Raw genomic sequence first — 288358 nt, forward strand, 5'->3', positions numbered from 1 at the left:
CAGGTCTAGCCCATGAAGCAAGACTCGAAGTGATGTGTGCTACTTCCTGGATGAGGCATTTGAGTGGGTAGATCACCTCCAAGCTCTCAGCAATGACCCTAGGATTCATGTGTTAAGATGACAGCAACATCAGATGGAGGAGCTTGGATTCCTGAGCCACTAGATAGATGAAAGGGCATTCCCACTGACCCTCACTGCCAATCTGTGGAAGAATTAAACCTCTATGGTGCTAAGGAGTTGCCTTGTTGCAGCGCCTACCGTGACTAATTTATCAGTATATTCTACTTCCTCTACATAAAACCAAGTGGGAGTATGGATTAGACGTGAACTCAATAAAAACACTGTTCATTAAATATTTGATGGAGGCCATGAGAGAGGAATAGCTATGTTTTATAATGGACAAGTCGATTACATCACTTTCCTTTAGGAAAACACACAGAAGAAACTTCTTAACCTGCAGTTCTAGAAAAGGTGGAATGTCTCTTGAACATTCAATAATAAAAAGTTACTAAGAATGTGATTCTTGATTGAGCCGTTGTTTTGCCATGCCTCCCAGCAAGCTCAGAGCCAAGTATGTAGCTTATGCATGGTCTCATGGAATGCATTTTTGCCAATTCTCTACTATGATTTTGCTATTCAGTCATTTTCCCTTTAGGTCTTGATTTACCTAATTTTGTTTGCTCTAATTGTGTTTTATACACTCTGTAAGTCTCTTAATATCTTTCTTTTGTGAAGGAGATAAAAACAAGGACGTGTGAGAATCAAATTTTTAGAATGGGCTCTGGATGTAAGCCGTTCTTAACACTGGTGAAGGCAGACAGTATAAATCGGCTTTGAGTTTAAAAATCAGTGCTGTAATTATAGTCCAGTAAAGATGTTAAAAAAAATATTTTGAAATGATTAGATTATGGATTGGCAGAAATTGAATATTCGAATGCAATAAGTTTAACTGGTTACATGATAATTTTGATTTGAGCTAGTTTCTGACAGTAATACTTGCCTGGTCAAATAATTTTAAAAAGCTAAAGTAGTTTGAATTCATCACTAAAAAGATCATATTAAAAGACAAAAAAATCCTTTTTGACCCACCTCCTAGAGAAATAGAAATAAAAACAAAAATAAACAAATGGGACCTAATGAAACTTCAAAGCTTTTGCGCAGCAAAGGAAACCATAAACAAGACGAAAAGACAACCCTCAGAATGGGAGAAAATATTTGCAAATGAAGCAACTGACAAAGGATTAATCTCCAATATTTACAAGTAGCTCATGCAGCTCAACATCAAAAAAACAAACAACCCAATCCAAAAATGGGCGGAAGACCTAAATAGACATTTCTCCAAAGAAGACATACAGATGGCCAAGAAGCACATGAAAAGCTGCTCAACATCACTAATTATTAGAGAAATGCAAATCAAAACTACAATGAGGTATCACCTCACACCAGTTAGAATGGGCATCATCAGAAAATCTACAAACAACAAATGCTGGAGCGGCTGTGGAGAAAAGGGAACCCTCTTGCACTGTTAGTGGGAATGCAAATTGATACAGCCACTATGGAGAACAGTATGGAGTTTCCTTAAAAAACTAAAAATAGAACTACCATACGACCCAGCAATCCCACTACTGGGCATATACCCTGAGAAAACCATAATTCAAAAAGAGTCATGTACCAAAATGTCCATTGCAGCTCTGCTTACAATAGCCAGGACATGGAAGCAACCTAAGTGTCCATCAACAGATGAACGGATAAAGAAGATGTGGCACATATATACAATGGAATATTACTCAGCCATAAAAAGGAACGAAACTGAGTTATTTGTAGTGAGGTGGATGGACCTAGAGACTGTCATACAGAGTGAAGTACGTCAGAAAGAGAAAAACAAATACCGTATGCTAACACACATATATGGAATCTAGAAAAAAAAATGTCATGAAGAACCTAGGGGTAAGACAGGAATAAAGACGCAGACCAACTAGAGCATGGACTTGAGGATATGGGGAGGGGGAAGGGTAAGCTGTGACAAAGTGAGAGCGTGGCATGGACATATATCCACTACCAAACATAAAATAGATGGCTAGTGGGAAGCAGCCGCATAGCACAGGGAGATCAGCTTGGTGCTTTGTGACCACCTAGAGGGGTGGGATAGGGAAGGTGGGAGGGAGGGAGATGCCAGAGGGAAGAGATATGGGGACATATGTATATGTATAGCTGATAACAAAGCAGAACACACCATTGTAAAGCAATTATACTCCAATAAAGATGTTTTAAAAAAAAAGACAAAAAAAAATCAGTGCTGTTGATTTTAATTTACCCTTCTTCCAGGTTTCATGACTATTAATTTTCCCTTTGATTTATAACAGGGTAGCTCAAAGAATAAGTTAATGATGGTAATTACCGGTGCAGGATGCATAGTAAGATAGTTTGTGGCAGTGGCTGTGACTTGCAGTTAGAGGAAAATAACTGTGCTCACGGGTTCAGGGTTCCCAGATGATGTTCAGTCACTGGCATTTCCTCCTTCTGAAGCTTCACACACCACTTTAACATTTTTGATGGAAAACATTCATTCCCTCCATAAAATTCCCCCAGTTGGTTATAAATAGCTGATGGAGAAATATTAACAAACACTTTAAAATTCCAGCTCACACCTCACCTTAAATTTACCTTTGCTTTTCGTAACGGTTTAGATTTAATGGCTTGAAATATCTCTCACGTACATGCATTGAAAGGCAATGCTATATAATTTCTACATTTCCTATCTGTAGTCATATCTGTAAATGATTTACAACAGATGCACATAGACACATGTGAAAAAAATTCTTTATTAATTTCTCACATTTCATTACAAAATGTATGTTGCAAACAACTTTGAATAACCTACTTGTGTGTTTTTTGTTGTTTTTTAAACCCCTTGGCTTCAAGAACTCAGGATCTCCCTATCTTTTATCAAGTACTGGGAAATACTGATTTTATTGGAGTCAATAGGTTATCATTTTGCTATTTATTTTCTTCTCTCAAGCTCTGAAAAAAAATGTCCTCTGTATAAATTAAACAAAAAAAGTTGTAAATTCTATGTCATTACAGTCAACAGAATTATAATAATGCATCCAAAATGTGCGGCCACAAAATATCAGGTATATGTTTGAAAAAAGAAAAAAAAATGACATTCTAGCCTTGTTAAAAGGATAATGGTCCCATATTTTTATTAACAGGTTAGCAAAACAAAATCCAATGGATTACAATATTTACATGTTATTTGAAAAATAAAGTAGTGATAAAAGCATGTCACAAATATTTTCTTTTTTTTTTCTTTTTTTCTTTCTTTTTTTTCTTTTTTTTTTTTTTTGTTTGGTTTTTGGTAACCATTACAAACACCCAATCCAGGTATGGAACTGTTTAGTACATTTGAAATGAGGCCAATTAAAAACAAATATGGACACAAAATGAATCTTTGTCTAGATAGTTCACACTTTCCCTTTTTCTGGTTTCCACATGATGGCCCCCATCCCTAAAAAAAAAAAATTAAATTAAAACAAACGCCCTACAAATAAAAATTCTTAACAGCAAGAAAGTAAAAGAAAGAACAACATGCTTTTCAAGTAAGCACTTATTCCACAAATGCAATATCTTTCCATGGATTTTATTTGAAGCTGTGTGGGACACTGTCATCTCAGCAATTCCCCTTCCCTTTCTCCCCCCCTCCCCCAACCCTTCCAAGTTAAAAAAAAAAACAAAACATGAAAACCAAAGGACTCACACACATACACACACACACACATGCTCACGCACACATCCAAGCTCACACGCACACAGGCTTCTAAAACCTAAGATTCAAGGAAAGTTCTACTTTTTGGAACGAAACCCTTTGTTCACAATCAATCAGAACGTATTATAAATGTAGACTTAGATTTAGTCTAAGCTGCTCCCTCCTGAAAAAGCTAATATGGGGAAACAGAGCAGCTGGCAGCTAGATTAAAGAAAAAAAAAAAAGTAGTTCTCCAGGCTCCTTGTAGGATATAAGTATTTCGTGAACACTCTCACCAAAGGGATGGGATTCGAGCACATCCCCTTGTCCCGCAAAATAAATGAGAATCCCCCCGCCCCCAAAAAACACAATGCAAACAAAAACAGAACACAGATTTAAAATCACACACAAAAGCCAGCCCATCCTAACAGAAATTATTTGTGTGAGACAGATAATGTGTAAAATTTGACAGCAACAAAAGGGTGAAGAGGACTTCCTCGTCTGGCCCACAAGCTGCATAGCTGTGCCGAAAAGTTTGGTTCTTTAGTTAAATTAAAAAAAAAAAAAAAAAGTTCTTTGTTATTTCCATGTTTAAAATAAAAACGTTCCTATTCACAAAAAACTAAATCTCCCTTGCCCCCAAATCAAAACAACAATAACACACACAAAAAAAACAATTTATATGAAAAACTGAATTGTGCTGTGTTTGTAACACTCAAACTGATAGAAGATAAACGTGTGGCAAACAAAACTCCACAGTCACCTTAAAATTAGCTCACATGAAATCTACCAAATTCTAAATTATAGTTGAACACTAATAAACAGCTTACCTGGAATAAAGGATAATTCACAAACATTTATCTAATAATTAAAGTCTGTTTCTTTTTTTTGTTTTGTTTTTTACTAAAATAATTAAAAAAATCACAGTATTTTAAGAAATAAAACCCACGTGGGGATTTTAAGCACAATTTGTGTTCCTTTCTTTAAAACTCTTTTTTTTTTTTCTCCATTCACCATCTTGCCCAGCAGTTCTCTCTACATTTAACCACAATGACGACAGGTAGTACTGACAAATGCAGAGAATTCCCTTGGTTAAGTTTGAGGTACTAGGAAACAGGTGACTGTTTTATGCAAAGCAGTTTTTTTGTTTTGTTTTTTGTTTTTTTGTTTTTTCCCAAAGCGGCTGCAGTTAGGTCTTGAAAAAGCTTAACGTATTAAAACTAGAAAAACGCACCAAAAGTTGTGCGTCAAAAAGTTGTTCCCCTAAGAGAAGTCTTCTACTGTCACGGAGCTTCTGTTTCCACATACTGTCCAAGACCACCATAGCGCACACATGTGCAAGGGAGGTGCTTCGTATTCCGCAACAACTGAAACTTCCACGGTGAAGATCCGGAAGGAAAGATGTAGTGATGGAAAAGGAGCCACATATTCCAACCATTTAAATAACTTTAATTTACATACTCACTCACACAGGTACCAGTGCTTTGAAAATAGATTGTTCAGTCCTAAAAAGCAGCTTTGTTCTGTCTTCTCTTTTCTGTCCCCCCCCTTCTCAGCCCAAGCTGGCCCTCCCACTTTTTTTCATCACGGTTCAAGTAAGAGGTGATTAAGAATTTCACCAAACGCTTATTCTTTTTTGGCCTCTGCATTCTCCAGGAGAGATTTGTCAGCAGCTACTACACAGATGGCTACTGGTTCATTCTTTAGGGAAAAGTCTATCCCGATTGCTTCGTCATCTTCCTTTTCCTCTATAGAGGGCACCTTAATACTGTCCTCCATGCTATCTTTCAGGTGGATTTCTTCTTGGCTCACCAGCTTGGTGTCATTCAACGCCCTGGAAAAACATTCATGGTAGTGAAGGGTGAGTATATATATTTTTTTCTAGTTAAACAAAAAACATTCATGTCCTTATTTCTCTGACCCTAAAAAGGTCTTGGGGTCTTACAAGTATGACTGAACTGTGAGTGACTTATCCTTGCTACCTGTTATGCTTAGGTCATATACTTCTGGCATCTTAACAAAAAGTTGAACCTATAAAAATATCCGTTATCATACTATGTTTTGATTATACCATGCTTTGATTCCAGATCAACATAATTATTTTATGTTCCCTCCTGTACTGGGAACAATATAAATCTTAAGCGGTCATAGCAAGAACTGCCTTATGCTCAGACCCATCAGAGGAACCTAGAAGCTTGGAGATTTGCTATATTTATTCGGACTGAACGAGCAACTCAGGTATTAAAGATTTAATGGATAGGTCCAGAAACAAATCACAGAAACAACAAAAAGCAAAAACCTGAAGGTGGGACCCATGTCCTGGGGAGCTTAGTTACATTCTCTGAAGTTTAGATGCTTCACGTTTCTGGGCATTTTCTGCTGGAAGGACCAACTCCTAGGTTCTCCCAGCGTCTGCTGGGCTCTAAGTGCCTTATCTAGAGGACAATTTCACGCTCAAGGATCTTATGAGTGCTCTACAGGTATGCTCCCACCTACCTGGGAGGCAGGCAGAAGCGGGCTCTGTCCCCGAGGCAGAGCATTGAAGGCACCAAGAGGTGCGTGGGAAGGTTCAAGGCCACTCAGGGAATGAGTCATCACAGAGGCAGGAACAGAAGCCAGATCTTTGGACCCCGGTCCACGCTCTATCAGAGAACGTCATGCTAATGAAAGCTGAAGGGACACGGGCTGGAGAGAGCGCTACACTTCTACACGAGGGCTTGAGCGGGCTCTGTCATTCGTAAAGATGATCTTTCCTCCTTTGCCTTGTGTCTGGGTGACCATTTAAAAACCAGCGGAAAGGTAGAAACCCAGTTCGTTACAACTGCCTCTCCTCCCATGCCCGGAAGTGTGACACAGAGGGGTCTATGTACTGTCAGGAGAAACCGCCACCTCGCACGATGGGCGAAGGCCTTCATGGGACTTACATGCCGTGTCTCAGCACGTGCCTTTCCCACTCAGAGCCCTGGGAAAACGCCCGTCCGCAAAATTCACATGGAAAACGCTTCTCAGTGTTGATAGCAGCCCCACGGTCAGAAAATCTCATCAGATCTGTGAGGAGAAAGCAGAAGTGTTACCTGTGTGCCGGGGAGCGGGCAGAAGAGAAGTCAACATCCATTAGGAAACCTCGTCTCCTACCTTCCGTCCCAAAGCCATTCAGTGAAACCAATTTCCAGATTCCTTACTCTTTCTCCTACTGGCTTTTCAACAAAGGATATTTCTTGAAACTCTCTCAAGAACTGTTCCTGTGGTTCCCGAGCCCCAGGTGTCCTCACTTCTCCTCACCTCCCAGTTGCTTCCATCACAAATAACCTGGGTCTGTCTTGCCTGAAGAACCCATTCTGTTCATTCCAATGGCATCTGAGCATTTTTTTTCCTACCAAATCTCTCCCTTCTGTGATGCTCTGTATCAGTGCCTCAAGTTTAGCATGTATTCATTTTCTATTTGACACAAGTTTATCTCCGCTCACTAAAAAAGCACCAGATCAGGAAAAGCGTGGTAAGACCTCAAGGCTTCGACACATTCCAAGGAAGGCTGAGGACTCAGACTGGTGGTCATCTGCCATGGATATCAGAATCAACACCTCCCAGGGTGACTGCGAGCACTGAATGAGATCTGTAAGCAAAGAACCTAGCAGGAGTGAGTCCCGGGCATCAGGGAGTCTGGAATGTGAAAGCGTGTCCTCAGCTAGTAAGGGCTCCTGGCCAGCTGCCCAGCATCTATGCCTCAATCGGTATGTGTGTGTGTGTATATATATATATATATATATATTTTTTTTTTTTTTTGGTGGGGGGAAGGGCTGTGTTGGGTCTTCGTTGCCGCATGCAGGCTTTCTCTAGTTGTGGCGAGCAGGGGCTACTCTTCGTTGCAGTGCGCGGGCTTCTCATTGCGGTCGCTTCTCTTGTTGCGGAGCACGGGCTCTAGGCATATGGGCTTCAGTAGTTGTGGCGCACGGGCTTCAGTAGTTGTGGCTTGTGGGCTCTAGAGGACAGTCTCAGTAGTTGTGGTGCACGGGCTTAGTTGCTCCGCGGCATGTGGGATCTTCCCAGACCAGGGCTCGAACCCGTGTCCCCTGCGTTGGCAGGCGGATTCTTAACCGCTGAGCCAGCGGAGAAGTCCAATTGGTGTATTCTTGAACATGGGGATATGCACACATTTCTGGATAGCTCTGTTGCTAACATCAAATGTTGACTGTCGTCTTATTTCCTCCACGGCCCTGGGCACACGTGCGTGGTCTGATGAACGTGGACTGGCTGGCTAATTGTTTAGAGGCCACGCCTCCTGGCAAACTCAAAGACGAGAGCTTATGTGGCCTTTGTGCTATCCTGAGTCCCCAGCCCACATGTCTTTGATCATACCACAGAGGCCCAGATCTCTACGTGCATAATAAATAGCAGGACCTAGACGGCCCTGCAGCCACGCTGCAGTGAGGGCAGCACACGGGGACGTGTTGATCATCTCTGCGTATCTGATCGCTGTGTGTCTGTACCTACAAGATGTTACAGGAGGATGGCTCCTGGTTGAAACACTCCGTCTGATAAAAATCCTCAGGATGACGTTAACAGGCTAGGTGTCTCTACGCTGCCTTCACCTTCGGCACAAAAAGCTCTGTGAATGGGGCCAGTTTTAACAAAAGATGAAACATTTTCTCACAAATTAAGAAGATCACCACACAAGCCATTAAAAATAATTGCACAGACTACCTTCCTTGATTCTTTTCATTGGAAATGAGACAGCACCATCTGCCCTGCGCATTAATTCCTTAGCAGGGATTATCTTGGGCAAGAAATCAGCAGAATGCCTTCCTAACTCCTCCCAGCTGCATAATGAGAGGGGGTGGGGAGGGTCCTGCTTGGGTTCATGTTGATTTCTTCACGCCTGGTTTCTTCTCTTTCAGATTCCCTCTGAGCTGCCTTCTGAGGCAGGACCTCAATGTGGCCACAGTCAGTCCCCTCCCTGGTGCTCGTGCTGGGAAAGGACGCTGGGAACGGGGTGGCTCCAAGGACGTGAGCCCCCCGACTGAGCGCCCGATGAGCACCCACACCGCCAACGCGGGGCCTGCCCCTGGCACACGCACTCGCTTACCCTCAGGCAACGTGAAACCAGCCACCTATTCTTTCCGAGGGCTCATGCTGTTTCATCCTCAAAGGAGGAGGCCAGTCATTACCTGTCACACATCAAATGGCTCTCCATTAGCCCGAGAGCTGCGCTAAAGCCACCTCCCCTCTCCACTCCTGGAAGACAGGACGCCTGTCTGGCAAAAACGCCCCGAGGCTATTGTGTGCCGGTTCTTCTGGTTGGCAAGAATACACCTGATGGTGGAAAACTGATTCAAAGGCAACGGAACAAAGGAGGCTGTTCTTTCAAGGATCGGTCGAGGGGTACGGGAAGGTTTTGGCTGGTAATTCCCATTAACGTTACTAGAAGTGACTCATGTAATTCCCCCACCCGCTGAGAGAGGAATACAGGCTTCTCCACCCCAAGATTTTTTCCCCCATGCTGTTAAGGCTCATGAATGTGGATGCTAAACTTTCCAGGGACAGGCGATCAGACACCATGAAGTTCTTTCCAGGCAAACAGAGCTGGTCTGATGCCACGGTGCCCGTGCGAGGGGGCGGCCAGGCTGGGCAAGGGAACGTGCTTGGTGCTCTCACAGCCAACTGCCATTTAGTTTAGAGGCGTCACAGGGGAGGGGAGGACTAAAGGGGGTTCTTGCCTCTGCAGTACTTACAACCTGTAAAATCATGTGTGCTCGGCTCTAGAGATTAAAACGTCATGGTACCCAACGAGGACTAATTCATTTCCTGGAGAGGAACGGTAGGGCACAGAGCACCATGAAGAAAAGGAGCCTGTGTACCCTCTGTCACAAGCATCCTCTTCCAGAGAACTCTGGAAACAGTGCACAGACGCTAAAGAATTCATCACTAAGAACATATTTGTGAAATGCTAAAAAAAAATAAATAAAGGAAAAGAAAATTTAAAAACCATGCTTCTCAGATCACAGCCATTTTCCTTGTAAGAAACAGATTACTGCAGCCCCTCCTAATAAAAGTTGTAACATGACAAGGGCAATCAGTCTATATGGTGTGGGTGTTCTATTTATCCATTTACCGTGGGCATGGGGGTTCAGGAGCCAAACTGGACCCCCACTCAGCAAACCTGTGGTCTCCTACTACTGCAGAGGTAAAAGATGGTGGGCAAGGGGATGGGGCTGGAAGTCAGGGCAAGTCAGGAAGAAGAACAGGGAGAACCGCAGGGGGAACGGCCACCAAGTCGGCTTTCTTAGGCTTGCAGACTGACCAAGCAAGAAAAGCCAAGAAATTCCGCAAAAGTGCCCCTTAGAGTGAGGCCCTAAGGGCCACTGGACTGACAGAATTCAGGGGCAGGTTCCCTTCAATGAGGATCACCCCGCTGTCCAAAGGGCAGAGGAGATGGTGTGTAGTGTAAAAGACGTTTTGCCTTTGGAGCCAGAAGACTTAGACTCAACCTCCAGTGGTTTTTTTTTTTTTTTTGGTTTTTTTTTATAAACTTTGAACAAGCTCTTAAGTATCCTGGGCCTTTGTTTCCCCATTTGTAAAAATGGCAATAATACCATCTACATTACAGGGTTTTATCATTATTATTAGCTGGTTACTATGTTCTAGGACTAATGTTTGTCTGCTATCTCATTTAAGATTTACGCAACCCTAGGAAGTGACACTGTTATTATTAGGATGATGAATGCATAAAGAGATAAAATAATTTACCCAAAGTCATATAACCAACAAGTAGCGCGACTGGGAGCCAAATCCAGGCAGACCAACTACAGAGCCTCTAACATTATGTAACGTTAAGGATAAAAGGTATAAAACCCACGAGCGCCGGGCCTGGCACGTCAGGATGCTCAGCAATGGCAACTAATACCCTTCTTCTCATCACTGCGATGATGTCTATCACATTTATTTCTCAGGTCTAGGTAATCCATGTGCTTTTGATAAATCTGCAATAACTAAAGTAAGATATCCCAACCTATATCCTTTACGTAGAGTCTTGGGTTTTCCACAAGATTCTATGTTGAGCAATACAGAATACCAACTCTAGATCATGTAAACGTATGTCTACAACTAAATATACTTTGAAAAACTTCACTTTGAAAATAATGATAGATTCACAGAAACTCATACAAAAATACCACAAAACCTTTCCCTGTGAACACAGCCAAATAAAAGCCCCTGGTCTCTCTCTCTCTCTTTACAAAGCAAAAGCAGTAGCAAGGGGGGTGAGAGGAGGACCGTGCAGGACACATGGAGAGAACTCAAGCCCCCTGCAGCTCCCCCCAGCCCAGCAGAAGCAATCTGAAATAAGCGTTCAACTGGAAGCTCATTTACATTCCTCAGTAGCTTTTACAGGACCATCCATCTTGCTGTCTGTCCTTATTCTGCAGATTCCCAAGATACCAGTTTTCCTGAATAAAAAAACAATCATCGCCACGTATTTTTTAGCGAATGTATTTCCTGGGAGTTTCTAGAGCTGGTACTAGTTTACAGGACACAGCCCCTGGTGTGTTTCTTAAGTCAGTCCATTCCTTCTGTTGCCCCTACAACAACCTTCTGCCTCCCCTTGTATCTCAGCACGGCCGGGCTGGGTGCCAGCTGGGGCTCGGGGCAGGGGAGGGACCTACCTCTGCCGTCAGCCTTGCTGTTCATTTCTTCTTCCTTGTCCTCCTCGTCACTGCTGGAGCTCTCCATCTTCTCCTTCATCTGTTCCAGCTGATCCAAGTTAACTCGTCCAACCAGCTCAAAGTTACGGCTTACCTGAAACAGGCCCAAACAGACAGTGGAATCACAAACCGCAACTGAATGCGGTTCTCCCCGGAGGACGGAACTTCCCGCCGTCATTTTCCTGTGGGTGTGCTTTTAGAGCCAGGACCAGATAACCCCAGTGCCTAAGAGGTCCTTTCTTCACGCTGACTCTCTCAGAGGTGTACCTGCCGTTTACTTCCACATTCATTTTCACCGGACCTTCCTTACCAAATTCAGTAAGAAGCGTGAGCTACCGTCAGCAGAAAATCAAAAGCATCGTGAAGCCCGGGGTGTAGAACAGGTGTCCACTAAACATTTCTGGAGTTGAATCCAAGGATGTACCTTCTGTAAACTACCCAAAATTGTGGTTTCCTTCCCCCTTCTGGGAATGTGGCCTTTTCTGATTTTGGCTTTTGGAAACATGTATTAGAAGTGTCATACACGCATATTTATGAAGTTATGTTTCTGGAGGTGAAGTGACTGTAAGTAACTTGAAGACTAGCAGTCACAACATTTCCACCATGAGCCTATCAAGCTGGAGGGCTATGGGCTGTCCTAGCTTTGACCAAACGACAGCTATTCGATTCCTAACTCTGGTTTAGATGTAAGACAATAATATTGGTACTGTTTAGTGTTACTACTGTTTCTGAAGCTGACCACAGCCTATTCATCACAGCTGGGGATTATCTGAGAAAAATCTGGATGACAAATCCCTAAAAACCCTTTTAAAGTGTTAACTATGGCTGATTTTTGTTTACATAAAACGTGGTTAGGATAATGTGGGAATCCAAACTGTCTTCAAAATATCATCCAAGAGAAATAAAAATCCACCCTGAGAAAACTCTGTAAGGACATTCTGTTTGGGGTTCTCATGTCAATGGTAGTACAAGATGCAACCTCTTCAATTAATCTATTTTCAGAACTTCTTCAGTTGCATGTGTAGAATTACCAGCAACGACAGCACAGGAGTCTAGCCAACAAAATGACTCAAACCAATACAGTGATGGGTTCCGTGCTTCCCCCGTGGGGACCAGGGAAGGGGCCCATGGAGATAAATAAGACCCGGTTCTAGCCTCCAGAGGCTCAGAGTTTAGTTGAGGAGGGAAGACAGACTTCATTAATGAGACTCCAAGGCAGATTTCCATAGCTGCTACAGGAGAGAGAGAGAGTAATGAGGGCGCAGGAGAGGACAGGGAGAATTTACAAGACAGTTCCAAAATATTCCCTGGGACCAGCCTGGAACGAAGATGTGCTGAGCACCACCAATTCCATATGCCTGGCAGATGGAAACATCATCATCAACTGTGACAAATGCGAGAGAAAGAGCCTCAGAGCATCAGGGCCAACAGACAGTGCTGTGAAAAAGCTTAACACCGCCCCCATCACATCATGTTGGGGGTCGGCCGCGTTGAAAAGGAGCAAGAACCCTCGGGATGAAAGCTCTCTTAAAGCAAGAGAAACAATCCACTGAATGAAATCCATGAAATCAGTTGACTTGGAAAACAACTCAGCATGAGGGTGGAAAAGACCTCTTCGTCCCTCTCAGCACTAAACCCTCAGAGAAGGCGAATTCCTGTTCTGCTCATGAAGAAAAGTTTTAAAAACGAATAGCCTAAGGCGAGGAGGAGGAAGTCAAGTTGGAATCTTTCTTCCTCTCTGAGTTCACCGTATCAGCCGGCAAAGGACTTCTGAACAAAGTACCTTCCCAATTAGGGCTTTATCTATTTACTATCCTCACTCCTACCGACCTATGCAGATTTTTAAAAATTTATAACACAGACCTGAGCGCAAGTTTCGGGTTCGCCGTGAACCATGAGACTCCGGGCAAATTACTGAACATAAGTGTCCTCAGTGTCCTTGTTTGTAAAAGGGGGCCAGCATAGTATCCGAAACACAATAAACAGTTCACCAAATTGTGGTTTCCTTCCCCTTTCTGGGAACGTGGCCTTCTCCGATTTTGGCTTTTGGAAGCACATATAAGTATGGTAAGTGCATATTTATGAAGTTATGTTTCACCACAAAGTCTACATTTTAATCAAATAGCATTTATGACAAATATGTGAATAAAAGTTTTCTGGGTTGCCAGTTTTTTTCAGGAAAAGGAGGCAAGATTCCAACTGGCCTAATTTCAAAATATGCAAAGAAACAATATTTTGAAATGATCAGTACTTTAAAAGGCAGCCTTTTCCAATAGCTTTCTCCCCGCTTCAGCCAGGGCAACTATAAGCATGTAGAAGGGGCAGGAGAGGTGGGCATTGCCAGCAAACAAAAAGAAATGAAACCAAGAAAGGCCAAAAAACAATCCTCAAACATCTTTAATCCAGCAGTTTGCATTCATTCAGGACTCCCAGGGGCCCTGCTGTATGCCAGGCCCTGTGCCTATCAAGGAACTCACAGTGACAGAAGGAGATCTGTCACCAAACCAAATGTTATTTTTTCTTTTCCTCCTTCCTGTTTCTTTTCCTTTTACAGGAAAACTGTTAGCATTTTGGATTCTGCACAATTTTATGAGTACATGACATTTTCATGGTATAACGTTCACCCGGGGCTCACCGAGGATTTATCTGTCCTGAAGATTTCTAAAATCTTTGTTTAAAAATAAAAATAAAAATTTTTGCTATGTAATTAGAGGATTTTAAATTAAAAACTCTTTATAGGGTTGAGTTCTTACTATACTTTAAATCTCGAAACCAGCAATCCAGGGTTAATCTTCATACAAAAGGAAGACTCCTTGCTGCACTTCTGAGCCACCGTCTCTTTCCTGTATTAGTGCAAGCCCCTTCCCTCCCTCCCTGCCGACTTCCCAGCGTCCATTCTCACCACCTCTTGCATCTAACCTCCAGGGTGGTCTGACTGAGTGATTTTTTTAAAAAAAATTATATCTGCTCATGTCAGACTCCACTTGCCCTGAGGATGAAACCCCAATTTCTTACTGGGCTTTACATGTCCCCCCGACTATCATCTTACCCCCTGGCCCACCCTGCCCTCACACTGACTGCCCTTTGCTCCCACCACCCTGAGCTTATTGAGGTCTCTGGAACAGGCCAAGCTCTTGACTTTGTGCCTCTCTCCGCAGAGGCTATGTCCTCTGTGTGAAATTCTCTCAAGCCTGCCTCGCTCACATGGTGTGTCGTCTCCTCAGCCTTCCAGCATCGCTCCAATGTCACTGTATCTGGGGGACCTTCCCTCAACACCTCCTTGGTTAAATATCCTTGCCCTAGGCTACCACAGCACCCTCCCCTCCCCTTTCATAACTCAGTGACTGTACAGCCCAGGGGACTAGATTCAATACCTTGTAATAACCTATATATGTATGTAGAACTGAATCACTTTGCTGTACATCCGAAACTAACAAACACTGTAAATCAACAATGGTGCGATTAAAAAAACCCTCAGAAATTAACTGTTTCTGGCCCACCTGCCCAACAGAACTGCAGACTCCATGAAGACAAACACCCTGCAGCTTATTCACAGCCAGATCTGCACTGGCCAGTGCAGTGTCCAGATTAGAGCAGGCATGGTCCTCACCTCTTGGATACTGGGTGTCTGCATTTTCATTTATTATATTTTTCTGTACTATAAATGTTTACAAAGAAAAACTAGAAAACAGAAAAAACTCATTTAAAATCCAACGACCTACATGAAGAACCTAGGGGTAAGACGGGAATAAAGACACAGACCTACTAGAGCATGGACTTGAGGATATGGGGAGGGGGAAGGGTAAGCTGTGACAAAGTGAGAGAGTGGCATGGACATATATCCACGACCAAACGTAAAATAGACAGCTAGTGGGAAGTAGCCGCACAGCACAGGGATATCAGCTAGGTGGTTTGTGACTACCTAGAGGGGTGGGATAGGGAGGGTGGGATAGGGAGGGTGGGAGGGAGGGAGACCCAAGAGGGAAGAGATATGGGAACATATGTATATGTATAACTGAGTCACTTTGTTATAAAGCAGAAACTAACACACCACTGTAAAGCAATTATACTCCAATAAAGATATTAAAAAAATAAAATCCAACGACCTATACATAATACCTGTGAACAAGTAGTTACATTTCTGTATTCCTGTTCTCTATTCACAGGTGATTTACAGTGCTGCTTTTCGATGCATGGTACGGCATAAATATCAATCTCTGTATACATCCTTTTTTTTTTTTTTTTTTTTTTTTTTTGGCGGTACGCGGGCCTCTCACTGTTGTGGCCTCTCCCATTGTGGAGCACAGGCTCCGGACGCACAGGCTCAGCGGCCATGGCTCACGGGCCCAGCCGTTCTATGGCATGTGGGATCTTCCTGGACCGGGTCACGAACCCGTATCCCCTCCATCGGCAGGCGGACTCTCAACCACTGCGCCACCAGGGAAGCCCTATACATCCATTTTTAATCACCACATAATCCTTCGTTAAGTAGATATATTATAGTTTACTTGACTCTTCCCATGTGAGTCTACCTTTGGTTATTTCTGGCTTTTCACTATTAAAAATGCAACAATAAGCCTTATTATATACAAACCTTTCTTTCATGTTTAGTTTTAGCCATGGCAATCAGGGAAGAAAAAGAAATAAAAGGAATCCAAATTAGAAAAGGAGAAGTAAAACTGTCACTGTTTGCAGAAGACATGATACTATACATAGAAAGTCATAAAGATGCTACCGGTAACTACTAGAGCTCATCAATGAATTCGGTAAAATTTCAGGATACAAAATTAATACACAGAAATCTAGCATTTCTATACACTAGAAATGTGTATTGTGATCTATACACTAGATCTTTTTTCTGAAAGATCAGAAAAAGAAATTAAGGAAACAATTTCACTTACCAGCACATCAAAAAAGAATAAAATACCTAGGAATAAACCTACCTAAAGAGACAAAAGACCTGTACTCTGAAAACTATAAGACACTGATGAAAAACTGAAGATGACACAAACAGATGGAAAGATATACCACATTCTTGGATTGGAAGAATCAATATTGTCAAAATGACTGTACTACTCAAGGCAATCTACAGATTCAGTGCAATCCCTATCAAATTACCAATGGCACAGAACTAGAACAAAAAAATTTTTTAATTTGTATGGAAACACAAAAGACCCCACCTGCATAGCCAAAACAATCCTGAGAAAGAAAAATGGAGCTGGAAGAATTACACTCCCTGACTTCAAACTATAGTACAAAGCTACAGTTATCAAAACACATTTTTGTTCTGGCATAAAAATAGAAATATAGATCAATGGAACAGGATAGAAAGCTCAGAAATAAACACACACACCTATGGTCAATTAATCTACAACAAAGGAGACAAGAACATATGATGGAGAAAAGACAGTCTCTTCAATACTGGACAGCTACATGTAAAAGAATGAAATTAGAACATTCTCTAACACCATACAAAAAAAATAAACTCAAAATGGATTAAAGACCAAAATTTAAGACTGGATACTGTAAAACTCTTAGAGGAAAAAACAGGCAGAACACACTTTGACATAAATTGCAGCAATATCTTTTTGGATCCGTCTCCTAGAGTAATGAAAATAAAAACAGAAACAAATGAGACCTAATTAAACTTAAAAGCTTTTGCACAGCAAAGGAAACCATAAACAAAACAAAAAGACAACCCACAGAATGGGAGAAAATATCTGCAAATGAAGCAACTGACAAGGGATTAATCTCCAAAGTATACAAACAGCTCATGCAGCTCAGTAACAAAAAAAACAAACAACCCAATCAAAAAATGGGCAGAAGATCTAAATAGACATTTCTCCAAAGAAGACATGCAGATGGCCAAAAAACACATGAAAAGATACTCAAATTCACTAGTTATTAGAGAAATGCAAATCAAAGCCACAATGACGAATTACCTCACACCAGTTGAGAATGGCCATCATCAAATAATCAAATAATAATATAATAATAATATTATATTAAATAAATATAATAACCAACAATAAATGCTGGAGAGGGTGTGGAGAAAAGGGAACCCTCCTACACTGTTGGTGGGAATGTAAACTGGTACAACCACTATGGAGAACAGTATGGCGGGTCCTTTAAAAACTAAAAATAGAACTACTGTATGATTCAGCAATCCCACTCCGGGGCATATACCCAGAGAAAACTATAATTTGAAAAGATACATTCACCCTAATATTCATTGCAGCACTATTTACAATAGCCAAGACATGGAAACAATCTAGATGTCCAACGACAGATGAATGGATAAAGAAGATGTGGTATAGGGACTTCCCTGGTGGGCCAGTGGGTAAAACTCAGTGCTCCCAATGCAGGGGGCCCAGGTTTGATCCCTGGTCAGGGAACTAGATACCACATGCATGCCACAACTAAGAGTCCACGTGCCGCAACTAAGAAGCCCGCATGCCTCAACTAATGATCCCACATGCTGCAACGAAGATCCTGTGTACAGCAACTAAGACTCAGCGGAGCCTAAATAAATAAATAAATAAATAGAAAGATGTGGTATGTGTACACACACACACACACACACACACACACACACACACACGCAAAATGGAATATTACTCAGCCATAAAAAAGAATGAAATAATGCCAACTGCAGCAACATGGACGGACCGAGAGATTATCGTACTAAGTGAAGTAAGTAAAACAGAGAAAGACAAATGTCATATGACATCACTTACATGTGGAATCTAGAAAATGATACAAATGAACTTATTTACAAAACAGAAATAGACTCACAGATTTTGAAAACACACTTATGGTTACCAAAGGGAAAAGGTGGGGGGAGGGATGAATTAGGAGTTTGGGATTAACATATACACACTACTATATATAAAACAGATAATCAACAATGACATACTGTAGAGCACACGGAACTCTATAATAACCTATATGGGAAAAGAATCTGAAAAAGAATGGATATATGTACATATATAACTGAATCACTTTGCTACACACCTGAAACTAACACAACATTGTAATTCAACTATACTCCAATTTAAAATAAATTTTTAAAAAAATTTTTAATTAAAAATAGAAAAGAATGCAGTAATAAGCCTTATTGTATATAAACCTTTCTTTTATATTTAGTTTTAATTTTATAGGCTAAATACTCAGACATGAAATTACAGGGTCAAAGTCAAATGGTATACAGATTTTATATTAAAGTTCCAATATATTTCTAAGTTTGCTTCTAAAATGATCATACTTGTAGTGATTACTTTCTGGATCTCGAAATTGGTGGGTATCCGACCAACTTCTTAATGAGACAGAGGACATATGGAGGGACATTCACTTTCTTCTTTAGAGATGAGAAGCAATTTATCACCTTGTTTCACAAAAGCCCACAACAGAGGGAGAAAGACAGCAAGGCTGAGTTTGAGTTCTAGAACCTGGCTCCTTAGAGCCTTCTGAAGGCAAAAGAAGCCATCCAAGTTTTTAAAGGGTAGACTGTTCAAACACACAATCACTCAGACTGTAAAACTATGTGCAGATCCTTATATCTCGTGAAAGTTATCTGTGAACGCCCAGGAATTGAAAGTCCCCCATAAAGGCCGCTAACTCAGAGTTGTGTGAAAAGCTGTCCAGTAAGGAGATGAGATGAACTGCCAAAGACCAGCAAAAACTTTACCCCTTAACACTGAAGCAGAGATGCTGTAAACCCTTCAAGGCTCATGCTTAGTGTTCAAGCTTCACCACGACACCTGTCTTTTTGTTTGTTGCTTTTTAACCATTCAGGAAAATGGTTTCTGTCTGTCCCTAGCATAAGAAAGAATTTCCATACTCGAGTCTTATTCTAAGGGAAGGAGTGTTATGTGATTTACAAATATAAGCAAGCTGCACATGCATTTTCGTACTGCCCTGGGGGGCAAACCCAGCCTTGCAGGAAAGACTGATATAACCTTGCTTGTTACAGAAGGAATGAAGGTGGACACCCTCGTCTTCAGATTACTTAGCAAACATTAACTGGGGGAGATGGTGATGAAGACAAATCCACGTAATGTTTCCAGAGTCCCCCTCCTACTGACTTAACACTTGTACCTTTAAAAAGAGACCCCCCAACCAGGATGTTCACATCACCTAATAGTGCATGTTCATGTTAAAAAGAAAGGCCAAGAGAACTTTTTACTTCTAGAAGAAGTGACAGCAGAGAACATGGAAAAACTGTCTCTTACATCCGAAGTGCCCATCTCAGTCACAAACTGACAATGTGCAGTACTGCAAAGATGTTAAAGGACTCATGGCCCAGGCAGGCAAACTTTTTCTGTGAAGGGCCAGTTAGCGAGTTTTTTAGGCTTTCTGGACCATATGGTCTGTCACAACTACTCAATTATTGTGTAGCTTGAAAGCAGCCACAGATAATACGGAAATGGACGAGCATGGCTGTGTTCCAATAAAACTATATTCAGGGACACTGAAATTTGAATTCTGTATAATTTCACATGTCATGAAATATTACTCTTTTGATTTTTTTCAACCATTTAAAATTGTCAAAACCATTCTTAGCTGGCGGGCCATAATAAAAACAGGCAGTGGGCCAGATTTGGTCCATGGGCCAGAGTCTGCCCACCCCTGACTTATGATATCAGGTGGTTTGCCCAGCACATCCTCTTTGCCTGTCTCTGAAAGTCAGAATGGGAATGAGGGAAAGGAATCAGTGGGAGAAAGGGTCAGCAAAGCACTGTCTCTACGAATTCTTACAGGAAGGTGGTCAAAGACGCAGGTAGAAGTCTTAAATTCTCTGCTAAGAGCATTTCTATCAGAGCTCTTATAAAAGCTTCTAGAACAGATATTCGGCTCAGTGTATTAAAGTTCTATGGAAGGTGAGCCAGGACACCATACTTGCTTTGCATTATGCTGCCCTCCTATTTTATAGACATCTTTATGCAGCACTTAACACGCTGGTTGTGATTCTCTGTTTAAGGTTATCTCATCTGCTTGCTTATGAACTCTTGCAGGGTAGCAACTGTTTCTTATCTAGTTTTACAGGCTCAGTGCAGAGTGTAAGGCCAGTCATCTAGTTGACACACAATACATGCTATCTGAATCTACCAGTAACATAAAATCCCATAGGCGATCATAAAGTATAAAGAACTTCATGATATTGCATGCCATGATACAAATCTGCTTGCTAATGAGAATAAAATTGGACATTTTCTAAAATATTTTGTTCCAATGCTGACCAAATAATCTACTATATGCTAAAAATTAACCCAGTAGTTTTTCCATGTATCACTTTAACCCTTATGATCATTCTGTAAGATATGTGTTATCTTCCGTATTTGTAGATGAGGAAAACAGGACACAAAGCAAGTTAAGTGATAAAGCCAGGATTAGAACTCACATCTTCAGATGACATAGCTCCAGCTTTCCTCATTAGAATGCAGATCATCTGTCGAAATGTAAATTTGCTTACAAAATATGGAAACATTATCCATGGGATACTGGCTGAACACAAGAAGGAAGAAAAAAGTACTGTGACAATAATATTCGATCCAAAATTTGGTGGGATAAAGCAGTAGAATCTTTTGAGAATATTTTCTTCAAAATAAAAACCTTTCTAAGAACAGTAAGAATAAAGGATGGTAAAGTTCCCGAAGGGTATGGGGCACGAAGTCAAGGAGACTATCTACTTTCTTTTGCCATCATTGAGTTAGAACAGAAAACATGCTCCTGCCAGACCTGACTTAGCAGAAGTCCAGACAAAATCAATCATTTTGAGAATCTCAGCACAGCCCCAGTCACAAGTACTCAAGATAGCCAAGTGAAAGGCATCATTAAAGTCAAACAACTTTGCTGTCGGCCAACTGAGCTGCTGCCAATCTCCTGAACTCGAAATCCAGAGGCAAAGGTGCTGAGGCTGCTGTCATGTTTTGCTTATTTGAACAAACAGGATACGTATAATTTCTTATTTGAAAAGTGCTTTCACTTATTTATTTACTTAGCAACCAGCTACTGGAGACTTTATTGTATGCAGGGCACTATGGTTAGATTTGGGAAGAAAAGAGAGGTAAATAATGTGGTTTCCATTTTAAGACTGTTGCATCCAGGGGCAAGACAGAGCCTTGTTAAGAGTTAAGTGCAAGTTGAGGCAGCATGAAATACGTGCCTTAACAGAGGAAGAAGGAGAGCTCTATGGAAGCCTGGGAGCCAGGGCCATTCATTTTGGCTGGAGAGGTTAGTGGAGAGTTTCAAAGGTTATAGGCAAAGAACATCTTCAAATGTCTACTTGAGAAATATCTTCTAAGGTTCTACCAGGCACATCCCTCTGAATATGACCACACCTCTTGCTCATCTACCTCCGGTTTGTCTTCCAAAATACATGATAGAAGCAGGTCCACGGCTGACAAATCAAGAAGCAACTAACATGAGGGAGAGCACAGATGAAATGACATAATCTTCTGGAAAAACCTTCAGCGTGCAGGAACCTACAGAGTTCATAAAGCTAGAGATGCCAGTACTTAGTTCAGAAATTAAACGCAGTCCAAAAAGACCATGGCCAAAGGTGTATTTTATGATTTGGAGTTGGGGAAGGTTCTTTGTTTTATTTCTTCTCATTCCCTTTGCTGGAAACAAATATTCTATGTGACTTTTTTGCCACTGCGGATTTCACTAGTCCAGAAAGCGGAACAATTTTATTGGAATAACTCAAATGTTGGCAATTCCTCCTGAGCTGAATGTTCTGCTGCTTCCCCAAAACTGACAAAAAGAAAGAGATACGAGTTCCTTAGCGTTCAGCTGCCTGAGGCTCCATTTGTATAAAAAATTAAAAACATTTCAAAGTAAATTCAATTAGTGAATGTGTATTGGCTGAATAGACTATCCTTTTAAATTTAATACAGCGAACATGACAATTTTACGAGCAAAGCAAGTTAGAGATAATATATTTTTATGTTCCTTAAACTAGCAAAGAGACTTCAGAACCATAAAGAACGCTAACAAGGTATTGCATATACTTAAACTTTCTTCAAAGAAAAAAATATGTGTGTTTTTCCAAATGTGAGAAGTGCGAGGTTTGGTTTTTTTCATGACTTCAAGGTTCCTAGAAACGTTACCTCTTCATCTTGCACCAGCATTGCTGATAAATGGCACTACTGACATATGATTTCATTCTGTGTGTGTGTGTGTGTGTGTGTGAGAGAGAGAGAGAGAGAGAGAGAGAGAGGGAGGGAGGGAGGGAGGGAGGGACTGAAAGAACAGAATAGTCCGCCTCTAGAAGACCTAGTGAGATAGAAAAAAGACAGGGAGTTGAAGGATGAAAAACTAAAAGTTCAAATAGCCTGTACTGTTTACTTTAGATTCCAAGAGATTTACAAGTGATTCCTTGTTCACTGGTCCAAAGATAAAGATCTAGGAAGACAAGATTCTGTGTCACCTAAAAAAATGAAGGTGCTAAAACAAATAAAGAGAAAAAAATGAATGTGCTGATTGTCACCCATTTCTACTTCACCTTGGCTTCTGAGGATAAACACAGCAGTATAAATCCAGGGCACTTGAGAATTTGGTTCTTCAGCAGAATGGTTTATTTGACTTCAAGGATGCTTCCTGCTGAACCAGTGTTCTGTCTAGTCCATGAATGATACAGTCTGACATCTTCAGAGACATTCCTGAGGTTTACAAGCTTTGCAGGCAGAATTCAGGAGTCCAGTTTTGAATATCCACTTCTGTTTAACGATGAAATCCTTTGACTGAAAATACATCCTACAGTGTCTTTTAATTTCTTGTATAGATTCTCTCCACCACACAAAATCACCTAAAGCTATTTGTGGAAGAATGTAATGAGCAACGCACACAACACATTGTTTCGCTAGAAAACAGAAAACCTTAGTTTAGAACCAACTGCTAAGTCTATTGCACATTCTATTTTTGGCAGTTTACACGTTCCTCTGGATCTCTGCATCTTTATAGATCTGTCTGTTCTCAGGATCAACCTTATAAGAAAAGACTGCAGAAAATTAACATTTACTGAGGACCTACCATGTGTCAGGTCCTGGGGAACTTGCATCTTTTAGGTATTAAGATGTAATTTACTTACCATAAAATTAATCCATTTTAAATGAACATTTCAATGAGTTTTAGTAAATGTATGCATTTGTACAACCCTCCACAATCTTCTTCTATTACTCTAAGAAATACCCTCATACCCTCTGCAAGCAATCCCTGCTCCAAACCTCCAGCCTGAAGCAACTTCGGACCTGCTTTGTCTCCTCAGTTCTGCCTTTCCTAGAAACCATACAATATGCAGTCTTTTGTGTCTGGCTTCTGTCCACTTAACATGATGATTCTGATATTTAGCCATATTGTTACATGTTATCAGTAGCTAATTGCTTTTATTGATAAGTAGTATTCCATTGTATGGATATGGCACACTTTGTTTACGCAACCACTTTATGTGGGAGTAGACTTGCTGGATCAAATGGTAAAGTGTATGTTTACCTTTTAAACAAATTGCCCAAATGCTCCGAAGTAGATGTGCCATCACTGTACACTGCATTCAGCCCTGTGTGAGATTTCCAGTTTCTCCACATCCTGGCCAACACTTCGGTGCTATTGGTCTTCTTAATTTCAGCCACTCTAGTGGAGAGGTAGTGATGGCTTACTACCTAATTTGCATTTAATTGTCTTCATTTGCATTTCCTTAATGATGAGTCCTATTAAGCATCTTTTCATGTGATCATTTGCCTTTTGTATATCCTCATGGGTAAAGTGTCTGTTCAGATCTTTTTCTCATTTTTAATTAAATTGTCAATCTTCTTACTACTGAGTTGTAAAAGTTCTTTATATATTTTGGTTAAAGTCCTTTGTTAGTTATTTTGCAAATATTTGCTTCCAATCGGCTGCTCGCCTTTTCATTTTCTTAATGGTGTCTTCTGAAGAGCAACAATTTAATTTTGATGACATCTGATTTATTGATCTTTTTTCTTTTAATGTTCACAGCTATTGTGTCATACCTAAGAATTTTTTCCCAAGAGAAATTTGAGTGACGTAAGCGTCAACAACCACTATTTTGCATATGGAAATCCAATGGTAACAGCACTATTTGTTGAAAAGCTATCTCTTCCTTATTCCCTTGGCACCTCTGATGAACATCAACCGGCCACATATATTAGGGTTTATTTCTGGACTTTTTCTTCTGCACCACTGATCCATACATCTGTCCTTATACCAATACCACACTTTCTGGATTACTGTAGCTTTACAGTAAAAGTTTTGAAATAAGGAAGGGTGGGTGAGTCTTCCAATTTTGTTCTTTTTTCATACTGTTCAGGCTATTCTAGGTCCCTTGCATTTCCATATACATTTTAGCATCAGTCTGTCAATTTCTACCAAAGAAAAAAGCCTACTGAGATTTTGATAGATTACACTGAATCTGTAGATCAGTTTGGGAAGCATTACCAATATTGAGTCTGCTAATCCATGAGCATGGTATATACTGCATCAACTTAGTTCTTTTATTTCTCTCAACAACATTCTGTAGTTTTCAGCATATGGCTTTCACAGTTCTTGTTTATTCTTAAGCATTTTTATTCTTTTTGATATTATAAATGAAACTGATCTTCTTAAAATTTCATTTTTTCAGACTGTCCATTACTAGTATATAGAAATATAACTGGCATTTGTATATTGATCTTACATCCTTCAATTCTGCTAAACTCACTAATATTCTAGTATCTTTTAAAATAGATTATTTAGGATTTTCTACCTACAAAGATCACACTGTCTGTGAACAAAAACAGGTTTATTCCTTCCTTTCCAATTCTTATGGCTTTAATTTCTTGTTCTTGCCTCATGGTTCTTGACTTTTGTATTTCAATCACTAGCAAACTTCTCTTTAGTACACTGTTTATTGATACTCCTACACCCTTTATCATGAATGCTGAAATCAGGCTGTTGTATATCCTTCACCCCAATGAATGACCGTTTATAATTATTGTCACTGCCTATCAGTCAAAAATTCACTTTCAGCAGCACTGCTGTCTATGTTTATAAAGTAATGTTTGGATAATTATTTCAAACATTCAAATTGCATTTTGTATTCACCATTTAGAAAAGAAGGAACAGTTAATACGCACGAGCCTCAAACTTCACAACGATTGACACAAAGGTGAAAATCATTAGCCGTGCTGAGAGTGCCAATTCTTTAGCCTCAGTTAGGTGCTTGCTGGACTTAATAAGCTGGTCAACCATGAGAGGCAGTAAGATTAAAGAATCGAACACGGCATAATGAAAATATAACATATCAAAGACCATGTCTAAAATGCAAAGTAGAGTTAGTGACTTTATAGATCATTTTAGGTCTTTAGGGACACAACCGCCTTTCTGATAGGTTGCTGTTGTATTTGAGCACAGTTCAATTCACAAATAGACTGAGACGCGGCTCTCAAAGTGTGGGAAATACCAGGACTTCATTTAATCTTACACAACTTCTGAGAAGAGTATACTGGTTCCCATTTAGAAATCAGGAAACAGACAGAGAAATTGAAGTAACCTGCTGTACAGTAAATGGTGGAGACAAAATTCAAACCTAGGTCTGTCTGGCTCCAAAAGTCCTAAACTGGGCTCCTAGTTTCCTGAGTAACCCGTTTGCTTGATGCATATTCCAAAGCCCCACGTTTCCGCCTGCTTTCACATCTGGTATGGTTTCTAGCCTTCTCTGGAATTCTCCAGTGACTCACAGCTACTGTGCAACCATTGGGGAAGAATCTACCTTCCTGGTTTGCTCAGTCCCAAAATACCAGTCTGATGGCTTCAACACTACAATGAAAAGATCCGAGGTGGTTACATAAATAAGACACGTGTGCATAACTGTAGAAAGCTTAGCTTGAGATAGATAAGTGATTTTCCTTTCAGTCTGGGGGCAGAAATGCCCAGGAAGTTTGGATAAGAAAGGGTATTGGAAGTTTTTAAGTGAGGTAATTCAGGCTTTTCTTCTCTGCTTTCATTTTTGGGGAGACACATTAGAAAATGAAGGCATTCCAAAGCAGAAAAGTTAGCATCAAACTATTAAACTGTAGATGGGTGATAAGCTCAGCCTTCTCTCTCAACACCCCACAGAAAAATTCTAACCCTTGGTGCAGATGACTCAGACAGGAATCTTTATAACTTGGGTTTGTAAGTCCAGAAAAGAGAAGCTGTTATTTCCACTGACCGTACACAGAGCAAGGAAAAAAGGAAACAGTATCAAAAGTGCTTCTCATTGTGCCTTAGGTAAACACGCACTAGATGTTTTGGATTTGTTGGTTAATTAGAAAACATTTCAATAGGCTCTTTTCATGAAACAAATACTGATCATCCCTGCCCCCCCCCCACACTCCCCACACTCTGGACAATATACAAAACCAGAAACAACTGTCTCAACTCCTGATGCGCCACACAAGTCCTCAGAGAAGTGAGGAAGCCATCTGGGATGACTTTACCCTCTGATCAGCAGACTTTTGGAAGAGAATTCTTTTTCATAAACCCCTTATTTTATGTCCTGTACGAATCTGTTCCCTCCACAAATAAAACACATACTGCACAGTCCTTACAATGTTCAGACATGAATAGCAAAGCCTTGGAAAATTTTTGTAGTCAGCAATATATCAGAAACAACCTACATGACTGAGGGACACACCGGCAGAGCCACCAGATAGAACAGGGGCCAGCAACTAAGGGTCCACAGCCTGTCGCCTAATTTTGTAAATAAAGTTTTATTGGAACACAGCCATGACCATTCATTTTTGTCTTGTCTAGGGCTGCTTTCTTGCTACAAGGGCAGAGCTGAGTATCTGCCACTGAGACCATCTAGCCTGCAAAGCCTGAACTATTACGATCTAGCCCTTTATGGAAAAAGTTCATCAACTCTCGTGATAGTACATTTAAAATAATATGAAGGGCTTCCCTGGTGGCGCAGTGGTTGAGAGTCCACCTGCAGATGCAGGGGACGCGGGTTCATGCCCCGGTCCGGGAGGATCCCACATGCCGCGGAGCGGCTGGGCCCGTGAGCCATGGCCGCTGAGCCTGCGCGTCCGGAGCCTGTGCTCCGCAACGGGAGAGGCCACAGCAGTGAGAGGCCCGCGTACCGCAAAAAAATAAAAAATAACATGGAAAAATACTCCAGTTAGGGTTAAGTTAAGAACAAGAAAGGAAAGATATGCTCTTTCATGTAAGGTAGAATCATAATTAAATAAAACAAAGGAAAGTGGGCATAGAAGAGACCAAAAATGTTAAGCAGTTGGATGTGGGGGTAGCATTACAGGTGGTTCTCTCTCCCCCACCTACGTGTTCCACTTTTCTAAAACGACCTTACAGTTCTTTTATAAAAGAATAAACTGAACCTCATTTTAAACATTACTTTGGCGCGTGTCTCTGTCTTGCACACAATGGGTGTGGCTAAATTTGGCCCAGCCCCTCCCCCAGGTGTGCTGGGGGCGGGGGTGGGAGGAGGGAGGCCAGGCCCGTACCTTATGCTCATCCCGAAGGTGGCTGTCCAGTTCCTCCGTGTGCTTGGTCTCATAGTAGCAGAGCTGGCATTTGTAAGGTTTCAGTTCATTGTGCTTTTCTATGTGTTGCTGGAGGCTCTCGTCACTGGAGCAGGTGAAGGTACACTTATCACAGCGGAAAACTACTCCCTGCAAGTATTTTGACAGTTTGGATCGGCATACTTCAATGGGGACAACGCGCTCTTCTGTGGAAACAAATTGAATATAAAGATGGGAATTTTTACTGATGGAAGGCAGATGTCCTCTCTCGGGAGTACAAGGAGAGACTCACCCATCCACTGTTGCTACTTCTCATGGCTCCAGGTCCGTGAACTGCATGCACATGCCCACCGTCCCTCCTCCAACCCCCCAAATCAACACAGTCCGCTGGGACACACAGGTGTTTCTAAGGTCAAAAGCTCTCTGTGTACTTAATACCCAGAATGGCCTATAAACAGGGGTGGGCAGGCTGAAAGGTGTTGGCGAATTCCTGAATGGAGATGATTAAAGGAGGAGAGAAGAACAGAATTTGTACCAACATGAGTGATTATCAGCAGCAACAGCGCATCCTACTTCCTCAGCACGTGGCATTTAGGCTGGACTTACGGATGTCACAGGTGTCTTTAAGGGGGAAGGAAAATGACATTTTCGGAGCACCTATGTGCCACCACTGTGTACCTCCCTAGCTGCTCTATTAGGCTGGAGTTATTCCCATTTTTACAAATTAGTAAAGCAAGGAACTGAGCTTTTAAGTAACTCTCTAGGGGTCACAAACTCTGCAATTGCCCAAACCGAGATCCCCATGCCCATCTACCAAACCGCAAGTCTGTTATTTCCCATCGTTTCCAATTCCATTCCTGTTTCCCCTTCCAAGATGTTCTCAAGGAGACTGTTTTCCTTTTCTGGAAACCAAGGGAATCTCTAATCTAAGTTCGAATCTGAAAACAAAGCATCCTGGACACTTTCATTCACTGAAACTCCAACTGCACCTCGGAAGAACTCAGGCAGATGAAACGGTTGCAGGCAGCCTTCCGGGGGAGAAAGGGGTGGCGTGGGAGATGTGGAGGATTTGTGCCTTTACAGACAATCTGTAATCTGACTGTCACAAGGGAGAAAATAAAAGAGAGAGAGGATTTGGGTGCTTTTCCCATTCACATACCAAATGCTGTAGGGCTGGAAGTGTGTGTGCTTGTTTATTTTGTGCTCTCTCACCCTTGTGTTTAGCTGCTCAAGTTAAATTTCACACCAGTCTGCCCAGAGTTTCGGCACACGCGCCAGATATCCGTAACTGGGATAAAATTAAAATCTGTGCTATTTATGCAAGGATCAAATATAGCGTGTGCTTTCATGCTGTGTCTGAATTTCAGAAGACTCTGAAAGTTTACAGATGGACACACACAACATATATTATTTAGAAAGAGCAATGTATTAGTAAGTCAGGAAAGTGTGCTGTACCCTCAGAGTCACCGAGTGGCAACATTTCCAGAGCATCAAGATGTTGTGTGAAGCCGCTCACTCTGGGAGGCCTCCCTTTGTTGCTGGCCTGTGTTTGGCCCCTGGGGGCCAATTTTCCCACCTGAAGCCCTGTCTTTCTCTCAACCAGCACATTCTCAGTGCAGGGCAGTCCCTGCCGTGGGAGCCCTTGAATGCAGCGATTAATTGGCCAGCAAGAATCTGGGCAGAGGAAGCGTGGAAGGTGGTGTCTGCACCACACTCCCTGGAGCTCTAATGCATATGTTATTTTCCCTGTACAAAGAGTCAGTCGCTTATTTAGAAATATAAATATTTTTAAACCACAGTAGAGCAGACAGCTAAGAAACACATGATTATAATGGAATCCACACATTTTCTTAGAATAGTAAATGCTGTAACAGTCTTCTAACCATTCAGTTCCACGGTTTGGTGTAAATGGAGGGAAAAAATGCTTTGGCGTAAACTAATGAGCCTTAAGAAAGCCCAGCCTGTGATGTTCTACTCCTCTAATCCAGGTTTGCTCAACAGCAGCACTACTGATGTTCTGATGCCAGATAATGCTTTGCTGTGGGAGGCTTTCCCGTGCAGTGCGGCATGTGTATCATCGGCACCCCAGGCCCCCGCCCACCAAGGCCAGCAGCACCTCCTCCCCCCCAGTCACGCCGACAGAAAATGCCTCCAGACAGCTGCACCCTGAAGAAGCAAGATGGACCCCGACTGAGACAACGCTCCAGGTCAAGTGCCAACTATTCAGTCCAGCTGCCCTGGGTTAGACAGGCGTGGCCATGAGCTACGAGCAAGCTGGCGCCCACGGCAAGAGACGGGGGGCAGGCTGAAGCGAGGGGACCGGTTCCACCCTGCAGCTCAGGAGTTCATGGGAAGTGTTGGGACTCGCACCCTCCCCCCACCCCATGCTCTCTGTGTTTGCTCCTGATTTATATTTTGTCATTTCTACTGCTTCCCCTTTCCTTCTTCGGCTCTGGCCTGTCCCGTCGGCCCCGGTTCTGTCGACCTCCGTGGAGATGGAGAACAGCTGGCTATAATTTTCCACATAACGACGCCTCAACACCTTGAAGACATTCGGTCGCCCTCCAGTCTTCCCTTCTCCCCCATAAATAATCGTTTCTTTCAAGCTTGTGCTTTTTTTAATAGGTCTCCTTTTCAACTCCTCTACCACTTTGGTTAGTCTTCTTTGCAGTTTCCTATTTCACACTGTGTGTCTAAATGCATTTTGCACAGAGTCAGGAGCACCCAGAATAATACCTTGGACGTGAAACCATAACAGTGAATGGGAACGGCTGCTCCCGTTTATTAAGGGCTCACTATGTTTCAAGCATGGTTAGGTGTTCGATCCTCTCAGCTACTTTTTATTCTCACAACGCCCTGCAAAGTCAGTTTGATTATCTCCAGTGAAAGCCGAGAACGGACCAGTTAAGCTACTTCCTCGAAGTCGCTCCTCTAGTTCAGCACAAAGTTGTGACCTGGGAGCCTGGGTCCGCTGACCTTTACCCGCACCCTCCTCTGTTCCTCCTGAGAAGAGCTCTCTGGGCACATCCAGTCTGTTCGCCATGCACTGCTAAGCCTTTTAGTCCTAATAGTTCAAAATCACAAAAGCTATCGGTGTCTAAGGCAACCATTTCTATCTGTATTTCTTTCAAATATCTTCTGGATTTCATAGAAGGTCATTTCCCTGCTAACGTATCCTGAAAGGTAAGACTTCCCATTTCCAAACTAAGACGTTAACTACAGTATGTCCCAAGTCTCTTAGTTATATGGATGTTAATTTTAGAAAAAAGTTATCTTTTTTTTCCTTTCTACAAACATGGTTAACATGACCAAGATATAAAACAAGACGGACTCTAAAAAGCAGGTGAAGGGCCGATAGCGTTTTCTCAATAAGGTTATTCACGGTGGAGGCCAGTGAAGGTCCTAAAGTGGGAGGCTGGAATGTTTCCAGGTGGGGCCTGAGCCCTGTCTTGGCTACATAAGCTCAGCGCTTGGGGCTTTTTCTACGGGGGCAGCGACAACTGTGGGTCTTTTCCTGACTTCACACCTCTCGAAATTACCTTGGGTAAGAAATCAAGGCCTGAATCACACTCATTGTGACTCAGCTTCCAGCTCTGGTTGCAAAAATATTATGACTTCACCAGTCTGACTACAAGATAGATCGTGTCTCTCATCTCCTCACACTCAAAAGGTGGCTTAGCATCGCAGCTGGACAGAAAAGCCAAGAGGCTCCAGCCCGGAGCAACGCCACACTGTAGCACGTGGGTGCTAAAGTTCACCAAGAGCCCGGAAGCGTGTGCCGGGTGGAAAAATCTGCAAGATCGCCACTACCGAGGCGGGGGTGAGGGGGTCACTTCTGCTCAAAACAGTGAAAACCCACATCACTGTGGAGCCCAGAATCACCAAGGAAAAATCCTTCCCGAAAGGGAGCCCACAACACACATGGGTTTCCTCCCCACAACGTGCCAGGCCTACAGGAAGCTGGGGGAGATCTGGAAGTCGCTCACTCCAACAAACTCTGAATGCAGGTTACCATGGTAGAGGGCCGAGACCCTCTCTGGGCCAAACCAAAGACGCACCTGTTACCCTCTCTCAGCCAAACAACTGACAAAGGCTGAGAACTAGAAAGCCACCATCCCCAAATATAACCATAAACAGACACGCAGAAACATAAGCACAACAGGTCCCGTAAGAAGTTTTGCCATCAGCCAGGCTACCACCCTCAAGCCAGACAGAGCTGGGAACTGCACCTCTAATTCTAACAGGCCAAAGCACGTGATGGGGAGGAAGGGAACGTGTAATCTCACTGAATAAAACGAAAGACTATCAATCTCACCGTAGATTTTTTTTTTTCTCAAGAAAAATGATACTGATCAGATCAATTAGGGGAGATTAGTTCAGTTCCAAAAAGACACCCACCTGCAGGGTTCAGTTGTACTCAGCATCTGTGTACGTATTGAGGTTATAGGCTGGGAAACGGAGAGGTTAACCAGCCAACTGGAGACCAGTCTCGGTGATTACACAGCTTCATAATTATAATGTAAATATTTGGCAGAACTGTTTCATGCCTATAATTCAATCTGTGCCCAGCTTTTTATACCCAGGTTTGCTGTACATATACAAGGGACGTCTAGGCAAAGCGATGCATGAGGCATTGTGCTTCCAATGGTGACGAGAGCTCAGTGGAGGGACTACCCTGGTGGGGCAGTGGTTAAGAATCTGCCTGCCAGTGCAGGGGACACAAGGTCTGAGCCCTGCTCTGGGAAGATCCCACGTGCCACGGAGCAGCTAAGCCCGTGTGCCACACCTACTGAGCCTGCGCTCTAGAGCCCGCGAGCCACAACTACTGAAGCCCGCGCATCTAGGGCCCGTGCTCCGCAGCAAGAGAAGCCACCGCAATGAGAAGCCCGTGCACCACAATGAAGAGTAGCCCCGGCTCACTGCAACTAGAGAAGCCCGTGCACAGCAACGAAGACCCAATGCAGCCAAAAATAAATAAATTTATTTTTTAAAAAAAGAGCTCAGTGGAAACATACTCCCGAAACTGTTTACTCCTTTGTTCACTGTCTCTCTTGCCACTAAAGCTCAAGCGCCTTCAGTGCCCAGACCTGGCCTGACTCTTCCCGGCTGTATCCCTAGAGCTTAAAGCAACACTAGCACAGGACGGGTGTTCAGTGTGTGTTTGTGGCATGAATGAAAACCCACCAAACCTCCTACCACCAACCTTCTCCTTGAAACAGAAGTCTCAGGGCTTAATTTTTCTCCAGTTAAATTGGTCCGATCATGGTCAACCTCACCAAATGCTGATCTGACCTAAGTTCACAGCTCCTCCAAGAGATGGGTCTATAATCCTTGGCTTCAATCTTTGCTAAATTAGAATTCACAGGTGTCTCATCAGTACCGCAGCTTCCCAACTACCTACAGAGTAACGTTCTACCCCTGTGCTGGTACCCAAGCCCTCCTTAATTTGGCCGGAATATACTTTCCTAGGCTTGTCTCCTATTCTCTTCAGAACAGTCTGATACCACTCTGTAAACACGTCTTGCTTCCACTCACCTGACTGGTTTGTTAAAATTCTCCTTCCACTCTGTAGTGAGTCAAACGGTGCTCCCAGAAATTTATGTCCACCTGGCCCCTCAGAATGTGACCTTATTGGGACATGAGGTCTTTGCATGTTAGTCAAGACAAGGTCCAGATGAGATCATATTGGGTTAGAGTGGGTCCTAAATCCAGTGCTCTTATAAGAAGAGGAAAGGGCACACCGACACACACACGTGCACGCACGCACACACACACGCACACACACACACACACACACACACACACACACACACACACAGAAGGCCATGTGCAGATGAGGCAGAGACTGGAGTGATGATGCAGCCACAAGGCAAGGGAAGCCCAGGGAAGTCGGGAGCCAGCAGAAGCCGGGAAGAGACAAGCAAGGATTCTCTCCTAGTGACTCGAGGAGGGGCCCAGCCCTATGAACGCCTGGATTTCAGACTTCCGGGCTCCAAAACAGAAAGAGGATGCACTTTTGTTAAGTCCCCCAGATAACGAATACACCCACCTTAAGTCTTCTCTGCCTGCCGAAATGTTATCATGGATCAGTTTGAAAGCTACCCGCTCTACCACCTTTTTCTACCCTAAACAGAAATATATCTGCCACTGGGAGTCTCCTAGATACTGATCACTCATTATCTTATATGGACTTATGCACACGCTTCATCTCCTTGAAGAGGCAGACTGGGTCTCGTGCATCCCATCTTAACCCAAAGAACGCAGCACGGCGTGGCATGAAACGAGCAAATAATGAATGTTTGCTGAATGCACGGACAAACAGTATGCTTGCTCTCTTTTGCCACAGCCAACGTAATTCCATGGTTATTTCTCATTCAGATTTCCCAGGAGTGAAACGGATTCTCTTTCCCTTCCTCCCTATGTAAATATAGCAATTTGTCTGAACAAAAAGCTGAGGAGACTCCAGTCTTGCAAACAGCAGCGCAGTCTCAGGGCCAGTTCAGAAGTTGCTTTTCTTGCCTTTCATTCCACGTATTTTAATTAACTAAGGTCTCAGAAAGATCTCGTACTGCAGGCTCTAGAGACCAAAGATGTTTATTCATCCACAGAGTAAGGAAAGCACAGGTGGAGGAAGAGCCACATCTGGTTACTTTGAGATCAGCCCCAACTCGAAATTGCCAGGCAGACACCCAGCCCTGTCTCTTGACTTGTCGAGACCAGCTTCCCACTGAGCTGCCATTTTGAGTTGGGATGGCCACCAAAGCCAGGCCAGGATGCAGATGGCAGATACGCTGTCCCGAAGCACCCTGCCCCCTGCAGCTCAGTGGTCCTCGTCTCTGACCTGCAGCCTCCAGACCACGCCATCCTCAGACCCAAATGCCACAGCCACTAGAACGCTCAACAGACTGACACCAACCACCTCCCCAAGGATGAGACAGTGACGCCTGGTGGGTAAAGGCATGGGCTGGGGGTCAGACGAGCCTGGGTTCAGATCCCAGCTGGGTTGCTTATTAGTCATCTGACCTTAGGTAAGATGCTCAGTCTTTCTGAACCTGTTTTTTCTGTTATTGTCAGGGATAACAGTAATAGCTACCACTTAGGGTTTTGTGAAAATTCCATAAAATGACTCACTGGAAAGCACTTAGCACAGCACCTGGTACCTAATAAGCTCTCAGTAATAGTAACCATTGCTGTTGCCATGGATGTTGTCATTATTACCACCAACCCTCAAATGCTCATGTTCATTCCAGGTTGGGTACTTTCTGACCCCAATGAGGACAATATCTATATACTCTGATGCCTCTTTTAAAATAAATCATCTCTATAAATAAAGAGAAGAGACTGTAAGTAACCAGTGACAGGCAATATGATGGATGGGTCATGGGGTCAGAGGACTGCATTGACACACAGCTTCCCTGCTCACCGGCTGGATGACTTTGGTTAAACTACTTCAGCCCTCGTGGGCCCAAGGGACTCAGCACGGGATTCAGGGTGGGGACAGTATGCACTACACCCTACACGGTCCCCTCAGGAGAACCCAGCAGAGAAACTCCTTTCAGGTTCCAGCATCTCAGATTCCTGAACAAAATTTCAAGAGTCTAACAAACACTCTAAATCCAGTTGATTCCGTTTTTGTCTCTCCTACTGTGGGCCGCAGTCCCAGGGCCACGACTGCAGCCCACTGCTAACAAACGCACAGCGCCTCATGGCGGACACCGAGTACCCAGACTCTAGGTGAGCTTTTTCATACTTGACGTGACTTTCAACTGCCTTCTCCTTATCCTGCATTTGCCCCAATCTTCTCATTTGTTTCTTTTTTTGTTTGTTTGTTTTTGCGGTACGCGGGCCTCTCACTGTTGTGGCCTCTCCCGTTGAGGAGCACAGGCTGCAGACGCGCAGGCTCAGCGGCCATGGACCACGGGCCCAGCCGCTCCGCGGCATGTGGGATCTTCCCAGACCAGGGCACGAACCCGTGTCCCCCGCATCGGCAGGCGGACTCTCAACCACTGCACCACCAGGGAAGCCCTTCTCATTTGTTTTTAATCCTACAGTTCTGCACGACTATTTTTAAGATACCTTAAATCCTTTGTGAAACGATCGTAAATAACTACACTAAATCAAAGAAAAAGTTTTTTCCAGCTTCACGTACATATAACAGGACTACGGGTCACAGTACTGTCCCTCCCACTGTGGCTGGACGATGAAGTAAACGTGTGTGAGAAGCGCCATGTCAGGTGTGGCATGCTCCAGGCATTATGCGCTTCTCTCTCTCTGCCTCCGTTTCTTGAATTCTCAGCTCAGGGAAGGAAAGTCATCAAGCGCATTAGGCATCAAGGCTCTGATCCCACCAGGCAGCAACATGGAAAAGAGAGAGAATCCACCGCCAAAGTGGGGTCTCACCGATGCTGTCTGTTCTACAGCAGCACGACGCCTGGCCTCGCCCCAAGCAGTGCGGGCACAGAGCCAGCGACACACACATGGGCCGGGGGACCGGAAGCCAGGTGGCTGAGGAGGCACACCAGGAGGGGGCAGTCGGGCCAGGAATTCCTGCCTAAACGCTCCTGCGTGGCTTTCCCTAGCTTGCAGGCGGACGTCCTCGCCAGCAGGCATGTCACATCTCATAAGCTTGCCCGGGGAGGAGGGGGACCTGAGGGTGCTGAAGGTTGAGGCTTCCATGGAGTTTGCAGCAGATGTGGGTGACATGTCACAAAACGTGCCGGCCAAAGGCAGCGGCTCTGGGGAAATGCTGGAAACTTTGAAAATGCCCCCTCCCCCCGCCCCCTGCGATGCCCAGCATTTCAGAGCAACATCCCAGCAGGGCAGCAGAAGACACTTGTTGCCTTCGAGTCTTTTTTCGGTATCTTCGGCAAATACCTAAAAGCTTTCCCAGGTTAGAGGTAAAGGAAGGAAGAGAGGCAGGAAGAGGAAGAAAAGAAGGGAGGGAGAGAGGGAGGGAGGCAGGGAGGAAGGAAGGAGAGATGGAAAGGTCAGTAGGTGGAAATAGCAAGAGAGACTGGCAACGGGTACTCTAGCCATCTTTTTCCATCCACCTCTGGCTTGAATCTCTTCCGGATAAAGTAGGTTTTACATAAACATATTTTTCCTTCCAGTGCAGACAGGCCTGTTGTTTAACTGTTTGAATTGGCCAGCAGTAAACTCCAGTCAAAGAAAAAACAAAGAGGACCTAAAAGACGTACCCCAGCTTAGCAGAGGAGCCGACGGTTACGGAACACCCAGGATGCACCCACATGGAACACACTAGACACTCAATACGTCACCTCAGAGGCATAACTCGTCACCTCTTTTTACGGAGGAGAGGGAGGTTAAACACAGGAGGCTTTAAATCTAGAATTTAAACGCAAAGCCTATGGGGTTTCTAACATATATCAGGCCACTTTCAGTTTTAAGAATTTTCTCTCTCCATCCAGTTCAAGGGAAATTCCGCGTTCTGCTTCGGAAATCATCATTTTGGTGTTCGTCCAAAGAACTGCTTACAGCCACAGAGCTCCTTGCCCTCACCCACCCACTCTGCTTCTCATTCACTCCTTCCTTAGCAAGGCCGTGAGAGCGGAGGACTCAGGATATAAAACTCCCTCTCAGGGGGAAGCCCCGCAGAACTGTTCACTGCAGAATCCATCACCCTTGCCTCTCTCCACGTGAAGGAAATCCTCTCAGCTGGAAGATGTTTTTACCCTGTTGGCTGTCACTAGGGTGAGCGCTGTGATTTCTTGAGGGGAGATACGGTGGGGAGCAAGGGACCAGGCAAAGGTGCCGCTTCCACCTTGAGACGGCTTCCCTCTAACGCCACCCGAGCCGCCTTCCCCCGCCCCGCACAAGAAAACCGAGCTTGGAAGGTTACCTCGGTGCAGCACGATGTGGTCAATCATGTTGCGTTTGTATTTGGTGTGATAGAGGCAGAGAGGACAGCGAAGATCTTTGGGGCCCTCCTCGGGGACCGCCGAATGCCCGGCTTCCACGTGCATAGTAAAAGCAGATCTGGAGGGAGGTGGGGAGAGAGGCGATGAGTGTAACCAAGGAGCATCTCACTCACACCCCCTGCCAGCAACCCTACTACAGAGACACTCCACCCGGGGGCCAAACCACAGTGGTTCATCATGTTTGCTGACCACGAGTGCCCTGGTCCCTCGTGCAGTAACTAAGCACTGTCATGCAGTGGTAACTTCTTTTTGGAAATTTTGCCACCTGGCTGGGCTCAGGCAGGGCTGAGTTTGAAAAGAAAGAAACAGACTCCTGAGTTTATTCTTGAGAATTAGAAGTTGCCTGTTAAACTTAAAACAAAATCCCTACGAGAATATATTTCTCATCAAGCTCAGAAGGAGAGGGACTGTTTTGAAGCTGGAAGATTTATCAGCTGCCTCGGTGACTCTTCCCAGGCAACAGGGGAGGGCAGGCTGGTTAGGAAGTCAGGATGGTTGATGACCACGTAAAGGCAACTCAGAGCTGCTGTACCAGCTCGGAGGCGGAGGGTACCACTGCCTCCCCACTCCATCCTTTTCAAAACTTCAAAATTTACAAAGCCTTAAATGTCTCATAAAAATGGATGAAACCAAGAGTTTAACGGGCAAGGTCCCCTTCTTATTAACCCGAGTGCCTCTCTCTGGGGAAACATGTACACCTGTCAGTGGGCCCTTGTTATCTGGGTCCTTTTTGCCTTCTCTCACTTCTAAGGTCACATACATATTTATCTAAAACACAACTGAACCACATTAATAGTCAGAGATGTAACACATTTTCCATTAAATCCAAGCAACTAAGATGTTGGTGGAAAAGAGACTTGTTTTTCTATCAGTTCCTGTTTTTTGGGGGGGCATGAAGTCTACTCACCAGCCTCTCTGTGTGGAGTGTGTATTGAAATACTGGAGTGACCTAAAGCCCAGGCCCCGACGGCAGCAGGAGCAGATAATAGCTTTATATCTGTACTATAGCATTTCATATTATTATAAAAGCTTTCTATCTATGATACAATAACACTTATTAGTGTTTCCTTTGCTCCAAGCACTACGCTAAGCACTTTACGGCTTCATTTACTCCTCACAAGCACCCTCCAAGGTAGGTACTATTATTGTCCTTTTTTTTTTTTTTTTTTTTTTAACAGATAAGGAACCAGAGACACAGAGAGGCTTAGTAACTTGTCCAAAGTCATACAGCCAGTAAGTGGCAAAGCTGGAGTTCAAACCCAGGTAGTCAGGCTCCATATTCTACACTCGTAACCATGAACCTAAACAGTATCTCCCAGGATGAGATGAAATCACAGGAGTTTAGATTAAATGATAGGAAGCATGCCAATCTTTCTCATACACAGGAGCAAAGGTGACTCCGGATTATATTTTTCTAGATGGGAACAATCTCTCTGTGATTGTTCAAGTTTAGTCTTCCCACTGTGGAGTCTTGGTTCTCTGGGTGTCTTTCAATAACATGATCTTAAGAAGTAAGAAATCTATACAAGGGTAGCAGGGGCGTCACGACTGCCGGTGTTCTCTCTTGACTTTGACTTTGCTTCCAAGAAGATATTTTTTTCTCCCAAAGGCAAATAAAATAAAAGGTGAGGGTGAGGGTGTGGTTTTCCAAAGGGAAAACACTCACTGTTTCACATACTGGGTCAGGGAAATCCTTTGCCATGATCTCACACTCCTTGGGCACCCATTTTCTCTGATTTTTAAACTCATTTGTTCTGATATAGCTCTTCATCTCTTCCCCAAACCCCCAAAACAGTCTTCTGGAACTAGCCTCCTCTTGTGAAGACTGGACCCAACAACCCCTTCTTCATCCAACAGGCAGGGCCTCCCATGAGCTCCAGATAGGAGAGTGAAAGGGAAGAGCAGGGTGAGGGGTGAAGCGGGTGCTGCCACCTTGTTTTTCAAGGCTGTTTTTCATGCCACTTACTTAAAGCCTGTGTAAAAGGAGCAGTCTTTGCACTTGAAGAGCTTCTTCCCACCGTGCTTGTCCCTGTAATGGCGCCTGATGCTCTGGATGTAGCCAGAGGAGAATTCACAGAATTCGCAGTGAAGAACAGCTTCCGTCTTCTGCTCAGTGCCCCCAGCGGCTCCAGAAAGAGGCACGGGGCTGACACGGCTGTTGTTTCTCGCCAGAGCAGCGGATTGATAGTGGTTCAACTGCTGCTGCACATCTGGAGGCTCGGAGTAGGATGAGTCTGTGGACAGATGGGGGAAGATGACACCAGACACAAAGAACACAGTGGAGGTCTGACACCTGAAAACCCCCAACATTAGTTTTGAGTTTTTTGTTTTTGTTTTTTTTTTCCTGTGGTACGCGGGCCTCTCACTGTTGTGGCCTCTCCTGTTGCGGAGCACAGGCTCCGGACATGCAGGCTCAGCGGCCATGGCTCACGGGCCCAGCCGCTCCGCGGCCTGTGGGATCTTCCCGGACCGGGGCACGAACCCGTGTCCCCTGCATCGGCAGGCGGACTCTCAACCACTGCGCCACCAGGGAAGCCCTAGTTTTGAGTATTTTTTTAAAGGGGTTGACTATGATCCCAGCTTTCATCTTCGTTTACATTCTACAACGCATCTCTGGGGAAAGGCAGGTAGGGAGGAAGCGTCACTTCTTTTAATCTGACTTTGAGGGTTCACAGCATTTAAAAATAAAATTCTGAGGTTAAAGGTTTCCAAGTGAAGGAAGAAAGTAAACTTTTTTTTAAAGGAAATTGCAGCGTGGCAACAGGCTGCCACAGAATCCCCATCCTTGTAGGTGAGATAAACAAACCCGCACAATGTACACAGGCATCCACATGAGAAAGGCAAGTAGAAGATGCAATATCTCCTCTTCTGCAGCCCAGAATTATTCAAGCCAACCGGGGGGAAAAAAGCCTTTAACGGAAATGCTCAAGCACATGGCACTCACAAATATAAAGTGTTTTATGCCTTCCCTGTCAAGTGATTTAAATTTTAAAATATAAAAATCCAATAGTGTTCTCCAGGAATGGATGTTTACAGCTTAGTCAGCATTAAGATGGAGATTTATTCATAAATCCCATTAAAATGAAATTCCAAACAAGTTTCCCTGAAAAGGTATTTGAAAGTTTGCAATTCGGAGGAAAATGCTGGAAGTGACAGGCACAAATCTTCAGCCTGTGACGCCCAATGTCATGTGGTGGGGAAATCTAATGCAGACGGGAGGTGGGAAAATCTCAGTTTCTTCCTTAAATAAGAATTTTTTTTAAAAAAGAGCGAGCAAGTGAAAAGAATAAAAGGTCTTGAACCTTTTCCCAACACGCAGCTCTGAATGTCGAGGTCAGGAATTCACCAACGTTATCACCACCATTGTCCTATATAACCTACGGCTGCCCATGAATGACACAAATGGGAGTCTGTGAATCCCACACAGATGAATTTCAGTGTAACTTTCCTTGAAAAGAAAACAAAGGACTCTTTTCTTAAGCCTTTCAAAAAGCAGGGGGGAAACGGGACAGAAACTGTACCAGCCTCCTCCTGATTTGATGGACACCTAATTTTCCAAAGTGTGATTTCCCCAGGCGGGACACGCGGGGGCTCTGTAAAACCCGTATTTGATGAGACTGGGGCCACCCATCCCATCGGCCTCAGAGCAGTTCCCTTATTGTGGGGTCACCTCTCGTCTTCGAAATACTAAAATTCCTCCCCTTCTTGTTTCCTCCTCCCCTCCTCAATTCATATTCCTCAGGATGGAGGAAAAAACCCCTTTGGAAATTGTGAACAAACCTGCCACACACACATACACACACACACAAATAAAACAAAAGGAAACTCGAACAATATCTCCGAGCCTCCATGGGTTCATTACCAGGTGTAAACTGAAGACAAAGGAAGAAAGACATTAACACAACTGAATTCATTTCAGCCGATTCTTTTAATCTCCTTTTTCCTTCTTCCTCGACCCTAGCCTAGCCGAGGAACCCACTCAGGATCACAATAATGCACCTGTCAACTTCTCATTCTTTCTTTCAACAGCAGGTTTGTTTACCATTTCATGGACTGTTTGAGATGTTTTCTGGTTAAGCTCTCAAGACTAGTTTCTGCTTCAGACACACGCACAATGAAGCACAACGCATGCTCTGCCCGCCTCTCCTGTTAACTGGGACTTGAGCTGCTGGAAAAGCACTGCCACGCCAGTACCCCGGCCAGCCCTGCCCTCTCGCCAAGTGCTGGTCCTGGTTTGCTCTTAGCTCTACAGGAAAGAAATCCTGGGACCAGCAGGCCGAAGTCAGGTCCGACTGCCCTGACCAGTTGACCATCCACAAATCTCCCCAGAGACCAAAACAAAGGAACAGCCCATTTCTCAACAAGCAGCCACCACGGCCTCTAAGACTCAGACACAAGGCACTGGACAGCTCCAGTCCCTTTATAACAAAATTACAAACTGGCTCCTAATCAGAAGACAAACCAGGTCAATCCGTCTCCCCTACCTTCTGCCACCCCCAACCTAGAGCACACGTAAGACTCTCTTGGGTAAACTCCCCAAAGGGAGAGGAGTCTGACTCAACACATTTTTCTTGTTTCTAGGGTCTATGGCGTATCATTCCACCCATCTCAAAAAACACATTCTCAATTTTAACACGGGTATTTCTATGTGATATGAAACTTGAAATAAAAATGCTAGAAGTCGTGGAGAAAGCATTCCAAGAAAGGACAGCTCATCAGCCTTCACAAATGGCTGTGTGAAGAGAACACCTGTATGTATCCGTGTCATAAAATCCTTCCTTCCTGGTTAAAATCAGATGGACAGGTTTACTTACAGAAAGAAGCAAATCCCACCACTTAGGATACACTTGAAATAATGCCCAAGTGATAACTTTCTGGGTCTTCTGAGAGCTTTACTGTCCTCTCTGGTGCCAAGACACACTCTTCCTCGCTCTCACTTGGAGTTTGTGAATAATGTACAGTTTTAGCACTTCAGGCACTAAAGTGACAAAGACGTGAGTGTGTCTGATTCCACTGATCCTAAAAAAGCCCATTTGCTGAGCTACATAAAATCCCAGTTTGTTCACGAGGCATAGCCAGAAAGAAGAGCAGAAGAGGATGCTTTTGTGCCCAGGTTAGAAAGACAAACAGATTCTTAGCAGTGAAGGGCATGTCACATAAGTTAAAAATCATCATTAAGACTCTTTTCTTTCATTCCAAGCTTAAGAAAAGGAAAGGAAAAACACTCTGTGCTTGCAGAGCCCGACCTGTGGTCATGGGAACATACAGCAGCTAAAGCACAGGAGTACAGGTTACATCTTTACCGCCTCTTTGGCCACGAGTATCTACGATGGAGCCAACAGCAAAGAGGGCATTATGGGTCCATCCATTCTTAACCCACCCCTGAGACGTGCAGTCTCAGAAAAGAGTGTCGGTCTCTGACTTGTGACTTTATTTATGTGCAAAGTTTTAGAAATTAAATTATGATTTATAATTGCAGTTATAAAATAAATTTAGCTAAGTTATATGGAGCTATCCATTTTGTAAACTGTCTATAATAGGAAAATGATTTTATAAAAGCAAGATCATAACAGAACTGTAGAATGGATGGTCACAGCGCATCTAGGTGGGGCTTTGTAAGTTACTGAACAGCCAACAACGAATTCTCACCACTACGGTGTACGACACAGGTTCTCATGCCAATTTTACCGATGAGATGGCTGGGGCTGAGAATGGTTGGCCACACAGGTACCGAGAGGCAGAGGTAGGATTGGAACAAAGATCTCTCTGACTCTAAAATCTGAAACTTGTCTATCAGGCATCTGACTCAATGGGTTGACCTCCGGGGTCCCCTGATGCAAGTCAGAAGAACATGAAAGAATATCTGAGTGTTCCATCAGCAAGAAACACACAGCAGAGAAGAGAGAGAGAGAGATGGCAGCAAGGGTGAGACAGCTGAGAAAGTAACATCAGACTAGGTAGAAATGGTCACAAAGAGAAAATAATATTAAACTGAATACCAAAGAAAACACTAAAACCAGCATTTCAGAGCACATGGGAAAAAAGAATCAACAAAGTAAGATTCCTGGGAAAGAAAAAGAATATCCAACATTTCAAAATGCTTTATAAAAACAAAAAAAAGGGACCACCCAGGGGGCACTTCTATAAGCACGCTACACAGGTAAGCACTGCAAATACCCAGAACTGGAGATGCGCCTGCCCGAATGGCATGCTTAAGTCAGATGCTGGATAAACTGCCCTAGAAAGATAACGCTCTAACGTTCCTCGGGGGGATTTGGCTGGGAAAAGAAAGGTACACGAATACAAACGGGAGATGGGTGTTTTCCGGGGGCTCTTGGACAGCTCAGGATTTCAAACCGGGGAAGGGCTGAGTTCCAGATGAGACCTCCTACCCACCCCTCTCATTCAGTCAGGTTCCTGGAGAAATGGGAAATTTCTGGCTCTCATTCCAGACCCCCAGAATTCCAGCCAAACCCAGGTAAGTATCCATTCAAAGCGTTTTGTTTTGTTTTCTTTTCTTTTTTCTCCAGAGATTAGCCAGCACAGAAATAATCACTGGAAATCTATTTTATAGCAAACGACAAATAAGTGAACTCTGGAAGAACAATAAACATGACAGAATGAAGTCCTCGTGAACATTCTGATCCAACAAAATATTCGACACCCTCTTCGTGTCAGGCCATAGGCAGGCTCTAGGGACTCAAAGTCGAAGAAGGTGCGAGGAAGGAATCTCCTGGCGGTCCAGTGGTTAGGACTCGGCGCTCTCACTGCTGGGGGCCCGGGTTCAATCCCTGGTCAGGGAACTAAGATCCCACAAGCCACACGGCACAGCCAAAAACAAAAAAGAAGAAGGTGCGAGGGATGCCTTCGAGGAGCCCTGATCTACTAGGAGAAACACAGAGTAGCTGGCTGTTATGAAGATATACGCCTGCTCTGTGTCTAACACACTTAACTCCACTGACTGCAGGAATAAAAGGGGCAAAGAGAAAAACTGAACAGTACCAGGAGAGTTTAACTATTGCAAGATTAAGGAAGACACAGGGAAGAGTAAGAATCAATTGGGCAGTAAATTGTGGGAGCAGCAGAGAGGACAGCTCCCTTATGCGCTGAGTGATCTGAAAAGGAAGCTGTACGGGAGGATCAATTCTCAATTTTCCGCAGCTCCGCAGAGAGGGTGTGAGTGAAGGTGAAAAAGTGGCAGCAGTACCTTGGTGCCAGCGACCACAGTTAATTATATTTGAGCTAGATTTTCATGCAGGCTTGGGAGAGAGGCTCTTTGGTCAGGGCAAATCCAGTACCAGGAGAAAATAAAAGACAAAAGGATTTTAGGCGAGCAAATTTTAGAGGCGGCCAGGGGAGCAAACGGTTAAATGACACCCATTCATTCAGCAAACATTTATTGAACATCTAAGTCAATGGGTGACCCTGTTCTGGAACAGCAGGACGTGGTCCCTGCCCTCAAGCAACTCACTGTCTCAGACAGACGTGTAAATAACTGACGGTGATACACTGCAAAGAAAAAATAAGTCTCAATGGAGCCACCTTATCTCCAAAGACCTAGTGGAGAAGAAGACAAAATCAGCAGTACCAGCAGTACTTGGTGACTGATGGAAGTAGGAGTGAGGGAGATGGAGGGAGGACGTCAAGAGAACCTTGAATTCCATTAATAAACGTAATTAGTATTAGCTAGTGTGTTAATTAATGAAATCACTACCAGACGTGAAGCTACCGAAATGTTCAATTCACCACACCTCCACCTTAAGTCATAAATAGAAATTAAACAACTACATTCTTATCACAACAACAACAAAAGTGACTTAATTCCTACAGAGAAAAGAAATAAAGATCAGAGGATGAATCTGAGCAGAAAAACGTGTACTTCGGAGGGTGAGGGAGATCGCACAAGGAGGGATTGAAACTCTGCAAGTCCCAAAATAGCATAGAGTTCAAAATGATGCACAGGTTGTAATTATCTTCAGAAAAGCAGGTGATTTGGCAACTGAAGGTTTGTAGCATCAGAAACAGAATATTACCTGTAGATAATTTAACAACTAATATGGTAAATGCCCAAAGTATAGGGGTTGGGTTGGGACCCAAATACGCTGGAAATACTGCCCACTGTTCCTAGAAAAATTGAGAAGGGCACACCAACGATGACAAGAGAGCAGCTAAAGACATACTTTAGTTAACAGGCAGGAAGCTTTTGGAATGGCATCAACTCCTATCATACAATGGCTAAGAAACTCAGGCAAAGGACAAAAAGGGTCCAAGTATTTCCATGTACGTGACAGCAACCCAGGTATCTGTTGGTGACGAGATAGAGAATCCTCCTGCTTATCAGTGAGCTTAGACATGATCTGAGTCTTCACCCAAAGCCGAAAAACTCTGTCTGGTGGACGCCTTAAACTCAACATGCTGCACATGGCCACCATCTTTGCTCACGCATCTCCGCTGGCGTTCTGAATGTGAGTCCGTGGCTCACCACTTCGTTCAAGCTCAAACTGTGGGAATCCTCCTTCAGACTGTCAGATGTTTCCTGTGGCAGCACATTTCACCAGGTACCACATCCCAGAGACACACGTCATTTCTTAGCTCCAATCATATTCCTCCTCCAGGGCCCTGCCTACCTTTCCCACTGTTCATTCACGTCCTCAGATCCCATCCGGGCAACTCTTAACAACCTCCTAGCTGGTCTTCCTTCCTCCAAGATCTGCTCTAGTTTGGCCAGCATGCATGTCATAGACATATAATGTGTATCACTTACATGAGTATGATATGATTATGCCCCAGGGCTCAAGGATAAAGCCTACTCCTTGGTACATACAGCTCCACAGTCTGGTCTCAGCCTGTGTTTCCAGCCTCACTTTTGGCTAATTCCCAACTCCTTGCACTGTCTACATATCTCATCATTGGGAATTCTTGATCAAGGGCTCCCTGATGTTCTTCCTCTTCTTTATGCCCGGCAAATCCCTACCCATCCTTCAAAACCCAGCTGAAATGTCACCTACTCTGTGAGGCTTTCCCCCAACAATCCAGACAGAACCCTGCTCTCCTCTGTGCTTTGTCAAGACACACACACAGTGATTTTCATCTGGATCTTATTATACTTCAGCTTACACTTACATATGTTCTCTTAAGCAACCTCCACCGACAAACTTGGCCTTATCTCTCTATGCCTTTAACCTTAAAACATCCCATGGCAACAGGGTCCAGGCTGGTTGCTGGAGCACTCTGCAGCAGCCCCATCCACTTCTGCTTCCAGCAGCTGAGTTAATGCTAACAAAAATCAGTTTTATTTTCTCCCAAACTTCTTTGTACCTGTTATATTTATATTTGTTACTGAGCTTATTCAATTTAATTAATATTACCTAAAATGATGAAAGATGGGTATAAAAGTTGTCATTTCTATGAAAGCTACATTAAGTGCTTGGAAAAGATTTGAGAAAGTCAAGCTGCTAAAAAAATTACTGTCAAATTACGTTTTGGCAAGATAAAAGATTGAGGAGAACATAAAAGTCTAGAAGGACTCTGCTCTAAGACTGTTCCACAAATGTCTAAATTATCATGCCACTTAAAAGAAACTGAAACTGGAAGTAGTATAGGTGATTACAGTTTATGCAAGAGAGAAAATGGGGAACTCCAATCACAAGACCCAGACTCAAATACATAAGCTTGAAACCTACAGCACAATCCTGGTGAATGAATGCATTTTTAAGTGAAAATAAAATGCTTAAAGCATTTTTAAAAGGATTCCCTGCATTAAGAAATTTGCAAATATCACTGAGAAACTAGGTCTTGATTATATCAAGTAAGTTTCAACTGTATCTATCTATATGTTTGACCCTATTTTATATTAATTCAGAAAATACTTATTGAGAGGCTTCTGTGTACCAGGCACTTCTAGGCATTTGGGATACATCAGTGAAAAAACCCAGCAAGGATCCCTGCCCTCGTGGGGCTTACATTTTAGATTGACAGCAATAGTATCTTATGTGCTTTCACAGCCAGAGACTCATGGTCCTTCCATTCAAAAAAGTACTTAAGAAAATGTTTCCTGGATTGAATTTGTGAACAACTTTCTTAAATTCAATCCTGTACCTCTGTCTATCTCTCTGTTTGAAGTTATAAGAACTGTTTGTAGCACAGAGCTGTCAAGATGATTCACAGATTCAAGAGGTTTACTTATTTTTAAAGATTTCTTAGGTTCTATCTGAATTTCTTTGAAACTCAATTTCCTTCTCAAGATACCTGCTGTTCACTTCTTGCTATTAACAGGGAGCAGAATGTGGCATCCAGAACATGACCGACTTCAAATCACCAATTCAACTGTCCACGTATTTCCTTTGAAGACTCTCAAAAAGGTTCTCCAGATAGAACACGGGGCCATTCCAAAGGAAAACTATATTAGAAACTAAGCTTTGGAACACAAGCCATTTCAACTCCTCCTGGATAGCGTCTAAAGGGGAACAGAAATCTCTAAAGGCAGCCACGTTACTTTATTTCCTTCTTTTGATTATGCCTTGAGAACCTCCAGGCCAAGGACTCCGGCACCTCCTTGTCTTCTATCATCAGTAGAGTTCTCTGGCCTGGATGTACAAGATTACGATACAATGGCCAGGGGGGACAATGGGCACTGGATGACTATATATAGGAATTCTGGGCTTGGTTGTCATGGAGGCAAACGGAAAAACAAATGCCTAATCCTGAAAATAAGGTGGAGGCCAAACTTGAAGGAAACACGCACTGAAAACTTCCTGTCATTCTGATGAGTAAAAACAAAACCTTGAAATATGATCAGGGAAAACAAAACAAAACAAAAAGTTAGTCTTCAAAATGACAAAAACAGCAGAAAAACGAAAAGGGGCTGAGATTTAGCATCCCACCGTCCTTAAATTCACTGAAAGGGTCTCTCAAAGGCCTTATTTGGCGTGAAGCTTCATGTTCTCGTTTCCTCTATATTTTCGGGGGAATCCAGGCAAGTCTGACCTAAAACAAAAGAGAATTCCTGGACTTGCAATTCGCTAGGTCCTATAATCAGGGACAAGCCCATTTGTTTCTCTGTATCATTTTCCCCCAGTGGCATCACCATCCACCCAGTCAATAGAATCAGAACAAATCCTCGATTCATTTCTCTTTCATTCTATACATTGAATGAAAAAGCCCTATCGGTTCAACCTCCCAAAAAGCCCGTACCTGTGACCCACTCACGGTTCCACAGCCACTGCTTCTGTTCAGACCCCTGTGGTTGCTTGTGTGAACCTGCATTGCAGGACATTCCTAACTGGCTTTCTATCTTCAAGTTTCTTCTCCCCCAAGATCCCTTTCTTTTCTAAAAGCAAATATGATCAAGGTACTCAAGCCTTCTTACAAGAAAAATGTCCAAACTCTGAACATCAGTACCCTGGCCCACCTTCATCTTCCCAGACCTACCACACTCCACACTCACACTGCTCCCACTCAGTGCTACTGCCACAAGGAAAGTTCCTAACATTCACTCTCTGTGTTTTCGCTGCTTCTTTGTACATTCTTGCAACATCCTCCTTCGACTTCTCAGCCTGGCAAACTCATCTTTCAAAACTGAACTCAGTTCAAATTTACTGTCACTATGAAGATCCTCCCTGATCTTTCTAGATACACTTATTTAACTCCCCCTTCAGGCTTTCCTGCCAGTACTCATGCTGCATGCAGGTTAATTTATTTTGCCTCCACCAGACTATGATCTCTTTGCAAGCAGGATCCACGCATCCATCCATCCAACTACCCACCCATAACTTGTTTTAAGTTCATTATCTCCCAGGACTTAGTTCAGGGCCTGGCCCAAAAGAGGTGCTCAATGAACGTGTTATAAAGATGCAAAAAGAGTTCAAACTGGAAAAAGTGCTCTGCAAAACCCAGATTTAACAGGAAAATCCAATGAACCAAACGTCACTCTCTTCTTGAACACTGTGGTTAATAGAGCCGCCCCACTGAAACAGTGATCCACTTTTACTGAAACAAGCCTGGGTCTTTTCTGATTACCTGGAGAATGGTTTCTGAAACATTTGAGAATTTGAATGGCAGGAAATTCATGATCCATGACCATCCCAAGAAGTCACAGGCATAATTTCTGGCTTTCACCCTAAATCAGCAAAAAGTCTAAACTTTAAAACAGATGATATCAGGACACCTGGGAGCCACTTTGGATGAATCACTATGAAACTCTCTCTCCTTTCTCGTACCCACTGGTAGGCACAGATGTTCGTGAGATGCGCAGGTGCAACGGTACCATGTATTTAAACGCACCATGACTTTGCTATAGTCAACACCTAAGGCCACGAAAACAGAGGCTCTGCAATCCAGAAGGTATTCATGGATTACTTTCAGATTTTTAGCATTGCATCCTCACCGTATGAAATGTTTTACCAATTTTCCTCCATCACGGATGCACTCTCCTCCCAGATACGTAGTGTAAGGCTATTCATTTTGCAAAAGGACTTGTGGTGGCTCAGAAAAGCAGAGATGGCTTCATGTCACCCAGCCAGTCAGTGGAGAAACAGGAACAGAACCCGGGGCTCCTGCATGCCCCAGTTTCGAAAACACGTTCTTTTTCTGCCACAGCCATTAGCAAATATCACAGGTATTCCTTCTGTACTAAATGGTATTTGTAACTCAAAGTGTGTGTTCTTAAAAACCCTCCTTGAAACCGGCTGGAAATTTGTCGCAAAGCAAATGAACGCATGGCGAAGGAGCCCTTTTCTAATGTTGTTCAGGAGGAAACTCTGGGCGGCATCTGCCAGTGTTCACTGAGACACTCTCGCAATACCAAATGCATAATTCACCTGCGACTCTTTGGAATTGTGTGATGAGGAAGTAATGCTTCCTGCTGTTCGTTTAGATCGCATAGATGTCTTTACCACACGGAAAATCCACCCAACAACGTGGAGTACAAAAGCCTCTTTTACATCAGTGGCTTGGCCGCAACAGTCGAGAGCTCGCTAGCAACTTCACATGGTATTCAGAGCTTATGGGCCATGGGCGAGGCCGCCCTGCTTCCTCCTCAAGGCCTGACCGGAGGGAAGATACCTACAGACTTCAAGGAGGCGGTCACAGTGTCCAGCTTGCAACAAACAGTACAGGGAGAGCCCGCACAGGGAACGATGCAGAGATTTCTCAAAAGCTCAGCGTAGCAAGAGGAAAGAACACATCTGAGGAGAAGCGTATATATTTAGATATCTGTCGAGCTCTAAGTGACGGTATGGAAATCGGGTGAGGATAATGATGGCGGGTCAAGAACAGGAACGCGCAGCCGCACTTCAAAGCGCACGGTTATTCTAAAATTGTCCCCCAGCAGCAGGAGTCTCTGAACCAACACACCCAGTGGGTTTCTTACCCGTTTTTTCCCTTTTCTTTTCACCTCTTCCCATGCAGTGGAAGAAAATCCTGGCTCCGGGTAAAGCTGTATTTTTAATAACATTAAAGCAGTAGGTTCTTCTCTTCGGACAGACACTCTTGCACCCACTCCAAACGCCCCCGCAGGAATATTGCTAGTGATGCTGGGCTCAGGTGTAGGGTGTAAACCTCCAAGAAGCAGAAGGATCCGGCAGTCAAATCCAGGCTCACCTTTCACTGGCTTAGCAGCTCTAGGTCATCAGGTATGACAGGTGCTTTTGCACAAGTCTCTCACTGATCTTCACCATGACCTTATGACATGAGATGTGTTACTTCCCATTTTACAGATGGGGAAACCAAGGGAGCACCTGGAAAACAGGCAACTTCTCAGCGCCCCGGAGCGTGCATGTGAGCCTCCTCGTAACCCCTGGGGACTCTCAATTAAGCAGTCCTCTGGTTCCTCATTCATAAAACGGAGACAGTGATACCCACGACTTCATAGGGTGCAGTGCAAACAGGAGAGCAGTGTGTAAAGTACAGCGTCTGGCACGGGGTGGGGGTGGGGGTGCTTTAAGGGCCTCAGTTCCACAGCAATGAAAATCTACATCATATATTTTGCACTAAACGACAAATTGCCTTTTAGTGTTTACAGAGTGTTTTCTACAGACGAAAGAATTTGATCTCCTTCGCCGGACTGCAGGACAGAGTGGAATGAGCATCTCTTACACTGCTCTAAACAGATGTAACTGACATTCACCCCAGCTCCAGGCACATGGCAGGTGTTCGGCAGCTCGTTTGTGACTGATTGATTCTGGGCAAAGCCAACTGCACTGCCCCTTCTGGCAACAACCGGCTGGCTTACTCTGTGGGTGAGGATGGCTGCCGTGGGGAGGGGACTGATCGAGGGGCTTGGATTCAGCTCAGAGGCAGGGCTCGACCCCAATAATACACCAAGTCACCCCCATTTTGTTAGATAACGAGGCACACAGAATGGTCACAAATCGACTTGCTACGAAAAGGCACATCAGAGCAAATTTAATTCCCAAAGTTTAGAAGCTTTCTTGGCAACCATTCCGGGGTCTATTTTCTCTTAAAGGCTTTTCAACATCACCTCCAGCTTTGAGCAAGGTCCCTGGGTAACCGACTGGCGGGTGTGATCATCCCCATCATTAACGATGCTCTCCCAAAGGCCCCTACCTGACACTGCCGCCGCTGCCCTCTTCTCCCTCTCGATTGTACTTCTAACCACCTGATCTACAGTACGTATGTATTGGTCGATTGGTTGGTTCTCCCCACTATCTGTGAGGGGTTTGTCTCAAACTTCTTAACTTGCATGGATGTTTGGATTTTATTTCATAACCAGTGAGGGCATCTAAGCTTTCTTGGGGGCTTCCGGCTCAGCTGGGCACGGAGTGTCTGCCCAAGACTCAGTATGAAAAATGTTAAGGGTCTGTGACAAAAGGCAGTCCTGCCACTGAACCAGCATGCGTCTTGGCCTCCTGAGGGTCGTGGCCAGTGTGCAGCACCAAGAACAGCAGCACTTAAGACTAGATTCATTCACTTAAATAGCTCATTTGAGTGCCTATGCGTGCAAGGTAATCTGCCACACTCTGGGGACTCAAAATAAAATGATGGCTTCTGCTGGGACTTCCCTGGCGGTCCAGTGGCTAAGACTCCGCACTCACAGAGCAGGGGGCCCGGGTTCAATCCCTGGTCAGGGAACTAGATCCCGCATGCCACAACTAGAGCCCGCACGCCGCAACTAAAAGATTCCGCACGCCACAACCAAAGATCCCGCGTGTCGCAACAAAGACCCGGCACAGGCAAATAAATAAATAATTTTTTAAAAAATATGATATGCCCTTTAAAAAAAAATGATGGCCTCTGCCTTCAACAAGCTGATGGTCCTTATATGTGGAATCTAAAATATGACATAAATGAACTTATCTACGAAACAGAAACAGACTCACAGACATAGAGAACAGACTTGTGGTTGCCAAGGGGGGTGGGGTGGGAGAAGCATGGACGGGGAGCTTGGGATTAGCAGATGCAAACCATTACATACAGAATGGATAAACAACAAGGTTCTATAGCACAGGGAACTATATTCAATATCCTGGGATAAACCACAATGGAAAAGAATAAGAAAAAGAATGTGTATATACATATGGAACTAAATCATTTTGCCATACAGCAGAAATTAACACAACACTGTAAATCAACTATAGTTCAACAACAAAAAAAGAAGTGGATGGTCTTGGGGGGGGATGGAAAGTCAGACAGTTACAATAGAGTATGATCAGCTCTGAACTAAAGAGTGCCCAAAGATGTGAACAGAAAGCAGGTCCCTTAGCCAGGCAGGAAGAGTTAGGAAGATTCAAGTTGTCAAGGATGAGTAGGAATTAGCCAAGTGAATGGAATAAAGAGGAGGTCAGGTGAAAATAAGTGGAGGAGGACATTCCAGGAAGGAGGACTAGAAAGGCCTGGAGGGTGAGAGCAGGACCCTGTGCAGACAGGGCCTCCAGGACAGCTGCAGCGCAGAATGCAGCAGGAGGAAGGGGTGAGGAGTGACCCCGAGAGAGAGAGGGGCCCAAGTATCAGCTTTCCATGCTGAGCTTGAATCTCCTATGAAGGCAGAGCAGACAGCCACTGGAGGGTCTGAAGCAGGAACCAGGTGAGATAAAGGCTTCGCATCTGTACCTTCTCTAGGTCTATCGATTGCACCCAGAGCCCTGCCCCGTCTCTCAGATAGGGAAGGCAGCTTGGCATAAATGCATTCCCACCAGGAGAGAAAACCAAGCAGCAGCACGTTCCTTACTGATGGGGGATAGCAGCAGCTGCCTGTGACTCCATGCTTTGTATTGTCAAGTAGAAAACACCGATGTGGTAACTCTTTCCCTCTGGATTTTGCTAGCAGGTTGGAATTGTTCATCTGAAATTCAGTTCCTACTGTTTCAACTGAACACATTACATTTACATCTGGAATAGATTATGGTCCTACTACCTATGGGAAGAAAAACTGGAAACCCAGGAGGCTACCTTTTCTGCTCCCTACCAACCCTTCATGTGCAAGAAAATACCAAGGAAGCACAGGAAACCAAGTGGTATGTCCACACGTTGGCAAACACCAAAAAGACGTAGGCGCCAGCCAAGATCTTGTGGTCTGTTGTTCAAATACAGCATCTCAGCAACATCCAAAAGGTTTCTAAATCTGTATTGTACTCCTTAATTTTAACACCCATGTGTCAACCCAAGGACACTTAATACATATTTCTTGGACTCAGACTCAACTCAATGGTCAAAATATTATCTTGTAAAGTGATTCGATATTCTCCTGGATTCATTAGTGTTTTATAAATGGTTTGTTTCGTCATAACAAACATTATATCTACTATATGTTAGGTATTTGACAGATACCAAGACCATCAGAGCTCACATTTCGAGGGGTCTCCGGTTCTTAGGGGACATTATTGAAACACATATGGAAATGAGTGCGTGCTCAAGGGACACAGCCAACGCCCACGGGCGTTTCTACCTGTTGTGAGCGGAGAGCCTGCAAGACACTGGGGGTCTGGGGTCAGAAAAAAAAATCCAAATCCTGACTTACTGCTTTACACCACTGTCACGATTATCTGCAGAACACAACTTTCATTTTACATTTACAGGACATCTACTCTAGAAAGTGATGTCCAGAATATAATATGCCACGTGTTTAGAATAGAAAGATGGGCCGTGGGCAGGACAAAAACCCTGTCCCTGATGAGCTCCCTTTCTGGTAATATGGGGTTGGAGTCGGCAGAACGGACCACGTGTCCCCCGGCGAGGTCGGCCACGGCACTGTGGGGTTTCAGAGGAGGGAGAGCTGACTCATGTCTGGCATCACAGGAAACACCATGGAAGCGAAACGTGCACCTGGCTTTGAAGGACAAGCAGGGTCTGGACACGGGGAAGCAGAGGAAGGGAGGGGCAGCTGGGGGATGGGCATGGAGAATGCCGAGTGGGAATTTTTTTTTAATAGGCCAGGTAGAGCTGCCAGAGGTTCGCGAACAGGAGAATGATAGGACTCTCAACCTTGCTTAGAGTGGACTGAAGGGAGCAGTGTGCAGGTGGGGTGGCTATGGTAATGGCTTGGGTAAGAGACGGGGAGGGGAGAGGAGGGGAGGGGTGGGTGTGAAAGGAAGTAAGGAGACGGAAACCACAGGACTGAGTAGGCAACTGATGGGATGTGGGTCCAAGGAGACCCGGATACGCAGTGGATTCTAGCTGGGTACCAAGAGCCCTGGCAGGGGGGCAGGCCCGGGAGGAAGTTAATGAGTTCCATTTTAGAACCTCTGCGGTGAAGGCCGAGTGGGACACCCAGGTGGAGAAAATAAAGAGCAGATGGAAAAGACGGTCTGGGGCTTAACCTGATTACGGCTGGACGTGGAGATTTTGGTGGCATCCTCAGAAAAGTGAGAGCTGGTTCCGTGTGTCCGTGAAGGGGGAGAGCGCAGAGGAGAGGACTGAGGACCAGACTGGGGTCTACGTGATGGCAGCTGTCAGCGAAAACAGGGTAAAGAGATGGTATCATCAGAGAGGCCAGCGGAGAGCCTGAAACATACAGCAGGACCCAAACCACGGGAGGAGAGCTTCCCCGGGAAGGAAGGTCAGCAGTTTTAAATGCCACGGACAAAAAAAGAAGGATGAGGCAGGAGCAGAGGCCGTGGACTTGTTTGTCTGGAGTTGCTGTCCACCTCTGTAAGAGCCATTCCATTAGCACGCTGGAGCCAAAGCCACACTGCAAAGGATTCCAGAGAGGGCGGGGAGGAGAGGAGGCGGCAGCAGGTGTAAACAAGGGAGGAATGACTCCTTCCCAGAGAGAATGTCTCTGGGGTTGGCCAGCAGGTCACTTCATGAGTGGTTTCAATAAAACGCTGAAGGCAGAACACAGACTCCAGCAGTCTGAGAAGAGAACGAGTGGTGAGGAAGAATAAGTTGGGAGTATTGGTTCTTTTCAAGAGATCTGGAGGCTAAGATTGCAACTGCAGGAAATACTGCAGAAGTTCTTACCCAAGAATGGTTTTCATATTCAAAACACAGAGCACTCTCCCAGGGTTCATAGCGCTCCCTTTTCTAGACTCTCCAAGGGAACAATAACACATCTGAGAACGAAGATTTAGGGAGACTGTGTGACGTCGTAGACAGAGCTGTGGAGTTAGGCCGACTCCACCCTCCTCCAACCCTGCCAGGTAGTAACTGTGACCTTTCTTAAGACTATTTTCCTCCTTCCAAAAACAGCAGGAAGCTGGTTACGGAAGTTCCTATTTTATGGAACTGTTGTGTGGATTAAACCAGTATTCGTAAAGTATTTAACAGACACGCGATAAATGACAGTTATCATTAATTTAAAATATACACTGATTAATGCCAATAATAAGAATGTCTAACTTTGGGACTTATCACTGCATTACACCCACTGATCAGGACATCAAGTGCAAGGGAGTTTCTTGTGTAGGTGGGTTCCATCAAGCCCCAAAGTCTAAAGAAATTTAAATCAACAGGACTCCTGATTAAGCACCACTTTGCAAACACTGAATTATTTTAGACTCCCAAGAAACAATTCATGATGTTGAGAGATTCCATTCAGCTTCCAAGGCAAGATGTGAAAGTATTTTTCCTTTTCCATTAAAAAAAAAAAAAAAATCCTCATCAATCTCTGGTTGTTGACAAATTATCATAAATTGACAAGAAATTTGCTTTTACTATGCTACTTTAATACTAAGATTTCTACAGTACTTTAGAATGTGAAAGCATTTTCATATGCTATCTCATTTTATCCACAAAATAACCCCAAAAAGTAGGCATCTTTATTGTCTTACGTATAAGAAATCGTGGAAGGTCAATGATTTATCTCAGCCCACATGTGTGAGACGGAGGCAGTCAGGCCCTCTGCCTGAGGCTGCACGTGCTGGATGGTCCACGGCCTCCAATGTGGGTGGTACTTCCTGGATTTGGACCTCAAACTCAGGTGTCCAACATCCCCGAGCAGACTCTTAAGGAAAGATGATCTGTACAAATAACTGGTTTTGGAAAGCTCATTCACTCCTCATTTTCACTAGCTCCAGCTGGGTTAAAATGGGTCCTCCTGGCATCTGCTCAATCAAAACGCACCCAGCGATACACAGGGAGAGTCACGCTCCGCACCAGTACTGCAGTGCGACCCTAAAATTACACTGGAAAAAAATCGTCCTGAGTTGGGGAAGAGGTTCCATGGAACCCCGCATGCTTCACCGGAGTGGGAGTGCCTGAGGGGAGCCACGGCCACCAGACGTCCTGGAGCAGGACCTCTCGTGTCTCACATGCTGCTGACCTATTGCTGTTAATCACCTTCACACCACTTCGGGAGACAGGAAGCCCAGGGGTCACAGGAGAGATGCTCCACCTGGTCCACAGGGAGAGTCTGGGGCTGCGGGGGTGGGGCCGGTCTCCGTGCTGCTTAACGTATATGGCTTTACGTCACCAGCTCAAGCACGGTCACCTCCTTTTACTGGGATGATGATGATTAGTATAAACACCACCAATTTACTCAGTATATTATGAAAGCTGTTTTCTCATACACTGTCCTTGCCATCTCGCCATTTAGAAAATGTTAATTAAATAAATAAATAAAATCTTAAACCTGCCCTTGACTTAACACAGAACTACCACCCTTCCATCCCGTAGTTCTCAAACACTCTTTTCTGCCCTGGCAACACACAGTGGGTGGACATCTATGTAGCCTACGTTCTTCCCTAGGGAGACTGTGATTTAGATAATATCCCAGAAAATTAGAGAAGGCAGAAATGTAGTAAAAAGTACTGGGATAGAGGCACATGATAATAAAGCCACTGATAAAAAAGGAAGAGAAAAAAAATTCTATCCTGTATTTTAGCACTGAACTTAATCATTTTTTAGACAATCGTTTTTTTCCAGTCTTTCATTATATAGGTAACATAACCAAGATGCAAAAGTATACTGTAAATGTATCAGCAAAAATGGTCTTATTTTATTATTAACAATATATAGAAATTACTGATTTTAATGTGTTAGTTGGGAAGTTTACTTACACTTTACTGCCTGCCTTTAATTGAGTTATCACAATTGTTCCTTCTAACAGACACACTGGTGGCGTTATTCTTGTTTGCATGCACGTTAGATGTGGATTTCTCCATCTTTCCTTCTCTGTATTCCTAATTAAAAACTTCCCCATGGGCAACATTTTAAAATACTGTTAAATCAGAGTAACAGGAAAATCACAATTCACAAGTACAATATAATAATTTGTGATACCACAGCTATTAACTCTAGCTCCTCACTCCATTTATTCACTCTTAGCTTTGGGACAGACAAGGTAAACGCTGCCGCTTTCCGCAACTTCTACCAACTTGGTTGTGACCCCATGCCTGTCTCTTTCACTCAAGAAAGTACCTTGGAAAACTTATAAGTCAACTGATGTTATAGAGGGATAAATCGGAATAAGCTCAAATTTATTTTTTAAAATAAATTGATAGGGGCTTCCCTGGTGGCACAGTGGTTGAGAGTCCGCCTGCCGATGTGGGGGACATGGGTTCGTGCCCCGGTCCAGGAAGATCCCACATGCCGCGGAGCGGCTGGGCCCGTGAGCCATGGCCCCTGAGCCTGTGCTCTGCAACAGGAGAGGCCACAACAGTGAGAGGCCCGCGTACCGCAAAAAAAAAAAAAAAAAAAATTGATAATTTCAAAAAGATACATGCACCCCTATGTTCACAGCAGCACTATCCACAATAGCCAAGACATGGAAGCAACCTAAATGTCCATCAACAGATGAATGGATAAAGAAGATGTGGTATATTTATACAATGGAATACTACTCAGCCGTAAAAAAAAAGAATGAAATAATGCCATTTGCAGCAACATGGATGGACCTAGAGATTATCAAACTAAGTGAAGTAAGTCAGAAAGAGAAAGACAAATACCAAATCACTTATATGTGGAAGATAAAACATGACACAGGGACCTCCCTGGCAGTCCAGTGGTTAAAACTCTGTGCTTCCAATGCAGGAGACGGAGGTTCAGTCTCCGGTTGAGGAAATAAGATCCCACATGCCGTGCACAGTGTGGCCAAAAAGTACAAAAAAAAGAATTAAAAAATAAAATAAAATATAACACAAATGAACTTATCTACAAAATAGAAACAGATTCACAGACACAGAGAACGGACCTGTGGTTGCCAAGGGGCAGGGGGCTGGGGGAGGGACGGAGTGGGAGGTTGGGGTCAGCAGATGTAAGCTGTTATATATAGAACAGATAAACAAGGTCCTACTGCACAGCAAAGGGAACTATATTCAATATCCTGTGATAAACCATAGTGGAAAAGAATATTAAAAAAGAATGTATATCTATGCATAAATGAATCACTCTGCTGTACAGCAGAAATTAACACAACCTTGTAAACCAACCATACTTCAATATAAAAAAAAAGTAAATCAGATTTGTGGTTAATAGAGATAACCTTGAAAACAGATTGGGAAAGCTTGAGATTAGAGCCAGGAAGACCGGTGGAAATCAGAGGAAGTACAAGGTGAGGGTTACTCAGCATTGGGGTCTGGCGGGTTGGAAACCAGAGAAGGACAAAGGAGGCAGAGACACGAGGATGCAGGAGAAAGCCCCTTTGAAATGGCTAAGCCTAGGATCTGGGTTGGCTAGACAAGGGATCGGTAGTGGTCAGAGAGAATTTACGGGTTTGAGATGCTGGAAGTAAGAGTGACTATGGTGAGTCCAGCCACAGATGAAGGGTGGCGGAACACAGTCAGGAAGACGTGAATCTCTCTAGCTGAAGAAACCAAACATTCACTGAGTCATGACCACTGAGTCTAGTATACTGAAATTCCAGAGCACGACGGTCATGGCTGGGGTAAAAAGGCAGGCTGTGAGCCTGGCACTGAGTTCACTGAGGAAGCTGAAGGAACATTCCAGAAGATAAGAAGGAAATAAGCAGAGAGCAGACACTTGAAAAGTGAAGGAAGCAAAAATGTTCTCAACAGGTAGCAGCAAGTAAGGACTGCACCCACTCTTCTTCTTGGCCGCTTGGAGGAAAGGGATTAGTCGCTTCGGTCACAGAGAGTTGAGAGGGAGATGGAGTTGCCATGGGGGGCGTTAGGGGGCAAAGCTAGTTAGCTGGCGGAGGGAGGTGTGACCAAGGAAACGTGCAACATCATGGTGCACACAGCACAATTCCACTGGCTTTTTCCAAACATCGTGTGACACAGCTGAGCTCGCAGTCACTAAAATTCCCAGGCTTTTTCACACATAAACTACTGTTTTGTCTGTCTGTTTTCCTTGTGTGTGGTTTATTCTGCCGCCCTAATTCACATCAAGAAATATTTATTGAATGGCCTGCCAAGTGCTAAGACTCTGAAATAGTCCTTGACCTCAGAGAGCACACAGTTTAGCTGTGGAGACAGATATGATAACCGACAATTATAAGAATATTTGGCAAGTCTAGTAATGGAAGTGAATACAAAGGTCAGAAGCTACCCAACATGTTTTATATTTATTCCCTAACAAAATCTCATTTTCAGCTCATTACTCTGAACAGTCTAGACAGTCTGTAATCTTGATTTTGTCATTTAACTATGGACCATTTGCCAGTATTTCAAATGTATTAAGTCTTAAGCAGTAGGAAGAGAGACTTTACTTAAATAATTTTTTAGAAGGTGAATGAGCCTTTAAGGTGAAATAAATGAGTGAAATTTTGATTGGCGAAACCTCAAAGGCCTTATATAATTCTGAGACTCCCATCTTAAACACATATATCACATTCACACAAAAATTCTTGAAGCCTTTAAGTACTCAATGTTTATGATTTGAAGGGGAATCATTTTTGTTGGTTTGTTTTGAGATATGGACCCTCACATTTTAAAACTATGGTGAGTCAAATAGTGATAGAATCTTCCAAGTAAAGACAAAAACATGAAAAAAAAGTCGTTTGTATCCTGTGGTCCCAGTTTTAGAAAAAAATTAAAATAACAAAACAGAGCCTGTCTGTATATGCAAAGAAGAAACATCTAGATGATTCTACAGCAGACTGTTATTAAAGAGGCTGGCATTATGGGTGGCCCTCACATTTTATGTTATGTACTGCCATAAAGCTGTTCTTTAATCCTAAGTAGGTATTACTCTTGTCGTCAGGAGGAAAAATCTATGCAGACGTCTTCAAAAGGGATAAGTACCTCCCATGACTAGTTTTAATGCACATTCATTCTTGAAGACTTACAGGTATCAACATCAGGCACCCATAGCTCAAAAGTACCCTCCCACTGCCAAAGGGGACAGGGACCCCGCTGCTGGTCTTGCTTGTTTAGCCCAGCTTCTTAACAATGAAAAGACCTCTCCCTGGTGTTAATTACCCCTACAGTTTGGTTCTACCTCCCCTCATCTCGCCAACTGTCCTACCAATAACTTCCCTACACACCCTCCACTCTAGCCAGACTGGTCTTCTTGCCATCCCAGGAACCCTTCTTTAAGTTTGGTCACTTCTGATACTCCTCCCACCTGGAATAGACTTCGATCTGCCCATAAAAAAATCCTACTCGCCCTTCAAGGCCCAGCCTGAGTCCCACCTCTTCCAAGAAGCCCTCCAGGACTCATCAATTCCTTCTCTTCTCCATGGCTGCAGCCAATAAAATCCAAATGCAAAATTTCTCACTTGTTATATTCTGCTCTTCTAATTAACTCTACGTATTTATTAACTTAAGCTCTAACTGTCAATCAACAATAAAATTTGGCTTTGTTTTCCTTTGGAAGATTCCAGGGCCCCCAGACATGTAAGAATAGGTTTCATCTTCTCCACTCTGGCTCATTTATGCATGTGTGTTTCTGCTGCGACTCTTTGATGAAATGGCACAAAGGTTAAGGGCATAAGCTCTGGGTTCAGACAAGGTCCACCACATATATGTTTTATGACTTTGGGACTCATCATTTCAGTCTCAGTTTCCTTCTCTGTAAAATGAGACTAATAATAATTTGTAATTCTGATTCATCAGACATATTAAATCTGATGGCAAATTTAAGGCAGTCAGCCGAAGTAAATAAAAATTATGATTAATTTTACCACTTCAGAATTAAACCAAGAGACGACAGCCAGAAACCTTATAATAACCCAGAATGGATGACTTTCAAACTGGTCATGGAGAAAAAAATAACTAGGAGTGCTAAAAATCAAGGACTCCGGGAAAGGTCGAGAAGGTCATCCTGTGTTGCCCGATGGGGCAATCACAACAGCTCTGGTGGAGGGCTCACAGCACATGAACGTAAGAGATGACATAGGAGGTGGCTTCCATGAGGCAGGTAAGAATATTTTGTGTCCCCGAGGAAGCTGGAGAGCGTAGCCCTGGAATGACTTCTCCAAGAGCAGTGTACAGGTAAATAAAACCCTAGCTGGGCCCTGTACTCTTAGCCAAACACCTCTTTTGGGTTGACCCTGACGACTATGAAACTACTTACAAAACAGAGGAGCACTCTGGCAGGAACACGTCCCTTCCTGGGCGTAAACAGCAAGGGACTGACTTCAGTAAAAGGCAAGCAGACCCAACTTACCTGAACCTTTCACGTCAGTCTGGCCAGTCTTTATCTTGCCGTTTTTGCTTAAGTACCACCACTGGAATTTTTCAATAGGATATTATTTAGGATTATGAATGAATTAAGAAAATGTGTACATCATTTGGACATGCTGGGCCACACCACCAAAACTCACATAATTTATTTTAAAAAATAAATAATAGCTGCTTCAAGAAGGTTATTTCTGGCAACTTCTCATCTCGGCTCTTAAAAACAATTCTTTTTCACATGGCCATCTTGCCCGGGACATACCCTCTGCTCCAGCAAAGCTGCCCCAGGATATCTACCTCTGAATCACGGCTCACACACACTAGTCCTCCCAGATCCAATACCCTTCCCTCTGCTTGTATACAATCCTCTAGTGCAGAACAGTATTTGGAATAGAGGAGAGGACCTATGAATCATAAGAAGTCTCAAAAGAGTTTAAGGATTTTATATTCAATAAAATTGCACTAAAATATCTAGCTCTGGTTCCAGGGGGAAAAAAAAAATCAAGGTGGGCAACGATAAGACAAAAAATCTTCCTTTCGAAAAAGACCCGAGATAATTTTAGATGATTTGCCTAACAATTGAATATATTTTCTGCCAAAGAATAAAGTAAATTTCTCCTTCCTTTTAGGTACTTCCCACAACTGAGGTTCTGGAGGACTTTAAGGTAACCTCCAACCAAGAAATGCAAAAGTCAGCTGCGGAATTATGAAGCAAATTCTGGTGTTGCTAGGAACTAGCTCTGAATGAGTTGGGTAGTATATGCTTGTACTTCTGAGGAACAAATGTTTTTCTTGGCATGGGAAGAGGGAGATGGGCGAGTTGACTGAGTTCCCAGGACATGGAAAGCTTATATTTGAAATGTTTTCAATCCTTGGCACATGAAACTGTGGCGAATTCAGAAAGTCACAGAAATCTCAGGCAGGTGGGTTTCTTGGGAAGGGTCTATCACATGATATTCGACTACAGGGTAGTGATAATTTCGGAGGCTCCCTATTTGCTGATGAGGGCACGGTCTATAATTTAACCGCTGAAGACTTTTGGATGTCTAATAGAAGATGCGGAATCATCTGTACCACTCTGCACCACTGGAGTTACAGAATTCTTAAGTCTTTATAGGAGAAATGCCACTCCTCATAATAAGCACTAAAATAAACTCTAGATCAGATTTTTTTTTTTTTTTTTTTTTTTTTGCGGTACGCGGCCTCTCACTGTTGTGGCCTCTCCCGTTGCGGAGCGCAGGCTCCAGACGCGCAGGCTCAGCGGCCATGGCTCACAGGCCTAGCTGCTCTGCAGCATGTGGGATCTTCCCGGACTGGAGCACGAACCTGTGTCCTCTGCATTGGCAGGCGGACTCTCAACCACTGCGCCACCAGGGAAGCCCTCTAGATCAGATTTTAATGTAGAAATTCTGAAGTCAAAAAAGGGAAGGTTAGTATTCTCTGGCCAGATAATTTTGAGACCAGCAGAACCTATTAAAAAATAACGGCCAAGGGCTTCCCTGGTGGCACAGTGGTTAAGAATCCTCCTGCCAACGCAGGGGACACGGGTTCGGGCCCTGGTCCGGGAAGATCCCACATGCTGCGGAGCAACTAAGCTCATGTGCCACAACTACTGAGCCTGCGCTCTAGAGCCTGCGGGCCACAATTACTGAGCCCACGTGCCACAACTACTGAAGTCTGTGCGCCTAGAGCCCGTGCTCTGCAACAAGAGAAGCCACCACAATGAGAAGCCCATGCAGCGCAACGAAGAGTAGCCCCCGCTCACCGCAACCAGAGAAAGCCCGCACACAGCAACAAAGACCCAACGCAGCCAAAAATAAATAAAAAATTAATTTAAAAACAAAAATGACGGCCAAGCCACTGAAATTATGCCTTGTATCCCACGTGCTATAAACGACGTAGATCTTTGTATTTCACAATTATTCACTCAGGAGTCATTTTTAAAGAAACCACTCTTCTTTCTTTCACCCCAAGAGAAATCCGACTGCAACTGGAACCTGTGTGGAAGGGTCTGATGCCCTAGCAACTAACTGGATCCTCTTAAAGATTGAATTTTATGTCTGACCTATTTAGAAATCTGAAAAGCTTCTCTTCAAAAAGCAGGCATCTCAGATCTTAATTTTTAAGTGTCAAGTATCGCTGCAGTCAAGGTTAAATGAACTGATAGTTTGGCGCCAGACTCAATACAATTCTTAGAGAAGATTTTCTTTCAAGCATAAGTGTAATTCACACAATAACAGTTTTAAAGCTCTACTTAATGCCCTACATTTCATATATGAAACAAAGAATATATTTAGGTCAAGTTATATTTTAAGTGACATCTAGACATAGTCTATATGTTAAATATAAAGGTCTATAATGACATTTATTAAAGACAGGATTAATTTCATGGGTATTGCTGTAATTTTTTCCACCAGTCATCTATGGCAGGGTTCAGCAACATGCAATCCATGGGCCAAATCCAGCCTCCCCTGCTTTTGCACATAAAGTTTTATTGGAACACAGCCATGTCCATCTGTTTACATATTGTCTACGGCTGCTTTCACATTACAGTGGCACTCTTAACTGGTTCTACCAGAGACTCTATGGCCCACAAAGCTGAAAGTATTTTTGATCTGGCCCTTTACAGAAAAAGTGTGCCAATCCTTGATTTATGGCTTGTAGAAATTAACCACTACAAGTCTCCTCTAACCCATATATTATGTTAAAAGGCTGGTGGGCAAAATTTTCAGGGAGAGTAAAAGATTTTTACTCATCTATTGAGTTTTGTTGGTCAGTTTCACTCTATAGCTTCTCCGAACTGGATTTAACAGCAACCAAACACTGTATGGTTTTTGTTTTGTTTTGTTTTGTTTTTTGCAGTACGCGGGCCTCTCACTGTTGTGGCCTCTCTTGTTGTGGAGCACAGGCTCCGGATGTGCAGGCTCAGCGGCCATGGCTCACGGGCCCAGCCGCTCCGCGGCATGTGGGATCTTCCCGGACCAGGGCACGAACCCGTGTCCCCTCCATCGGCAGGCGGACTCTCAACCGCTGCGCCACCAAGGGAAGCCCACACTGTATGTTTTTTGACACAGACGCAGAGAACAAGCTAGTCCATTCCAGGGTCAAATGATTAATGTGCGCTTGCTCCAAGGTGCTCTGCTACCAGGTAACCACACTGGTAATGCCCATCTCCCCAGTGCCACCACACTTCCTGTCTCCTCCTGAGTACTAGAAAGGCTTACACCCTGTCTCAAACTTCAGTTTCCCACTTCTGTACAGAAGGTCTCGTTATCCAGGGAACAATGATAAAGTTGGAAACACTCTTTGGTCAAGGAAGATCATTTCCTCCTGGCAGACTGATGTGTCAGAAAGCTTCTCTTACAGCAATCCCTAAGGTTTCATCTTTGGATCGTCTGTCTTTTGAACTTGTCTCTTAAATGGAAATGAAATTAACTTACCGCTGTACAGCTTGGTCCTGTGGAGTTAGTCAGACAGGCTAGGAGACTCGGTACAATTAACTGAACTGAAAACTGCGATGCCGCCAAGAAATCGTTGGTCAGTTACGAGAAGTCAGTATTTCATAAGTATCTACCTAACTATTCCCATTGGAAAATTAGGGGACAGAACCAACAGCATATCCAAAAGGTCAAATGAACACCAAGAAGATCATCAATCGACGAGAAATCAGAGTAGGGCTGGGGCTGGTACATGTCAGTCTTTAGAAGAAGTTAAACTCAGAGACTGGTAGACAGAAGCGGACAAGGAAGAAATCCTTCCAAGCTCCCAGCAGAGCTTCTTCAGATGCATGGAAGTGGAAATGAAGGCGGAAGATGCTGGGGACAGCAAGTACAGAGATGGCTGGAAACGTAAGTATTTGTTGGAGAGACCACTCAGGATGGAGAATGTGGGACCGAGTGCTGAACTCTGAATGCAACGCAGAGGACTTGGATTTTGACATGAGAAGTGCCTGTGGTTTTCTGATGAGAGATGCCTTGATAAAAATAGTGCTTATCAAATATTATTCTAGAGATTAGAACCGAGAAGCCAAATGAAAAGTTGTAACAGAAAATTCTTCTCTTAAAAAAAAAAAAAAAATCACAAAGCTCCTTACATTTTTCTACCAATTCATACTAGCAAAGACTTCTCTGCTGGGTGGGCTACAATGAGATCTATCTTACAAGGGGAAGGATTTCATGACCGAAAGTTCTTGGTGTTTTCCCTAGGCTGCCATAGGGCACAGACTGAAAAACTATCTAATTCTCACACACCTTATTTATTTTTTGCACCTGCTCTTCGTGTCCGATTTTTGTTTTAAGCGTACCACGCTAGCTACTTCCCTAAAACAGGCCATTCTGTACAGCATAACTGGACAGAGAGAAGAAATAAAATCAGCTATTCTTTAGGGGAAATTCGAGGGAGGAAAAAGATGGAACGTCACCAGTGGCCTGACTTCTTACTAAGGATAGAGCTGAATTTTAAATTACACATCCACTGCCCAGGCACTGTGGCGCTACTCAGGCCTAAACAAATCTCATAATGAAACGACACTGCTCTAGTTTCTCTCTTGTTTTATAGATGTGCGCATACGTGTGTTTTTCTGTACTGAAAGCACAGACTCGGAGATAGCCTGAACAAACCCAGTCCTCTATTTTATATGGCAGAAAGAACCCAGTAAACACAAACACAGCAGAGCACTTCCTCTTGTTGACAACCTTATGATTTCCCCTTAATGCACTGTTTAGAACAGCAATTAAGTGTCATTTCCCATGATCTTATACACGGAATCAGCACTGCTTTTCTTTCCAACCGCCAATCATGAAGGACATATAGAGGATCCACGTGCTGGTGAGACATGTCAAGACTGATAGCCCAGAGCCTAAGAGCTCTGTTTATGTCCAGAACAGGCGTGCGGCCAGGCAGTGGGAGCGAAATCACCCCTCCACCTTCTCACACCTGCCTCCCTTATAGGGCTCCCCTCTGCACCGCGAGGGAGAGCAGCTAGGGAAGAACCTTCCTGTTCAGCCCGTTTCCTTCTGCCGGAGAACGCTGGCTCGCTCGCAGGACTGCAAGCATTTGACCACTGCACACAGCAGCGAGCGTGTCCAGTCGTTTTATTCACATCCCGCACTAGGGGATCAGAAAGCCAAGGACACGCTGGTGATTTCCCTGGCTTTATAGATCTCTACTCCCCCCGAGGCCTGCAACACATTTTCGGTTCTTGTGTTCAGAGCGCCCTGGCATCTGCAGTGTGGGAAACCTGAACTGAGGGCCAATGGCCCTACAGCTTCCCCCTATTAAAATGTGCAACTGGATTTCACATGCGTGTTTCAAACACCATTCAAGGCGTGATTTACAGGCTACTGTCTAGCCCCACAGCTGTTTTTTCGTCCCCCAGATGTAGCCACTTCTAGGAATCCACCACTCAGCTCCCTAGCAGACAGCCTTCCCATTTTCAACCTCTTCCATCATTCTTGGGCATCCAAAACCTTGCAAGACCTACATCAGAAGGATTCAAGAAAGTATCTTTTGAACGGACACACTATTAATTTTTCTTTCCACTCTATCCATTCATGAGAACAGCCCATTTGATGCCTTTTTTCTGTTTACCCCACCTTAAACCTTTGGGTTTACCTCACCCGAATTAAACAAATCACTGTGGACCCACTGATCCAGGTTACTTATATACATTAAAAACAGCACAGGTCCAATGAGTTCTGTGTAGGCCTCACTAACGAGTTGTCACCCAGAGCTTTCACATTCATTGTGTTCTTTCTTCAGAAGAAGAAAGGAAAACACTTTTATATGTTGCCAAATTACCTCCCTGGGGCTGAACAGACTATCGGTGTCATGCAGAGAGTTACTCAATATCATTATCATCATGTCTCTGCGACCACCCTCCTCCCAAGGTCCTAACCTAGTCTAGCTTCCAAGAACCTGAAATCAGCCCCAAAAAGGTTAGGCTTCAGGCTTAGGGCTGCGGTTAGTCCAATACCATGCTGATAATACCCTCTAAACATTTGATTTTAAGCTGCTGGGTGGCCAGAATGGCACTGTATCCATTTATGATTCTTCTGTGCGTTGCACACCTACTGGCAGAAAGTACAGACTCAGGAAGTTGACTGAACTCTTCTTCAGCCTACACAGAGGGAGGCAAGCCATGCAGTGAGTAGTCTGCGGGATTCCCTTGTCCTGAGACTAAGACCCACCTTCCAAGGGGGGCGGGGGGGGAGGACAAAGGGAAAAGAAGGTACAACATGGAGAGAAATGTCCCAGGAAAAGCCTTTGCTGGGAATGGTGTTTGGATGTATCAATTTCACCCAAATGGTTCCACAAGCGTAGCTTCCATTTCAGATGAAAGCAATTCATTGACAATCATGTGAAACAAGACCTTACAATTTACATCAAATTCTATTTTGCCTTTTGTTGCAATATACCAATCTCTTACAAAGAACAGAATCTCAAGGTGCAAAGGGGACATCTTCTGTGGCCTTTCACATGTGCTCCCCCCATCTCCTCTCCACCCCTCACTCTGAGACTCTGAAGTTTTCCTGGAAAACAACAACAAACACAGGCTAAACTGCCACACAACAGCTGAGGAGACAGCGCGCTCACTTCATTCATTACAACAAGCCTTCATTGTTAAACAGAAGTCCTTCAAGACAGGGATACCGGCAAGGAGTTATTGTGTCTAAGCTGGTGTTTACCGATATGCAAAGGAAAGGCCACCAAGTTCTACAACTCAGCAACGACAGCTTTTAATCCCAGGACTTACCTTTTCTTTTCCTCCCACTTGTCTTCGCCCAGACCTTGTGAATGAAGATTCCTCATTTACTCTTTTGCTATTTGGATAACCAGCCCACATGGACATGTTGGGCTGTCAGATCTTCAGGTTACCTGAGGATTCTATCTTTTTAAACCCTTACATTAAAAACAACCCCAAATTCATACGTGTCATAAATGGTCTCAAAAGCCAAAACTGCAATCAAAGGATGCAAAGTGCTGAATAACATGACCATTTATTAAATACCTACATGTGCCAGGTGTTGTGCTAGGCATTTTACACATGTACCTTTTCTCATTAATCTCTCAAGGCCATCATGAAGTAGGTATCATTATCCAATTTGTCATGTGAGTCTAGGAAGCTAAGATTGCCCAGGAAGACACAACTGGCATTGAGAGAAGTAAGATTCAAAGCCAAGCCTTTGTTCCAAAGAGCCCCTGAACTTTCTTGCCAGCCCACTAAGCTCCTCTCAGGGACCTAGTAGCAGACCTTGGGAAACAGTCCATTCCGTGACCTGGGAAGTATTCAGGCTAGGGGGTAGATAACTGGTTACCAGAGATGCCGCAGAAGGGATTCTAGCACGAGAGGCTCACGGAAGAGAGCAGCTCTCAGGTCTTCTACATCACTAAGACTCTCCAGACTCCCTCCTCTCCGAAGCACGGGATTCTGCAGTCATCTGAGGTGAGCTGAGTAATCAACACCTTCTGTTTCTTGGGCGGATCGAAACAACAAGCCGTCCTTTGCTCGCTCTGCCACACCCGCCATCTCTCGCTCTCGTTCTCTCTCTCCTACAGCTTTAGTTACACTGCCAGCGAGGAGACCCCTTCCAGGGCTTCCCAGCCTTAGTCTGAAGCTTCCAAAAGTGGGCAGTTACACCCTCCTTCCAAATGACGCTTCCTCGACATCCTTCAGCCATTAACAGAAATCACTACGTTACCCCTAAATTCTCCTGTGACCCCATCAGACACATGCCCCCACCCACTCGCCCATGCCAGTCCCTCTGAATTCTGTCCTTAACGTACACATCTGGCACCCCGAACACTTCACAGCACACGTATTTTTTAGGACAAGACAGGATATCAATAAGTAAAAAAGTCAACGAAGAAAGAAATCTGCCTGGTATTCATCCTCCTCCTTGCTCACAACCACGGCGGAAGAATCCAACACGAACCCATCACACACGTGCTCTTTTCACAAGCAGCGGGCACACCAGTGCAGGGGTGTCTGGCCTCAGCACCAAACAGATGCTCACCGAGTTCACTTCACCCTCCAACTCCAATGTCTATACTGTTCCAACCTTTTCCCGTTTCTTCCTTCACTTGAACCGCCACGTTTTCGTGTCAGATTTTCCTCTAGAAAGAAGGATGGGCCGTTAACCCCAGCCCACCTCCCCCCACCCATGACTGATGGCGGCTCGGAAGCCCGGTTTTACCGTTGGAATCTTCCACTTCTTCGGCCGGGGTGGCTTTCTGGGAGGAGGAGTGGTGGGCGTGCGAGGAGAGGAGACTGACAATCCTCGGCCTGGGGAGGGTCAGGGCTTTTCCGTGGACCTTGAGGGAGTGTTCCTTCAGCTGGCTGATGGTCATGGTGGAAAAGGCGCACCAAGAACACTTGTAGGCGTGCTCACCTGGAGGGAGACGGTCGGCGGCAGGGGAGAGGGAGGGGACAGGGGACGAGGCGGGTGGGAGACAGAACAACAGGGTCAGTGACTCCAGAGAGCCCGTCCCAAGCTGCACGGTCTGAGGACCCTCCCAGACCAACCCCCTGCCCACTGCCACGACCACAGGGCTCCTGGAGGATCGGAACTCTCTTAGGAGCTCCGTCATCGAGTGACCTGGTCCCTTTGCCATCTCACGCGTTGTTTACAGGGATGAGCCTACGGTAGATTCCCCAGCAGAGCGTGAAACCAAATGTCTAGGTAGCTCCCTCGGCAAAGGCTTCCCGTCTGTCTCCCTCCCTCTCTGTACTACAAATGACGATGTCAGTTTTCATTCCAGCCTTCGTATCATCCACAGAAAATAATACACTCCATCCTTATTCCAAGGGTCGATCGGTGGCTTTCCGAGCACGAAGTCACTCAGTGCAAACTGCTGTGCTATCCTCATAATTTACTTCCTTGCTGACTCTAGGCCTCCTGGATTCCATACATCCTACCTGTGGGGTTTTTTGGGACCAGTTCACGAACCTCAGCACAAAACTCCATTTCCCTATCTGATCAATAGCACAGAAATGGGTGAAAGTCATTTCTTTAACTGAGAGAGGTGTGTTTATATATATAAACGTGTGTCTGCATTTAGCTCCAATATTTTTCAATAAAAAGGACATGTAAGTAAAAATAAGTATTTTTCTTTCGTTAATTTTTATTGGAGTATAGTTGATTTACACTGTTGTGTTAGTTCCTGCTGTACAGCAAAGTGAGTCAGTTAAACATATACATGTACGAACTCTCTTTTAGATGCTTTTCCCATATAGGCCATCACCGAGTAGCGAGTAGAGTTCCCTGTACAATACCTATACAGTAGGTTCTTATTAGTTGTCTATTTTATACATAGTAGTGTGTATATTTCAATCCCAATCTCCCGATTTATCCCTCCCTCCCCCTCCCGCCCCCTTGGTAACCATAAGTTTGTTTTCTACAAAGTATTGTCCTTTTAATTGTTTTTATACCACTGAAATACAGCACAGATCACTATGATCAAGTTAAATGAGAGTATGATTTATCTTTGCCCTAAGTCAGCTTTTACATGAATTGCAATTTAAGAAGGGTGTGAAATGGGCATCCTTATGTCGCTGGACAGACAAACTCTGGTACAATCAACTCGGAAAGCAATTTTGCTTTTTATAACAATAAGCTTAGAAAGTTCATGCCTGCAACTCAATAATTCCACTTCTGAGAATTTATATTAAGGAAATACCCTTGAATACTTAGAAATCTCTGTTTAGAAATATACATTATTTATGCTTGAAAAAGGGGCGAAACAACCTAAATTTCCAACCACTGGGAAGTGATTAAGTAAATGTGGGTATATCTTCTTGATAAATTACTACTCATGAAAATAAATTCTCAAAGAGTTGGCAATTCATAGAAAACTAAAATACTGAAACTCAGAAAAATAAACAGAAAAGCATAATACATTTTAGATTAAATTATAATCATGACTATGGAAAATAATTATAGAGGAAATGGTTGAAAGGAAATATTATCAAATATTAACAACAGTGGTCTTCAGATAATAAGATTATGAATGCCTTGACTGTATTTCTTCTTTCATTTTCAATTTTTTTCTAATGAACATGTATTTTTAAAATTTATTTTCAAGTGAAACTTAAAAACCAGAGAAGAGGGAAAGGAAGGAGAGGAATAAGAGAAGAAAGGATTGTTAGTAACGAAGGTTTTGTGGACCAGTGAATATGAACTGAGGACAGCACTGATGTGCTATAGACAAATGCTCACTAAAGCAGAGCGAGAATGAGCTAGTAAACCTCCACTCTTTTTTTTTTTTTTTGCATGTGGGATCTTCCCAGACCAGGGCACAAACCCGCGTGCCCTGCATCAGCAGGCGGACTCCCAACCACTGCGCCACCAGGGAAGCCCTAAACCTCCACTCTTGCTTTTACCCTGCTGAGATGGTTACTTTCCTGCCACCCCGAAAATTACTAAGTGGTTTCATGTGAAGTGAGACCAGCATCTGAAGTCCCGCATTCAAGCCTCCTTTTCACCACTGATGACCCCCAAAGTGTGCATTTCCAAGAAAGCCTTGAAGAGACCCACACAAAACCTTGAATGAGGCAACATACTATAGCCCAAAGCAGAAGAGAAGCACAAAGAAGTCAGAGGACCCAAACGAGAACACCAGTCAATTCCACACCCCTCAGACCATGACCTGTTAGCTACAGGATAATGCTGGGTATGAATAATGGTGTTTACTGAAATAATAAATATATGTCATATTGTACACTACTGCTCTCCTTATTCCATTTCTCAGTTTTTCAGTGCAAACCTGGCTGTATGAACCTTGGTGGGTGGTTATAAGTAGCATAACCTGAGAGAGAACTCAAATCCAGGTATCTGGTTAGTACACACTACCTTTTACCCTATAAAATAAAATAAAACACTCCATCTAGAACAGACGAGTCAAGAGTCTTCTGGAAAATGATTTGGCTTTCTCCAAGCCAAGCCACTCTCTGTAGCTAAGACCAAGTCATAGACACCAACGGTTCAAAGTGTGTGTACAACTGGATTACGATGCTCCCATCCTCTCTCTCTGGATGCTTCCTTCCTGCAAACCAGCGAGCACAGAAGACCAGTCTGCTTGGTCAGCTCCAAGAATATACACTTCAGCTCAATGCCCTGGAGTCCGTGTGTAGCCTGTGGCACTTTTTTAAAGTCTTTCCCACAGGCCAAATCACTTACCCAACTCCCACTGGTAAAGTGTTTTTGACAAGGCTGAGATCTATGGGGAAAACTCCCCAGGACAGTGTCCCGAGTGAATAATTTACAATATACACCAGTTAGAAAAGAGTGGTTTGAACCCCGAAGCCTCTTACTCCATGAACTTTAGTAAAATGTTCTGGAAGATATAAAAATACTAACAGATAGAGAAGAGCCCATATAGCTAATCTGCCATCCCCTCCCCCACCCCCAGTGGGCTTAAGGCATCCTGAAGGCTTCCGTAGTTTTACTCCATTAAGCCAGTTCAACGGGACCCAACCTTCAGGAAACAGTAGAGACATGGCTGTATTTCCACAGGGGATGAGGACACGACAAAAGTGAAGGACTCGGGTTCTGGGCAGTTAATAAGAAGCTAATAAGGGAAGGGAAGCAAATAAATGAGACAGAAGAATTCTAGTTGATTGAAAAATTTTAAACTAGAATTCAACTAGAATTCTAAACACCCTAGCTGAGGAAACTCAGCAGGGAGACGGGATCTCTAGAAGAATCTCTGACAGTATCGCTAGCTATTCTAAAGCTATTGGTTTCCCAATTTTCCTTTGCTTGTTGTAAGTTCCTCAAAGGCTGACAACACCTCTGAGAGGGCCACAGGCTGCTGCAGAGTCGGGCTCCTCAGAGGACTGGGGACATCCTGGGAGGAGGCCGCCCAGACCCTGCCACACTGCCTTTCTTACTCATGCCTCTTTCCTCTCTTCGTTGAGTTCTGATTAGCCACCTGTGGGCATCCTCCATCACATGCCAAGTAGAAAAGAGCAGAGGAGAGAGGGAGGCAGCATCCTGTGAGTGACAAGGATGTAGGCTTTTGTTCTGGAGTCAAATTCTTAGTGAATGGGCTCTGTGGCCTTGAGCAGGACACTGGGTTTTGAGTCTCTGTGGCTTCATCCGACACTGAGGGTGACAACATCTACCCTTTGGGACTGCCTTGAAGATTAAATGAGATGATGAATATACCAGGCTTATTAGTACAGAGACTGGTACGTAAGGGATGTTCATGAGACGAGCACGATGAGATGGGATGATAGAGTGATGGAGATCAACACAACTCCTGGACACTCATGACCCACGGTCATTTCTTATCTGGGATGTGGAAATGCATCTAAGGGCATCTCATGAGAAATCTCACACATCCTGAGGTCTCTGTGTCCCTTTGAACGTCCCCAAGACTATCACTTTATTTTAGTTGGAAATTATCTTCAGGAGATGTACCAATTCTTGCATTTCCATTAGAAAGTCCAGGTAATTTAGAAATTTCTCTAGAAAACAGAACCTGTGAGTAGCAAGAATCTGTCAGTAGGTATGTGTTAGCTGCACGAATCAACTATGACATGCGTGACATGGTACTTGGTATTATTTTGCCTTTGGGCCATTCTTTTATTTTTTTAATTAGGTCAAAATAAAACTGAATACACAACCATCTCAAGAGAACCTTATTCTCATGTGTATGGAGCAAGAGACTTAAAAATTTCACTCACTGAAGACGATTAAATTTCAAACTCAGGGAACCAGTGCACCGCGAACACCAACTCACCAGCATGAGCCTTGAGGATGTGTGTCTTCAGCCGGCTGTTGTAGGAGGACTTGAAGGAGCAGAGCTTGCATCGGAAAGGTTTATGGTGTCCGTGGTGGGTTTGCATATGGCGATCCAAACTTGATGCAGAAGAAGAGAAAAGGAAATGACAATATTAAAAATTGCATCCAACATTTTCTCATTGCCCTTTTCCAGAAATCCCATTTCTAAGCTGTTCAAAGTCATTTTGTTACTTTCCAAGGATGGTGCTTACAGGAGGGAAAAAACAAACAAACGCAAACTGGCAAGAGTTGGAGAAGCTAAAGGAAAGAAGAGATCAAAATTTTTTTTGGCTTGAGAGACATGGCAATGGAAACAGGTCTTGGTAGACTTATTTTCCCTTCTCTAAAGCACTGTGAAGTAGAAGAGGGCATCTAAAAGGAAAAGGTAAAATATGGACAAATTTAAGTTTTCTGAAAAGTCAATGAGGTGCCTATCAAAGAGTCCTTGAACTTACACCATAAAAAAAAAAAAAAAGGGAATTAGAGAAATTTTGCATGTAAAAAAGGCTGACTTCCTTCTTAAACCTTAATTCCGCTGTGAACACTTGAGCAGGGCACTTGCAATGGGCTATTTTCAAGGTCTTTCTAAATATGGAGGTCCACTGCAGGTGTGTTTACAGGAAATCATGTGATCCAAAGGCTGGCCATGCCTTCTGATAAAACCATGTTTGCTGTACATCCGTATTCCAGAAGCAACTTATAAAGAAATGATTTAATTATAATTTCCCAGTATTTCATAATAATTACTACTCTAAAAAAATAATAAATCTACCCAACGAGGTGTGGGAAGATGTTCTAATTTAATTTGTATCAATGCCCCGGAGAACTAGATTCCATTCTAAATAACTCATATGGGAACAGTACTGCTTACCATTTAAATATATAATGTTCTCCCAAGCCCCAAAGCAGCCCTTTCCACACTGCCTAAGGACACCTCCCGCTGAATGTCCTTCAGCTATCTTAAACTCAACCAGCCTGAAACAAACACGTCAGTTTTTTTAAATCCCAAACAAATTCTCTTCTTCATTCCCTTCTTTGTAGAAAGAACACTTCCAAGCTGTCAGTCAACCGGCCTGGAAACCTCCGTGCCATTTGTACTGTACTCTGTCCCTCTTCCCCTCCGGTAAGCCAATTTTCCCAAGACATGAAGATCCTCCTTCCCTCAACTGTTCCCAAGTTCCATTCTAACTTCGTGGATCAGCTACTATCACTGCCTCCTAATTGGTCTCCCCCATCTTTTTTCCAACTCAAAAGCACAAGCGATGGAGTCAGACTGCCTGAGATCAAATGCTAGCTATTACTCATAAGCCGAGTGGCCTTGGGCAAGTTCCATAACCCCTCTACATCAAAAGGCCTCACTTCCCTTATCCAGGAAAGGGAGATGATAATGGGACCATACCTCATAGGGCTGTTCTGAGAATAAAATGAGGTAATACTTGAAGGCACGCAGCACAGCGCCTGGCACACAGTGAGGCTCAATAAATGTTAGTGATTAAGATGCCTTTACTCGTTTCAGAGTCTTCCTTTTACCAGTAATGTATATTACAAAGCACTAATTCTGCATTCAAAGACCCCCCAAATGCAGTCTCTACTCAGGTATTCAGACTTTACCTTCTACTATTCCTTTACATATCACTTAAAAATTAGTCCAACTAGACCGCCAACTGGTCCCTCCTAAGCATCGATCTCTTCCTCAGGGCCCTACTCACTCATCGTTTCCTCCACATTGCATGTTCTTTCCAAACTTGGCAGGTCCTGTCTTCCTACTTTAAGACTTGGCTCCAGTGCTCCCTGTTCCATAAAACCTTCCCGATTCTTCCAAAGTAGATGTACCATCTCCCTTCTTTGAAACTTCACTGCATTTTATTGATACATTTTTTTTAAAGACATGTGCCTTGTTTTGCCAAGTCATTTGCGTGCTTGCTTTACTTACAACCCGACTAGACCCTAAGTTCCCTGAGATCACCGACCATGTCCTATTCATCTTTATATTCCCCCAAAGCCTCAACAACAGGGCATATTCATTTATTCACAACGATTTATTGAGGTTGTGTGTGTCAGAAAACGTTGAGAGTTGCTGTCCGACAAATACTTATCGAACGGATGAGAACTACACAAGTTTGAGGCCAGGGCATGAATCTGATGACAAAGATTGGATACTAGGCTCTGTATAATCATAAAAGAGTTTGCAACCCATCCTAACCTCTGTGGAAGCATCACCTCTTCCTGCCTTTCAACAGACACTAACTAGCACTTTATCTTTTTTAAGAAGCAAACAGCCCATCACTTATTTTCAATTATGATAAAAATAAACAGCGTGTCAGTCTCACCATCAGTCACCTTCATCCAAGACTGTAGAACACGTTATTGAAAAATTTCTCTCTCATACAGTTGCGAGAGAAAGGCAACAAAAGGTTGTTTCTTCTCAGAACCATCCCTCTTCCTATCGCCCCGAAAAGCCTCACACAAAAACCCAAATTTTCAATTTCAAAGCTGTGCCGGGTAGCAGGAAGCTCCGTCTCCTCAACCCACCCTGCGCCTCAAGCATCTCTCTGGCATCGATAAACTTCTTTACCATTCCAGGTCTTTTTAAAAATGCCAAGCAATGACCCTTTGGTCATATGGGTTAAAAAGTCCTAATTTTACCTCCTTAGCTGCTTAAAATTTCCCAAATGGAACTTTACTTCCTCAAATGATGACTAGGTTCTGGATGAATGTTCGACAGATGCACCAGTAAACGCATCTACTCTCTGGTCTTTCCTTGTGTAAGTCATAGCAACACCTCCAAAATTATCATTTAAGAAAATGCCCAATTTAGAAAACTCTCATTCAAAGAGATACATGCACCCCAATGTTCATAGCAGCTCTATTTACAATAGCCAAGACATGGAAGCAACCTAAATGTCCATCAAGAGATGAATGGATGAAGAAGATGTGGCACATATGTACAATGGAATAGCACTAGGTCATAAAAAAGAATGAAATAATGTCATTTGCTGCAACAGGGATGCAACTAGAGATGATCATACTTAGTGAAGTAAGTCAGACACAGAAAGACAAACACCATATGATATCACTTGCATGTGGAATCTAAAAAAAATGATACAGATGCACTTATTTACAAAACGGAAATAGACTTACAGACATAGAAAACAAACTTACGGTTACCAAAGGGGATAGCGGGGGCCAGGGAGACCAAATTAGGAGTTTGGGATTAACAGATACACACTACTTCAGGGGTCCCCCAAGCAGGCCGCACAGCAGAAAGTGAGCGGCGGGGGAGCGAGTGAAGCGAGCTTTATCCGCCGCTCCCCATCGCTCACATTACCGTCTGAACCGACCCCCCGCCCCGTGGAAAAAACCGTCTTCCAAGAAACTGGTCCCTGGTGCCAAAAAGGTTGGGGATCACTGCACGACTTTATATAAAATAGGTAAACAACAAGGACCTACTGTGTAGCACAGGGAACTATACTCGATATTTTGTAATAACCTGTAACGGAAAAGAGTCTGAAAAAGAATGCGTGTATGTATTGTGTTTGTGTGTGTATATGTGTGTGTGTGTGTGTGTGTGTGTGTGTATAACTGAATCACTCTGCCGTACGCTTAAAATTAACACAACCTTGTAAATTAACTATACTTCAATTTTTTTTCTAAATGCCCGATTTCGCCAAATCTGATGTCAGGCAAACAATCTCCTGTTCTCAGCCCCATTTGACAGGTGGGGCGACAGAGGCTCAAGGTAACACAGCCAACTGAACGGCAGGCCTGAACCATGAGCGGGGCCTTCAGACGCCTCCAAGCGCTCCCGCCTTCCACCTCCTCCAGTTACCACTTGCACCCACTCGGTGAACACTTACTTGTGCCTGAAAGCAGAAACAAAGGAGCAATACTGGCAGCTGTACTTGTCCTCGCGGGTAAACATGGCCAGGGCCAGATGGCTCCTCTCATGAGAACGCAGCCCCTGCATGGACATCAGGACTCTGTCACATTGACTACAATGGTATCCCCCCGGCCGGGTTTCATCCTCCAACATTCCATCAAGCAAGCAGTGTTCACCATCCACCCGGTCCGCCAGGGCGCCACTGGCATCTTTGGCTGCTTCCAGTCCATCCAGGAACAAGTGGGAAGGGTCTTCAGCCTCCTGCTAAGAGAACCACACACACACACATGCCCCACCAACAAAATAAATATCCATCATCATTGCTCCCAGCTCTCCTCCTCTCCCTTCATTCTCCCAAACTCCTGTTAAGCATTTCCTGTTAAGGCTTCCTCCCCTGCCTCTCCAGCTCCCCCTAGAGGGAGGGCAAACCCAACTGCCATCCTTCATGCAGTGGTGGTGACGTGAGGGCAACATATCCGGACACAGGTTGCTACTGTCTGGGAAAGCTGAGGGAGCCGCTCTCCCACTTTGAAGACAGTTCACTCACTTACCTTCTATCTTAAAGAGAAAATTCAAATTGGGATCCTACCGAAACTGATATAACGCAGGTTAGGGTTATGGCTCAGAGAAAGGAAGAGAGGAAGGAAGGGGAAAAAGGAGAATGGTGCGGTATGGGCACTTGGGAGCCTTGGAACACCCTCGGGAAATGAAGGAAACTGGAAGATCCAGCTCTCTGCCACCACGCTCATCCCCATCTCACAGGCGGTGACGTCACCCCTTGACCGAAGGTTGCTGTACAATCAATTCAAAAAATTAAGAAGCAGCCTAGCCTGGCTTGGGGGGGGGCTCCTTCGGATTACTGATTACACGGGAAGAGCCGCTGTCTCCCTTGAGCAATTATGGGACGCAAGGCTGGGACACACCCTGGTGGCGGGCAAGAAGCTGACTGATGCTGTCCCCGTGCCACTCACTGCTGTGCCGCCAGCCACAAGGCTTCAGTCTTCAATGGGAAGAGTGGAAGCTTCGCCTCCATATGCCACATTGGCAAAACAGGACTCAAGAGCAAGAAGGGCCGATGACAGAAATGCATTCACGTATCCAGAGAGAGAGAGAGCAGAGCCCTGAACTGACTTCTCTGCTCAACACTAAGTGGTTAGCAATACCCTGGAAGGCAGGGATGGCAGCTTGGTCACTGAAACAGTGGCTCATTTTAGGGTTATCATTTTCAAACCAGGTGGCCTAATACTGGTCGGGGGCAGAGAGAAGGTGCTCGCCAGCAACACAGAGGGAGAGGGGATGGAGGAGACAAATCAGGTCAAAGGGCTCACAGGGCCAACTGTGACCTGGAGGCTTTCAGTTTTAGATTTAACGTTTCTGAACGCTCCTCCGGGGACCCAGGATAAGAAGTAAAAGACGGATTCTCCCGGGCTCTCTGCACCGTCGCCAGATGAGAACAGCAAGAAGTCAGGCAGTGGGAGGCGCAGAAGAGGATGGGAACAGAACCCACTGGACTCCTCTCAAGAGCCCGGGCCGCTTGCAAAAGCGAACACCTAACGGCACTAAACGCAACATAGAAGGGAGACCCAAGGCCTCCTGTACCGAGAGGCCCGGATCTTCTGTTTCCACCAGACTATCCGCGTGGAAGGGAACCAGATCGAAACGCAACCGGGTCGAAACACGGAAGATGAGGAGGATCCAACCTGTAAAGAAATCAAAACAAGCCAGACCGATCCCAGCATAACTCAGGAACGCCCACATGTGGGGTCGCCCTTTCCTGAGCGGCTCTGAGCAACGGCGTGAATTAGGAACTCGAAGGGCTCACACACAAGACTCCTCATCCAGACCTTCCCAGTGCTCACCTTCACGGCGGCTGACACGGCCGGGACACTGCCGTACTGGACGTGCTTGCGCAGGTGGTTGCAGATGGCCCGGAGCGTCGGATGCACTTCCACACAGAATTTACATTTGTAGCCCACCACCTTCCTCTCCTTGATCTTTGGCACCTCTTCTAAGTGACCAAAAGGCTGGTAAAATACAGTGGTAGCCATCAGTACTCCGAGCCCTCCCTCAACGCCGGCATTTATTCTTGCAGCTTACTAGCAGATTTTACGTTAAAGCAGATTAGCAGGTTAAAAACCAAGGGAGCTAACACGGCGAGCAGTTTTACATAACAGATTCGTCAGGGGCGAGGCGCGCTGCCCACTGCGCGCGCGCGGGAGAAGTCTCCAGAACCCAAACAGGTTATGACTTGTGAGGAGAGAAGATCTCGGTGCTGAAGTCTCATGGTCACTGCCACCAAGTTATCTGGTTTTCAAACCAATTTTTCAACTACACAGGTGAAACGTCGCATAGCTACGCCATTAGCGAACTTCTTGACCAAAAAAGAAAAAAAAAAAAAGAAGGAAAAAAAAAAAAACTCTACTCCTGGAGACGTTAGGTTCCTGTAGCCGACACTGCAAACCAAGACATGGCTGAGAAGCGCTAACGATACCAAGAGACGGCCCGCAACTGCCCTGGGAAAGAGAGCGAGCGTTGTCCTGTAACTAGGCCTCGGATAAGGCTACTTGGCAGAGAGAAATACAGAAAAGCCACCCGACCCTCCCCTGGGGAACCTTGGGAGGGGCGAGAGGGAGGGGGCCGGGAGAAGGGTGAGCGTAGAACGCGGGGGGTGGGGGATAATCAAGCTCGAAATGTTTAATTGACTTATTGAGCTCTCTGGCAGGCTAAGTCACTAGGAAGCCCGTAGCGGTTTGGCTGGCAGCGAAGACGTGCATGTGGGCACCAGTGATGAGAGGCCTCCTGGGGGAAGGGAAAGCAAAACATATCCTTACCCTCTCTTGTTTGAAATCTGCAAAAGCACCATCTGCATATTTCTGCTTGCTCAAAAGCTGTTTCCTCCTCTCCTGACGTTTGGCACGCTTCTGGAATTCCTCATTGTGAATGCTCAAGTGTGAGGTCAGCTCCGCCGTGCTTTGCAGTTTGCTATCGCAGTGCTTGCACTGGTAGGCGGAGCTCTGCGGGCGGGGGCCGCCGCCCAGGATGACGAAGTCCCTCTTGAGGTCCCGGCTGTGGTGGTCCGTGTAATGCATGCACAGCAGCTCCGCCGTGCTGAAGGACAGCTTGAAGCACTTGATGCAGCGGAACGGGAGCCACTCGATTTCCTGCCCTTCGCTCCCCTCCACCTCGGCTTTCTCGAAGCCGCCTCTCTCCTCCTCTTCCATCAGCACCGGCTTCTCGTGCTCGTCGGCGTAGACGGCGGTGAAGTAGCCCCCCAACTTGCTGGCGTGCTGCTTCTTGGGGAACACCCCCGGGTGACGCTTCATGTAGTGGGACACGATGCCCTTCTTGCTGAAGGACTGGAAGGGGCACAGGGAGCACTTCTTCTTCTCCACGGCGCGCCGGAGCTCCTCGCTGAGCTGCGGGGAGTCGTCCTTGGGCGGCGACGGGATGATCACCTTGTTGGGCTTGTCGCTGATGGTCCTGGAGGCCGCCAGGCAGTGGGTGTAGTAGGCGTCGATGTCGTGGCGCTTCTGGTAGTGGGCAGCCAGCCCTTTGCGGATGGGGTTGGTGTAGGCACACAGGGCGCACTTGAAGAGGTTGTTCTTGCCCTCAGGCTGGGCGCGTACGTTGTTGTGCTTGATGCGGTAGTGCCGGGCTATGCCCTTCCGCGTGGAGCAGAAGTACTTGCAGAGCTGGCACCGGAACACAGTGTGGGACACCAGGTGCGAGGTAGCGAAGTGAGACGTGGACACGGGCTCCTCTCCCACCTCGTCCTCGGTCACGGAGACTTGGGAGGGGCTCACTTCAGTGGTTATCTCGGGCTCGAGGGTCACGGGCAGCTTCGGGGGAGACTGGGAAAAGACATCGAACTCAGGCTGGTTGTGATACTTCTCGTAGTGGATTTTGAGCTTCTCCAAAGTGCCGTGCGTGTAGGGACACAGTTTGCAGCGGTAGGCGCCGTACCCTTGCTTGAAGATCCTGCTCGTCTCCTCCACGTCATTCTGGGCTATGTCGGCGGACTGCTCCACGTCGTGCACGAAGTCCTCGGCAGTCACCTTGATGGACGGGTGTCGCTTCTGGTAGTGGGTCAGGACGCCGTGGATGCGGGTGTTGATGTAGGGGCAATGCCTGCATTTGTAGACAGCGCCCGGGTTGATGTCGATATCCTGGGCAAAGTCAGCAGCCTTCACTTTCATGCCTGGGTGCTTCTTCCCGTAATGGGTCAGAAGGCCGTGCAGGTTGTTATACTCAGACTGGCACACGGTGCACTGGTACGGGGTGGAGGAGATGGCGGGGTTGGCTGACGCTAGCTGGAGGCTCTTCTCTGGGGAAAGCCTGGCGTCCTCGGGGCAGTCAGCTTCCTGCTCGGGCAGTGGGGCCGGCATACTGTTTTCACAATTCACGGGGCCCACGAGCTCTTCAGGCGCAGGGATGGGATTCTCGACAGCATCTTTCTCCTTGATGATATCCAGCAGCACGGACTCGTCCCCATTCATGGCCCAGGGGTGGAACGCTTGGTAGTGATTGGTGATGTCCCAGATGGAGACGGCCTCAAAAACACAGTCTCGGCATCTGTACGTTTTGGCTTCAGCTGGCATCGTGAGAGAGGGAGGGGATGGGTCTGGCCCAGCCCAGAGCTTGGTGGCCATGTACGTATAATCAACGTAATGCTCGGGATGCCTCCTCTGGTAATGGAGGAGCAAACCGTTGGGATCTGTGTGGGAATAGATGCACCACTCGCAGTGGTAGCCAGCTTCTATCAAGCCATCTAGAAATGCCCACCGCATGATGGACGTGACCGTGGCCTTCAGGGCAGGGTGGTCTTTCTTGATATGCTTCCTCAGTGCGTAAAAGTAGGGGGAGGTGTACGAGCACTGACGACACTTGAGCGCCCGGAGTTTCGTTCTGTCCCGCTCCACGTTCGAGGGGGGGACCAGCACGCAACCGGCAGGCTTTTTCTGGTTACGGTCGCAGAGGCTTCGGATGGTGGCCGTGTGCTGCCGGATCACGTCCGCGTTGGCCTTGAAGTCTCGGTGCTTCTTCTGATAATGGATGAGGACACCTTTGACCGTGCGGTTCCCGTAATCACAGTGCTGGCAGAAGAACATCTCACTCTCCGCAGGAGGGCCGTCTCTCTCGGAGCCGCTCCGGCTGAGCTGCTGCCTGGGGGCCGGTGCCCGGGGGGAGCCTTGGGGCCCATCGGCCCCTCGCGTCATTGCGGCTGTGGGAGGAGCCTGTCTGATATATTTGGCGGTAACCTTTATCTCTGGGTGTCTTTTCTGGTAGTGGACAAGGACTCCCACAACTGACCGATTGCTGTAGGAGCAGTGTTTGCAGTAGTAAAGCTCGGTACCGAGGTCTGGTGGCGGGGGCGGTGGGGGGGGTGGGGAACCCATGGCGGATATTTTGGGAGACACTGGAGCACCCACCTCAAATGACAACCGAGAAAGGGCAGAGCCCCTGTCCACAGACACCATTCGCATGGTTTTCTGGATCCTAAAGTAGGAGGCCTTTTCTTCCGGGTGTTTCTTCTGATAATGAACCAACACAGAGTGCATGTTGGGGCTCGCGAAGGAGCAAACGTCACAATCGTACACGACGACAGTGCTGACCGAGGGGTCCTTCTGATTTTCACATTCTGGAGGAAAGGTCTTGGAAGGGGTGTTCTTAGGGAACGGAGCCGGCACCCCGCCGCCACGGGCCACGGCAGCGGACGCGGCCATGTTCTTGGGAGCCGAATTCAGGATCTCCCTCAGCGTCTGGGACTCCGTGTTCGGCCCCTCCTGCTGCTCCACCACGTAGCTCGAAAATATCATCGCATTGTTAATCTTGACGGTGGGGTGCATTCTCTGGTAGTGCGGCATCAGGCTTCGGACGTTGGGGCTCGTGTAGGAACAAAACCGACACCGGTAGATCAGGTCCGAGTGGTCGAAGTTGAGGACGTTCATGGCTTCTGGGTGGTGTTCGCCGTAATGCTGCTGCAGGTCTTCGAAGTTGGTGTAATCGATGTAGCATTCCAGGCACCTGTACACTGCGCTGTGATCGTTGGGGTCCAAGATGTACCTGAAGCTGAATTTAATGTACGGGTGCATGCGCTGGTAGTGGGTGCTGACGCTCCGGGCAGATTTGTTGTTAAAGTCACAGTGTTTGCAATAATAAAGCCTTCCCGAGTCGCTAAAGTCCGCATTTTCATTACCGTGCTCAGTTCCGTAGATAGGAGTCTGGGTGTTGAGCAGAGCAGCGCTGGAAACCTGGTGATCTTTCATGTTCGTGGAGGAGCCATAATAATCCTCTTCATCTTCAGAAAGGGTGAGCTCTATCTCAGCCCCGTTGGTGGCATTGTAATCGTGGGTGACAGTTCTGAAGCTGGGCTCCTTCTGGGGCTCAGGGGCATCTCTCGCCCAGATCTGCTGCGCTGAGAAGGACGTGGGCACCTCCAGGACGGGCTCCGGTGGCTCTTCTTCCCGGTCCAGCTCCACCTCGATCTCCACCTCGTTGTCTTCCTCCTCCTCCTCGTCATCCTCCACGTTGATCACCGCATCTTCCTGCTGTTTGGTTTGGTTAATTCTGCTCTGCAGGTTGCTTGCGATCTCGTCAATCCGGGTCCTCTTCTTCACGGGCGATAAGTCGAGAGGAAAGTCATTAGCGAGTTTCCTAGAGGCCTTAGCTACAAAATTGTTCTTGGAGGACAGCCCAAGAATTGAGGTCTGACTTTTCTTCACAGTGTTGCTGGAAGAGGGGTGGCTGTCTGTCTCGCCGTCCACTGGCAGGCTGGAGGGCTGCCCCTCGAATTTTGGCAAGTTGTCGCAGAAGGAGTGTTTGTGCTGCTGATGCACCCTCAGCCCTTTCAGAGTCGTGGTGGAGTAATTACACATGGTGCACTTGTAGGGGTGCAGGGGCGGGGCCTGCGCGGGCGGCGGGGGCGGGGGCGGCACCTGATGGGGCGGCTGCAACTGCGGCGGCTGAGGCTGTGACGGAGGCGGGGGCGGCGGGGGCGGCGGGGGCGGCTGTTGCTGCTGCAGGGGCTCCAGCACGACCCCCGACTTTCTCCCATTGATGCTCGAGCTCTCGTAAGACACGACACCGTCGTGCAGCGGAGAAGCAATGCTTTCACTCTGGGAATTCACAGCATCCCAGTCTGACGTTGTACCCGTGTGACACTGTTTGTGAGCCCCAAGTTTTAACGAGCTCTTGCAAGTAAATGGACATTCATCACATTTGTAGACGGCTGTCTTTCCGGATAAGTGGATGTTTTCTATGTGACGGGAGATGCTACGTCGATGCATGGTGAGGAACGGACAAAAGGGGCACTGGAACCTGTTCATGAATCTTCTAAATGGGATCCCCTTGGTCTCCAATAATTTGTTGCCCTCTGAGCCCATCAGCTGCTCCGCGGACATGCCTGCTGTCTGATGATCCAGAGCAGTTAAGCCATTCTCACTGTCTATTTCATTTAACTCTTCGTCGGAACTAGAGTCATTCAGCATGCTGTTAGTTTCCAGGTCGGCAGAAGAATTGGTCATGTCAGTCATTCCGTAACGGGATCTCTCCGCCAAGCTGACGAGGCCAGAATTGTGAGGTGACTTCGGCTTCATCTGAGGGTAAGACATGGGCGAAAACTTGGAAGCGGAAGAAGAATTGGGTCTCATGATGGAGTTGCCGATGGAGCCCCTGAAGGTGGAGACGTTAGTGTTGGGTAGCTCCCGGCTGGCAGCATTCACAGACAGATAGGTGGAGTTAGAAGTGGGGCTGGGAGCGTTCTTGTTCTGCACATCAGGCAGATTAGTCCCTTCTTGCTGCTGCCTGAGACTGGACAGGATCTTGACCATGCTGCGGTGTTTCTTCATCATGTGGTCACACCAGCGTTCCCGGCGGGGGGTCTGATAGCTGCACCACTCACAGCAAAAGTTGCCTCGAGACTTGGTCAGAGGCTTGACCATAGATTCTAGGATGCTGCGCTCCACGACCTCCGCCGGCAGCTCCTTGCAGGGGTCCTGCAGGGACACGGGTGGCACCACTGGGTCTGGCATCGGAGCAGGGGCAGGGGGAGGAGCAGTGGTCTCCTTCAAATTGTTTTTGTGATACATCTTCTGATGCTTAATTATTCTTGCCCTCCTTGGTGACTTGTATGTGCAAAACTGGCAAGAGAAGACCTTTCCGAATCCCTCGTGCATCATGATATTATAATTTAAGGATCCTGGAACAGGAGGTCCCGCTGAACTCCCTTCAGCTTGAGCTCCGTGGACCTTCCTAGTGTGTTCAATGAGGAGGTTTTTTGACCTGAAGTAGCGTACGCAGAACTTGCATTGAAAAAACTTGCTTGTTGGTTTGGGATTAGAGGCAATATGCTGACCGTAATATCCTGGACTATGGCCATAGTAACTTCCGGTCCCCAATGCAGTTGCATTTTGACCTAAAGAGAAGGCATAAGGTAAGTGGGAAGAGAAAAGCATAGCAAAAGCGAGTCAAGAAATTCAATCATGCAAATCCATTTTCTTCTCAATTATCCTTCATTAATAAACATCACATTCAAAAAGCCTAACATCTCAAGATGAGGCCCTGAAGAGTATTAACGAAGCGTTAACGAACATAAACACGTTGCTTCTCACGGACGGAAGGCAGTGCTTGGCTTCAGGTGCAAGAGTCTCCACATCTCGATTCATGTGCCACAGAGCTATGAAAATGCAAGTTTCACAGACTGCAATATTCATTCTAGAACTTTCCAAGATACTACCCTGTGCTCCAAACTGAAGGGAAGCTAAGAAACAGAGGAAGCTGAAAGAACAATAACCTGGGCTACTCAAGAAGAGAAACGTGATGCCCAAACCACAAAAATGGCTCACAAGTGGGAATTCCCTGGCGGTCCAGTGGTTAGGACTCAGCGTTTTTCCACTGCCGTGGCCCAGGTTCAATCCCTGGTCGGGGAACCTTTAAAGATCCCACAAGCCTTGCAGCGTGGCCAAAAAAAAAAAAAAAGAGGCTCGCAGAGAGCAAGAAACTCTGTGGGAACCATGCATGTCAGGAACCACAGCTACAGACTCCTCGGTACTGTATGCAGCCTGCTGCCTGTACTGGTTGCCTTAAGGGACCTTGCAGACAGCCCTTTCCAGTGGACATTCATGACTGGCATGTTGCCCAATCTAGGCTCCAGACAGGTATGTGCGGTGCCTTTGAAAAGCCCCAGGGCACAGTGGCCAGGGTCCACGCTGGCCAAGTCATAAGGTCCATCCGCACCAGGCTGCAGAACAAGGAGCATGTGATTAAGGCCCTCCACAGGGCCAAGTTCAAGTTCCCTGGCCACCAGAAGAGCCACATCTCCAAGAAGTGGGCATTTACTAAGTTTAATGCAGATGAATTTGAAAACAAGGTGGCAGAAAAGCAGCTCATCCCAGATGGCTGTGAGGTCAAATACATCCGTAATCCTGGCCCTCTGGGCAAGCGGCGGACCCTGCACTCAGGAGAGCCTTGGCACCGTCCCCTCCTTACTCACGCCCACCAATAAGTCCTACTCTCCTGTCCAAAAAAAAAGAACCACGGCTACAGGCTCAAAATAGATGAGGGCAGTGAAATACATCAGATATGCCGAGCCCAGGACAGATTTACCTGATAAGTCCTCTGCAATCACAAATTCATCCTTTATAGACGAAAACTCCACCTCTGTCTGGTTACTGGCATTCATGGACCCAGAGCGCGGCTCGTTCGCATTGTCTTCGGCAACGTCCGTCGGCTGCAGAAATGCCGTGTGGACATCCTGGATATGCGCCTTGAGATCTTCGTAAGACGGGGCTCTAAAGTCACAGCCATCGCACTGAAGCACCTCCATCATCTGGGTCTACCCTCTCACATTAGGAACCTGCGGTGGCAGAAGGCAGACAAAACACCTTAAGGCCTGCGCTCATCGCGTACCCGAGGCTGCTGGGGCTACAAGTCCATTGATGGAAGAAATTCCAATATCGGCCATTTCCTCTCACTGGACTTTGCCAGATGGAACACTGGCCAAAGAAAGGAAATCAGACATAACAGGGATGGTGTCCTTGACTTCCTAACTTCAAAGAAGGGGGGAAAAAGCAGGTAAACTTTTTCTAGCTTGATGTATCTGCAAGTGCTATGTGCCAAAGAAACCCCTAATACTTCAAAAGTTTTAGTAGTTTCTGAATTTCTTGACTGAATTCAGATTTCTTGGTAGGTTAATACTGACTTTGATTCCGGCTGGGACCAGTTTTATTTTTGAACCAGAATCTTCTCAGAAGTAAAGAGGTGGCCCATACAGAAGAAAGGACAAACTTCACTCTTCATTAGCTGTTTTAATACTGTAAAACATGGATGTTTTATCACCAAACGGTGAAACAGTACTGAATCTCTGAGTGGCAGTAGGAAGCGCTTTTATTGTATCTTTTTATTCTTCTACTCTCTTAACTGATATTGCGGTACACCTCCTTCTTCCCTTCTTTAAACGGTTTTTTTTTTTTTTTTCATGAGCTAAATGGTTATTTGCTTTTTACTACCTACCAATTATAACCTAACAGCTTCTCCAATCTAATTAGGTCATAAAATATTTCTCAAGAGATTCTTAAACAACCAACTTTAGATGACAATCCAGTTTCTAGTTTCAGGTTGCACCTCGGCACCTCGATTTACACTAAGGCAACAGAAATGCACGTGGTTTGGAAGAAGGGCTTCTAAGGCAGGACTTTCCCTTTTTCTACTTCTCCCCTTTACAAATGTGGAGTGCATACTTGGCCATAACAAGCAGTGAACCTGATTCAGAATAAAGTAAAACTTGCCCGGCTGCCTCTGTCCTGCTATTTACTGTGTGATTGAAAGATACAGATAGCTTCACACGAACTCAATGGAGCGGCCCACCATTAAGAAGTTAAAAATGTATGAGAAGGCATACGCCTTCCTATCTTAAGTTGAGATACCCAGTTATTATCTTAATGACTGAGTTACTTCACTGAGCTCATAGCAAACTCTACTGAGTCACTGTAATCTAGAACCAGATGTCCAAGAACAAAAGCCACAAGCCAGATCTTTCGATACTTTGATCGTACAGCAACTTTCTATACTTTTATTGTAAAAGATCAATGATTTCTGCAGGAAGAATACAGTGGAGAAATCTGTCAATGCAGTGAAAGGAGCTATGGCAGGAGGATTTTCTCTGAAAGAATGCTCCTGTGAAAATAACTCCTGGCAAGTCCAGCTCTGGACAGCCTGAGCTTGCAGAGTGAGACACACAGAGATTTACCTTCTCCCCTTTCACCCAGCAATTTCTCCTTTTTTTCAATAAACCCTGAACTGTGCACCAGAGTCCCTGTCGGCTAACTCAGCCTCCATATTCCCAGCCACACCAGCTTTTCTGTCTCAGCACCAACCCAAATTGTGTGGAAGAGGTTGCTATCAGCTCTGGATCAAATTACAGCCGTCACCGAGGCCCCACCCCACTTCTCCTTTTCGCACAGCCCATTAGACCTGAACACAAATTTTTCCATAGTGCAGACGACTCCTGCATTTAGAACACTTCACGGCAAAAAGGCAGATCATCCAGTGTGCGCTCCCCATCCCCCCAGCTTAGTCCTTTCATCTCAGCCAAACAAGCCACAGCTCTGCTGAATGTGTTTATCACACTTTCAAGAGATAGGAGCTCCTGCGTCACTGGAGCTCTAAGTCTCACTAAGCTGCCCTAGTCCTCTGAGCTTCAGGAGCGGCCATTTTAGCTCAGAGCCTCCCTTCTGAGCACAACATGGCTTCTCTGGGATGGATGCTGCCAGGCTGCCGGGCCGAGGCAACAGGAGAGGAGCAGCCTGGGCCCCTCCTCTGCCCTCCTCCTCCCAACAAAGGAGGAACTGTTTTCACTCCTTCCCGAAAAAGCAGCACCTCTCTCCTCCTCAAATGTCATTCACCAGGATCTCCGAAGGTTCTTTTATCCCATGCCTGATGGGCTAGTCCGTTCATCCCAGCACAGCCCTGGTTACCGCAGGACGTTCCTGGACCAGACCCTGTTCTCCAGCTGCCTTTGGGGGTGGGCTGGAGGGGGGAACCTCCAGAATGCCTTGGCTTCTTGGGAGTCGTCCTTCCACACACAGAAGACATACCATCCGACTCTGCTTGCCAGATTCCAAAGTCTAATGACCTTTGTTAATCACCAGCCAGTCTGTCTGCATCAGCGGACCCTGCCAACAGGCACACCCTTCAACACAAAGGCTGTAGCTATTCCTTTTAAAAGAGGTTCTCTGAAAGCTCCATTGTGTAGCCGAGAGCAAAACAAAATCTCTTCCCTTCAAAACTTCAAGCCTTTAGAAATAATGCAACAAAAGGCTTTCTGCTGTGTGTCTTTTGGAAAGTTTGAGCCTAGTTCGCACAACATCCACCAAAAAAATGACAGTTCTGCCCAAGGAAAGCAGGGCACCTTTGGCATTAAGTCATCCACCCCGAGATGAAATTCATCTCTCTGCACGGTTCTCTAATATCTTGGTGTCTTCCGAAGCTCTTAGCAAGGAAGGATTCAAACTTCGCTGGATGCAAACAAACCAACGGTCTCCTTGCTCTGCTACAAAGGAGATTAAAGGGTTAGGAGATCAGGAAAAAAAAAAAAAAGCCACTGATTTGGAAAAAGAAGAGATGATGAAAGTGATTTCCTAATAGGTTCTAGCTTTAATGTTGTTGCAGACTCTACCTCAAAAATAGCACAGAGCCTTAGAAGAGGTTAATCTCCAGGCTGCCGAGAGAACCAGTGTCTGGTTACCACCGAGTGGCCTTCAATTGGATGTCTGCACTGAGTCCTCAGATGAGGATGTGGCCTCCTCTGAAAGCCATTTTGTCTTTGTGCACACATTGCTCCTGGAGACGCTGACAGAAGGAAACAGAAATTGCCTGCATGGCCTAAACAATCAAAGACACAGAAACTTGACGTGTTTATGAGACTGAGGACGCACACATGGGCGAAAAGTGAGAGGAGGGAGGCGGAGACGGAACAGGGGAGGAGAGAGACAAAGAAAGCTGGACCTGAGGATGACCCATCCATCAGCTCGAGGATGTTTTTGCAGCAGATGGTAATCCTCTGAGAAACCAACAACAAAGATGGGAACAAAGATGAGAAATACTCTCTTGCATATTTGACTGTTTCATCAACCGAGAAAGAACAGCAACCCTAAAAGGCTACACCAGACACTGAGCTGCTACCAAATGACGATTTCAAGTTAAAAGCCTTGATCTCCTATCTATTTACTTTATTTAAAAATTCTACTGCGATAATGAGATTAGCAGTATTTTTTTTTCCCCACTGACCAAATCAGCAAAATCAAAAGCCGAAGAGGAAGCTTCTGAACTAACTGAAAGAAATGCTATTTCAAAAGGTCATGAGATGAATCTACAAATCAAACAAGCGTGTCCCCCCCCCACCGGCCCCATCTCCTACTCCCAATGCAATATCTCCAGGCCCCTCAAGGTCAAACAGGCATCGGACGACTAGACTCACAACACCACCCATGATGAGGCCTTGGCAGGCAGATGAAAAATGGATTCGTTCCCAAATAAGCTAGCACCTAATGTGATTAGTCCTCCTAATGTGAAACCTCTAGACGACCATACTAATTGACCATACTAATTATCACGACTCTGCACTATGGATTGCCACGTGTTGGTCTGTGCAATTTACATGGATAAGTCTAGAGTTTTCAAGAGGTGGGGTTTTGATGGGAAACCCCAAACCCAACTTCCCATATTGGACAAACTCTTGAAGACATATTTAAAGAAAATCCAGAGATCTTGTTAAGGATTGGGAATATACAGCTGAGAAGGGGGAAAGGGAGAGAATGGCCACCAGCTGCTCTTCCTCAATCTTAAAAACACCAATTTTGAACCTATTTTCAAAACAGAAACAGACTCCCCGACATAGGAAACAAACTTATGGTTACCAAAGAGGGAAGGGGGAGGGAGGGATAAATTAGGAGTTTAGGATTAACAGAATCAAACTACTATATATATAAAAAAAAGATGGCAAGGTCCTACTGTATAGCACAGGGAACTATGTTCAATATCTTGTAATAAACTATGACGGAAAAGAATCTAAAAAAAGACAGATAAGTAGATCTATATATATAATTGAATCACTTTGCTATACTTCAGAAAGTAACACAGGGAATTAATTCCCTGGCGGTCCAGTGGTTAGGACTCTGCACTTCCACTGCAGGGGGCACAGGTTCAACCCCTGGTCCGGGAACTTAAGATCCCACATGCCATGCGGTGTGGCCAAAAAATTAAAAAATTAAAAAATAAATTAAAAAAAAGAAAGTAACACAGCACTGTAAATCAACTACACTTCAACTTAAAAAAACCCACCAATTTTAATTTCTACCGTCTGCCCACCCACTTTCTGTGTTCACAATTTCAGAGACCCATTATGCCTCCATTTTCCTCCTGTGAAGGTGAAAGGGGACAATCCACAGGTTCATCATGTGTCCTCCCCACTCACTGCCCAGACAGGAGGGGAGAAGGGAGGCGCCCTGGGTGTTTGAGGGCACTCCTACAATCCTGCCACCACAACCCTCACCTGGGTCACCTCGGCGAGCACTGTTCTCCAGGATTGCATGGAGCACGAACACGGTCTTCAAGTCAAAATCCCAACTGTCTCCGGGAAGTGTCCAAATGAAAAGGTGCAGGCCTTGCCTGGACCTACCCTGTTCTCTGACTGAAGGACTGCAGACCAGAAATAAAGCTGTGAAGCACCACAGCCACAGGGATTCAAGAGCAACTAATTATAAGCTTCAAAGCCTTTGAGAAATAGAACCAGAAACACCGTAAGATGCTTTTCCTATGTCCACTCCAGAAACCTAGTTTCATTTGTAAGACACTGAACTCCTCCGTTCTCTTGAATCACAATTCTAAGAAAAGGCTTTAGTGAGCACCTATTGTCTGTGCTTTTCTTACTTTCCTTTCCCATGATTGGAAAAACCAATTATCAGTTAGTGGAATGCATAAACTTCGGCACCGTTCAGCTAGAAAGACAGAAAAATCAGGAACTTAAAGATCATTCTACAAATGTATTTGAGATCGGAAACTGTTGCTATGATGAGGTCAAAGAGCTGCGGGGTGTGTTGGGAAGTTAACATCTCTTATTTCAAGCCCCAGGAACGTGGTTTGGGAGGAAAGAAGAATTTTCATGCTTAGGATGAAAAATGAGGGGAAAAAAAAATCACTAACTAATCCACTTTTGAGTGTGGGTTGCTACTCTCAGCAACAAGACGTGTTGTACATCACTGCTTATCATTTACTCTTGTCATGGTCGAAGTGGGAGTTCTAATTTAAAAATCATTTAAAGCATCTTTCCAAACAGGACTGGATCAAGAAATAGAGGTAGAAATCTCCTTTCAGGAAAAGGAACAGTAGTTATGGAATCACACTTACAAATGCAAATACAGACTGTAGATATGCACACACAGGCATGCATATATATGCAAACACATGTATCATAGGGTGCCTGTCCTCTGCACATACATATATACATACATACGTGTACGTATATATGAAATAATTCATTTTCTTGATTTAATTTGAACTCAGATAGGGGCATGTGCCCTCCAGATTTAACACTTCTGTTAGAACACTTTTGAATAAGTACAAATGACATACATACTCTTCCCATGTTACAGTGATTAAAAAAAAATAAGCCAACAAAATAAACCAACAAAGAACTTCCAACAACAAGATACCTACATTGATCCCACAACATTTGGTACAACTATAGATCCTGGCTCACCATGTGGTGTCTTCAAATGTCCTATCCAATGTTTATACTGTTTGCTACATGATCTAAGCAGTTCTGTGTACTCTTGGCAATTCACCACACTAATGAAAGGTTTAACATATCAGGGAGGATAAATAATTAAGGAATTCAGAAGGGAGACACAGCTGTTCTTCAAAACCAAATTTTCAGAAGAGAAAGGATTAATTTGCAATCACATATGTAACCCCCAAGATGAGACTGAATTTAAATAGTAGCAGAGAAATACCACGCAAGCCTGAGTCCTGCCAATGCCCATGTGTGGCCTCTGTTCCATCTCTGGGACAGAGTCTGAAGCAGGCAATCTGCAGATTAATAACCCCAGTCACCTTGCGGCCAAGGATGCTAGCCTTCAGGTTCTCTTATTTTAGCTTTGTTTTCCTGAATCAAGTTTTCAAGTTTTACAGAGCATGTTGGAGTAATATTTCATAACAGATAACCTCGGGGATCATTATTAAAATGAGATGATCTAATCCAAATGACCAAAACAATATCAGATATGTAAACAAGAAGCCATTCTGGCTGAGTGACCTGTTATGAAAGCAGGTAGTGAGTGTCTAATACAGAAAGAGATAGTACATACCTTCTGGAGAATTCATGCATTCCTTTGCAATGATATAAGGCTAATTGAGGCCAACCGGCCAATAGGCAGCCTGCCAGCTCTCCTGTCCTTAGAAAAGGAAGCGTGTGATTTGAATAAGGAGATAAAAGAGGAGAGAAGGGACTAGAAAAGAAAGGGAGGAAGCAGGGTGGTATCTCAGGAGCTTTAGACTTCATTGTCTGTGAAGGGGAACCTGCAGTTCACCAGATAAGTCCAATTCTGAGAAGCGTCCTGACAATATTCTCCTTGAGAAACAAAACAAAATGAAGACGCCTCCACATGCTAAAATTCTCAAAAGGCAACCATGACAAATGAGATCCCAGCTCATTTTGTTCTTCCAAATGAGCGAAAACCACTCTTAGGGTCGAATGCATTCTCTGAAATGTCATGGGTCCATCAGGAAATTCCTTGGAAACTTTGAAGCCATTCTTGCCCGAGCCTGGAGATCAAGAGGGACCCGATTTCTCTCCTCTAGAGCCAAACCTCACCCCAACGGCAGAGACAGAAAATCGCTGTATTCCTTTGTAGACTCTTCAGCATGCTGGCTGGGTTTCCACAGACACTTTTCACACTACAAGAACTCTCATCATAAAAATTGTAAAATTAAAGGGAAGTTGCAGATATGCTGCTGGGTCTTCATTACAGAACTGATTAAGACGCAGAGTAAGCAGAAGCTGCAGTCAAAGGCATCTTCCATATTGTGAAAGACCAAACCACGCGTTGAGTAGCTCCTCTGTGGGTCTGAAGGCTTCGCTGACCACAGGCCTTGGGCATGTCTTCATAGCCAGATCTGTGCCCGGCACAGAAGGTCTGGCCAACCCCACCACGTCTAAATTCTACAGTTTTAGTGAATGAATCCAGAAACCATTCGAACAACTCACCTTGCTCTCTATTACCTTCTGAGAGGAAAAAAAAAAAACAAAAAACAAAACGAAAGGATCCAGGGCTGGTGAAAGTATAAGAAAGTTTTGCCAGAAGAACCTCTCTTATTTGAGGAAGAGCCCACAAAAGTCCCAATCTAATCCCTCTGAGATTTGTTCTTTGCCTTGTGCTCACGCTGTGCTCAGAAAATTCAAAGTCACTTCCTTTAAATGAGAATTGTCCCGAGTCTGCCTATATCTGTGGCACACAAGGCCCTGATGCAGTAACCTTTCCAGTTCAATTTCTTATATTTGACAAAATATAGCCACTCCATGGTTCCTGATCTAACTACCCCCTCAGGCTGAAAGCCCTAAGCAGACTGCTTTCTGGAAAGGTAAACAATGGCTGGGCTTGTGTGAATCAGGAATCGTGACCACTGTGAAGTCCTCCTATTCAAGAAGATTGTGATTTTTTTTTTTTCTCCTCTTGGCCTCCACCTATAGCAGAAGGCACTGCCCACTGAGCTCCATTGGTTCTCCTACCCCGTTCCAAGAAAACAGGAAAAACACCCTATGTTCTTATGTATGGAACTGGCAGATACCCAAGAATTAGGAATATTTTCTTTTACATGATAGCTAAAGAATTCCTTTTCTCTTGCAGTCTCTCCAATCTACTCTCAGCAAGTAAGTTTACTCCTAAAAATCACTGCGCCTCAAGAACTTCTTAGCAGAAAGTTAAGACATTTGTCTGCCAACACAACAGTAGGATTTATCACCATGTGAAAACACTACAGTGGCTCAGGTACTTGGCCAAGCCCCACGTTCCATAAATCCTTAATGAAAATCTCACTTTGCCCAACAAACTTAGGTCTTTCAGCTTATTCACTATTGGGCTGCTCAAAAAAAAAAAAAAAAAAGACAAGGATCCAGAAATGCCTCTCCAGCAAGTAAAATAATTTATTCCCAGCAGGTGTGATGGCTCCGCCTGCCACCTTCACCTTGAACAAGTCTTTCGAAGCCTTTACTTGGATCATTTCACTAAATGAAGAGATTAGATTATGCCAGTCAACCTTTTTGTACAAAGGAGTGTTTTACAAAATTTTCTTCTCGTATTTTGAAAGATTTTTTTCTGACTTAATTGATCTCTCACTTTTTATTATTATTCAGAGACAAATAAATGCCTAGTTTCGTCACGGCTGACTCCTCCTCATGCAATTCTGGGCTCAAAGGGGCTTTCTCACAACTCCATCTAATATTAGCCCGCCCTCCCCATCCCCATGAAATCGAGCCCCTATCCACAGCTCTGACCATGCTGACTTTCTCTTACCACATGACGCTGCCTTTTAAGTTCCTTCACTGTTGCTATGATACCTGTTTGTTTGTGCTCCATCTCCCTCTGCTAGAACACAGGCACCCTGATAGCAAGCCCACACCTATCTATTTACACTGGTATCTTCAGCACTGGGGACAGTTCACACAATGGGTACTCAGCAAATGTGCTGAATGAATAAACAAATGAATGAATGAAGCAGAGCTTGTGAGTGATAAGATTCCAATCAAACATAAAAAGATTGGTTATGAGAGTTAGATTCTTCTACTAACCTTATGTTGTCACAGAGCAGTGGTCCCAACCAGGGGCAATCTTACCCCCACAGACCCCAGCCCAGGGATATCTGGAGACACTTTTGGTTCTCACAACTGGGTGGGGGCGGGGGGAGCGGTGCTACTGGTATCTAATGCGTAGAGGCCAGGGATGCTGCTAAACATCCTACGACGCACAGGAAAACCCCCATAAGGAAGAACGATCTGGTCCAAAATGACAAGAGTGTGGAGGATGGAAACCCTGTCACAAGTGGTCTCCAGGTATTTTCAGTCTCTGCCTATAAGCCACCTGCCTTTATAAGCCTTTCATGTGGTCCTGGCTGGGGAATCTCAGGACTAGATGATCAGCAAGTTCTCTTCCAGCTCAAAGATTCTATGGTTCCATGGTTCAAAATGATCTTAGTAGCCTTCCTGTCCTATGACATCATGAGTTTTTTAGTTTTATTTTTCTGATTTGGGTATTTTACTATAAACTTTTCAAGAAAAATCCAAGATTAAGGAATATAACTGGTCCATCTGTCCTTAGTGATAAGCCCCTTGCACTGATGATGACCCTGTGGGCTCTGTGGGTAAGGGATCAACATCATTAAAAATGGTCAAGTCCTACAGTTAGCACGTGGCCTCCAACTAGAATTTCTATGAAAAACATCATGCACATTCTCTCCTCTCCAACATACAAAATTATCTTCTCTCAAAGTGACGGGGCCCCAGGCTACTCAAAATCACTCTTCAAAGGATGAGTACCGTGTTCCTTTTGGTTCTTACATCCCCAGGGCCCAGCACGGGTCTGGCCCTGACAAGATCTGTGGGATGAATGAGTGTGTGCATGCCTGCTTTCCAGGAGAAAATTAACCAGTGGTACCAACCCAAAGTAAACATATAGGAACCTAAGCAATTCCAGAGAGGCTCCATGACCAGAAAAACAAAACAAAACAAAACTTAGCACTATATCCCACTGCTCCCACTCAGCTCATAAAGTTCATGAAGCCACATCACAGCACTTGGCTGACTCCTGGGATATTAGGAATTCCACGTCCCCACCTGTCCTTGATACGTGAGGAAGTGGCCACCTTGCTTTTCCTCACCATCCAAGCGGAAGGTACTCTGGCAGCATCATTCTACCCACATATTTATAACACTGCTAAGCTCCCCTAAACTGATGTGACACTTGGAATCATCACCTGGGGCTACACTTGAGACTATCTGGTTGCCTTCCCTCCACAAAAAAACCTTTCAATTCTTGTTTGCAAAGATTCTGGAAAGGCTGAGGAACAATTCTCCCCGATAGCTCAAAACTGTATAAACCTTTTCAGTAGAGGAAAGTATAAAGAAATTAGGTAGGAACAGAGCTCTCTCTCCTTGGCTTCCCTAAAAAATATTGAAACAATAAATTACCTGTGCCTTCTTTAACTCAAACAGAAGACTTCACTCCTAAAAGTTAACTATCTGTAAGCTCATTAGTGCCCACTAGAGAGGAGATCTCAAAGACCATGTCGTCCAATGGGGCCCAATATCTTCATTTTTCAGTTAGTGAAACCGAAGGTCTCAGGAAAAATAACCTGCCCAAGGCTTCTGGAACATACTCTCTGAAGCAGGAAAAAAAAAAAATCTGTTGAATTCCATAATTAGAGAAAGGAAATCGGCAGTAAAAACACTCTATAAATGTTATTCAGTTCATTAGTAGTTATTCACACTTGAAGTCCACGCCCCGTATATTCTCACAAACAAGAGTCTTTCTTCACTGAGGAGGCAGATTCCAGAATAACCCCCAGTGTCTCCTCCTCTGCTCAGAATTCTATACTCAGGAGATTAACTGAAAGGGTGCAAACTCCATCATCTGCAGTCTGGCTGTTCAAAGATCTTCTTAGGCACGCAGGCAGTGTGCTCCTGCTTCAGAAACACATGTGGGAGACTGAAAGTTGCTGACAAAGGTATACACAGAAGAACGAGATCCATAACACCGAATCGTCTTTCCTCAGAATCCACCCTCATGGAATCAGAACAAGGTTATGTAGTAGCTTTATACCCACCAAATCTACCCCATGAGAAACTTCGTCTTGTTTCTTATGGAAAATGTGCTCTGCCAACAAAGTGGCTGAAGAGGCTGGCTGAATGAGCCTTAGGGGTGTCTGGAAATATCAGGGTCAGTTCATTTAAAATGAACCTGTCTCCTTGTGGCACAGCCAGTCAGTGGCTCAGACCAATAATTTCAGAATACCGTGGACACCAGATTCCATTTCAAATTACACGTCATATCCTGAAACCAACCACAACTTAGAATGTCACCACATTTACTAATACATTTATATGATACTATATTATATATTTATCCCTTATTTATCTATATTCCTAGTAGATATCTACATCCATTTGTTGGATATGAAAAACTAAATGCATCCGAAAGGCCAGTAATCATCTTTAACTTTTTAAATATTCCCCCCATATGGGTCTCTTAGGAAAGAGTTCCTTACCATAATGAAAAGAATGACTCAGAGGGCTTCCCTGGTGGCACAGCGCTTAAGAATCCACCTGCCAGTGCAGGGGACACGGGTTCGAGCCCTGGTCCGGGAAGATCCCACATGCCGTGGAGCAACTAAGCCCGTGCACCACAACTACTGAGCCTGCGCTCTAGAGCCCGCGAGCCCCAACTACTCAGCCCACATGCCGCAACTACTGAAGCCTGCGAGCCTAGAGCCCACGCTCCGCAACAAGAGAAGCCACCGCACCGCAACGAAGAGTAGCCCCCGCTCACCGCAACTAGAAAAAGCCCGCGTGCAACAATAAAGACCCAACGGAGCCAAAAATAAATTAAATAAATAAGTTAAAAAAAAAAAAAAAGAATGACTTAGAAATCAGGAGGATGCTGAGATCTCCATGTTTGTCCATGTTTTCCTCCCTGTAGAATACTTTTACCTACGTTTTGAAGATCCACATAATTCCCATCCTTTAAGAAAATGATTCTCAAAGAGAGATCCCTAGACCAGCAGCACCGGCCAAGAATTCATTAGGAATGCAATTTCTCAGGTTCCGCCCCAGACTCTGTGAATCAGAAAGCCTGGGGGTAGGGCCCCCGCACGCAATCTGTATTTTAACAAGCCCTCAAGGGGATCCTCATGCTCACTCCAGTTTTAAGATCAAGCTCAAATCTTCCCTCTAGTCCCTGAGACCAGCAGCTGGAATGCTGAGTTCCCTTCTCCATCGCACTGGGAGCCCTACTTATAAGCCCTGTTGATTGAATGAATACGATAATAGCTATGCAGTCTTTCAAGAGCCTAGGAGAAGACTAATGTTTGCAAATATTTCACTTATTTAACAATTAATGGGAAAATACTAAGTTGCAGAACCCAGCATCAGAAGCTAATAAGAGCACACCCTTAAAAGACACAGTTAATATCTGTGAAAGAATGAATACTGTGGCCAAGACAATGCTGATACTGATATTCATCTCCCTTAATAATTTAAGAACGGTTCATGACATGGTGTCCTTGATATTTCTAAAGTGGGATGTGGCAATGCACAAAGGAAAGAAGTGGAGTATTTTATACAGAAAATACTAAGAGTCGGGTAAATCCTCAGGACCCAAGACTCTTGTATGACAGAAGGCTTTCATAATAAAACAAAATCTTATTAGAAAACATTCAAACTTGGAGTGGTTATTTGATTACCACACTAAAGCTGCAGTGCTGAGTTAAACCCACTGTAAGGATCAACGTCTGAAAACACAGAAGTGTTTGGAAATCCCTCAGAACAAGGATATGTGCTTTAAGCTAACCAAGGGACTTCCAGAAAAAATGGTGGCTAATTGTCTCAAACTGCAAACGAAGTCTTGGGTGAAGGAAAAGAAAGAGGAAAATATAAACAAAGAAAAAAGAAAACTGGCCACACCAAACCAGTAGATCTATGGGACCCTCAAATCTAAAGCAGGACTTAAAACTTAGAATCACAGAGTTCAGAGATAAGATTCATCAACTGTGTCCTACCTAGACATCTACCCAGGACCCTTGCAGATTGCTGAAGGCTACAGAAGAAAGGCAGTCCATCCACACCCAAACTCAGGTTCTGAAAGCAGAATTAAGCAGGATTTAAGGAGGAGATTTAGAGAGATATCATCCTCACTACCTGGGGGCCAAGAGAAAGTTCTGAGAGTCATGTCCTAACTGAAGATGAGTAAGTTAGAGAAAGTGAACTGAGGCCAAAAAAAGTGACAGAAAGAAACATGGCATGGAAAAGACCAATGAACAATATATTTTGAAAGAACAGGGCACAGAAGAATATTATATACAACAATTAACAGAGATACTACAAAAGAAGAGATCAAAGATAAGATGATAAGACATCAGCATGAGATAAAAGAGATGCTGGCAGTTGAAGAAAGAAACTGACAACAAAAATAATTATCACTGCAGAACCAATAAATATATTAAAGTAATAAGAGGTAAAATCCACAAACCAGAATCAAAGTTGATGATGCGGAAAACAGTCTTCAAAAAAACTGCACAAAATGCAGAGGAAAAGGACAAGTAGATGAAAGCAAGTACAGAACATGACAGGTAAGAGAGTTTGAAAACAGAGATCCAACATACAGATAAAAGGTATTCTCGAGTAGACAGTAAAACAAAACAGGGCAAAACAAAATATGCTCAAATCTGTGATGGAAAATAACTTCCCCGAAATAAAGGAATATCTGATGTTCCAGGGAAAAGTAACAGAATCATCAAAATTGAGACATCTCGGTAAAGGTACAGTTTTCTAGGATAAACACTGATTACTACAAAATCAAGATATTTAAAAATTAGTCAATTGCAGGGGGGAAAAGTCAGACAGCCACAAACTTCTTCCCAGTAACATTCAATGACAAAGAAGAGTGAACGGATGTCTACAGAGGCTTGAGAAAGAGAGAGCAAGATGGGAGTATTCATTTCCCAACTGAAATTCGCAACCATGTATAAAAGTAATAACACATTTTCCAATCAGCACAGTCAGGGAATGCTGCACTTACTGACTCTTCTTCAAAATCTATTCAGTGATGTAATATAGCCAACCAAGAGAAAGTTCAAAATCGAGATCTCAAGAATGGGGAATTTAGAGGTAAAGAGAGGATGTGAACACAGAATCCACTTACATTTAGAACAAAGATTGATCAATTTATAATAATTACAAAACAAAATTACAATCCCTTAAAGAGAACAATTATAATACAATAGATTATTCCATATAATAATAAAATTATATAGAATTGGGAAAAATCCTCAAGCATAACAACAAAAATAAAGAGGTGGGAGGGATGGATTGGGAGTTGGGATTAGCAGATGTAAACCATTATATATAGAATACATAAATAACAAGGTCCTACTGTATAGCACAGGGAACTATATTCAATACCTTGCAATAAGCCATCATGGAAAAGAATATCAAAAAGACTGCATATATATGTATAACGGAATCACTATGCTGTACAGCAGAAATTAACACCACATTGTCAATCAACTATACTTCAATAAATACATTTTATAAAATGAACAAGTTAAAAAGAAAGAGGTGGGGGTGGTTGGCATTAGAGGATAAATGTAAGTGGAAGAAAATTCTCAACTCTCACAGAAGGACAAATATGAATACTTGATAGTATTCTTTCTGAAGTTACTAAATAGAGGTATTAAAGCTAAAAATGTAATTAGTAATAAAAATAAAAAGACTAGTTTTTAATCTTTTTTTTGATCAAAGCAAACACAGCCCACGTAGTGAAAAACAGAAAACAAAGGAAAAGTGTGTAGACATATACAAGTACGTGCAAAAAATTAGTCAAGTGTATATGTTAAATCAATAAACTACTATGGAAAATATTCCCAGACTAGATTCAAAAATGAACTCTAATTGCATTTTGTCTACAAGAGATACACCGTAAAATGACACAAAATCTTTAAAGTAATAATATGGTAAAAGTATATCAAGAAAAGTAGGGATCTTGATAAATTTTACTCATGGTTAATTCAAGATAAAAAAGCCTGTAAGCTTATCTTTAAATTTTTGCAAAAGCAAAAATAAAAAATTTCCACAAATGTAAAGGAAAATAAATTATATTTTGAAAAGTTTTAATGATGAACATTTAGGGAATTCCCTGGATGTCCAGTGGTTAGGACTCTGAGCTTCCACTGCAGGGGGCCCGGGTTCAGTTCCTAGTCGGGGAACTAAGAACCCGCATGCCGCAAGGCACGGCCAAAATAAATAAATAAATAAAGATGAACATTTAATAATGTAAAAACTTACAATCCACAATGAAGACTGATCGTGAATATTTATGTCCCCCCAACAGCACCAATTGGAGAAAGAAAAGAAAAAAAAAGGCAATACAAGAAGAGATAGACATAAGTATTTAATATGTTAAATGGAAAAAGGCAACTAAGGATAGAAATAACAGAATTAAGAGACACATTTCAAATTCTGTATCCTGGAAACAGGAAGCACATTTTCATTTCAAGCAAGTATGAGACATTTACAAAGGTTTTCAAATGCCCATGGAGGTTTACAAGCATCTCTAACGCCAGAATTAAGAGATTATAAACTACAAATAGAAAAAAGTAGTCTATCATTTCTACTTACACAGCAGCATATCTAGAGGAAAAAGGAAAACAAAATCTTCCAACACTTGGAATTTTTTTTTAACATTATTCTAAACAAGTTCGGATAAACAGAAAGACTCAACTACAGAATGTGACTTTAAAAATCTTATGTACGTAAAATGTGGAATTTAGCAAAAGCTGTACTTAGAGGAAATTTCATAGCTCTATGAAAATTATAAACAAGAAATAGTAATACTTCTTATAAATCAAGAAATAATACTAAATGAATGAAACATCTAACTCAATGAAAAGAAAAAGGAGGAAAAGACGAAGAAAGAATTTTATTACGATCGAAAATCGGGACTCAAAAAATCAAAAAACAATAAAACTGCCTGAGGAACCACTTATTTTTTGAAAATGTAATTCTATGTAAAATTAAATAAAAACCACTATCTAGCCTAACAAGAAAATAGAGAGGAGGAAGGCAAAACACAAATATAACTAAGAAGCAGAAAATATCCACGGATGTAAAGGAAAATAAAATTTTAAAATTACTTTGTACAACTCATAGTTATATTTGTAAACCTAAACGTCATACATAGATGATTGTCTAGAAACACATATACTACCAAAATTAATCCAAGAAAAGGAGCCAACCCAACCAGAGAAGAGACTTCAAAAATTCAGTATATCAGAATGCTTTTTAAATTGGTCCAAAGTCTGAAGTGTAAGACTTTCACCAGTATATTTCCAAACACATTATAGTGTAGCACATATATCAAAGCTTACGCCCCAAACAATAAATAGTAATACAAAAATAATAAAAGCAGACCAATGCACTTAAATATTGAGGCAAAAATTCACAATAAAATCCAGGTGCACATTAAAGGAATATCACTCCATGATGAAGTGGGGTTCACTGCAGGAAGGCAGTATTTCAGTACCAGAAAATTTAGGGAATTCCCTCGTGGTCCAGTGGTTAGGACTCTGCACTTTCTTTCACTGCCGAGGGCCCAGGTTCAATCCCTGGTCAAGGAACTAAGAAAGATCCCGCAAGCCACATGGAGCGGCCAAAAAAAAAAAAAAAACTGAAAAGAAAGATGGGCTTCCCTGGTGGCGCAGTGGTTGAGAGTCCGCCTGCCGATGCAGGGGACACAGGTTCGTGCCGCGGTTCGGGAAGATCCCACGTGCCACGGAGCGGCTGGGCCCGTGAGCCATGGCCGCTAAGCCTGCACGTCTGGAGCCTGTGCTCCGCAACGGGAGAGGCCACAGCAGTGCGAGGCCTGCGTACGGCAAAAAAAAAAAAAAAAAAGAAAAGAAAATCTGTATTCTACTACATTAGGAAGTCAAAGGAGAAAAAAATGATTTGATAACACAGAGAGGCTAGACAGCATTTGATGAAATTCCAGAACCATTTCTAATAAAAATGTTTTAACTATATATATATATATATATATATAAATCAGCAGCATGCTTAACACATTATAAAAATTCAAATCAAAAACCGGACAAGGGTCATCACTATTACTTAGTACTGCAGAAATCCTAGCCCATGTATTTGTACAAGAAAATAAAGAGAAATAACAATTTGAAAAGAGTCTCTAAACTTTATAAGGTAATTCACCTGGGTGTGGGCCCAGGTGAACAACACTTTCACTTTCTATTTAATGATTTAAAATTTTTCAACAAGACGTTATTACTTTAACTTTAAAACAACCATCAAATGTAAAGCACTGGAGTGATATGGCACGGTATTGTTATCAGTGGTTTGCACCTCCGTTCACCAAGTATGTTGACTCTCCTGCCAGCCCTGGCGTTCCATTTTCTACCCAATTTAAGACTCTTTAATGACTCCTTAAGGCAATAGCCTCAGATGATCTCTATGCAGTGATTTTAGGAACTCCAGCCTTAAGGTCAGGAAGATAATTTTTTTTTTTTTTTTTTTTTTTTTGTGGTACGCGGGCCTCTCACTGTTGTGGCCTCGCCCCTTGCGGAGCACAGGCTCCGGACGCGCAGGCGCAGGCCCAACGGCCATGGCTCACGGGCCCAACCGCTCCGCGGCACGTGGGATCTTCCCGGACCGTGGCACGAACCTGTGTCCCCTGCATTGGCAGGCGGACTCTCAACCACTGCGCCACCAGGGAAGCCCAGGAAGATAATTTTTAACTGATTTTATCTGCATATAATCGTCTCAAGCAACACAAGCTGCTCCACCCATGCATTGAAAAGTCTTTTAGTTCTGTGGAAAAAAAGCTTTACTCTATCTCCTCCTCAAAGGAATTCAAGCAAGGAGGAAAACTGTGAGAATGACCTCCTGAAATAATTAAATTAAGAAGCCCGACCCAATGTCTTTCCCTCATAACCATCTGGAAAAATCTCAACCTTGGATCCGTGTAAATCAGTGTTCTCCCTACTCTGAGATTGGTATCCCTGCAAATTCACGGTTTCAAACTTACCCAGTAGTCTGATGTTTACCTGTCTTCCATTCTTCACCGTGTCTAACTAAGAAGAGGAAGAGGTTTCCATCTTCTGTCTGCCTTTCCCTTCCTCAACCCTGCGGGTACCCATCCTTTCCCTCTTCTCTTGCCACAATGGAAGGCGTGCTCCACTCCCTTTTAGCGGAGACCTGGGCTCCTGATCAATGCTCTCCTGCCTCACCTGGGAGCCCACATGGCCTGCATTTTCAATTTCGCTCTACCAGCTAAATCATTCCCATCTTAAACTCTCCTATCCAGGAAGAACTCCCCAGCCCCCGCCCACCCCGCCCAACGCGCACACGCACACGTACACGTACACGTGCACACACACGCACACGTACACGTGCGCGCGCACGCACACACCATGTCCCTCTGATCTATCTTCTCCCCTGGAAAAACAATATAGGTACAGTCAAAGCCACCTAGGGTTGAATCCCTACTCTATGCCTTATGAGCTATATGAATTCTTGACATATTTAAATTCTCCAAATCTCTATTTCCTCAGCCATACAAAGAAATCCACATTTCATAGGGTTGCTGGGTGGTATAATCTGGATAATGAACATAAAGCATTTGACATTGTAGGAAGCCTTAACCATAACTGCCATAATTACCATTAATTCCCCCTCTTCACAGACAAGCTGCTTTCATGCTCCTTACTTCTCCCTCAGTCCTCTACATCTGGCATTTGTAACTACCATTTGGCTAAAACAAACACACCATGGTCAGGAACGACGTTCTTCGTACCAATGAAAGAATACTTTTTCTCCTTATTTAACTTAACCATAACTTCTGCACCATTCTCCACCACAGCCCACTTTTTCCTTGAAATAACTCTCTTCCCTGGATACCTATGATTCTCTCCACCAGAACCATCAATCTGCATTCATCCTTCACTCTGACTTTACACCAGGGTTTCTCAACCTCAGCACCACTGACATCGGGGCCAGATGTTTGTTGTGGGAGGGCCGTCCCGGGCCCTGTAGGATGCTTGGCAGCACGCCCGGCCTGTGCCCAACAGAATCCAGTAGCATCTCCCTCCCTTATCATCCCCTGTAGCAACCACCAAAGTGTTTCCGCCGCTCTCACTGGAGACACTGGGGGCAGAATCACCCGCAGCTGAGAACCACTTTCTCCAGAAAACCCTGTCCGGCACTCCAGGGCTGGGTTGAGACCCTTCCTAGGTGCTCCTCAAGCTCCCAAGCATTTTCCACACAGCACTGTCTGCCTAATTGCCTGTCTCCTCACACTGCAGTGTGAGTTCCCCGGCACCAGGGTCTGTGTTTGGTTCGACCTCAGCCCCAGCCAGTGTCTGGAACCTACATATTCTTCTTCCTCCCGCTGAAAACAAATTTGTTATGACATACTTTCATAGATTTTCAAGGTAAAAAAACCCCAAGCACACAATGTAAACTTTGATTGTAACATGCATCCTTTTTGAGAAATGTACATATGTAGGGGAAAGTGGGTCTCGGTAGCTAGGAAATAAGGAATCAGGCTGAGCCAATGGGCTGCATGTTTGTGCATATATGTATCTGTGTGCCCGGCAGCGGTGGGGGGAATGTTGATGTAGGAGCTAAGGATCAGAATTAGAGAAACGCGCGCTTCCCTGGTGGCGCAGTGGTTGAATGTCCGCCTGCCGATGCAGGGGACACGGGTTCGTGCCCAGGTCCGGGAAGATCCCACATGCCGCGGAGCGGCTGGGCCCGTGAGCCATGGCCGCTGAGCCTGCGCGTCCGGAGCCTGTGCTCCGCAACGGGAGAGGCCACAACAGTGAGAGGCCCGCGTACCGCAAAAAAAAAAAAAAAAAAGAATTAGAGAAACGCTTTAGCTTCAGTACCCCATGGCCATGAGTTAGGGGCCTGGCTTGTGGCTGGAGGCTACTCTAAGGTAGATCAGCAGGACCCTTCTGCTGGCCTATTTCCCTCTGTATTCTCAAGCTTAAATCATCTCCTTCCTAATCTCAATGCTGCCCTTGTCTTAAGACTTCCTGGTTGATTTGGAGATTTTGGAACTTAATGATATGTTTCTACCTGCATCCTCCCTCTCTCACATCCTTGTGCACGTTACTATGCGCCTTATACTGTCCCTGCCTCTGGCAATGAAATTTCAGACAAAGAAGAGTGTCCTTACAAAATACCATTTTCACTCATAAAACATTGCTGTATTCCAGGAGGCTGGTGTATTGGAGGGATGAGAAATGTCGGGATTGAAAAGAACTGGTCTCCAAAAAGTTTATTTCTATGGAGTTACTCAAAAAATATAAGTCCTTGAAGACCCACATATTAAAGAGAAATGAGGTCATTGATGGCCAAGGTTGAGCACAGCATAGGCAAAGCTCTCTTGTCTCCAAAGCTAAGAACCCCAGGCATTCAGCTCCTTCGCCTGCATCACAAAACCTGTGCTTCTCCTTAAGGAATTCTTGGGGGAAGTGTTCCTTAACAGGCATAAATAAGTGAAAAGGGAGCTGCACATGTAAAGCAATTATACTCCAATAAAGATGTTAAAAAAAAAAAAAGGCTGCACAACAGAATTCATGGGCTGTTGCTAGTTAAATAATAATGGTCATAATAATAATAATATTATACAAATATAGGAAAACAATAAGAAAATATATTCCCCAAACCCTCCACGGTGAAGTTTTCTCTGGGGGTGGAGTTAAAAGAACTTTCACTTTCCCTGAATTCCAACTTCTATAATGTTTGTATATTTGTTATTAGTATGTTGGTTTTACGAGCTGCAAATGATTTTTAAACGTTTGAGTGTTTTCAGAGAAATAAGTAAACAAGCTAAACAGTCTCCCTTAAAAAAAAATCCCCAGGTCCAACAAGTCAGTCCACATTTTAGGGAACGTGTGGGTGCGTGATCACTTTGGTGTGTAAATACTTAATATGTGTCCACATAATAATGTGGGCACGCTAACAAAAGCGGCACAGCCAAGACTGACCACAGAACACGAACTGCCTATTAGCAAATGCACCAGGTGTCAACGCTTTGCTAGTTTTCTCCACGAACTTCAGACAGGAGCAGTTGTGTCCCATACAATTTGAGAAAGCAAGGTTCAGCTGGAACACACATTTGAACACAAACTTTAATCAATCCATCAGTGGACCCCATTGACTGACCATTCCATTTAATGTTCATGAAGCCCAAGGAAGACAAAGACTGTCCTCCAGGGACTGCACCATTTATCTTATACCTCAAAAGAGGTACATCTTAAATGTCCCTCCAGGAAATATTAGAAGCAACATAATCCATTACGCCCCTGGAGATACATGGGACACCAGTCATGACCACCTCATCCCACAGCTGAGATAAGGTGGGAAATCTGAGACTTAATGAGGTAAAGTCTGGCTTAGAAGTATCCTGTCATTGCAAAGGCCATTACATCACATATCTAGACGAGTGAAAAGGGAGTCACTGACCTGGAGCTCTCTGCCCTCATTTAAAAGAAAAATCATTTTCAACTGAGTCCAACACACATATTTATTGACCAGCTACCATGTGCCAACACCATCCATTTATTGAACACCTGAGTGCCTACTAGGTAGCTGGTGTGGTTCTAGACCTGGCCAAAAAAAAATAAAAATAAAACGGAAAGAAACACAGGGGCGGACAAAAGGCAGGTATAAGGCATGCTCTTTCTCGTGGAAGTTAAAACATAGCTGGGACAAGACTAACAGAAAAAAAAAATTAGAGACTGAAGAATTATAAACACTTTATAATGAAGCGTGGATTGTTACGGTACAGTTTCCAAGTACAAAGATGATGAGAACAGCTGGGAAAGCAAAGGACATGGTGGGTCTGTGGGTTTGATAATGAATGTTCTTGAAAGCTAGGCAGCCAGCTGGGTCAGTAGAACTAGCCTAGGTTTGAGCAAAGAAAGATAATAGGATCTCACCCTAGCAGTTAGGATCTAGCTTTATTGCCTACCACCTAACCTCAGGCAAGACACAGAACTGCTTCCTCACCTGTATAATGGGACTAAAAATATCCATCTCATAGGGATGAAATAAGATAACATCGATGGAGCCTCAAATGTCAGATGCCTCCCTCCCTCCCTTCACTGGGAGAGCAACAGGGAACTCTTATCATCCTTAATCAGGGGAATGTGATATAATGAAAGCTGTGTCCTCTCAAGATTATTCTGGCAGCACTATGAAGGACTTCTGGGGGTGGGAGGAGGGGAGGAAGGGGGTGGGGCAGATACAAGCTGCTCAAGCAGCTGCTGAGATGGTCCAGGGATGAGACAAAGTAGGTCTGGACCAGGAAGATGTACTGGAGGTGAGGAGGTGGTGGTCAAGCCTACACAGTACGGAGAAGGGAGAAATGACAAAAGCCAATGCTCTGTGGATTGATCTAATCACCAGGTCACCACCACTTTCTGACCCATTTAGAGTAACTAATGAGATGTGGTCCAAGCTCAATTTTTTTTTTTTTTTTTTGCGGTACGCGGGCCTCTCACTGTTGTGGCCTCTCCCGTTGCAGAGCACAGGCTCCGGACCTGCAGGCTCAGCGGCCATGGCTCACAAGCCCAGCCGCTCCGCGGCATGTGGGATCTTCCCGGACCGGGGCACGAACCCATGTCCCCTGCATCGGCAGGCAGACTCTCAACCACTGCACCACCAGGGAAGCCCCAAGCTCATTTTTTTAAACATATGTCAAGAACAGTTAGTTCTTCAGTGATCAATGAGAAATTATACTTTTAACTGCATTTTTAAAAAGAACAGTGCCAGTGAAGGCGTAGAATATCACCCAAGAAGCAACAGTCTTTAGGTTGGAATACTTAACCGGATGGTTCTCAGAGATACACCATCAACCTATGATAATGGTATTCTTACGTATTTTCTAGGTAACGGGATAGCAAGGAAATTACCTAGACCTGTACTATCAGAAAGAAATATAATGCAAGCCATGGATGTAGTAATTTTAAATTTTTTAGCAGCCAGAAACAGGTGTAATTAATTTCAATAATATAGTCTATTTAGCCTAATATAGCCAAAAGTATTATTTCAACATATAACAAATACAGAAACACATTCATGAGATATTTTACATTCTTCTTCTCCTGAGTCTCAAAATTCAGTCTGAGACTTGCAGCGACATCTCCATTCGGACCAGGCACATTTCAAATGCTCAAAATGGCTCAGGGCTACTGTATTGGACAATGTAAACTTAGACAACCTTCAAGGATCCCTCTGAACACAAAGTACTTATTCAATTGAGTTTTCACTGGAATTTACCTTGAGGTAGTCTCTACTGCAGCTGAACATCTGGAGTGAGAGATTTTTAAATGCTAATCTAATCACATCAGTTCCCTGGCTTACAGCCCTGCAATGTCTTTACACTTTCCTTAAGACTGACCAGTTAGGGATCTCTCCCACTCAAGGAGAGTCTGTCACATTAAGTTTCATGGATTATTGAAATAATATCTTGATATCTTCTATACGAATAGAGATGCAAAGGTCTCTTAAAGCACAATCTCTCTACCTACATTGTCAAGTTGGCTTTCTAATGCACCAGCCCCAGAGCTGATCAGCTGAAAAACACCTTCGGCCAACGAGGGCTATTTTGAACCTGGCAATTAGCCTGCCTAGCAGCACCCAGAATGGTAGTTAAGAGCATGGGCTCAGAGCCCACTTGCCTGAGTTTGTATCCACTTACTAATTGCCTGGTCTTAGTAAATTGTATAACCTTTCTATGCCTCTATTTCCTCGCCTATTTCATAGGATTATAGTAAGGATTAAATGAGATAATACATAAAAATTATTTGGGCACATTGTCGATCACCAATAATTCTCAGCCATTATTTTCATGGACTTCTCTGTCTTCCAGAAACACCAGTATCATGTTTCTCAACAATCTCAGAGAGGTCTGTAGGCAGCATTGCACAATGGAAAGAGCACAGGTGACCTGAGTTCACATCGCTGCATTGACACCTAACACGGATGTGACCACGTGCCAGTTACTTAACCTGTCTGGGCCTCTGTTTTCTCATCTGCTGAATAAGAACAACAACAAAATTGGATCCACTGAACAATAATGGTAAAGATTAGAAAACAAACAGAGTACGTCATCTGGCCCTTAGAAAATACAGTGCCTGCCCTGAGTACCATTTACACATCCCTTCCCCTTCTCCATCAGAGCCTAATGAAACACATTAGTTTGGGAATGACTTGGGATACATCTCTTCTGAGTGAAGTAAAGGCAAAGGAAAACTCTTCTGACAGGACCGTTTACTATTTCAATGGGCATCTGCTATCTTACCATGTCTTTAACCATCACGAAAATCCATCCTACATAAGCCATAGCAGGCCATCTGGGCCACTGGCTCCGAGAAGGACTATTCTATGAAGAACATGGTGACTTCCTTCCACAATGAGACATCCTCACAAGGTTAGAGAATGTCTCCTGAATATCCCCAACTTCCTTTAAAAGCCAACAAAGCATTTGTCATTCATGGGTGAGTCATCCATGGTGTCCTGGAAAGGACTGGTCAGAAGACAAGGTTTGGGACTTTGTCCTGGCTTTCAACCAGCTGTGACTTTGGGGAAGTCACTTGACCTTTGTGGATCAGAGACAGCACATCTGCTTCAGGGAGTTGTGGTGGAGAACAAATTTACATAATGTGTACTGAAAGCCCTAGGTCTCATTTACAAAGAGTTTTGCAAATCAACGTAAGGCAGGGATTTATCTAAACCTGACTTCCATACTCTTGTGCGTTGGTAGCGTATTTTGGAAATTTGCCCTGAGATAAGGAATAGATCTCTTGCTTTATGTTCGTTGTGTCATCTCCTACCTTTTTGCCCAGTTCCAGAGTTAGGAACTGGAGATCCAGACCTCTGACTTTGAGAGCAGGGATAGGATGAGGCAAAGAGGCGAGAAGCCTGGGGCCAGGGTGACTCATGGCTGTGGAATTCATGAACGGGTGGAATGCTCTCTGCATTTCTCTTCCCTGTCAAGTTTCTGGGTTAGCAAGGTACAGACGATACACGGAGGAAACAGGCATATTTCTTTGCAGACCAAATTTTTATATATGGGCTTCCCTGGTGGCACAGTGGTTGAGTCTGCCTGCCGATGCAGGGGACGTGGGGTCGTGCCCCGGTCCGGGAGGATCCCACATGCTGTGGAGCGGCTGGGCCAGTGGGCCATGGCCGCTGGGCCTGAGCATCCGGAGCCTGTGCTCTGCAACGGGAGAGGCCACAACAGTGAGAGGCCCGCATACCGCAAAAAAAAAAAATAATTTTTTTTACATATGCACACACACATACGTACATGTGTGTGCGCGTGCGCCTGCCTCCAGCTATGAAGGAAGGCCAAGATCTAAGCAAATTATTCCTCTATTAGGTTGCATAAATCCAGAAACCAACATTGTGTTTTAAGAAAAGGGTGGTTGTAGAAAGTACAACATCTCTTCTTTTGTCTTCTTCACTGCCTTGGAGTTTGGCAAATTAAACCCCATAAATCCTTTGATATGATTAAAAATTTTTAATAAAAAATGTTAGGTGAAAAGAAAGAGAACTCCATTGACAAGCCATTAAAATTCTCAAACATCGTGAGCCTCTGAAGTCATGGTTTAGCAGGTGGGACATGGGGGTATGCAGGTTGTGTGAGAGGCGTCACGATGCCAGCATTTAAAAAAAAATAAAAATACAAAGATGATCCAAAACCTAAAGCAAATAAAGCCTGTATTACACGCTCATGCATAAAGCTACATAATCTTCTGTCCAAGTTGTGCTTTTGTTAAATGGATGCCAGGATTATTCTAGAACAATAGGAAAGGACCTCAAAGGGGACATTCCAAATACCTTGTGTGTGGATTTTCTCACACAGCTGTAGTTGTTACAACTCTATTAAACCAGCTGCTAATAATTTTCAAACGGTCCATTCGTTCTACCAGCGACCTTGAGCCACCACCAATTTCAGACCTCATCTTCATGTCTTAATCAACAGCCTCAAATGGAATCCCCTCCTCTTTCAACAGAGAAATGTATTTTCAAGAAAGATTGTTGATCGCATAGCTTCTTTGTCTTCAGGGAATTTGTATAATGTGGAATTCAACCTACAAACCCCAATCTTCCTGAAAGGAAAACGATTCCTCTGAGATTTCCTTCTCTACAGCAAGGTGAAAACAAAATTTTTTCCCCTTGTTTAACAGAACAGAATGCATGGATGGGTCTCTCAGGGCTCTGGAAAACTCTCTTGAATGTGCTTGATCAACAATGGGAACTCATCCAGGGCAAAAAAAAAAAAAAAAAAAAATGCCAGGAAAATATATCCTAAAGCTACTATAGATAAATCTAAGAAAACGTCACCTTCTCTATAATCAAGGGTGTGGCGAGGAAAAGGACTTACACAAGTGATTTCATCTTCAGATGTGATTTATTAATGGGACTGAAGATGATTCGGAGAGAAATCAACACCATGAAAAACAGAGTGCCAAGACGGAAAGGAATGTCCTTTTCTTAGGCTTGGAACCGAAAATATTTTTCTCTCTCGTGACCATCTTAACTTCAAAAGCAGAAGCAAGGAATGTCAATCCGTATGGAGCTCCGCTGGCCGCGTACTCTGTTTCCATTCTTTCCACCGAGAAGGGGAAAGGCAGCCCGTTGTAGGCCTCTGCCAGGAGAGACGAGAAAAAAAAAGATACCACTTGTTTTTAACTTTCCGAGGACACAGACAACTCAGGGAGAGCGAAAGCACAGAGATGGATAAAGATGACTTTGGAACGAAATTGTTAGATTTTAAAAATCAAGAAAGTGGGAGAATTCAAGAAATGTCAGAATTTCCAGTAACAAAAAGCGTGGGCTTCATAGTTTGTGTGCTAGGAAAATGCTTTTTCTTTGCCTCTTTTTTTACTTCTTCAGTACTTTTATTCCAGGAAGAACTCTTCTTCATTACTATAAATATATCAACCTCTCATTTCCTAGAAATCCATCATCTCCTTTTCTAGTCGGTGTATTCTCTGTTCCACCTTCTGACTTTTTACCAATTCTCATCAAATTAGCTTTAAAAAAAATCTTGATTTCCTGTACTAGCCATATTCTTTGTCCAAAAAAAAGAAAAAAAGAAAAAAGCCTGCCTTATCCTTTTACTCAACCAGAAAGGTACAGAGGATATTAGGAATGCCATTTAGTCTTCAGGAATAAAGATGAAAAAGTGGCTTGGGGCATCTCTTTGTTCACTCTTGCTGGCAAGTTTCCAGGCAAAAGTATTTGGTAATCTCATGATAATTGGACAACACAGCCCATTATGCACTCCCTACGACGCAATATTGTTTCATGTCACAGCATGATGCAAGTGACATGAGCTTTGGTGTCGAGGACAAAGGCAGGGAGTGACCTCTGGGATTCCACAGCAAAGCACATGCCCTCTGACCTGGACACACGGGGCCAACCTGAGACATTCACCCGTACAATGAAGGTAAGCCATAGCGTGGCCGTGTGAGTGGCGACAAGCCTCGACTGTTTCCCATCACCAACGGTGTTTAGCCTAACCACGTAATAAAACAATGTATAACCATGGTTTATGGACACAGAGAGAGAACCGTGGAAGACAGATATGATATCTGGTTGAAAGGTTTCATGTCCTGTGCAGTGTGCTAGCTTTTTATATGCCCGAAAAGGGACTCTAGAAGTAGATGAACAAATTTTCCAAAAGATGTTTGGGAGACTCTTCCAAACCAAGAGACTGGAAGATCACCAGTGTTCCTGAAAGAGGAACTTCAGGCGTTGCTGGGGTGATGACTGGAATTTCTGAGGTACATACATGCAAATGATGGTGGAACACAGACTGACAACAGATTTGGAGAATAAGGTCAGCCATGGCCTAGTCAGAGCCAGGGAAGCCTTATACATAGTTTTTATTGCCTAAAGAGCTACAGGCCATCACCAGATTTTATCAACTTTTAGTAGAATGTCAAGCAATGACGTATATATAGGTTGCACACTGCAGAAAAAGCCTGGTCTAAGAATCCTGCAGGCATATTAGAAGGACGGCAGAAGGAACATGATCAATGTGGAATCTAGTCTAGAGCATAAAGCATTCGAGGGAAGGGTGATGCCCGTTCACTGGTCTGAATATACCTATACATCAGTACCACTTGCAGCTTCTTAAGGAAGTGGTCCTGCATCCTGATCACCTGGGTACCCTGACGTGTCTGAAAGAGTGGATGACAAGAAAGACGTCCGACAGCTTTACTTGGGGGAGTTGATCTTCAGCAATTAGAACACAGAAGCCAAAGAATACGCATTACAGTGCATCCTAGGAGGTGTGGCAGTGCATTACACCTGCCAACTATGGGAGATAGAAACACTAGATTATGCGCTTCTAGAAGTCAGGATCTGGTCTTTCTGTCAATCTCCAAAGTTTAGCACAAACGCTCAATAAATGTTTGAACGAATGACCAAATGAATGAATAAGGGTGAAAGACAGGTCAATCCAGTGTCCAGCCTTTAAAATCGGGGTACCAGGCTGTCTGTCTTCAACTAACCAAGAGAAGTCTGGGCCGGGAAAGGCTGTGCAAACACCAAGAGCTGCCACAAATCAAAGAGCAGAGCAAGGGCTGCATAATCTGACAAAGAGAGTTTGCCAGCCCTGTTCCCTTTTAACCAGGCTCCCCCATACATACACCACATCCATCACTGGCATGACCTTCAAATTCAAAAGACAGAAGAAGCAGGGTCGGCAACAGCAACAACAACAACCTGAGCTGGCCTGAGCTCGTTAAAGATCCCAACAGGGGAGCAAAGAGGCAAGTTTTACAAGATAAATGGCAGCAAGGCTGCAATTTCTGAGGCCTCTGTTTTAAAAGGGGTGCAGAGGAAGGGTGTGTACTAAGGAGTGGAAGTACTGACTTCCACCTAGGTTCCCCATTAGGCCAAAATTTTGCAAAACCAGGTGTGTGCAATTTGCCTATTAAAGTTCTCACCCTGGGGCAACTGACAAGACTTATCAGTCCTGGAAGATGTGTGCTATGACCCCAAGGCAAGTTAAAGCATATCCGGAATATTTTAAGCTAGCAAGAGAATCTTTTTGTTAAAGTGAAAGGGGATCATTTTGCTGAAACAACTGACTGGGAGGGAAAGAAATTAAGAGTGGAGTGTTCCCCAGGTTTGTGCAGAAATTAGACCATTATCTTCCAAAACAAAGGCTCAAGGTTAGATGGTGGTTCCAGAAGCAGAAGAAACGTTTTCTATTGATGATTCTAAAAGCAGTGGTGCTTCAAAAGGAAATGTTCCAGCGAAGGGCGAAAGCACCAAGGTGGGCTGCCTTGCCTACTTGTTAAGGTTGAGTCAACACTCTTTTGAATACCAAGAGTTCTTAGAAAGCTAGATGGCTCTCCCTCCTCACCGGGTAACATGGTGGGAAGAGGGATAGATGTGGAGCGGCCCATGGGAACAGACGTCTGTGGCATTTCTTAAGAGGAGCTATTGGCTGCTGAAAATGCTAATATACAGGACAGCTTCAATTCTGTTTTCCAGACCAGCCAAGAGGGGCCAGTGGATGCACCTGCATGGGAAATCACAGAGCCCTTGCTATGTTGTTATCAACAGCATTCATCTCAAATTATATGTTAACAGACCACTCTGCATGTGAAACAGAGCTCCCTCCCCGCCAAACACTGACCGGATTCAGGGCAAAGTATTATCACACACGCTTTGTTCATACGCCGGGAAAACCAAGCGCTGTGTTTGACAATCACAAATTCACAGTGCTCCTTAAATTGCCTGGCACATTTATACCCACCCTGGGTCCTTATGACAGCTTATCTTTGGAAGCAGAAAGGGTTCTAAAATTATATTTAAAACCTCCTGAGGGTCACATCACAAGGAAATTTACGACCAAAGTTTTTCCTTCTAAATTTACTATGTAAACTACGTAAGAATAACTCGCAAAAGTCCTCTTGAATCACGGTTTCATCATTCTAACTATATAACATCTATAGATTCTAAGATGAGGCAAGGCAATCATGACCCCTGTGGATTTTGTGATAAACAGTTCATTTTTCTCATTAAAAAAGAGAAAAGAGAGATGGTACAGAAAAAAATTTACACTATGGGTTTGGCTTTGCTCCTCAAGATCTAGAGGGTTTTTGTGCTATTTAACAACTTAGTTACCTTGGGCAAGTCCTTGATCTCGTTTTCAATTTCACTCTCATTTCCAAAAACTGAGATTAAATAAATGGCCTCCAAGGTTCCTTGTAGTTTGAAAATCACAAGTAACAGGTAGGAAACCTCTAAGGTAATATCTTGAAGCAGTGATGGTCAGGATATAGGGATCTAGCTTGGCTGTATTCTCCAACTTAGCTGTATGACCCTGGGCAAGTTTACAACCTTTCTGAACCGTCTACAGAGGGAAGGGATTTAATGTAGATGTTCTGGGAGGTCCCTTCAAGTAGGTGGGCAATGAAAGGCCAACTGTGGACAACATGTAAGAACAAATAAGAAGGCGGCAGTGAAACAGGGAGCTGAGTGACCCCTCACCAGTACCAGGGTTAAACTATATGAACCAAGCAGAAGGAGAACTCTTCAGGCACTTGATAAAAACCACAGTGAAAACCCTATCATTGCTTCAAAGTGCTACTTAACAACCTAGTTACCTTGGATAAGTCACTTGGAAAAGCTGCTCCATGAGTGAGTTTCCTCCCAACTAAATACCCTCTCCTTTGGTTTAAACCATTTGGAAACAGGAAGACCTCATGAACACCAAGGCGTTTGGGAGGGAGGGAGTCTGTGACTTTAAAACACATCATTGCAACTATGGGGAAGTAGTTCCCAACCAAGGATTTCCCCTCTCCCGCAGCCTTCTCCTTTGACGCTTCATCTCCACACTCTTTCCCAACACGCCTAGACAAGGCACAGACCCTTCCAAGCGGGGCTCCGGACCGTCTCCACCAATCAATCAAAATTGGCACAAGAACTAGAAGCTATTTGCCAGCACTGTTGTAGTGGAATAAGCATAGATGGCCAATACAGAAAACTGAAATTCCATCTCAGGCTTCTTAACTAACTTCTTACATTGTGGACTTTGGACAAATCACCATAGCCTTTCCAGAGATGCAAAATGAAGGGGTTAGCCAGGATGATTTCATAGGTCCCTTCTAGCCTGAGAGGTCATTTCTTTGAATATCACCAGTGACTTGACATTCACTGCAGAAGATAGGAACTCCTTCCCTTTTGGACCCTGGCTCCTTCTGTTTTTTGTAGTTGACACCGGCTGTGTACCCATGGGTCAAGATTTAGAATGTGCTCACAGACTATGTCTGGATCCTGCAGGCGGCACCCCGGCATTTTATTTATAAAACTGGGATCCAGTATCATTGCCAACATGCAGTGGCTTGAATCCTGAGAGCTGGATACCCTTGAGTCATTATCAACTTTCGAAACAGGCACACATTCACTCAGCTGAACAGAAAGACGTTTCAAGCTTCAAAATAATCCCAGATTTACAGAAACATAGTGGAGTCAGGAAAAAGCAGAGAAAGTTTCAAGGGAGGCAACCACTTGAGCCACCTTCTTGCCACCCCACACCCCCATCTGTCTTTTGTACGAAATCAGAGATGTTCCACGAGTCGTGACACGGCTCCCTTCTCTCCTGCGAAAGCCAACACACCAGCTTCTTGGGTATGAGGCACCTCTTGATTATCATTTAGTAAGAGACAAACGGTTCAAGTCTGTTATTTGATTCCAAACAGGCATCACATGTTTGTTAGGCGACCTTGAGCATACTTTACCTTCTCCTGGGGAAAACACAAGCCTCCGTCTATCTCGATGAGGAAACATCCAAAGAGCAAAGCATTATGAGGACTCATGACTCTCTCTGGCACCTTCCCCTTCTCTCCAGGTGATGTATGTGAGGGGAGGGGGTACGGGATGGAGGAAAGAACTGGAAATGGTTAGGAATCAGATAGGTCCAGAGCACCAAGCGGTCCTCAACATCGGTCCCACGTGCAGGAGAGCCGATTCAAGTTGTCCTGGATCTAAAGTCCTGATGGGGGCATGAGCTCTGTACCATATGCCTAAAAGGTGACCTCATGCTGATTTCTGCTGGGGCAGCTGGAACAGGCCAGGATCGCTTGCCACAGTGATCTGAGTCACTGCTCAGCAACATCTCGGGGTTAACAAGATCACATGTTCCGCTGCTACTTAAAGCCTTGGAGGTACTTCAACCTCTTAACTTGGGTAAGCGGTAGAAGCCTGGCAGGTAGTGTCCAACTCCTCAAAATAACTTTGAAGAGACTTTCTTCCATTCTTGGAGCTTCTAAGCATGCCAAGGACATGACCATGAGTTCTGAGGCCATGACCACTGTTTTCGGTTCCTAACAAATGACTGTCAAGAAGAGACATTTCCTCAACTTTCTTCTTCCTATTCAACTGTTTCTTCTCTGCTGCTTCTAAAACAACATTCTTCTCACTCCCTATGGGACCTTTAAAGTTTGCAGGAAGAATGGAGGAAGGACATCAAACATCCTTAACAATATTTGTTCTGTACCCACTCTTTTATGTGTGGAGGGTTTTTCGTGGCAGTAGTGGTGATTGTTGTTTTGGGGACAAACAACACGTAAAAAAAGAAAGAATTTCCCTGAGCAACAAGGTCCTGCTGTAGAGCACAGGGAACTATATTCAATATCCCGTGATAAACCATAATGGAAAAGAATATGAAAAAGAATATATATATGTATAACTGAGTCACTTTGCTCTACAGCAGAAATTAACACAACAAATATAGTCAATCAACTATATTTCAATAAAATTTTTAAAAAGAAAAAAATAATAATTGCCCTGCTTTTTCTCAGGAAGTCAAAGTGTCTGATCTATCAAATTTTGCAACAGGGTCATCTTCCTTTCTGCTGAGATTAATGCAGAAAATATCCTAAAAAGGTTACACTGACCACACAACATCGCTTTGAAATGGAATCTTCTTCCCTCCAAGCCACATCTTATCTCTTGGGGGCAATGTTTACTTAGCTGGTTCATTCATTCATTCGTTCACTAACCGAGCACTCAAGATCTATCACTTATCAGGCACCTTATTAGACCCCAGATCAGGGTGATCCTGTAGTCAAGGTCATTCTGATTCACAAATGGGTCAGTGAGCTGTGGCCCAACATCAGAAGGAACAGCTTCAAAACAGGACAGGCAGGCGGCCATATGGGGCAAGTCCTCGGTCAACAAGTACATCTCTTTATTGTTAATAGAAAAAAAAACCCAGAAGCTAATTGGGTTGGTCAGTAGCAATCTCTTTGTAGATAGAAATCAACACAATGTCACATCCCTTTGTTTCTGCCAAAGGTATAATATGAAAAAAAAAAACTGCATCCTATTGAATTGATGAATGACAGATATTCTGCTAACATGGCCTCCATGGTGGGAGGGAGGGGACGGGGCACTGGGGGATGGTGGTGGTGGTGAAGCACAGTAAGTAGCCTGCCACTAAGATGACACTTCCCAAACCTGTATCACTTGGTGTACTGTACCCTTAAGGTGCCCTGGAGGTACTGAATTCCTAGGGAAGAAAAGACGAAAGCCTATTCCGTAGCTCAAATTATTAGCAGCTACAAATATCAAGTTCTGACAGCACCTCTTTTCCTTTTCCTGCTTTCCTGCATGTGAGACAGTAAAGCACAAGCAGCTGTTCCTTTCCCCCTTGCCAGCCTAATGATACTGAATTTCCAAGACCAGTGGTTCCTAAACCTGACTTCTAAGAACACCCATTACAGGGTCCCACCCCAGACCTGCTAAATCCCTCTCCCGTAGTAGAAGCTAAAAATCGGTTTTTAATAACCTTCTTTTTGTTTCCAAGTTCTCAGAGTGATTCTGAAGGTCCGCCCAGGTGAGGAATCACTACCCTATACCACAGTTACGGTGATTTAAAAAAAAAAAAAAACTCGAAAGGAACTGTCCACCCCATCGCACCTGATTCCCCATACTTGTGGTTCCTCAAACATTTGCTTTCTGAGCAATGAAGAGAACAGAAGAGCCTCCTCCACCACCACCCAAATATCCAGCGATTAGCATACGAGACCCACAGATTCTTCACATTCTGAAGCTGTTAAAACAAACACCGTGTCTGGTGCAAAGTTTGCTCAGCAGCCCCCGTGGTTGTGTGGGCTCCCTTATCCACCTAAATGAACAAGCCAAGGCTGCTGATCCCAGGTAAAATGATAAATATATCAAAGGAGCTTAGACCCTGGATTCCATCCAGATTTCAGACCGAAAGATTGACTAATCCCTTGTTGGCAATACAAAAATAATAATGACAAAAATAATAATACAAAAACAAAATCACCTGTTCTCGGCCACATCAAACAGCATCTTTCCTTGAAGTAGGAACTTTACTCAGGGTACTTCAACGTCAAGCTTAGCCTAGCCCACACAAGAAATAACTAAGGACACAGATGCAGGCCTTCTGTACAAGGTACCCTGGGAAAATGCAACTCCTGAGAATCGGCTGGGATGCAATGTGAAGATTAAAATTGGAATCAGTAAACAGGACCATGAAGAGAAAAGTCTTTTCATCTTCTGTCCATAACACTCTTCTGCCCTCACTAGGCTAACATTCACATGGTCCTGGCTTCAGAAAGGCTTTGACTTTCCTGCTATTCTCCTAGTCTCGCTTTAACACATACTTTATATTAGAATGCGTTCCAGGAAGCATATGGCAACAGAACTAGGTCAACCATTAACCAAATAACAGGAAACTGCTCTGCAGCGCACACCCTTCAAAAGCTCGCTTAATGAGCTGGCTCTTCAGAATATGTCCTTCAGTGAGGTTGGAACTAACAGGATCCATGGGTTTCTTTAACGCTGCAGTCACCTCATACCTAGAAGGTCTTCTGCACACCTTAGACTTTCAACAGTCTAAATCATTCCACTGAGATGTTCGAGAACCAAAGGCAAAGGTGAGGAAACATGTTTTCTGAAACTGCTTGACCATCTTCCAAGCGCATGACTAGTGTCCCAGCTCCACTGCTTCGTTCTTCCAATTCTGTTCAACTGATGGGAAACACTACATGCTCATCTTTTCTCTCTGTAACTTGTCTGTATTCCTTGAGCTTCCATACCACCATGAAATACATGCCATGATCCATTTAGACTTGATAAGCTAAATAAAGTCTTGGGAAAATATCTGTCTTCTTTTGTCGTATAAAACTACGCATGCGTTTCCTCCAGAACCACCGGCCTTGAATCCTTGAGTATTGCTGAGTTTGAATGTTTCCTCTCCAGTGTTTCAGACTCAGCTTTACGAAAGCTAACTTTACAATGGCCTGAAGAGTCATCCTACCGGTAAACGGTCGTGCTCAAATTAGTATTCTTCAGAAACTACCAACAGTCAAACTCTCCTTGGCTTCTTCAACCTAGACTGCAATCTAGACATTCTTACTTCCAAAACATATTGAATATAGATTGTAGAGTTGGGCAGTTTCCCTTGATTAATACTAACTCTCATTTTTCAATGAAAATGTCAGTGCCAAATCTCCACTTAACTAAAGTTGAAGGCTGGATTAGACGTCTAGGAGGGTTGCAGTAGCCACCAGTGCTTAAAAGGAACTAAGAGATTTTTGATTTCGGAAATGTCTGATTTCAGAAATCTAGGTGTGTTTGGGGAACAGATATTCAGGAGCAACATGCCCTTTTAAAAAGTGCTAGACTTGATTAACTAACTCAACCCATACTTACTGATTATGTACGTCTGCCCCAGGCACTCACCAAGACACTGACATATAGAGATGAACAAGGGAAACCCCACACCTGCCTTTCCACAGCTTCCAGCTAATTCCATTCAGTAACTGACATGAGCCAAACCAGTGGTTGGCCTTCCAAGTTGATTTGGCTAAATTTTAACTAAGTAAGGTCTTTTCCCCTGAAAACAGTAAACAAGGCTTCCTTGAGCACCAACCTAAGGAATGGCACGCTGGGCTTAGAGGTCAAAGAAAAGCCTGTAAGAGTCATCCATATTGTGCAGTCTTTTGCATTCTGGATATCCCAATCTCTCCCATCAGGGCTATTCTTGGGAAACATCAGGTTTCTGTTTTCAGGGAGTTAGTTGTATAACCATAGTCAAAACAAAAACACCAGAACCTCATCTAAGGTACTTAATAAATAATCCATTACAGAATGCTCAAGATACTGCATACAGAGGTTAAGGTACTTTTCTTCCCCTTTACCAGATTCTGGGGTCGTGTTTCATTGAGGAGCACACTGGCTCTTAAAAGTCACCATATAATAAAAGATACTGCTCAGCCCCTAAAGCCAAGAAGTTAAATGTTTATCAGTCCCACCAGGACATGCTTCAAGGAGCCCCCTCCCAGGGATTTCAAGTGGACTCAAGTGTATTCGGACTCCTAATCAGATAGTCACTGTTTAACAGTGCCCTGCCTGTAATAACTGTTTTATAAAAACTGAAGGATGGGAGAAAGGGGAATTCGTATTTTTTATGCGCCCACAGCATATCAGGCTCTGCACCAGAGATTCACATTTGTGATCTTATTTATTCCCCACAAGAAGTTTACAAAGTAGAGTTTTTTTTCCAGATCAGGAAATTGAGGATCAGGGATTAAATCATCCACTCAAGGTCACACAGCTACTCTCTGGCTCTGAGGTCTATGTTCTTTCCACTACATACCATGGCCCTCACTGCCAAGGTCTTCACGGGCCTCCCAATCCTGATAGCAAAGGGTTCCCTTCGATGCGGTCTCTGCGTTAGAGTCAAGTGTTCCTTCCCGATATGAGAGCACGCTGCCCCCAATACAATCTCCAGGACCCTTCAAAGAGGGTCCAGGGCTTCCCTGGTGGCGCAGTGGTTGAGAGTCCGCCTGCCGATGCAGGGGACGCGGGTTCGTGCCCCGGTCCGGGAGGATCCCACATGCCGCGGAGCGGCTGGGCCCGTGAGCCGTGGCCGCTGAGCCTGCGCGTCCGGAGCCTGTGCTCCGCGGCGGGAGAGGCCACAGCGGTGAGAGGCCCTCAAAGTGCCCGAACACTGATGATGGAAAAAGGTCAGGACGGTTCCTGAGATACGAAGCAAGATGAACTCAGCGGGTCCTCCTGCCAATTGCCCTTGCCCTTACTCATCTGCTGGAGCATGCCAAGGCCTGCCTGGAATGACGCAGGCAAGGGTCACCAAGGGTCATCCTATACCCTTCCAGACTACTCCAAAATACTAGCTCGGGGCTGCAACAGGCTGGCTCCTTGAAAACCCACCAGTAACGTTTCAGAGGAATCGAACCTCTCAAAGGAACTCTTTGCATCCGTCAACCTCAGCATTAAACCCAGCGGGTACAGAGTAAAGCAGAGGTCTACAAGGTCTAGGAATCTGTGGACCTAATCCATTTTGGAAGTCCAAGTCCTAATATTGCCTGCTGGCTCCTCCTTTTTAATTCACAAAGGAGACACAATATATAATTTTCCCGTATACAGAAGTTCTGACCACACATTTACACAGAAAAATGCAGATGAGTACCACAGTTATGAAAGGCCCAACTTCTGCCATTAATAAAACTGGGCCTCTGACAACCACTCTTTCTACTCACCAGCCCCACAAAACTGAGCCCAGAAAGGCAGGCTTGGTGAAATTTAGAGCTACTTAACATAAATAAACATAAAGCCCTCACTTGGGTTAGGAGGTGTGGCTCATTTTAGGTGACTGCTCCGTATCTGATGAAATCTGGAGCCCGGGCTTCTGACTGGTTTAATGCAACCCTCGCGCCTGCATCTAACCAACTCCACCTCAAAATTTTCTCCACTGGGGAAAACAAGTGGTAAGGTGGCTGAAAGAAGGAATTCATTGCTGTGCTGTGAGGTCTTCCCAGACAAACTGTCCAGTCTGCTCCAGCCCCCGGGCTGCTGAGGCGCTGCACCAGGGGCTGACAACCACAGGGTTGCAGCATTTAGGAAGAGCTGATGAGAGCCAGGCCTCACGGTGCTTCTGCTGATCTGCATCCGGGAGTATTCATTCAGGAGAGGCTGTGAAATCCTTCCGAGCAGGCAGCAGAAATTGAGAGGGCTCTTGGTGATCAAGTGCAACTCCGCTGGTCCCATTCCTAGGAACGGAAGATTGGAATACCCCATGCTTCAGATGCATACAGAACGGAGTCCCAGATACTAGAAACAAGTTCAGCTGATATGAGAATCCACTTTTCCAAGAGTCAGTGACTTCCTCTCTCTCTCTCTCCCTTTAACACAGCTGCGAAGTCCACTGAGTGTCCAGCCAAGTGTACTTGTGAATTTCGTGCCCTCTCAGGCCCACGAGAGGACCCCATTCCAGCCTAGTGGCTTGACCTACTCCTCATCAGCTTTCAGGTTTAACGAGGGAAAACAATCTCCCCTTCGAATTGTAGCTTTCTTTCCAGAAGAACTAGACAACCCTGATGGCTCTCTCCAGTTACACAGCAATTATGTAATCGCCGAGCTTCTGCAGAATCACTGGAACCATTCTGCAGCTTCCTCCTGACTACAGCTGCAGCACAATGTTCCGAGATGATTGCAGCCTTTGAACGGATGGCCGGTCTCAAAGCTGGACACAAAGGGACGTACAATGGGATTCCATCTCAAGCGCAAAGATGCTCCAGCCTAACGAAGCCCTTTCTCCTCCTCCCAGGCTGGGCCACTAACTCCTCCCTTTGCCCGCCCTACATGTGTGGGAAATATGGTTCACTCCATTTATGCTGACAGGTTCCAAAAGAGGCAGAAAATCAGCCGAAGTTTTGCCATGGACCATGCACAAGGTAATCATTTAGCACATCATGGGAAAGCTCCAGAAGAGGACAAGATGCAAAGCGGGGGGGGGGGGGGGGGGCGGGAAGCATCTCTGTAGGCTTCCTGCACTGGCATGAAATGAGTGCTTCCCTTCCTTCTGCCAGCTCCAATCCTTCATGTTGACATTACACATCCTGTACTGTGGATCCACCCCCATGCTGCCGCTTGCCCAGCTGAATTATCTCCTGCGTCACAGCGGTGGTAACAGAACTGCTGGCTCGGCAGACTTGAAAGCACCATTTCAATGCTTAATGCATTCAGCAACTGGACATATTACCAGTGTGTCGGTCGGGGCTGGTTTGTGGCCCTCTCAGCAGCCATGCAATACTCAACCTAACCCTTCTGCTAACCAGATGGTCTGTTTGCCTCTTGGGACCAAACCATTCAACTTGACTTTATTAAATTCTATCAAAATGTGGGGACAGTTTACAGCAGTGTGTCTGGTTCATCTCCAACGGGGTTGCTAAGATGAAAATGACCTAAAAATAACTGGAAACTCGACTTCACACCAACAGTAAATATTTAAATGATCTGCCAGATTCCGCACCCCAGCAGCATTAACTACATGGTTCGCAAGTTATACTGTAAATATATACACACAAAGACACAGAAATACATGCATCTAAATAGGAATCCGTGGCCCACTGCCTCCAGCCAAGGGTTCACCACCCTCTGGCTCATTTAAATGTGGTTAAGGACAGCCATCTCCAACATAATCACTCCAATTACCAAAACAAAGAACCTAACTGGTAGAGCGATCCCACCTCCCCTGGGTTCGACCACCTAGACACACTGCAGGCGTGCCAGGGGCTCAGAGGGCCCTCAATAAATGTTTGATGAATGGAGATGAATGGGCACACATTTCTTAAATATAACAGCATCTATAAAACACGTTTTATGAGAGTGAAGACACTAAATTCTTTCCAACTCTATCATCATCCCACAGCTACTAACTAGGAGCGCAAAGCCAGGCGGCGGCTAAATGTCAAGGAGCAAGCCACCTGCACAAGAGGCAGTGGATGGCCAGTAACCGATCATTGCAGATGAACTGCAGAGGCGGCCATTCATCTAGTACCTGGCAGGGTGCTGGGTGTTTTACATACATTATGCCTCTGAGCCTTCACCAGAGAGGGGATTTCACTCTAAAGATAAACTGGAGGTCAGGAGCAAATTAGGAACTTGACCCCAAGTGAAGCCAATCACTTTACTACAACCTGGTTGTCACAGATAAGTAAGGATTCTGCAACTTGGAAAGAACTGAACACAGGTGAAGGTGGCATCCCCAAATCTAACACTCCCTGAGGTCTCAAGGAAAATGGAAAAATCTTTCCACTCCCAGAGCTTTTCTGGCAGCTAGGAAGTTCTAGTTTCAGCCCCTCCTCTTTTCCCACACTTTTTATTTTACTGAGGGCATTCCACATTATTATAACCAAGACCACACCCACAGCTTAAACCTCCATTTCTTTCATTTTGGCGTCCACCCTTTGACACCAAAACTCTCTCATCTGAGGGGCTTCCATGGTGGCGCAGTGGTTGAGAATCTGCCTGCCAATGCAGGGGACATGGGTTCGAGCCGTGGTCCGGGAAGATCCCACATGCCATGGAGCAACTAAGCCCGTGTGCCACAACTACTGAGCCTGCGCTCTAGAGCCCATGAGCCACAACTACTGAGCCCGTGTGCCACAACTACTGAGCCTGGGCTCTAGAGCCCACGAGCCACTACTACTGAAGCCCGCGAGCCACTACTACTGAAGACGAGCCACAACTACTGAGCCCATGTTCTGCAACAACAGAAGCCACCGCAACGAGAAGCCCGCGCACCGCAACGAAGAGTAGCTCCCGCTCGCCGCAACTAGAGAAAGCTCTCCCCAGCAACGAAGACCCGATGCAGCGAAAAATAAATAAATAAAATAAATAAATTTATTTTTTTAAAAAAGTCTCTCATTTGAGAGCATCCTAGAGAGCGGAACACAGTAAATAAACACCTGGTTACTTTTTCCTCTCCTCCTCAAGTATCGCTGCACACAATTTTAAGTGGCGACTATACATTTTTTTAAGAATTAAAAAAAAAATTCCACCGCCACCCTTGTCTCTCTGGAAATGTTCAAAATGTAAAAATAAATAAATAAATAAGGCGTCATGGGGAATCTGCTTTGAAAGGTGAAAAAAATCACTGCTGTGCTACCCAAGAACCACTTACATGTTCTCCATCTCTGCCACCACCATCACCAGCACGCTGTCAGGAGGCACCAATGAATGTTCTTCTGACTCGGCACAGACCAGGCTAGTTAAGTCCTGTTAGGCCCTATCAACACCCGTCCACATTTTGAAATATCACCTACCCTGAAGGCACTCTAAAATTAGCCTCCTTACCCCTGAGATCTCTAAGCATCTGATATTACAGTACATTAGTAAGACCAAGTGGACATGTACTATTAAAATAAACATTTGCACAGAGAAGACCAAAGCAATTCAAAGCAAGGACACAGGACAGCCCTCAAGCTGGCTCAGAGCTACCTATCGTAGTGAAGTCATAAAGAGGCAACCAACATTTATGTGGAACAGCACAGGCCAGTATTTTCACTGAACAAATACAGTGTTCTTAGACAAAGCATTTTTGCCAGAACGATGCCAAACAAGAGGAACAATAATGACATCGTTCTTCGAAAATGCTTGAAGAAGTTCACACTGATTAAAAATTGTTCCCACACCACTGCAGGGAATATTTCTGCAAGGTGGGATAGTAAGTGCACTTCTCCAAGAGGACATGGCATCATTCTTGGGTGGTTTACAAATCCCTACTGAACGCACATGCAGATGTAGAGTGCTGCGGAGTCCATAGCCAGCCAGACCAGAGGCTCACAATCTGGAAAAGTCTACCTGTGAATGGACAACAGCAACGAGGACTACTCATCACATAAGACAGACACGGCACAAAACTAATCCAAACACAGAGTCTAAGACGAAGGACAAGACAATTCACACCTGGTAAAGCCCTCAGAGCAGACCTCTACCTCAGTTTCTCTATCCCTGAGGAAGAAAGACACTATCATTTTTCCAGTGCCCATTATGAACCAGAACCCCTATACACATAATACTTTTTTTTTTTTTTTTTTTTTGCAGTACGCGGGCCTCTCACTGTTGTGGCCTCTCCCGTTGCGGAGCACAGGCTCCGGACGCGCAGGCTCAGCGGCCATGGCTCACGGGCCCAGCCGCTCCGCGGCATGTGGGATCTTCCCGGACCGGGGCACGAACCCGTGTCCCCTGCATCGGCAGTCAGACTCTCAACCACTGCGCCACCAGGGAAGCCCTACACATAATACTTTTTAGCCCTTATGTCAGTTCTACAGATTCATATTATTATCCCCATTTTATTGGGTAGGAAATCAAGGGAACAGAGAGGTTAAGTGACTTACTCAAGGTCACACAGCTAGGAAGGAACAGAGACAAATTTCATCCGGTGCTTGCGCAACACCCAAAGAGTGCTCCACCCACTACACACCATTTCCTTAAAGACCCAAGCACAAAGAACTGCATGCTCACACAGAAATTCTGAGAAATTCGCATTCCTGATTCTTCAGGAAAAGTAAATGCCTTCTCCCCAGCAAGAATATCCTGTCTGTCTGCCTAACTAGCTATGTAAAATATATTTACATACTTCTAGATAAATACATACACATACCCCCATATACCCATATACCCATAGACATGGCAGCCGAGTTCCTAATTGTTCAAACAGTTCAATGCAATGAAGTTCCGCCATGGTGTGCAGATTTTAATTGCGTTACTTTCCCATATAACTGCATGTCAGAAAGGGAAGGCTGCCAAGTGACAATCTGGCCCAGTGATTCACAGTGTCACACTGACATACCCACTTCTGATACAGGTTGTTTATACTTCCTAGAAATCATTGACTTCATTTAAGAGATAACAGTAAAGGATGTCCCCCAGCAGTGATATGTTTTTTCTCTTGGAATACACTAGCGGCAAATGTCAGGAATTTGGACAAGAAGGGGGATCCTATAAAGTTAAAAGTCCTCGCTCTGTACTCCTCAGACCTTAATGATCATGCTGATAAGGCAGCATCTTAAACACAGATGACTCTCTTTTTCATTTTAAGACTATGCCTTATAAAGTAAAGATCTATTCAAATGAATCACATTAAATCTACTGAACAGGTATCATGGGCTGAGAAAAAATCTAGCCAATTTTCAATTTTTTATGCTTCAAGATTCCCATGTGCTGACTTATTAATGTTTTTCAGATATATTTGACTCAAAAACTTGAAAATTTATTTTTCTGTAGACATCAATACGAGCCATTATAATATGTGTGTGGTCACAGACAAGATGATGTTGCCACCAACTTTTTTACTAAAATGGGGAAAAAGATGATGGGAAGTTGGCAAGAAGGGACAAAGGACCAGGAGGAATGTACTGGGAACATCGGAAATTCACCGTTGAGAAGCTGCTTCAGAGAAGATCGCTAACACTTACCTGTGCTGGGGTCAATTTTGTTAATTGTAGTTGACGTCTAGAAACGGGGTTATGAATATAATTATCATGAAGCAGCAATTGGGCAATCACAATCTAATTAAACCCACTGACTAGATTATCTTGTTTTTCCCTTAATAATCACATAACATTTAACACTTGCTCATTTCAGGACCTATGGGTGATGTTCACTCATTATTAACAAGCTACAGCCACTGGTCAGAGAAGCACTGGGTGAGGGATTCACGTGGGTCAGCCAAGGGGTGGGGAGAAATTTCAGGGGCATCTGAAATCTGTTCTTCAATCCCCCTTCACTGCTCAGCCTCCCAAAATTACTAATGAGAGGCAAAGCCACGGCAGAAGATGGAAAGAATGAGGAGAACTTCCACGCAAGCGTAAGGATACAATTCTGCTTTCTTAAATGGGTGCTATTTTATGTGATCTATATAATGTGCTTTTTCACATTTTAATGCAATCTATCTTGGGAGCGGTGATTTTCTTCTCAGGATAATAGAGGATTCCTCCACCAGGCCTAAATACATAAACTTTACACATTTACCTCCTCCGACATGCTCTAAAGCTCCGTCTCCTCCCTGGCTCTCATGTTGAGTGTGTTCTCAAATTCAATGTCCTGTTCCCAAGTGGACGTCACTGCACCCACAAAGAGACACTGACCCAATTCACCTTCACTTTCTGCAGTGCTCCCGAGGGTAGCCCGGGTAGACTTCTCTTCAAAAATTTAAGAAGATTGAAGGGGCTTCCCTGGTGGCGCAGTGGTTGGGAGCCCGCCTGCCGATATAGGGGGTGCGGGTTCCTGCCCCGGTCCGGGAGGATCCCACGTGCCGCGGAGCGGCTGGGCCCGTGAGCCATGGCCGCTGGGCCTGTGCTCCGCAACAGGAGAGGCCACAACAGTGAGGGGCCCGCGTACCACAAAAAAAATAAATAAATAAAAGAAGAAGAAGAAACATGTAAAGGACTGGTCTCTGAGACACGCTGGTCTGAGGGAGCATCTTAGATGGCTGGGCACTATAGCTCAGGCCAAAGACAGTCCCTGTGGCTCTAAAATGAGAAATTCCATGGGACTTTCCTGGTGGTCCAATGGTTAAAGACTCCGCACTCCCAATGCAGGGGACCAGGGTTCGATCCCCGGTCAGGGAACTAGATCCTGCATGCCACCACTAAAGATGCCGCAACTAAGACCTGGCAGAGGCAAATAAATAAATAAATATTAAAAAAAAAAAAAAGACTCCGTGCTTCCACTGCAGGGGGCATGGGTTTGATCCCTGGTTGGGGAACTAAGATCCCGCATGCCACAAGGTGTGGCCATAAATAAATAAATGAATAAAATTAGAAATTCCACCCACAGGACTGCACGCTTTGGTACAGTTCAATATTACTCTCTTCAACTATGTAGTTATTTTTTTCTGAGCCGTTTTCCCATTAAAGGACTTTATCTAAGAAAACAATGGTTCTTATAAGTTTGGTAGATAATGATACGGATGATGGGTAAAAGTGGGTGACTCTGTGACCTCCTCTAGGACGCTTTAGACACAGGACACACGCTTATCCTCCTACCCAGGTTTTGGGTATGAGTCTGTCTAGGGACAGATGATCACCTGAACAGACCACGGCAAAGTTAAGATTTTTATAAAACCACCACCAGTTGCTTCAAGGTTAAAGAGTCTACTCAGCAATTAACAGCAACCGCCTGTCCTACAGAAAAGCTACTGCCCTGGATATCTGAGGGATATCTGGACCTGCTCCACGGCCCTTAGTACAGCCTGTTACTCTATTAAGGGCATTTGTGGTCATACCTGAACAACAGCTTCCTTACTGTACTGTGATGTTTCAGGGAGGGGCAAATAAAACCAAAACATCCATCATGTCTCCATGATCTAAATAGAGCACATGGTGATCACTAAGGGCGTGGAAGATACTAGCACCCATGCTTTGAAGCGCATCTGCACTATTTTCCAACAACGACCCTTAAGACAGTGGACCTAATTTTCAAATATGTCTCTGTGGCTTTTGAAAACATTTCTCCTGTTTGCAGTAACCAGAGCCAGTACAGGGCACTCAGACTTTCAAAAGGGGCCCTAAGAAGAGAAAAAGTTAAGACACCTTCTCTACTTAAAAAAAAAAGTCATACAGCATTATCTTTCTGCTTGTAACAGGGAGGAGAGCCTTTTAAACAGCCACGTGTATAACTACGTTACACTACTGAACTTGATACAGTACAATTTCTTTTTTAATTTATTCTCTAAATTTCCCCCTACATGGTCTCTTGGGCTTTTCTTTTTTACCATCTCCTCTGTAACTCAGCAGAACAAAGAAAGGGCACTCTTTAGTTAAACACACTTTGTCAAGCTATTACAATAAGTTATATCTCTCATATCAACTAATATATTACAATTAATTTTCCATTAAGCTCAGAGTTCCTTCCAGAACACCAGGATAGACTCCTGGCATAAGCAACTGGAAGAGACAAACCATCCGAAACATAAGCTATTAGCAAACTAAGTAATAGCCAGAGCCAGTTCCCAGAAGCTGAGAGCCAGGAGGTGGTCCCCCCATGTGTGCATCCTGGCTCCCCCATTACACAGCTCCATGAAACTTGGGTAAATTACTTCCCCGACTTCAGCTTTCTCTACCGTAGGAAAAGTCCCTGGTTCATATTAAATGTTAAACAAATGTTACCTAGTATTAATATTAACTATGAGTCACTCCAAGAAGGGAAATAGCGTTCTGTTAACGGTTTATGTGATATTCCCACTCTATAGAGGAGTTGGCAGAATTTTTTGATGAAGCAATCATATTTAATCTCCTTATGGAAGGTCTTCTTACCCAACATCAGAAGGGACGATACTCAGTTGACAGCAGAAGAGGGGGAGAAGTTTTTTTTTTATTGAAGTATAGTTGATTTACAATGTTGTGTTAATTTCTGCTGTGCAGCAAAGCGACTCAGTTACATACATATTTACATTCTTTTTTATATTCTTTTCCATTATGGTTTATCCCAGGAAATTGGATATAGTTCCCTGTGCTATACAGTAGGACCTCATTGCTTATCCATTCTAAATGTAATAGTTTGCATCTACTAACCCCAAAGTCCCAGTCCATCCTTCCCCCGAGGGGGAGAAGTTCTTGTAGCTGAACTTTGACATTCAAATGAAAACGGTCTCTTCCACCCAGATCCCTTTGCCAGTTATCATTATGAAATACTAATTAACAGTCTTCAGTGAAGACCATTTAAGTTAGAAACCATTGAAGAGAAAAGATTCTGCATGATAAGTACTTGTTATTGAAATCTTTACATAATATCTAGCTGGTATCTATGTTTTGGCCATCTTCAGCCGATAACCCAGTGTTCAAATTTTACCCCACGTGTAGGACCCCCAGATCAGGTCCAATCTGGGTTGGGTAATTGATGTGGGATTGCTGACTAACTGGTCACACAGAGGGATGATGTAATTACAGATTAGAATAGCTAAACGTTCTGGACCACGGTGGCCTTATTTTTGATTTTAAAATGCCAAGATTGGATTGACAGACCAGCCTGTGATGCACGGCTCCAGCAAATGGCTTAATTCCAAACTGGACACAGGTAGTCATCACGGTCTATGCCTTTCCCCTCCGAAGTAAGCACATCTTCGTTCCTCACTTCTTCTAACACCCAGGGCGCAGGTAGAGAAGCTCTATGGATAACCTTAGCAAGGACTATCACATGTTCTGCCCATTAATAATGCAACTACTTTCTGCTGTGCTCTATTCTCTACTTTGCTCCTTTTCCAGGAAAATCTCCACCTAACTCTACTTACTTAATCAGCTCCTGCAAGTTTCCATCTGCCCTTTGGCAGCAACGCCGTATTTGTAACCCCAAAGTCACATAAATTGTCTCCCAAGCCCAATTCTATGTTTTACAATAAGAACTGACCAAAGAATGTGGGTCTGAACACTGGTCTTCATATTTCACATGCAATAGGTACTAAATTACAAGGTCTTTTTTCACTTGCTTTATTGTTTTCTTAAAAGCAATGCCTTTCTTCCTGTAGGCTCTTCCCAGTGGACAGACCTCTTCTCTTCTGACTTGTCAATCATTCTCCTGCCTCTCTTCTCCTCTTCCTTCTCCCATCCGAGCAGTCTCTCCATCCCAGCAAATTTCCACCACGTAATTATGGCAATGCTTTAGCTTACTTTTCTGTTAGCTTAACAACCCTATTTTCTACTTGTGCTGAAAAATGCTACTGTTTGCTTTTCTGATGGGCTAATCCGTGTATCCAACTTCCCCTACCATGATAGCAGCTGGAGCACTGATTCACAGGTGCCTTCCAAAGCTTTTCATTAGCAATAGAAATGAGATGGTTTAGAAACCCATTTCTTAGTCTGCAGGTGAGTATTGGAACCTCTGTGTAGCAAACATCTTTCAATTATCCCACATTGTGCCCCTACACAATTATTTTCTGCCTAATAAGTACAATGGTATAGGCACATTTGTCCCGTTAAAAGGGAGAATGTTCCCTCCAAGGAGATCAGCACCCTGCCTTTCCCCCACCCTCTCTGGCTTTACCAGCTCAAGAGAAAAGCACTCAGCTGACATGAGCAAAACTGAAGGACAGTGACTCTCCCTTCTTAAATCTCAACAGGGAGGAGAAGAATTCCAAAATGTGAAGGCCTTCGCTCGTGTTGTGGTTCGACTGGCCAGACGAGGGCTTAGGGAGCGAACTGGCCTTCCCCAGCCAGGCTGTGTGGCAGCTAAGCTGCTCCACAAATCCTGGGCTTCAATACTTCTGACACAGTTGTCTCGCCGGGGCCTCGAGCTCCTTTTGTACTCAAACCAATCTGAATCCAAAGATAAGCCTTGCCTACTCATCTCGGACAAATGCTTAATTTCCTACTAAGTGATCCTAACACATTTTCATCAGGACCCACTGGTTGCCTGTGGAATTTTCCCCATCTCTCCTTGCATGGTCTTTGTGAAAAGTCTACTCGAAAGCCTGGCAAGTAACTTTCTGAATTAAGCAGTCTTCAAGGATTTATTTTTTGAACAAATAAGGACCTCCCCACCTTCCCTTCACCCTCTGGAGCAGGCTCTGCTCTCTCAATGAAGTTGGGGGTAAGCTGTGGACAGAGCCGGCAGAAGTGCTTTCTTAATATTCAGAAGCAACACGCAGTGAACTAAACAAGCAAACACATGAAAGCAAGGAAATCAACACCAAAATACCCATGACCTGGCACAAAAAGAAACCTTCCCTCCAAGAATAATGCAAGAAAAAAACCCTCTCCGGCTACGAATTAGGCAAGAAAGCTTTGAAGACACCAAGTCACGTGCTCACCAAAATTAAAAGACAATGCACTTGCAGGTGAACCATATGGGTAACCTCTCAGCCCACACTACTCCTCTGCCTCTTGTCCTTCCAAGCCCTGAAAAATCCAACTTGGTGTTGGAGCCACAAATCCCAAGACTACAAACCCTATGTATACACCAACTGATAAGGACAGGATCCCTTAGAAAGTAGATATATTTTACAATAGCATTTCTGAGCAGAAAATGTAAATTGCTCAGTGTGTGCAGTTCTCCAGATACAAAGTTCAAGGGGACAAAAGATTCAAAAGAGCTTCCTAATAAACTGTCAATGCAACCTAAATTCATAAAAATCCATTTTCCTTCACTTGCAAACTTCTCCTCCTAGGTTTTATAAATCCCAGAGACAGTTCCATTTAGGATTATCTTCTCTCCAATGCCCCCCCCTATTTTTTTTTTTTTTTTCCTTCCTCAGTACTGGCATGCAAACCATGCTGTTTTAACTTCTTTCCTGTTCTCCCAGTTCTTCTGGAACATTTTATTTTCGACAGTCAACTCATCTGGAGGAATGCCACACTGAGGTCCAACTGTTTATAGCGTTAACTGTGTTTCTGCCAGAAGTCCACATCCAGCCCTACCTTCTCCAGACTGCCTCCTAGATTAAGAATTTATGCTTTCGTTTGGAAGAAGCTTAGAAAATGTGGAAACTTCCAAACATCACTCTTCTTCTTTACAAAGTTACTCTCACTTGTCTAAGAGGAATCAGAAATGGAAACCTGTCATCACCCTTCTTCAAGTACTGTCCCATCCCTCTCTCATGGTTAAATGTTGCACGTGCTGTTCAAACGGCATTTTAAGGATGACTTCATGTCTACTGGGGCATGGGAAATAGCTAGCCATGGGTCTGCGAGAGAGAACTGGACCTCAAGAAGATACACAGAGGGCACATTTTTGGATGAGTCTGGAACACTGGCAAGCCACCAGTCATCGTTTTAGACTCGATTTCACTCTCTTGGCCATTCATCAGTATTACAAAATGGCATCTCTGCAAGAAGCCAACTGAAATCTGTACCAGGTTGCAAAACAGATCCTCGGAGTCCAATTGTGGGCACTCTGGTAAGTTGCAGTAGACCCAGACAAACTTCCAAAGAAGGGCATTTGAAAAGGACTCCCCAGCCCTGGATGACAGAACTACAGAGAGGAGGACAATTAGAAGAAAATCACAGCTACAGACCCAAGAGCTAAAAGTCCCATGAACAGAATTGGCCTCTGGCGCGTATCACTTCTATGAATGACCGTGCTCGGCCCCAGGCTCCCCAACATGCTACACTCAGCTACCAAAAATCAATACTCCTGCCCCACTAGCGTGGGATTTCAGGGTTTCTCAGACAGCCTTGCACTCTGGAGAGGAGAGTTGGTGTTTCACAAACCGCTACAATCATGGGCAGTAGGGCAGTGGAAAGGGCACTGGACTGGGAGCCAGCCGACCTAAGTTCTAGGCCTGGCTTTATTACAAATGAACTCTCTGACCTGTGCAAGTCACCTCACGTCTCTCTGCCAGTTTCCTCCTCAGTACAATGCAGGGGGAAGGGCAGATGTGAAGGAGATGATCTCTCTAAGGCACAAAAAAACTAGCTTCTCAATGAAAAGTTCTGAAAGGTGACTATCAGACACTTAATATTCATCATTTAGGGTGTTACCAAGTAGTCAATTTTTAAATGATTTTTATGTTAATTTCTACTTGGGAAATAATATATTTGTCCATAACCCCCCAAATCTCAGCTTAATTCCAATGTTCCCCGGAGTTCTTTCATAATACAATCAATGCCTCTTTTCTTTTCCTCTCTTATTTTTTTAAGCAACCTTCCCCAAACTAAGACTTGTGCTATTAAAAGAGCTTAGAACTTCCCATTTCCTTGCTAGGGCTAAAATTAAACTGTCCATTCCTTAGGGCCCAACATAACATCTGCCAGATGTCTTGGCGTATCACACAAGAAGAGGAATTTTCTTCTAACATTATCTACTTTCCTCTCTGTTTGCTCATAATCAATTAATAGGTCACCAACACCCAGCTAATGTTTCCCTCAAAGCCACCAACTTCCTAAGTATGTGAACTTCAAAAGATGCTTGCTTTCACATACACACACACACACACACACACACACACACACACTCTCTCTCTCACAGACACTTGATTTTTTTTTTCAGCTCACTAGATTTTAGTAATAGACACTGGAAATATTTCCTCCACTTCTTCTGAATTTCTTAGTTTCCATATACCAATATCCAATCATACACCCATGTCAGGTCCTTTCCAATCTTAGTTCATTATTTATATATTTCCTAATTTGTGAGTTTGGCATTCATTGTGAAATATCCTCTCTATTCCCCAGCCATCAACTTGAAACATTCAATGAAGCTTTGTCAGTGTTCTGTCCCATGAGGCAGTGAACTATAAGTCTGATAAAGGACATACCACAAAGAAGATAAGTAAGGTTACCTTAACCAAGAAACCTCAATACCAGGAAAGAATCCAAGATAGACTAGACCCTATTAAACTCCATCACACTGAAAACGGGACTCTTTCCCAAGGCAACTTTACCATTCTTTCAGGAAAACTGACCACAAGTACTTTAAAGTCCATTAGTACAGTTGGATTTCTTTTTTCCCCTACTGTCTTCCAGAAGACTCATTAGAAAGAAAATTTTTTTTAAAAAAATATATATATATATACACACACATATATATGCAAAATAATTATTTCATCTAAAAGTTGTCTCCAACTGCAAAGAGTAAGGAAAAAAACAAATCCTGGAGGAATGTGATCAATGAATTAGATGGACATAAATCTACTATGAGAAGGATTATGGAATCCGAAGACCACAAGAATGTTCTTTATGGCAGTGTGCGTCACAGCTCACATGTACTTCTCCAGAATGATTTCTCTCTGTGATATATTAGAACAAATTAGGTAAAAACTTGCCTAACGAGCCTCATCAACTTGACGTCTCAAAAACAAAAAGGATCTCTGAGCTTTGACATCAAATGAGAAGGTTCCATTGGACACTTTTTATTTCTCTCATAGTGGTTTATCCTAAATACTTGTCCCATTTCAAATGCATATATCTAGAAAAATGCAAGAAACCATGTCTTGAATATAATGGTACTTCTCATGTTGGTGAAGAGCATCAGAGATGGATGTGTCTCTTAGGTAACCAGTTAGAACACATTCTCAAACTCCAAAATGCCTCTTAGATACCTAATTTTTTCCCTCCAGAAAACCTCAGCTCTAAGGCTGAATATCTGGTTGCAAAGTAAAAACTATGAGTCAAAAAACCTGGTTGCTGGACTGGCAACGAGTGTGTCAGCTTTTTTCCCTACTGAAAGAAGTAATTAACCAGATTTCCTGGTATCAACATCAACAACAAAGACATCATGTAGGTTTGCTTCAAGATCAACTATAATGTACTTATGTTTACATAGACATATATGGTTAATTAGATGCAAAACTATCTGGTAATTACTTCCCCAAATAACTCTTTTTATCCCATTGCATTTGAACTTCCGAGTTTGAATATGTAGCAAATACGTACATGCATTAGTAATTTTAAATATAACACTGCTGACATTCTACTTAAGAGCAAAAGTAATGGTATCAAAGAGTAACATTCAATAAATGAATAATGAAAGGTATGATTCCAAGTAAGATTTTTTAAGTGCTCTTGGAAAGCCCTAGATTTTTAATAAAGAAGCAGAGCTCTGAAGAGAAGTATTTTTAAATGAGCATACACATCAAATGCAAATCTTGAAAACCATACATCTTCGTCTGCAAAAACAGGGTTTTACTTCATTGACCATGGACAACTATTAGCTAAAAAAACCATGTATTTCTCCTCTCCTTTCACACCCGTCAGAAGAACAATAACCCTCAATTAATGACACAACAGTTTGGTTTGAAAAATGTGATGTTGTCATATACAGCACTGAGCATTTACTGAATGACACTGCTCCCAGTTACTCAACAGAATATAATTACATCTGGAATCTAAAAACCACCTCAATCTGCACCAAAAATACTGTGGACATAAAGAACTTTACACACACACAAATCTGACACATAATGAGAAAGCAAAGCAAGAAAAAAGCTGGTATAAGTCGCTCACCAATGTGTTCCTTATTTCTGTTGAAGCTGGTACCTTGCTATATTTCTCCTTAGTTGAAAACGAGGTCCAATCAGCCTCCTTACAATATATTATTAATTGGTTCTGAATCTCCTCCAAGTTTTCATTCCACTGTGGAGCCTTCCTCACCTATCTTCAAGAGTCCGTCTAAAATTCTTCCAACATCTTCCCTCATCCTCAAGATGGCTACCTTACCTAATGGAAAAGCAACATCTTCATGGTTGGCTTTTATAAATTCCTCAAGCATTTCAGGATTTAGTTCTTTACTTGGATCAATTACATACATTCTCTAGAACTAATCTGTGAAGAACTCCAATCAGTGTGTGTGTGGACTGGGTAGGTTTGGGTCCTTTCTTCAAATCATCCTCACAAAATGTCTTCCTCTAAGACTAATAAATTCCTCCCAATTAGAAAGGTGAAGCTACCTGGACAGAAGGTTTTCTCAACTGACATAATACTTTAAAATTTTGTTTCCATAGTGACATTGTTAAGAAGACATCTGATATTTCTGAAGACTTAACAATACTTGAGAACACAGAGAAAAACAGCAGAATGGAAGGGAAGAGGGAAAACAAAGGAGCTAAAAGAAGGCCTAATACACAAATGGAGCATCTTGAAAAGAAATGTAGACCTTCAAGAAACTGGTGTCAGCCAGTCTTAGAGTTCCTCTGAGATCTTGCAGGATTTGCTGTTGCTGCTGTTGTTTTGCAGAAATCAACCCCAACCAGACAATAAAGTCTTGCAATGCATCAAAACATGATGATAACCAAGCCCCAGAACTCCAAAAATCTCAGCTCAGGGCCACCACCATCTTCACAATGAGGAAATCACATTTCCTGGCGACTTGCAGGAGACCTGGAGCAGCTTAAAGTTGTGTGAAGACCTCAGTGGAAAAATGTTTAAGGTTTTCCTTGCCTTTCCCGAAGGAGGTCAAAACCCTCAGGTCCACTCAAAAGGAGAGAAAAAAAAATTCCAAAAGTTTACTTTAAATTGGCAACAAACGCCTCCATAACTTGTGAAAGCACTCCTTAGGTGGGAGGAAAATGCGAGCAGCCCTTCCAAGCCCCTCATTTCCTTGCATAATGAACAGATAGTGAGGAGCCACCACAAGATTCACCCCCTGGAAAGGGAGAAGGAGAAGGCTGGCAGGCCTCCTCCTCCAGCCATCACCCACAGAGCTTCAAAATGGAGACATCCATAATTTTATAAACACTTCTCAGCTTTGTCTCCTGGAAACCCGCTCTCCTCCATTTTCTGGTGGAGTTACAACATGACACGGGCTTACCTGACTCAGTTCCCAGCTCTCAACCAAACTAGTTACTTCCTCAAAAATCCTGCAAGCCACCTCCAGAAACAAAACCAAAGCAAACCAAACAGCCAACACAGACACTCAGACACAGCCCCCCGGGAGCCCTGGGAGAAAGCCCCAACTGGTTGGTCTTTTCCCATCCCAGACGCGTGCTTAAAAATGAAACTTTTTTTTTTTTTCAGTAGGGGAGGAATATAAAAGGAACTCCAGGCAGCCTCCCTCCCTCTCTGTAGGTTAGAAGCTACAATGAAAAGAAAATGAGGGTTCCTCCAGGAATGGTGAAAAGCCTGGAGAATGAACGTGAGAAGAAGCTTTGTGTTTTGGAGTCTGGACTGGAACCAAAGCAGACAGCTTGCAAATGGAGGACAGGGAGATAAAGAAAGGGAAAGAGAGGGGCTGCTCCTCTGGTGGGCGGCTGCGGCTTCCCCTCGCGCCTGGAAGGAGGACAGACCCCTGGGAACTGCACCAGGAGTCAGGCGACCCCCAGGCCCCTGCTTGGGGTCTTTTCTCCCGTCCTCCGAGGAGAGCCAAGCGTGTGTAATGGCTTCTCCTCTCCAGAAACCGTTGTCCTCCTCCACCAGACGCTTCTGAACCCCCAGCCTGGAGACAGCTCCTAGCTGCTCCTGAACCTGCGCCCCCCAGCCGGCCGGCGCCCCCCGCTCCTCGCCTATCTGCTCACCGGCAGCACCGGCAGCCGCCGCCGCCGCCCCCCGACACATCCCGACCCCGCATCCCAACTTCGGGGAGAGAAGAGAGCGAGCCAAATACCTGAGGAAGAGGGGGGTGCCAATCCGCACGGCTTTGCCATCGGGCTGGGGACAAGCAGACAGAGAGGGGGAAAGGAAGGAGAGGGACAGAGAAAGAAAGAGGTCAACCCGCTCAGGTCGGGGCGGCCGGGAGCGCTCCCTCCTCTGCCCCTCGCTCTTTCCCTCTGGCTCTCGGCTCAGGTCTCCCCGACTCCCGCCCTCCGCCCCCCTCTCTGTCCCTTACTCCTGTGCCCACACCAGGAGCATCCGTCCTAAGGCTCCAGCTCTCTCCTCACTCATCTTTTATTTTCTCTTCTCTCCATAGAACTACACGAAATTAATTAAGCCACAGCGCTCCGCTCCCCCCCGGTAGAAGGAGCAGCCAGCAGGAAAAGCACAGCCACCTCCACCGCCACCGCCACCACCACCTTCTCCTCCTCTTCCTCCCTCGCTTCTCCTCCTCCTCCTCTTCCTCCTCCCCCTCCAGCTCTCTCTCCCTCCTCCTCCTCCTCCCCCCCCTCCTCTTCTCTCTCGCTTCTTCTCTTCCAACAGCCAGTCCATGCAGGGGACTTCCTCTCCTCCCCGCTCCACCAACCCTCCTTGGCCGAATGAATGAGCGCGTTTGTGCTTCCACCACCCCGTGCTCTCCTCCCCGCAGCACTCGGACCACCCCGAGGTGCTGGTTAATTGCAGTAACTTACTGAAGAAGCGTCCCGGCGCCGGGAGGTGTTTCGGGTTCTCCAGCCCCACCGCCTCCTTATCCTTTTTCTCTTTCTCCTCTTCCTGCTCGGGTTATTGTTGTGGAAGTTGTTTGGGAGTCTCATGTGCTTCTGCCGGGTCTCAGCAATGGAGGATCGCCATCTTCCCTGCCTTCCTCGGCTCTTCAGACTCGCTGCAGCTGCAGATGACCTGAGATATCCGTCTCTCTCCCTCTCCCTCTCTCTCCCTCCCTCCCTCTCCCTCTCACTCTCTCCCTCTCTCTCTCTCCTCTTCTCTCTCCTCTCCCTTTCCCTCGCGCGCTCTCTCTCTCTCCCTCTCCCTCCCTCTGTGTCTCTCTCTGAATAATGAGCAACCAGAGGGAGAGAGAAAGCAAGACAGAAAGAGAGAAGGCAGACAATCTTCTCCTGCCACACAAAACGCCGGAGCACCAGGGGGTGCGCGAAGCCTTTCTAATAACAACAACAACGCGCAGGAGAGAGAAAGAAAAAAAGAAAGAAAGAAAGAAAGAAATGAGGAAAGGGCTGGAGGGGGGGGGGGGAAGGAAGAATTATCCAAGAGCTGAGAAGAGCAGGAGAAGGTGGAGGAGATGCTGAGGCTGCGGTTGCTGTCCCCCCCCCGCCCGCCCCCCCCCCCCGCGCTGAACCCCAGAAGGAGGCAAGGTGGTTGCAAAGTTAAGGCTGGGACATTGTCTTTGTCACTCAGAGCAACACAGAGCCAGGCCAGTGAGACGCGAGAGGAGGCGGTGGCGGAGGACGAGGTGGTGGTGGAGGAGGAGGAGGAAGAGGAGGAGAAGGAGGCAAAGGAGGAGGAGAAGGGGAAGAGGCAGATGAGATGAATAAAGACCTGCGGAGAAGGCGGTGCGAGGAGCGCGGCGGCCGGGCTGAGGCGTGCGCGCTCGCGTCCCGGAGGCGCCCGGCCGCCCCGGCCGGCAGAGGAAGCCCCCAGTGAGGACCCTGCCCGGTCGCTCATAGCGCTCCCACCATCAGCCCTGCCCGAGGCGCCGAGCCCCGGCCCCAGAGAGTCCCTCACACGCATCCATCTAGAGGCCAATCTTTGCAAAGAACACACATTGGGAACTAGAGGTTGCAAGTCTAAACCCAGATCAACCACGTGGGGCTTTTTAATCCCTTTCCAGCTTGCGGTGTATCTCCAGTGAAAAGCTCAAATTGTCCATTACTGACACGTATTTTGAAGTCTTCTCCTCCGAAATAAAGGCTCGTTGTGCATTTTATTTCTTTTCTGATATGGTAAGGGAAGGTTGAGGGAGGAAAGAACCCATCATTCTGAGCCTCGGAACCACCACTTTCTTTTCCTAACTTGTGAAGTGTTTTGACGGCGCACCAAAACGGGGGGGAAAAAAAAGCCTACTTAAATAACTTTACACTCTCCAGCCCCGCGTTGCTTGCACTTTCTGGCTGATCATCCAAAAGCTCGGAAAGTAACAATCAGAGCTCCTAATGATAAGGTGTCATGGTGTTGAAGACAAGAGAGCCAAGATGAAGCTTTCACACCTTGAATTTTTATTTAGTGTAATTTCCCACAAATCGTTCTGAACTGTTTATTTTGCAAAGGAGTGGGTTTACCCTCCTCTCTCACTAGGTCTAATGTCTCCTAAGGCTTTAATCTGATGGTGGGGAGGGGGCGGGGGGTGGTGCCTACAGTATAAAAAAATCAATATAGCAAGTCAGAAGCAATTGAAGTTCAAGGGCATGGGCTGCTTGTACCATTTCTATTTCTCGCATCCTCGAGCTGGACATCAACAGCCTCGGGAGAGAGAAACACGCAGCGCGCGGGGCAGAGACCTTAATTAAAGTTTCTTTTGTCCGCGTCTGAATTGGGGGATGTTGCTGGATTCCTTTGCATTGGGGAGCGCGCATCCGGTGGAAAGGCGCGGTGGGGAGGATCCAGAGCAAGACTGTCCTCTGTAATACTCACTACCTCCCCCGCAAACCCAACAACAGTCCGGGAAGATATCCCTGTAAACCCACACAATGAAGGGGAGGAGGAGACGCGCGCGGAGTTGGTTCCCACCAGACAGCGGGGTTTTATAAACAGATCGGAATCCTTTTCCAAGCTTTTCCCCAATCGTTTATTCCGGGGCAGAATCTCTCACCCAGAGACACGATTTCACCCCCTTCCAGTCAACACTTCCTGCCCTTTTCTCCTCCCACTCACATTGAAAAGCTTGGGAGCCCTAAAAGGGTGTTGATGGCGGGGGTGATAAATAAATAAATAAATGACACTCTACGCGTGCGGTGGAGGAGAAAGGAGGGGGAGGGAGAGGCAAAGCGAGGAGAGGGAAGAGAAAAAGTAGGGAGAGGAGAACCAAGAGGAGAAAGCTCAGAGGCGAAAGGGAAACAGTAGTCAAAGCAAGAAGAGAAAGAAGAAAGGAGAGAGGAGGACGGTAAGGCTGTTCAGGACTGAAATGACCCTGGTTTTGAACAGACTTGGGAGGACTCCCAGTCCAGGTGCCTGGAAGGACTTGGGGATAGTCCTTCTGCCCCGAGCTCCTCCCCCACCCCACCCCCGGGACCCCAGGGGTGTCTGAGCCCTGGCCGCCGCTCCCCCATAAATTCCTCGTGGCACCGAGAGGAAGCACGCCAGGTCTCCGCCGTCCCTTCACTGCCCCGGCTGATAATTTACCTCTTTGTCTTTAATAAAAAGCTGACTTTTTCTGTCAAGCTCTGCACCGGGAAAGTAACAATCGTATTTCAGGTTGAAAGCTTCTATTACTGCTGGGTTTTGGAGGCTGTGATAAAATCTTCATCGACGTGAAGGTTCCTTCTGGTTGGCTTGGGTCGGAAGTCTAAGATGGGGGCCGCCCTTCCCCGGGGGCAGGGGGGCAGGGGCGCGGGGAACCCGGCGGTGCGGAGGGAGGAGGAAGCGACGAGGTCAGAGGCAACCCAAGACTCCTGGGGCACCAAAGGGCTTCCCGCAGTCGGGGAATGAGCCCTGGGGAGGAGCCTTTCGCGAGAACGTGAGCGCGCCCCAACACGCCTGAGACCTCATAAACCCACTTGGCAAAGACCGGGGAAGCGGCTGGCGGACCGACTGCGGTGAACTCAAGAAATTAACCTTGCGCTGCAATTAAACGGGCTGCCGCCCTTTCAGACTCACCTCGAGCGACCGTGATAGCTCCCGAACCGGCCGCGGGGGGACCTGGCTCCTCCCTCCCGTCCCAGGAGAAGAGGACAAAAAGGGGAGATGGACTTGGAGATGGCCCCGCCCTTCAAACGCTCCAATCCTTGGAAACTAAACCTCCTCTCCAAGCCTCCACGTCTAGAAGGGACAAAGGCAGCGAGGAGATCCAGAGACCGATGGGGGAGATAGGTGGCTTTCGGGCTTCTCAAGTGGGTGCTTTGGGCGAAAGGTACAATGGCCGAGTTTCCATTCCAAATACAGGATAGTCTTTAGAAGACCATCTTCTGGTTTAGAAGCAAATTGACTTACCAAAGCCGTGAAGCAAACTACTGCAAAACTCCCGCATTGCCCTGCTTTTTGAATGTGGAGGGCTAAAATTTCAGTTAACGATGCCATACACAAATTTTTCGACTTTTTTTGAAGTCACACGTGTCTTAACTATCCATCTAAGATAATTGAAAGAAATTAACATGAAAGAAATAAGCATGGTGGGGGAGTGGGCTTTTTGTTTGCCTGCTTTTTTTTATAGAGGGTAGCTTTCTTTCAAATGATAAGAAGGCATTTGGATAAATAAAAGCTAGGTCACTCAAGGAAAGTGTGTGGCTGAAGGTTTTAGTGAAAACCTTGACAAACTTGGCGCTTAAGTAACTGTAATTATGCTTTGCCATTAGCGGACCATTAAGATATACAGGAGAAAGTTCACACCTCCTGCTGTTTCATTCCCTAAGAATATTCACAAAGATAATACAAGCCTCGTTGGGTTATCTTCTCCAGCAGGAGGGTTAATTTCTAAAAATTTTAATTAAAATGGAAAAGCTTAGGTTTTGTACACAGGCAACAATGTGAGGCAAGTCTCGTGGGGACACATTGGCTTTGTGAAATTTGCCTTTTGTTACTGTACCCTATGCCATTATTCCCCTGGAGTCATATGGGATTTCAAGACTTTGTTAATGTTCCAGGAAGTATGAGTACGTGGGAAGTCTGGACTTTCTTCTCCCTTATCATGGGTGACTGGCATACAGACTCCTCATAAAGGGAAATTATGGCTCATCAAAAGAGTGACTTTATGAGCATTAATAGAATAATAAATCTTGCAATTTTAGTTCAAGAAACAGTGGAGTCCTATAATCAGAGTGACCCATGCAAATATGATCCACTTTCTTGCCCAACTCTAGCAGGATAGGGATAGTCTATAAATCATTTTGGTTTTTAAAGGTTAGGAAAGGAAAGTGCCCAGACCTCTCAAAAGTGTTTATGGGGGGAAAGAGGACTTCTTTCCCCTACAGGAAGGAATCATGGAAAGAAGGAAGAGTTGGTCCAGAGGCTACATTAAAAAGATAGAATTTCAACTGAAACAAGAGTGAATAGATGTTTTAATGTCATGGTTTCAATATTTACATTATATCATATAAAAAAGGAAAAGTCCTGCTTCCTGAAAACTATGCAAAAAAAATTTCCAGTTTATAATCCCACTTTCTAAATTCCAGTTGGAAAACTGTTCAGGCTGATGATTTTAGCAAAACAAGGAGTAGATGAATAGAGAGTATGGCTTTTTCAGAAGTCTTAATTATTCCGGCTTTAAACATTTGACCACACACCTCTTGAACTTGGTGGTATTTTCCTTCCCATGTAAAACTAATTTCCCATGCCATCCAATATAGTCTTTTTACTATTTGAGTTATTTTCAATGGGCTATTTATTTTGAATTTTTGAGATCTTTTACTGTTGTTGGAAATGACTAGTCCTTGAAAAGTTTTTTTTTAAGACTTCAAATTGGATAATTATGGACTCTCCAGATATCAAAAAAGTGAAGTCACTAACACACCTTCTTTCTGATCCCTTACCGAAAAATCAGTATATTTTCATAAACCCAAACCTAAACATATGTAACTAGTTGACTAGTGTCCACGCCTAGGCAGAAGTGACTGAAAGAAGACAAACGTGGATAATTCATGATTCTGAACAGCTCCCAAAGGAAGAGAAATTGCGATAACTTATATTAAACTTCCCCTGTGTGAATCTTTCTGTGCATACCTTTGGGTACCAAAGAAGATGTTTCAATAGCAATGTTCTAAAAAAAAAATTTTTTTAAGTCTTTTGCCCATAGGTAGAAGTTAAATTTACAGTTCTATCAAACTAGTTACTGTAATAATGGACCATTCATGTGGAATGTCCATTAACCATTGAATATTTGTTTAGCATCTACAATATGTCATACTCAGCTGAATACCAGGGATACAAAGATGAATAAGAGAAGATGAGTCAAAGTCTAAATGCCTGATCTACTTCAGGAACCACTAGCTTTAAAATGCCATTATTTGGATTTATATAGAACTTTAGATTTTTACTCACTCAAAAGCAATACAGGACTTTGGCCAATAAGGAGGCTATGATTAATCTGAACATTTTTGTTCATACCACAGAGTTAGTAGGAAGTAATATTGTGTTAAAATAATTTAAAGCCAGTGTCTTGCCTTAACTCATAATTTAACATGAAATTCTAACTAGAGAAGATCTTTTTAGGAAGAAAGAGCTGTGTTAGATCAGCTATGATTAGATTAACCAAAATTCATAAGAAAGACTCAACTGAAGGATTGTCTATTTTTTGAGGTATCCCGTCTAGCAGACAGACCAGTATTTCCAGATTCCTACTACTTGCATTCAAACTGAAGCCCAGAGAGGGGATGTGACCTAGTCAGGAACACAGAGCTGGTCAAAGGCAGTCAGCTCTACAAGCTATGCTTCCACGCAGTTTCCTAAAGTTATTATCATTCTGATATCACCTTCAAGATTTCTTTTTTTTTTTTTTGACATGCTTCCATACTACTTGTACTGTTATTTACTTAAAATATATTATTTCTAAATGAACTTAAAAAAAATCTTAGCTCCATCAAAAGTAATATGACTAATGAAATCACAAGTCCGATGGGCTATTAATATATAAAATTATAATACACATCAAAATAAATATATTATTAAAATTAGAATAAACAAAAAAGATTTTGGATTAAAAAACTAGTCTGATATTATACATGCCAAACTCTTAATGGTAAGGAGTGAGAAAGGTGAAAAAGAAAGTTTGAGTTATTTTTTTGTGTACAAACAGGAATCACTTTTATAATTTAAAAACTAAGAAAAAATTGTATGGTCTAGTGGTGGCTAGCACAGCCCCAAAGTAAGCCTTTTCATTATATATACTTAGAGGAATTAAACATTAGCACAAGCCTTTTAAGTACGATTTAACAATATATATTTAAAGTCTTAAAATGTTCACACTTTTTGTTCCCTTAATTCCTCCTCTTAGAATCTACCCTAAGGAAACAGTCAAAAATGGTAGAAAAGATTTACACAAAAAAATGATAGAGGTAAAGTAAACAATTGAAAATAACTTGTGATTAGGAGAAGAGGAATGGTTAGTCAATAATAAATCTCCACTATGACATATCAGGCAGCTTAAAATTATTTACAAAGATTTTTTGTAATTAAATAGAAAAATGGCCTCATGCTAGGTAAAAGACCTAGACATAAAGTTATGATCACTGATTATTTTTTCATAATGCACACACTCAGAAATCACTTTCAAAGGAAATATACCAGCGTGTCAATAGTAAATTGACTTATTAAAATTTTAGGAAATGTAGAACTTATAAGTGATCTATATAAGTTATATAATATATAAACCACGTATATACACATATGTGTGTGCATATACATATATACACACACGATGGAGTTGACTGCTTTGTTTGAACTGAACTGTCAAATATTTGTTTTAGTATTTCAAAACATTTTAACGTTAAATGATAGAACGCATTTTTATGTGTCTGGTAATTATAAATATGTCTTGAAGATCTTATTAATATTGCTAATAAAACTGTGTCACAGTATCTGTTTTTCACAGATAATTTAATTTGCTTTTTACAGGGACAACAGGAAGATTTGAGTGAGTATTTTGAGTACATTTTGTATACAAAAGGAAATTTAGGGCCAAAGAGATTGAATGATTTAACCTAAGGTCTTCTGACACTAATAGTGTAAAGAAGACTAAAGTCCAGTTCTCCCAATTTTTACTGTTATGTTTTGAAATCTAGAATTCCATACAATCTCAAAAATATTGCCAAATACTACCAAAGGAAATTTTCTTTTGGCCCATATGAAAAAAGGTTATCTTCATCAAATATGTGAATGAAAGCTCTGATACTCTTTTACACCTAAAAAATTAGCAGAAATATATACTGTATATGTATCTATATGTATATTTATATTTCGCAATTGTTAAGAGTATATATAATTCTCAGTTGTTGAAGATATGGAAAAATAGACCCTCTAGTTCTCTGTTAGTGGAAATACGAAAAGTTTCAGTCTTTCTGGATGTATTAGAAGTCTTTAACCCAGGAATTTAACTTTTTTTTTTTTTTTTTTGCGGTACGCTGGCCTCTCACTGTTGTGGCCTCTCCCGTTGCCGAGCACAGGCTCCGGGCGTGCAGGCTCAGCGGCCATGGCTCACGGGCCTAACCGCTCCGCGGCATGTGGGATCTTCCGGGACCGGGGCACGAATCCGTGCCCCTGCATCGGCAGGCGGACTCTCAACCACTGCGCCACCAGGGAAGCCCCCCAGGAATTTAACTTTTAAAAATTGACTTAGGAAATATTAATAACTGTCACCAAAAACTTTTGTACAAGGGAGTTCCTTGTGACATTAATACCCCACAACAAGTGATTGGTTAAAGAAATTATGTTCATCTATGTAATAGGAAGTTATATAGCTATCAAATTCTGTAAGAAATATTAAATGATAGTGAAATATTTACATGATTTTTTGATAAGGGGAAAAATCGATTTCAAAACAATATGTATAACACTATCTCATATTTGTAAACAGGTATGTGTGCATCTAGGCATTGAAAAATAATTTTAAAAGTATAATCAAAGTGTTAACGGTAGTTTTTTCCAGGTGATGTAATTTTTTCTAGGTGATGTAATTACGGGTACATTATATATTTTTTTCCACTGTGGCTTCTTAGATTTTTAAACATTTGTACAATGAATCTCTCTCTTTTGCAATTAGAGTGAAAAAGATTTAGAACTCCCAAATAAGCTTTGCTAGCACAAGATTTCTTTTATATCATAAAGACTGACCAAACCAAATGTTTGTCTAATTTGTAAAAAACAAAAATTTTAACTGTGCAGTTTTATTAATCATTATTGAAAGTGCACACACCTTGAAATCCTTGCATACATTCGATTCCCCAAACAGCCTTTACCCAGAGTTCAATGCTTCTAGTACAGATTTTGGGTAATAACTTCCAGCACCAAGGTTAACTTGACTTTGCATCCACCAACCATCACCCATGACTGACCCCTTGTAGATTTCATGTGAGTTGCCCTTTCAGGAGAGTCTATTTATACTCTCTCCTGTGGGCTTTCCCAGCAAGTTGCTAAAAACAGTGTGTCACAAAAGTTACTTATTGGCTACATGTTTTTTGTTTTCGGTACGCGGGCCTCTCACTGTTGTGGCCTCTCCCGTTGCGGAGCACAGGCTCGGGACGCGCAGGCTCCGCGGCCATGGCTCATGGGCCCAGCCGCTCCGCGGCATGTGGGATCCTCCCGGACCGGGGCACGAACCCGTGTCCCCTGCATCGGCAGGCGGACTCTCAACCACTGTGCCACCAGGGAAGCCCTACATGTTCTTTTAAGTGTCTGGAATGCAGAACAAGTTTATTTTTTAGTATCTTTCTGATGTTTTTCAGGGTGCATATTTTAAGTGAGTATTTATTGATTCAATGTTTATAATAAAGACAAATCCAGCTCTAACAACGAACATCTACTTACTAGTTTCCAGCTCCTGCTCTTGTGAGTGATGACCTTGGGCTCCATGCATCAGTTTCCACATCTGTAAAACAAGTATAATTAAGTACTTATAGGATTGCTGAGGATTTTTTAAAATTAATTTTTATTGGAGTGTAGTTGATTTACAGTGTTGTGGTTATGAGGCTTTTTAAAAAATGTATATAAGGAACATGAAAAATCTGTAACTGCTAGCTAATATTGTGATCTATGTCCTTTTTCTTTTCTTTCCTTTTTTTTTTTTTTTGGTCACAGGGCACGACATGTGGGATCTCAGTTCCCCCGCCAGGGATTGAACCTGTGTCCCCTGCATTAGAAGCATGGATTCTTAACCACTGGACCACCAGGGAAGTCCCTGTTCTATGTTCTTATAGCTTTACTGTGAGGTGGCATAGGTGAGGTGAAGAGCCCTAAATTTGGAGTCAAGAGTTAGGTATCGGACTTCTCTAGTGGCCCAGTGGTTAAGAATCCACCTGCCAGTGCAGGGGACACGTCTTCAAGCCCTGGTCTGGGAAGATCCCACATGTCACAGAGCAACTAAGCCTGTGCGTCACAACTACTGAGCCTGAGCTTTAGAGCCTGCGAGCCGCAACTACTGAAGCCCGTGCGCCTAGAGCCTGTGTTCTGCAGCAAGAGAAGCCACGGCAATGAGAAGCCCATGCATGAAGAGTAGACCCTGCTTGCTGCAACTAGAGAAAGCCCCAGTGCAGCAACGAAGACCCAACACAGCCAAAACTTACAAATAAATAAGTAAAATTATTAAAAAAACAAAAAGTTAGGTATCTAGTCCAGGAAATCAAAACCAGAATATGTACACATAACAAAAGAAATTCATTATATTTAAACAAATCTTTAAAATCAACAGTGATCGTTTAAAATAAAAAACCTAAGTATGACTAATTGTATCTAAGTTCTCCTATTACTACTTATTTCTGTTAGTTAGTTCACTTTGTCATTTTCTAAAACTCAGTCACCAGGCATGTGGCAGTAGGGCCAAAGGATTTTTTTTTTTTTAATTAATTTTTATTGGAGTATAGTTGCTTTACAATGTTGTGTTAGTTTCTACTGTACAGTGAATCAGCTATACGTGTACATATATCCCCTCCCCTTTTTGGATTTCCTTCTCATTTAGGTCACCACAGAGCACTGAGTAGAGTTCCCTGAGCTATACAGTAAGTTCTCATTACAAAGGTTTTCTAAAAGTAGAAAAGAAAATCTTAAAATCGAGAAAAAATTTTTATTGATATATCAAATCCAAGAAATGGTTGTATAGACTCAGAAAAATCCATACAATGCAGGAATTGTTATAATAGATGTAAATAAGGAAACTACAGCAAATGCGGAGCATTTTATTTTACTTCATTTTTCTGTGAATTGTATAGAGATCACCGTTGTTCATTGGTCTAGCTTCCGGATCAGCACTGTTCTGTTGGAGCACAACTTGAAAACCACTGATCTATTCCAGATGAGAAAATGGTCTCAAGGAAAAGTGATCTTTTGCCCAGAATTACAGACTAAGGTATTGAAGATCCAGACCTACCCAGTTCCTCTTCATGGCAATTTCCGCTCTTCTAGCAAAAGAGATTTCCTTGAGCTGGTAGTAAACCAAAAACTCAGTTACCTTCTTTTTTCCTTCCCTCCTTCTCTTCCTCCTCCCTCTCTCCCTTCCTTTCTAAGGTTTCCCAGAAATGAGAAACTGTACTTTACATGACCAACAATAATTAACGGCTTAGTCAACCAGTAAATAATTTTTATGCTTTCTCTAAATTATTTTGATGACTTTCAGTTCATTTCATCTTTTTTTCTAACCCAGAGGATTAGCCAAACAGCTAATTGTGGTCTTCATATATCAACACCTTCTGCTCCTTGGGAATGTTTAGGATTTTCCTTCACCTTTTTCTTTTCATCTTTCACTCTAAAACGGTTTTTATAGGCTTAGGACCAGGAAAGAAAAAACAAAGGTGGCGTAAGGTTTCTTTCACCCGGAAAATTATAATTCTGCTTTTATTTCGTATAGAGATATAAATGGAGAAACATAGCACTATTCTACTTATCAGGGATCATGTGAAAGAAGAAAAGTTCATTGTTCTGGCCCTTTTGTATTCACTCTATATCATGCAGCATTCACAAAGGAATTATTCCTATGATTGAGAAGAGAGATAGGCTGGTGCTCTCATTTGACTTACAACAGAGCCCTGAATTTGAAATTAGTAAGGACTTTTAAAATATCATGAACATGGAATTATAGTATCAACTTGGTTATCAAATTAACTCTGTGTATACTAGAACTGAATGATAAAGCATATAACATGGAAGAAGAAAAGCAATAGTGCTTGTTATTACGGTTCCATTTGACTATAGTCAGGATCTAATAGATGCTCCTGTCCCATCCACTGAGGAAACTGCAAAATCCAAGGCATCACAGGTGAACTGTCACCTGAGCAGCAACTCAGGAACATAAACCCTCATCAGGCAAAGGGATATGGTATTTGTAAGAGAAGATGCACAGATTTTGTCGGAGGCTGGGAAAAGCCTTAACGCACTGGATCAGAAATAGGAATCTCTGACATCTGTAAATGATCTCACAAAGCCTTTCCCATGTACATTTTTAAAATCTATTCTTCACAGCAGTTTATGACATGAAGATTATTTCTTCTGTTTTATATTTGGAGAAACCAAGGCTCAAAGCAGTCCAGTGACTTTGCCCAAGATCATTCAACGAGTGCTTGGACTTGAACTCAGGACTTCTGATTCCAGATAGCATCATCTTACTCATTGTCACATATTAAACTCCCAAGATGACACAGTAATATGTTTTTTCCATTTATCTATCTATTTCTAGATATATTTCCTGATTATTTAGCAAATACAGAAAAATAAAAGAATATCTAGTCCCAAAACACAGAGAGAATTAGTATTATTCTCTGTTTCTTGTCTGTATTTCTCCCTTTGTGGTTTGATAGTCTATGTTCTTTGCTTATTTTTTTGTGTACGTGAATTTTGTGTGTGTATCTTTACATTGACTTGTGATGCTCACTTTATAGATTAAGAATATTAACTCCTTCTAATATGTAATAAAATATTTTTCTTAGTTTTTATTTACTTTTAACTTTAATAATAATGCTTTTTGATACTTAAAAGTTATTTTTATGTTTAAATTTATTGATCATTTTCTCTATGCTTTCTATCATTGGTATAGTTAATACTTTCAAGCCCCCTAATAGGACTATTCATTTACATGATTTGTTGTGTTTTTACTAATTCCAAGATTTTTATTTTCACATTTAACTCTACAAACTATGTAAATTTATTTTTTAATATGTGATATGAGGCAGGGTTTAAACTTAATTGTTTTCCAAATCATTAACTAAATCGTCTCAGCATTATTTAAAAAGCATCCTTCCTGAGACCTCCCGGCTCGACTGGCTGCGCAGGCGGCGGTAAAAATGTCTGCTCCAGGATCCTACCAGGCGGCTGCGGGACCTTCCTCGGTGCCGACCGCGCCCCCGTCTTATGAAGAGACAGTTTCTGTTAACAGTTACTACCCCACACTTCCAGCACCCACGCCTGGGCCGGCCACGGGGCTCATGATGGGCCCGGATGGGAAGGGCATGAATCCGCCTGCGTACTACACCCAGCCAGTGCCTGTCCCCAATGCCAGTGCAATTGCTGTGCAGACAGTCCGCGTGCAGCAGTCCATCTCCTTTTTCCACCGCCCGGTCCAGATGTGTTGTCCTTCCTGCAACAAGATGATCGTGACTCAGCTGTCCTATAATGCCGGCGCCCTCACCTGGCTCTCCTGCCGGAACCTGTGCCTGTTGGGGTGCATGGCGGGCTGCTGCTTCATCCCTTTCTGTGTGGACGCCCTGCAGGATGTGGACCACTACTGTCCCAACTGCAAAGCTCTCCTGGGCACCTACAAGCGTTTGTAGGACTCAGCCAGACCTGAAGGGATCGGTGTGCTGCAGGAAGGCCTTTCCGACTCTCACCCAGCCCCGCCCCTGGTGAAGGCTCCATTTTGGTGGGCTCACCTCTCCAGGGTCTCTACCTTCGTGTCTTCTTTTGGGGGGGGAAATATCGCAAAAATAACACACCTACGAACCCCAGAAATTGCTGCTTGGTGTCGTGCACAGGACATGCAAAGACATTCTCCTTGAGCGCTGGTTCAGGGGTTTCCTGCCTCCCCGTCTGTGATCCCAAGTCACCCCATCCAGCTGTGACCATTGTCCTGAGTATCTTCTGGTGATTTGCCACTGGCTGGCTTCTTTTTTTTTTTTTGCCTCAGTGGGCCTTTCTCTTGGTGGTCTCAAACTGAGAAGCCCCAGATTGCCTTATTTTTGAAGCTGTTCTGGCCCCAGTACGGCTGAACCAACCTTTAGTGCCTACCGTCATAGCCATCTGTTTCCACTTCTGATGACAAAAATCTTGCCTTACAGTCTAAGGGCTTGGCTCTCAGATTCTGCAACTGCAGGCTTTTAAATAGCACACAAAATCACTTTAATTTCTTAATTCGTTTTTAAGTACAGGGAGGGGTTATTCACACCCATCAGACACAAAGCCATGAGGTCATAAACGCAGGCTAGGAATAGAAGGCTGGATCTTTACGCTGATCCGCCTTCTTTGGACCAGATCCTCAGCCACTTTCTACGAAGGGCTTTTATTTTTGGTAGAGGAATTGTTTGTATTAACAGTTTTTGTGACCTCCTTTTGATCTTAAACACCTTTGAACATAATTTTGAAAAGAGGGATTTATAGAACCGTTTTCCTTATCCATATGACTGGTATCATTTTCCCATTTGCCAATGCACTCTCACTTTTTTTTTTTTTTTTTTTTGCCTTAACAGAAAAAGTCATGGGCATAATTTCATCCACTGCCTTCACTTGAGTTTAGTGTGGTTCCTAAAGACCTCCATAGTGGAACTCTTAAAGAGGGTCCCCTTTTGGGTTACTGGTGGATATTTGGAAAGGCAAAGGAAAGCGTGTTTGAGCACGTCTGAGTACCACGGTGCTGAAAAGTGCGGGGACCTGGCTGTTTCAAAGGCGTCTGAAGTCTGGATTTTATTTTTCAGAAATCAATTTGTTGTATAACATCTGAAGACATGATTTCTAGGACTGAAGCAGCAAGCCAGAGTTCTCGGTTCGCTGCTGTGTCATCTTTGAAATCAAGACAAAGCTGGGCTCAACTTTCAAGAGCTCCCGTTTTGATACTAAATAGGCACAGGGAATGCATGTGAATAATATTATGTAGAAATCAAGCCTAGGCCTTGATCGAAAGTCTGTATATTGGTTGAAAATTATAGTCATAACCCATTGATTCGGCTTATTCATTTGATGTTTCGAAAGTTCCAGTAATATTTTTTGCAATGACTATGGATACTACATAGTGCTTATGTATGGTGTATGTATAGTGCTTATGTATGTATATGGTGTTATCTGCTTTTCAAAATAAAGTCTTTTGTTCACTCTGAAAAAAAAAAGCATCCTTCCTTTACCCAAGTAATTGAAAGGTCACCTTTATTGCACACTACAATTTTGTATGTAGTGACATAATGTTCTAGACTATCCATTTGTTTCCATTTATCTGTCTACATTAGGAGATGTGTGTCAGTTTTACTCTTGGTTCTTACATACTCTTTTATTATCAGGTTTACCTCTTTAAACTGAAAAAGATCACAGTATTGTTTAGATTTTATTAAATATTTGAGTGAAATTTCTCTATACATAACTCAGTCCAAATTCCCTCAAGAAGTACACAGGTTACTGTCTAGCTCATGCCCCCAAATGGTGGCTTTATCATTTCACAAAATTATAGGCACATTAGTGGATTAAAAATTCATTCAAAACTTTACATCAGCTTTTTCCTTAATATAGTTAGGTTCAGTACTCTGAGTCTAACGTCTTACACTACTCTTCACCATTCAACTTTGTTTCATCTCACTAAGAAATCAGTTAATCGGGACTTCCCTGGTGGCACAGTGGTTAAGAGTCCGCCTGCCAATACAGGGGACACGGGTTCGAGCCCTGGTTCGGGAACTAGATACCACATACATGCCGCAAGCCACAACTAAGGAGCCCTCGAGCCGCAACTAAGAAGCCCACCTGCCACAACTAAAACCTGGTGCAACCAAATAAATAAATATTAAAAAAAAAAAAGAAATCAGTTAATCAACTGTACTTCAGTAAAATTTTTTTAAAAAGACCAAAAAAAAATCAGTTAAGGTAATAGAGCAGTGACTTCAAAATTTGTAAAGCAAAGAGGAACAAGAAAATTCAATAAATGCAGTAAAAGAAAAATATAAGAAAAAAGGTATAAACAAACAAGAAGAAATGAAAAGAGAAGACACAAAGGCAATGTTAGAAATAAGATGTCAGAAATAAAGCTGTTTGGTTAATATATTCATGTCCATTTTCAGAATAAATGTTAATGGATGAAGTTTCTCTATTAAGATGTAGGAACTCTCATACAAATAAACCAAAGAAATAACCATAAACTTTAATCAAATTTATTAAATCGTTTGTACAATTCCTCTATATCCTTTTTTTAATCTGAGGGTCACAGAATCTGTCAGTTTGTGGAAAGAAGTGTTAAACAACATGATAGTCTAAGAAACAGAAAAGGCAAACAGCTATTTAAATAGGTCATAAATAAAAGTAAGTGACCAGAAATTTTTGAAAATCAAAAGGAGTAATCAGAAATCAGGTAAGTACTATCAAAAAGAAAGAAGGAGGAAACATGGTAAAAGTAGACAAAATAAAATTCAAGACCAAAAATACTAAATTGAAAAAAAATTTTAGTTGTTAAAAGGAATAATTTACCATTTTTTGTACCTGATAATACAGCTTTAAAATATATGAAGTATAATCTGTCATATCTACAAAAAAAAGCTTACAAAACTATAATGATAATTGTAGATTTTTGACATGCCTCAACAAAAATGACAAATTAAGTGGCCCCCAAATACAAAAGGATATAGAGGAATTGAATACATATTCATTAAACTTGGTCATAGATATATGTATAGAACTGTGTCCCTGACATTCTTTTCCAGTACCCATAGAACATTTACAAAAATTGGCCATTCAGCCACAAAAATAAAAGCTCTAAAAACTCAATAAATATTGAAAGCAGAATACAGATCAGAATGCAATAAAACTATAAATAAACTCCAAAGGACCGAAACATACACATACACAAACTATATACTATAAAACTTTCATAATAACTTTTGGTTAAAAAGAAAACCAAACTGAAATATAGACTATTTTAAATAGCAACAATAGAGAGAATACAAGATATCGAAACTTATGTGATATGACCCAGTTGTAGTCAAATAGAAATTAATATCACTAAATGTATTAATTAGAAAACAAAATATTTAAAATCCACAAATACTCAATTGAAAGAGCTAAAAATAATTTTTTTAAGTAGAAAGCATTGAGTGCTAAAGCAGAATTCTATGAAAATTAACAAGTAAACTTTACCAATTAAACTATCAACAAAAAATCAGATAAGTCAGATGAAAAACAAAACACAAATGCATAATATTAAGATAAGGAAAGAGACATAACTACAGACACAGAAGAGATTTTAAAGTTATAAGAATATTATAGGGAATTCCCTGGCAGTCCAATCCCTGGTTGGGGAACTAAGATCCCGCGTGCCTCACTGTGCAGCCAAAAAAAAAAAAAAAAAAGAATGTTGTATCAATAAAATTAAAATTCTCAGGTGAAAAGGCTAATTTTCCAAAAATCTATATAGTAATGAAAATTGACTCAAAAGGAAGAAGAAAAGAAATATGACCAATTATCACATGAAAAGAAAAACATAGCTAAATCCCCAAACCCCACACTAGAGTACTAGGTAAATTCTAGTACACCTTATAGAAACTGATAATTCCTGTTTATAAAATATATGTATGTATTTATGTATTTATCTTTAAACTCATTATTGCAGAAATTTTAAACATAAAAGTAAAAGTCCTAGGCTATTTAAAGAGTTTATACTCATTCTTTGTGTCTAGTGTTACTCCGTCAGCCCACAATCCAGCAAAGAAAACCAAATACATCAAATTTTATAAGAATATGACTTGTAAATATAGATGCAAAGCTCCAGTATAAAATGTTTTATATAAAATCCAACAGCATATGAAAGAAAGGACTCACCATGAGTAAATAAGGTTATCCTAGAAAAGCAAGGATGCTCAAAACCAGGATATCTATTGATAATAATGCATTACATTAACTGAACACAGTAGAATTACGATGTGATAAACTTGATAGACGCCAAACTGTAGTTGATACAATTTAATACCTATTTCTGATTTTAAAAAAGCAAAAAAGAAAAACAAAACTGAATTTTTATTAATCCATGACTAGAATGATATTTTTAAAAATTATTATCAGGTTATGTTTCAAAAAAATACAGCAGAATCTTGCTACTGAAATATGAGAAGCATTCCCATTAAGGTCAGGAATTGAAAAGGAAAATACCTCTTATCCACGTATGCAATTCAACATTTCACTAAGGTCTCAGCTTTTGAAATAATTCAAGAAATAGTAAGAATAAGTATTAGAAATATGTCATTAGAAATAATGACAGTTTTGCAAACTGTCATTATTTGCAATTGCAAATTAGGAACTCTCAAACAAACCTCTTAAAAATTAGTAGAACTCAGAATTCTGTAGGGAAACATACAAAAATCAATCGTTTTCCCATACTCCAGTAATATCTAAATGGATTTGGATGAATTCAGCTTCAGTTAGAGGATACTGAATTAATCGAGGTTTAAACCTTTTTTGCTAAAAAGGGAATGTGGAAGAAAGCAGTTGACTGACTGGTATGTTCAGTGGCCCAATAACGTCTTCAAGGACCTAGGCAGTTTTCTTCCTTCTGCCCCATCATCTCAAGTTGTTGCCTTTTCCTCTTCATATTTGTGGCCTCGTGGCCACATTATGGTTATCCCAGTCAGGTGTCATTCCTGCTCATCAGCCGTGAAAATGGGAAGAAAGGAGAGCAGAAGCAAAGGGGCTTTACTTGTATCAAGGAGTAAAAAGTATCATAATTTCCCTATCACACATTATGTAATACTAGGTAATATGGTCAGCCTTGGTGGCAAGGGTGCCAGGGAATGTGAGCGTAGCAAAAGTCACAACCATTTGGATTGCCATGACTGGTTTAGACCAAAGATGGATGATTCATCCTCTGGGAATGGGCACATTGCTGACCCCAAGTAAAAGTAGGATTCTGTTAGCAAGGGAGAAGTGATCAGAGAGCTACTAGGTAGATGACTTGCAGAGTATGTCACTATACCGAGTAGAAAATGTGATGGGGATAGAAGATCCCAATCACTCAAATGAAAAGTTAAAAAAAAAAAATCATGGGACTTCTCTGGTGGTGCAGTGGTTAAGAATCCACCTGCCAATGCAAGGGACACGGGTTCAAGCCCTGGTCCGGGAAGATCCCACATGCCACGGAGCAACTAAGCCCGTGCGCCACAACTACTGACCCTGTGCTCTAGAGCCTGCAAGCCACAACTACTGAAGCCCGCATGCCTAGAGCCCGTGCTCCACAACAAGAGAAGCCACTGCAATGAGAAGCCCGGGCACCGCAATGAAGAGTAGCCCCTGCTCGCCACAACTAGAGAAAGCCCACGCACAGCAACAAAGACCCAATGCAGCCCAAACTAAATTAATTAATTAATTAATTTAAAAAAATCATAACGGGGGAGGGATGGATTGGGAGTTTGGGATTAGCAGGTGCAAACTACTGTATATAGAATGGATACAAGGTCCTACTGTATAGGACAGGGGACTATATTCAATACTCTGTGATAAACCATACTGGAAAAGAATATGAAAAAAGAATGTATACATATATATGTATACCTGAATCACTTTGCTGTATATAGAAATTAACACAACATTGTAAATCAACTATACTTCAACAAAATAAATTTTTAAAAATTCATAATGTATCTAGATAAATAAGCAATGAAATATATAAAACCTATATGATGATATTTAGAAATTTTACTAAAATACTTTATAAGACTTGGAAAAAATGGAGACACATCACATTCTTATATGAAAAGCCTCAATATGGTAAAATTTGATTCTCTATATAATAATATACAAATTTGTAGTAGTCCAAAACAAAATGGCCTTTTCTTTTTTAACTGGATAACTGATACTAAAGTTTATCTATAAGAGGACATTATTTAAAAAATAAGACTAGATGAAGCTTAACTCCTCATCATATCTCAAAACGATTATACCGATATATTGACAAAAACGGTGTGGTATTGGCACAAGAATAGAATACAAACAGTAGAGTACGGAATGGAGCACAATAAAGAATGTAAAGTCTGAAACCACCTATATACACATGAGGATTAGAGTATAATGAATTTAGTATTGGAAATCAGTTGGAAATAATTGATTATTTTAGATTTAATTTTGGAAAAATGTCTCCACTTGGGAGGAAATAATTATACTCCTTTCTCACACCATGTACAAAAATAAATTCCAGATGGATTAAGATTATAAGAACAGAAAAACAAAACTGTAACATACTGGAGTCATGGGGCAATATTTTTGTAATCGTGGGTGTGAAAAGATTTTCTAAAACGACATAGATTGACCAGTTAATCTACATAGTAAATTCTGTAAGTGAAGAAAGTTAAAAGACAAACGATAGACCTGGAGAAGATATTTACCACATATATAACAAAAGATAAATTAATTTATAAAGAGTTCCAATGATTCAATAAGAAAAAGACAATCTACATTTTTCAAATGAACATAGGATATCATCAGGCACAGAAGGCATATGAAAAAGGCAAAATGCATATTAAAAAGACATCTTATCTATAATAAGTATGGAAGTGAAAATTATAATAATGGTAAAATATAATGATAAAATAATATAATAAAATAATATGAAAGTGAATAAAATCATTCATCAGATCATCAATATATTTTGAAAATTGATACTATTCAGTATTGATGTGTATATACAAGTGCTAAGTTTGTGGAAATGTAAACCTGTACAGTGGTTTGGTGGACAATAGGGTGATATCTATGAAAATTAAAAATATTCATACTTTCTGACCCAAAAACTATACTTCTAAGAATCCAACCTATAGAAATATTTGCATATGTGCACAAAGGTATTTATTGTAATATTGTTTCTAATAGAAGAAATCTGAAGCTACTTAAATGCCCAACAATTGTAGAATTATTTCGTAAATTATAGCATGTAAATTTGCACTATTAACAAGTTTTTATGTTTTCATCACAATTAAGATAGATCTGTTTGTATTGACATGGCAAGAACTTCAAGGTATATCATGAAATGAAAAAAGTTGCCATATTTATTTTTAAAGCTAATTTTAATATTACATTATTACATTATACATTATATTTATCTTAGAAATCTTATGTTTGTATATTTTACCATATAAGCATTCAAATGCATAGAACAGCATGTAATAGGATGCTTTCACAGATGATTTCTTATAGATTGGAGAATATTAATGCAGGGAATAGGGGGAGAAAAATTATCTATAAGGGGGCTTCAGTATTTTAGTCTGTGCATTTCTAACTGCTCAAATTTTTCAAAATAAACATGTATCATGTTGCTTTTGCAATTAAAAATATTTAAAAAGGGACAGCTTAGTATTTGGATAAAACAGACTGAGGTTCAAATCCCATATTTATCACCTAATAGCTGTGTGACTTGAATATTTTTAAGTTCTTAGAGACTCAATTTCTTTATCTACAAATTAGGTAAAATAATACTTACTTCATAGTTGCATGAACAGATCAAATGAGATTATGTATGAAAAACACCTGGGTGCTCAACAAGTAAGTGTTGGTTTCTTTTTTTTTTTTGCGGTATGTGGGCCTCTCACTGTTGTGGCCTCTCCCGTGGCGGGACGCGCAGGCTCAGAGGCCATGGCTCACAGGCCCAGTCGCTCCGCAGCATGTGGGATCTTCCCGGACCGGGGCAGAAACCCGTGTCCCCTGCATCAGCAGGCGGACTCTCAACCACTGCGCCACCAGGGAAGCCCGTGCTGGTTTCTTAAATGGCTGAGGTTAGAGATAAGTAAATTACAGTTTTTATCATTTGCTTTTCTTAGCTGGGGTTACAGGAAGCATACCTTGATCAAGCAGATTGTATCAAGCATTTGTACTTGAAATTTTCATTGAAAGATGGCAGATATGGTCTACGTTTTGAGATAAATTAAATATTTAATTGTTTGATCATTCATTCATTTATACAATGAATATAGTGTTATTGACTCTACGTCAGCCAGTGTGCAAGGTACTTGGAGGTGTGAAGATGAAGAAGAGATTATCCTTTCTACTAAGGAGATTGAGGTTTGCTTTAATTTAATGCTTTCAGTTTAGTGAGATAAGTGCAATTCCAGAGACATTTGTAAAATGCTAAGGATATAAAAAAGAATAGTGCTGAAAAATCACAGAATCAGAGAATTTTTGAATTGAGCAAGACCAAGGGATCATTTATTCAACTTCTCATCCAATGCAAGAATCCCTTCCACAACATTTTTGGAAGACTGTAAAACAATTTCTGCCAACATAATAATTGTGATTTATTGAATGTTTACTATTGTTCCTGACACTGTCCTAACTCTTCACAAACATTCTCTCAACTTAAACATCACACCAAAACTGAAAGCTAGTTACCATTATTCATAATTTATGGGCAGAAACTAAGACCACAAGAGGTTAAGTAATTTGTCTGAGGTCACACACCTAATTCACGGAGCTGAAATTTGAACCCAGGTCAGCCTCATCCCAGAGCCTATGTTCTTAATTTGAACCACTACACCCTACTGTCTTCACAGTTGGGACCTTTCCAATGATAAGACACTCAATATATTGAAAAACTCTTGTTTCACGTCTTGTACAGTTCTTCCCTATATAATGTTGGCATCTGTCTTCCTGGAGCATCAGTTACATACCTCAATGAGCATCAAATAACACCTCCAGTGTAATTGGACTTACCACAAATGCAAAAATGTTTAAGACATGGTTTCTACCCTCACACAGTTTATACTCTTGCTTTTTCTATTTGGAGGAGTGCAGAATGTCACCTGCTCTTCTACCAGGGAGCCCTCCAAAAGTCTGAAAACAATCCATCCTTCACCCCTTCCAATAAACATTGCACCTCTCACTGAATTTTTTGTTGTTGTTCCACATTGAATATCCTCAGTTCTTTCAACTGTTGCTATATTTCCAGAGCCTCTCCATCTCAATTTTCTTTCTCCAGATATGTACCTGATACTGTCTTTAAAAGACAGGGTTTTGAACCAAAACAATGAAGTTAATGCTATGGTAGTACAGAGGAGATTTAGCTGACTTTTACTTAAATGTCAACTTCAATTAATATTTGCACTAGTGTCTCTAGCTTTTGATTGCAATCATGTTATTTACTTATATTAAGTCACGTTAATACCACTCAGCACCCCCTCATTTCTTTTTTTTTAATTTTAACAAGTATTAGTCTATCCAGGTCTTGGTTTTCTCCTTCATTTTACTTGTGAAACAAACTTTTTAATTCTTAAATCAAGACTTTATTGTTATCCCTATTAAGTACAATCTTTAAAATTGGTTTATCATTTCAGACTACCCAACGTTTTTTCAGTCTTGATATTGTTTTCCATTTTATTAGATATCTCTCCCAGCTTTACAGAATTCTCAATCCACAAAGCCCAATGTTTTTGTGATTTCTTTGAAAGATCAAGGCAAAGGAGGGAGTTTTGAACTGTGCTACTAATGACCACTTCCAAGTTGGAATAGATTCATTAATCAATCCTCCTTTGTTATTATTGTTCAATCAGGGATGAAGTCACATAGCTAAGTTAGTATCTGACCTACATAGTAAGAGAAACAGATTGTTATATGTGCTCAGATAGCATACAGACATGCGTGGCATAGGCTTCCACGTGTGTTTTGGGAAGGTCCAAACAGGTAAAACACATGATCAGTGACGTGGCGTTCAGCAGATAAAGGCAAAACAAGTTTTTAGTTTTTTGTTCGTTTTTATTTTCTAAACACTTAAGAGAGCCATTACTTATGTGGATTCATCTGTAGCCTCTCAACAGGCTAGAGGGACAATGTCAAATCCTGATTGGTTGAAAGTAGTTCTAGAAAAGCAAAAGTAATGTCCTTTATATTGACATGTTTCTCATGGTCTGACCTCCTCCAGGATAACCCAGAGAACCTAGAGAAAAGGATATACTACTTGTGCTTCAGCCAATCCCCTATTAATATCGTTGCTTGCCACCATGTTTGTTTGTTTTTTTTTGGCCGCACCACATGGCTTGCGGGATCTTAGTTCCCCAACCAGGGATTGAACCTGGGGCCCTGGCAGTGAGAGCACCAAGTCCTAACCACTGGACCACCAGGGAATTCTTGCCACCACGTTTTTTATTTGTTTGGAATAGCTGAGCTCTTGGATGAGAACCTGGACTTCAGATGGTCTGTGTTGCAAATTACAGGCATATCTGTGTGGATAAGCTCTCTGTAGAAAGTTAAGAAACCTTACTAAGATTTGTATCTATCGTCTCTTTAATAAAGGCCCATTGCTTATCAGGGGAGAAATACAGCTTCTTGAGATATGGTAGTAGTTCACTGGACAAACTTATGAATAATTTCACTTTAATGAGATATTCACATAGACATGTGCACTATTAAAACATTAAAAAGTATTAATATTTATTTTAGCTAGATGAAATCTTTTTTGGTACTAGGTGGATCAAAATAAGAAGTTTTAAAATAAAAAGAAGAAAGAATGCTATTTAAAATGTTTATATTTTAATAATTTTCTTTCTGTCATTTTCTATACAGCCGAAACTTGAAGATTTTCCAGTTATTTCTAGATACAAAAACACGAGCAGAGTGTTATGCCTTCTTATGTTAATCAAGCTATATTTTATTACTCAAAATATGTGATAAATATTGTTAAAGAATAATCTCTCACCCACAGCATATATTCCCCCAATCTAGCAAGTGCTTAAGAAAAAAAACCACTTGACCATTTGCACAAGACTTAGTTCACAGTCTAAGAAGAAACAAAGTCCAGACAATCTACTACTAGGTGCTGTGACCAATGTGACCACCATCACATTTGCACTGTCCTCAACAACAAATGCCCATATTCCCTCGGCCCACCTCAGGGTTTACCTGCAGCTGTGATGGGCATTTCTTGGGCATGCAAACAGTTTTCTACCGCAAGTACCCATGCTTCTGTTTCCCTGACTAGGGACTTCTGCTAGCACCACAGGACATACACAGGGCAACCCAAGAAATGCAATTTTCAATCAATGAGTCTATGAATAACTACCCCAGTTTGACCCTCTTGACAATGCTGAAGCATATTGTGCATGCTTCCTCAGAAGGTCCCCATTCAACTGAACCAGTTGCCCATAACAATGACATGCTCATTAATACACCTATTGTCTTCTCTCAAATCCTTGTCTCAGGGTCTACTTTTGGGGAAACACCTCCTCCTTCACCATTTCTATTGAACTGTCAGTGAACTTGATTATATTAGCAACTCCCAGAGTGAGAAAGAATCCTATCTGTAGCTCAGGTAAGATAACAGTGGAGCAGAGGGAAGGTGGTGTTATGGAAAAAGCACGGAAGTTAGAAGAAAATCTAACCAAGACCTCAAGTCAAATCTCAGCTCTCAATGGTCTCAATCTTTCTATCAGCAGATTGCTTTCTCCTTGAACATGTTCTTCAGTTGACCTGTGAGATCGCCCTCTTGATTCTCTTCCAGTCTCACAAGCCATACACTCTCAGTCTCCTTTGCCTGACCCTCTTCATTTTCCTACTTCTATTGGTTGGAGGGATCTAAGCTCAGTCTCTAGACTCCCTCCCTTGGCTATTTAAACCCAATCCCAATGTACTTTCACCCAGTTGTGTGTTTCAAGTACCATAAATATATGGTGACTCCAAAACTTACATCTTTGCCTAAACCTCTCCTCTGCACTCCAGAACACTGATGTCCAAGTGCATACTCAAAATCTCTGCTTGCATGTCTAATAGGCATCAAACTTAATACTTCAGAACTGAATCCTTGATTTCCACTTCACCCTGTTCTCTCCGGTGGTAAATGGCAGTTCCATATTTCCCAAAACTCCTGAATCATGTTTAACTCATTACTGTCTCACACAGTATGGTATCCATCATCAAACCCTATCCTTCCACTTCAAAATATGTCCTTAATGTAGCCATCCCTTACCTCTTCTACTGCTAACCTGGGCCAAGGCACCATCATCTCTTGACTGGATGATTTCAATAGCCTTCTGACCAACCTCTCTGCTTCTACCCTTGACCTCTTAAAGTTTATTTTGAGTGGCCCTTTTAAAACATTGTCAGATCTAGTGACTGATATGCTGTGGTACCCCAACTCATACAGAATAAAATCCAAAGTATATTGGATCATCATGACCTTGTCTCCACTACCCTTTTGGCTGTAATTTTTACTACCCTCTTTCTTGCTCAGGCTGCTTCAGCCACACTGGCCTCCTCTCTCTTACTTGATTCTTGGTACTTGCTGTTCCCTCTCCCTGGAATTTTCTGCAATCATGTATCCTCAGGGACACATTCTCTTCACCAAGATCTCTACTCAAATGTCACCTTATTGAGATGATTTTCCCCACCACTCTATCACATCCACTTCACACATAAATACATACCTATACATACATACACTGTCCATCTCTGTTAGCACCATCTGACCTATTACACAATTCTTTATTTGTACATGATCCTTCTCTCCCAACTAGAACATGAGCTCTTTGAGATCAGGGTTTTGATTTGTCCCCTGTTGAATCCCCAGCACCCACCACAGTTTTTGGCACGAAAAGGCACCCAACACATATACTGTGAATGATGTAATAAGCCAGCTATAAATCAGGGTATGTTGGTCTACAAGATCTCCTATCTCCCTCTCACTCAAATACTACATGATCTTAAGTTGACTCTGAAAGTATAGAATATGCGCTGTAACGTGTTTAATCAGACAAAAGACTTGTTTTTCACTCTCATTATTAATCTCCAAAACTTGCCTGTTATTCACATTTCTTGATTCACGGAGGAATATCTGTTGGAATGTTTAAGTTAAATTGATTTTATAAGTTTATATACCTATCTAAAAGCACTTTAGACCAACACAGTGGGGTTTTTTTCTTCCTACTTTGATTATATTTTCTGTAAGCATTACAATTTTCCCCAGGTACATTGTTTTTCCAGTAGGATTTAGACTTAGAAGCAAAAAGGAGTCAAAATTCCTCTTCCAATCCTGAACTGGCCCTTCTTCCTAAACATTTCCACCCACCAATATTCTACTTTTAGAAAATCAAGAGAGAAAGACAATAATACCAATTTTGCATCTATCCAATTAACCCAAGGCATGGAGTCCTTTCCTTTTGGGCCACACCGTGAGGCATGCGGGATCTTAGTTCCCTGACCAGGGATTGAATCCGTGTCCCCTGCATTGGGAGCACAGAATCTTAACCACTGGACTGCCAGGGGTGTCCCTGGAGTCTCATGCTTTCTTTTTCTCTACATAAACCAATAGGTGTTCATTGTCTTATATTTTCTCCACCTGTCTTAACGGATTATTGCTTCATTTCTAATCTGAGAAATTATTTAGAAAATTATAAAATATCTATCTAAAAATTATAAACATGTAGTTGTCTTCTTTTAATTCTTTGCTTAAAGCTGAAATCCAGTTTTTTTTTTCATATTTACCAAAACAGTGAAGTCTGATATTTCTTTGAGATCTGCCAGAATTAAAACTGGATTTCAGCCTTATACAAACCCTAGTCAATCTTAAGTACAAGTGGTCATTGACTGCTAAACTTTACTTTTTAGGCTCTTCCTTTCCTTAGTGTGATTTTGACCTAGTCATTTCTCTTGTAAGTCTTCCTCATCCCTTTTTTTGGTAGTTTAGAAATGCTTTAAAATTATTTGCCAAGCTAGACTGAGATCTTCTTGATTCTTTCATTTCCTAAATATCCCACCCTTCACTGTACATTAAAAATGCAGAAAAAACCAAAAATTAAATACATGTTAAAAATGAAGAAACTGAATAATGATAACACATGTGCTGGATCTCTTGTGAAAATGGTGGTTCCCTCCTCTTTTTTTTTGAGGATCTTAAGTTATTCTCATTTCTGGTGTAATTTTGGTGTAAAAAGTCACTTATGGAGCCTCCTGGGTAGGTTTCAATGGTCTTTGTGTGTGGATTAACAACAGTGGAAAGGGTGGGAAGAAAATAATAACAATGACAAAAAGGAAGATTAGACTCCTTCAGTTGATTTGTAAATACCTATTAAGTGCTTGTTCTGTGCTAGGCAATGTGCAAGACAGAGGGAATACAATCGTGAGCAAATCCAAACCGTCACTGACCTGCTGGAACTTACATTCTAGTGAGTAGAGTGGGAGAGGCTGGGCAAGTAGAAGGAAAAATGACTGCACGTGAAAACTGTGAAATTGCAGCTGCGATCCTTGTTAAGGAGGACAGGACCACCGCAGCTGTTCAGGTTAGGCCTTACCTGAAAGCACCAGGCCAAGGGGTGAGTGATGCCTGAACGAGCCAGCCAGAGCTCTGCCGGCTATTTCCTGCTGGCATCTGGAAGAGGGACAAATTCCAGTAATTCCCACACAGGTGGGACAGCAGGGGCCCATAAGGAAAGGTTAGTTGAGCCTCAAATATTTGGAGAGGTCATGGAAGGTTTCTTTGAGAAGGAAAAAAACAAACAACACCCAACTAAGTCAGATTTGAAAAAAAGATGAAAAAAAAAAAAAGAATTAAGGGGGATAGAGATGATAGTGGGTGGGGAGGACAGTGAGAAGCCCATTAGCTGCGCTGGTAGCTGCTTCTGCAAAGAGCCTGTGCATCGTGCCCTGAAGAAGCTGAAGGATGCTGGACTGGAGTGAAAGGTGGAGGAAGTTGGAGAGGTGTTTAGGAGCCAATCATGTAAACTTGACCATGGAGGCCGTATTAAGGGATGAGTGTTTAAGAGTGGTGTCTGGTGCTGCACTGTGGAGGGGCAAGGGAAATATAGACCAGTTAGAAGGCTACTGAAGTGATGAGCGGGACGGTGATAGCACAATCTGGGGTCATGGCGATATCTATGAACACGCTTAATGGGGCTCCCCTGGTGGCGCAGTGGTTGGGAGTCCGCCTGCTGATGCAGGGGACCCGGGTTTGTGCCCCGGTCCGGGAGGATCCCGCATGCCGCGGAGCGGCTGGGCCCATGAGCCATGGCCGCGGAGCCTGCGCGTCCCGAGCCTGTGCTCCGCAACGGGAGAGGCCACAACAGTGAGAGGCCAGCGTACCAAAAAAAAAAAAAAAAAAAAAACAACAACTAAAAACAAAACCGCTTAATAAAAACATGTTACAAGGGTGATGAACCTACTGTTTATTGGAAACGTTGTAGAAGGAAAGACTGTATATAGTGTGAAGAATAGAATTCAGAACGCTTAAGACCCAGAGCATGGTTTCCAGCCTTAGAAAACAGAGCAACACTATTATGATTTGTTTTGTTTTTTGATAATGAAGGCTCTTAGTTGTATGGTCAGGCCACTCAAGATGGCTGTTCTCTTGCTCTCTGTACCTCCCCTGCCCAACCAGCGTCTGCTTCGCCTACACCCTACTCACAGAACTGACCTTCCTACGTACTCACCCCCGCCCCAGCTAGTGATTGTTCTTATCAAAGGGGCGGTGAGAGGCGTGCCCCTCTGCTGTTTCCCGTGGTAACTAACGAGCCCACCTGAGGTCAATTCCCCCATAACTGGCAATCTGCCTCCCCTCCCCTCCCCCCGCGGCGAAGCCTACCGCCCTGTCCTGCCCGCGGTCTGCCGCTTATGGTGGAGTGTTTTTCCAGGACCTTTCTTCAGACATGTAAGCCCCGGCCCCAGCTGCTAAACCATTGATGTCTCTGTTGCTGACTCTGGGCTCTTTCTTCAGTCTTAAAGCTGGGCAAGTGCAGGCCTTATAGGCCTGCGGGGTGCAGCCCAACATTAGGTAAGATGGATTATATTAATTTTTGGCTCTGTGTGGGTCTCAGATGTGCCCTGAACTTAGCTCCCTAAAATTGTTGCTGTCAGACTTAACTACTTGACCTTTACCTTGTTTGCATAAATGTGAAATGCTGTATGAGCTACTCAATGCAACATAACTGTTTAATGGAAAACTGTTTTAATTATTAGTTTAATAATCTAATTTACTTTAGCAATCTAATACTGTTGAATAATTAGTTGTTTCAAAATTCGGGTTATTTTCTTAGGATACAGTTCTGGAGAGAGGGTTTCTGGGTTGTAGAGTATACATATTTCTAAGGCTTTTCGTACACATTGTTAACTTCACCAGAAAATTTTGATATTTTACGATCTCACTAGCTGTGTAGGAATGTTTGTTTCTCTATACTTGCACCAACATTGGATGTTTTTATTAAGAAATTAAGCTTTCGGGGGCTTCCCTGGTGGTGCAGTGGTTGAGAGGCCGCCTGCCGATGCAAGGCACATGGATTCGTGCCCCGGTCCGGGAGGATCCCACGTGCCGCGGAGCAGCTGGGCCCGTGAGCCATGGCCGCTGAGCCTGCGCGTCCGGAGCCTGTGCTCCGCAACGGGAGAGGCCACAACAGTGAGGGGCCTGCGTACCGCAAAAAAAAAAAAAAGAAATTAAGCTTTTGGGACTTCCCCGGCGGTCCAGTGGTTAAGACTCTGCCTTCCAATGCAGGAGACGTGGGTTAGATCCCTGGTCGGGGAACTAAGATCCCACATGCCGTGCAGTGCGGCCAAAAACTTAAAAAAAGAAAAGAAAGAAGTTAAGCTTTGCCAATCTTATAGATAAAAGAGAATCTTATTTTAAAAAATATTTCTCTATTACAATATGTACATTTTTTTCAAAATTAGTATCCGTATGTATTACTTTGTGAAATTTCCTTACTGATTTTCAAGGATTCTTTACATTGTAAAGCTCCTTTAACCTTTTTAATAGGATTTAAAACATTGTCATTTCAGCATGTGTAATTGTTTTGCTCACATTTAATGAGGAAACTTGTTTGTTTTAAAATTTTAGAAAATGCTTACTAATGATAATTAAAATCAGGTTGCATTTTTGCATGAGCAAAACTTGCAGACTTTGGTTATTCATTTAGTCTCTATTTATTCTACTTTGTTGCAGCATATTTGAGGGTATAGATTTTTGTTTATTTATTTATTTATTTATTTTTGCGGTACGCGGGCCTCTCCCTGTTGTGGCCTCTCCCGTTGCGGAGCACAGGCTCCGGACGCGCAGGCTCAGCGGCCATGGCTCACGGGCCTAGCCGCTCCGTGGCACGTGGGATCTTCCCGGACCGGGGCACGAACCCGGGTCCCCTGCATCGGCAGGCGGACTCTCAACCACTGCGCCACCAGGGAAGCCCGAGGGTATAGATTTTTGAATTAGAATTTTATAGGTAGTTGGTCATTATGTTTGTAATAGTGACCTAGAAGCCAATGGTACACTACTAAATATTTAACAATTGGGTCTTTTTGTAGAATTTACTGCTTACTGTGGTGTAAGTACTCCCATCACAACTGATTTCAGGTTACCAATGTGAAGTTGCATAATGGACTCTCAAAAACAGCTTTTGAAATAATGCAGGATTTGTAAATGCCAGCTGAATCATCAGAGTGGTTAAGTTTTTGTTGCACATAATTTTAGTATTAGATATATTTCACAATTTTTGCATATTGATATATGGAGGATATTTGATTAATCAAAAAACCCCATTCACCAAATTAGCCAGCAAAATGAAATTTACTTGTCTTTTCTCCATTTAAATCAACATATCATGGGAAATTCTAGGAGTCTTTGAATTTACTAAGAAACAATAAAATATTTTAATTCAAAGTTATTTTCTACCATATCAAATAAGACCCGGCGGGGAGGGTGAAATCATAGGAATTCGGATTAATTCATCTAGAAAAGAATAGGTTAAGGATTGTATGAATACTTATCTTCTTTTTTTTTTAAACATCTTTATTGGAGTATAATTGCTTTACAATGGTGTGTTAGTTTCTGCTTTGTAACAAAGTGAATCAGCTATACATATACATATATCCTCATATCTCCTCCCTCTGGCGTCTCCCTCCCACCCTCCCTATCCGACCCCTCTAGGTGGTCACAAAGCACAGAGCTGATCTCCCTGTGCTATGCGGCTGCTTCCCACTAGCTATCTGTCTTACTTTTGGTAGTGTATATATGTCCATGCCACTCTCTCACTTCGTCCCAGCTTACCCTTCCCCCTCCCCATGTCCTCAAGTCCTTTCTCTACGTCTGCATCTGTGTAATACTTATCTTCAAATGCCTGAGTGATGATGGTTAAATTAAAATAAAACCACCATAACCACCACCACACACACACACACACACACACACACACACACACTCTTCCCTATTTCCATGGAGTTAAGAACAAGAGAAATTAAATGCTGAAAGAGGAGGGATTTAGCTTGAAGAAAGAAGACTTACCTAGTGGCAAAGATTATCAAGAATGACCTAGTTTTGTTTTCTCCTTTTTCTATATAGCTATTGAAATAATGTAATTTTGTCTCAGATAATTTGGGTGTGATTTTATAATAGCTCTAATGAGTTTCATACATTAAATATACTACTTTTGTTTCTCTCAGTGAGAGAAAGGGAATGTATTAAGCAAAAGCAACTTGGAATCTTGAGCAACATGGAGCTCTCGAAATCCAAAAGTTTCGAGTGACACTGAGCCATGATCACCCTTGTACGGTGGGGAACTCAGTGATTCAGGGAGGAAAGCCTCAAGATGGGTTGTGGGGGAGGGGGGAGAATGGTAACTGGAAAATTCATTCGGTTGCTTTAAAAGATGAGCTTAACTCTGGCTCAGGATTCACATTTCCCACTTGTGTCTTGTCTTCAGAAATAAAAAAGAGGAAACCACCAATGAGAACATGTGGTATTATAAATCATCCCAGCTGTTGTTAGAAAAATGAGTAAGGGTTCTAAACAGTTTCAAAAGGTCCTTACTAGCCCTTTTCACTCACCTTGAGAAGAACCATAGAAGTAAGAAAACAAAAGGATTTCTTTTTCTTTCCATACACCAGTCATCAGCAGTGTTCTCTTTGGGCTCCTGGCATCTGGGTCCAGTTGCTGGGTTACAGGCAAATATAATCAAAACAAACACTAAAAGGTACTCTTTTGGCTCTTAACATGTTGGAAAGGTCTTCTGCCTTCCATCCTCTAGGCTGGCCAATTCTTAATGCAAAAGTGACTTTCCCATTTGCTGTCGTCCTTTCCTTTTCTTCCTGTACGACAACTCCTGATTATAAACTTGTTGTGGAGTAGAAGCTCTTAATTAGGAGGCCATTAGACCTTTAGACCTTTTCTCCAACTTCCTGTTCAGTAGTACCAGGAATTCCAGTCCCTACCACCCTTCCCTGTCCTCTGAGAGCTGGTAGGCTGGAGAGGCCCTTCCATGGCTGTATTAACCCTTTGCTCCCCTATTGGCCAGTTACCAAGGATAGATTTTCAAGGAAACAAATGGTATTTTCCACTCAGGACTGCAGTGCCAGATCCAGTGATGGACTTCCTGCTTCTCAGCACTTGTGATGTGTTATACTATATTTGAACTTGGACAGGAAAGCTACAGGCATGTTTAGAAGTTTGGGAAATAAGATCTATGGCAAAAGTCAACCTGTTAGCCAGTTTGTCCAGAGTATTTTATTAAGATCCATGGGGTGCCAAGCCCTTGAATAGAATCAGGGCATTCCAGTAAGGTCTGCAGAGGTTAAAGGCACCAGGATGACTTATCCTGGAAGAGAGTGAGAGGAAGCTGTTATAAATCCTCCAATATTTAAAGAGGTACTATTGAGAAGGTGGTAACCCATTGCACATGAACTCTGCTAAGGCTAGAACATGAGGAAATACACTGGAAAGATAGACATTCTGTTTATTTTTAAGGAAAAATTTCCCAATAGTGTAGGTTGATAAATACCTTAATGGGTTCTCTAGAAAGGAAGTATGGCCACATTTCCTTTCTGAAAACCTAGACCAAAAAGCCTTACCTCTTATCTGCCTGAAATGGTTGGGTTTGGTTTTCTATGCATGATTATGAGTGGGTATGTGTTTATCTGAAGAGAAGAGCTGGACTGACTTCTGTTCTAACAGAACTTCTGTTCTAACTTCTAACCCCGTCTGATCTTTGAAAAGCAAATATTCACTATATTTCTGGAAAGGTCAGAAGTAAGTGTTTTTATCCTGGTGTTTTGCAAAATCTGAGCCAAAGAAGACAAGGTGTCTTTTTCATGCTTACCCAAACTGTGAGTGTTAGAACCAAACATATATTTTGCAAGTATTGATTGTGTTTTATTAAAAGATTGAAACTTCCAGAAAGAATTTTACCCCAGTGACCTAAAAAATTACTACATCTTTTCAAAGCTGGCATATAGTATTGTTTTTTTCTTCATTCTTTTTCATCATCATAGCGACTCTTCCTTGAACTTCTGGTATGTCAAGCATTGGACTGAAGGCTTTGTATGCATTTTTATTTCTTTTAATTCTTACATCAATATGTAAGGTGGGTGTTGTTATTTTTAGTTACCAGATGATGAAACTGAGGCTCAGATGAATTCTGCTACAACTTGTCCAATTGCAGTCAGCAAACTAGTATGTGGTAGAACCAGACTTAGAATCCTAACTTCCCTGAATCCAAAGTTCTCCTTTCTCCCCAGCACTGGTCTACCGGCAAAGTCTGACTCAGCTGTTTTACATCAAAAAGATTAAACAAATTGTTAATAAAAACATCATTCATCCACACTAACCTTCCTGAAATAGCTAAAACATATATGACTTACGTTAATTGACACGCTTCCAAAATGGTTGAAAATTTCTTCTGCCTAAGAAAAATACAAGAGTGTTCAAAAGCAAAAAACATTTTAATTCTCTTACTATTCTTCTCTTTCTGAAATGATTTTTTTCTGAGTGATTGTAAAGCTGTAAGACTGATTTCATTGGGGCTGTATTTCATAACATAACTAGCATCAAATTATGAAAATGTTTTCTAATGGCCTAGATTTTGTGTTCCACAATTTTATTCTATCTTACGATCCAAGTAAGGCATGTCTTTCACTCCTGTCTTCTGGAATATTCCAAATTCCTTTTAGAGATGACTCTTCCACTTAGGCCTCCTCAGCTGGCACCTTCCCCTCTCTTCTCATGATCAAATTTAGACTCACTGTTCAATAAGAGGGGGCTGCAGGGTAGAACAGGCAGTGGTAAAGACTGCCGGAACTAAATGTGATTTCAGGCAAGCCTCTTAAAATCTTTGTGTCTAGGCTTTTCATCTACAAACTGCAAGTGATAACCCTTGTATTTCCCAGTTGTTGTGAGCTTTGTAAGTGAAAAGGTAACAAGAAAACTTGGTTAAGTGTCTGAGTATTGCTGTTTGCATTTGACATGTGAAGTGGGGGTATCTTAGCTCACTCTGAATCCAGGAATGTGTAATAATGAATTGGTTTATTTTCTGCCTCCTTCCATAAAAAATAGGAATACTTCAGGAGAGGAGAATATAATATCTTTGTCCCTTTGCTTCGAATTTTCCCCGACATGAACCTCTACCAAAATACACCTAATTACTTCCTCCATAAAGCCTCCTCTTCTTCCCATATTTCTATCCTTGTTAATGTCAGAATACACCCAGTTTCCATCCCAGTCTCCCAAATTGAAAACCTGGGAGCTATTCCCTGCCATATTCACCACCCCCTGCCCCCCACACCCCCCTTTCTGTCATTCCTCCCCTCCTCAATCTACCTGGGCTTCAAATCCAGCTGATAATGTCACAGAGATGTTTACTGGATTTCCCTTCCACTTGTCATCCCCTCTGTTCCTGGGTAAGGCCTGAATCATCTCTCACTAAGATAGTTGAATCTTCCTCTGTCGGGATAGATGAAAACACAGCTTCCATCCGTAGTCGCTGCCTATGAACTTGTGTCCAAAGGAAAGTTATACCAACAGCAGCCTACCGATTTACTATATTTTTCTGTTGGCTTGGGCTTTTGTTCCAAATTCCTATGTTAGGAATCGGGTTGGATGACATGCCAGCTGGAAGAATTGCTTGTGTCTGGGCTGACTGCTCATCTGCCCAGGCTCCTTTCTCCTGGGCTAAGCTGAGTTTTCCGTTGGCCTTCTGTGGATGGAGTAGGTTGGCAGCGGGTGAGGACAAGGCCCAAGCCTTCTTATCTCACTGGCTCTAGGGGAAGTGATTTACAGGACAGAGAAGCATTCATTCCAAGGAAGAAGGGGAGGTCAAATAGCGAGATCCCCTCAAATATTTCTCAACACGGGGTCAAAAACTGTTTCTCTCTTGTCTCTTTCTCTGCAGAGTTCCAGCTCCTTGTATCACGGCCCAGCTGTGGGTTCTTGGTCTTAACCCATGACTGGAGCTTGGTCTACTCCCCGGGAGTGGAGCTGGGGAGAGGTAAGGGAGACTTGGATTTCTCCCAGAGTAGTGTTGTCGCATTGTAAGTCATGAAATCATTTTTGTGGGTTGCGACCAGCATTTAAAAAAATAAAATGTAATGTTATAGAGTGGAAAGGAATAGGACAAAACAGAAGAGAAAGCAGTAGAGTAGATTTCACAAGGTAAGGGTGTGACCTTTTCATGAAACCTTTGTTTTAGTCATAGTTAAGGATACTTGTGTGTGTGTATGAGTGTACTGGGTCACAGTATGAAATGTATTTCTTTTTTTTTTCTGAAATGTATTTCTTACTGTGTGGGTCATGGTCTAAAATTTTGGAGGCCACTGCTAGGTTAGAATATATAGAAACAATCTCTCTTCTTCTAGTTTTCGTCCTTTGATCCATCCTCCATCCCCCAATTTGTCATTTAAATAGCCTTTCTACAAACCAGTGTGATCACACAATCACACTGTTTAAAGATCTTCACTACTTGTATTACTAATTCATGAGCATAGCAGTCAAGGTCTTCAGTAATCCAATTCCAACCACTTTTCCAGTCTCACTTACAACTATATTCCTTACTGTTCTACTCTATCTTTTCCAAAAGTGCCTTTCACATTTGTCTTTTTGTCTTTACTCACATTATTCTTTGGCCTAAAATGTCATTTTCACTTCTCCACTTATCTAAATCCAACTCATTAAAAATTTGTTTTTAAATAACATTATTTTTCTGATTAAAACTTTGGACTATTACCTAGGTTACTAAGTATAAAATCAAATCACATAATTCCATAATCCAGAAATAGAATTATATCTTTATATATACCTTCTAGTCTTTACTTAAAAGCACATACACATATTTTATGTATACATACATATATATTTAGAACCCTTCTTTTTTAATGTATATGGAAAGATTTCCAATGTCATTAATATTCTTCTAAAATATACTTAATGGATGCATCATATTTTATTATACAGATATTATTGAACATTTGAGTGGTTTCTAATATTTTATTTTTATAAATAATGCCTTGATATATGTCTTTATGTGTCTCTCTGATTTTTTTTCCCCTTTGAATAGATTTAGATTTACTGGGTTAGATTGTGTTTATCCTTTTAAGGACCTTGATATAGATTGCTTGATCTCTCATCAGAACTACACACACAGTATCCCTATTTGTGCCAATACTGAATATTATCATTTACGAAATGTTTGCCAATCTGATAGATGAAAAATAATTTTGCATTACTTTCATGTAAATTTTTTGAGGGTTAGTGAGATTAATCTCTTTTTAAAAAATTTTTTTGGTCATTTACATTGCATTTTGTAGGAAATTGCTTGTCCCTGGCCTTTGTCCATTTTTTTTTTTTAGGGAGGTTATTTTCTGTGTGTTTTTCTTCTTTATTATAAATCCTGCTTATTCTTTAAAGCTTAATTTAAAACACACTTTCTCCATGGAATTTTCTTCTAGTTTCTTATTTTGAATCTTTGTTTTCCCATAGCACATTAAAAAAAAATTTATTTATTTCATTTTTTCATTTTTGGCTGTGTTGGGTCTTCGTTGCTGCACACGGCTTTCTCTAGTTGCGGCGAGTAGGGGCTACTCTTCGTTGCTGTGCGTGGGCTTCTCAATGCGGTGGCTTCTCTTGTTGCAGAGCATGGGCTCTAGGTGCATGGGCTTCAGTAGTTGTGGCTCGTGGGCTCAGTAGTTGTGGTTTGCAGGCTCTAGAGCGGAGGCTCAGTGGTTGTGGCTCACGGGCTTAGTTGCTCTGCAGCATGTGGGATCTTCCCAGACCAGGGCTTGAACCTGTGTCCCCTGCATTGGCAGGCAGATTCTCAACCACTGCGCCACCAGGGAAGCCCCAGAAACCTTTTCTTATTTGTTTTTGTATCTCTGTCCAGTAAAAGGCAGATATTCAGTATACTGTTGATGTTCTTTGCCAAGCCAGAGAGCAGAGCCTTCTCTTTTCAATGTGAAATTTGGTAGGTTACTTTTCCTGCGTGCTTTTAGAATATTCTATCTGAGGCTGCATTCACATATATTTAGGAAGACATAGTGAGCGCAGAAGACCTTCTTTTTGGGGTGCTGGCGAGAGGGAGAGAGCAGTGCCCTTTCTGAAATCTGTCTGGCTGTGCTTCCCAGTTCTGTTTAAAGTAATCTCACCAGCCTTAGAGCTTCTGCATTCTGGGTGATGTGAATTTCCATTTTTCCCCTCTTTCCCTCAACACTGGGGAGTTCTGCATTGCTGAACTTACAGGCTATTTGAGATCATTCAAATTACTTTTGGAAATTGGTCAGAGGTTAGAGTTATAGTATATAACTGCTGGATTGAATCTCAGAGCTGTCTAGTCCCACACCTTAGACCTTCCACCAGCTTCTACCCCAAAGACTTCCCCTACGGGAGATGACATTGACCTCTCCGAAAGAGTAAAGCTCAGGTTCTGCGTCAGGGAGCAGTTCTCCCTTTCCACACTTCATCCTGCAGGGCCATCCCTCTGAGCATCTTTCCTGGAGAAGAGCATACCTTTGACCCATCAATAAGTCAGGACCAGCAGCAGAGTCACCCAGGCTAACTCTTCTGCCTTCCTCCTTGGTATTTTTCTCCAGAAGGGGCATAACCACTACATGCCAGTGTTTTCTGTCTGCTTCTGGTTGTTCCAGTTGTTTGCATCCTTTTAACATGTTCTCTGAAGGAATCTGATATTTATTGAGCCTCTCATATGTCACACTGTACTAGGAGCTCAGCAGATAGTATACCATTATTTCCTCTAATTGTTCCCATTTTACATTCAAAGAGTTGAGGCTTGCATAGTCAAACTGAGAAGGTCACACAGCTGGTGAAGTAGTGGAGCGAGGAGGACTTGAGCCCAGGTTGGCCTTACCCAGTGCTTGAGTTACTTTCACTACACCAGGTTTCAATACAAAGAAGAGTGATTTGGGTTACTGAAACCATATGTGCATCCCTTCAAGGCTCTCTGCCTTTTGGTAATGTGAACATTGAATTTGGGGGGTGGAAGGGAGAAGACTTGTTTTAAGACACATTTGTTTTGAAAGTTAATTATAGGTGTTCTGAATAAAGTCTGAATTAGTGTTTATAGAGGGATGGGATGAAAAAATGAAAAACATAGTAGGTGATCAAAACGATATATCAAATGAAAGAGAATTATATGCTTATTTTAATCAAGAGTATGTTTAATTAAATGAGAAAGTGAAACTTAGGACCCATAATACCAGGAGACATTCTGCAGAGTAGTTATACCACAGACGTTGGAGTAAATCAGAACTGGAGTTAAATCCTAGTTTTGCCACGCATACTGCGTCTCTCTCATGAGTACCTAAGTTTACGCATTTGTAAAGATGGGTAATAATACCTATCGCTCAGGAATTTAATGAGGTAATAGATTCATTCATTCATCTTTTCGCTCCTTTGACAAAAGTATGCTTTGAATATTTACAATTTGCCTGACATTGGAGATGTAGCCACGAACAAAACACATACGTGTTTCCTGCCCTAAGAGAATGGACTGTCTAGTGGTTAAATGTAAAGTGTTTGTCATGGTGTCAAGAATGTGTGAAGCACTAATAAGTGGTAGATGTTACTATTATTATTATATTATTCTCATCATTATTAGGAGTGTGCATTTCTACAACTACTTGTGATTTTGACATATCTTACATTTGATAATAGGTGTGAGACCTAGTTAACATTTTCCTGTATTGGCATTTCTAATTAAAGGATAGCGTTGTAAGGTAACAAGCAATTATTGTTAACAAAGGAAGCACTGTATAATCAGTGCCTTGCTTCAAGAATGAAGGATTTCTTCTCTGTTCCTTACTTGAGTGTTATTCTGTCTTTAGCCACATGAAACACTCAGAACGGGGTCTGGCACAATGAATACCTATTAGCTGAAAAAAGAATGTATGAATGAATGAGGGTTGCACAGACTCTAAACACAGCATCCGGCTGGTACCTACAGAAGAGGTACCTACCTGGTTGTGAATGTACAATGAGAGTCTCCACATAATAGGGCCCTAGGACTTTTTTTGTAAACTCAAGCACCTAGAGGAAAAATCCAAGGTGGGAGACTCGAAGCAAGAAAGTAATTTTTAATGTCCCTAGACTACAATGGGAGAAGGAAAAACAAAAAGGCTGAATAGGCGATAATCATCTCCTGCAACTGAAGGATTCTAAGCTTAATTAAATTAGAATGAAATGCTGAAATAGTTGTTCAGGTATTTTTCCATGCACCCATATATTTTACAATGAGTGTCTTTAAATGCAACAGTTTGAGTTCGTATTTTATAATAATTTACCACCTTTTGAGATTCATATAGAATTTAACACCTTATTCAATGGAAATAACGTTTACATGCACTTAGAATATATTCTTGAAAGTGTTTAGTAATGGACAGAACATGTGACATGGAAATTTGAAAGGGTTTCTGCCATATCAGATTCACATCCATAAAAATAAATTTGTTCGTGTGGGTCAGATTCCATTTCAACAAATACCTATTTGCAAAAGATAAGAAAGCCCCAGGTAATAATCTATTCATTTTATATCATAAGATCTGTTCATTTAATATTATGTTTAAACTATTCATGTAATATCCTAAAAAGTAGTATAACAAAAAATATATACTTTTATTGACTTTAAGATCATGGAATTTGACCCATATGTTATTTAACGGGCATAATTTCTAGACCATCTGGAGAAATCTTCTATTTTTAATAACCTTTGTAAGACCGTTAGTGGTTATTTAATTTTAGTATTTTTACCTTGTTGTTCAAACTCATTACCACCATAAGAAAATTAATGTGATCAGTATAAGCATATTTTTACCTTTAAAGACATAATCATCATAATTTTAATAGGTAGGCCAAGTGATGTTGATAATGAAGTCTGAAGGAAGTTACAGCTTTCCCTTCCCGCCGGCCTCTTTCTCCCAACAGACACTACCATTTTTTGATAAACATTGCAAGTTACAAGTATAATACTCATTTACTGAAATATTCAGGGAATTAATATTTGACCCATAAATTCCAAACTACTACTTTTCTTTCCCTTCTAAAAGAAATATGCTTTCATTCTCTGTGTATTGAATGTAAAACAGAACCAAGGCATCAGGGATGAACATTACCTTTCAAACTCTATCTATACACAAATGCTCGTGTATCTAAAGCTATAATTGTATGCATGTGAGCATGAGGATTGCACACAGTGTGTAAAAACATGGTTATGGTGGGTGAGCACTTACAAAAATAGCAATCAATCAGCACTAGTTTAAGCCAGACGCAGTGTGGGTAGGTAATATAAAAGCTTCTTTCTGCAGACCTAAGTTGGCTGTAGCATCCCAATTCTGAGCTAACACCTTCATTGTTATTCTAGTCATAGAATTCAAAGATGGAAAACACCTATTAGGTTACTTAGTTTATCTTCCTAGGGCCAGTACTGAAGATGACTCTGATAGCCTATTTTATTCCTTCTTCTACTTCTTCAGTATTTGGTCCACTCTCATTCTGAAATGTCTGTGCTAACAGACATTCAGCTTGTTTCCTTGGGTAAGTATACTCTCTTGGATTTCCTTACATTTCTTCAACATTTAGAACACATTTTTTTCTAGTTTGAAAATACTGTTGTGTGCTGATAACCAGATCTAGGCAAATGCTTTTTCCCTCTTCAGAGCATCAGTCATCTGCTCATGGATCATAGCCTCCAGAGCCATGTGGGGATAATAATATCAATAGTTGTGATGCGTTTTTTGCTTCTATGCATATATGTATGTATGTATGTACCTCATTGGCTACCAATTTCTTTCTCAGATTGCTCATCAACAGAGGCTGAAGAAAAGACAAGCAGATCATCTGAGTTATGTAAAACTCTGCACGCTGAATGAGCCACAAAATAGGATTGCTCCAAATCTCATTATTGGAGCAAATAGGGTTTGCAAGGAGACCTTGATTCAGTTCCAACTGAAGACATCTGGACCTTGAGAACATATCTCAGTTTCTGGTACTTCTCAAGCCCAGGAATGCCAATGGAATATACCAAAGGGAATGGTGTGGTGCTTAAGTTGTATTAGGAATTTTTCTAAGCACTTCACATATTTAAATTCAATCCTCCTAACAGCTTTTTGGAATAGGTTCTAAATAACTCTCATTTTACTGAGGGATCTGAGGCACAGTTTCACTTGCCCCCGTCATAAGACAGGTCAAGGATGGATGGAGGTTGGTAGGAATCCAGTAGTTTAGTTTCAGAGCCCATGTCCATTACCACTATGCTGATTTGAGTGAGGGAGGGAAATGAGTGAGCATGTCCTTTCAAGTCAGATGGACCCTGTTTTGAGTATTGACTCTACGCAACTTTTGTGACTTTGTGCACGTTAGTTGTCCTCACTGAGTCTTAGTTCCTTTGTCTGGATAGTGAGGTTAATAATAGCCTCCTCTTAGGATTTTATGAGATTAAATAACGAAATGCCTGTTCTGCCCTTGGTACAGTTTCTGGCATATGATTAACATCAAACAAAGGTTAGTTTCCTTCTTTTGAAGTTCTCATTAATGTCTTGGAGGAAGGATGGCCATCTTACCTTCTCAGCCACTCATCCACCATTCCAAAAGTGATTTTTTTTTTTTTTTTGGCCATGCCACACAGCATGTGGGATCTTAGTTCCCTGACCAGGGAGCAAACCCGTACCTCCTGCAGTGGAAGGGTGGAGTCTTAACCACTGAACTACCACTGAATTCTTTTCTAAATGATTGGTTTTTGTTCTCCACATAAAGGCATAGGTTTCTGCTCAAGAGTGTTAGAGAATTCGTGGTATGGAGGAATATCCTTGTGGAATCATGTTAAGGCAAAGTCTGGCCAATGCCTTCATTTCATATGCCATGTTTAGTTGGTAGACATTGTACAGAAATGGCCCCCGAATTAAAAATAAGTTTCCCCAAAAAGATTGTTGCAATTTGGAACTTGAAGCATATTTTCTTCTAAAAATTATATGTTATAAATGATAGGTAATTAGGCTAGTTCATACAATCTTCTTTAACCCACAAGATATCTAAGTTATAATAGCTGGTAGCAAAGACAGTAATTGATTTGTTTGTCATAGCCAAATTCTCCTTCTGGCTTAACTTATTCCACTCAAAGCCATGGAAGAGCCAGAACTGGATACTCCATGTTCTATCGACCTCTGATAATTAGAGGAGTTTTCAAGAACTTATAAATCCATCAGCTGGCCACTGGGCAATCAGATGCTCTCCTTAAAATTTGAAATGAGTTCCCAAAGCCGCAGCCTAACTGTGTTGGACACTGAGATGCTACACTGATGAAGAGTGAGAGACAGAATCCATGCTATGGTCCTGGGATGGATGGGGCAAGAACGACCAAGCTGGTGTGCAGGAAGAGGAGAGTGAAGTCGACGCACAGCAAAGAATGGGAAAGAAACCATGTGGCTCAGAGAGTGAGATGGAAAGAGTAGGTGCCTGATGACATTATAGATCATGCGATGCCTGATTGTTAGGTTCTACAATTAGATCCCATAGCATCTTCCTGTATTATTTCAATAAATCCTTCCCTACTTAAAGTAGTTGGAATGCGTTGCTGTTATAAGCAACCAAATGTTTCCTGACAAAGCTAAACTACTCAGAACAGAACTCTTCTGAACTCTACATTTTACGTGTCTGGATGGCTGTCTAGGTGTGGCAGGGTTCTGATGTCCGAACCTGCTTGTATTAAGGGAGGGCCCTTGGTTGGGAGAGGAGAGCAAATGGGAGCCCTGACCTGACAATAGTCTATTTTTGTTAACTCTCAATCCAGAAGGCATTACTGTCATTGCTTTAGTGTCTTCCCTGCCACACACAGGCCATCGCTCTCTGGGTTCACATTGTTCTTATCTTGAATGCCCTTTTGTTCCTCTCTACTTATACAATGTTTATTTCACCTTCATTGTAACTCAAGATGAGTCATGGAGAGTTACAGAGTTTTATGGCAGGAAGAGGACAAAGCCATGTAGTTCAAAGTCTCAACGTCGTTGCCCAAGGTCACTCAACTAGTAAGTAGTGCTGCCAGGACTTGAACTTAGGTTCTGACTTCAGTATATTTTCCACTAGACAGCTCTGTCTATAGCCCACAGGGTCTTACCCTCCTCTAGTACATCAGAGTGGCCACCTCACCATGTAGTATTTAGTTGTATATTCCTCTGATATATATTTGGCTCTTGTGTTATTCATGTCTGTCTTAACGGGCTGCAAGCTTGTTGAGAGCAGAAAGAGTAAACTTTCTTTTAGTTTGTCGTTCGTCCTGGCACTTCACATGAAGCTTGGCATATATGTGATCAATACGTTTCTGAATATTCCTTAAGTGATTGAAAATATCATGCAGGGATGAATGACACTCCTCAGAGGTTTCCAAAGCTGCCATCTACAAAAGTGATGACCATTCCCAACACAGACAAGTCCCATGAAAATAGTTTGATATTATAACCACTGGTGAGAGACAATTTTAGCTGTGAAGTGTAGAGATTGGATCCTTTACTCATTACGAATGGGAACCAGATCCTGAAGCTGGAAGCTTCATTAACTACAGAAGTGATGCTTAGTGGTGGCACAAGCACAGAGATGGGGCATATGTAGCAGTCCTTCCCATCCAGGAATGATGGGGGGCGTGGTATTTCCAGTTGGGGTGACTGAGATGATTCATGGATTAACTTGTTTATTTCAAGTGGTAATCACGTTCTTTTCAGAACATCATTTTGGGTGATCCTAGTCTAAGATTTTATCCTTCATAGGAAGCATGGATGAGAAGGCAACTTAGCCTTTTCTTTTTTCTGATCCTAAGAATGTCCTCCTGGTCTCTGACTTCCCTACTGACCACTATTTTAGTGCTGACAACCATCTTCATGATTTTAGATCTCATTGTTCACATTTGGATCCTAACACATTCTGACCCTATGTTTTTGGCAGTGTAGACATAACATTCAAATTAGGTCATGGGGACCAACAAGTGGTAGCGATGCCTTGTGGGTCTTACATTCATGAAGTGAGTCCATCCTTACTGGGACCACAGAGCTGTGACTTCCTATTAGAACATACCTCCAAGTGACATCCTTTTTATTCACTGTGGTATGTCCAACTGGGATTTCTGGGTTTGAGAAGGACCAGCAGCTTAAATATGCTTTCAGTGTTCAGCTGTCTTCAGTTGAACTGGGTCAAGCTCTCCTCCCTATACTCTGCTTGCTCCAATAGTGAGACTTTTCTCAAAGTCGCAATCCTAGCAATCCTATTTTGTGGCTTGTTCAGCATGAAGTGTTTTACATAATTCAGATAGTCTGCTTGTCTTCTCTTCCACCTCCGTGGATGAGCAATCTGAGAAAGAAATTGGTGGCCAGTGAGGTACATATGTATGTACATAACATTGATACACAGAAACCAAAAATGCATCAAAATATAAACAGATGATTAGATTAAAGTGAGCTTTTCTTCCTCAAATTCTATAAAATGAGTGTAAATTACTTTGTAATCTAGAAAGCAATACTCTTAAATATAAAATGAAAAATTTTGAAATTTAGAGAAATATTACCATTTCCATCTTAGATACACTCACAATGTTTCTTTCTTTTTTTTTTTTATTAGAAGAGTGCAATTTTGGAGACTATAAGCAATGTACTATTGTCCCAATTTCTTGATTTACTCAGCAATTTTCTTCTGTTCATTGGCATCAGTATAAATGTGCATGTTAATTTCCCCATGATGGTTAGTTTATGAGGTGCTCAAGGGGAGATGCTCAGCTCTTGCTGAAGGGGAGATGGAATCAATATTTTACTTAAAGTTTAAGCTGAGTATTTGCTGTGTGGTTATCAGCAAGACATCCAACCTTTCTGAAGAATAGTGCAAATGATAATGAGTCATTGTAAATGCCAACTTAGATAATACATGCAAAACTTCTTTTAAAGTGTGGGGTGTATTATATATCTAGGGATAATAATTATTATTTCTATTTTAAAGTTCATAGGTATCCTTACAAGGCTCTCTTCTCCTTATTGTTGGGCATGGACTGACCAACACTCTCTCTTAGTATTTTTTTTTAATATTTATTTATCATGGACTGACACCCTCTCTTAGTATTTTTAAAAAATATTTATTTATTTATTGGTTTAGGCCACACCGGGTCTTAGTTGTGACATGTGAGATCTTCATTGCGGTGGGTGGGATCTTTAGTTGATGCATGTGGGTTCTTAGTTGGGGCATACAGGATCTAGTTCCCTGACCAGGGATTGAACCTGGGCCCCCTGCATTGGGAGCACAGAGTCATAACCGCTGGACCATCAGGGAAGTCCCTCTCCTAGTATTGATCCAAGCAGTGCTCAGCTTCACTGGTCAACCCCCTCTTCTGTGACTACAGCAGGAAATGTCATGCCACTATGACTTTGCCCAGGTTATTCCCTTCACCTGGAATCCTCTCCTCCACATTCCATCCAACTTGCCTTCTCAGGTAGGCATAACTCTATTCATCTTTCAAGGTCCAGCTCAAAATTTCACATTTCTGTGAAGCCTTCTCTGGTAACCCCTTAGGAAGAATAAGTTGTTCCATCCTCTGCATTAACCTCTCTTTCTAGAATCCCTTAGACTATGTTGTAATTAGTTGTTTACAGATGTCTCTTTACACTGATCAGTGATTCTTGGCTGTTGTGTTAAGGTTGGCAGATAGATAATGACTCTTCCCCTGATACACTCCCAACATTGGCTCCAAGTGTGAAGCTTATTTTTGCTACAACCGAGTATACACATTTATTATAGTGACTTCTGTCAGAAGGTATGATGAGCTGAGCAAGTTGTGCAACGTGGTATAAAACAGGGTGTTATTTGCTACAGGGAAAGGTAAGAATTGTCAACAGAAGGCCGGGAATGAATAGAGATCAGAAATTTATGTGAAGCCAGTCCACAGTTCTACCCCAACAATGAGACAGTGCTTTGTGATTGATGAAGGAAACTTAAACCCTTCAGATGCACACCCAAATTTCTAGTATTTAAGAGCGTATCACAGGGAATTACTTGGCGGTCTATTGCTTAGGACTCCGTGCTTCCAATGCCACGGGCCCAGGTTCAACCCCTGGTCAGGGAACTAAGATTCCACAAGCTGCGCAGTGTGGCAAAGAAAGAAAGAAAAAAAAAGTGTATCACAAGTACAAAAAGAATGAGGCGCCACTGGACTCAATGTTGAGTTCCTTGAGGACGTGAATTTGTATTTGAATGAAAAATATAAGAGTAATACGTAAGCGTGCCTAGAGCCCGTTCTCTGCAACGAGAGAAGCCGCCGCTATGAGAAACCCGTGCACCGCAACAAAGAGTAGCCCCCTCTCGCAGCAACTGGAGAAAGCCTGCGCACAGCAATGAAGACCCAACACAGCCAAAAATAAATAAATTAAATAAATAAAATTTTTAAAAAAGAGTAATACATAAGAAACAGGACTGGTAGGTCTAAAAGGGGAATTGGTCAAGTAATTTACTGGTGACTGTTAAGTGTGTCACTTTTCTAATGTGAAGTAAAGAGATTTTTGGTAAAGTGATTGTCAGTGACCAAGTCACTTGAGCAAATGAGTCCAGATTGTTTTGTGGTTAAGATCTTGAGCTTTGGGAAGTCTCTAGTGGTCCAGTGACTAGGATGTGGGTTTTCACTGCTGTGGACCCAGGTTCAGTCCCTGGTCGGGGAACTAAGATCCCACAAGCCACATGGTGTGGCCAAAACCAAATGAAACAAAAGATCTTGCGCTTGTACATCAGATGGATGTGTGCTCAAGCCCCAACTTGGCTGCCTATTACCTGTGTGATTTGGTTGCTTAATGTCTCCAAGCCCCACTTTTCTTGTCTTTAAATGAGGCTAATAGACTACATCGGTTGGGATGATTTTGCCTACAAGTAACAGACATTCCAACAGTAAGATAACTGGCTATTTCACATTGCTAGAAATTCAAAGGCACAGTGGATTCCATTGTGAGATTCAATGACTCTAATGTTCTTTCCGTCTTTCAGCATTATCATCTTCAGGGTTCACTACTTTCTGAAGGGAAGTAGAGGCCACACATTCCAGTGTCTGTGGCTTAGGAGCAAGGGAAATTTTATCTGAAGACCACTGGATTAGCAGCTTATTCCCAAATTAATGACTGGTAGCAAGGATGGAATTATCATAACTGGTATAGACCAATCATCTCAGGACAAATAAATGCTGGAGAGTCCATCACAACCACTACAAAATCAACCTTTTTTTTTTGGCCATGCCACCTGGCTTGTGGGATTTTAGTTCCCCAACCAGAGCTCAAACCCAGGTGCCTGGCAGTGAAAGAGCGGAGTCCTAACCGCTGGACCGCCAGGGAATTCCTTTTTTTTTTTTTTTTAAAGGAAACTGTTTGCTAAATTCTTAGCTCATTGTTTGGAACATGGTAAGAGGGTAGCTCTACTTACCAACCAGCCACGAATTCAGACCTAAAATGACCAACTCAAATTTTGGATTTGTAATAACATTTCTTGCCCTTTTCTTCTTTCTTTTACTTAGAAGTCATTTTTTGCCTAAATCTCTCTTCTCACCTCTCATCAAAATTTGCCAGGGCTGTGTCTCACATACAGTGGACGTAACTGTGAGCACCTTAATGTCCTGGTGCCTCTTTGCTCACCTGCCAGTGATTTTTAGGTATTGTAGTCTGAAAACTCTCTTTTGGCCTGAGGAGTTTGGATTTTGTTCTGTGTGTGTTCTTGAGGAAGGCAGGAAGCAATTCCTAAGACTAAGAGTCAGACCCTGGATTAGGTGCTTTCATATAAGATTTGGCTGAAGCAGACCTGGGCTACCCTATCTCTCCCACTCACCAGCTGGGTAATCTTGTGCAGACTACCCTTTCCTGGGAGGCTCAGTTGTCTCTTCTGCAGAATAAGGATGATCTGCTGATCAAGGAAATAAGGGTTTAGAAAGGTTTCCTAAATAATTCAGCTCTATGAAGATACTAGTTATTTTTCCTCCACTTGATAGCTTTTTTGTGTACCATATAAACGTAATAGTCAGATGGGCATAGCCTACTCAAGGGGAAGGTAGAAAATAAACAATGCAAATGACTTGATCTGGGAGCAGCTTCCTATGTTTAAAGAAAAAAGAAAGCATGTTTCTTCTTGTTCTTCTTCAGGAACTACCCCACCCTTGATATTTTTAGTGACCTCAATGGGACTCCATTAAGACTCCATTGGGAGACTCTCCCAGTGTTCAGAAAATGTCTCTGACTGAACAGGAACAAGGTGGGTTGGTTGGTTTGGTCTATGTTTGGACCTATGGTCTAGGTGGAGAGTTCCACATTTCACCAATGAGAAGCAAAGTCATCTGCTTCTCTGGATTGATGGACAAAGTGCTATAAACCTTTACACATTTGGTAAATCAATGAAACCCACTCAAGGGTAAGTGTCAGTCTCTAAAGTGTTCTTTTCTGGGGTTTAAGACTGAAATGATCAGAGCTGTCTTTCAGATAATGAGAACTATCGTTTCTTGGGAAGTAGTATCAAATAAAGTGACTTTTAGGGATATGCCTTGGTCTAATCTAAACTGAAACAGATACTGCACATGGCTTTATTTAGGAGCCTGGAAGTTGAACATGGAAGGAGTTCTTAACTCAGCATCCTTACAGATTGTAGAAACTGGTTGATATTTCCTGACAAGGCCTCTTGCCAATCTAACCTCTCCTAGCTAAGCTATTTTAACTCTGGTCTTAGGCCGATGTATCTCCTAGCAACACATCTTCTCCTAAATAAAAACAGATCTCCCAGATGGTCTCATTCACTCTTTCCTTCTATTGACCAACTGTGTTACCCTTTCACATCACTTTCTCAACCTTCGTCATTATGTTTCTTTTCTATTTTCTTCTTTGCACCTCATTCTTTTATTGGTTTCTCTTCATCCTTCTAAGCTGATGATCTAGATTAGCACTGTCCATCGTGGGAGCCATTAGCCACATGTGTCTATTTTAGTATAAATTAGAATGAAAGAAAATATAAAAAATTCAGTTTCTCTTCAGTTGCATTAGTCACATTTCAAGTCCTTAATAACCACATGTGGCTAGTGGCCACTGTATTGACTGGACAGTGCAGATACAAAAGATCTTCATTATCACAGAAGATCCTGCAGATAGTACTGATCTAGGTATTCAATTTTTCTACTTCCTGTAGTGCTTTCCCCCCCTACTTTCAGCTAATTTCTACCAATTTTAACCCTTATTCTTATAAAAAGGTCAAAGATACTCATTTGAAACAAAAGAAATATCTTGATAAATTGTTCACATACGTGGCACAAATGTTCTTTGTCTTGGGCATAGCCATTTTCTAGTTTCTGTAACCTTTTCAGCAGATTAAATTGGAGATCAGAGAGTTGTTGTAGTCTTTAAGATTTTTATTCTCCAAGACAGAATTTTATATGAGCTATGAAGACATGTAATCCCTCATTCTTTGAGGCGGCCATCAGCACAATTCAACAGTGATTACTGAGTGGAAACTTTGTCATCAAAAAAGGACAGTAGCTTCCTTCACACCTGTTAGGATGGCTTTTATCAAAAAACAAAAATGTAACAAATGTTGGTGAGAATGTGGAGATATGTTGTATACTTTTGGTGGGAATGTAAGTTGGTGCAGCCACCATAGAAAACAATGTGAAGGCTCCTCAAAAAACTAAAAATGGAACTACTGTATGATCTAGCAATCCCCCTTCTGAGTATATACCCAGAGGAATTGAAATCAGGATCTAGAAGAGATATCTGCACTTCAGTGTCCATTGTAGCACTTCTCACAATAGCCAAGACACACACACACACACACACACACACACACACACACACACGGTGCAATATTATTCAACCTTAATGAATAAGGAAAGCCTGTCATTTGCAATAATATGGATGAATCTGTAGAACATTATGATAAGTGAAATAAACCAGACACAGAAGGACAAATACTATGTGATACCACTTACATGATAAATCTAAGATAGTCAAACTCATAGAAGCAGAGAGTGGAATAGGGCTGCCAGAGGCTGAGAAAAGGGGGGAAAGTAGGAGGTGTTTGTCAAAGGGTACAAAGTTTTGATTATACAAGATGAGTAAGTCCTAGATACCTACTATGCAGCATAGCATTAACAATATGGTATTGTGCACTTAAAAATTTGCTAAAATGGTAGGTCTTAAGTGTTCTTATCACAAAATAATAATAAACATAATAATAATGATAATAAATAAGAGGGCAGGAGGAAATTTGGAAGTGATGGGTAGGTTTAAAGCATAGGTTGTGGTGATAGTTTCACCAAACTTATCTCCAAATTCATCGAGTTGTATACATTAATTATGTATAGTTTTTGTATGTCAAAAAAATTTTATTCTATTTTATTATTTATTTATTTTTGGCTGCATCGGGTCTTCATTGCTGTGTGTGGGCTTTCTCTAGTTGCGGCGAGCAGGGGCTACTCTTCGTTGTGGTGCGCGGGCTTCTCATTGTGGTGGCTTCTCTCGTTGCGGAGCATAGGCTCTAGGTGCGCGGGCTTCAGTAGTTGTGGCATGTGGGCTCAGTAGTTGTGGTGTGCAGGCTCTAGGGCGCACAGGCTCAGTAGTTGTGGCGCACGGGCTCTAGAGTACAGGCTCAGTAGTTGTGGCACACAGGCTTTGTTGCTCCGCGGCATGTGGAATCTTCCTGGACCAGGTATCAAACCCGTGTCCCCTGCACTGGCAGGTGGATTCTCAACCATTGCGCCACAAGAGAAATCCCGAAAATAAATTTTTTTAGAGAGGCCGATCTAACTTTCAGGTGTTTTTCTCTAACTTTTTGCCTTTCCGTCCCTGCCAGCTCTGATCTTGACTTACTCCTCAAATTGACTCTTGCCCGTTGCTTTTTGTCAACCCTTTGATTAGGGTTGTCATCTTTTTCATTGGAGTCAGGTCCTGATTTCAGCCTGTTCTGTTTCGTTCCTATGCTAATCTTGCTAAATTTGATGACTCACCTGCATCATTGCCAATATGCAATCTCCCTGCACCCAGATTTTGCCTTGCCCTTCAGAATCTGAGGGCATACTTGGAGTCTGAGAAGACTCTTCTTAGTCCTCCATTAACAAGCATGAGTTTTTTTTTTTTTTTGCGGTACGCGGGCCTCTCCCTGTTGTGGCCTCTCCCGTTGCGGAGCACAGGCTCCGGACGCACAGCGTCAGCGGCCATGGCTCACGGGCCCAGCCGCTCCGCGGCATGTGGGATCTTCCCAGACCGGGGCACAAACCCATGTCCCCTGCATCAGCAGGCGGACTCTCAACCACTGCGCCACCAGGGAAGCCCCAAGCATGAGTTTTGACTTCTTCTATTTGCCTTGCACTCAGCTTGGAGAGATTGAAAAGTAAGAATTTTTACCTTCAAGGAGTTTGCATACTTGCTGGAGATGAGGCAAGAAATAAGACCAGATGATTAACAAGGATTGGGTCCATGAGTGGTGTAGACCTAAGAACAATTAGAATTAAGAGAAGCGTTTAGGGCTTCCCTGGTGGCGCAGTGGTTGAGAGTCTGCCTGCCGATGCAGGGGACACGGGTCCGTGCCCCGGTCCGGGAAGATCCCACGTGCCGTGGAGCGGCTGGGCCCGTGAGCCATGGCCGCTGAGCCTGCGCGTCCGGAGCCTGTGCTCCACAACGGGAGAGGCCACAACAGTGAGAGGCCCGCGTACTGCAAAAAAAAAAAAAAAAAAAGAGAAGCGTTTAGATTATTTCATTAAAGAGGTAGAACCTGGCTGTCTGAGGAAGTTTGGGCAAGATTTGGATTGGCCAAAGGACAACATCACAGTTGGTGGACTAGGGTAGATGACACGCGGTCGAGAATCACCTAGGACTTGGCTTTCTTCTACATTGTTTGCTTTCCTTCTTCATTTTCTGTTGACAGTCACATCCACATCTGGGCCCTGGGTGTCACCATCCTTGATTCTGACGCCTTCTTTTATGTGGTTTCCCTTGACTGCCTGTGCTAGCGACTATCCCAGGGAACTTAAGATTCATTTACTTTTATTTGTTGGGCATATATGAAGACATGTGGGATCTTTCACTGGGGATAAGTCACTCATTCTAAGAGCTGAGATTAAGTCTGTGGCAAACTGTGCCCGTATCTCCCACCAAGATGAGAGAAAGAAACGTTGCTTGTTGGTTTCTTTTCTGGGCACTTCTGAGATCTTAACTATTTGAAGCCCTTCCACTGAGCTCATATCTTTCATGTATCAGTTTTGGGTATAGACGGGTATCCAGGGTTTATAACCCTTATTTTTCAGATGGGAGATCTGGATTTCCACGATAGGAAATGATGAGCTCAGGATGGGAGCTCCTCTAGGGGTTTGGGCTGTTCCTTTTTTCTCCCCAGTGCCTATTGTTGTTCCTGGAACATATCAAGTTCTCCGTAAATGTTTTCTGGGTGAATATTTAATGAATGTCTCAGAGAAAACAACAGTAATGCAGCGTTTGAGCAGAGCTCAGCAAAGCGGAGTGTGTAGAACTTCATCCTTTTGCAATGATTTAGAGTTCTTCTACTTGTTCAAAAGTGTCCAGTGTTTAAAATTACGTCCTCTCTGAAGTTTTGCAGTGACATCCCCCTTGACTGTTAGGCACTGATTCATTGTGATTTCATAGCACTTTTATCCCTCAAAGCACCAAACACATGATACTTTGTGACCTCTTCCCCTGTCTCTTCCTCTAGCTGTTGAGCTTTTTCAGGAAATCGTTTCTTGTTTACTTTTCTAAGTTCAGTACCTGGCACATAGCGGGCACTCAATGATTGCTTTGAGAATAAATGGTCCTATGGCCATATGTCACAGTGGATGCTGTCGGTGCTCTACACAGATGCCCTCAGATACCATCCCCAAGCTCCTGTATGGTTTGCTTCTAACAGTTCACACCATCAACCTTCTGGAGAGGACTAGCCTTGGGCCATTGGACACTCTGTGCCCTGACCTTCCAAGATACATAGTGCTCGGTGGTTTACATTCCTCAGGGGTATCCTGGAGCTGGTGGTTTACTGGGTCAGGAGTATGAAATCCCAGCTCCCTTTCCTCAAAGTTGAAAAAAACTCTGCAGCATTATTTATCCTCCAGAGCTTGTCGCAAGTTCAGATCGATGCTGGAACTTCCCCTGAGCTCACACCATGTTTGGCTTCTTTCTCTGTCTGTCCTGATTTCTCTGCCCTTCCCAGTTTCTCCTGAGAACACTTCTTCAATAGGTCTCCCCTGAAGGAATCCTTACCTCAGGTTTTGCTTTGGGGAAAGCCAAACTAAGACCTATGCTAATTCTGAATGTTGGAATTATACATGCAAGTTTCTCTGCAATTTATACTGAAATAATAATCATATTTCAAACACTCAGGTAGTTTCAAGAAGTATTTGAGATAGACCTCCTGAAATAATTTCCAATACCATTTTTTATGATGCAACATACCTTTCATGGGGAAGTATAGCCCTTGATAAACCTATTGCTAGAGAGGACTGGCTTTCTCCCTCACAAAAAGAAGTGTGTGTTTCTAAGGAAAAAAACCAGGAAGCCAGCACTGATGTTAAACTGGACCACTCACGTATTAGAGCTGAAGAGATGAGACCCTAATGTATGAGTCACAGAGAAAACACAGCTGGAATGAAGCAAGGCATACCAGCACATTCAGGAATGTCACCAATTCATTTCTGAATGGGGGGAGGGAAATGTAGTCAGCTGTGTAACACATACCTCTCTGTTTGCTATTTCCCATTGCACCTCTTCATGTCTCCTTTTCTACAGCTCTCCAGATCTGTTTCTCTCACTATCCCCGCATAGCTGGTCAAATTTCCTTCCATCTCCTGGTGAGTCACCGCAGTAGGACCCCAGGTGCCAATGGAAAGAGTAATGGCTGAAAACTCTGGCTTTCTTAATGGTTGTGTGTATATTTCCAAGAAGAATAGATCACTGGCATTTTAAAGGGATCATAAATATACCATTAATGAAACTGGAAGCCGTCTCTTCAGCAGCCAGATTATTGTCAGGAGTTGACACTGTTCCTAGAGGAGGGGAAAGCACTGAAATAAAGTTCCCTGGGTCTAAATATCTCCATGCCGCACAGGCGTTGGGTGTGAATGACACCTGGCGGTGCATCAATATCTTTTAAGTGCACACTGTCCCTTCTTAAACCTTTGGGCTGGTGACAACTTGACACGCAGAAGGCGTCGCTCTGCATAGGCTATTTAACCAAGGGAAGATGATTGTCAGTTTTCTCCAGCGTTCTTTTATTAATAGTCTGTAAACACGAATGTCCCTATTAGGTGCACGTCCTTTTCTTTATTTGAAATCGCCATTAAATTACTCTCCCCAAATACTGTAGCACAGCCGCAGACCTCACTGAACATAAACTTTATAAGCTTGTCCCCTCTCCCTTGAGCTTTCCCCTGCTTAGCTGCCCGTCCTCCAGCTCTGAGTGTGTCATCAGGCCTGCTCCCCAGCTGAGCATAGTCAGGAAAATGGCAGCTCTCACGGAGAGACAGCAGAGCCATCCACGGTCATGGAGCTATTGAAACATTGACAGATATGACAGATATTTCCAAAGCCGTGTGAAGCATTAATTTTAATGTACACTGTGTGTCGTTACTTAGTAAATATTTATTTGGCCGTGAAAGATCGGACAGGTAATCACTTCTTTCCTGCAAATACAGTTCCCGGCGGAGTTCCATCTCCCTTTTCTTGAGGGAGCTCAGGACTCGGTGGAGTTTGGAAACAGAACATGGGGAAAGAAAAGATGCAAGAGGCGAGATCTCTCTTCTAGATTCAGACTTGAATAGTCTTCCGTGTTTCGTCCAAAGCGTTTCCTTTGGCCACGTGGACATAGCCTAACCAGGTTGGCTTGGCAACCAATAAAAACCTTGTTTAGCTAGAAAATAATTTCTAGGAGGTCTGGATTGCCAATGAGACCTTATCTGAAGACAGGTAAATCTACCTGACACTCTCTTCCACTCCACTTTTCCCACCTGAGTCTCCTATTATAGACTTTTCATTTGACCTCTATAGTCATTGGCTGTCAAATATACACAGAGGTCTCTTTGGGGTCCATCTCTTCATATGCACAGCAGGCCATTTAAGCTAAATGGATGGAGAAGCTGGAAGGCAGTAGATTGAGTTAGAATAATAATCATTGAACACCTGCAAAGGCATATTTATTTCCACATGTACTATCTCAGTTAATCCATGCAACTCCCTCCCATTCAGGCATTTCACAGAGGAGAAAACTGACACATGAAGAGGACAGAATACTTTTCCCAATGTCACCTAACGGCAGAATCAGAATTTAGACTTGGGACTTCCTAATCCAAGGTCTAGTGCTCTGTCAGCTATACTGCCACGGAGAACATTGCATACATAAAAGCATTTTGTAAACCTTAAATCTTTATGAAAATGTTAGTTACTGCTATTGTGAATAGTTAGAAAAATGTGCTTGTTAGTTTTGTCTGGCTGGCCAGCCGTCCAGGGCTTTTCTAATGAGGCAATGAACCCAACAGGGGTGAGGGGATGATCTGCCAAGCCTTTCACATCAACTCTGTGCGCACTAATTAAACATTATGCCTGGATAAATGGCCCAGGATGACAAAGTCCACAGCTTCTCACAGATGGTTCCAGGAAGTCGCATGGTTGGCTGGAGAGAATTTGGTCATGAATAAGATGCAACCTCAAACCTCCTCCACTGGTTCTGTGTGAACAGGTACATTAATCTTCCTTTGTATCAGTAGCAAGCTGTGGGGTGAATGGCAGGTGGGCCCCAGAAGTCAATTTCCTATTGGTAAGTATCTGCTAAATGTATGCTGATTTCATTATAATATATAAGGAGAGCGATATTTATAATATATAAGGAGAGCGATATTTATAATATATAAGGAGAGCGATATTTATAATATATAAGGAGAGCGATATTTATAATATAGAAGGAGAGCGATATTTATAATGTAGAAGGAGAGCGATATTTATAATATAGAAGGAGAGCGATATTTATAATGTAGAAGGAGAGCGATATTTATAATATAGAAGGAGAGCGATATTTATAATATAGAAGGAGAGCGATATTTATAATATAGAAGGAGAGCGATATTTATAATATAGAAGGAGAGCGATATTTATAATATAGAAGGAGAGCGATATTTATAATATAGAAGGAGAGCGATATTTATAATATAGAAGGAGAGCGATATTTATAATATAGAAGGAGAGCGATATTTATAATATAGAAGGAGAGCGATATTTATAATATAGAAGGAGAGCGATATTTATAATATAGAAGGAGAGCGATATTTATAATATAGAAGGAGAGCGATATTTATAATATAGAAGGAGAGCGATATTTATAATATAGAAGGAGAGCGATATTTATAATATAGAAGGAGAGCGATATTTATAATGTATAAGGAGAGCGATATTTATAATGTATAAGGAGAGCGATATTTATAATGTATAAGGAGAGCGATATTTATAATGTATAAGGAGAGCGATATTTATAATGTATAAGGAGAGCGATATTTATAATGTATAAGGAGAGCGATATTTATAATATAGAAGGAGAGCGATATTTATAATATAGAAGGAGAGCGATATTTATAATATAGAAGGAGAGCGATATTTATAATATAGAAGGAGAGCGATATTTATAATATAGAAGGAGAGCGATATTTATAATATAGAAGGAGAGCGATATTTATAATATAGAAGGAGAGCGATATTTATAATATAGAAGGAGAGCGATATTTATAATATAGAAGGAGAGCGATATTTATAATATAGAAGGAGAGCGATATATACTGGGGTATGAGATTGAGCTCTAAAATACTAATTCATTTTAAGTGTTTTTTTTTTTTCTTTGAACCTATGCTGTTTATCCTGGCAACCTACCTTAAATATCCTTTGACTTTTTACAAGCTGGTTTATTTGTCAAGTTTGCTCTCTTCATTTCTTTGTATTCGGTGGAACTTCTCTGGGATTTTCCTCCAACAAAATTTTACACCAGAGAGGGAAATATACATAGTCTAATTCCCTAGGGAATGAAATAGGTTTACAACTTATGCAAGATATTAGTCATGCATACTATTATTATAATAAATATTAAGACAACTCTAGCTTGGAGTCTCAGAGGCAGCTAGCTGTCTACACAAAACTTTACTAAATCTGGAGTATGCTCTACCTTTTCTGTCTCAAGTTCTGCAAGTATAGAAAAACCAATTTTTTTCTTCACTTCAGTAGTTGTGTGACTGACTGATTACAGCTTTTGTGTGTGTATTGTGGTAAAGGTACGTTTTCCTGTGGAGTACCTGAAAAATCAGTCAGAAGAGAAACTACTTAAAAGTCTTGAATCGTCTAGTCACCCAAATGGGAATGTATTTGCTGATGGTTAACATGAAGATGGGTCTTGTACACCCTCTATCTAATGTTACCCAAGATATGTGACTTCAGTGGATCCACCCCACTGAGTCTTGGACAGGGACTCAACACCTGGTATAAGCAGACCATAATCTTATTTACCCCAAGCTCTTATCCAGATCCAGTATTGATATTTGGGGCAAGTCTTTATTTACTTGACACCATGCTGTTTTTTTTTATATTTATTATCATTTATTATCCTGTTAATGCTTAAAAAATACTCTAAAGGTGGTTCGGTTGTTTTACAAATAGAGACACTGACCTCCTAGAAGATTTAATTGATTTGTTCAGGGTAGGAGCTGGGATGTGAACCCAGGGTTTCTAACTTTTAATTCTATTTCTTTCATTGGTGATTTGGTATAACAGGCTCCTGTTGTTAACAAGATATGGTCTGTTGAGCGAGGAGGAAACCACCAACCCGTGCTGGTTAATCTTGCCCATCAGTCACCTTGCAGGCATCGTTGGTAGTCTGCACCCTCTGTTTTGCCCAACATTTAGCTTGAGGGTGATGAGGCATGATGGTTCTCCAATAATGCTCCTGCCCATAAATTCTTTACCCTCAACCAAGATTAATGGTGAACTATTTTAAAACAAATGATGGTGTTTGGTCATTCATTTGCTTCAAATAAATGACCTAGGGCTGATGCCTAAGGTGGAACTAGGCACCACTCTAGTTCACAAGCCCTTTAGAGACATCTACAGTCAATATTTCTAGTCCTAGAAGAGTCATACAAAGTCATCTGGACCTGGGATACAATAAAGAATTTAAACTTCTCTGTAGAGAAGAATCTATCTCCAAAGTCTTAAGAGGAAGATGAAGGTAGGGGGGCAGCAACCTTGATTTCTGTAATAAAAAGATGAGCTTTCTGGTCAATGTGTATGCAGTTAATTTCTGAAGATGAGTTTATTCTTGCCTTGTTAAAAAAAAAACTGAGCTATTTAGTTTTCCAAACATTTTGTGGCTGAGCAAAGTTGAAGTGAATTACTTGTGGTTAGAAGCCACGGTTTCTGTCCATCATCAAATGGTAACAAAGCCTCAAAAGTCCAAGACACATGTTTCTTTTGATTAATTCAATGCTATCGGACACTTCCTCTGCATTAGAAAGTGAGGTGATCTAACCATGGTTGCATTTTGTGGAAGAAAAATGTGGTGAAAATTGAATACCTCTAGGATGGCTTAAGGACCTTGTTTTTGGAGACCATGTGACATAGATTATGCTTCACTTCATTTCAGAAGAGTGAATACCAGGGAAAGTAATGCAATAGACTAAGAAGATTGCATGTTGAACTCCTCTTCCTGGAATGATTCCCAGAGTTTCACTGCTTACTCTTCTCTGATGATTCCCAAATTTATATCTTTAGCTCAGGGCTTTGCAATGAACTCCAGACCCAATTTTCAACTGCCTGTTCAACAGTTCCACCAACATGTTTTGCATACATGTATTACTTCTTTGACCAACAGAATCACTGTGCCTCTGTTTTCTTGTCTTTCTTAACTGTAGCTAGAGTCATTCTAGAATCGTTCTTTTCTCTTGTTCCTTACATTTGATGAATTCCTATGTTATGTTAATCCTACCTTAATAGTATCCCTCAAATTCAATTCTACTTCATTTACCACTCATTCCCACTTCTCTTTCCAGGATTGTTACAGACATTCCCCACCAATATCCCTGCCTCCACCTCTCCTCTCTCCAGTCTCTTACATGATTTGCTGTGAGAGTTTTCATCCTAAAAACAATGCCATCATGTTGCTTCCTTGCTTAAAGATCTCCATTGTCTTCTCCTTGGCAGCAGCATAAAGTTCAAACTTGTTCATACGGTTTACAAGGTCTTTCACAATCTGGACCTGACTTATCTTTTCAATCTCATCACTTGCCACTCCCCTCAATCACACACACTTCACAATCACCAAACTGAACTGTCTCGTTCCCTTAACACATGGTGTGTTTTCTTCATTGTGTTTGCATAAGCTTTTCCCTTGGCTTGGTATCCCCTCTACTTTTTCTCAGAGTCCCTAGTCATCTTTAAAAACAGCACAGTCACTGATAACAGGCATATTAATTGACCCTTTAGTCCGATCTAGGGACTATGTTAAGGGCTTGGCATGTATCATCTCAACTTTTAAAACAATCCCAAGATGTGGGTATTATTCACATTTTAAAGAGGAGGTAATGAGAGTTAGAGAGCTTGGGTAATTGCCAAATTTACACACGGTATCCAGGCTGAAGGACTCTGGAGCCCATACTCTAATCTCTACAGCGTAGTGCTTGAAAAATTAAGTGATCGAATATACGAAAGGATGAACCAATAGTACTAGGAAGATTGTGAGCTTTGTTTCTGGAGGAAACATGGCATGAATTATATATTCTTTATCTTTAGAGTAGGAGCTACCAGCCCTTTTTTTGCACTGAGAATTGTAAATTTATCATCATTGAGCCTCTTCTCTGAACCTCCTGTGATTACCACCATAATCCATTCCAGGTAGGGTTCATAGGCCCTCCCACTGTGCTCCCATAAGTTCATACTTCTGTTTTTATCAGAATTGATAAATGGTGAGTTCTGATAAAAATTTATCAAATATTATCAATATTGGCTCAAGTGTTTGTCTCTCACCAGGCAATGAGCTCCTAGAGAATCAAGAAAATATCTCTTTCCTCTTTCAACTGCTGTGGTACCCAACATGATAGTTGGTCCAGAGTAGGCATATGGTGTGCGTTTCTGGAATAAGTGAGTGAATGGACTTAACACCTTTGCTTTAGTCTAGGAGTAGATATAACTATTCTGATGCATAATATTTCTGCTTACGTTTACACTCAGTGAGCTTATACCTCAGAGTGACTGTGAATTGTAAGCTGTAATTCTGGGGTTCCTAAGTGTCTCTCCAGGCTGCTGTGTGCCTCTTCTAGTGGGAGCATCTTGCCATGCTAATTCTATGTCTAGAGTTTAAGACAGTTTATATTTTTGTCTGTAACCTGGCCTCTAAACACATGCTAATGATTTTTTCTGGTGCTCAACTGAAATACTGGTGATCCATTCTAATCCTAGAAGAAAAACTGGGTATTTTTGGCTTCTACAGTTGTTGAAGAGTTATATTTTATAGGGACTTCCCTGGTGGTCCATTGGTAAAGATTCCGCCTTCCAATGCAGGGTATGTGAGTTTGATCCCTGGTCAGGGAACTAAGATCCCACATGCCGCAGGGCAACTAAGCCCATGTGCCACAACTAGAGAAGAGAAAACCAGCACACCACAACTAGAGAGAAGCCCACATGCTGCAACGAAGAGCCTGTGTGCTGCAACGAAAGATCCCGTGTGCCGCACCTAAGACCTGACACAGTGAAAAATAAATAAATAAATCTTAAAGAATTACATAAAACAATGGAAAAAATGGATGATTTAAGGAATTTCAAGAGTAGTATTTCTTTCTTTTTTTAAAAATTATTTATTTATTTTATTTATTTTAGTTTTGGCTGCATTGGGTCTACATTGCTGCCCTCGGGCTTTCTCTAGTTGACGCGAGTGGGGGCTACTCTTCGTTGCAGTGCGTGGGCTTCTCATTGCAGTGGCTTCTCTTGTTGCAGAGCACAGGCTCTAGGCACACGGGTTTCAGTAGTTGTGGCACATGGACTCAGTAGTTGTGGCTCACGGGCTCTAGAGCGCAGGCTCAGTAGTTGTGGCTCATGGGCTTAGCTGCTCCACAGCATGTGGGATCTCCCCTGACCAGGGCTCGAACCCGCGTCCCCTGCATTGGCAGGCGGATTCTTAATCACTGCACCACCAGGGAAGCCCTCTATTTTTTTCTATATTGAATTCTTACCTGAAACAAACACTGGAAACTAACCTTCAAATAAGATGTGACTCTACTCCTATTGAGTGGTGGATAGAATATTAATGTAAAAGCTTAAGAAGATGATATTGAAATTCTAACTTGACTTCTAGGTTTCTGATTTGTAACTTGTCAGAATGATGTACGGCAATCAAAAGTCTTTTTATGAATTTATCTTCCCTTTTTTGCGTGATTGGTATGCTGTTTCTGCTGCGTAGACTGTTGCTAGCTGCCTAGGCCAACTAAAGCTATGGAGCCAAGTACTAGCAATCAGGCCAGGGGGAAATGCTATGGGAGTGCATGTAGGGCAGGTAGGATAGCAAAGCCCATACTAGGAAGAAATGTGAAAATGGGGGTGATAGTTGGGAGATGTGGTCAGGGCTTCAGTCAGTATCGGAAGAGCAAAAGAGATTCTATGTTTCACAAGTGAAATTCATAACCTGGGGGTTGGCGATTTGATGAGAGAGGTGAAAGTTGACAGGAGCATATCGGCTTATAAAGTATGTGAACTTTGGTGAAGGCCCAGTTGGGACAGAGTGGTTTCCTTGAGGAATAGTCATATAACTAAAGTACGGGTGAATCACCTGGAGACCTGCTCTTGCCAGGTGACACATTAACAACAGCCCAATAAGTGCAGATCACTGCCACCACCCCAAACCACTATCAATTTAACTCTAAAGACTGGAAAATGATGTGGATATTTACTATCTTTTCTTGAAGGACTGCTCCAGGGGTTTACACCTTATTTCTTTTCTTTTCTTTTTTTTTTTTTTAAGAAGATGTTGGGGGTAGGATTTTATTAATTAATTAATTTATTTTTGCTGTGTTGGGTCTTCGTTTCTGTGCGAGGGCTTTCTCTAGTTGTGGCAAGCGGGGGCCACTCTTCATCGCGGTGCGCGGGCCTCTCACTATCGCGGCCTCTCTTGTTGCAGAGCACAGGCTCCGGACGCGCAGGCTCAGTAGTTGTGGCTCACGGGCCTAGTTGCTCCGCGGCATGTGGGATCCTCCCAGACCAAGGCTCGAACCCGTGTCCCCTGCACTAGCAGGCAGATTCTCAACCACTGCGCCACCAGGGAAGCCCTACACCTTATTTCATTCGGCAAAATATATTAAATTGTTTCTTCATTCATCCATCTGTCCAAAGACATAAAAAAATTTCCCCTCTTTCCATTTCCAGTTCAATCTCTGATTCTCAGTCTCTGACCCTGACTCTGTGTTCCTTGCCCCTCCGTCATTCCTTTCCTCTTTTTCTATCCTGGGACTACTCCGACTCCCCAGTCCAGAGCAGGATTCTGGTGAATAAAGTTCTCTCTCTCCTTGCAGAGATCAGCCCTCCTTTTTGAAGACTCAGTGAAGCCCTAACTTCATCTCTTTTAAGGTATATTTCTTCCAAACTATCCTGACATTGGAAAATTTTATGGGGAAAAGAATTTCCAAAGGGAAGGCATGTAACTTGATCCTTCCCAAGCGACAGTTGCTTCATGGAAGATCAGCTATTGACCAAGTTGGACAAGGCTAGGCTTTGCAAAGTCCCTGCCACTGGCAAGAACATCCAGAACCAGATTGTCCAAAGATATTGTATATATGGGTTGCTGCTTAAGAGTTTGTGGTTACAGCTGCATTCTCCACAGTGCCAACTATTAGGCAATAATAAAGGGGAGGACATGGCTAAAAGGGCAGTGCTGGTTTGAGGACACTAATTATTTGTTGAAAAATCTTCAGTTTTTTCCTTTGGAGTCAAAGATGATTTCTAGCATCAGAATAAATTGGTGCAATGGCTAAATTCAGAATGAATGAGATAGGCTTACACAGTTTTTCAGAGAATATTTTGGGAAATTTGTGCCAACTTGTTGAAATTGGGATATTCAAATGATATTGATGATATTAAAAGTGGGAAATACATTTAGAGAAATAATTTGACAACATCTACGAAGTGTCTTAAAAATGATCATTAATTCCATTTCTGAGTATCTCTCCAATGAAATGTCTGAAAAAAATGAAGACTATGAATAAAGATGCCTATTGCAATGTTCTTTTTTTATTTTTCAGTTTTAATGTTTTTTATTGAAGTATAGTTGATTTACAATGTTGTGTTAAATTCTACTGTACAGCAAAGCGATTCAGATATACATCTATATTCTTTCTTTTTTTAAATATTCTTTTCCATTATGGTTTGTCATAGGATATTGAATGTAGTTCTCTATGCTATACAGTAGGCCTTTCTTGCTTATCCGTTCTGTATATAAAAGCTTACATCTGTTAACCTCAACCTTCCACTCCATGGCCCCCTCAAGCCCCTCCACCTTGGCAATCACCAGTCTGTTCTCTGAGTCTGTGATTCTGTTTTTGTTCATTTCTGTCATATTTTATATTCCACATATAAGTGATATCATATGGTATTTGTCTTTCTCTTTCTGACTTACTTCACTTAGTATGATTATCTCTAGTTGCATGCATGCTGCAGCAAATGGCATTATTTTGATTTTTTTTATGGCTGAGTAGTATATATGTACCACATCTTCTTTATCCATTCATCTGTCGATGGACATTTAGGTTGTTTCCATGTCTTGGCTACTGTGAATAGTGCTGCTATAAATATAGGGGTACATGAATCTTTTTGAATTATAGTATTGTCTGGATATATGCCCAGGAGTGGGATTGCTGATCATATGGTAATTCAATTTTTAGTTTTCTGAGGAACTTCCATACTGTTTTCCACAGTGGCTGCACCATCTTACATTCCCTCCAACAGTGTAAGAGGGTTCCCTTTTCTCCACACCCTCTACAGCATTTGTTATTTGTAGAGTTTTTAATGATGGCCATTCTGACCGGTGTGAGGTGGCACCTAATTGTAGTTTTGATTTGTATTTCTCTAATAATTAGCGATGTTCAGTATCTTTTCATGTGCCTATTGGCTGTTTGTATTTCTTCTTTGGAGAAATGTCTATTTAGGTATTCTGCCCATTTTTCGATTGCGTTTTTGTTTTTCTGTTGTTGAGTTGTATGAGCTGTTTGTATATTTTGGAAATTAAGCCCTTGTCAGTTGCATCATTTGCAAATATTTTCTCGCATTCTGTAGGTTGTCTTTTCGTTTTGTTTATGGTTTCCTTTGCTGTACAAAAGCTTGTAAGTTTGTTTAGGTTGGAATATATTTTAAAACCGCTCCAGAGTCATAGCCAATGTCAGCAACAGAAATTGCCTGCAATGTTCTTCGTAATAGAGATCAATTGGTGAAAGCTAAAAGGACTATTCTGTTGAGAAAAATATTATACAAATCATGGTAAACATGCTCAATGGATAATTAAGTGGTCAGTAACCTGGTACTGTTTATGGCCATGTTATAATATTCAGTGTAAGATGTTATAAATAATTACAAGTTTGTAAGAGATACACAAAACTATATATAATGTATATATGTATTAAAAAGACCCATATATATGCTGTCTACAAGAGACCCACTTCAGACCTAGGAACACATACAGACTGAAAGTGAGGGCATGGAAAAAGATATACCAAGCAAATGGAAATCAAAAGAAAGCTGGAGTAGCAATTCTCATGTCAGACAAAATAGACTTTAAAATAAAGACTATTAAAAAAGAGACAAGGAAGGACACTACATAATGATCAAGGGATCAATCCAAGAGGAAGACATAACAATTGTAAATATTTATGCACCCAACATAGGAGCACCTCAATACATAAGGCAAATGCTAACAACCATAAAAGGGGAAATTGACGGTAGCACAATAATAGTATGGGACTTTCACACCCTACTTTCACCAATGGACAGATCATCCAAAATGAAAATAAATAAGGAAACACAAGCTTTAAATGATACATTAAATAAGATGGACTTAATTGATATTTATAGGACATTCCATCCAAAAACAACAGAATACACTTTCTTCTCAAGTGCTCATGGAACATTATTCAGGATAGATCATATCTTGGGTCATAAATCAAGCCTTGGTAAATTTAAGAAAATAGAAATCGTATCAAGTATCTTTTTGGACCACAATGCTATGAGGCTAGATATCAATTACAGGAAAAAAACCTGTAAAAAATACAAACACATGGAGGCTAAACAGTACACTACTAAGTAACCAAGAGATCACTGAGGAAATCAAGGAGGAAATCAAAAAATACCTAGAAAAAAATAACAATGAAAACATGACCTCCCAAAACCTATGGGATGGTGCAAAAGCAGTTCTAAGAGGGAAGCTTATAGCAACACAATCCTACCTCAAGAAACAAGAAAAATCTCAAATAAACAACCTAACCTTACACTGAAAGCAATTAGAGAAAGGAGAACAAAACCCCCCCAAAGTTAGCAGAAAGAAAGAAATCATAAAGATCAGATCAGAAATAAATGAAAAAGAAATGAAGGAAACAGTAGCAAAGATCAATAAAACTAAAAGCTGGTTCTTTGAAAAGATAAACAAAATAGATAAACCATTAGCCAGACTCATCAAGAAAAAAAGGGAGAAGACTCAAATCAATAGAATTAGAAATGAAAAAGGAGAAGTAACACCAAGTAACACCAGACACTGCAGAAATACAAATGATCAAGCGAGATTACTACAAGCAACCCTATGCCAATAAAATGGACAACCTGGAAGGAATGGACAGATTCTTAGACTGAGACCTTCTGAGACTGAAACAGGAAGAAATAGAAAATATAAACAGACCAATCACAAGCAGTGAAGTTGAAACTGTGATTAAAAGTCTTCCAACAAACAAAAGCCCAGGACCAGATGGCTTCACGGGTGAATTCTATCAAACATTTAGAGAAGAGCTGACACCTATCCTTCTCAAACTCTTCCAAAATATAGCAGAGGGAGGAATACTCCAAAAGTCATTCTACGAGGCTAACATCAACCTGATACCAAAACCAGACAAAGATGTCACAAAGAAAGAAAACTATAGGCCAATATCACTGATGAACATAGATGCAAAAATCCTCAACAAAATACTAGCAAACAGAATCCAACAGGACATTAGAAGGATCATACACCATGATCAAGTGGGGTTTATCCCAGGAATCAAGGATTTTTCAATATATGCAAATCAATCAATGTGATATACCATATTAACAAATTGAAGGATAAAAACCATATGATCATCTCAATAGATGCAGAGAAAGCTTTCGATGAAATTCAACACCCATTTATGGTAAAAACTCTCCAGAAAGTGGGCATAGAGGGAACTTACCTCAACATAATAAAGGCCATATACAACAAAGCCACAGCCAACATCATTCTCAATGGTGAAAAACTGAAACCATGTCCACTAAGATCAGGAGTAAGACAAGGTTGCCCACTCTCACCACTATTATTCAATATTGTTTTGGATGTTTTAGCCACAGCAATCAGAGAAGAAAAAGAAATAAAAGGAATCCAAATCAGAAAAGAAGAAGTAAAACAATCACTGTTTGCAGATGACATGATACTATACATAGAGAATTGTAGAGATGCTACCAGAAAACTACTAGAGCTAATCAATGAATTTGGTAAAGTAGCAGTATACAAAATTAATGCACGGAAATCTCTTGCATTCCCATACACTAATGATGAAAATCTGAAGGGAAAGTTAAGGAAACACTCCCATTTACCATTGCAACAAAAAGAATAAAATACCTAGGAATAAACTTACCTAAGGAGACAAAAGACCTATATCCAGAAAACTATAAGACACTGTTGAAAGAAATTAAAGATGATACAAACGGATGAAGAGACATACCGTGTTCTTGGATTGGAAGAATCAACATTGTGAAAATGACTCTACTACCCAAAGCAATCTACAGATTCAATGCAATCCCTATCAAACTACCAATGGCATTTTTCATAGAAGTAGAACAAAAATTTCATAATTTGCATGGAAACACAAAAGACCCCAAATTGCCAAAGAAATCTTGACAAAGAAAAACGGAGCTGGAGGAATCAGGCTCTCTGACTTCAGACTATACTACAAAGCTACAGTAGTCAAGACAGAATGGTACTGGCACAAAAACAGACATATAGATCAATGGAACAGGGTAGAAAGCCCAGAGATAAAACCATGCACATATTATCACCTTATCTTTGATAAAGGAGGCAAGAATATACAATGGAGAAAAGACAGCCTCTTCAATAAGTGGTGCAGGGAAAACTGGACAGCTACATGTAGAAGAATGAAATTAGAACACTCCCTAACACCATACACAAAAATAAACTCAAAGTGAATTAAAGACCTAAATGTAAGGCCAGACACTATCAAACTCTTAGAGGAAAACATAGGCAGAACACTCTATGACATAAATCACAGCAAGATCCTTTTTGACCCACCTCCTAGAGAAATGGAAGTAAAAGCAAAGATAAACAAATGGGACCTAATGAAACATAAAAGCTTTTGCACAACAAAGGAAACCATAAATAAGATGAAAAGACAACCCTCAGAATGGGAGAAAATATTTGCAAACGAAGCAACTGACAAAGGATTAATCTCCAAAATATATAAGCAACTCATGCAGCTTGTATGAGCAATCCAAAAATGGGCAGAAGATCTAAATAGACATTTCTCCAAAGAAGATATACAGATTGCCAACAAACACATGAGAGGATGCTCAATATCACTGATCATTAGGGAAATGGAAATCAAAACTACAATGAGGTAGAACCTCACACCGGTCAGAATGGCCATCATTAAAACATCTACAAACAATAAATGCTGGAGAGGGTGTGGAGAAAAGGGAACCCTCTTGCACTGTTGGTGAGGATTTAAATTGATACAACCACTATGGAGAACAGTATGGAGGTTCCTTAAAAACCTAAAAATAGAACTACTATATGACCCAGCAATCCCACTCCTGGGCACATACCTTGAGAAAACCATAATTCAAAAAGAGTCATGTACCACAATGTTCATTGCAGCTCTATTTACAATAGCCAGGACATGGAAGCAACCTAAGTGTCCATCGACAGATGAATGGATAAAGAAGATGTGGCACATATATACAATGGAATATTACTTGGCCATGAAAAGAAACGAAATTGAGTTATTTGTAGTGAAGTGGATGGACCTAGAATCTGTCATACAGAGTGAAGTAAGTCAGAAAGAGAAAAACAAATACTGTATGCTAGCACATATATATGGAATCTAAAGAAAAAAAAAAAGAAAAATGGTCATGATGTACCTAGTGGCAAGACGGGAATAAAGACGCAGACCTACTAGAGAATGGACTTGAGGACACGGGAAGGGGGAAGGGTAAGCTGGGACACAGAGAGTGGCATTGACATATATACACTACCAGATGTGAAATAGATAGCTAGTGGGAAGCAGCCACATAGCACAGGGAGATCAGCTCGGTGCTTTGTGACCACCTAGAAGGGTGGGATAGGGAGGGTGGGAGGGAGATGCAAGAGGGAGGGGATATGGGGATACATATATATGTATAACTGATTCACTTTGTTATAAAGCAGAAACTAACACACCACTGTAAAGCAATTATACGCCAATAAAAACGTTAAAAAAAAAAAAGGAGTCATGTACCACAATGTTCATTGCAGCTCTATTTACAATAGACAGGACATGGAAGCAACATAAGTGTCCACCAACAGATGAACGGATAAAGAAGATGTGGCACATATATACATGGAATATTACTCAGTCATAAAAAGAAACGAAACTGAGTTATTCGTAGTGAGGTGGATGGATCTAGAGTTTGTCATACAGAGTGAAGTAAGTCAGAAAGAAAAACAAATACCGTATGCTAACACATATATATGGAATCTAAAAAAAAAAAAATGGTTCTGAAGAACCTAGGGACAGGATGGGAATAAAGACACAGACGTAGAGAATGGCCTGAGGACACAGTGAGTGGCTGGGACAAAGTGAGAGAGTGGCATTGACATATATACACTACTAGGTGTAAAATAGATAGCACAGGGAGATCAGCTCGGTGCTTTGTGACCACCTAGAGGGGTGGGAGGGAGACGCAAGAGGGAGGAGATATGGGGATATATGTATACGTGTAGCTGATTCACTTTGTCATACAGCAGAAACTAACACAACATTTTAAAGCAATTATACTCCAATAAAGATGTTTAAAAAAAAAAGAGAAAAAAACCCCAACCCTAAACCGATAGTTATAGTTGACTTAGGAGCTGATGCTGTGGGTGTCCTGCATCTTCTTTCTACTTTTCTATATTTAACATTTCTTTTATAAAGACCATGTACTTCTTTAATAAGAATAATAGTAGTAGTAGTAGTAGTAAACATTGGTAAAAATATTTATTTATTAAAAGAATTTTTTTATTGAAGTGTAGTTGATTTACAGTGTTGTGTTAATTTCAGACGTACAGCTAAGTGATTCCATTATATATATATATATATATATATATTCTTTTTCAGATTCTTTTTCCATATAGGTTATTACAAAAGGTAAAAATATTTAAATACAATTCCAAATGGAACAGTGGTCTTGGGTGCTTAAGCTTATTGCTGTAAACACTTTTCTTTTTGTTTTTTGGTTCCACTCCCCTTAAAATGATACCTCACAATGCAATTTCTAGCATCGTCAGCTGTGAGATTGTTGTAATCTCAAGGAATGCATGCTGGTCTTAACAACCATGGCAACAGACTTTGCAAAAATTTAAATGGAATGTGTCTGATTAAGGATCTACCACAACTGAGTTCAATTTGAATCTTACTCTCTTGGTTGGTGTTGGAGTTCTGTTTTCAATTCTAGCGCAGGTGCACTGTGGTACCATTGGAAGAGAATTGCCACTTATTCCCTGTGTGACATTTAGCTGTCACTTATCTTCTTGAATCTCAGTTTCCCTCTCTTTTGAACAAGGATAATAATACCTACATCAGAGAACTGTTGACTGAAGCCAAGGAGGCAATTACTATACAGAAAAGCACCACGTAGACACTGGGGAAGCAGTTCAGTGTGTAAGAAAGTGAGCATGGTTTGTCGTAGAGCACACCTGTGTTCTCCTGGCTCTGCCAGTTGCTGTGTCTGAGGCCTTCAGAAGATGACCCAACACTCCTGACCCTTACTTATTCCATTTGTAAAATGGGGATAATGGCACTCACTTTGCAAAGTTATTATGAGGGTTGGAAATAATATTTGTTAAAAAAATGCCTGATATGAAGCCTTTAGAATTAGTAACCACTATTTTTAAGTATTTATCAAAAGCAACTTGACCTATATTCCCTGAGTATGCTCCAACCATTCACATTCACTGTATCTGAATAATCAAGAACTCTTGATGACAGGTATGGGCACTGCTAACAATGTTCCTAGATTCCATCTAATGGATTCTGAAGAGCGTGCTCGGCTAACGTTATCCTTTCTTCTGGAGAACTTGCACTTCACATTGCTAATTTTGTATGTAGATTTTTTTTTTTTTTTTTTCAGTACGCGGGCCTCTCACTGCTGTGGCCTCTCCCGTTGTGGAGCATAGGTTCCAGACACGCAGGCTCAGCGGCCATGACTCACGGGCCCAGCCGTTCCGCGACCTGTGGGATCCTTCCGGACCGGGGCACGAACCCGTGTCCCCTGCATCGGCAGGCGGACTCTCAACCACTGCGCCACCAGGGAAGCCCCGGGTAAGCAGAGTTTTAATGTGAGTCTCTGCAGCTTGGTTGGGTTTGCTATATCTGAAATGAATTATGGAGATTCTGGTCCCAGTAATTTTCTTGATCTGGTAAGTCAGTTGTTTAAAGATTTTTGTCTGTGCTTTGTAGAAAGTACTGATTTGGAAGCTCTGCCCTTGCTTTCTGAAATATTTAATCATGCAGCCTTGTTGATGATGTAGAGATTTTTCCTTGGGCCATTAAAAATGACCCCAATTCAGTTTCAGTTCAGTGCGACCTTACAGGAGTTGGTTCACTGTGGTCTTTTCCAACAAGAGAATCTTGAAATACATACATTAGTAAATTCTAAAATCTGCCATCTTGAGACAAAAGAGATGCCTCTGTGGTGCAAATAGCTATGCGCTCAGCGGGGTGCTGACTGGATTTGTAAAATGTCAATCTCTAAACAATGACTAATGATTAGAAGATAAGTGCTGCTTTAATACTTTGGTCATTTAATTTCATATCCTCCCCTTAGGTAAAGGAGAATCTGTGAGAATTCTTACCATCTGGTTGGTGGGGGATTGAATGAAAGCCTCCTAACACATGAGTTCTGTGAAGAAGCATGATGGTTAAGGACTCTTAAGTATCGTCCAGGGTAACCATTTAAGCACAGAATGTACTCAGTTTCGGGGTGATGTCAGGATTAATTTGCTTACTGAGAGAATCTTAAAATGGAATTGCAATGCCTCTTGTTCCATTTTCTCCATTTAAATAAGAACTCATCTTACTAGAAGTGACAGGATTTGAAGCCATAGAAAGAAGCTTTGACCATGATTGCAGCACTGAAATATATTACATTGGAGAACTGCACACCTACATAATTGCACCCCTGTCTGTAACATATGCATAAAGAAATCCCCCAAGAGCAACAATAGTAGGAAATTTTAAGCATTTCCTCCTAGGGTTTCTCCCCCTTATCTAACATACACCAGAACAGTCAATGAGTTCTGGACGGCTTGTTGGCTTCGGAACAGGGATTTTCATCCAACTAGAAGCAAATGTTCTATTTTGAACTGTGGATGAAAAGTTATTGGTATGAAAGTGTACAGGAAGGAAGAATGACATCAACCTCCTTGATGAGCAATGCAGGCTCCTCAAATGTTTTTCAGGTGGCAGAGAACATGACAGAACACTGCAGAATAATGATTCCTTTCTTTCCATTACACACATTGGTAACAACTCTATGATAAAACAACAACAACAACAATACTAATGGTAATAATAGTAATAGCTAACATTTATTGATAAATTCATTAGTGCCTGGCAATGTCTGACACATACTAAGTTCTTAATCAATGTTAGCTATTATTATTTCATTATCATAAATGTTCCTGATGGTAGAGCTATTCCTAATGCTTATACTATACAATATGTATATTTGTGTGTATATTTGTCTATATATATTCATTTAATTCTCAAATCAACACTGTGACATCGTGTTATAAGCATCCCAATTTTACAGGTGGGAAAACTGAGGTACTGAGAGGTTGAATAACTTTCCCAAGGAAGGAAGCACAGTTCATAAGTGGTGAGGCAGAGGTGTGAACCCAAGTGGAATGGCTCCAAAGCCTGAGTTCCTACCTCCCTGAGTACTTGTTCATGAAAGAACAGACACAAATAAACAAAGAAAAACTGAGTGCAGACTATCGCTCACTTTCTCCATTAACACTTGCTTGAACTTGTTATTATTTTGTTGTTAATTTGAGTGGAAACTTGAGTAAAAGGACTAAAAAATGTAGAGAAGAAAAACTCAAAATGGAGCAAAATGTTGTTCATTAATATTTTCCCTTAACAAATAGTAAAAGACCAGATTTTGGTTGCAGAACTCATTAGTCCAACTCATGATACACTATTGTTTTGTGGGATCACCATTTGAGAACTACTGGGGTATGAAAAAGAACCTTGGGCTTGAGATAGAAACACAGGGTCTTATACATTTTTACTTCTGGGCTGCTCTACGGTTCTGGGCATGGTGAACTAGAAAAAGGTTGGAGAATGAGGTGAAGTGTCACTAGTGCACACCAAGACATCTCCCACCAACTTGTCTTGATTTACACTCTATCCCTTATACTCTCCCCACTGCCTGATTGAAGCTTCCCAGCTTGTGTATCTTTCAAATCCCACACATCCATTCAGTCCTTTCTCAAGTCATAGCTTCTCATGAGACCTTGCTTGCCCATGTCAGGTCCTCACTGAGCTCACGTGGCCTTCACAAAGGCTGCCAGGCCAATAAGAACCTGGGAGGTTTTCAAGATGTTCTTTTTGTAATTACCATGGATCCTCAGCTCGAAGGTAAACATCTTGAGGTCGGGGCTGGATCTTTTTTGACTGTTACCTTGCCTGGCACAGGTCTCAAGACATGTCTGATGGTGGATGGTGGTGAGTGAGGGAATTGAATTTGTGTTGCCTTAAAGCTGTTCTACTCTGGTGTCTGAAAGGGCTATCCATCGAGGAAGATAGAAAAGAAACATTTTTAAAGTTTGTATAACAGAAAAGTGCTTTTAAAAATAACCACAGGGCTACCCTGGTGGCGCAGTGGTTGGGGGTCCGCCTGCCTATGCAGGGGACGTGGGTTCGTGCCCCGGTCCGGGAGGATCCCACGTGCCGTGGAGCGGCTGGGCCCGTGAGCCATGGCCGCTGAGCCTGCGCGTCCCGAGCCTGTGCTCCGCAGCGGGGGAGGCCGCGGCGGTGAGAGGCCTGCATACTGCAAAACAAAAAACAAAAAACCACAATGAACTGTTTGAGAGGTGAGTTTCTGTCCAATGGAAGGCTGAGAACCTTGCTGAATTTGACCATGAGAACTAGGGAGAGCTGACTTGTTCTGAATGGCAGAGAGGAATTTGGATTTCCAGGGGAAATCTGGGAAGAAGGTAGGCGGAGGGGGTGGAAAAAGGAGCCAGGAGCAGCTGGGAATTTAGGTGTCCTGGGGGGCACAGGTCACAAAAGGAACTCTCCTAGAGGCGGGGTGGCCCGAAAGGACTTTTAAAGACCAGAAATGTCTAAAATGAGATATTCACTTGTCTGATCTAAGTGTGCTGTTAGACCCCTTTACTCAGCCCTGTGTGTGTGTGTGTGTGTGTGTGTGCGCGCGCGCGCGCGGTGGTGGTGGTGTTGCTTTTGTCTCTGTAGAAATTGGCAAAGGGGCTCGGTTTCACATTTTGTAACTGTGGAATAAGGAATCAGGATTGTAGGAAGTGGACACAGGCTTGGGGTCAGAAGCCCTCTGGGAATTTGCAAAACTCTTGGAGAAGGATTTGACTTTTTACAAAGCATTGAATTAGGATTCAAGTCCAGAGTCTAGATCTTGAGGGCCAAGTCTCAGGTGATAACTGGGTTACATTTGGCAAGATTACATCTTGCCCTAGAAATAATAGAAGTGATGAAGTACTATAGCGAAAGGGGGCCAAACTTGGAATAGGACGACAGGGTTTGTAATTTGACTCTGTGACTTACTGTTTGGGGCCTCAGTTTCATCATTTGCAAAAGATACCTACCTACCCAAAAGGTATGAAAATGAGGATAAAATATGGAACACGTACTAGCATATGGTGTGTGCTCGATATGTGAATAGTTGGTCCTACTTTAAAATAGAGTTGATTCAACTTTCAAATCTGTGACACTCATGCACTAGCAAGGCTAGATTATACCTAGTAACAAACAGTCTACAATTTTTATTGGTTTTTAACGATGAGGTTTATTTCTCACTTGCTGTGTACACGTATCACAAAATGGCTGGATATCTGCTTCTGGGTATTCCGTTCCGGAACCAGGACGATGAAGCAGCTATTATCATTGGCCATCATGAGAGAGAGGAGAAAAGCTTGGAAAATCTACAATAAACTCTTTAAAAACTTTTTTTAAAATTTTATATTGGAGTATAGTTGATTTACAATGTTGTATTAGTTTCAGGTGTACAGCAAAGCAATTCAGTTATATCTCTATATCTATCTATATATATATAATCTTTTTTCAGATTCTTTTCACATTTAGGTTATTACAGAATATTGAGTAGAGTTCTTTGTGCTGTACAGTAGGTCCTTGTTGATTATCTATTTTATATATAGTAGTGTGTATATGTTAATCTCAACCTCCTAATTTATCCCTTCCCCTCAAACTTTCTCCTTTGATAATCATAAATTTGTTTTCGAAGTCTGTGAGTCTGTTTCTGTTTTGTAAATAAGTTCATTTGTATCATTTTTTTAGATTCCACATATAAGCAATATCACATGATATTTGTCTTTCTGACCTACTTAGTATGATAATCTCTAGGTCCATCCATGTTGCTGCAAATGGCATTGTTTCGTTCTTTTTATGGCTGAGTAATATTCCATTGTGTATAATGTACCACCTCTTTATCCACTCCTCTGCTGATGGACATTTAGGTTGCTTCCCTGTCTGGGCTATTGTAAATAGTGCTGCAATGAACAAAGGGGTACATGTATATTTTTGAAGTATGGTTTTCTCTGTATACATGCTGGGGAGTGGGATTGCTGGATCATATGGTAGCTCTATTTTTAGTTTTCTTTTTTTTTTTTAAGGAATACAATAAACTTTTGAAGAGAATGTAACATTCCCATGTGCCTGCAAAGTAGAAAGCTGCAATTATGTAGCAAATAGCACTAAGGCTGACACAACAGTATGTCATGCTTTACTGTTTCTCCAGTCTCTTCCTGAAGGCTGAGGCATGGGGCTGTTGGGCAGCTCCTTTCTGGGAGTGGCAGGAAGTTTCCTTGGCTTATTGTACCCTCTCAGGATCAATTACCCTCTGGTTAACAGCAGAGGATTGCTTTCAATGTATCATAATGATTTTGAAGCAGTCGATTTTAAACATCATTTAATTGAGTCAAAGATTTAGACAGTGCAAGTGCAGGATTTCCTGATGCAAGTTCTGATGTGCTCAATTTTATGGCATTTGAGGCTAATTCTTCTGTCTCCATAAGAGATAAAGATACTTTATATTCCAAGTCGAATTTGAATAACTGTTGGTAAAGTCAGATCATCCAAGTGTTGAGTATGAAGCCTCTCAGTTCTGTTATATCTCACGATGATATGTTTACAGGCTAAAGTATATATCTGTACACATGTCTGCCTGCATGTACACTCTGAGAATAGAAGCATATTTGTAGAGGTAGATTTTATTTATGGTTCTCCAATTGTGCCATTAAAATATGAGGGTGTGGGAACTGTTAGAGTTGGGTTTCTGAAATAATCATAGAAATGGAGACAAATCTGGCCAGTTTGAGTTCTTTATACTTTCTCCCACCTGCCTAAAATCATCATCAGCTATGCTGATCGCCCCCCCCCCCCATTTTCCCCAAGTGCTGTATACTTTTGTGCATACTGAGGCATAGACCAACCTCACTTTCTTTACCTAGAAGATTCTTGCTCCTTAATTACTTAGCTCAAATATCTAATTTCTTCTGTGAAGTGGTCTGTATTTTACTGAAAGAGATCAAACTGCTCCCGCCTCTCTAATTCCAAAGCACTTTGACGGTGATTCTCTCATAGCACTTAGCATATTGCATTGTGATGGTCTGTCTCTCCACCCCTGGTCATTTCTATATCACTAACACCAAGCGCAATTCCTGGTACATAGTGGATGTTACATGAATAAATAAAAGACATGAAGCTGGAGCTTGAAATCGGGTCTTATAATCATGACTGCAAATCATGTTTGATTTTTTCACACTGCTTGTGACTGACTTAGCAGTAGAGATGTTCTCCTTAAGAAAAAGGTTAAGAACCTCATAAAAATATAAGTTCCTTCCTAGAACATGTGTGCTTTGAGGACAAGGATCTTTTTTGACTTATTCAATCTTATAATGCTGGTGCCTAGAATGTTATCTGATCTATAATAGAGAGACAACAAATATTTGTTGAATGAATCTGTGAAATACCAATAGAAGACATTTTAGCCATTATGACCACTGGGCATTTTAAAAATCATTATTTTCCCTTAGCATACCAGGTAGAGGGAATAGGATGCCGGACAAATACATTGAGATGTTAGGGGAAAAGAGGAAAGGCTGGGAGCATGGGGTCATCCAGGATGGGCAAGTCTGTTTATGGTAATAAAAAGGAATTCTGTGATCCCCACGGCTTACCTGAGATTCTCTGCATTGAAAGAAACAGGGTGATTTTGAACCACAGGCTCCCTGCTTTGCCACCAGACATGCCAAACTCTTGGGGACTCCAGTGTCTGGACTATAGTGTTTCTTCTTTATCAGAATCATGTAAGTGAAATTGTCATCTCTCTTAATAAACCTCAGACCTAGAACCTCCAAGTTTGGTGACAGGGTAAAGCCCTGGTGGGTTCAGCTGGCTGACCCTGGTTGCCATGACTCCATCCTTGCTAAGATTTCCCTTCTCCTGTAGATTTCTCTGCCACCACCCAGCCTGCTCCCCCAGGAATATGTTGGCCAAAGTGTCCACACACATTAATTCGCTACAGTGGTATAGTGAAGTGGATAAAGGTGTGTTTCTTCCATTGGGCATCCAAGACTTGGCTTTTTGACTATGACAAAGCTACTTCACTTCTCTAAGCCTCAGTTTTCTTAAGCGCAAAATGGGGAAAGTAATAGCGTTACCGATCGAATTATGTCTCCCCTAAATTGCTAACCTTAACTGCATTTGGAGATAGCACCTTTAGGGATGTAATTAAGGTTAAATGAGGTCATAAGTTCAGGGCCTTAATTTGATAGGATTGGTGTCCTTATAAGAAGAGGAAGAGACACCAGTCTTCTCTCTCTCTCTCTCCCTCTCCCTCCCTCTGCACAAGAACAGAGGAAGGGCCACATGCGGACACATGAGAAGGCAGCTGTCTATAAGCCTGGAAGAGAAGCTTCACCAGAAACCGAATTTGCCCAAGCCTTGATCATGGACTTCTGGTCCCCAGAAGTGTGGAAAAATAAGTGCCTGTTGTTGAAGCCACCCAGTCTGTGGTATTTTGTTATGGTAGCCTGAGCAGACTAATACAAATAGTATCTCGTAAAGCTCCTGTGGGAAACAGGTGGGGACTCAATAAATGTAACTCATGTTTGTTGTAACAGTGATTCAAGCAGCTGAGAAGAGGATGATTCACAAATAAGACTTTAGTAGAGGTCTGGGGATAACCGAAGGAGCACAGTCACATCCAGATGGGTACAGGGAACCTTCTGCTGTTCTTTTCTTTGCAGGCAGATAGGGAAAGTGGAGTTAAAAGCCTGAAAGTCCAGGACCGTCCAACAAAACCCGGGCCCCGTGGTAAAGCTTCGTGGAGCCTTACATGGACTGGGCGGTAGAAGGTGGTGTCTTGTTTTTCAGAGAGACATTTCTGGCAGTTGTACATTTATTACCAAGAGTCAAAAATAAACATTATCACTTGTCCCCTCGTCTGGGGCTTGGTGGGGGAGACATCTACTGGTCTTGGTTTTGGTGAGAAGTTTTGTCATTGTGCTGGTGGTTGTTTTTGAATTTTATGACACAACCATTGGACTCTATATTATCCAATTTCACGTGGGAAGTAACACACTGGTACATCCTGCGGTGAAAAACCTTCTTGAGAGCCAGTCCTCTGGCTGCCTTGCATCTCCCTGAACATTGTTGTACTTGCTTCCTCTGCAACATTCCTTGCGGGTATCCATGTGTCGCTGAGGTCTGCCTGGCCACCTTGAATAAATCGCAGCCCTTCCTCTCCTGACACCCCCTCTCTTGTGTGCTATGACATTTACTTCCTTATGTTGTCTCCCTGCATCCACGAGTGTGTGGACTTGGACTGTTCTATTTCCTGCTGTGTCCTTAATGCTCAGAACACTGTCTGGAACATTGTAGAGATTCAAGACACGAGCATGAAAAAAGTTAAGTGAATATTCTTATTGTTCTTAGTTTTAGCATCATCAGTACTATGATAATGAAAGTCTTTCTGGGGAAGGTTGGATTATGTCTACCTCTTTGAAGCTCACCCTGAACTTGGTCATCTCTGGTTTACCTAACCAACACTGCCCCCATGGAAGCCCTTGGCCTTGTCCCATTTCTCCATGGCCTCCCCCTAGTCCTTCTCCCTAGTAGGAGTTAACTTTACAACCCAGTGAACTGCTCGGCGACTTAGTACTCGTTGTAAACAGAGTGCAGAGGGTGCACTGAGAAAGATGAAGCTCAGAGTTTTAGGCAGTAATTCTTATTTAACACACATTTATGAAGTGCTCAGCACAGACCAGGATCTGTTAGGATCTGTTAAATGGAGCAGATACAAACAAGAGTGGCCCTCGTGGGTTGAGTTTGCGGACAGTCTCAACATGTGGTGTGTGACACAGTACGAGGGGTGAGTTCAGGGGTCTCAGGGAGTACAGAGGAAATTTCCCCACCTCACCTGAGTCCCCATCTGTTTGTTAGAACTGGGCTTATCATGTGACATGTGGTGATAGAGGTGAGTCATCCATGCTGCTGAGATAAACAGGCAACCCCCAAAATGCTGAATGCAGTTAAATGTAATGGATTTTTCATAAGACATGTTGGAGGTATACCACTGGAGTGGCTTCCGATAGTTTCCAGAGGTTATTCAAGGTTTCTTCATGTCTTGGAGAAGTAACAGAAGTTGTTTTCTTTTTTTTCATGGCCACATGGCCCTTTAAAATCCACATTGGACACGGGGGTCAGACTTGCCTTTTGCACGTTATATTCAAGAATGGGGCTGCCTCACTGAATCTGGTGGTGGTCTTCACCTAACCTGTACCAGAACACATGCTTTGTCCAGAAAGACCAAGTCATGTGAGTGTCTTCAGAAGGCCAAGGAGTGAAATACTAACCCTGATTTTCATGCCAAAGCCTAAAAATAATCTAAGTCCAGAGCACAGCACATCACAGAGGTCTCCTCAGCTGCAAAACTGTCTTATTTTCCTTCGCTCTCCAGTGCTTTCCATGTGCCTCCTTTATATGAGCTTGTTGGTTTCTACTTCATGGAGGCAAGATCAGACGCTAAATTTCTCAGTTTTTAAACTGGAGAAATTATTTGACAAAACTGCTCACCCTCATTCACGTAAGGACAGCACCTATTCTTGGGAAACTTTAACTTCAGGAGTTAATAAATAGGTTTTGATGTCATGCCTGAGAGGAGTCTTGGGTTTAGATTGTACCTCATCTCATTTCAGAGGCTGTTTGGGACTGAGAGAGTTTCCTTAAACGTGTTAGGCCCTACATATGGTTCTAACTATAATCGTGTTCTCAAGGGCCTAGGAGATAGAGCTCTCCAAGAACTCTTCTTATGTCCGGACTGGGAATTGGCTGTGGCTAGCTTGGCTTGAGGACACACTCAATACTTTGAAAGTTTTCCTCCAAAACCTCCCTGCTTCTTCTCCCTGCTCTGTCTGGCTTTCTCTTCCAGCCCAGGATTCTGAGCTGGGTGTGAATTCATTTGAGGGAGGTGTCATGATGCCTCATCTCTGCCAATGACATGTGAGGGAGGAACGCATGGTGTTATGAGGTGCCTACCTGTTACCAGGTTTATCCACAATCTCAGATATGGTAGCTGTCTGTCCCTGGAGCCCTCAGCCATGCCCAGTGCAGGTCCTAAAGCTCACAGCTTGGCCCTACCCAGTCACAGAGCCAGCCCCGTACAGGCTTGGCCCTTTGACAGGGGCTTCTTCCCACCAGGAGGTGGGTCTGATATGTGTCTTGCTGCCATCATCATCTCTATTTCCAGGGGAGCTGGGCCTGGCCCGCATATTAGCTCAGAACCTTGCCTGCCTTATGCTCCACTTTTCTTGACACCGGAACTGAAGCCCTGAGTCCAATGCATTGGCTGGAACACTTGTCCGATGGAAAGGTAATGTGAGCCATGCATGCAAGCTGCATGTGTAACTTAACATTTTCTTATAGCCGCATTGCAAAAGGTAAAAAGATGGGAATTACTCCTGGCGGTCCAGTGGTTAGGACTCCGAGCTTCCACTGTAGGGTGCACGGGTTCGATCCCTTGGCGGGAAACTTGGATCCCGCATGCTGTGTGGCGTGGCCCAAAATAAATAAATAAATAAATAAAAACCAAAACAAAACAAAAAAGAGAAACAACACCGAAACAACACAAAGAAAAAGGTAAAAAGAAATAGGTGAAAGTAATCTTAATGGTATATTTTATTTAACCCAACATAACCAAAATATTATCATGTCAACATGAAGGCAATATAAGAAAGAGTATAATGAGCTATTTTGCTAATTTTTTTCGTACTAAGCCTTTCGAATCCAATGTGAAGTTTACACTTACGGCACAACTTGGTGGACTAGCCACACTTCACGTGCTCAGTAGCTACATGTAGCTATGACTATCTTGGTGGACGATACATGCCCCAATCCCACACTGGTTAATTCGGACATTGTTGCAGCCTGGAAGGGGGACCTGGAGTTGGTGAGCTGCTATTCTCTGTGAGGGCATTTCTTTTTTCTTTTTTTTTTGGCCATGCCATGCGGGATGTGGGATCTTGGTTCCCCGACCAGGGGTCAAACTCGTGCCGTCTGCATTGGGAGCGTGGAGTCTTAACCACTGGGCCGCCAGGGAAGTCCCTCTGTGAGGGCATTTCGGATGGGAGGTCGCTGTCCACCAGCTCAGCCCCCAGCTTTCCCTGGAGACTGAAATCGACCTGCAAAGGACATTAATTATAGTTTACCCTGGGCCAAGCCATGTGCTAAGAGCTTTGCAAGCATTATCTCGTTCTATCCTCAGGACAATCTGGAGGTTCTTTTATTACCTCTGGCGCATAAGAGGTTATGTAAGTTGCCTAAGGTCAAAGAGTTGCTAAGTGGCAGTGCCAGGATTCAAAACCAATACTGTCGAACTCTGGAGTTTGAGCTGTTACCTGCTGTGCTGTATCCCCTTTCCTCTCGCCCTCTTGGACATTGGGACTTGGAAGCCTGCCCTGTCTCTCAGAGCCGAGTTTACTCTGTCCTCCATGACTGTTCCTGCTTACTCACCTGGCCCTGCTGACTCAGCATGGACATCCCAGCATGCTCTGCAGCTCAGCCTGCCCAGGTTGTGGTGGTAACAAGCGTCTCTGGCATTGGGTTCCAGGAAAAACAGATCTGTAGGGCGATCCATGTGATACATTTCTCTCTCCGCTGTTTGGAAAAGCCGGTGAGCCCTGAGTTCCTGGCAGGCTTGCTTGCAGCTAATGAACTCAGGAATATGGAATTAGAAAACATAGCCCAAGCCAGTTGCTCGGCTAATGGAGACATATTACATGTCTCAGGAGCTTGTCTCGGGTCTCCAGGGACCTGGAGCCTCTGGTGTTAAACAGCTGCTTTAGCACATTGTCTGACCTGGGAGCGGGTGCTGTGGAGAGCTCTTATGAGGAATCCTTGGGGACTGGAGGAATGTTTGCTATGAGGTGGGTTTTTCTTGGTGCAAACACTCCCAACCGGTCTGATTTTCTCCTGGGAGGAAAGAAGGATTGGACAGCGTGCAGTGAAGATGCAGAGAGCGATGAGTAGCTCATGGACCTTCATGACCTCTGTGGGCATTCATCGTGGCGTGACACTCAGCTGTGTCCTAGGGGTGTTTCCTCCACGCCACGGGCATAAGATACAGTCTACATTCTGAGCTGGCTCACTTTGTCCTGGGGAAGCAGAAGGGGCCTAGGACTGTACTGAGCCCCTGAATATAGGAAGCATGTGCGCCCAAACATCATGCACGACCTTTGGGGCCATACTGACAAGACACTGTGTGCTCTGAGCCTCGGTTTTTCTACCTCTAAAATTGGGATTCCACTTTAGGGGGATTGCTGGGTACGTGAAAGTGACTAGCACATTCCTGGTTCATAGAAGACCCTCGACGTATGCTAGTATTCATTCCTATAAACAAGGTCAAGCTGTGGAAGTGCAGAGAAAGGAGTGATTAATTCCAAGAGAGTGAAATCAGAAAAGATTTGATGGAGGAGGTAGGTTTGGGCCTTGACTTTGACAAAGGAGGAGTCAGAGAGATGGAGAGTTGGTGGGTGCATTTGGGGAGAAGCAGTCAAGTTGTCTCCATACAAGTGAACTCTGGGTCTGCACACTCTCTTCCTGGATTCTGATCTCTTGACTCTCTCGAGTCTGAATTCGGTCCCAATCCATGTGCTCCCATAGCCCCCTGTACTTCCCTATCCGGTGCTTGTTGAGTTTTATTGATTGTGGGTGTACTGGATCGAACAACGTTCCTTCAAAGTTCGTGTCCACTTGGATCCTCAGAATATGACTTTATGTGGAAATAGCGTTTTGCAGATGTAATTAAGGTCATACTGGATTAGGATGGGCCCTAAATCCAACGACTGGTGTCCTTATATGAAAGCCAGAGGAAGACAGAGAGAGAAGAAGATGATGTAAAGATGCACAGGGAAGAAGGCCAGGAGACGACAGAGGCAGAGATGGAAGCGATGCAGCTACAAGGAATGCCAAGGATTGCTGGCAGCCACTGGAAGCTAGGAAAAAGCAAGGAAGGATTCTTTCTTTAGAGCCTTCAGAGAGAGCATGACCCCACCAACACCTTGATTGTGGATGTCTAGACCCCAGAACTGAGAGAGAATACATTTCTCTTGTCTTAAGCTTTCCAGTTTGTGGTAATTTGTTACGGCAGCTCTAGGAAATTAATAGCACAGTGGGAATATTTAATTCTTTCTCTATTAGCCTATGAGTTTCCTTACATGGTTGTGATTTCAGTGCCCAGTACAGTTCCTAGCCCAGAGTAGACATTCAGTTTTTGCTTGTTGAGTGAATGAATGAATATCACTTGGCCGTTTAAAGCATGAGCACTTGGTGTGACATAATTTCCAGTCCTCCCCACCCCCAGCATATCTACAGCACCCTGTACCTATTATGTGACCTTTTAATAGTTTGATTCGTGTCTAGGTTTCATTTCTCTTTCTACGGTTGCAGTTTCTAAAAGGGTACAGTTGGATCCTGCCAATATGGCCTAACATAGTGTCCAGTACTGGCTTGGGGTAGACCCTGCACAGTCCAGGCCTCCGTAGCCTCAGAGAGGAGCTCTGGAGAAGATCGTGAATGGACAAGCTTCAGTTATTACCTTCAAAGTGGACAAAATACTGTTCCGCTCCCAGGATTCTTGTATTAAACGAGGGAACCAGCACAAGTGCATGGAGGTGCTTGTTAAGCGGTGAATATTGTTACGACAGTTTGAGTCAAATCTGGTTTCCCCTAAGATCAAGACGTGGCTGGGAAAAAAAAAAAGACATGGCTGGGTTTGTTCAGAAGTCTGATGGGATGGGCTCATCTCTGTTTTATGTGCCAGCAGAAGAGACTTCATTCTAAAGTTAGACATGATTATTCCGGTATCAAAACTTTAGAATTTATAGGTAAGGATGGGTCACCCACCTTCAGCCGTGGTGTCTGCCATTCAGAATTCTCCCCTGGTCCAGCCCTCTGTAGATTCTTATATGGACTCCAGAGAAAGAGCGAGCTGCAAATAAGCATAAATACATCACTACAGTTGTCGTAATACTTCCACTTACAATGGAGCTTATAAGACTCTCCCTCCACTTCTGCACAAAGATGAGTTGACTTAAGTACCTTAAAGACTGATGGAAACAAAGTGCTGCTTTGGCATCTTCAGAACTACCTCACATTAGCTGCATTTTTGGTGGGTACGTGGGAGGTGTTTTGATGGTGTGCCCTAGCAACATTGTTGGGGTGCCTTTACACAGCTGTGAAGGTGATGGACATCGGGGAGGTGTTCTGGACCAGGAAGGGAAGACATGGTATGTGGTGAGAGCAGACAGAGTGAGGAAGTGAGCATGCATGAGACAGCCCTTAGAGGCCTCCTGGGAATCAATGGGCAAAATGATGAGGATGATGCCCGAGTCCTCCGGGGGTCAGAGGAGTGAATAGAGTCAGACCTACTGAAATACTGTTTTAATGAGAATCCATTTCTATCCCACAGGCTGCTTTGTCCTGGGACCACACAGGCTACATTGATACTAGGAGCCTGATAATCCCATTGAGCCTGAATTTATTTGCAGGAGTGAGTGGCATAAAGAAAAGGATACATGCGAGGAGGAAGGTTTGAGTAGACGGTTCAAAATAAGAGAGGCAGCATTGGGTCTTGTTATCAGTAGGTCCATGTGCACCAGGTCTGGACTCTATAAGAGAGGTCTGTTGTTTCCATTTGTGCATAGAACTCAGCAGGGTCTTAATGCATTAAAGACTAAAGGAGAATTTTTGGCACCTCTGAGGAAGACAGCTTTGGGTGTCATCCTTTGGTGTCAGCACATTGGAATGCCCATGATTCACCCAGAGAACAGCAGGCAAGTACTGGAGGGACCTGATGCCCAGGGACAGCTCCAGAGTTTCCATCTTTTACACACTGTCCAGCGTGGCTCAGTCAAATCAGCATCCCTGGTGCTGTGGCCCAATGAAATGTCATAGAATTTGCACACCTCTTCTTGAGACAAAAATGGAGGTGGATACAGGGAAAGGCAATTTCAACATCTCTCATCTAGAGTCAACATTTAACAGATGAAGGACTTCCCTGGCGGTCCAGTGGTTAAGACTTCACTTTCCAATGCAGGGGTGCAGGTTCCATCCCTGGTCCGGGAGCTAAGATCCCACAGGTTTCGTGGCTGAAACACCAAAACATAATACAGAAGCAATATTGTAACAAATTCAATAAAGACTTAAAAACAAATGGTCTACATCAAAAAAAAGTCTTAAACAAAACAAAACAAAACATTTAACAGTTGAGATGGTTTTGTTCTCGTGGATCAAGAGTGGATTTAAGAGACCGTTGCCTCTTAGGGAAAGAATAGCTGCTGATCAATCCTTCCAAAACCAATGTCACCGTTTTAGATAGATAAATCAATTTTAAACTCATTTATAGTGAATAATCCTATTTAAAAAGTGGCATCAATCGTTAGGATGTGTACATTTTGCAGTTAGTTTCTCTTGGTGAATGTGCCAGGAAATTGAGTTGTTTAAAAACTCTATAGATTTCATATATACCTGTGTGTATATGTGTGTCTTGTATATGCATATATGTATACATGGCTAATCGGAGCATTACATCTGCTTTGCATTTTTTCTTATACTTAGGTCTCATTATTTTGAGGCCTCTCCTCCTGTCCCTGTTAAGTTATTTTTATTCAAATTGGTAGTGGTGTGATGAAATTGGTCCACATTGAAGGACACAGATTCTACTTGTAACTGACCTATTTTAGGAATATTCTTGAGGATATTGCTCATTACATTATGTAGTTTCTTCTTTAGGAAGACTAGTGGGTGAAAGCTCTCCCTGGTTTCAGCAGCAAGAATAGATGAGTTTCCTTATTTATTTATTTTGGGGTATATCTGATTTGATCCTGCTTTGTAGACAAAGTGAATCTTCTAACTTGTTAATCTTGTTTCCTTTTTAGCATTGGTTGCTAGGAAGCTCAGAGCCAAAGTTTGGCTTTATTTCTATGGTGATGTACAGGATTTACTGACTTGCATTCGATAAACTAGTTTTACCCTTGAGACTACTATCCTTATTTCTTTTATGTGCTTCTCAAATGATTTATTTTTAGTTCAATTTATCTGACAGTGCTATATGCGTCTTTATAAGTTACCTTAAGTACCTTTTTGGAGTCAGGCAGAACAATAAATACACTCATATTACAATATTGTTCTTTAACTTTGGGTTGGAGGAAAAGGTAAGGACTTAGAATCAGTAGACTTGTCACAACTCACCTCATCTGTCTGATTCTCAACTTCTTCATCTATAAAATAGGGCGAACAGTAAATTCTATCCCAGTGGACTCTTGTGAAAACCAAATGAGACACTGGATGCAAAAGTACTTTGTAATATTACTTGTAATAGTAAAAACATGAGACTGCTTTTCTTTTCTATTAAAAATCACATGTGTGATACATGTAGTTTGAACATAAAGTAGTACTAAAATCTTACATAAAATATAATAATTCCTTGCCCCAACTTTTTCTATCTCTGGTCTGTATTTCAGAGGGAGCTACTTTAAACTCGTTTAACAGTTTCTTTTCATAGTTATCTTCAAATATATGAATAATATACTTAAAATTGTTTTTTTTGATATGTATTAGATTCCTATTATGTTCCTTGAGGATTTGTCTCCCTTATAAACCCATTTCTTCCCTTTCCAATTCTCCAGCTTCCCAATATAATTATATAATATTTTTGACCTAATTTATAGATAGGGCAATACTGTCACAACTACTTAAATAGTTCACTACCTAGCTAAGTAGTATGAATTCTTTATCATATAATTTTTGTTTTTTATGCATTTAATAAATACCTGAATTTTTTCCACTTATTTTATTTTCTGTTTACTTATCACACTATTTTTTTTTCCTAAGCACAGCAACAGACATGTCAAACACCCAGCAGTAATTTTTCCAAATGCTTAAATACATAAAGTAAAAGCTATCAATTCTATATTTTTTTCCTGGGAAGTTCTTTCCTATAGTTCTCAATACCCCTCATCTAAACTGGATGGGTTTTTCTCTAGGTTTGGTGCACATCATAAAATTCTGTTTGCCACTCTCCTTTATTCCTTAATCTTTGAACTTCCATTTTCTCAACCCAGTCCTTCTTCTCCTGAAGTACATCCTTTAGTAGTTTCTGAGGAAAGGTCTAAGAGGTAAACATTCTTGAGGCTTGGCATATATAAACATTGCCCTATTTTTCCTTCTAACCTGAATGATAGTTTAGCTTGATATAAAATTCTAAGTTAAGAAATGTCTCACAAACTTAAAGGCCATACTTCACTAACTGAAAATGAATGTTGATACTGAGAAGTCTAATGCCCTCTTTTATGTATTCCTTGTCTGTGACCTATATGTTGTTTCTGGAAGCTTTTTGCATTTTCTGTTTATCTCTGACATCTTAAAATTTCATGATGATTTGCATTTATGTATGTTCGTTTTTGTGTATATACACACGGGCCCCTTCAATGAAAGATTTGTATCCTTTATTTCTTTGATGATTTCTTTTCCTTTTTCTGGGTTCTATTTTTCTTTAATTTTCATTATTGGGATGTAGTTCCTCCTGGTTGATCCCCTTCCTCATCTCTGTGTCTTTTTGTTCTGTTTTACATAAGATTTTCTCTACTTCAGTACTTCTCATGAACTTTTACTTAGATTAACATATTTTAAATATCGGAGAGCTCTCTCTTCTCTGATTATTTCCTTTTTATAGCACCCATTTCTTGTTTTATGGATGCAACAGTGTCTCTTATCACTTTAAAGATATAAGTTTCTTTTTCAAAAGCTCTCTTAAGCTCCCTATGTTGTCTCTGTTCCCTCCAAGTTTCTTTTTTTAAAAAAATACTTATTTCAACTCTTAAAAAAAAATCACGTGGATGGCATTTCTTAAATGTCTAATTATGCTCTCCACTCTGTTCTTATTTAAAACTGAGCCATTATCTGGAAGCTGTGTGTGTGTGTGTGTGTATGTGTGTGTGTGTTTGTGTGTGTGTATGGGTGTGTGTTGATTGAATGTTTATGAACTGGTAGGCTTCAGTCTCGGCAGATCAAGGATGGAAACTGTCTCACCATGGGTAAAACCCTGGAAGGTTTGTGCATGGTCTTTTCTCTAGAACTGTTTAATTTTTCCAGAGATAGAACTTCAAAATGTCTGCTTTGAACTGTTTGGATTACTGACCTGTGGAGGCTGCAGTTCATAGGTCAACTTACTTGTAAATGGCTTGTTTCAGTCTTGTCCCCCAGCCCCTGCTTTCCATTGTGCTTGGTGCCTCTGAGTCTGGGGTCTCTCTGAAATACACCTCTGTCCTACCACCATGGAGGCTGAGGAAGGGGTAATGATCTAGCTGCCTATAGTGAAGGAGGGGTTGGGGGGGGGTCCCATTCCTCTCCATACAGACCTTCAGCTAATCCCTCTTTTATTTTTATATTTCAACCCCCTCCCTCAAGTTCTAAGCTTCCCTCTCTTTCCCTCCAGGGATCCTACAGAGAAAAATGCCCAGTAACTTCTCATGATTTTATTCATCCATCTGTAGGCACTGAGTTTGTAACTTACTCTGCTCAGCTAAGTTCTAAAAGCTGTTGAATTTTCATCTTCTGAAGACTTTTTATTTCTGTTCTCCTTGTCCTTGGATGTCTTATATCCCTTCCTTTACTACCATTTTAGTGAGGTTATGAGAAAGGGAAAAGTAAAATAAATCCAGCATCTTTAACTGGGAGACTTATTTGAATTTCATAATGAATATATCATTATTTAAACTTTATTGAGATGTAATTTACATACAGTAAAATGTACTCAGTTTAAGTGTACAGGGTAATGACTTTGGACAAATAAATATAGCCATGTAACCACCCCAATCAAGATATACTTTTGTTGAAAGAAATACCACCATTTGCGAAAATATGGGTGAAACTTGAGGGCGTTATGCTAAGTGAAATAAGTCAGACAGAGAAACATAAATACTGTATAATCTTATTTATATGTAGAATCTAAAAAAAATCTTCGAATTCATAGAAACAGAGAGTAGATCAGTGGTTTCCAGGGGCTGGGAGGGTGGGAGAAATGGGTGAAAGTGGTCAAAGGGTACAAGTGATAAGATGAATAAATTCTGGGGATCTAATGTACAGCATGATGACTAAGTTAACAACACTGTATTGTATACTTAAAAGTTCTTACCCCACACACAAAATGGTAACTGTGTTAGTGATAGATGTGTCAACTAAACTTGTAATCATTTCACAATATACACACATATCAAATCATCACACTGTACACGTTAAACTCGCACAATGTTATATGTCACTTATATCTCAATAAAGCTGGAAAAAATATGCTGTTGTTACCCCAGAAAATTCCTTCTTGCCCCTTATAGTCAGTCCCCCTACTCCTAGCCCTGGACAAGTGCTGGTCTGCTTTCTGTCACTATAGATTATAAATGTATTCTTTTTGTTTCAAAAATGATAAGAGGGGTTATGTGGTTTGTGAGATTGTGAAGAATTTTTCAAAATTGACTTTGTATTGAAACAACTAATGTATTTTAGAAAAACATAAAACATACATCTAACTTAAAAGAGGATACAGTAAACTGTAGCGTGCTTGCCAAACATTACTTAATATATTTTTTAAATCAACATGTACCTTACTGGAAATTGACAGGAGGAGAGGGATTTTGCCAGGGGAGGGTGGTTCAAAGCTTGGCCGGGAGATGGGGCTGCGAGTGATAGTCGGACCATCTGGAATCCCAAGTAGAAATTTACCACTTGTTTCCCTTTGGAGAAACTGGGAACTGGAGAAAAATTATCCTAAGTCTCTGTGAGATGAGCGGCCAGTTAAATGTTCACGAGCCGCTTCATCTTTGGAGCCGAAGAGAAGGACTGTGCTCTCAAGGAATATAGGCGGTAGAATCAATAAGGTACCTTGTTCAGATGGTGTTTCTCCCATCTGTGAGCAGCACAAATCCAGGCAACCTAGTTGTTCAACAGCAATAGAAGCAACAACAGCATACAGATCTGAATGAGGAGAGCTTAAGTTAAGAGCCGATGTTTCTCTTGGATATAAACAGAGTAGGGGGTTGAAATGTCCCTAAAGTCAGGAGGGATTTTCTTCCTTTTTTAAAAAAAATTAAATGGGAGTATAGTTGATTTACAATGTTGTGTTTGTTTCAGGTGTACAGCAAAGTGATTCAGTGATATGTGTATACATATATTCATTCTTCTTTTTTAAACATCTTTATTGGAGTATAATTGCTTTACAATGGTGTGTTAGTTTCTGCTGTATAGCAAAGTGAATCAGCTATACATATATCCCTATATCTCCTCCCTCTTGCATTTCCCTCCCACCCTCCTTATCCCACCCCTCTAGGTGGTCACAAAGCATGGAGCTGATCTCCCTGTGCTATGCGGCTGCTTCCCACTAGCTATCATATATTCATTCTTTTTCAGATTCTTTTCTCGTATAGGTTATTACAGAGTATTGAGTAGAGTTCCCTGTGCTATACAGTAGGTCCTTATTGGTTATCTATCTTATATATAGTAGTGCGTATATGTTAATCCCAAGCTCCTGATTTATCTCCCCTCCCCACCCCCGATGTTTGCCCTTTGGTAACCATAAGTTTGTTTTTGCTACCTGTAAGTCAGTTTCTGTTTTGTAAGTAAGTTCATTTGTATCATTTTTAAAAAATTAGATTCCGCATATGAGTGATATCATATGATATTTGTCTTTTTCTGTCTGACTTACTTTATACTTAGTATGATAATCTCTAGGTCCAACGAGGGATTTTCAAGTCCTTGAACTTCAATGTTTTAAAAGGGCAGAAAAGCACACATCTTTAGGATGAAGGTGATTAATAGCTGGTTGGAATTATGTGACATATAAAAGTTTCTTTTCCTTTTCTATTCCAATCAAAAAGCCTTGAACTTAAAAAAATGAAATCAAGGTTTTTTTTCTTTTTAAAAGTTTGAACTTTGATAGCATAAATGTTCTTCATAGTTAACATGGATTCTTAATGGACAAGAAGGATGAAGAGACTTAGTGGGAAGGGGAGGGGTAAAACAATTCTATCACTCGGAACACTTAAACCCAGTTGAAGAAAAATCAATAACCATATTCAGGTTGTTGTGGAAAAATGACACAATTAAAATTCACTTTACTCATGAGGTTGCATTTGAGTTTTTTTTTGAGGTTGAAAGGGAAATGTAGTTGGGAATTTAATATTTAAATTTATTGAAAGTGAGTCTGTCACCGCTGGGATTTCTGATAACTTTGGACATTAATAAGGAGGCAGATCAATTATAACAGCAAGGGTGTTGTTGAAAGTGCTACTTGATGGCATGGGACAGAAGAATACATGTTCATGTAAAATGGTCTGATTGGATTTAGTGATCTAGTTTTCACTGTAATCTTATTTGACAAATCTTCAGTTTTTCTTCCTCTTTTCTCTTTCCTAACCCTTGACTAAGAGAAGTAGACACTGGTTGAGTAGTCAAAGAGCTGTGACAGATGACATCCAGAAGAGTCTTACTGGCCTTGGGAAGACAGGTTGTAGTGTGACGCCAACAGTTTCTTCAGTTGCCTAACAAGGGGCAACCTGACAGTGGGAAGAAAAAAAGGAGAGAAGAAAAAGGAGGCCAACCCAGCTTCAGTTTGAAAATTTTAAATGTTTTCAGGTAGTTTTTTGATTTTCCTGTGTTAGAAAGACATTTCCATAAAGGTTTTTTTTTTTTCATTTGTTTGCTTTTTGTTTCATTTTCTTTCTTTTTTAAAAAATTTATTTTATTTTATTTATTTTTGGCTGCGTTGGGTCTTCATTGCTGCGTGTGCGCTTTCTCTAGTTGCGGTGAGCGGGAGCTACTCTCTGTGGCAGTGGGCAGGCTCTAGATGCGTGGGCTTCAGTAGTTGTGTTGTGTGGGCTCAGTAGTTGTGGCTTGCGGGCTCTAAAGCTCAGGCTCAGTAGTTGTGGCACACGGGCTTAGCTGCTCTGCGGCATGTGGGATCTTCCTGGACGAGGGCTCGAGCCTGTGTCCCCTGCATTGGCAGGCGATTCTTAACCACTGTGCCACCAGGGAAGCTCTGTTTTTTTTTTTTTTTTTTTTTTGGCCTCGGCACTCAGCTTATGGGATTTTAGTTCCCCGACCAGATATTGAACCTGGGTCTTCGGCGGTGAGAGCGCAGAGTCCTAACCACTGGACCGCCAGTGACTTCCCTCCATAAAGGGACCTTAAGAGTAAAACCACAATTAACTGGGAGATTAGTGAGTTTCTGCTTCATTGAGTTTCTGCTTAGTCCCAACTTATCAAGGTAAAAATAAAAACGAAGTCTAAGTTTGTTGAGAAAGGGGCTTGGGATGTTTTTATAGTTAGAGTATAGGGTTCAGGGAGTTGAGTTGAATGCACATTGGCCCAGGCCTCAGGGTGTGGAGGGTCTGTTATCACCACCATCACCACCAATTACATGTTCTGGTTGTCAGTTTCTTCTTTTATTTGGAGAGTCTGGGGAAAACAATAAGTGAGGAGTTTGGTTCATTTTGTTCAAGCTACTTGATGTTTACCTGTGTTTGCAAATGCTCTGTAACTATAAGTCCTATTTTAGTTTAAAGCAAAGATAAGAATAGCCCAAGCCTGGGCTTCAGGAAGCTGGGAATTCTAGTGTAGGCTGTGCTCACTGTATGATCTTGGGCAAGTCTTCTCATCTTGGTTTCGAGCTTTTCGGTGTGTGGTAACATATATATAACATAAAACTTACCATTTTGGCCCTTTTTAAGTGTACAGTTTAGTGGCTGTAAGTACATTCACAGTGTTCTGCTGCGATCACCATTATCCATCTCTGCAACTTTTTCATCATCCCAAACTGAAACTCTGTCCCCATTAAGCAACAACTTCCCGTTCCCCTCTCCCCTCAACCCCTGACAACCCCATTATACTTTCTGTCTTTATAAATTTGACTATACTAGGTATCTCATATAAGTAGAATCATACAATATTTATCCTTTTGTGTCTGGCTTATTTCACTTAGTATAATGTCTTCAAGGTTCATCCATGTTGTAGTATGTATCAAAAATCCATTCCATTTTAAGTCTGAATAAACTTCCATTGTAGGTATACCACATTTTTTTTATCTATTCATCTGTTGATGGACTTTAGGGTTGTTTCCATCTTTTGACTATTGTGAATAATGTTGCTATGAACATGGGTGTACAAGTATCTGTTTGGGTCCTTGCCTTCAGTTCTTTTGGGTATATATACAGAAGTGGAATTGCTGGGTCAGATGGTAATTATATGTTGAGTTTTTGACTCATTGCCATACTGTTTTCTGTCGCTGCTGTACCGATCTACGGTCTTTTGCTGTTGAGGATAAAGTTAGCTGTGGGGCTTTCATATATGGCCTTTATTATGTTGAGGTAGTTGCTTTATATGCCTAGTTTCTTGAGTGTTTTGGTTTTGTTTTGTTTTTTTTTTTGCAGTACGCGGGCCTGTCACTGTTGTGGCCTCTCCCGTTGCAGAGCACAGGCTCCGGACGCACAGGCTCAGCGGCCACGGCTCATGGGCCCAGCCGCTCCGCGGCATGTGGGATCCTCCCGGACCGGGGCACGAACCCGTGTCCCCTGCATCGGCAGGCGGACCCTCAACCACTGTGCCACCAGGGAAGCCCTCTTGAGTGTTTCTATTGGCTTCAGTTTTTTATCTGCAAAAATAGCAGGTTGCATAAGGTGACTCATTCAGCATGATAAACATGGAAGTGTATCATTAGGGGACCTTTGATACTTAAACTTTTTGAGACTTGATTTCTCATTTGTAAAATGGAGATAATAGTGTCCACTACACATGGTTATTGGAAATACTACATGAAATGAAATATGTCGATTGCACAGAACACATAGCAGTTTAATAAATGTTAATTCACTTGTCTACCCCATTTTGTCATTCAGCAAGCATTCATCTAACCCCTACCTCTGGGCAAGTTGTTGGGAATATAGAGCTGACCAGCACATAGAATTTGCTTTCAATATGCTTACAGTTTATGGGTCTCTGTGCTCTTTTCCTGTTCCAATAACCTTTTCTCATTCACTAACAATAAATACTTTGTATGTCTACTATAGACCAGACGCAGAGCTAAGCACAAAGTTAGGTGCTAATAGTCAGTGGTGACTCCCTCCCTTTTCCCCAACAAACACACACAAAACAGATACAGTCTTTTGCCTTCATGAGCTTACAACCTAGTGGGGGATATAGAGAATAAATAAAAAAGGAAATACATGATTTTGAATTGTGCTTGGTAAGTGCTATGGAACTAATAGAATGCTATGAGAGGGTGAGTAATAAAAACAGACAAATTGACTGGAAGATCAGAGAAAAACCTTGGTCAGAGGTGACATAAAGCTGAGGCCAAAAAAGGAAGAAGGAGCCAAGAATGGGAGGAGTGGGAGAAGGAGAAGCCAGCCAGAGAAGATCATATATACAAGGTCCATAGTTTGTTAGATGCTAAGTTATGGGGAGGTGGTTCAAAATGGTGGTAGTGGAAGGCAGAGGCCAATGGAAGAAGTTTGGATTTCACTCAAAGTTCAGGGGGGAGCCAGGGAAGTAGGGTGTATGACATGATCTGATTTATATTTTAGGAGGCATGCCCTCACTGTTGGATGGAGGATGTATTGCAGAAGTCAAAAGTAGAAGCAAGGAGTTAAGATGGGAAGAACCTGTGTTAGTTCAGGGGAGAGATGACGGTAGCTTGGTCAAGGTGTGGGGATAGGGTTTCTGGTTTTGGTTTGAGCAACTGGAGAGATGGTGGCCCATTGAGTTCTGTTCTTGTAAATAAATATTTAGGTCAGATGGACATATTTGTGGTACTCATTACTGGGAAAGCTACCTCATTACTTTGGATTAGTTGTAGCCCCACTATTGGATTTGTCTTAGAAGTGTCATGAGACTCTCCTCCTGCAAACTACTCAAGCTTCCTAAGATGTTTCTTTTACAGCCTAAAGTAGATTCAGCCATTCATTCATTCAACAAGTATCTACCAGTATTGTTAGAGGTGCTGGGGATAGAGGAGAGGATGAAAACGCCAAAAATCCCTATTCATGTGGGCTTTATGTTCTACAGATGTGTGGCAAAGATTTTGTTACATTTGACTTTCTCTAGGGGACTGAAAGGATTTCAAATATTAACATTTCTTTTTTGAATTAAATTTTATTGGAGTATAGTTGCTTTACAATGTTGTGTTAGTTTCTTGCTGTACAGCAAAGTGAATCAGCAATATGTATACATATATCCCCCTTTTTTAGATTTCCTTCCCATTTAGATTACCACAGAGCATTGAGTAGAGTTCCCTGTGCTAACAGTAGGTTCTCATTAGTTATCTATTCTATACATAGTAGTGTGTATACATCAGTCCCCCCAAATATTAACATTTCAGTTTCTCTTGCTTTTCTTTTCTTTTTCCCCTTATTTCTTTTTCTTTTGCTTTTAAGAAAAAAGGACAATCAGTAAGCACTTGTACTTAGGAACCAGAACAACTTAGCTCACATTTAAGTGTAGTTGACCCTGGTCAAGTCACTTCGTTTCTCTGAGCCCCAGTTTCCCTTTTTGATTCATGGGGAAAATAAAGAAAAACCCGACTTGCAGGGATTTGCGAGGATTGAACTCACGTCTAGGGGAGGGCTTCTCAAAATGCAAGTGTTCAGTAAATGGTAGCTATTAATAATCTTATTATTATTGATTGATTTGTTATTGACATTCTGGGCTAGATCCCCACTGAGAAAGCGTAACCCAAGTCCAAACTTTCAGATCACAATGAGGGATCAGGCTGTCATCAAAAGTGGGTTAATCCAGGCTCTGACATTTCTTATCCTCGTGACCTTGAACAAACACTTCGTAACTCTCAGCTGCAGTTTGCCCATTTGAAAATTGGGGACAGTAATGTCCAACTCATAGTATTCCTGTAAGGATCAAAGGAGAAAGTTTGCATGACCGAATCCAGCACGGGGGAGGGTAATTATTACCATAGGGAGTGATGAAGACCGGGGACTCTGCAGCTGGACTTGCCAGGCTTAAAGCTTGGCTCTTGCACTTACCCACTGGTGAACTTGGGCAAGTTACTTAAGCCCATGCACTTCAGTTTCCTCATCTGTAAAAAGGAGATTATAATAGTGCCTACCTTGTAGTGTTGTCTGAGGATTAAATGATTTAAGGGCTCAGGGCCTGGCATATAGAAGCACTACACGATGGCCATTGTTATGATCACTATAACTACTATAATCATCTTGTCTGCCCTCTGTCAGAGTCTGTAGAATGCCTTATAAAACCATTTATAATCTCTCTCCCCATCCTCCCCCCACATTAAATGAATGAGGTCTTAAAAAAAAAAAAAAAGAGCCTCCACCCACGAACTGAAATTCCCCTGTTGGGAGTACTTCCCCATCTCCTGCCTGTGGTGACACCACCTGGAGGGCACACGCCTCCCTCCCCACCTTGGCTTTAGCGACAGGCCCGCTGGAGATCTGAGCAGATGTTTCTGCTTTTCAGACCCAGGCATTTCCTCTCTTCTAGGAGCACATGCCAGCACAGTCAATATCTGGAAACCTGCTGCTTCACAGTAGGGCTGAGAACTAAACTGGTACTTTACTAGAAAATGGTAATAAAGCAATTTAAATTGCTTTTCATCCTCCTTGCTCTTAACAGCTTTTAGGTTCATACGAGACCAATCAATTAATCCTGCTTCAGAGCTGCAGGAATGGGGTGTTTTCCAGCCCCTGAATAAACGATGGGCCCATAACAGAGATCTCCTAGCGCTACCCGCGAGGACCATCCTGAGTCTGGTGTCTGGGGCAGTGGTGAGCGGAGGTGCCCAATTGGGCGATGCCATGTTCCTGCAACCTGGCTGGCTCCCCAGATACTCATGAATCGCCTCTGCCCCAAAGGTGAACCGTGACTATGATTCTGCTTTGCACACTCCTTTCCTCACCCGCTCACTTCCTTCAATTCCTGGTTTCTTTCTGGGAGGGTTAATAAGGTAGAGATGATGATTTACCTGGATGGAAAAAGACACACAAATATGAAAAGGAGTTGCCTTTTCTTTCCTGACCAAGTGCAAGGTAGCTCGATTAAAAGCTTCTTCTCTCACCCCGAGGAAGTCCTCACTCATCCCAGCATCCCCAGAGCTGTGCCCAGCATAGAGTAGCTCTTAGAGAATAATGCAGGAAGTGAATTAAAACAAAAGTGAAGTGAAAACTTTGAAAGAAGGGAGGTTAGGGCAGGATTTTTTTCCCTTCCCCTCATGACCAAGTATTGAATGTTATTCTTTTAGGAATTAAGTTCTTAAAAACAAAACAGAACAAAAACCAAAACCCCACAAAATGTAGGACCAAAATATAAATGATTAATCCGTAAGTGGAAGGTAGCAGATTGAAAGTGATCAGTGCGAGGAGACTGTCTCATTGTTTCTCCTGCAGACAAATTGGTGACGGGACGAGTTGATGCTTTTCCCTTGTTGTGGAATCAGTGTGGGATATTTCTCCATCTCAGCACAGATTTTGCCAGAAGTTGTCTTGAGACCTCAAGCACAACTTGTTTAGACATTTTCCAGTTGTAATTTTTTTCTAGGCTGTTAAAAATATTGACTTTGACAGCTTTAAAATGATGGCCTCAAAATTGGAATAATTTACATTCTGGAATTAAGATAATTCAGGCATTTCTGCTGGCAACGACAGCGTGTAGGAGCCAGTTATATAAATCCCAGATTGGAGGGAGACTGAGCCATTAGCATAGATTGGTCTGCTGTGGGTATTCAGAGCAGTCACCTTCCCATGTAAATGGATCTTTCTGTCTCTCCCAGGCAGGCCCAGATTCTGAGCTATTTTCGGAGCTCCTTTTGGATCAGGTGATGTAGAAGAGGGTGGGCAAAGGCCGCCGACTCAGGCTACATGCCTGTTGCTGGCCTCTTGGTGCTCTGCAAGAGAGGCGGAAGGCCTGAGGAAAAATTCTAGCCGCTGTCTGGCCGTTGTGTGTTTACCCTAGACGTTCTCCCCTTTAAATCCTGGGTCTGAGTCCCAGGGAGTCAACATAGAAGGCATTCAGAGCAGCTCAGTGGTCCTGGCCCTGGCCCAGAGCTCTCTGCCAGATTTCAAACACACCTGCTAAACAGATTCCTTTCTCCCAGCACTCTGCTGACATTTTCAGCTGGAACCAAAGTCCCTCTCTTGGTCCATAGCATTCCTTTGACTGCTAACTGGATCATCTGTCCACTCCTTTTCTCAAGAGCTGCTCCTTGACTCTGGCTGGAAACACCTAAATCAAAAGGAAACCTGGTTCTGGGACTTCCCTGGTGGCACAGTGGTTAAGAATCCACCTGCCAATGCAGGGGAGCCCTGGTCCGGGAAGATCCCACATGCCGTGGAGCAACTAAGCCTGTGCGCCACAACTACTGAGCCTGCGCTCTAGAGCCCGCAAGCTGCAACTACTGAGCCTGCGCTCTAGAGCCCGTGAGGCACAACTGCTGAAGCCCGTGCGCCTAGAGCCTGTGTCCCGCGACGAGAGAAGCCACCGCAATGAGAAGCCCGCGCACTGCAATGAAGAGTAGCCCCTGCTCGCTGCAACTAGAGGAAGCCCGTGCGCAGCAACGAAGACCCAACGCAGCCAAAAATAAATAAATAAATAAATTTATTTTAAAGAAAGGAAACCTGGTTCAAACCCCAAGGCTACGGCTGGGAAATGATCACGTGGTGATCAGTTTCTGTAGGGAAAAATGAAAGCAAAAGCTTCCCATTTGGAGTTCCTCCTTCTCTTTCTTGGTACCAGGTATATTAGCTCCAAATTGCTCTGAGATGTCATCCACTTTGACATGTGGGAAAACACAGAAAACCTAATGAATTTGCCCAGGGATACCTGACTGGTGATTGGGTCAGATGGACCCCAAGCCTGTGGTTGGGATGTTTTAGCTGTCACTTCCAGCAAAATGCTGAGGACTGAGTCTGTCTCCTCCATGGAATCCAGCAGGTAGAAGAGACACGATAGATGACTAGGTCCTCTCTCAAATATGTGGCTTATAGATGTTTTTGTTTTTGCGGTACGCGGGCCTCTCACTGTTGTGTCCTCTCCCGTTGCGGAGCACAGGCTCCGGACGTGCAGGCTCAGCGGCCATGGCTCACGGGCTCAGCCGCTCCACGGCATGTGGGATCTTCCCGCACCGGGGCACGAACCCGCGTCCCCTGCATCGGCAGGCGGACTCTCAACCACTGCGCCACCAGGGAAGCCCTATAGATGGGTTTAAGTTCAAATCAGTCACAGCATCTTTGGCCTTTGGAATTTTATGATTTGGAAGAGTATCAAAAGGCATCGAATCCAGCTCCTTAACATCCAATGCCTGAAATCCTTAAGAATATATAAGTAGTTCTCGATCGGGGATGATGATTTTGACCCTCAGGGGATGTTTGGCAATGTCTAGAGATATTTTTTCGTGCTCCCAACTGGGCTGGGGGTGCCTCTGGGTAGTAGAGGCCAAGGATGCCCCTAAACATCCTTCAACGTTCAGGCCAGTCACCCCTCCTCAGCACAACAAAAAATTATCTGGCCCACTGTGTCCGTAGTGCCAAGGTTGAGAGATCCTGATATATGGGAAGGCAAGATGATAGAAACATAGCGATTGGAGATAAGCTGGACCAAGGTCCTCATTGTTACAGACGGGGAAAAAGAGGCCCAGAATGGTGAAGTCACTTAGGCCTGATTGCACAGCAAGATTTTGGTAGAGCTGGATCTACATGCCATTTGATACTGACACACGAGGTATCTATATAATATTAAAGTGAAAATTTGTCTGTACATGCGATGCACTTATAGAAAAATGTACAAAAAATATTAACAGCTATTATCACCAGGCATAGTCGTCACATTTACTCTGTATTCGAAGTTACAACAAAGATGAATGAAAGATACTGCCTGGATATAATTTCTATTAAAACAAACAAACAAACAAACTGTTGAAGAAGCTGAGGGACCGAGAAGGAAATAAGCTAGCTTAAAATCTCACAGCCAGTAAGTGGCAGAGCTTGGAATTAAGCCCATTTTCTCTAACTCTTAAATCAAAGGCCTTTGGGGTGATCAGCCTGGGCCTTGGTTATTCCCATGACTGTAGAGGCATGAAAAAAAAAAAAAAAAAGAAAGTTACTGTCCTTATATGTGAGAACTGAAGGATGTTCAGACACCTTGTATGGTATCATAGTCATCTGCATTTGATATATCTTTTGAGCCCACTGCTGTGGGTACTGCATTGACTTCTGCTGGGTGTATAAATTACTCTCAAATTTCTGGAAGATAATTAAGTACTATGTATGAAGAGCCACCCTTTGATACAGGGATTTTACCCATTGGAACCGGTCCTAAGAAAACAATCAGAGTGCAGATAGATTTATGCACAAAGATATTATGATAATAATAATGGCTGGGGTTTATCCAGCTCACGCCATATGCCAGACTCTGTGTTAAGTGCTTTACAGGCATCGTCTTATTTACTCCTTATAACAATGTTGTGAGGTGAGTGTTATTCTCATCTCCATTTAAACACGGGAAGCTGAGGCTTAGAGCGCCTCAATCATTTGGCCAAGGTTACTTGGCTGTGGTGTGATAAAAGGGATTCGAAGCCGGGCAGCCTGATTCACATGGTTTCTTCATTTTTGTGACGCTGCAGTACTGACTGATAGCAGTAAATCACAACTTCATTGGGAAAAATTGGAAGGAACCTGAATGTCTAACACGAGTGCTCTTGTTTAGGTGAATTATGACCTTTTACCTCTTTTTGTACCTTGGCCTGAAGTACTCTTGACTGTGCCTTCCTTGGGTAACAAAGACACAGATGTAGACGTGCTTAGTGACGTGCAGATAGTCAGCGCTTGGGTGTAATGTTATTTAGAGCTTAACTCTGGTCACAGGAAGGAGAATGCAGCCGACTGGAAATCAGACTGACCTCAGGTTGAATCTGGGTTTGGCACGTCCTGGAAGCTCAGTCTCTGATGAGTCACCTTTTCTTTACCAAACCTCACGTTAAAATAGGGTCGTCACATCCACCTTATGGGGTTGCTGTATGGAATCGCTGACTTGCAGAAGTGCTTGGGGCATACAGTAGGTGCTCACTGAGTCAGACAACTGCAGATAGGCAGAGGTGGAGCCCTCTACTGGTTAGGGCTTTGAGAAGCAGGGCTTGCTGTTGTCCTAGGGAAGTGGATTCCCAGCTGTGCTAGGGATGAGGAAGTCGGCGAAGGGCACCTGAGAACCCTGCATTCTTGTGGCGAAGTCCTTTCAGCATCTTTAGAACAATGTAAACAGGGTCATTGGCTGTGGGAATTGACACAGGCAGGAAAAACCGACTGGGAGAAATCCAGAGACCTGAAACAGAGGACTCTTTCTTCTGTGGAAGTCCCAGCAGGTCTCTTGGACTTAGTTCGGTTGTACCTTGGAAGGGGAGAAGCTTGGAGAGGCTTGTGTGATCAAGGAGCTGCCTCTGACATCTGGCCCAGCCTCGGACCAGACCTGCTGGTCCTAAGAATTGACCTTGGGATATTACTGCAGTGACTGAACTCTCATTTCCTGGTCAAGCCCAGAATAATCTTTGTTTCAGAGGTGATTCATCTTGGAAAGGCCGGGACTGGTGGTCCTTATCACAAGGGTTTGACTCACAGAGTGTGAGAGCAAGAGGAGGCCTTGGAGAGAAATCATCCCAGTAAGCTTCTCGTTTTGGGACACGAGAGAGTCTCAAAGAGACGAAAGGACTTTACCGTCTGGCCAGCTCCTAAGGGACAGGGCCAGAACACCATCCCAAGCACTGCTGACTCAGAGTTCAGAAGAGCTGTTTTCCCCTAGTACATTAATGTTGTTTATTTGTCATCTTGGAGGGTCTATTTATCGAATTTTGGATCTTTACTCAAGCAGTTAAGGAACTTACGGACTTTTGTAAACTCAAAACGTGTATGGTGAACACAAAGAAGTATATATCCTGTCCATAGTGCTGCCAGTTTTAATCCCCAAATATCTCTTGACTCTATTTCCCTCCCTCGAGTGCAGACATCTTTTCTGGATCTTTGTAAGTATCTAACTGGTTGTCCCATTTTATTAACTGCTTCTCTCCTTGAACCTTTTTTTTATCAACCCTGCCACAAGCATCAATTTTCAAGGAAATCTTTCCATGGTTCCGTTGCTAACTGGACAAACTCAAACATCTTGGGAGGACACATTCAAGACCTTTTATAATCTGAGCCCAACCTCCCTTGTCAGGTTCTTTATTTTAAAAAAATTATTTATTTATTTATTTTTGGCTGCATTGTGTCTTCGTTGCTGTGCGCGGGCTTTCTCTAGTCGCGGCGAGTGGGGGCTACTCTTCGTTGCGGTGCGCAGGCTTCTCATTGCGGTGGCTTCTCTTGTTGCGGAGCACGGCTCTAGGCACGTGGGCTTCAGTAGTTGTGGCACGTGGGCTCAGTAGTTGCAGCTCGTGGGCTTTAGAGCGCAGGCTCAGTAGTTGTGGCACACAGGCTTAGTTGCTCCACAGCATGTGGGATCTTCCCGGACCAGGGCTCGAACCCGTGTCCCCTGCATTGGCAGGCGGATTCTTAACCACTGTGCCACCAGGGAAGTCCCCCTCATCAGGTTCTTGTCTAACAGTGCTGCCCACCCAGGCATGATGTACTCCTGGCACATTGAACAATTCACAGTAGCTGCTCCACGTCTCCCTGCCTTTTTCTTACAGGGTTCCCTCTGCCTGGAAGGCCCATCTTCTGTGCACCAGCTCAGAAAGCTTTTGCTCATCCTTTTAGCACAGCTTCTTCATGAAGCCCTGCGTCATACTTCTCCAGGCAAAACCCACCATCCCCTCTGCTCTGTTTCTCCAAGCCTCTGCACACACTTGCATTACAGCTCTTGTATTGTATTGAGGGGGGTTAACTATTTGCCTGACTCTTCAAGGAGGCTGTGACTGAGCATTTTCACTCTATCTCACCTGCTTCCAGGTTCTAGCATCGGGCCTAGCACAGAATGTGTTCAATAGTGTTTTCTGATTTAATGAATAAATTATTGAATTCACTTAAATAAAAATTGTTTATCTGTTGTCTTGGGAGGCAAAAGATGTAGGTAGATGGTCACCAACTTGAGGGTCAATTTGAGATGGTTTGAATTAAATTATAGCCTATGTAGGACAGAGAAATTTGCTGAGATAGAGAAAATACCAGTGATTTTAAATATACACCCCAGATAAAAATCATAAGGGAAGATGCTTCCAAATGCAGGTGCAGAAAAGAAACAGAACTGCTTCTCATGTGGACAACTCTACCCTGCATACACAGGGGAAGTGACACATGTTTACGTAGATAGTGAAGACATGATGATTTCCAAATGCAGTACCATGGAGGCCAACTGGAATGCAATAAAGTGTTGAAGTCTGATGAATACCAAAGTGTTGGTTGCAACATCATGTGCTTTAGGCCGTCACTATGGGAGAGTTTGTCCTGTGTCAAGGACAGCTTCTTGGAGGAGATAAGCCTTGAGAAAAACTCCCCTTCACCACCATCACCACCACTACCAAACACGGACCTACTATTTTAATCCCTCATGGCTTCAGATGTAATCTCCTGACTTACGTGTGGTGGATCTGACCTCCTGTGTTTTGAACTTTTATGCTTAAGACAGTACCTTTTAGAGGGGTTTGAAGTTCTTGAGTCAAACTATGTACAGAGAAGAAATGAAAAGCTAGAAACTTTCAACAAACATTTTCTTAGACCTCAACTGACCCACAGGTGACTTAATTGATAATGAAGTCTTTCAAGTTCGTATCCTTTTCATCCACTAATATTTTATATTTGCCTGTAAGAGATGTGGAAATGGGTTTAGAAGACATAGATGAGAAATGACTCCATTGCATTTAAAAATCCCTAATTAAGAAAAATTATGCTACTGTGTTAAGGTTGACATCCTTTGCTAAAAAGATTTGTATTAGTCATGATTTTTATCTGTCCAGTTAATCTTATTTTTCATCTGCCTGCATAGGCAAAAGCAGGTTGTGTTGAAAGATACTTCCTCATAGTAGCCGGATACTTCTACATTTGCCATCTTCCTGTGTGTTCCCAGCAGCCTGGGATGGGGGACTTAATAGACCCATTTTACGGATGAGGACTCTGAAGTGCAGAGATGTTCAGTAATTTTTTTCTTTTTTTTTTTAATTGGAGTATAGTTGCTTTACAATGTTGTGTTAGTTTCTGCTGTACAATGAAGTAAATCAGCTATATAGTAATCTTGTAAAAGAAGCAAGTGGCACAGAAGAAACTTAAACCTAGATTTTGTGACTTCCATTGTAATGCTCTTGGGTGGTTCGTAGCTCCTGGATTTCCATCTCGTCTCCATCTCTACTTACAAATATGATTTGGAGTAAGTTGCTGTTCTCTGAGCTTCAATTTCTTTATCAGTAAGATGGGCATTACGATACCTCTCTCTCTGGATGCTCTTAACTTCAGGAAACACAGAATGTGAGGAAGTAAAACTAGCAAATGTAAATAAATGCAACTGATTCCCTTCATGTGGCTGGAATGTAGGGCGGGGAGCTGGAGTGCTGGGACTTGAGGACCTACTTTAGAAGGTGCATGCCAGTTTATTCAAGATCTCATGGAATTTGCATTTAATCCCAAGGGCAATGGAGACCATTGAAGATTTTAAGATGCTTTAAGAAAATGGTGAGGGGGGGACTTCCCTGGTGGTCCAGCGGTTAAGACTCCGCGCTCCCAATGCAGGGGGGTCAGGGTTCGATCCCTGGTTGGGGAACAATCCCTGGTCGGGGAATGCTCCCTGGTCGGGGAACTAGATCCCACATGCCACAGCTAAAGATCCTGCATGTGGCAACAAAGATCCTTCGTGCTGCAGCTGAGACCCAACGCAGCCAAAATAAATAAATAAATGTTTATTACGAAAAGAAAATGGAAAGATGTGTCCTTTCTAGCAGAGTCTCTCTGGCATGGGATCCTACAGGAGTGTCTTAACTGGTCTCCCTACATAATTTCCCTCTCCAGTCCACCTCACAGTGATATTTCTGCACCACATTTTGGCATCTCAGTCGCCTGCCTACAAACCATCACTAGCTCTGCATATCTCACAGGATGAAAGTACAAGCCGTGTATGCTGGCATTCAAGGCTCTTCACCCTTGGCCTTTGCCAACCCTTCTGGGTTTGTGTTGCTCCCCTCCCCCAGCAGTGGCTCACCCTGATGGAAGCCCCATGATGGTTACTGCTGTTCCTTGCCTTTGTACACAACACTCCTGGAGGTGCAATACTTTATTCTGGTATCCAACCAAGGGATGCAATGCTAATCATTATCGAAACTCAGCTCAGCCAGCTCTGTCCTGCCTTACTGTGATTATGCGTCTGCCCCAGCCATCAGACTGTGAACTCCTCAAGAACAGTGGCCTCGTTCAGTGGCTTATTCAGCTCAGAGGCTTTAACATGCAGCACAGTGCTCAGCCCAATGTGGATGCAGCAGATGTGCAATGAGCCAGCATGGGCTCTGGGGTCAGGCTGCCTGAGTTCCAACTCGAGCTTTGCCACTCACTAGCTGTGCAGGTCAACGCAACCTTACTGTGCCTTGGTTTCCTCATTTGTAAAGAGTACCAGCCTTCTAGGATTGATTGATTATGTGTACGTACATATTTCTGTTTAATACTGATATTATCTAGCAGCATCATAGATAGAGTGGTATATATGATGTATAGAAGTGGCTGATATATAGTATATCTATACATTTGTATAGATAGATATAGATATAGTGTGTAGCATATATAGTGATAATAAAAGGGCTTGACACACAGGGAGTCCTCATCAAACATCAAAGTGGGTGTTGTTAGCATCCTGATTGCAGCCTATGAATTGGAAGCCATAAAATGTTCAATGATTTTCTACTCCTTTGGATTTACTGTTAGTCATGGAGATGCAGCAGGATTTGGGGTAGAGCAATCTATGAAGTCAGAGGTTAAGTTTACCATAAATTTCTACTTTGAGCAGGGCAAATACCTATTTCTCCAGTCTACAAAAAAGGAATCCCATCTAGACAGGTGAGTGGAAGCTGAAACAGAACCTTGGAATGGGACATGGGCTCCATTTCCCCTTGGTACTATTGATGAATGCACTCAAGCTGGGCCATGCTGATGACACGTGGGGGTAGCATCCAGACAGAGACGGCACTGGGTCCAATAGTAGAGAGGTCGCAGTTTGTCTTTGCAAACGCTTTCTCTTGCCCTTTGCTTACCTAAAGATCTCAGAGTTCTAGCTTCAGATGAAGCTTGACCCTCCTTACTTGTCTCAATCAAAGCTGACTGTCTGTGTCCTCAGTCTTTCAAGATCCTGCTTAATTTCTGCAATGGTGTGACAGTTTGTGGTAAATGGTTTTTCAGATGAATATGTTCTAGTTACCATCTCAGAGTCTTCCCGGGTGACAGTAACCCTTTAGCAAGACATAGCAGACTAGTCGGGACCATGAAACGTTTAGACACGTAGCCTCTCAGCTGAAGGTTGTTGATGGGGATGTCAGTGTCCAACCCTATGTTGATGTTCTGATGACATAGAGATTGGTCCATTTGCAGCTATACCACATCCCATCAGTGACCACCTGTTTCAGGAATATGTGAGAATATCCTCACCTCTAGGACTAAACCCATTCCACGTTTCTGGATGCCCACATAACCAATGAATAAGTTCAAGTATGTGTGGGAAAAAGCTCACACGTGATGGTGGTGGTAGTGGGTAGCAGTGGGAAATAGGGAAAAATAAGAGAGGAGACCTAGCAGCATCTCCAAGAAAGATGCTCAGACTCCATGGGGCTGACTTCCGTTTCAGATATCATGAAACTAATGATCCAATCTTTAATAAAGTGAATGATTGCCTTACAAATAATATATAACATATAAAGGCAAAAATGCTTCTTCTCTAGATCTGTTTATTCAGCTGCTAAGATCTATATCCAGGGCCACTTTCTCTTTTTCCCATTAAAAAGTCTATTTCATTGAAAAGATACAACATCCTTCTGGCATAAGTTCTGATGTAATTTTTCAGAAATGTGAAATGATGAAAATAGAGAACTTCTCCACCAAGGCCTTGCAAACCAGCTGGTTAATATTTATCTGAAAGAACAAAAGAGGATATAAAGTGAGATTGTGTACATTCGGGGTGGGCTGGAGTCAGGAGGTGTGGATTCTAGTTCCCTGTCTGTCACCAACTGGCTGTGTTACCTTGGGTAAGTGACAACTGAACTCCTCTGACCTAGACTGACCTCATCCGAAAACTGTGCTTGACTTAGAGGGTCATCAAATTCCCTTCTTCGTCTCTGGTGAAAACATATCGTAGTCCCCGAGGGCTGAAAGCTCTTCAGAATTCATTTTTTTATGACCTGTTGCCCCAAATGAACACCGAATGCCCACTGCGCTGCTTAGAGCTTTTTCTGGTGCTTTTCTTAAACCATCGCCAAGGAAAGAGATTCTGCAAGTTGCCTTCGTAATTCAGTCCACTGTTTAGCACCCCCTCCCATCTACTGGAGTTCTTCCTTTTACACTGAACGTTGTAGAATGCTTTAAAGAACCCCCCCCCACACACACATACATACACACACACACACACACATACACACACACACCCTCCTGACTGCAGAGGACTATTCAGATGCAACAGGTGCAGTGAGTTATAGATCTTACAAAGGACACAAAGAAGCACCCAGTCGGCAGGAACAGCGGTTGCCAAGAATTTAATTCATCAGTACAAATCCAAATTTACAAAGAACTAATCCCACATAATGGATAAAGGACAAAAAAGAAGGATTAATGGGGGAAAAGGGAGTTTCTGAAAATTCGCATCTCAAGCCTGCTAAACTCCTTATTTGGCCTGCTTCATTTTCCTTCTTTTCCCAGCAGACTTTATTTTTCTTAAGAAAAATAAAGTCGTCTGTGATGAATAGTTGCAACCTAAGAACATGTATGTGCTCAACTGCTCTGAAGTTGGTCTGAATGTGTCTGGGTGTGGAATGGCGCTTGTGTTGGGAATGTGGAAGATTGCAGTTGGAAATAATGAATCCCTTCCTCAGGACTCGCATGGCCCTTGCAGAGTCAGGGCAAAAAGCTGTTTCTTCTCAAATGAAAAGAAACCTTCTTTCTCTCAGCTGTGGAAAGAATATTCTTCTGGTGACAATCCAAGATGAGATGTTGGCCACCCAACGTCTGAGGGGTTCAAATTCATCCTTTCTTCCAAGTCCTGTTAACTGCTCACTTCCATTTCCAGCGTTTCTTCTAACTCTGCTCTCCACTGCTCACTTTCTAGTTGCAGTTGCTTCCCATCTAAAGGGCCAGTGCAACTTCCGTGACTTATCCCCATCATGTATTTAATTTTTCTCTTATGAAGCATCTTGCCCATGAAGACCAGGACCATCTTCCTAAAATAAAATTCTGATTAGATATTAGGTAATTCTACTGTCAAAGACACCTGCTTTTTTATTTTGCTTAATTTTAGACCCTTTCCCTGAGTTTCAGTGGTGGAAACCCATGGCATCTGCATAAGCTTATTTTCCACTAGTCCCTGCACATGCCTCATGACGGCTAAAATGGAATTTTGGTTACTGGATACATGTACACACACACAGTGAAGCTCTGGTGTTCCAGTCAGAAGACCTGGCCGTGAAATTTGCTTTCATCTCTTACTAGCTGAATGGCTTTGTGTGAGTTCCTTAACCGAGCCTCGGTTTTCAAATATGTTAAAAAATGGTCTTAATGCAGCCAGTGTGATGAGATTTTTGAGAAGGTTGAGGTCAATTGGTTTCTATTCTTTGAAGCCCTTTCTGATCTCCTCAACAGCCAAGCATTCCTCCTCTCAGCCTCTGCCTTCTCCAGAGCTTCCACCCATCTCTGAACAGATTGTGTTCCAATTATCTGATAATAGCAACTAACATTTCTGAACACTTAATTTTCATGTGTCAGGCACGATGATAAACACTTTACGTATATCTTTTCCATATAATCCTTTCCACCTAGCCCTATGAGGTAGGGACGATTATCATCCAATTTACAAGTCTTTGAAGGTAAAGAACATGTGAAATTCTCTTGTATCCCTTTTGCCAAGCACTTGCTTGGCAAATGACGGATGCTTGCGGTAGGCAGAATTCTAAGTTGGTCCCCAAGAATCCTGCCCCCTGGTGTCCATGCCTATATAATCTCCTCCACTTGAGTATGCGTGGGAACTGTTCATATGATGGATGTTATATACCTATTAATATGATGGATGTCACTTCTATGATTAGGTTACATTATGGGGTAAAAGTGAAGGGATTTTAATGATCTCATGACTCCCTAGCCTGCAGGGTAGGTTTGTGAAAGATCTGTCTACAGTTGATAGTTGAAATAATGGCGAAGCTGAGCTTGACAAGAGAAAGTGTAAAGGGAGAAGAGGAATAGAGACAGAGCAGTGACCATCACATTCACGCTGGTGGAACAGAATAAGCATTCCTGAACAAAAAGGAATGGGGAAGCAGCCTGGAATAATGCATTAACCCAGAAATTAACAAAGTAGCATTTTAAAAGTTACAAATTACCCATCCCCCAGTGGACCCTAAATTCATATTGATTTTCCATCCTCTTTCTTTTTCTCTACTGTCATTCAGGGTAATGAAAGTATTTTTTGAAGTGTCGTATTTTGCAAAACATTTTTATGTGATCTTATCACAAGTTACTGAGGTGGGTAGGTATTATTATTACTGTTTCATAAATGTGTAAGCCAAGGTATGGAGATATGAAATAGCTTGCCAAACTCTCAGCCACCTAATTTATGATTAAATCAGGATTCACATTCAATGGTCTGTCTCCTAATGCTCTGTTTTTCTTTCTTTTTTAAAAAAAAATTTATTTATTTATTTTTTGGCTGCACTGGGTCTTTGTTGCTGCGTGTGGGCTTACTCGAGTTGTGGCGAGCGGGGGCTACTCTTCACTGCGGTGTGCAGGCTTCTCATTGTGGTGGCTTCTCTTGTTGTGGAGCACGGGCTCTAGGCATGTGGGCTTCAGTAGTTGTATCACGCAGGCTTCAATAGTTGTGGCTCGCGGGCTCTGAGCTACAACGAGATTTAAGAATTCCCTTTCCTAAAATGATCAAGTAGGGTTGTAGGTGTCTGGATAAAATATTGCACACAGCAATGGAAGTGGGATGAGGAGATTAAATGTCCGAAGGCTGGTGAAAGAGAATTAGAGGAGAATATTCCAGGTCTCCCCAGATTCTAAAAAAAAAAAATTTTTTTTGGCTGCGTTTGGGTCTTCACTGCTGTGCGTGGACTTTCTCTAGTTGTGTTGAGCGGGGGCTACTCTTCGTTGTGGTGCACGGGCTTCTCATTGCAGTGGCTTCTCCTGTTGCGGAGCACGGGCTCTAGGCGCGTGCGCTTCAGTAGTTGTGGCGCACGGGCTTAGTTGCTCCGCGGCATGTGGGATCTTCCCGGACCAGGGCTTGAACCCGTGTTCCCTACATTGGCAGGTGGATTCTTATCCACTGCGCTGTGCCACCAGGGAAGTCCCCTCCCCAGATTCTTCAACTTGCAAGTCAATCAACTTCTCAGAATGCTGGAGATGCCATACTTGCCCCTCGTGGCTTCAATGTCCTGTAAAAGACATGACAGAGCTAACATTTACTCACCTATTATTGTAGAAGATTGAGTAAAAGCTTTTCCATTTCCAAATCATGCATGAGTTATCAGCAAATTGCCTTTTCTGCTGTTGACAATTCTGTGTTTAACCCAAGAGGCTTTTGCTTTTCTTGTTAGGGACACAAAATAATAATAATAGTATGATCAAGGTGATGATGATGATGATGGATATTGAGCGCTAAGGCATTGTGCTGCATGGTTTACAGATTTGATTTCGTTTAATCCTCACAACAATTCTGAGAGATTTAGAAATTTTTATCTCCATTTTGCAAATGAGGAAACTGAGGCTTGGGAAAGTTCAATGATATATTACAGAATACAGAGCTAGAGAGAGTAGAGCAAAGTTTTGGGTAAAGATCTGACTCCACAGCCCTCTGACCCACTAAGCTATATAGCTACTGAGGTATCTGACCACGGAGCTATATGACCCCTGAGCTATATGCCAAAATGCTGCTCCACACAGGTGGTTTGAGGTACAGGAGTAAGCATATTCCTGATCTGTTTCACTTTGCATCTTTTCCTTCCTTCCTTCCTTCCATGAGCTGTCAGTAACAGTAGGTAGAAAAACACTATTAGGGCTTTAAAAGGACATGTGATACAGAGTCTGACATCTAGTCTCTGTGTCTTAATAACTATGGGAACTTGATCAGTTTAGTTCAAGTGATGGTTATTGAACACATACTGTGCGCCAGATGCGGAATTAGGTCCCTGCTTCCATGAAGCTTAGAGGGAAGACAGGTGTTGAGTAATCAGATATGAGTGGGTGTTAAAGACAGGTACTCTGGAAACACCCAGCAAGGAGACCTCCTCTAGTCACTGAATAGTTTGACCAACCTTAGTTTACCTAACTAAAGAATGGAGATGGTACTGCTCTCCTCATTTCATAAAAACCAAAGTATTGTGTATGATTGTATCATGTAAAATGTAAACATGTAAATGTGAATTATCCTATTGTCTGGAATTGTTATCGTGAGATTGATAAGGTCCCCGTCAGCTATTAATCTTCCCATTCCATATTACTTCTCTGTAGACATCATACCCCCAATTTGTGGTTTTAAGAAATAAATTCTTAGAGGGTGTATATTCAAACCTACACATTAGGCAGACTGTGGACATTAGGCAGCTTAAGGACTTTGCAACTAATTTGTTCATGAAATATGTGAACAATAGAACTATATTAGCATTTAGTACCTTGAATTCACAAAAATGCTGAATAATTGATTGGGTGGGAAAGATAGGGATTTATACCTAGACATAGAGTCAATTGGAAGTTTACCAAAAAAATATAGCTATGACCCTTTATTGATGCAGTTGGTGGGAGACTTTACTTTTTTCTCCGCTCTTCTGTTTTCTTCCAATCGTTTTAAGTGTTTGGCTCAAGGAAAGAAAATAGTTCCATTTAGCCAAAAACATAGGCATTTCCCATAAATTCTGTAGTCATGGTCTTGAAGTGAAATCTCAAAACTGAATTTCTAAGAGGATCAGTTGGAAACTGATGCTTGATGTAGGGAAGGAAAAGCTTTTACTCAATTATCTACAATAACAGCAGGGGAAATGCTGAAAATTACTGACACAGTAAATGGATTTTTGCATAAATGTTCTCTGTTTTCAAGTTTACCTTAGTGTGAAAGACCTTTATTATGAAGCGGTCCCTCTAGCTCATCTCTTGTTTTTCAGAGAATAGAAGCTCGATTTAGTTTTTTGTCAGAGACAATGGACAAATCACCATGGTAGACTGTTTAGTCTTAAACATCTGGCAGCTCCCAAGATTTGATTTTTCGCAGGTGGACAATGTTTGGTGGCTTGGACACAGGATAATGTGATCTTAAATGTAGTGGATATCTCTTTCTATTTTCTTCCCTTTTTAAAACACAGCTTTCTTGAGATATAACTTATATACGCGAAGTTCAACGTTGAAAGTATAATTCAGTGGCCTTTAGTATATTTACAGAGTCATGCAGCCATCGTCATAGTCTAAATTTAGGACATTTTCATCACCTCAAAAAGAAATCCCATTAGTAGTCACTCACATTCCCTCCAACTCCGCCAGCCCCTTTCAACCAGTAAACTTTCTGTCTCTATAGATTTGTCTATAGTGGACAATACATATAAAGTGTATCATACAACGTACGTGGTCTTTTGTGATTGACTTCTTTTACTTAGCATAATGTTTTTTGAGGTTCATCTGTGTTGAAACATGTATCAGTACTTTATTCCCTTCCATTGCTGAATAATATTTGATTGTATGGATATGCCACATTTTGTTTATCCAAAGTCCTACTTTTTAAAAAATTGAAGTATAGTTGATTTATAGTGCTGTGTTAGTTTCAGGTGTACAACAAAGTGATTCAGTTGTATATATTCCTTCATAATATATATTCAGAATATTTTCAGAAATATTTCTGAATATGTATTCTGAATATATATTTTCTGAATATGTATTCAGAAAAAATATTTCAGAATTTCAGATTCTATTCCATTACAGTTTATTACAAGATAATGAATATAATTCCCTGCACTATTACAGTAGGTCCTTGTTGCTTATCCATTTTGTATACAGTAGTTTGCATCTGTTAATCCCAAACTTCTAATTTATCCCTCCCCCCTCTTTCTCCTTAGGTAACCATAAGATTGTTTTCTATGTCTGTGAGTCTATTCTGTTTTGTAAATAAGTTCATTTGTATCGTTTTTTAAGATTCCACATATAAATGACATATGATATTTACCTTTCTCTGTAAAGTCCTACTTTTTATTTATTTATTTATCTATTACCTCTTTGCAACCCTTGCCTCTGTTGGTGAGTCCTTGGAAATCCTTCTTCCCTTGATTTCTGCAACACCACTTTTGATTTTCCTCGTATTCCTCTGGCCCTTTCACCTCAAACTCCTTCATGGGATCCCCTCTTTCCACTCACTTTTTAGCCATTGATCCTCCTTGGACAGGTCCACTCTTCAGACTCAGCAACAGGGAGCCCTGGCCTGAACAACATCCTTTAGAAAGTCCCATGTATCATACCCTCCCAATATGTTTATTGAAGGACACAAGGACATCTCTACCATTTGGTATCCAGTGCTCAGGAGGGGCATACCATGTCTCATAACCTTAACCAATTACTCTCATGACTAACACTGTTCAAGCCCCAGGGAAATCCTTCCCTACATCTTTCAACCATGACTTCTAAGCAAAAGACCTCTAAGTTCAAGTCCCATAATGGTGTGTGGGTTATGCTGCTGAGGAAGCCAGAGATGGGCACTGCTTTGGAGTATAGGGAGGATCTGAGTGGCAAAAGTGCTTAGATAAAAGGAAACACAAATTGATTAATGTGTCAAACCTTTCCTCTCAGATACCATGAATGCGATACATTCTTATATAATGAAGTATCATTTCTACAAAGTACCAAGTGTCCATTTTCTTGCTTTTCTTCACTTTCTGATTCAGAGTTCTAGAAATATTCTTGAACGAATGTGAAATTTACAGTAGCGTCACATAGAAGCAGAGAAACATTTTGTACTGTTAGCTCGTATTTCTCTTAAATTTGTATATATGAAGGTTTAGGTGTAATAAGGGTGAAGTATGACACTGAATTTTTATATTGCTCTATAGATCTAGATACTACTCTAAGAGATAATGAAGTTACAATATTCTGGAATATTGTTTATATATTCTGTATATTACAGTGTTTGAACATAACATGTAAAATTAACAATTCATTTCTGAAGTGAAGCATTACTTTAACAGTTTTTTGGACATTTCCAATTGCTACTGCCTCAGTTTTCTATTTTGGCACTGCTGTGAAAAGAACATGAATTATATGAGAATCTTGATTATAACAACATAATTTGTGATTTTTTTGAAATGAAGACAAAATTTCAGGGAACAAATTGATAATAACTCATGAAGTGTGTATGAATTTTTTTTATCCCTTATTTGCACACTTCTGGCCTACCAACAGAACATGCAGACCTTTCAAATAATAATTGAACTCAGTCATCCTATTAATATTTTGCCAAATTTTAGTCATCTAAAATCATTATTTTACACATTTAAAACTGTATTATTACAAAGATATAATCTTATTTATTTTAAAAATAAATTTATTTATTTATTTATTTTTGGCTGCGTTGGGTCTTCGTTGCTGTGCGAGGGCTTTCTCTAGTTGCGGGGAGCGGGGGCTGCTCTTCGTTGCAGTGCGCGGGCTTCTCATTGCAATGGCTTCTCTTGTTGCAGAACATGGGCTCTAGATGCACGGTCTTCAGTAGTTGCAGCACGCGGGCTCAGTAGTTGTGGCTCATGGGCTCTAGAGCACAGGCTCAGTAGTTGTGGTGCATAGGCGTAGTTGCTTCGCAGCATGTGGGATCCTCCCGGACCAGGGCTCAAACCCGTGTCCCCTGCATTGGCAGGCGGATTCTTAACCACTGCGCCACCAGGGAAGTCCCACAAAGATATAATATAAAGTAGATATAAAGTAGATATAAAGTAGCAGGATCAAACATTTTCACAGCCTGTTAATTTGATGTTTCACATTCAAGTATTTAACCATATGCGTGGGACTTCCATTGGTACTCTTGCCCAAGACCCCATAAATGTAGACTGTCCTCAGGGATGTTCATGAGGATGCCTCTTTTTTCACTTTATATCCTTTCTCTGGGTGATATCCATTTCTATCTCTTTGTACCACCTATTTGCTGTGGAACTCAATTTTCTTTTTCCTATCGAGATTTTTCTCTTGAGCTTCAGATGTGTATATCTTTTTTTTTTAACATCTTTATTGGAATATAATTGTTTTACTATGTTGTTTTAGTTTCTGCTGTATAACAAAGTGAATCAGCTATACATATACATATATCCCCGTATCCCCTCCCTCTTGCGGCTCTCTCCCACCCTCCCTATCCCACCCCTCTAGGTGGTCACAAAGCACCGAGCTGATCTCCCTGTGCTATGCGACTGCTTCCCACAGGCTATCTGTTTTACATTTGGTAGTGTATATATGTCCATGCCACTCTCTCACTTTGTCCCAGTTTACCCTTCCCCCTCCCCGTATCCTCAAGTCCATTCTCTGTGTCTGCATCTCTTTTCCTGTCCTGCCCCTAGGTTCATCAAAACCGTTTTTTTTAAGATTCCATATATATGTGTTAACATACGGTATTTGTTTTTCTCTTTCTGACTTACTTCATCTGTATGACAGACTCTAGGTCCATCTGCCTGACTACAAATAACTCAATTTCATTTCTTTTTATGGCTGAGTAATATTCCATTGTATATATGTGCCACATCTTCTTTATCCATTCATCTGTCGATGGATACTTAGGTTGCTTCCCTGTCCTGGCTATTGTAAATAGTGCTGCAATGAACATTGTGGTACATGACTCTTTTTGAATTATGGTTTTCTCAGGGTATATGCCCAGGAGTGGGATTGCTGGGTCGTATGGTAGTTCTATTTTTAGTTTTTTTGGGAACATCCATACAATTCTCCATAGTGGCTGTATCAATTTGCATTCCCACCAACAGTGCAAGAGGGTTCCCTTTTCTCCACACCCTCTCCGGCATTTATTATTTGTAGATTTTTTGATGATGGCCATTCTGACTGGTGTCAGGTGATACCTCACTGCAGTTTTGATTTGCATTTCTCTAATGATTAGTGATGTTGAGCATCCTTTCACGTGTTTGTTGGCAATCTGTATATCTTCTTTGGAGAATGTCTATTTAGGTCTTCTGCCCATTGTTGGATTGGGTTGTTTTGTTTGTTTGATATTGAGCTGCATGAGTTGCTTGTATATTTTGGAGACTAATCCTTTGTCAGTTGCTTCGTTTGCAAATATTTTCTCCCATTCTGAGGGTTGTCTTTTCATCTTGTTTATGGTTTCCTTTGCTGTGCAAAACCTTTTAAGTTTCATTAGGTCCCATTTGTTTGTTTTTGTTTCCATTTCTCTAGGAGGTGGGTCAAAAAGGATCTTGCTGTGATTTATGTCAAAGAGTGTTCTTCCTGTGTTTTCCTCTAAGCATTTTATAGTGTCTGGCCTTACATTTAGGTCTTGAATCCATTTTGAGTTTATTTTTGTATATGGTGTTAGGGAGTGTTCTAATTTCATTCTTTTACATGTAGCTGTCCAGTTTTCCCAGCACCACTTATTGAAGAGGTTGTCTTTTCTCCACTGTATATTCTTGCCTCCTTTATCAAAGATAAGGTGACTATATGTGCATGGGTTTATCTTTGGGCTTTCTATCCTGTTTCGTTGATCTATATTTCTGTTTTTGTGCCAGTACCATACTGTCTTGATTACTGTAGCTTTGTAGTATAGTCTGAAGTCAGGGAGCTGATTCCTCCAGCTCCTTTTTCTTTCTCAAGATTGTTTTGGCTATTCTGGGTCTTTTGTGTTTCCATACAAATTGTGAAATTTTTTGTTCTAGTTCTGTGAAAAATGCCACAGACGTGTATATCTTAACGTCTACCTTGGATCCTCCACCTTGGACACAATATATCACTAACTAAATGCACTCTAATTCCGCTCCTACTCAAATAGACTCCACTGAAACCTGGGAATCACCTCTGCCTCCTCATCCTTCTTCCTCACCTCTTCCTCCAATAGCATCTTAGCTGTTATCTTCTGCTGATCCCACCTACCTGGTGTCTCTTGCCCATCTTCTCTTCTCCATTCCCCTTGCCATGACCTTTGTTAAGTCATTCCTCACTTTATGTTTATTTTTCTACTAGTCTTCATGATTCCAGGATTGGCCCTTCCAGCAAAAGTCTGATCAGTTTACTATCCTGCTTAAAATTTTCCAGTGTCACATCAGAACCTTTAGGAAAAAGTCCAAACTCCTTAATATGGTATAAAGGGCACTTTGTGACATAGTCCTTACCTCCTTCCTCTCCAGCCACATCTTTTTTTTTTTATTTAAAAATTTTTAATTGAATTTTTATTTTATATTGGAGTATAATTGATTTACAATGTTGTGTTAGTTTCAGGTGTAGAGCAAAGTGATTCAGTTATACATATACATGTACCTATCCTTTTTCAGATTCTTTTCCCATATAGGTTATTACAGAGTATTGAGTAGAGTTCCCTGTACTATACAGTAGGTCCTTGTTGTTTATGTATTTTATATATAGTAGGTGTGTATGTTAATCCCAACCTCCTAATTTATCCCTCCCCCTGACCTTTCCCCTTTGGAAACAGGTTTGTTTTCTATGTCTACAAGTCTGTTTCTGTTTTGTAAATAAGTTCATTTGTATCATTTTAAAAATTCCACATGTAAGTGATATCCTATGATATTTGTCTTCCTCTGACTTACTCTGCTTAGTATGATAATCTCTAGGTCCATCCATGTTGCTGCCAGTGGCATTATTTCACTCTTTTTTATGGCTGAGTAGTATTCCATTGTATATATATACACCACATCTTCTTTATCCGTTTCTCTGTCAGTGGACATTTAGGTTGCCTCCATGTCTTGATTATTGTCAGTTGTGTCCAGCCACATCTTGAAACAGTTTCCCCCTTGCTCACTGTGCTGCAGTCACAGTGGCTTTGATATTCTGAATTGCACCATTCCCCCTTCAGCATCAGTGCCTTTGAACTTGCAGTTCCCTTTGCCTAGAATGTTCTCTCTTGCCATATTTCTCCCCTTCACCCAGTGTTTTGGTGAATATATGATAAATGTCTATCTCTACCATAGGTGATACTTTTGGGCAAATTTCACATATTTTTTCCATCACAATTTTATTCCTAGTGTTTGACTGGCACAAAGTAGACACTCATTTGTTGAATGAGTAAAAGGCTCGTTCATTGCTATATCCCCAAGGCCAAGCAGGATGAATGGAATAGATTAACTGTTCACTAAATGCTGAATAAATGAAATAGATAAATGGAGGCATTCTATAGGAATATCTAGGTAGTTGTCTGAAGGATGGCTCTTTGGAGCCTGAAGTCACTTGGAGGTCCAGCAACTTGTCCCTTTAATTCACTAAGAGCTCAACTAAGTGCTGGTTGTGTTCAGGAACTTAATAAACGGAATAGGTGGACATGGTAACGATCATGAAGTTTGCCTCTACCTGCATATGGTCTAGATTCTCTTTCTGGTAAGAGATGTCAGGAGGCTGGCTTAGCAAGTGAGTGTTCTGTAAGTGTAAGGGAGGAGAAAAGGGTGGTGTGTGATTTGGGCATGGAATTAAGGGGCCATATGGACTTGATAATTCAGTGTAGACCATTTAATCAATGGGTTGCGCAGCTGAGGATGAAGGCCAGCAACACCGCCCACAGCAGGACTATGGGACCAGGGATATGAGGGGGAATGGCCAAAGCAGGTATGGGGCCTCACCTGTTGGTTATGATATAGCAGGTAGAAGGGCTATGCTTTAAAAAAAATCTTTAAAAGTTTCAGTCAATTTAATAAACCAAATGTATTATGGTTATTTTGGCCTCAAGTAGCAAAGGAAACTAATTCTTAGTGGCTTACCCAATAAAGAAATATATTATTTCATATTATAAGAAATTTAGAGATAACGGGGACCAGTGTTGGTTACTCAGCAGCACAATATCAAGAATTTGGGGCCTTGTTTCTTTCGTCTCTGCCATCTTTGTCCTTGTCCTCAGGCTAACTTCTCTCTTGGTTGCAAGATGGCTGTTGCAGTTGTAGATATCACAGCTAGGCATGACAAGGTCCAGCGGAAAAGGAGAGATCAGGTTTTCCTATGTATCTTTCTTTTTTTTTTTTTTAAGGAAAGATTTTCCTAAAATTCTCCAGCAGATTTTCTCTCACACTTCATTGGCTTGAATTACATCCATGCCATCATCTAACCCAGTTGTTGTCAAGGGGACTAGGTTCATGACCCATCCCTGGGGCTGGAACTAAGGGCATGCATAGGCAACCAATGGTATCTGTTTTCCTCAGGCTTACTCTATCCTGAACTTCTGACTCAAAAGCTTTGCCAAAGAAAATGTATCCTCTTTCCCCCAAGCTCCCACTCCACTGGAGGAGAAGGACTGAATTTCAAAAGAATTAATGAATTTTTGTGTGTAGACTCCATTATACGCTGGAAGCATAGTCAATGGGCCCATCTCTGTGGGTTGGGTGTAAGTTACAGAGTCTGGAGAGCAGTCCAGGGGTGCTGGAGATTAATTGCACAATGCATAAGAATGATTAAGTTTAATCACTGTATTTTCTCCCCCCCTCTTACAAAGAGCAGCATAGGTGGGGTTTGCCAATTGTATCAATCTGTTCCAGCTTCTAGGCCAATGGTATTTGCAATTATGTGGCCCTGGAGTCACATTTTCTGTTACCATTAACCAAAGGAGCCACATGAGCCTAATAGAATATTCTAGTACAGAAATAAGAGGTCTTGCAGCTTTGCAGGTTACAGAAGAAGGACCCACACTCAGCCTATTAGCTTTTGCCTGAGACTGTGATTTCCTCAGACAAAGCTCCAAGCTTGGCTTTGTATCCAGAGGGAAAGAAACTGGTCAAACCAGTTTATTTTTTTAATCTTTTGTTTTCCCTTCACCATTTTATATCTTTGAAAACATTAGACTACCACGCAGACAAAATTATGTCAGAAAAATGAAATTCAATCAAGCTGAATGTTCCAGAGACACTTAATTCAATTCCAGAGATACTTTTTGAGCCCCTACTATGAGTAAAGCACAGCACTAGATATTGTGGAGAACTCACAAACTAGCAGACATGTCACCAGATACACATTTTCTGAGAACCTACCTTTAGCCAAGTACTTGGATAAGTTTGGGGGTGTAAGAGGCATGAGAGCTTTCTCTGTTTCCAAGGTATACATGTGTTTGGAGTGAGACAATACAGATAAGTAAAAACTCCACTGCTATAGACTGAGTATTTGTGTCCTGTTCAAATCCACATGTTGAAACCTAATCCCCAGTGTGTTGGTATTTGGAGGTGGGGCCTTTGGGAGGTGATTAGATTGTGAGGGTGAAGCCCTCATGAACAAGGTTAGTGCCATTTTAACAGAGACCCCAGAGAGCTCGCTTGCTCCTTCCACCATGTGAGGACACAATGAGAAGATAGCTACCTATGAACCAGGAAGAGGGCTCCCACCAGACACTGAAGCTGCCAGAGCCTTGATCTTAGACTTCCCAGACTCCAGAACTGTGAAGAATACATTTCTGTTGTTTACAAGCTCGCTAGTTCATGGTAATGTGTTATAGCAGCCCGAATAGATGAAGATATCCACTGAAGTTCATTGTGATATGTCAAGTTATTGCTGGTTTCTATGACATCAAAGAGCTGGCCAAACCAAGGATGGGAAGAAAGTGAGGAAGTCGTTTCCAAGGAAGGGATACTCAGGTGAGTATTGAAAGGCAAATAGGGGTTTGCCGGATGATCTTGAGCCCTAATTTTCAAAAGTAGAAATAAGATATTTACACCAAAAGCTACAAGTCAAGACATCACGTGCAAAGTTCTCTAAGGGGGCATGATGCAGTCTTCAAGGAGGAAGGATCTTTTGTGCTGGGCTGTGGTGGTCGAGTGGGGTAGTAATGATTAGACATCGGCAAAGGGCATTCCAGGCAGAGTGTGCATTGTCAGTATGACAGAAATAAGACAAAGTGTAGAACATTTTTTTCCAGTCTTTTCCACTTACACTGTCTTCTAATGAGGAAGAATTTTTGCTTGTTGGATTAGCTCTGGGGCTTTCACAGGAAAATTCAAAGAAGCCAGGGAGGCTGACATGTTATAGATATGAAGAGCTTAGTCTAGCAAGGAGACAAAAGAGCCTGATGTGGGCTCGAAGGCAACCTTGGAGTAGGAGTTGGGGAGGCGAGAGACTTTGTGTCAGCCTTGATGCATGGGAAAAAATAAGAGAAAAGAATGGGGGAAGACAGGTTTTAGGACATTTTTCTGTGTGTTGTGTGAGCATGTTCTCCCTTTTGGTGTTTTTATGAAACACTGCCAGGGGTTTAATTAATTTTACATTTTTGGGTCTGGGTTGATGTTGCTTCAACACAGCGCTGTATTAAGATGGTGTTATATGGCATCTGGGCTTTACATGGAATTAGTAAGCTGAGGTGTAAAGGTGAAAAAGCACAAACAGAATTGGAAAGCAAGAGTCACACTGGATGACAAAAGACAAGGCTGTTTGAAGTAGAGTCCTGGGATGGAAGTTAGGTTATCGCAGCAGTGGAGGGCTTAGACGTCAAGGTTAGGAAGGTGGTATGTGCTCCTGGACGAGGCAGAGCCTCTGAGGTTTCTGAATAGGGTGGCTCAGTGTCAGAGACAGGTTTTAGGACAATTGCACTGAAGGTGGAACCGGTGGGAAAGGGATAATGGAGTAAGAGATATCAATTAAAGAGAGGTTACAAAACCCGATGCCAAAATAATAGATTCAGAAGATTTTTCATGGAATTGATTTGCTTCTTTGAATCAACCGGGGGTTTGGGTTCATCCACACGCAGGCTTCCCCAGGGCTACAAGATGAAAACATGCTCGCCAAACTCATTTCTACTTTTTATTTCTATTATGTAAGGAATGACGGAGGACTTACAAAGTGCTCAGGGTGGATCTGGAACATAAGGCAATAGAGCAAGTTTTATATTGATCCCCCACCAGGTGGCTGGCACCAGGGCCTTGAGCACCGAGCTTACCCTATAATTATAGTTACCAGATCAACACAGAAGCCAGCTCCCCCCAACTCCCACCACCCAGATGCGGGTGGTAGGGGGTGGTGGTGGGGGTGGGGGCTGTAATCTAATGAGAGGCAGATGTCAGCAGGGAGCAGATGTTTGCAGCACTTTAGTTTATATCAAATTAATCATCTCCTGAGTTCAAGGTGCTTCTTGGAGTCCAGGAAATTTCCCTGTAATAAATTCCTCCTGGGATTAATTTTTAAAGTGAGAATGTATATGCCACTGTCTTGAATGCTTTAGAAGAGTTCTACCCAGAACCAGAGGAAGTTTTTTTAATATGGACAAATTTAGGTGGAGGTAAAACAATCAAATCCAAACTCACAGATCTATTTCTAAACAACAGAGAGGCTGCCTTTTTAGTAATAAGATTAGCTGCTGGTGCCGCTCATTAGTCTGCTCGCCCTTTCATTTATTTAGCAAATAATTTTTATGGACACACTGTGTACTGAAGCCACAATAGTGTGTGAAAACACAGATGCTGACCTCATGGAGCTTGCAAATCGTAGTAAATAATCATGCAAATACATCTAAAATTACAAATGCAGTGAGTGCTGTGAAAGAGTTACGTGATTCCTAAAAAGTGTTAATGCAGGGTTTGGTCTTAAATCTGCAAGACCTGAGAAGTCTTTTCTGAGCAGGGAACAAGAGCACAGCTCCTCCTTCTCCCTTTCCTTCTCCTTTCTTTTCTCCTTCCTCTCTCCCTCCTCTCCCATCTCCTCCTTTTCCCCTCCCAATCTGCTTTCTTCCCTCCTTCATTCTCTTTCTGTCCTCCATCCCTTTGCCCTCCTTCCCTCCCTCCCCGCTACCTTCCTTCCATTGTTCTTTTCTGTTTCTTTTCTCTTTCTTTTCTTCGCTCTCTTTTTGTCACCTTTCTTCTCTACTTTTCTTCTATTCTTTTCCCCAATCGTCCTTGAAAGCTAGTTAGGGACCCAAGCCCTGCCCTGGGTCTGGTAGGCAGTAGAGGGGTTGAACAGGGAACTGTTCAGAGTGCTCAGAGACAGGGACTTCTCTGGTGGTCCAGTGGTTAAGACTCCGTGTTCCCAATGCAGGAGGCCCGGGTTCCAGCCCTGGTCAGGGAACTAGATCCGATGATGCAACTAAGAGCCTGCATGATGCAACTAAGACCTGGTGCAGCCAACTAAATAACTATTAAAAAAAAAAGTTCTCAGAGACAATGGGCAACTAGTTGAAATTCAGGACCACAGGGGCAGGTGTTATATTGGCAGTAAATACAGGGGCTTCTGGGAGGTCACAAGAGGGCCACCGGACTCGAGCTAGGGGGTTGGACAAAGGGTGAGAAAGCGGTTGATACTTGAGATAAGTCTTAGAGAATGCTAGGGGTTAGATGAAAAGCAGAGTAGAGGACCTTGCAGGCAGAGGAAAGTTCCCATGTTTACAAAACAAGAGAGGAAGCATGATAGGAGTGTTATATCCTGGGGAAGACAAAAAGTTCAGTATGACTGGGATAAAATCCAGGAGATGAGATGGTTGGAGAGATGGGTAGGAGCCAGGTGGAGGAGAATGGCATAGTATTTTGTCCTGGGTGCAGTGGAGAGTCGCTGAGGGTTGCAAGAAGAGAATCACATAATCCAGTCCACCAGGATCTTTCAGGCTGTAGGGTGGTCCTACTCACTCCTAGCAAACAGGATATCACACATCCTCACATATGACTTTTCCAAAACATGGTTTCAGACTGTGAGGCCCTGGAAGTGTCTGGCAAATCCTTAGGTAGCCTCACATTCCGGAACAAAATGAAATCTCAAACGATTAGACTCTTGACTGTGTTGCAGTATCTCCTTCCCCATCTCCAAGCTCTCCATTCTACATGACCCCCCCCCCCCCAGTGGAGATGAGTAAACACTATTGGAACATCTTCTTAACTGCTGGGACTTTTTCATTATTGTTATGATATAAGGTAAACCATTTCCTTTTGTTTTAAATGGGTGTTGCCTTTCAAGGTATCAATATAAACATAAAAGAAATAAAATAAGCCTATAAAGGATGAAGGTCAGAAAACATCCAGGATTCAAAACCAGGGTTTTTCAACCTCAGCACTGTTGACATTTGGGCTAAATGATTTTTTCTTGTGTCTTGCATTATGGGATGTTGAACAGCATCCCTGTTCTCTACCCATTGGATGTAGCCCTGGCAAGCAAAAATGTCTCTAGACAACAAAATCAGTACCCCAGAAATAAACCTGTGCATATATGGACAATTAATTTACCACAAAGGGGCAAAGAACATACAGTGGAAAAAGGACAGTCTCTTCAATAATTGGTGCTGGGAAAACTGGACAGCCACATGCAAAAAAATGGAATGACCGTTGTCTCACACCATACACAAACATTAACTGAAAATGGATTAAAGATGTGAATGTAAGACCTGAAACCATAAAACTTCTAGAAGAAAATATAGGCAGTATGCTGTTTGACATTGGTCTTAGCAATATCTTTCTAGATATGTCTCCTTAGGCTAGGGAAACAAAAGCAACGATAAACAAATGGGACTCCATCAAACTAAAAAGCTTCTGCACAGCAAAGTAAACCATCAATAAAACAAAAAGACAACCTATAAATGGGAGAAGATATTTGCAAATGATATATCCAATAAGGGGTAATATCCAAAATATATAAAGAACTCATACAACAAAAATGAAAAACAACCATGTTAAAAAATGTGCAGAGGAGCTGAATAGATATTTTTCCAAAGAAGACATACAGACACATGAAAAGATGTTCAATATCACTAATTATTAGGAAAATGCAAATCAAAACCACAATGAGATATCACCTCACACCTGTCAGAATGGCTATTATCAAAGAGACAAGAAATAAGTGTTGGCCAGGATGTGGAGAAAAATCTTATACACTGTTGTCGGAAATGTAAATTGGTGCAGCCACTATGGAAAACAGTATGATTGTTCCTCAAGAAATTAAGAATAGAATTACCGTATGATCCTGCAATCCCACTTCTGGGTATTTATCCAAAGAATATGAAAACACTAATTCAAAAAGATATATGTACCCCTATGTTCACTGCAGCACTGTTTATAACAAACAAGATATGGAAACGACCTAAGTGCCCATTGATGGATGAATTGATAAAGAAGATGTGGTATACACACACACACACACACACACACACACACACACACACACACAATGGAATACTACTCGGCCATAAAAAAGATGAAAACTTGCCATTTGTGACGTGGATGGACCTTGAGGGTATTAAATGCTAAGGGAAATAAATCAGATGAAGAATAACAAATACTGTATAGTTTCACTAATATGTGGACTATAAAAACTAATAAACAAACGAAAGTAAATAAAACAAAGAAACCAAACCAAACACATAGATACAGAGAACACAGCAGTGGTTACCAGAGGGGGAGGGGTGAGTGGGCGGCTGAAATGTGTGAAGAGGATCAACTGTATGGTGACAGATGGAAACTAACTTTTTGGTAGTGAGCATGCTGTACGGTATACAAAGTAGAAATAGAATGTTGTACACATGTAACTTATATAATATTATAAATCAGTGTTACCTCAATTTAAAAAAATCTCACTGTGTACATGGACCACTTTTTCGTTGTCCATTCATCCATCGATGGACACTTTAAAAAAATAAAAAGAATGTCTCTAGATATTGCCAAATGTCCCCTGAAGGGCAAAACCCCACCCCCTGCTGAGAATCATTCTTCTAAACTGTACAGCTGGAAGTTTTGTAGATAGGTAGAAATTCAGATGAGATTTAGCCAAGGTATGCTCAGCACATTCTTCCCATGTTTAGAGTCACATCAGGAAAGACCTTGGTGACATCTGATGTTAAATGAATTCTGCATTGTCTCCAGAAGCACATCTCCCCAGTCTCAGGCCCCTGCTAATTATTAGACCACCTCTTTCTTTCATCTCCAAATGCCTTTAATGTGTTATTGTGGCACAGATCCTACTTTCTCTCCAATTACATGATCAGATGGACCTTTTTCAATTTGGCTTTCAAAGCTGGTTACTCCTAGGAGACAGCTTTGCTAAAAGCATTTAATGATCAGAGAGGTAGCCAAGCCATAGAGGTGCATATCTGCAGAGATGGGCAGAATGGGGACGCCGTCTGGGGTTCTGTCCATCTTCGAGGGCTGCCACATCTACCATTCCTCCCCAAGTGGGGCCTGCTGGCTTTATTTAGGTTTTGCCTTTCAGATTTCTGTTTGATATAATGCCAGCAGCGACGTTTCCCAGGCAATACGGGAGGCTGCTTTTCCCCAGCTAGGTTTTGTGTGCTGCAGTTCGGTCTCATATATTAACATCTTTTCTTTTTTTTTTTTTTTTGTTTTTTTTTTGCGGTACGCGGGCCTCTTACTGTTGTGGCCTCTCCTGTTGCGGAGCACAGGCTCCGGACGCGCAGGCTCAGCGGCCATGGGTCACGGGCCCAGCCGCTCCGCGGCATGTGGGATCTTCCCAGACCGGGGCACGAACCCGTGTCCCCTGCATCGGAAGGCGGACTCTCAACCACTGCGCCACCAGGGAAGCCCACCGGTCTCACATATTAAAATGATGATGTTTTGGAGTCACCACTAGGCTGCTGACTAGACTTGAAGCCCCTTGAGAACAAGAACACTGTCCTTTTTCTCTTTTTTTTCCAGTGCTTATATATGCTCTCACACCTTAAGGGATGCTCAGAGGCACCCTGCTGGCTGCTTACCATGGATGTCTTCCAGCACACGTGTGAGCCGTGGACTTGACACATTTGGCAGCTCTGTGGGGCGTCTCAGTATTCTGAGCCTCCACTATGGAGGCGAACCCATATTTCACCTGGAATCTTCAGCCGGGAGACTGTATGCTATTTTTAACAGTGTCCCTTTTTTTTTTCCTTCTCAACATCGTTCTTTAACAAGGTCGTGTCATTATCAGTTATTTAATATTTCTAAAATTAGAAGCAGTTTCACCGCTGCGGCAGCTTCAGCGTTAGGCCAGACTCTTTGAGCCTCTCCTCACACTGGGGCTACTGATACAGGTTAGTGCTGAGGCTTCCTGCTCCTTCTTTTTCTAGCTTACAGTGAGTTCAAAATTCAGCCAGGCTCAGCTTTTCGCTCTCCTTTGGTCGGGCTTTTCACTTATTTAAGGAATTGAAGTCGCCACCCTTAAGCCCGGGGATTGAGATTTGGCTGCGTGGTGGGTAGTCAGTGCTCTGTACTCAGTGATCTCATCCAAGTAGCTCAAGATAGCCCGCTGACCGGCCTAGAGAACGGGCAAGGCAGAGAAAGGGGGGTGTAATAATGATTCCTTCCCAAGCAGCCCTTCCTGCTTCTTCCTAATAAAGCAACCGTGAGTTCTGGGTATCATCAAGAGGAGGCAAAGTGGCAAGCAAATAGAAGAAAGAAGGGAGGATGCAGACTGTTCATCACCTGCGGTGTGCCAGTCCCTGTGCTAAGGGACAGAGAGACCATTATAAATGCCATGGTCCTGCCCTTACCAAACTCCTGGTCCACATGCAAAGGGGAGACTGGGAGTGAAAGCTGGACCATGATTTACACCTATCCAGACAGTTTCCCCTTAGCACTTCCTGGAATATACAGAATTTTTTTGTTGTTTTTGCGGTACGCGGGCCTCTCACTGCTGTGGCCTCTCCCGTTGCGGAGCACAGGCTCCGGACACACAGGCTCAGCGGCCATGGCTCACGGGCACAGCCGCTCCGCGGCATGTGGGATCTTCCCGGACCAGGGCACGAACCCGTGTCCCCTGCATCGGCAGGTGGACTCCCAACCACTGTGCCACCAGGGAAGCCCTATAAAGAATTTTTGCCTATCTTATGTAATCTCTATGTTGCATGGGTACCATTACTATCCCCATTTTACAGAGGAGAAAACTGAGGCTCAGACAGGTTAAGTGACCTGTCCAAGGTTACTTTACTGATAAGGGACAAAACCAGGGCCGGAATGCAGATCTTCCAACTCCAACTTGGAAAAGTTCCATATTCCCACCTGCACCCATCTTCTCTCCTCCACCCAACAAGTCCTCAGTGAAATCTCACTATTGAGCTCCTGGCAGAGTCTATGGGTCCTTGTGCCATGTCTAAAGACAATAACTACTTCTCTTTCCACAAGGCTCCATGTAGACTGAAGAATCATCAATTAGATGTGCTGGAAATCCACAGTCCACCTTCAAGGGCAGCCTTCAAGTAGAGTCCTCAGGGCCATTAATTATTAGCCTGTTTCCATTCTCCATTGTGGAGTACGATTCTCAATACACCTACAACCTGGATGAATTATTTAACCTAAGTTACAGAGATAAAAGGAAACCTGTCCACCATCAACTGGCATGCATATGTGAGCTGTGATTCATGTAATTAGTATCATGCCTAGAACAGTGTAGATACTTAGAAAATAGTGGTTTTATATGGGATGAATAAATAAAAGGCTTACTGCCAAGACATTTACTCAAAGTGGAAAACCTCAGTGGCTCAAGTAAGCATATTGTTCACATCATACCAAAAAAAACAGCCTCACTGATTTTTTTTTCCCCCAATGGAACTGGCCCGGTGTTGAGTGTGTATCTGGGACAATTAGAGATTATGTGGGATTTTAGATTTGGTACATGGCCCAGTTAATGCACATGACCTCTAATTACTGTGTGGGATAGTGAGAAAAAAATCCAAGGGTTATAGACTCAGAAGATTTGTGTTAAATCCTAGTTCTGCCTCCTACTTGGACCAATCATTTAATTTCTTGGAGCCCCAGTTTCCTCCTCTGTAAATGGAGATAACATCAACAGAGAGCTCAAGTATTGGTTGGTGAGTATATGCTGGCAATGACTGTGGAGATGCACTGTCCACCATCACCTGGGATGCAAGTGTGAGCTGTGATTCATGTAATTAGTCACCTGTGTCCTCATCAACGGTGAATGAGTGGAACAAACAGCCGGCTTTCTGATTATGGTGTTAATAATCATGAATAGTAATTAACTGGAAGTGGCTTGGGCCCTTGCTCAGGTATGTCACCCATCGAAACTGGAGGAAAACCTCCCTGAGTGCTGTTGGAAGGCCATGTGGCTTCCATTCGAACTTTGGGGCCCCCCATGGTTATTTTGGAATCATCACCGGCTGAAAGCATCTGAGCGAAGAGCTTTGATATTCTCCCGCACAATGTGCTCAATCAGAGGATAAGGGACAACTGACTTCCCTGAAGCCAAACCAGAGCTGTGTGCTGAGTTGCAGTTTGCCTGTGTGTTCAGATTCTTTTCTACAGTTACCTCCAAGTGGGAGATGAAATGGGTGCTTCTGACCCTAACAGAACCCTACTTGCTGAAGGGTAGCCAGAAAATGAGGAGGAGCTGTCATCCTCCTGGGGTTTGTTCTGACACCCCTTTCTCTTGGCAGACATATGGGTGAAGAACTCTGCCACAAAGTCTACAACAAGACACGTTTAGGGAGTGGAGACAGGGTTTGACCAAATCCACGCCCTCCAATACCTCATTTTTAGGCAATTGGGCATCAGAATGGAGTGAGAACAGAGCAGACATATTCCAAGATGTAAGCCCCCTCCTTATTTCTATTTAAAAAGTTAACCTTTAATCTCCTTTGTACCTCGAGTTTTCTTTTCCATAGAAGCTTTGTCTTTGCTATCATTTCAGCAGTTTTTATCCCTGCTAGCTGCTAGCTGTGCTCCACTCCATCAGGCTAACCTGGATGATGCGTGAGCTATTAAGAGAACACACTGTTTCCTTGGGGAGTCATTTATTCCCATGATCACTGATAATAGAAAGTCCTTTTCAGGGCTTGATGCTAATGACTTCTCAATCCAGACTGGGTGTGTTTTCTCCAATTGTTGGTTATTCTCAAGCTATCACCGCAGCCTTGTGGAAGCAAGGATGGAATACGCTTCGTGGATCCATTCTGTGCTCTGTTTTGATGATTGTCAGCAAGGTGGATAAGGCAGTAGAAGTGAATGGGTGTCGGATAATCCTATTCATGAATAGACAAAGAAAACACGAAGCGCTTCTATTTTCCTTCTTGTTTGGAATTCGGAATGGATTTATAAACAAACAATGAGAAGGTGTCACTAGACTTTACCACTTCCCAATTCAAATCTAAATTTGAAAAGTGAGATTTCTCATAGGCACAGTGAGAAATATTTTTTAACTCCTTAAATGTTTAAATTTGAGTTAATATTATCCCTCATACACTGTTTGTTCCTCAGGGGAGCCATATTGTTTCTGTCAGCCCAGCTGAAAGTTCCGGAATTTTCTATGACTCTTTCTTTCTCATTCTGCATATATGGTGTCTAATTCTTCTACCTGTGTTTTTGTAGTTCTTAATTATTTTTGCCTTCTAATTTCTACCTACCTAGGTGTGATCACTATTATCTTGCTTTGAGTCACCTGAAAGGGCTTGTAACTGATCACCATGGCCCCAAGCTCACTTGACTTCAGTCAGTCCTGGATCCAATTTTGAGATCAGTGTTCTGAAAGCAACATACCATTCCCTGCTCCAAACCATCACTGACTGCTCATTTATAGTAAATAAACGCATGTGAGATTTAAAGTCATTTGTAACCTACCCCAACCTACTAAGACCTTTCCAAGACTTTTCCCCTCCATTCCCTTTAACATCCAGCCACACTGATTCAGTCATCCCTTAAAATAGCTTTCTACTTTTTGTCTCCACCTCTATGCCCATTCTGTTACCTCTTTCTGGCCTTCCATACCTTTACATCCTAATGTGTACTTTTGAGTGCCTCTTTTTAATTCTTTAATAGTCAACGCAGACTGGACTTCCCTGGTGGCGCAGTGGTTAAGAATCCACCTGCCAATGCAGGGGACATGGGTTGGAGCCCTGGTCCGGGAAGATCCCGCATGCCACGCAGCAACTAAGCCCATGCGCCACAACTACTGAGCCTGCGCTCTAGAGCCTGCAAGCCACAACTACTGAGCCCACATGCCACAACTACTGAAGCCCGCACACCTAGAGCCCGTGGTCTGCAACAAGAGAAGCCACCACAATGAGAAGCCCGCTCACCGAAACAAAGAGTAGCCCCCGCTCACTGCAACTAGAGAAAGCCCGTGAGCAGCAATGAAGACCCAATGCAGCCAAAAATAAATAAATAAATTAATTAATTAAAAAAAAAAGTCAATGCAGAATGATGTATCATAGTCATATGCATATCTTTTTTGTCTCCCCACTGGACAATGAGGTCATAAAGGACAGAGCTATGCCTTATATATCTTTACACTCTCCACAATGCTTAACATAATATAATGCCTTATCATGGGTTCCATCCCTGGTCGGGAAACTAAGATCTTGCATGCCACCGTGGCACGGCCAAAAACAAACAAACAAAACCAAAACAAACATAATAACTTATACAGAATACACTGTCAATAGGTATATTTACTGAATGAATGAGTGAATGTGTAAATAGAGACAGAATCAACATATTGTTTAGACTTTGGACTACATCATACCCTGAAATATAGTGAACGGAAACATTTGCAAAATGAATTGATATTTTCAGTGCGCAATAGAATTGAGAATTTTAAATCTTTCTAGTCTCATCAAGGCCAGAGCTCCCTACTGTTCTCTTGCTTAATCCTTCCTCATTTTCATTTCCTTGGACCCTTACCCCTTCACCATCTCAGAAATACAACGTGCTATATAGAAAAAAATTTAAAAGCTGTTGGCATTTAAAGATTTGTGGCAGTTAAATCCCTTCTCCATAACTCTTCCAAACTGTCTCAACTGTTCAAACACAGCCTGTAAATAAAGACGACTCTTTGTGATCAGATAATGGGCAAAACCATGCAGTGGGTCACTCTAGCCAAAGCCATCACTGAAACAAGTCAGCAGTCTCCTGGAACCTTATCCTTTTTGCTGCTTTTACATTGACATCCCCACAATCTAGAAAACTGGCCTCCTCCTGATGTTTTGGAAGAGTGCAGGGTCCTACAATGCAGTTCCAGTAGTCACTGGGACATGTATGGACATCTGTACAAAGGTATATTATACGTGAAAGCATGGCTCTTTTCATGTATGGGTTAGTTTTACCCCAAAGTTTCCAAGATCTTTTGAGGCAGAAAGAAAATGCAATTCTCAATTTATTCCTGCTTTAAAAAAGGGACTGAGTCCAAGGACTCCGAGGTTTGGTTTGGATGAACACCCAGAAGTTGGGATGACTATCTGAAGCTCTTGCATCTGCAAATTTGGGCTGGATCAACTGAGGACAGGCGTTGTCATGACATTTCCAATACTCCACAGTGCCATTCAGGCTGGAAAGGGGCATTTCCTTCACCATAATACATTAAAATTTGGGGAACTTGAAGAACAAACAGGAAAAGTAGGGAGAGAAGAAGGGAAAGTTTGATTTCTTTAAGTACTGACAGTCTTTCATTGTCTCCAAAGTTGTGATTATACTGCTTATAGCTGGGTCAGGCTATGACATACAACTGTTATGGGTTAATAATGGGCAACTTTACAATAGATCTGCAGATCCACAGAACTTGAGAGCTAAAGGAGGACCTTGGGGACCTTCTAGTCAAACCATCTTTTTATACAGATTATAAAGCTAAGGCTTGGAGAGAAGAAATGGCTTGCCAAGGACGCAGAGAGTAGAGCTGGGATTCATTCCAGAGTCCTGACATTTAGTCAACATGGTTATTCTAAATCATTACCCAGTCAGTTCTATTGTAGCACATCTAGATGGATTCAATGGGCTGTGATCAGAGTAAGGCTGAGTTTTACCGAAGTTCTCATTTTTATTTAAACTGACTTGATTTTTGTCAATTTATTTGTCGAATGAGGGCTTGAAGGGTGGGATGGATTAATAAAGGATGGGAGCTTTCAGCAGGGGCCAGTAGGACAGTCATTGCTGACATTCTTTTGCTGGGAAGGAGTAGTATTGAGAGTTCTGGGCCTTCAGGGGAAATGCTTTCCTTCATAGTGGAATATGGCCTCCAAAGATTGGAGGAAAAAAGCTCATTTAACCAGAATCCAATTTAGGAAAGCATATGTCACCAACCAGAGAACTAACCAACCAACCAGCCAACCAGGAAATAAAGGAAATGGCACAGGGTGCCTGGAACCTTTCATCGAGCAAGGGCTGGAAAGTTGGGGAGTCTTGAGTCCAAAGCAAGAAGAGAGTTGCAGGCAAAAGAGCTGGCCAGAGGGTCCCCAAAGGCAAGTTGCTTCTGCACATAAACCTGTGGTGATAGCCATATTTTAAAGCTCCTTCATGCGCTTCATTTTTGGTTTCTAATAGTTTCAGAATCTTCTTAATGGAAGAAATTTTATGTGTTTGCGAAACTCAGTTTTCTAATTTACCGATGCAGTGTATCTTTCAAATCTTACTAGCCTGAAAAATTAGATTTACACACAGGGTTATTAGTGATGTTTAAGTCTATCATGATAAAAAATCACACAGCAGGAGGAGCAAATTTGAAACAATCCTAGACAAGTGTGTTGAAGTCCACCCAAGATGAAGACTCTTTAACTATAGACCTTGCACAAGAAGGGAATCAGGATTACTTAGTTTAGTTAACTGCCTTAAGGTAAGTAAGGCATTTTTACCTCTTCCCCTATGTTTTTTTTTTAAATTTGGGAGTGATATCAAATGTATTAGATGATTGATTCAGTATCCAAGAAGTCTCAAGTCTGAAGCTGTGAACAGAGAAGTTAACTAACACAAAGACGTAAAGCAGTATGTCCTTTGATCAATGATCAAGGTTCTAATATACTGCATGATTTTACTGTGGAAAGTCAAATTATACACTAATTAATCCACTTATGACTTGAATAGGAAGTGGACACATATTTATGGAAAAAGAGGGAAAATTTTAGTGATTATAGCCCTAAAAGTTTCTTCCTAGGCAAAAGTGTCAGACAGTTCATGAAAGAGATAGATTGTAAAGCTTAGGGGCCAGAATGGGTCCACTGAGACCTGGTCGTGCTAGACTAACTTCTTTTTCAAAACAGGTTAACAGGGGAAATGCTATAGACATAATGTGTCTGCATTTCAGTTTTTCCGATGTGTCTGTACTTCACTGAAGACTACAGAGTCCTACAGACGGAAGGAATGATAGGCATAATGTCATCCCAAACTTTTCTGATCTTATGAAGATGATGGTAGCTGATGCTACAATTAAACTAGACAATAGATAATCAATGACCACTCTCAGAACTGATTAATGCATGGATGGAAACCTGGCACTCTATATGATGCTTTTCTTGGTAGTTTCCAGTTTAACATTTTATATTAGAAAATTTGTTGAGCAGTATTATACATGGCAATTTGGGGTTGGTATCCAATAAGGTGATAAAGGAATCAGTATCTGAGGTTTCCCCAAGTCTGAAACCATGGGTGAAATATTGAAAGACATGTAATAGGGATAGATGTAAAGTGCTGGGGAAAATATTGAAGGTAGAAGGTGGGAAAGAAATGGCTGACATAGCAGACAGCACAGTGTGATGGCTCATTTTATCAACTTGACTGGGCAATGGGGTGACCACATATTTAGTTAAAAATTATTTCTAGGTATGTCTGTGAAGGAGCTTCTGGTTGAGATTAACATTTAAGTCAGTAGACTGAGCAAAGCAGATTACCTTCCCCAGTGAGGGTGGGCCGCATCCAATTCATTAAAGGCCTGAATAGAATATAAAGCTGAGTGAGAAAGAATTCTCCCCCTCTGCTGGGCTGTCTTTGAGCTGGGACGTCAGTCTTCTGCCTTCAGACTCGGATTCAGACTGGAACTTTGACCAATGGCTCTCCTGTTTCTCAGGCCTTTGAATTTACACTAGAACTATGCCATCAGCTCTCTCCCTCCACCCTGACTAATAACAGCTCCCTCCTTCACACACACAAAAAAAGACAGGTGGAGAGGTGGAGGATGCTAAACTTTGTATAAGTCAAGAGAGTCAATGACTAGAGCACATCTTTGGTCTAGAACAAGCAAGGCAATATCTTACTTGTTACTCTGATCAGATTATAGAGTATCATGTTCAGTCCTGGTAATCCCAGTATAGGAGGAAAAAGGTCAAGCAGGAGGAAGTCCAGAAGGAAACAACCTAGGCAGATGACGCATCCAAAGTCATGCCAGTAAAAAATAGTCCAAAGAACTGAGGGTGTTCTTTCAGGGAAAACATTTCAGGGAAGGATATAACAGCTGACTTCAAGTTCTCAAACTGCTATCAGCCAGAAAATGAATGATACTCCTTCAATGTGATCCCAGGCAGCAGTGCCATAGAATGAACATTTTAAGGACAAAGAATTTAGCCCAATCTAAGGAATCACTTTCTAAAGATGGACTAGACTGAAATGAGAGTATAAGCTTTCTTCATGGAATCCATGTGACATTAAGTGCTGGGTAGCTTGGGTTTCCTGGTAAGAGTAAGATTGGCATCAGTTATCTTGAAGATGCTTTTCAATGCTTTTTTAATCTATGAAATTGCTTTTCGTAGGGAAAGTGATGGTTAGTCAAGCAAATAGTATAATGTGATAAAATACTATTTAATAGAAGACACTTTTCAAAGGACTTAATTCATTTATAAGCAAACTGTTAACATCCACTTTCTGAAGTAGGTTCCCTATGAAACTTTCTGTGTGAATACTTTTTAGTTACTTCAGTTTAAATGCCTATGTCTTTTTGAAAGTAACATTAAGGATTAAAAAAATACTGTAACACAGATTTTTCACTAATTCAAGCATTTAAAAAAAATTAGCCTGAATGAATCCCACTGTTTTGAACATGTGAACGACAGGTACTAGAGAAAAAGTAATAATAAAAACAGCAGCTTAGCTTGGTTGAAAGTGCTTACCATGTGCTGGTTATGGTTTTAAGCATGCATTCATTCACTGACATGAATTTACTCTCTTAATCTTCATAGCAACGACATGAAGTAGCTACAATTATTATTTCCATTTCTACAGATAAAGAAACTAAGCCATAGGGAGGTTAAACAATTTGTCCCAGGATATACTGTTTCTTTAAAAAAATTTATTTTATTGAAGTATAGTTGATTTACAATGTTGTGTTAGTTTCTGGCGTACAGCAAAGCGACTCAGCTTTATATATATACATATATTCTTTTTTAATATTCTTTCCCATTATGGTTTATTACAGGATATTGAATATCATTTGCTGTGCTATACAGTAGGACCTTGTTGTTTATCCATTCTACGTATAATAGTTTGCATCTGCTAATCCCAAACTCCCAGTCCATCCCTCCCCCACCCTCCTTTCCCCTTGGCAACTGCAAGTCTGTTCTCAATGCCTGTGAGTCTGTTTCTGTTTTGTAGATATGTTCACTTGTGTCATATTTTAGATTCCACATATAAGTGATATCATATGATATTTATCTTTCCCTTTCTGACTTACTTCACTTAGTATGATAATCTCTAGTTGCATTCATGTTGCTGCAAGTGGCATTATTTCATTCTTTTTTTATAGCTGAATAGTATTCCATTGTACGTATCAGGATGTATTGTTAATCAGAAGCAAAGCTAGAATTCTTTTTTCTTTTTTTTTCAAAGCTAGAATTCTGATTCCAGAGTCTACATTCTTATTACCACAATATTTCTTTTAAGGAAATTTTCGATTTTACAGAGTTCCATGTAAAAGTAAACCTTGGAATCTCTGCATGTGTTCCTTGGACACCCTACACGTGGGCAGCCTCATAAAAAGTATCAACTGCGATGGTAGACAAACGGTTTTGTTGCTTGAGCTCACACTTCCATTGAGACAGGTATGCAGGTCGAACATCTCTGTGATCTAGTAATTAGTTGATGTTTCTAAGTAATCCCCAAAGAATATTGCCTTGGCAGGCTGCAACTTGAACTTCTTGGGTGCTTTGCTTCTAATATTGCACCGATTAGAACTCATCTGAGCTGCATCTGTCTTGGGAAATTTGACTTCATTAGACCTGAACTCAGATCCTAACTCTGTTTCTTACAAGGTATATGGATTGGGGCAAATTAACTCTACCAGGTGACAGCTTCCAACTTGTGAAATGGATACCTACTTTGCAGAGTTTTGGTGAAGGATCAATGAAGTATTATGTATAAACTTCCTTGTAAAGATGTGACACATAAAATAAGTATTCTAGAAGTGGGACTTCTTTTTTTTTATTTGATAAATGCTATATATTCTACTTAAAATTTTTTTGATACTGCTGGTTGAGGGAAAAGTTTCTCCTTGTAATCTGAGTTTCTGTTTGAAGATAAGAATCACATTGAGAATGGCTTCCAAATAGTTCGTCAAGTTTCAATAGGCTCCTGTGTGCCTCCAGTGGGGAGTTAGCTGCATTCCAATGCCATGTGTAACTGGGGATTTTTCATGCTTTACACAAACATTACAGTGCATCTTAAATTTCCCCCATTATAGGTATTAATGATATGATTGTGTTTTAGACCTGGCCATGTGAAATATACTTTCCATGAGGTGCCCAGGCTTTCCACAAACATATTGGGCATCTATTGTGTTCTTGCCTCAGAGTAATATGAGTCTTATGCTTATGGAGTAGGCAAAAGCTCTAGAATACAATGTAAAAAAAGGTTACATTACAAAGTGCTTTGCAAACATGGAGAATAAATACGGGCAGAAGAAGGGAAATCCTTCTACCTACAACAAACTCACGTATTGTGTGTGGTTCATGACATAGATGTATGTATTTGTCAAAATTCATCAAATGATACACTAAGATTCGTACATGTCACTGTATAGAAATTTTACCTTATTTCCAGTGCTTTCTAATGTATTCTTCATCTGAGTTCTTTAGCTCTAAAATTTGTTTGGTTCTTTTTCAGAGTTTCAATCTCTTTGGTAAAGTATTCCTTCTGTTAATTTTCTCCCTGAGCTCATGGTACATCTTTCTGAGGTTTCTTGTAGCTTGTTGAGTTTCTTCGTGACAGCTATTTTGAATGCTCTATACGTTTTAGCAATATGCCATAACTGAAAGTTTGGTTTCTGGAGAACTGTCATTCTCTTTTCCCAAAACACTAATTCATAAAGATATATGAACCCCTATGTTCATCACAACATTATATTTTTTAACATTTTCAAAAATTAATAAACTCTATTTTTATGGAAGTTTTATATTAACAGCAAAATTGAGTAGAAGGTGCAAAGATTCCCATTTACCCATATGTGCCCAGCCTCCTCCATTACCAACATCCCTCACCAGAGTGGTACATTTGCTACAGTCCATGAGCCTACAGCGACACATCATTATCACCCAAAGGCCATAGTTTAATACATTAGAGTTCACTCTTGGTATTTTACGTACCATGGGTTTGGACAAATCATCACAGCATGATTTACGATAGCCAAGATATAGAAATAATCTAAGTGCCTATCAGTGCATGAATGGATAAAGAAGATGTGATGTGTATGTATACACACACACACAAAAATACTACTCAGCAGTAAAAAAAAGAGAAATCTTGCCATTTGTAACAGCATGGATGGACCTTGAGGGTATTATGCTAAGTGAAATAAGATGGAGAAGACAAATACTGTGTGATTTCACTCATGTGGAATATAAAAAAACAACCAAACAAAGTCAATGAACAAACCAAACCAGAACAAACATGTAGATACAGAGAACAGAGTAGTGGTTACCAGAGGGGTTGGGGGTGGAGGGAGGGTGAAATATGTAAAGGGAGCCAACTATATGATGATGGATGGAAACTAAACTTTTGGTGGTAAGCATGCTATAGTGTATACAGAATTAGAAATATAATGTCGTGCACAAGATGCTTATATAATTTTATAAACCAATGTTACTTCAAAAAATTTAATTAACTAAAAAATTTGACCTTAAAAAGAAAAGAGAAAACACTGAATTTTAAGCTTCTCTTTCTTCATCAATGAAACCAAAACCTGGAGTCATATTTATAAAGCATAATGCCTGGAGATAGCAGTGTTCTGTTAGGGACAGCAATCCTTCAAAACAGGAACATTTCTCCAAAACAAAGAGGTCATATACTTAATATATAAAAAGCTCACGCAACTCGCTAATAAGAGACCACTGAAACTTCAATAGAGAAATGGGAAAAAAAATAAGTGAACTTAAAAGTTTAAAAAGAATTATACATAGCCAGTAACCATGAAATAATTTTCCAACTCATTTCTAAAATAATGATAAAGTAATCTCTTCTGAGGACTTACAAGGTTGATATGCATAATCTCAATTAATGTAGATGATTAATAAACTTGCCGAACAAACTCAGCCTCACCAGTATTTTAAAAAGGACAATTAAAATAATAACTTACAGTTTTTTCTAACAAAATAATGAAGTTAAAAAAAGTATAACAGGGCTTCCCTGGTGGCGCAGTGGTTGAGAGTCCGCCTGCCGATGCAGGGGACACGGGTTTGTGCCCCGGTCCGGGAGGATCCCACATGCCGCGGAGCGGCTGGGCCCGTGAGCCATGGCCGCTGAGCCTGCGCGTCCGGAGCCTGTGCTCCGCAACGGGAGAGGCCACAACAGTGAGAGGCCCGCGTATCACAAAAAAAAAAAAAAAAGAAAAACAGTGCTGGGTAGAGTGTGATTGAATAATCACTCTCAAATATTTCCAGTGGGATATAATTTATTACCACTTTTTGGAAAGTGTTTTTGCCATATGGATTAAGAGTTTAAAAAGGAAATGTACTCTTAGAATTAGTAATTCCACTCTGGGATCTTTTATAGGAAGTAGTCAAAAGTATACAAAAGTGCAACTATAAAAATGTTCATGCCGGACTTCCCTGGTGGTGCAGTGGTTAAGATTCCGCACTTCCACTGCAGGAGGCATGGGTTCGATCCCTGGTCGGGGAAGTTCTGCATGCCGCATGGTGCGGCCAAAAAAAAAAAAGTTCATTCCAACATTCTTTATAATTTCAGTAAAACTGAAAACAATCTGAACGTCTACTATAAAAGGTTGGTAAATGGCTTAATGGAGTGTACTCACATATTGGAGTAATGGAGCCCTGTCCATTTCCTTCCCTGGGGTCCCTAATTGTCATCCGATCACTGATCAAGGTACCCGAGGGGTCCAAAGAGAGGGGAACTTTTCATCTTCTTGTTCTGCCCTGGAGAGTAGGGAAACAATTAAGGCCAGATTTACAGGTTGTCTTCTAAGCTTTTGTGCATTTCCAAGGGACAGAAACGTCTTACAGGGAGAAAGGCAGATGGTTAGGCAGGCATATTTTCATGTATTTCCTTTATCAATCCCTTTCTCCTTCTTTTCCTCGTTCTGTCATCCTTTCCCTTGTCACTTCCTCTCCCATCTTTCTCCTTACCAGGTTCTCCGGGCACTGAATGAATCCTAGGACTTAGGAGAGGGCGCCTGGTCTTTGACTGTATGAGGAAAGCATGTGGGTTATTGCAAATGTTGGGACCCCTTCCTTGTGCTCCTCCAGGCCCCTGTACACAGTCCTGTCACTCTGTATTGTACTGCCTGCTTACTTGTCTGCTTTTTCCACTAATTCCTTGAGGACAGGAATATTGCCTTATTCATCTTGGCGACCCTAGATTTAATATATGAAATTAAATATGTTAATTTCATATATTAAATTGAGAGATTAGATAAAATAGTGGTTTAGTTCTGTATTCAGACTACCTGGGTTTTCATCGTGGCTTTGCCATTTCTTAGCTGTCTCACTTTGATAACACACTTATCTGTATCTCAGTTTCTTTATTTGTAAAATGGGATTTATCAAAGCTTCTAAACTTACGAAGTGACTGTATTAAATGCGTTAATACACGTAAAGTTCTCAGAACAATGCCTAGAGGACTGTAAATCCTCAGTAAACGTTGGCTGTTATTAATATTCACATTTCATAGCAATTATTCTTTTTATAGAAAAATTGCTCTGTTGAGATAAACGTAGCCTTCCTGGTCAATGAGTTCTAATCAGCAGATAATCAATAAGTTTGCCTTGGGGACACAAACGCACATTATTTATCACTTGGAGTTCATTCCAAGTGTTTGCCACAATGTCTGGTAAATAGTAGGTGCTCATTACGTGTTCAATGAGTAGATAAAAATATGGATCAGTTGTAGACATAAAAAGCGGAGAAATTTGTAGCTGCTGTAACAAACATAGTGCCTCGTTTTTGGTGTCTCAATGACTATGGAAGTTCTCTGGTTTGAAATTGGACATATCCCATCTTTTAGGGGGAGGCCACATGGCTTAATGGGAAGAGGCAAGGGGATGGAGTCAAGTGATTTGGCTCTAAACTGGGCTGTGCCACTTAGTAGCTGTGTGACTTCAGACAAGTCAACTGCTTTGGTCCTCTGTGGTCTCTGTAAGATAAGGTTAACATTCCGCACCTCTTGGAGCTGTTATCTTACTGCTGTTATTGTTGTCTCACTTTGTTTTTTGTTTTGTGTGCACAGTCTTTATTTCAAAGATTTGTTAAAATACCATTGGTTTATTCCTCAGGGCAAGCGCAATGTCCATGCTCTGCAGAAACTTAAGAACTGTTACAGAACTTTACAGAAAAGAGGACAACACTTTAGCTGAAGCCTGCCTGCTGACCATGGAACTAAATATGATCAGGTGTGTAGATCACTTACTATAGTGTATGTATGTATGTATGTATGTATGTATTTATTTGGCTGTGTTGGGTCTTCGTTTCTGTGTGAGGGCTTTCTGTAGTTGCGGCAAGCAGGGGCCACTTGTCATCATGGTGTGCGGGCCTCTCACTGTCGCGGCCTCTCTTGTTGCGGGGCACAGGCTCCAGATGCGCAGGCTCAGTAGTTGTGGCTCACGGGCCCAGTTGCTCCGCAGCATGTGGGATCTTCCCAGACCAGGGCTCGACCCCGTGTCCCCTGCATTGGCAGGCAGATTCTCAACCACTGAGCCACCAGGGAAGCCCACTAGAGTGTATTATACTTATTCTTATTTCAGACCATTTTATGTTGATTTCACAGGCTCAGTGGTGAGGCTCCTGAAATCTAGTTTTCTGTCTGATAAACAGTGAAGATTGGTGGTCATGAAGCTCTCAGAGGTGACATGTAACCAAGAACAGGGAGGTTACTCAAATCAGGGCAGTTATTGAAGATCAACATGGAAAAAAATTTGTTACATATGGACTTAACGGAAAGTACGCCCTAATTTACGTCAAGCTAATCCACGAAGCTGCTCCTGGGAGTATGTCTGGAATTGTCTGTGTGATGCATTATATCAGAGATTGTATTCTGATTATATTCCTTTAATTCAATCAAAGGGGTTGCCTTGGGCTGACCTGTAGTAGATTGTGACATCAAATCATTGTCTGGAGCTAATACACAGAATACAAATGGGGTTTTGTCTTTTGACTTAAGA

At 42.4% G+C, this 288358-nt stretch overlaps 1 protein-coding gene, 1 long non-coding RNA gene, 1 other non-coding gene and 3 pseudogenes across 19 annotated transcripts; 3 read left to right on the top strand and 3 right to left on the bottom strand.

Moving 5' to 3' along the window:
- Positions 1 to 2800: 2800 nt before the first annotated feature.
- Positions 2801 to 148152, bottom strand: ZNF462 (zinc finger protein 462). Of its 17 annotated transcripts, none has more exons than XM_067743728.1 (16): positions 148036 to 148111; positions 144900 to 145096; positions 89140 to 89389; positions 82368 to 87949; positions 81396 to 81560; positions 81136 to 81236; positions 79713 to 79800; positions 79514 to 79617; positions 75616 to 75734; positions 71067 to 71261; positions 39864 to 40131; positions 37819 to 37955; positions 27942 to 28165; positions 11404 to 11536; positions 6670 to 6793; positions 2801 to 5579 (listed from the first exon to the last, which is right to left on the bottom strand). In XM_067743728.1, the coding sequence occupies exons 3-16, from the start codon at positions 89360 to 89362 to the stop codon at positions 5372 to 5374; spliced, it is 7671 nt and encodes a 2556-aa protein (XP_067599829.1). In that variant the 5' UTR covers positions 89363 to 89389; positions 144900 to 145096; positions 148036 to 148111; the 3' UTR covers positions 2801 to 5371. The 17 variants fall into 17 exon arrangements, 14 of the variants coding, with proteins under 14 accessions (XP_067599829.1, XP_067599830.1, XP_067599832.1 ...); XM_067743729.1 differs by lacking the exon at positions 148036 to 148111 and adding an exon at positions 144221 to 144264 and having other exon boundaries at positions 144900 to 146278; XM_067743731.1 differs by lacking the exons at positions 144900 to 145096; positions 148036 to 148111 and adding exons at positions 142126 to 142338; positions 144221 to 144660.
- Positions 88557 to 88638, top strand: LOC137228448 (small nucleolar RNA SNORA70; annotated as a pseudogene).
- LOC137228326 (uncharacterized) lies at positions 145750 to 148529 on the top strand (annotated as a pseudogene).
- Positions 148530 to 153242: 4713 nt separating this feature from the next.
- On the bottom strand, positions 153243 to 177342 carry LOC137227004 (uncharacterized). Its single transcript, XR_010944649.1, has 3 exons — positions 177010 to 177342; positions 153892 to 153952; positions 153243 to 153759 (listed from the first exon to the last, which is right to left on the bottom strand). It is a non-coding gene; the product is annotated as an uncharacterized lncRNA (long non-coding RNA).
- On the top strand, positions 157320 to 159289 carry LOC137227003 (lipopolysaccharide-induced tumor necrosis factor-alpha factor homolog pseudogene; annotated as a pseudogene).
- TRNAE-CUC (transfer RNA glutamic acid (anticodon CUC)) lies at positions 168269 to 168341 on the bottom strand. The gene has a single exon. It is a non-coding gene; the product is annotated as a tRNA-Glu (tRNA).
- Positions 177343 to 288358: the final 111016 nt, after the last annotated feature.

Source organism: Pseudorca crassidens, chromosome 7 (assembly GCF_039906515.1).
Source record: "Pseudorca crassidens isolate mPseCra1 chromosome 7, mPseCra1.hap1, whole genome shotgun sequence".
NCBI classification, from domain to species: domain Eukaryota; kingdom Metazoa; phylum Chordata; class Mammalia; order Artiodactyla; family Delphinidae; genus Pseudorca; species Pseudorca crassidens.

Excerpts from the sequence above, each read along its gene's own strand:
- ZNF462 (XM_067743730.1), bottom strand. The coding sequence starts at position 89,362 with ATGATGGAGGTGCTTCAGTGCGATGGCTGTGACTTTAGAGCCCCGTCT. Across the intron at positions 28,166-37,818 it reads CCACATCGTGCTGCACCGAG|AAGAGCGCGTTGTCCCCATT; the intron begins GTAACCTTCCAA and ends TTGTTTCCACAG. Across the intron at positions 11,537-27,941 it reads ACCTTCGGGATGAGCATAAG|GTAAGCCGTAACTTTGAGCT; the intron begins GTACGGGCCTGG and ends GGCCTGTTTCAG.